We start from the raw sequence: 288,358 nt of genomic DNA on the forward strand, positions 1-288,358 counted from the left end.
AGTGATGCAAGATAGTGAAATGACGGTTAAAGAAAATATTTAAGTGTTATAAAACCAACTACTTAAACACAAGACAATCATTTAAGTTGGGTTCACAAAAAATTTAGAAGTGGAAAAATGCAAAACACTTTGAAAGGTGCTAGATAACCTCTTGAGGACTTAATCAACCTCTCCACTCGGGATAAGCATAAAGCATATGGGTTTTCAAGTGTTAGTAGGTAACACTGGATGTGTCACAAAGATCTTTTGACGACCTCCACAAACTCTCTACCCAAGGATGCACACACGAGTTGTTGACAACAATGTCATACATTGGCATCCCATATGAAGTTTTGTACTATAAAATACAGTGCGATAAATATGTGTTTTAATTTGTTTTGTAGGTAATAGATAAATAAAATATATTAAATGACCAATGAATATGAAATAAATGAACAATTTCATAATTGAAGCATCTGACAAAATGAATCTTATTTGATAACCTGTACACAAACTAGAAAGGAAAATATTGGGGGTAGTGTTTTAGAGGTATGCCACAATTTGACGCCCGTTTTGGTGTTTCCACCTCCATGGAAAACTAGATAGATAGATAGATTGATAGATGGTAAAACGATATATAAAGTAAGCACAATGATAGATATGCTAATGAAGATAAAATGATAAGTGAAAAAAAAAGAGAAGAACTCCTCTTCTACTCTCAAAATGAAGAGCTTGTTGGATAGAAAAAGAGACACAAAATCCCCTTTAGAGCATAAAATGGTCAGAGTCTCAAGCATGAATTAATCGAGAGAGCCAATAATTCTTCAAATATTAGTTAGAATTCTAGGGAGTATGATTAGAATGTAGGAAATTGTAAGAGGAAGTCATTAGCCAATCAAAATGAAGCTAGAAGGGAAAGATAAACAAGATGAAAGAAAAACGGACATTGGTGGGTGTTGTAGGAGGTGTTACAAGCTTTACCAAGAATAGGTGTAAAACTCCAATGGCCACCTTCAGACTGCATATTCATGGGATTCTAGAAAGATGTGTGGATGTCTCGAAGGCATGTATGTGTCCATGAGAAAAACAATTAGCAAAGTCAGGAAAAGAGATAAAGGTGAAGCTGACAATCTATTCCAAGCACGCAAACAGACAAAAAGGTGAAGGGATTATTATATCAACTTAAAGAGAATGTGCTTACTTAGTGTGGAATTGAATGGGGTACAATTTAGGACTGTGTGCGGGAAAAGCAGGTTGATGAAACTTAAAATTTGAAAATATTGTTCAAAGGGACTTGTCCACACACCCACAGGACTTCTTGGTGCAAGTTATGGAGTCATGAGGAATGACTCAACTTCCCAAGGTAGGTTCCATGGTTCTTTATTTCACAAGGTCCCTCAAGCCAATGCCTTTGCTCTCAGATCACTGATCAAAGTGACTTAGGGATGCTGAATGCAAGAATGAGGGATGCTTTAGATTGATTTTAACATGAAATACATGCTATTTATGCATGATTCTATGAATGAGTTAAACTAGATTATAAGATGACAAGATTAGTAGCAATACTATCCTAACATGATATACTAGTTAATGATTTAAGCTAATGATAATAGAAATACTCTAAAATGCTTATTAGATTAATTCCTATTACAAAAAGAGGCTAGATGTATTGATAAAATTGAGCATAAGTGAGATACTAAAAGCTTGGATGATCCTTGAAATGGAGGAATGAGAGCTCTATTTATAGGGAAAATGGGGCAATGGAAGGTCAAGATTGAAGGAGTTAATCAAGGGTCAGGATTGAAAGTTATCAATCCATGTTTACAATTTTTACCAATGAAATGGTGACAATTGTCAACATAAGACTACTTGAGAGGAGATGTAAGAAGAATTAAATGCTTGAGAAGACCTTATGGTTACCTTAGAAGGTAAGGGTTAAAGTTAAGTTAGGGTTATCCAATAGATAAAGTTTTTACCCAAAGGATAAACTTTTGTGCAAAGGTTAAAGGGATAACCATGGTCAAAGCAATGAATGCTTTATGAGACCCCTGGGTTAGATGAGGGTTAAGTTAGTCAAAAAGTCTTTAACCATGCCACTAAGGGTTAGTTAACCATTAATGGTTTGAAGACTTTGGGGACAAATTTGTAAGAGTACTTCCAAATTTGGGGGTATTCAACAAATTATCTTGTTGAAGGCATAAAGGCTTTAATGCCTTTAGAAGACTTTACTCCAAATCTGAGAAATGAACTCCTCAAATTTAGGGAAAAGGGATAATGGACGGGTTTAGGCTAATTGATTAGAATTAGATGGATTCTAGAAGAAATTAGGAATAGGGTTAGGATGCAAGTGGGAGATGTAGGAAAATTCAAGTGGATGAGGAATGATAGGATTAATTAAAATAAATTGCTTTATTTCAATTTAGTTGCAAATTGGGGATTAAATAAATTAGATTTATTTAATTGGGGTAAACTATTCAATTAAATGTAAATTTAACTAAAAAAAATAGGGAGAAGGGATTTAATTAAATAAAATGATTTATTCAATTAAATGATGCAAAGGGCTTAAGTGAATTTAAATAAATAAATTGAATAATTTATTTAATTAAATAGAAGAATGTGAGTGATTTAATTAATTTAGATTTAACTAAATAGAGGAATGAGAATAAAATGAACATTAAATATTCATTTAGGAATATGGTCATTTTTATACGTCTACAAGGACATTACAGTAAGTATATATAGTTTTATATATTTAAATACATGTTTTAATGATATTAATATTACTTATATACATAGTTACAATTAATTTATTGTCATTTTGTACTTTGATATATTGATCTTGAGTGCTTCTCCCCTTAAGCTTTCAATCCCCACCATAGATCCTAATTAAATCTATCTAATGTGAGTAGGTGATACATACTTTGATCACATTCATCATGAATTTATTTTGATAAATTTATCTTGAATGCTTAGATCCAATTAAGGCATCCTATTAGGACCCGTTAAGATACATGAACTCTCATGACCCCTTAAGCTCTCATTTAATCTATGAACTTAACCCTTATATCCTAATTAAATCCCCTTAAGCCATCCTAGTTAGATCCCCTTAAGCCATCGTAATGAGATCCCCTTATGCCATCCTAAATTTATATCTAACTAATTTTTGTTGTAGGCCTCCTAATATTTGTTGTAGGCCTACTACGACTCCATGGTGTTGATGACTACTATGTCTGTGCATTTAACTAATGACAAATTAATGAATCCCTACAATATGGTAAGCATCAATTATTCATTGTAATTAATTTTTATTGCTAGTTACATAAAAAAATATTAAATTTTTAATGTATTCAATATACTTACTTTCTTTAAAAAAAATCATTTGTTACTGTAGATCTCATACAACAATATATCCAACATGATTGTCTCTACTCATCGCAATTATACCAATGGATTGGATCAATTTCGTATTCTTAAGAACTCTATGAAAACCTTTGTGATCTTCAACAAAGGTCCACAAAAATTATTGTAGAAGCTTTTCCAACATTAAGTAAGAGGCTTTAGAAGGAGCACAACAAGAGTAATGATTAGCACAAGTGGTTGCGAGAATTTTAGATCATAGTTGGGATTTACCAGCTAGAGAAAATTGCTCGGTGATTCAGTAAGAGACATTTTTCTCAATCCTAACAAGGATCACATTCCAAGGTTCCACCAACAAAGCTTGAAAGGAAAAAGGAACGCCCATAAATTGAAAGATTTCATCATGCCTATTCCACTTCCACCCATGCTAAAATAGCTAAGGTGGAGCGAAAAGAAAAGATTGATTATAACACTGAGTTTTATGCCATTGGATGGTAGAACTAGAAGACAAACAAAAAGTATCTAGGCATTCAAAGTTCTCCTTGACATTTTACTCATCTTCAACAAGCATAAGAAAAAAGTCGTCTACGAAATGGCCATTGACAAGTTGATGAGATGACTCGGGCATGTCAATCCCCTAAACATGCCCAATGGAAATAGAATGAGCCAACGCGTAGGCAAAGCCTTCAACAACAAGCACATACAAAGAGGGGACTAGAGGGCAACCTTGGTGAATTGACTGATGGTGCCTAAAGGTTTGTGATTGTCAGCCATTTACGGTAATGTAGAAATAAGCATCACTAAAAAACATATTAACAGAATGAAAGAAGTGAATGCCAAAGCAAAGGGCACCTAGCATGGCTAAAATATAGGACCATTCAATCTGGTCATAAGCTTTAGCAAAGTTAGTTTTTAGGAACAAGGCTTATTGTTAAGAATGATGGGTCCATTCTATGCCTTCCTAAATAGCAATAATGTTGTCCAAAATGTACCGAGATTTGATAAAGCCAGTTTGTTCAAAATTAGATAACTTGAAGGAGCATGCAGAAAGTCTTTAAAGCTAAAGTCTTCTCAATGATCTTGAAGGAGACATTCAAAAGGTGATTGGCCTTCACTTTCAAATATCCTTTGGGTCACCAAGCTTAGGTATGAACTTAATGTTACCCTTATTAGTTAAATTATCCTAGAGATTAATTTTGAAATGCCTCTAGGTAAACTTTATGCAAATTAGATCCCACACAATGCCACATGGCTTTATAAAGTTCACAAAGGAATCCATCACACCTAGGAGCTTTATCATCTTCCATGGAATGGATTACTTTTTTGAGGTCATCAAAAGTGAGCAATTTCTCAAAGAAGGCATTATGAGTCTCACAATGCTTGACCAAGACCATCTGTAAGAAATCTTGTAGAGCTCTATCTTTCTCAAGAGAGGCCTTTTGAATAGTGAAGAATTTTTTATAATTATGGGCAACTGCTTGAAAATGTTCGATAGCTCAAGGAGAACTATCTAGACTTCATTGATTTTTCTATTTCTTGGTGATTTAAGTGATGATTTTGCAGGGTCAAAAAAAACTCTTTGGAAGCTCAATCCCACACCTTTAGCCAGTGAAGTCTAGCTTTGATTTTAGCTCCTCTAGCATCATGGCTATTAGCAATCTACTTTTGGTGGTGGAGTTTCACCACCCTAACTTGAAAACTTTGAGAGAAGGGATTGGCAGCAAGATCCTTTGTGACATAGTGGAGATTTGAGGTAGTAGTTTCATATGACCACCAACAAAACATAGTAAGTTGGCAACCATAAATGTGAAAGAATTGAGACATGTGTTGGATTGCATAATTCTACTAGGTAATTCAACTTCATTACTAAAGAGGATGACACTCAGACTTCCAATCCCTAAGAATTTGAGCCACCATAGGCATGTGATTCAATAAAGATATGTTTAGAAAAAATGGGTTTGATAAGACTGCACTAAACCCACTTGGCAATTAATGTTGAACTTGATGGGAAAGTACTTTGATAGGGTGATCTTGAGGAGAGGCGTCACTGGCAGAGCTTGAGAAGTTGCAAATGTAAAAAAATGTTGTGTCGTTATCATTGCACAATAAAGCCATTAAGAACTCTATCACCCTCCCCACAAAAAAAAAAAATTCTCTATGAATGTCACACAACATGTTGTTGGCAGCAGTAACAATTGAAATTATAAAGGACCAATTTATTGCACATTGTAAAACCATGCCTCTCCTTCACCATTTGTCCAATGAAAAGTCAATAACCCCTCCTTGTCAAATGCCACTTCCACCAAATTAAAATCTCTACATAGAACCTAAGTGGTAGGAGGCATTAAATCTGCAATGGAACGGTAGAGTAGATCTCTCAATAGATCATTGGGAGCATAAACATTAATGATCCCAAATTAATGATTGTCAGTTGACATGAGGATCTACATAAGTCATTGAATAGAATCAAACCCATGATCAATGACATATAAATGCCATAGTATTGCAAGAAGAATAACAATCACTCCAATCGACAACACGCCTTGAGTGTGGAAGCAAAAACTAGGCCACATAGCCAAATAACCTGACATGTAGCAGATAAAATGAAATTAAAATATTAACTTCCTAGAGACATAACACATCAATACCAAGATAATTCTATCGACTATCCGACACAAAATACTTCCTAGGGAGGTCACTACAACCTCAAACATAGATCACGGTAAAATTTGCATAACCATGTCATTTTATATTAATAGAAGTTTTTTATGTGGTCACAACATTGCTTCTCATGCAATGAATCATCCCTGGGTGAGAAGTTGGTTCGAGATGGTAGATATCCTCTACCTCCATTTCCTCCAACCTCCAATAAATTATTTTAACACTTTATCCATTTGACCTTAGATGTGAATCTTAGTAGGTCTTATCGAATATAGCAATGATAATCCAAATATTCCAAGCATGATAAGGAATTCCATTTCAAGATTTTAAACTCAATTAAAAATCACACCAAAACTTCAATGCTTCTATTTCATTTTTGTAAATTACTTTATTGACTTGATTTCACATTCACCCCTCATTCATTGCTTACCAATCAATATTCTAACCACTTTCATAAAAAAAATTTCTCACATTCTTCGGTATCTATTAGAATTTGAAATATTTTATCTCACATTCTTTGTTATCTATTAGAATTTGAAATATTTTGAATGTAGAACTACAAAATTAGAAACTTCTAAATGCGCATCTCATACAATTAGAAACTACCTCTTTGCTCTTTTTTTATTTTGGTAGAGACATTTAAATAAATTAATAAAATGACATATTGCTCTCATTATCAATAGTTAAAACTGGAATTTCAAGCACATTTCCAATTAAATTATAACAGTTGTAACTACCAGCAGAAAAACTTCATACATTCATTTCAACAGGAACAGAGTACCTCGAACTAATCCTATACGCACAGCTAAATAATGATCTACCCCCTCTACCACATCATAGAATGTTCAAAATATGTCCATTATGTGTTTCCATCTTTCCTTTAACCATACATAGCAAAATATCAATGCACATGAATGTCAGTTTTGATACGCACTTCATATCGCCATTGTGCTGTAAGAAATTAATTGCAGAAGTGATTGCGAGTAGAAACCCTTTTAATCGATAATTTTTTATAAACTATGAAATTCTTCACACGCCAACCTTCCGCTATGCCATTCTCCCTACCAATATTTTGTAGATTTCAGTGCTATGACAGACAGCTCACTGAACGTCATTCAACTAATATTTTGATATTCCAAAAAGATTGTCATTGCATTGGTTTTTCAAATGGTTTTATACAGTCTTATTTTAAAGAAAACTAACTAATTTATCAGAATGAACTTCCCAATTAAATTAACTTCAAACTAATTTATTAAATATTAACCTTATTTCCTAAAACTTCTATGCTTAACTTGCATTTACTGAAATGATCAGAGGCTAAGCTGTAATAAATATAAGTTAGCCTGCGAAAAGCTATCAGTCAGAAAGATATATACTTGTATCTGTTAAAAATTGAAATGTTAAATGGAAACACTATTCAATTAGACAAAATTTGCGGCCAATTGTTTAACGACGGAACAATTAGCCACATATAATTTGTCAGACCATGACTGTCTCAAAGTATAAAAATGGTCTCAATCTCACATTTTTTCAACTCATTAAACCTAATAAATATCTACGATTCAAAAGCAGATCTTATCTGAGGATTTTCAGCCTGTGAAATATAATAAATATTAAAGATTAAAGATTATGGAAGATATAATTAAAATTAAATATTAAAGATTATGGAAGATATAATTAAAAACTTAAGGGAACTTTTTCATCACCATATTAACTATGTCCAGGCACCGACAATTGGAAACAAAAGGAGTTTTTTAATTTCTCTGTGATCAATACACATTAAACAAGGCAGACTCTTTCCAATTTCAAAAACTACAATAGCTCAAACACTAACTGAGTCCAATAGCCAACGGTATGCATGACTGAACATCTACAAATGAAAGCAAAAACTAAAATTCGAAAGATTATTCAGAATTTAATAAAACACTGTATCCTACTACTTAGGTGTCGATTTGTGATGAGCATCTTGCAGATCTTTAAACAAAGTAAATGGCTTAGCGATGTCGATGTCATACTTCTTGTAAACCCTTATCCATTCCACGCAAATACTTCTCCTGTCAACTAGAGGGAGGCTCTCAACGACGTTAAGCACTGCTTTATCAAGCTTAGCCAAGTTAGCCAAGTTAGGATTAATCAAGTTGGAATTGTAGAGAGCATACGGCACTCTTTTACGGCACATTTCTGCCATTATTGGTAGCCAAGTTGTGAGTAAAGAAATTCGAGAAGCTCTTGAAATTGTCGTCTTTCCGTCTCCTATGGCCTGCATGAAACTGATTACTGTGTAAAAGATATTTTCATTAAATCCCGAGTCTATGCTCGTTGCCATTGCATACCTCATAATTTTTGGATCTTCACACAAAGCGACGAATGCAGCTTTCAGTATCTCTCCCACACAACGCGTGATAAAGTGTATAAGCAACCTTATAGTTCTGAAATTATAAGAAGCGATGGATGATTTAAACTCTTTCAAAAGCACACGCCCGCATACTTCCACATCTTCTCTACATGTATTCCCCTTCAAAATGTCTGCTATATATTTCTCTGCAGTTTCCAGGTTTCTTCCCTGCTGGTCTTTAATAAGGGAGACCATTTCATCGATAATCTTTTCCAGAAAAATTATATGGTTGTCGTCCTTCTTATCAAGCCTCGCAGTTAAATCTGGTAAAAGTTTCAATCCCAGAGAAGAGAGCACATCTCGAATTTGGGATTCTTGCTCCACACTCCAACGAACTGCTTCCAAATATTGCATGCATTTGTTGATGCAATCATCAGCGAGCAACTCCGAGGCAACTAAAAGAATGGCCAGGCATTCCTCGATATTGGAGAAATACACAGGCTCATCATACATGAGTTGAATGCATTTTAAAAAGAAATCAAAGTCATGGGACGTAGTTACCCTTATATCGGTTGGTTTATCCGATGACCAGCGCTCGGACATCTTGACCACGAAAAACTGAGATCTTTTGAGAATGACAGAATGGAGAAAGACTGGATTTCCCTCATAGTTTCTGTCATTTTGGCCCGTCAACCACAATTTGACATCTGCAGAGGATAGGGCTCCGAATCGAAGCTGAGGTTCTTCCATTGCAGAAATAAATTGGATACAATGGTAGGAATTCCGCCGACGCTTCCCTATGTAAGTCGTGAGATCCTTTATAATTCAAGTGAAGTGAGTAATTTATCTTAATTCTTGTGTGAGCGAGTTGAAGGGGAAGGAATTAAGAACACACGAGTTGAAGTGGAAGGAATTGAGATTAATTCCATGAAGTTGAGGTTAGTTTGGTGCATTAATCTTGTGACCCGAAGTACTTTTTAAAATTAAATTCATCTGAGTCATCCAACTTAAATTAAATTCTCTTTCATTTGTACAATGAGATTACATGGAGCCTGCAATGTGATACCGATGCCATTATAGCATTATAAACAGCATTTAACTTAATGTGATGTTACACTGACAATCAGATTAAATACGGATTTAATGTGCTGCAACTTGCAAGGCCATTGCTGAAGGAATTGTCTAATTGTCATTACCGAAAGATCAATGACTGCAATTAATAGTCCTTGACTATGGTAGCACTATATTAGCGCTTGAAGACGACCTCCAGCCTCCAGCCAAATATTTCTCAAACCAAAATGGTACTAGCACTTGCATCATAAGGAGGTGCACCAATGACGTTGAGTCTCTCTAAAAAAAATTTCATTATTGCTTGATTTATTAAAAATAAAAATATATGATCACCAAAGCATCCACCTGTGCATGACATAGATATTTTATATTAACACAATTTATTTTTCTTTCTGAGATTACTAAAATCTCTATTGAAATTTGTTTTGAAGCCACAAAATTATGATTAGGCAAAATGTATGATATGCTCAATTCTAACCTCTTGTAAACAAATTCAATAAATAATACTAACCTCTATATTATAAAAAATAGAACACATTCATGTATTTTATTTGAACATATAGAAGAAAACAATATTATAACAAGAGACTCAATGCGTCAAGTTCCTATCAATTGTATGGTTGGAGTAGATAAAAAGATAAAGAGAGATGAGGACTGATATATTGAGATATGTAGAGAGAGATGTAGGGATTATGAGATAGAGTAGGGGAAGAGATTAAAGAAAAAAAATGGAGGGACAAAGATAGAGGTTAGGACGAACGAGAGGGAGAGAGTGATGGATTGATAGATAGAGGGATTCATGTTTAGAGATAAAGGAGGGGAGATGAAGATAGAGGTAGAGAGGAATATGGAGAGAAATAGATAGAGAGATAGAGATAGGTAGAGGGAGATATAAAGATAAAGATGGGGAGATATAGAGGAGGAGGGAGAGAAGATGAGATAGAGAGATAGAGAAATTGAGATAAAAGAAAATATAGAGGGGAGATAGCTCAAGAGAAGGAGTGATATAGATTGGAGAGATATAGAGAGATAGATGGGTTGGTATATAAAGATAGAGGGGGGAGTTGGAGAGATAGATAAAGATATAGAAAGTGATATATAGAGAGATAGTGAGAGGGATATATAGATAGAGGGGGATCTCGTGAAAGATAGGGAGATAGAGATAGAGGCGACAAGAGTGAGAGATGAAGGAGGTGATATTATACTAATAAATATTTAAATCTATCATATTTTGTATATATTCAAACTATATTGATCTATAAATAACACAATCATTTAAGAAAGCATAATATGCTCAACTTAAATATTAAATCATGCAATAGTAAATGATTAATTTCCATTTTATATTTTACTCGAGTTTACAAGTAATCAAACATATTAATTTTATAGAGATATAGTACAATATAATTAAATAAAAAATTAAATTAAATATATATTAAAAATAAAATAGAATAAATTAAATACAAAGTTAGAGTATATCAAAATCAAAACAATAATTTTAAAAAATTAATAACACATTAAACTTATTAAGTTGATTAATAATTAAATAAAAAAGTAAAAGTATTTTTTTAGTTAATTAGAATTAAAATATTAAGGAAATATGTACTTCAAAAATATTATCAATATATTACAAACAATATTGAGAAAGGTAAATTCAATATTAATTTTTTTTTATGAGAAATAAATTAAATTTTAAAAAATTAAACCATACCTCAAATAATCTATTAAAAATAACCACACAGGTAGGTGAGATGGCTTGGGTAGTGGGTTTTCTCCCCATCAGTCTCCGGTTCAACTCTCTCCCACATTTAAGAGGGGGGATTACTTGTGAGTTGTGGATACACACCCCAATTAAGTGGGTATAAAATATAAAAAAAAAAAGATAAATTATAAAAAAAATGTTAGTTACAAATAAAATAAAATATTTTTAAAAGGTAAAATTTATTTTTTGAAATAATATTAAAAATTGAAATAGCATAAAAAGATATGAAGATGAACAAATAAATATTTAAAAATAATAAAGTAAAATTGTTCTATTATATTAAATTTGATTCTTTTTCTAAATTCTCTTCAGCTAAAAAATAAATTATTTTAACATGTGAAAATATCATTAGTACATATTAGTTTGTAATAATCTAAAATTTGAAAATCAAATTAGGAAATTAATCATTATTTTTTTCAATGATAATAATATTAATGTTTAGAAAATGTGAGAGGAAAAATAGCTAAGATTCATGATAATGATATGCAAGTGGACAAATTTAAAAATTTGAAAAATGAAAAGATACTTCTTACTTTAAATTTTCAATCTTGTTGGGTACAATGATTACAAGAAATAGAGACGAACCTTTTCGCTCAAACCATGGGGGATATTATAGTATTCTACTTGTAGTTCTAGACAAAATTATATTTCTAGAAGAAGGTATTGAGGTATCCAAGATCATCTTGCAAACTCAAAACTTTCCAAATAAGTAATGTGCAAAATAGAAATATCATAAGCATATAACACAAAATGTACAAATGAGCCTTGTTTTAAAGGCAAGCAAGAAGAGGTGAGAAGGTAGAAATAAAAATCTAACTACCCCTCCAAGTATGAAATAATTCTAAGATTCTATGGACAAGTGATTGGACACTCGATGAGTCTACATGATGTGATATAAAATTTTGGATAACCTCTAAGTGAGCTTAAATGTAGTATGTTCATCGAACTCTAGTATGTAGGCTAAAATATAACTATCTTGACAAAATCTCTTTCCACATTAACATCCCTACATAAGAAATACTCAAGGAGTCAGCTAATCATTGAGAATATGAGTCCCTACAACATGACCTAATAAGGTGCTCATTTATAATTCAAAATATCTCATAAACAAAGAAAAGAAGAAAACCTAGTGGGTAAACAATCCCCTCTAAAACAAAGACAGAAAAGGACAAGACCATTTGGAAATATGTCCATATGAATATGAACATGATGATGAAGAAATCTTGAAGCATGTCAAGGCAGTAAAATCTATCGAAGATGAACTAGTGTTGTCTGGAATCAATGAACCTCAATAGATGTAGATTGAGAGATACAAAACTATAGATTAGTGAACATATAGAACACTACTCAACCATGAAGTTGAAGATGCTAATAAAACTATGAACAAGGAAAATTCAATCAATAAAATGTGAGTGACCATGATCAATAAAGCATGAGTGAATTGAATTATACTACTTAATAGTACCCAATGTTCTACATAAGTATATGCTCCACTGAAAAAATTCCTCTATAAGGAGACAACAAGAGTAGGCCTATGTGATCCCTTATGAATTTGCAAGGTCCATTTGTCTCCAGTAAGGATTTTTTTACTTCTCCGCTAAATCAAGGAAGCATTAGCATAACCATGTCATAATTCTCCCCTAGTATTTATGAGAAAATAATATAAAAAATTAACTCAAATGGGCACAAAGACATGCATAATGGTGAGACATAGAATTAGGTCACCAGATGTAAGAGAAAATAAAAAATAGAGTGCATTATGCCACGCACACATGGGATAATAATATGAAGGATCTATTGCTATGATGAAAAATGCAAGGCATTATACAATATCTATATGTGCAGCTCTTACAAATTTCATAGTTGAAAATGTTAGAGTATTCGGGTATTTACTTGATTAATTAAACATTCTTTGTTTAATTATTTAAGTTCCCTTTATCTCTATTACACTTAAGCTAACTTTAGGTGCATATAATTAATTATTTTAATTAATTATTATGTGCAAACCTAGGTTTTCCCTTTTTAGGGTTTCTTGACCTATTAAAGGTTGAGTTCTTTCTTTTCATTGTAAGAATCACATTACATATTTTTGTGAATATTGAGTTCTCTCTTTTTGAGCATATTCTCTGTGTTTTGTATGTTCTTCAGATTTTGCTTCATTGCTTCTCCTTGTAACAGGTTATTCGGCTTGCAGAAGATCTTTAGGCTCCTGTGGTGTTGTATTTTCTCAACTCCTATATGGTATCAGAGCGTGGATCTGCAGCTGCCTGTTCTTGTTTTGAGATTTTTGGCTTTGGAAGTAGATCTGGGGTTTCAGGAATTTTTTTGTGTACCTAGGGTTTGAGCTTTTTTTCTGAGCACTTTGGGCCTAAACGGACCTCACCATCGTGCTCAGAAGGCCCGAAAACCCTTATGGTCATATAAAATTCGACCTATTTTGGTTCCTGAGCCTCTGGGAGCTATTTTTTTCTCCGATCCAGGGCGTACGGCCCTGACACGCAGATCGAGAAAAAAATTTTGAAAAAAAAAATTATTTTTTGCCTTTTTACGGCATGCAGGCCGAAATTTTCTTCTAAAAAATATTTCAAAAAAAGGCGAAAAAAAAAAAGAAGTTTTTGTTTCTTTTTAAGAAAAAAAAATTTTTTTTGGACAAAAGAAAAATTTTTGGGGTTCCCACGGTACGCAGGGTACCGTGGGACCCCTGCAGGTGTCAGTACGGCCCTGCCGCTGCCTGCCCTCGGGCCCCGTGCCGTCTTTTACCGGCGCTTTCGCCGGCCGCTGCTGTTTTTTTCCGGCCCCCGCCGGCCCGGTCTCCGGTCACCGCCACTGGTCTTTCCTTTCGCCGGCTTCTCTGTTCACCGGTCGCCGCCGTCGGTCTACCCGCCCGCGCTCAACCCTGCGCCCTGCTCGGCCGCCGCTTTCCTTCCGGCCACCGCCTCCCTGTGCGCCGGCCGCCGGCCGCCGCTTCCCTTCCGGTGGCCGCCGCCGGTCTCGCCGCCTACGCTCCGCCCTGCGCCCGCCGTCGGCCGCTGCTTCCCTTCCGGTCGCCGCCTCCCTGCGTTGCCACGCTCAGCTCGGCCCACCGACCACCACTCCACCACCGGGCCGCCACTCGGCCGCCACCGGTGCACCACCGGATCTCCGCCCACTGGCCACCGGACCACCCATTGGCCACCAGACCCCTTTTTTGGGCCTTTTAAGGGGGGGTTTGGTTTTTTGGCTCTATCTTGGGCATACGGAGTCGGATTTTGGTGAACGAATAGGCGTTGGAAAGCTGGTTCCAAGACCAACCTCATGGTATTGGTAATTTATTCCAATTTTGTTGTTTGACTATGTTTTTTACAGTCAAAGTGCGGTCTCTTTTTTGCACTCCGGGAGACGTAGATTGAGCATCCGACCTCCGTTTTTCGAAAAATTTATATTTTCGGAAAGCGTGTTCTGTGTACTTTCCAGAAATATGAGTTTTTTTTCCAGATTCTGCTCCATGCATATTTTATTCAGTTTTTTTCTTTTCAGCACTCTGGTGGATATCGTGGTTGTTTCAGGTCCTGGGATCTCTTTTCTGAGTAGGGTGTCTCTGTTTTCATTCTCGTTTCTATTTCTAGTCTTCTTATCATTGTAGCTTGTAATTATGCAAACGCACTGAGATAAAGTGCCATCATGCATTGTTTACTTGGAATCTTGCATATCTTGTGTCTAGTTGTACATGCACTGTTGATCAAGTGCCATGAGGGGGTTGATGTTTTCCTTTGTTTGCCATCTTCCTTTGTCAAGTGAGTATTCCTTCCATGACATTCGCCTCATGATGATGTGTCTCAGCACCTTTGATGTTCTTGTTCTTCGTCATGCAGTTGTTTTTGGCTGTCCTTTTCAGTGTTCCTGTCCCTCTCCCACTTCTGCATTATGGGGAGGTTTATCATGTTGGTTCTAATGCTTCCATGGTTCGATTGATCAGCTCTTCAGGCTTTGGTTTCTCATGCCATCTGTATCTTCGATTTCAGTTGTTTTGCCTTGTTTGCCTCCTGATTCGAGTAGTGTCATTTGAGGGCACTCATGCAGATTACAGTCTTCTCTACCTGGTCATGTTCTAGTTCAGTGGATGTTCTTCAGATCAGCAGTTATTCTTCGACAGAGTTTGCAGGGTCTTCATGCTTCAGAGATATTCTTTTCCATCTCTTTTTGGAGTAGAGTTTTGTTCCCATGTGGTTTTCTCTATTTCTCCAGTTCATAGAGATTTCATTGTATTTGGGTACCTGATCAGGCCTTGTTGTCGGGACCCATCTTTCATGCTTTCAGTAGTTGTTCTAGGTTTTAGCTTCTCCCTAAGTCTAGCTTAAGGGGGGGTGTTAGAGTATTCGGGTATTTACTTGATTAATTAAACATTCTTTGTTTAATTATTTAAGTTCCCTTTATCTCTATTACACTTAAGCTAACTTTAGGTGCATATAATTAATTATTTTAATTAATTATTATGTGCAAACCTAGGTTTTCCCTTTTTAGGGTTTCTTGACCTATTAAAGGTTGAGTTCTTTCTTTTCATTGTAAGAATCACATTACATATTTTTGTGAATATTGAGTTCTCTCTTTTTGAGCATATTCTCTGTGTTTTGTATGTTCTTCAGATTTTGCTTCATTGCTTCTCCTTGTAATAGGTTATTCGGCTTGCAGAAGATCTTTAGGCTCCTGTGGTGTTGTATTTTCTCAACTCCTATAGAAAATTGTGAAATTGCATAAAGCAAACTAAGACAAAGAGTTATCATATTTGAATAGGCAAAAAACCTTGACATCTTCTAATTTTCTCAATTGATTAAGACTTTTGGGTTGAATTTTGAAGGGAATGATCTACTTATCAATATTACATCATTTTACCTATTTCTTTCATCTTCATGGTCTAAATCTTATTCAAACATGTATACCAAATCAAACAAAAAGGAACAATTAATCACAGTGCTCAACTCTCCTTGAGGACTAAAGCTGGGTCAAATTGATTATTCCCCCAATGAAATGATATCATAGATTGGAAGTGGTGAATTTATAGGCCCTAAGGATTCATTTCCATCACATTTAATTTTGGTAAACCCTACATAGATTGCATTTTTTTTAATTTGCATTTCAGATCCGAGTTTAACTGAATCATATTTTTAGATTTAGAGGAATTAATTTATGAAATTCATCTTTCATGTGCTTGCATTCATTAATTAATCATCATTTTGTTACCTCATATTGCTTAATGAGGTAGGTAACTGATTATATCATTGTTTTTTATTTGATTAGATTATATCATTGTTATATCTTATACTTTAATTATTTTTATAATTTTTTTCATCATTACTAGATAATTTCATATAATTAGTTAATTGATTGCATTATCATTATTAATATTTGTAATACATTTTGTCAATTAATTAAAGGCATTGCAAACATACACCAATTCCCCTACCTTTGCATCTAGCTTTCCTTCTTTGTTTCCTAGGAGCAATTGTGTGTTGTTGGATATTGTACTTGTTTAGGAGTTTCAAAACCCATTTCTCAAGTAGTCTAATATTCTTGTGAGAATAATCTATAGACTTATGAATTCTTGTACTTTAAATGCTAATGTTGTTAAGCATGAGTTGAGTGTTAAATTTTCTCACCTAAGAGATTGGGAGAACAATCCTCTTAGTCCAAGACCAATCATGCCTAACTATACTAAAAAGAATTCCTCTCATATTTATCATGATGAGTATGACCCTTCAATAAAGTTGTCTAATGAATAATTGATAAGGATTGACAACGAATTGGAAGGTCTCCAAAAATTTGTGTAAAAAAAATGACTAAAGAGGCAATCCCCTTGATTGAGAATCTAAAGAAGTTGATAAAAGGTGATGAACACGATGTGGATGTTCTATGTATCATAGTTCACATGGTGGATGATAACACAATGAATATAGCTAACTTTATGTGGAAGTTATTGGATACTCCATTCTTAAAACCCAAGTTGAGATACCAATGCCTATGCTGGCAATAATACCCAATGTTCCTACGTACACATCTTCTATGATGAATAACACTACAAAAAATGGTAAAGTTGTCCATGTTAGTAATGGGGTTAACCATGTCAATCAATATGTTTATGTTCCATCTTCAACCAAACTCCCTTATAATCATGATGTATATTCATCCTGTGCCATGCACACTCTATGGGAACCTTCAAAATAGAGGAAGATATAAAAAAAATATATATCCAAACTAAATTTACTATCAACAATTGTGAGAGAGAGAAAAGAACGAGATTTGAAAAATTATATATATAGGAAGTGGTAGAACATAGATTATGTCCTACCATACTATATGATAAAGATCCATTTGGACATTTACAACTCTATGTGTCAATAATTATGGCTATTTGCAATCTCAAGAATGAGTCTTAGTGATATAAGAAATCCATTCAATTGATCGTATCTATCATATGCAAAGAATTAGAGGAAAGGAAAAACTAGTACAATAAATGTAAATGCAAATGTAAACTAAGATTATAAGCATTGAAAACATGTAAAGTAAACCAATTTGGTGGATGCATTATGTAGAAAATATGTAATAATTATCAAATGATAAGCATGGGTAATCATATGGTAAATGCATGTACCACAAATGATGTGGTTTCAAGAGTACAAGCTCATAACTATCAAGGTAAGATAAGATATCCCTAGTGTGGAGATGGATCTAGTTGCATAAGATATTAAACATTTCCATGCAACCAATTGTGTGAGTAAGGTTATATTATAGTCAATATGACTCCAACAATATGATCACATGGTAAAATGGGGAAGGTATAATGCCCATAGCATGACATGATCATGACATTTAATGTGTAATGAATGGTAGGATACATAAAAGACAATAATTATGTGTAACAACCCTAATAAAAAGGTAAATATACTCATTGATGGTGTCATGTGATAATAAGAAATAGGTATCTAAATCAATAGGTAATTATATAAGAAAGTAGAGGTAAGATGTGAGTAGTAATAATGGTATTAAATTTTATCATTAAACTTGATGCCATATTGGGATATAATAAAGCCCACTAGGAAACCATTATTGATGTTGATGATGTATTCCTTAGGATTTAATCTAAATGTATAATATCAAATACATCCAAAAAAAATTCTTCTCTTGGATGTGATATATCATGTTCTTGAATTTTCTTAAAATGTCCCATACATAATCTTCTAAATTTCATGCATAAGATCGTATAATATTAAAATTGTGGCCCTTTTGTATATAACTCTATTAATTTTGATTTCAAATGGCATGATGAGATAAGAAATTATTTTCCCATGGTGTAGTAAATGTTTTTTTTTTTCTTGGAGGTTTGTGAGGATTTGGTTATAGCCTAAGAATTCATTCATAAATTATTAAATTTTCTTGACTGTTAGTGGAATCTATGATCAAATCAATGTTAGTTAATGGAAATTAATATTTGGAAAACATGTTGTTAAGGTTTCTAAAATTTGTACAAATGCATACTTGATCATCAATTTTTTTAATAGGTAGCAGAATAGATATTTATAGTGAGTAATCGACTAGTAAAAATAAAAATTTATTTAGAATCTTTTCAAATATTTTTTATTAGAGTAAAACATGTTTTGAAGGGACCTAAAACCCTTAACAAAAAAACACAACCAATAGCTAGCCAGTAGCTAAACAAAAGACAAAAAGAGGGGTACTACGACCAACCCAACAACCTATTGAAGGTTTTTCATCATTTTGAAAAATTTTAGATTCTTGTTGATAACATTTTCATTGATGTTGAGTGAATCCTGAAAAACCTGCGCTTGAATAGTCTTACCTTTATCCTGACTTCAAGTTCTAGACAAAGGGCCAAGAATAGGTCCAATATCCAAATCGTATTGAACAACTACATCATTCTTCTCATCATTCTCCTTGGTAATAGAAGGAGGGTCTGAATTACCTTTGGAGAGCTCTTTGAAAGATATCGCTTTCTCATTCAATTGTTTGAGGCCCTCAAAACTATTATTTGTGGCAGTTCTACTCACAACAACCACGACCCTAATCTTCTCATGGATTTTATCAATGGAGACTTCAAGGGCTTTTATCTTTTCCTCATGATCAAGCTTCATTTTGTTAACATCCTTAGCAAAATTATAAATGAGGGTGAGCATTTTATCCATATTTTCCACAAGCATAGGCTTGTTCACACTTAACTATCCCTGGTCATGTTTATACTAAAGGAAATTAACCCTTTCTTTGAGTGCATTGACTTTTGATACCATACAGTTAAACAGATTACATTGCCCTTCCATCACATCCTTGACCATCATTAGCATATCTCCATACCTCGTGGTAGAGAACCCTTTATCCATACCCATAGGGGTACCTTTCATAGTATCGATAGGGATTTCGATATGAAAATTAATCCCCTATAGGTCCCCCTCAGAATCAGGAATATCAACCTTGTCCCCTTCCATTTCAACAAAAAAAATTTAAATTCTTTAAGGGATTTTTGACATGGTCAGTATTGGATACTTTTTTGTCCCCAATGACCAAATGATACATATTGAGACCTTTTTTCTTTTCTTTACCCTTTTTAGTAGATTTGAATGGTCCTCCAACCAGGGTTTTATTTTGCAGAGCAGTTCCAGGAGAGAGAGTCAGGAACAATCTCATCTGAAGGCACACACTCATAATCATATTTGTCAGTTTCATACGGTACATGGGTCTAGCTAGGAGCGATATTTTCCTTCCTAGGGAATTTATGGCTTCCAATATGGAAGTACACATTCTCATCAAAAGGGGCATCCTTAGAGTTAGTAGAGAAATTAGAAAAGTTCCTACAAACATTTTGAGCAAAATCAATTTTTTGGCCCAAGGGATTGGACTAAATGGCTATGGATTTAACATGCTCCATAAGAAGGAGGATGAGGCCTTCATGAAGGATCAAGAAATTGTGATTTTTTCTATGAGCCAAAACCCCATGGCTAAGAAAAGAAAGAAGGTAAAAAGGCAATCAAATCCTTCTATCATGCCTAAAATGGTTCAAAAACATGAAATGGTAGCTAAAAAAGATAATAATAAAAATCGTCAAGGGTTAGATACCTCATAATCACCTCTACAACATCGGCCCACGGGGGGTTGATGGGCCATGATCATAACCCCTGTCAATAGTTCTCTTTACCAAGTTCCATTCAAGACCCTTAAAGAAGGCATTTACTACCTCATCTGACATATTGCAGTCTCTGTAGAATTTCCTACCTTCCACCAATATTCCTATAACTTCAGGCAATAAGGTCTTCTGGAATAAATAATTCCATATTATACTCCCAAAGAATTCCATCTTTTACCCTTGCATTTCAAACCCATGGCGTCCACTATGAGCTGAAGAGTAATGGTGAATTTGATGCTACCAATAGTAACAACCCATTTTTGTCAGGAGTTACAATTTTTTTTCGACAAAGACCTATGATAAAATTTTGTGGCCAAGAAATAAGGACTCACACTTGCTCTATCAAAGAGGTCCCACACTTCTTCATTTTGTCTCAAATCATTACAATCCTTAGGTTCAAAGCATTTCAAAGCACCTCCCATAGCTATCTTAACAATAGAAATAGTCAGGAGAGAAAAACAAACATAGAAAAAACTAGGACCACAAAGATTTCGACAACTAGAAATGAAATAATGAAGGTGTAATTAAGGCTTGGGAGAAAAAAAATATTGGTTTGTTTAATAAATTTATATCATTTAGAGCATTAACTTCCATTGTGCCTATAAAGACCATTATTAACATCTAGCATTTCCCTCGATCAAGAAACCACATCATCGTAATGTACTTCAACCAAATTTGAATTTGAAAATTTGAAAGATAAGGACCTTTCTGCACCTATTCTCTAATATTATTTTTGAATAATATGGTGATAAGTTTTGATAAAAAAAATTAGCATCCTGTAGGTAAATTTGTCCTAGTTGGGCACTAGGGGAATGATAGGAAGGTCTATACCTCATACCTTATACCTTATACCAAGATTAGCTATTTCATCGGTTGCCCTATTTCCTTCCCTAAAAACATGCCTAACTTTAGATAGAGGTAAACTCTTGATCAATTCCTTGATATCCTTAATTAAACTTGTAATTTCCCATGCGCATCTAGCTTTTCCATTTAGGTAGACCAAAATCAATTTAGAATCCCCTTCGACGATGATATTCTCATAATTAAGTGGAGGGGGCCCAAAATAGGGCAAGGACAAGACAGGACAGGGGTGCCACGCCCCTGTCCTACCCTAATTCAGGACAAGAAGTGTAGGAGGAAATTGCAGGATACAAGGAAATGCATGTTTCAGAGGTTTGAGCATGTCTTGGGTCTCCAATCAGGCTTAGGGATTCTCTTTGCCAATGTGAAGACCCAAATGCGGTCAAAAATTGTAGGGTCGTGATTTTATGACATTACATTTAGCCCCCACTTTAGCAGGAGTATAAGCATACGCCAATACTACTGGTAAACTACAAGGAAACAAGATTGAATGACTTTCACCACATCAAGGAGGAAAGATACACCAAGCCCCCAGTGGACTAAGGATCTTATGACTTCAATTGACAAAGTAAAAGGGAAGATCAGAAGGGAAGAATTATGACTGCAAGTAGTAAGGGTCCCCTCACTATGAGTCATGAAAAAGGATACCAAAAAATTATAATGTAAGGTCAAGCTCACTAAGTAACTTTAAGTATCAAGAAGGAAAATATGAGCAGAGTGTATGCCCCCATGTTAAAGCGATCGCGCACACCTTATCGGGAATGATTGCTTTAAGGTAGGATACACCCAAGAGAGAGAGGGAGGGATCAAGTTATCACAAGGATTTAGCCCTCAATCGAGGAATAAAACCAAGGATGATGAATACAAAACACAAAGAATGAGGTAGTTTCACTTTCATCGGGGCCAGTATGTTGTATGATAACTAATGTATATCATGTATATATATGCATAGAATAGTCATCATTCCCCAAAGAAAGGAAACTACCTTGGAAGAAAGGAAACATAGGCATCTTTTGAGTCAACATGAAAGAGACCAAAAGAGATCTCAATGCTTTGCATCCTCCTCAAGTAGACATTACTAGGGACAACAAAATAGAAGAACAGGGATACACATAGAAGAATGGTCACAAAAGAGCAAGAAAAGGGAGAGAGGTAGAGAATCTACGGTGCTAATGCAGCTAAAATAGCATGACATCCACCTCCCGATCGCTGATCGCTATTTCGGGAAGGTGAGAAACACGCCAGAGGAGTGACATCGAGCACAATAAATGGAGCTATCACAAGATCCAAACAAGGACTATGCTCATGTGCTAAGTCACTTTGTTCGATTCTAGGAGTTAGGATTAAGGCTTTTGAAAATTCTTCAGATAAATGTTTGTCAATATCAACATATTCATATTCACTATCAGAAGCATTAGGAGTTGTAATGCCATCATGAATAATATTTTCACCTATTTTTTCATCAATATTTATAGAAAGGGGAGCTCTAACATGAATAGAAGTGAAACCATCACATGTTTTCTACAACTTATGATTTGGAGATTTAGGTTCAACATCTTGCTTAGGAGAAAAGGGAATCATGTCAACTGTTGGTGTTTTGGGAGATTTTGAAATAACTTCACAAGCTCTAGCACCACATTTTCATCGGCGATCTCTCACACAACGATTCCATCAAGTCTTAGCGGAAGGTTGAGAAAAAGGAGGAATATTTGTTGAAGGAGAAATATTCTCATCTTTGGTAGTTGGAGGTTTAGGTTGAGGTCTCTTAGGTTGAACAAGAGGAGAGGCAAGTCTCTTCTCTCTATAAGAGAAAGGAGGCAGAACTGCACCATATAAAGGAGGAATGTTTGGTGTAGGAAGGAGACCAAGTCCATCATGAGGAGGAGGTACAAGTCTAACCTTAGGAGGAATATTATTGTTCTTCATAGGAGAAGTCATAGTTTCATCCATATGAATAGGTTGGGAATCTTCCTTAGGAGGAAGATTAATTCTATCCGTCAAGGGAAGAACTTCATCTTCAAGAAGGATGGGAATATCAAGTGTTGGAGTTCTAGGTTGGTTTAAGGATAAGATTGTGTCTTTATTCTATTTCTGATAATATTGAAAGAGAGCATCACTTCTAAGTGGAAGAGATTGAAATTGTTGAGGCCAAAAGTAATCAATAGGAACACCTGAGCTTCTTTCAGTTGATCGAAATAAGTTATGGTTAACAGTTATGATTTCTCCATTGTGGGGAAATTTCAAACACTTATGGATTGGAGAAGCAATAGCCTTCATGGAAGATAGCCAAGGGTAACCTAACTTCACACAGAATTGTTCAGATGAAGGAATGACAAAAAATTTGACATCTATAGATTTAGTGTGAACTTCAATAGGGAGTATGATAGAACCAATGGTAGGACAAAAAAGTCCATCAAATAACTTAATGACCACATTAGTATCATCATAGATTGGTTTATGCAAATGCAAAGTGAAAAGATACTCCTCAATGATGGCATTAACAATGCAAGAGGGGTCGATAAGCACACCATGACAAGGTTTATCTTGAATCTTCGCAACTATGTATAAAGGTCCATCAGGTTCTCTAATGGTCTCACTAGGGTCAAATGTGATACATGAATCCTTAGGTGTTTCTTGTTTCTCTACTTCACCAAATTTGGAGCCGTGGTAGTAAGATCAGAGGGAGAGAAAGAGCTATGTTCAATCTCAATCACGTTAGAGGTATGAGAAGGTAAAGGATCAGTTAAAATCTTAAGATTTTAATTAGGAGGAGCTACTGATTTGTTTCCTTTATCATTCACACCTGCCATAGATATAGTATTATTATCAATCGAGTCCTAAATTTTACTTTTTAATGCAAAACATTTCTTAGCATCATGACCAGGTTGATGATGAAATTGACAAAAAGAATTATTATTAAAGTAAGGTGAGGCTGCCTTAGAAGGGTCAACTGGTTTTATCTTAGGAAGTGTGATAACATTTCTTTGTAACAACTGAGACATAATGCTATCTAAAGATTCATTCAAAGGAGTAAATTTTCTTTCTCTTCTGAAAAATTTAGAAGTAGGAGGCACACCTGTTGTAGCATTCACATTGTTTTTTTTAATGGTGTCATTGAATTTGATGAAGCCTTTATTCAGTTTGAACTTCACAAATGGTTGTTGAGTACTCTCACCCTTATCACTCGGAGCCATAGGTATCGATTGCTCCAATTGACTCACAGTTAGTTGATAATTGTGAAGTGTTGCGCACAACTGCGGAAAGGAAGTAAACTAAGAAAGGAGAAGTTTGTCCCTAATGTCTTTTTGCAAATTAGAAATGAAAATTCTTTGAATATCATTATCAGGCACTGAAAAATAAATTTGAGAATACAAATGCTTATATCCACCAATGAAATCAGTCACTTTTTCTTTAACGCCTTGTTTACAATGCATTAAATCCGTCAAAGTGATTTTAGGACCTACGTTGTTTTGAAATTGTTGAATAAAAGCATTTGCTAATTGTTGAAAAAAAGTAATAGAATATGAAGGCAAAGAGAAATACCATTGTAAAGCCTTATCTCTTAGTGTTCTAGTAAATAGTTTGGCAAGCAATCTTTGATCATAAGCAAAGTCAGTACACAAAGTTTGGAATGTCTTGACATGTGTTAAAGGATCACCTTTTCCATTATAGAGTTCCAAATGAGGGAGTTCAGCGTGTTTAGGAGGGACAGCTCTAACAATATCAAGAGAAAGTTGGCTCGCAACATCAAATGTGGGCACACTAAACTTGGATTGACTCATAGAAGCAATTTGTAGTTGAAATGATGACATAGTTTGTGCAAGGCTATTAATGGTTGCTTTAGTTGAAGAATTTATGTTAGACATGTTTGATTGAGAAGGTGGTGTGATGTTATTGAAAGAAGGCATTGATTGAGAATAGGGTGTTGAAACACTATGGTAAGTAGGCATAAGTGTTGATTGAGTAGGAAATGGGACACTAAAAGGAGGGATAGAATGATTGGATGAATTGCCCCCGTGTGTCACATTGATTGGTTGAGAGACAATAGGAATACTCATTGAAGGCATAGATAAAGATGGAGGATTCAATGAAGAAGAGGGATTTCCCACATGACTAATGGTTGTAGGTATAACAGATGTAGCCATGATGTTTGAAGTGAAAGTAGGAATGCTAGTCATTGAAGTGGTCAAAGGGATAGAATGATTGACTTGTGTAGGAGGTTGTGAATAACCTAAGTTCTCAGCACAACTCTTTATAGGCATGACATTAGAATTAACAATGTGAGCAATGCCACGCAATATATCAATTCCATTCTTATCACTTTGAAACATGCTTTTTAGACCTTCAATTAAAGGAAGAGATTCACTACTAGGATATTCTTGGGACATCCATTGTTGAAAGTTGTCAAATTGATTGTCCAATTTTGAAAGTTGATCTATGAAAACTCTAGTCAAACCTTCTTCTTCATCATTGGAATCATCAATTGGGTAGACAGCGATGTTATTAGGATTGGAAGAATTAGCATTATCCTCATTGAAGAAGTCACCCAAGTTTGGCTCCATCTCTTTGGGAATTAAACCTTGGGAAGTCTTAATTCTAATGTTTCGTCTATCGGGGATAGTAGAGGTAGGACTAATAGTGGTAAAACTCATGCACTAGAGGGAAAATTTGAATTTTAAATTTGAATTTGAGTTTTGAATTTGAGGAATAAAGTTTGAAAAATAAAATGATGATTATACAATTTGAACTTTGGTGAAAGAAGAAATGACACAATTTCCAAAATAATGTTTTAATTTTTTTTAAATTGGGGCCTATGGGATACCACTTAACTTTAAAATTAAAATTGACAAAAAAATTATAATCAGGGCAGATTACTATTAACCACTTAATTTTAAATTTTTTCTTGAAAGTTGTGATGTTGAATTTGTGAAGTATTTTTTATTTTAGAGGAATCATAATTCAAAAAAAAATCCAATTTTATGTATTTAAGCACTTGAATACAGTCATAAGAGTCTCCTGAAATTTCAGGAAAAAAGTCGGGGACCGTGTTGAAGTTGCACACAATCTGCCCAACTTTTTTGGAAATTTTCAGGGATGAAAGCTACAATGATTTTAGAGTTAACCTCAAAAAATTGGTAGATTTTACGAAGTTTAGATAGGCGAAATGAAGGTTTGAATGTGAAAATATTACTCTATTAGGATTTTGAAAAAGATAAGAAATTGAATTGCAAATTTGAAAAAGGTCAAACTTAATGGATAAGGCCACTTTGAATAATGTTTAGAAAACTAAAATTGGTTAAAATTGATTGAAATTTCACAAAATCCAAGTGAATTTGAAAATTAGGGTTTTAGGACCTAACCACTGAATTTCTAAATTTTGAATTTTAGAAAAGGGAGGGAAGTTGAAAATTTGAATTTTAGGCAAGAAGACAAAACTGAAAAATAGTTCTAAATCTGCAAATTAAATGTAAATCCAATGTTTTCACAAGTTCAAGTTGATTTTTGAAAATTAGGGTTTTGACCATTAACCACTTAATTTTGTAAAATTGATTTGCAAATTGATCAAGACAAAGAAGAAATTGAATTTAATGCAATTTTGATATCTAAAACAATAGATAACATTTTTTGCAAAACACAAGTTCAATTCTAATTTTAACAACTAGGGTTTTGAATGAATTAACCACTAAGTTTTTCAAGAAAATTAAACTTGTAAATGAAAAATGTGCAATAATGTGAAATGTCAAGCATGTAAGACGTCGGGTTCACCAAAATCTAATGGTGAAAAAAAGGAGGTGAGATCAAGTGGAAAGCTTTACCCTCCTCAAGAAAGGAGTGCAAGTTTCACAAAGGATCCTATTCAACCTCTTTTTTCATTACATTTAAAAGAGGGTGGTTGAATTCACTAAATCCAATATCAATGGAAAGAGATTGAATGCTAAGTGAATTGACAATGAATTTGGAAAGTAAAAGTAACCCCTCTTTTAGAATGGATAGGATGAATTAAGTGAATTGAGACTAAGTGTAAAGATAGCAAAGAAATGATTATAACTTGGGATAGAAATGTGGGATGAAGTTGTGCACCTAAAATTAGCAATGAAATGTCGAGAGGAAGCTCCCCTATAAATTTGAGCGAAAGTTGTCGAGACCATGTTGAAAGTGTACTCAGTCCTCCAAAAAGTTCGTGCGCTGAAAAGGGTTTTTCTGTCTCTGAAAATGAAGCTTAAACTTGCAAATACAGCTGCGCACATACAACCTACAACGGAAAAGAGAGGAAATATTTTTGGGATTGGGGGTTTGCCTTCAGGTCAAACCCCGGTTTTGGAATTAACCAAATGATGAAAAGTACTTGCAAGTAAATGAAAGTAAATGACTGAAGTAGAATTCACCTCAAGAGATGATACAATTAAAATGTTGATAGAGTTGTTTGAAAGGATATATAGAATTGAATGCTTTGAATGTTGATAGGGATCTCCTCTTCAATGGTTAAATCCTTGACTTGAATGCAACACCTAGCCTTGAAAGGAGACTTGAGATGCTCAATGCTTTGAAGGAATGCTTGAATGCTTGAATGATAATAATGCTTGTTCACTTTACTTTTGCTTATTGATCTTATTGAACTCATTGACTTATGCAAATGAGAGGGGAAAACTCATCTTATATACTTGTCAATTAGGGTTATTTGACTGATTTTTCGTCATAGGCCGACATAGAAAACCTTTTCCTGCTTCTCATTGAAAAGCCCAATGCAGGACTTAAGTGGAGTGGACCCAAAATAGGGCAAGGACAAGGGCGCCACGCCCCTATCCTGCCCTAATTCAAGACATGAAGTGCATGAGGAAAATGCAGGATGCGAGGAAATGCATGTTTCGGGAGGTGCAAGCATGTCTTGGGTCTCCAATCAGGCTTAGGGATTCTCTTCGCTAATTTGAAGACCCAAATGTGGTCAAAAAATTGCAAGGTCGCGATTTTATGACGTTACAGAATATAACTAATTAAAGGGGTATATTATATCACCAACACTCATCTTTTGAGCTTGTAGAACATGTATTGATACATAGACTCATAATTGTGTCCAAATGGATAATTATCATATAGTATGGTTGTACATAGTAGATTGTACCACTTTTCATATATAGAACTTTTAAAAGCCTACTCTCTTTTATCTCATAATTTTGGATAGTAAATTTAGTTTGGATATATTTTATAATCTTTTCTTGCATGATAAAAAATGCTTATCATATATCTTCCTCTATTTTGAAGGTTCCCATGGAGCATGCATGAAGAAAGGATGAACGCACATGGTTAGACCTAGTGGGGTCCATTACGATACATAGACCTCAATATTCTTTGATAGATATTTAATTTCAAAGATATATTTATGGGTGACAACATATCATAATGTCTCACGCCTCATAAATAAAAAAAATGTTTAACTATGGGATAATGCAAATTAATGATTTCTAAGATTTCCTTTGCAGTTTCTATTTTACTTTTTAAAAGAAAATAATTTATTCTTTTAAATATTTGGTATTTTCTTATATTTGAATATTTTGATTATCTTGGATAAGAAAAAATGAAATATTGTATTTGATCTTCTCTCTCTTCTTTTTTTAATCATATATTAGGTTGGAAAGAAGTTATTTTGAGTATTGAACTTCATAAAAATATGGTTTGGTCATTCTTTGAGATAGACTATATTGCTTCATTAATGAAAAAAATAATATATTTAGCTATGTTTTCTTTTAGTATTATTTATGAAAAAGTAGAAATTTTAAAATTTTACTTTAGTATCATATTACAATTTGTCTCTTTATATTCTCACTAAAAGGGGATCTTAAATACAACAAGTTTGTGAACAAGACTAAATACCAAACATTCAATATTCTAAACATCTCCAAAGTTTATTCAAAATTTGATTATAATTTATACTTTAATTGTAGTTCTTCAAGAGTATACTCTTGGATCAACTTGTTGGTTATTAGTAGGTTGAAAGTTTGGGTCAATCATATTTCTAGAAGGTTGTGATTATTTTTTAACATTCTAATTTGGATGTTTTTTATACAATTTCTTAGTACAAGTCCTTGTTTGTAATTTTTTTGTTTTGTAGACAGTTGTTTCAATGCCTCTAGGGCTATGCATTGTAATTATTTGGTTGTTTTCTTCTTTCATCAGATTCTTTTTGGACTTTTTCTTTCTTCTGTAATTCAGCTTTGATCAATATAAAAAAGTAGACATCTATATGACACAACAATCTAATTAATAATTGAAGTTTGATATGTATTGAAAAAAATACTAAATTGTTTTGATTTTCTTTTTAACACATAATCCAAGAGAAAAGATACCTTGTAATCCAAAAATCTTGAAAATCAAGATTTTAAAGCATTTTTTGAATTATTACAATTTAGTGAAATGTTAAAGTTGTAGTCCCATAGAAAGTGACTTTCTAAAATACCTTTACAAGCGCTTCTTAGAATATTTAGTAATTTTTGAACTATGGAATCTAGTAGATTTTTAATAATGGTTAAAGTTTAAAAGATAAGATCTCACAAGTAATTTAAAAAAAATGCTAAATTTAAAAACCATTAACAATTTTTTCAAAAAATAAATGAATGATATAATAACAATTTTTTTAAGAACTGAATGGTTAAAATTTTAGCATGTAGAAGACACCCATTTAATACTCAGAGGCTAATCTGTAAAAAATATGAATGAACATGCTCAAGGATATGAAAAAGAATTTGGCACAACGTTGTTGAGATCATAAGGATTAAGCTAATAATATTTCTTGATTTAGGAGATCTATCCTAAGTTATTCGTAGGATGGATCACATAAATTATTCTGGAGCTTCTCTCTAAATGAGGTCTCAGAATAAACAATTTTTTTTTATTATTTTTTTTTGGAAATCTTTCTGAAACATATATATTTGCTGGTGTGTTATGCTATGTCAATTGAAAACAGCTACATTGAAAAAATCATATAAATCTTAACAAAATCTTAGCTGATTGATCAACGACGGAGGAACAGCCACATATAACTTGGCATATCATGACTGTCTTAAAGTTGGAAATGATTTTAATCTCACATTTTTCAACTAATTAAACTTAGTAAATATTGAAGTTTGAAGAAGAGCAGATTTTAATCCGAGGGTTTTGGACATTTGAAATATAATAATATTAATTTTTAAAGATTATAGAAGATATAATTGAACTAGAATGTTGGGAAATAATCCCAAGTACCATATTTATTTGCCCTCCATAGACTCTTCTTTCTCCCATCACTGCTTTCTTTTCAATGTCCTTCTATTTTGAATAATGCAGGCCAGTTTTGAATTAAAAAAAAGTTTTCATTGTAATCTTCATGTAAAATTAGAATTAAATGAAATAGGCCTATAGTCTTTTTGCTTTCCCTACTTCGCTGGAAACATCTAGAAGCATCAGAACAGCAAGTTAATAGAAAAAGACCCAGGGCAGATTTTGTAATTAAAGGGGGCAAATTTCAGAGAATAGGGGAGTTAAAACGACTAGAAAATATATGTTTGAGTGAACAAATGTATATAGAGTTTTCAAGGAGAATTTGTATATTTTGAAATATATGAAATCTAAAATATTTTTATTGCCTCTATTTGTGTTTCTTTTTATCTCTTTTCTGCTCTTTGTTATGTTTTTTATTTCCTCTGCCTCATTCCATCATAGAAGAAATCAAGACGCTTTCCATGTTCAAAAACTACCATAGCTCAAATATTAACGGTAGGAATGTCTAAACACCCAAGTTCAAACATCTACAAACGAAAACAAAAAGTTCAATTCTAAAGCTTATTTAAGACTTAATTAAACACAGTATCCTACTGCTTTGATGTCGATTTGTAAGGGGCATCTTGCAGATCTGTAAACAAAGTCAATGGTGTAGCGATGTCGATGCTATACTGATTGTAAAGCTCTATCCATTGTACACAGATACTTACCTTGTCCACTAGAGGTAGGCTTTCAACGACCTTAAGCACTGCTTTATCAAGCTCATCAGGTTTTCCAACTCTTCCACAACACAACTTTCCCATTATTGGCAACCAAGTTGTAAGAAATGAAATCCGAGAAGCTCTTGAAATTATTATCTTTCTGTCTCCTATAGCCTTCATAAACCAGATTATATTGTAGATAACAACTTCACAACCTTTTGGGTTTGTGTACCACTCTTTTTTACATGCTTCGTAAATTCTGGATCTTCAACAAAAGCGATGAATGCAGCTTTGAGTATCTCTCCCTCACAATGCTCGATAAATTTAAAGAGCGACCCCATAAGTAAGAAATTACGGGAGCAGATGGATGATTTGAACCCTTGCAAAATCTCACGCCCACATATTTCCACAACACCTCTAAATGTATTTCCCTCCAAGATGCCCGCTATATATTTCTCAGCATTTTGCTTATTTTTAGTGGCCGGGCGACCTTGAATAAGAGAGACCATTTGTTTGATAATCCTCTCCACAAAAATTATATGGTTGGCGCATTCATTATCAAGCCTTGCAGCTCAATCTGGTATAAGTTTTAATACCAGAGAAGAAAGCACATCTCGAATTTGGGATTCTTGCTCAGAACTCCAACGAACTGCTTCCAAATATTGCATGCATTCGTTGATGCACTCGTCTGCCAATAACTCGGAAGCAACTGAGAGAATAGCCAGGCATTCCTTCACGTTGGTGATATACACCGACTCGCCATACATGAGTTGAATGCATTTTAAATAGTCATCAAAGTCATGGGAAGTAGTTACCCTTATTTCATTTGGTTTCTCTGATGCCCATCGCTCGGACATCTTGACCTGGAAAAACTCTGGTCTTTTGAGAATGACGGAATGGAGATAAACTGGATTTCTTTCATATTTTTCATCACTTGGGCCCGTCAATCACAATTTGATATCTGCAGAGGTTAGGGCTCCGAATCGCAGCTTACCTTCTTACATTGCACAAATGGATACAACGCCCCTTTCCTGTATTAGTTGCAAGATCTCTTGGAAAAAAACTTCTCTGTTTCATGAACCCATCTTTTTCGTGTGAGCGCGAGGAGTTTGAAGTGAAAGGGATTTATTTTAATTCGTGTGTGAGGAAGTTGATGTGAAAGGCATTTATTTTGGTATTACGTCTTAGTATTTAACATTGCAGCTATTCTATGAAGAGTGAAAAATTTGTATGGTCAGGCATTTGCCTCTTCGTTTTCGTTTTATCAATTTTGAGAGATTGATCTTTGTAATGGTAGCGCTCAGTTTCGGGACACGTTTTTTGGTGCGCGCGCAAGGAGGTTGAAGTGAAAGATGTTTATTTCAATTCGCGTGTCAGGAAGTTGCTGCGAAAGGCATTTGTTTTAATTCAAGAAAGTTAGAGATCGGTATGGAGCAACAATGTGTAAGAGATTTTGTTTAATTCGAGAAAGCTCTCCAGGTTCATTTTCGATTTATGTGTTTTTGGGACTGCATTTTCTGTTAAAACCTGAACTGTTTATAGATGTACATATGTGTCAAAGAGTTCAGGTTTGATTTAATAATTAACTTTAACTGCAAATTTGTCCATCTTCATCATATGACTGTATATATATACATAGAGAGAGCGATGACAATGTGTGTATATGAATGAGAGAGTGATGTGGAGATATAGAACATATATAAATAGAGTGAAAGCGAGAGAACGAGGGAGATAGAGAGAGCGATGACAATGTGTGTATATGAATGAGAGAGTGATGTGGAGATATAGAACATATATAAATAGAGTGAAAGCGAGAGAACGAGGGAGAGAAAGAGGGAGTGATAGGGAGAGAAAGTGAACTCGAGAGAACAAGGGAGAAATAGAGAGATAGATATAAAATAGATATATAATTAAATAATAAATATGTAATACATAACATTATAATTATATCCATAATGATTATTGTACTCACTCATTACTATATAATATAATAATAGTGAGACCTCACAATATATGAATTTGTACACCTTAACTCTATTGTTCACAAATATGATAAATATTTTCTTATTTTATTTAAATAGTTATAAAATAAGTAGTTTTCAAATATTATTAACTAGATGTTGCTTAAATATATTTTTAAAATTAATTTTAATATATTTTTAGGTATTTTAAACTAATTTAATTATTTTATTTAAAATTAATTGATTTAACAATCAAATAATCAAAAATAATTTAACACTTCATTATACAACATTATATATATATATATATAACATTGATTAACATTTAAGAATAACCTAATTTAAATATTTACCATATTTGTGATTGAATAAACTGAATTGTTTTGGTTACTATCACTATGACTATAACTAAATTTGAAATAGATTATAATATAGATATCTTAAATAAATCTATGTAATAAAATCTACAAAATAATCAATATATAAAAATTCTTAATTTTAAACACATAATAAAAATATTAAAATTAATATATTTTTAATTAAAATAAAATATATTTTAATTGTACCAATCAAAAAGTGTTTTTATTTTAGTTACTTTAAATTTTTTTTTTGTATAATCCAATTTATATTTAATGTGTCAATTTAATTTATTTAGAGTTGTTGTGGTACTCCCCCACCTAAATAAAATAAAAACTAAAACCAATTCCTTCTAAATAAAACAACTTGATTCTTTTTTTTCTTCAATGTAAAATTATTATTTTAAAATATGCCAATATTATAATGGCAAGACAACATGTGAAAAGCATAAAGACAAGTTTTAATCCAAATAAAAATGTCTCCAAGTTGTCATCCCTTCAACCTTTGCACATTAAAGGGGAACACACAAAAACAAAGCTCAAATGTCAATAAGTTAGTCTCAACCAAAACCAAAATGAACTTTTAACCTTCAAATGCATATCAAAAGAAAATAAAAAGCATACAAATGAAAGAAAAACAAATGAAAAGAAGAGAGAAGAGACTCCCTAAGATGCTCCCATTGTGGTCTTGATAGCTCTCCCTTGTTCTTCTCCTCTCCAAGACCCAAATGCTTGCTTGAGTATAGCTCTCAGTTTTAGCATGTAGCCATGAATGCCAAATGGAGGATTGAATGTGGTTGAAAATGAACTTATATTGCTATGAAAATGTACAAATATAATTGCTATGTGAAAGCTAAATATGAGTATTTGTGCCAATATAGTAACAATGCTTAAAAATGCTTCCTCTTTTTCTTGAGGATGAGGGTTTCTTTTATAGGAAAAATGGGCAATTAGATGACTAGGATTGATCTGGCTTAGCAAGGGTTAAGATTGCATGAGGAGGGCTTGATCCTCAATCTATGTTTGCAACTTCCACCAATGTAATAGTGACAAATGGCATCATGAGAGGGCTTCAGAGGAGAGGGAAGAAGCATTAAATGCTTCGGAGGACGTGAGGGTAACATATTGTAGTTGATTTATCAGATAAAGCTATTATCCAATGGGTAAATGAATGTGCAAGGGTTAAATGGTTACCTTAGTTGAAGCGTTAAATGCTTGAAGAGACTTGAGGGTTACCCTGGATGGTTGAGTTAGAGGAAAAGTCTCTAACCAAGGGTCAAAGGTGGGTTAGTTAGATTAAAGCCTTGAAGGCTTAAGAAGACTTTGGCGGTTAACTTGTGGAAGGGAAAAAGAGTTTAATTATTTTGAGAAGTGACTCCTCCCTAATCCCTTAGTTAGGAATGTACAAATGTTTAGAAGGGGATTAGGCTAAATTCAAAAGGATTAGAAGAATTTAGAAGAAGGGTTAGTTTGCAAGAGGGTTTTGTAGGAGAATGCAAGTGGGTGAGGATTAAATGTGTATGTGAATTTTGGATTTTATTTAAATAAATTTTAATGAGAAGAAGGGGAATAAAGTATTAAATGCTTGAAGACTTGAAAGAAGTCATTAAAGGCTTAAGAGGACCCTAGAAGGAATCCATTAAAGGATTGAAGAATTTGAGGGAAACCATTAAAGGCTTGAGAAGACTCTATAATTAAACCATTAAAGGTTTGAAGACTTAAAGGAAGCCATTAAAATGCTTGAAGACTCTAGAAGAAAACCTTTAAAGGATTGAAGACTTTAAAGGAAGCCATTAAAGGCTTGAAGACTCTAGAAGAAAACTATTAAAGGGTTGAAAGGAAGCCATTAAAGGTTTGATTTGATGGATTTTAGGTTAACCTTCGGTTTAGGAATGTGCAAACCATTAAAGGGTGATTAGGCTAATAATAGGGGTTTAGACATGATTAGGAGGTGGTGCAGGAGCACCTAATTAGGCCAATTGGAGTTTTAAGTCCTACTTCATGTTAAATGTATCTAAATAAGGTTCTATGAACCATTTGTGTAGGTTTGAGTTCAATTATAGGGTCATATTGTCCAATGTTGTCCAATAAGCCTATATGGGCAAATATTGTCACAAGTTGACGCATAGGTCAAATGATGAAATTATGGGGTATAATCTTATTCTAAGGTCTTTTGGACCTATTTTGGGCATGTTTAGGTGTTTTCAAATCAATTTGGTGGGTTTTACAAAGTTTTGTAAGCAACAAGGCAAATTTGCCAAAGTTGTCATGTTAAATGTTGTCAAGTTAAAAAGTTGTCATCCTAAAAAAAAAGTTGTCAAGATGTAGAACCAATGGTCATAAGGATTTGAGAGTTAGTTTTGTTGGTTGGGGTGGTTGTATGTTCTATACAATGGCTTGTAAAACCTTGGTGCAGGGGTTAGAACTTTGTATGTAAGAAATCCAATAAAGAAATCATTGTTTTCATTGATCATACTCAGAAATTTACTATTTTTCTGCCTTTTCTTAGACCTATATGGATTTGTACGGTCAATTGGTGCCAATAAATGAACATGAAATGATAGTATTATGAGTTAGATTTCTATTGCATTTAATTTTAGGATTTTTCATTAAGTATTGTGGTTTTTATAAACATTTTTTTGTAATCTGCCTAGACACAGGTAGTGATAGACCTTGACATAAGAATTTTTTATTTTGGCCATTCCACCTATTGTATGACACTGTAACTTGGTGGAATGGCATGTCATATTGTATATTTTGTGTTTAAATTCTTGGTAGGGTTAAAAAATCTCCTTTGATGGCACTGTGATGATGCCCTAGGTGGACTAAGACACATTCCAGAGAGAAAATGAGAGGTATGAAGTGGGAAATGGATGAATAGAAATTGGGAAGGGTGATGTGAGTGTCATAAAAGTATGTGCAGACATATTATAAGGTGTTTGAATAGTTGGTGAAGTGTGGGAAAGTGTAGAAGTGGGAGTTCTAACAAACCCTCTTGAAAAGACATAAAAACAAGGGTTTTATGAAAAGAATGGAAGATGAAAGTTTCTTGACCCAAGAGTTGGTGATTGTGACTATATTAGGGTCTGCCTAGACTAGGTAAAGTGATTTGGTGGGATGGTAGTGGAGATAAAGAGGGGTTCCTTTGTAAAGGTGGCCTAATTAGGCCTAGAATCACGGGGGCTTCACTAGCTAGGCAATATTTTATCACATGGATTCATATTGGGGGGTATAATATTCCAAAAATGGGGGTACAATATATTGTCTATTAATGAAAATAGGGGGCCTTTTTAATTTAGGCTATGAAGAAATAAAATATCTAGTGAAAATAGGGGGGCTTTTAATTTAGGTTGTGTATTAGGAGGGGGTGACAAAAAAGGATTTTATGGAAATAGTTTTTGAAAATAAGGGGATTCTTTAGTATGTCATGAACACAGGTGCTATAACCCAGATTCACTAAGTGAATCCCCTGTGCCTAGAATAGAGTAGGGAATTCAATGGTTTTCCATTTCTTTACAAAATAACCTAGGTTGGTTTCCATCTATGTTATAGGGCTCCTCGATGGATATTCAAATGTGTTTTCCTTTTGTGCCTAACATCATTGTATAATAAGTTCATGTGCCAAGTCTCAAATGAGGGCTACAAGGCAAGTAGGAGTGTAAGGTGGAAGGAGTTTCATTGAATTCATTCAGAGGGCAATTTTAAGGGGTTGAGTTGAGTTGTTTGGGGCCATTTAATGTATATGATGCCATTAGATCATTGTATATGCAGGGGTGCATGCATTTCGTGTTAAGTCAAGAGGGATTGGTGTCTAGTTGCCAAGTTGAGTCAGGATAATGAACACCATCTATGAAGTCACCTTTTGTTTTCTATTTGGAGTTGTTTAGAGTCTTTCTACATCTCTCCATACCTCTACATCAGAAAGAAGGTTAACTTGCAACTTGCATTTTCTAGAAAGTGCAAGTAGGGGAGGGATTTTATGAATTTAAATAAATATTAATTTATTTAAATATGAGAAAGGGAATTTTAGGGATTTAAATAAACATTGATTTATTTAAATCTGATAGATGGGATTTAAATAAATGTTAATTTATTTAAATGTGAGAGGGGGGTTAATTAAAAAAATATGTTTTATTTATTTAATTAATTGTCAAAATATGGTTTAATGATTTAAATCAAATAAATTGAATAATTATTTTAATTAATAAAAGAACATAGTTAGGATGAATTAATTAAATGTTAGTTTAATTAATTTCTAGAAAAGGAGAAAGGATTAATTAAATATGAATTTAATTAATAGTTGGATAGATGATAATCATACAAATATGAAATTCATTTAATTTGGTGGACATAAATAGGTGTCTACAATAGGATTTTGGAGTTGTTCCACAAAGGCCACAACATTTTATAGGAGACCATTTTTTTTTGCATTATTTGTATTCACACGTGAGAGAAGGAAAAATTAAAGTAGGAAAATATAACAAACAAAGATGATTGCTTCGATCGTCTTGCATCAGGTTAATTAAATTTTGACTATCAATCCTAGTAGTCAGCTAATTGGGTTCAAATAAAGAACGCCTTCAGCATAATAAATCTTTTTAAAAGATGGAAAATATAAAAAGGGTAAAAAAAGATAACAAGATTTTAAGGGTGGGTGCAAGAAGTTGAGTCCCACTTCTGGGCAAAAAGTGGAAGTGTTTTCCTTATTTTTCAATTTTTTTGTCTATTGATGTCAAAATTTGAAGTACTTAGAGTTTGAATCTGGAAAAACTTTATTAATAGAAAATGTAGTGCTCGGAGTCTAATTTTCAAATATGTAATTTATTTCAATACCCACATGGTAGAAATTTCTTTTTAGTAGGTGTAGTCACATAAATCTGTCCACTTAATTAAATGAATACTTAGTATTTATTTGATTATTTAACCATCAATTAATAATTAATTAAATTAATATTTAATTAATTCATCTTAACCTCTTCTCCTATTAATTAAATAAATTATTCAATTTATTTGATTTAATTCACTTAACCAAATTCAGACCATTAATTAAATAAATAAATCATATTTATTTAATTAAATCTTCTCTCACATTTAAATAAATTAATATTTATTTAAAACCCCCAAAATCCCACCTCTCACATTTAAATAAATAAATCATTTATTTAAATCACCTTTATCCTCCACCCACTTGCATTTTCCTACAAATGCAAGTTGCACAATTATTTTAAATAAATAATTTATTTAAATCACCTTTATCCTCCACCCACTTGTATTTTCCTACAAAAGCAAGTTGCACAACTATTTTAAATAAATTATTTATTTAAAATCCTATTTATCCTCACCCACTTGAAACCTTTAATGGTTTCCCTTAAAGTAGTCAAACTTGATGGCTTTAAAGTCTTCAAACTTGATGGCTTCCTTCTATAGTCTTCTTAAGACTTTAATGGTTTTCCTTAAAGTCTTCAAGCCTTTAATGGTTTCCCTCAAAGTCTTCAAGCATTTTAATGCTTTATCTTCATTTTTCTCATTTAAATAAATTAATATTTATTTAAATATTTATCCAAATTCAACTTACACCATTTAATTGAAATAAATGATTTTATTTTAATTGAAAATACCAAAATTTCTCCCACTTGCATTTTCCTACAAAATCCACTTGTATGCCTAAACCCCTTCTAGATTCTTCTAAACCCTTCCTAATTAGCCTAAATTCATCCCTTAAATATTGTCACATTCCTAAGCAAATTGGAGTCACTTCTCAAAGACTCCAAAGTCTTTGAAAAGCAATTAATGCTTTGTGTGTTCAACAAATTAACCCTCAAAGTCTTGGATAACCTTTGAAAGCTTCCAACCTTCAACCACTAAATGGCTCAAAGTCTTTGATAACCATTGAAGGCTTTCAACCTTCAACCACTTAATCCCCAAAGTCTCCAATAACCATTAATGGTTACCTCAAACCCTCCCACATGGTTAAAACATTTGTTTTGACTCAACCTCTACCCAACCCAAAGGTCTCATCAGGCCATTAATGCTTTGACCATGATTATCTCTTAAACATTTGCACAAAGGTTTATCCTTGGATTAACTCTTAATCCAATGGGTAATCTTAATTTAGACTTGACCCTTACCTTCTAGATAACCATGAGGTCTTCTCAGGCCTTTAATGCCTCCAACCTCTTCTCTCAACCCAATCCTATGTTGACACTTGTCACCATTTTATTGGTGCCAATTGTGCACATGGATCCCCAACTTTCAAACTTGGCCCTTGATTAAACCATTCAATCTTAACCCTTCATTTCCCCATTTCTTCTATAAATAGAACCCTTCTCCTCAAGCAAAGAGAAGCATTTTAGAGTATTGTTGTTATACTGGCATTAGCATAGAGCTTTTTCATAGCATCACTATCTACTCTAGCATAGTATTTAGCTTTTCATTTCATATTTGAAGCTTAGTATTAAATCTCAATCCTCCATAAGCATCCATAGTGCAAAAAGCTGCTGAGAGCTACACTCATTTGGGACTTGGAGAGGAGAGGAACAAGGGAGGAGCAACTATGAGCATCTTGATTAGCTATTTCATTTTATGTTTATATGCTTTCTATTTCATGCTTAATATCTCTCTTGATATGCCTGTTTAGGATAATCTTTTGTTGCTAACACTAACGTTTGTTTCTTGTGCTCTTGTGTGTGTTGCCATCAAACAGATTTTCTAATCCTTTTTGCAGAGCATCATTTGGTGAACCCGACGTGAATCCAAACACCAAAAAGATCAATTTTTTTTTTTTTTTTAACCAATAACATGTTTGAATGTTGAAAATGTCACACAGGTTGCGATTTTGACACTGTTTTGGTGCGTTTGGCATTATTTTGGCGCTATTCCCCCTGTTTCAGTGCTTTTCCCTTCTCTGTCTTTCCCTTTCTTTTAATACGTTTGTGTTAAATAGTGCCTCTGTTCAAACGCAGACTAGCGCTATTGTAACAAAACGTTGTACAAATCACCTTGTAACCAAAAAAAAAAAAAAAAATTTAAGCTTGTAGAAGCCCACCAAATAGGCGGATTTTACTAACTATTTTTCTCTTTTGTGCAGATTTAAATTAGATTAAAGAGTAGATTTATATTTTTTACTAACTTGTTTTTGAAGTTGGTTTTAAAAATGAATTCACTTTTTATTTTGGTTTAAAATTAACTTCACATTTCAAATTTGGGCTTTTGAAAAAGAATCACACATTTGTTTGGGGCTATTAAAAAGAATTTCATTGTTCAAAGGTAAAAAGAACCACAAACTTATACAAAAACAACTTTATTTTTTTTGCAAGTTAGAAAACAAACTTCGTTTTGGTGCTTAAAATCAACAAGGCAAATTTTATTTCTTGCATCAAGATAAAACTCACAATCCACACTTCCATTTTTGGTGCAAATAAAATTCACAATCAACTTGTCTCATTTTCAAAGCAATTTTCCTTCAAAGCAAAACGTGTTTTTTCATTAAGTTGACCAGGATTTTCAAAATTCTAGATTACAAAACACATTGCCTTTGAAGTTAAAAAGAACACCATGACTGTTGGAGCAACATCTCCAAATAGTTAGATCATATTGCCATGATGGATTAAAAAGAACAAGTGAATTTCATGTTTGGCACGCTTGTGCACAAAAGTCAGTCGAGTGGACCTATTTCTAACACACACTATCCTCTCCCTTGGCTCTCGTGGTCCTAGGTGCAAGAGAAAAGTGTTAGTAACACTCAAAATTTTATCTTTTTAAGAGAGGCCTGCCAAGAGACACATCACTCTTGGGAACGACCTTGAGCGGTAAATCCTTCGAGCCGCTATAGAAATCAGGTGTGAGCGAAAGCTGTAGCCTTGGGTATAGCTGTTCCTACAGTGTAACTGGCCGAAAGGACAAATGGGCCCCACCACCAGTTACAAGGCTCTTAAGTGAGTCACTGCAGAATGAACTTATGTCCAAAAACATCGAACATGACTAAACACCTTTAAGTAGTAGCCCACCCGTTCTATTGATTGAGGATATTTGAGGTATAATTTAGTGCAAGAGCATAGATGGTTTTGCTCCCAAGATACTCACCATACATATTTCCTTGAGTAGAAACATAGCTTTTTGAAAAGTCACTTGTGGCTTGATAAAAGTGGTGACTCCCCCATCATAGGGATCATCTATTTGTTATGCTCGTGCAAGACTTAGTATATCACATCCTTACCTGCCACGACGGGATTCATAAGGTATGTAGTACCAAAGTCGAAGAAATATCAAGATGTGGGCTAAATTTATCACAACTGGCCATTTGACCTTAGGGATAAAAAGTGTTTGAAGTGTGTTCGTTTTACAGACCTAGTGCAAATTGAGCCGACTTCAGGCTTTGGAAATACACTTTAAAATAAATCTAAAGGAAGGGTCATATACAAGTCCAAAGATTGGGTTGATCTAGACCCATACTCATTTGTGCCTTTGAGGCTACAATTTTGTGTTTGTGTGCTTGCTTTGTTTTCTTGTCAAGGAAAAATAAAAAAAAATCAATCCCAAAAACAAAGTATTCATCCAACATTTCTCAAAAACAAACAAAAATACCAAAAACAAGGTACAAACAAACAAAGAATCAAAAATTTATGACCATTCTTCACATCTTGCGAAAGAAGAAGTGTCATCAGAATATCACCTTGAAAAGGAGACCACTAAGCTCAAAGGCTTTGATCAAAAGGAGGAAATTCTTCTATATCAATCGACAAATCTTTGTCTCCCATAGAGTCTTTCTACATCGCATGCGTCTCTATCTTCAAGGTAAAACAAACGAGTTTGATTCCAAATCATTGAACCGCAGAGCTTTTATGCAATATAGAGCTCTGAGTTATCACAAAAATCAAGGAGGAAAGATTAATCCCAAATTCTTCTCAAACATTTGTATCACCTACAACATAGCTCGAGAAGTGCCACCAACACCTGAAAGGGAAGAAGAAGAGTTTGTTCCATTTGTGACACAAAGTTTTTATTGAAAGATTGAAAGTTGAAAACAAAAACATCCATCATCTCATTCATACATCATTATTCCATCATCAATCCATTCCAAAAATTCTCAAAGCATTAAGAGGTTCTTGTCCCAAATTCTCTTTTTAGATATTGCTTGAAGTCAAACACATCACATCACTTTTTAGATTGTTTCTACATCTAGGATAAGCTCATCCTAAGAGACACATCTACGCAGGTTAAAACTAGTTCATGAGTGAATCCTCTCATTACTAGGTAGTCAAAGTCTGTAACACATCTCAGATTTCTCTACACCTTATCACATCCAAACTTATCAAACAAACAAGCAATTCAAAGAAAGGAATTTCGGTTACATCTACCTTAAAAGTGCTAGAGATCCCCATACAACACAAATCACCAATCATCAATCTTTCATCACCAACTCATCATCATCTTCAATCAACTTCAAAACAAACTTGCAAACAAAATGGCTCAAACCCGATCACGATCAAGGCAGCGAGAAATAGAAATTGAGGAAGAAGAGGACAACCTCAATGAATTTCAAGAAGCACTTGGAGGAACTGCGAATGATGAAAACCCAGGTACACCCACTCCTTCAACAATCGAAAGGGTTCAGCATAACCCTCATTTTAACAGATTATTTGATGAAATACTAAGGAGCAACGCAGATGCTCACTTCTTAAGACTTGCTCAAGAAGGAGCCAAACTCCCCTCAGACTTTGATCTTGCCCAATTAAGACAAGCATCAGAAAGACAAAGTCGCCATGAGGAGGAAAGAGGTAGAAATCACATCAGATATAACATCCCTCGAGGTAACCCACCACCTCCTCCTCCAAATGAAATGGAGATGTTGCGGCAACAAGTCGAGAATCTCGCCCAACAACTTCATAGTGGTGTTAGGACCAATCAATTCTCACTTAACGACATCTGTCCCTATCCGTTTGATAGGAATCTTTATATGCCACCCTTTCCACGCGGGTTCGAAACACCAAAATTCAAAAAATATAGAGGAAAGGGAGATCCCCGCGATCATGTCCGAGAATTTCATTCCGCTTGTCTCGAAGTTGCATATGAAGACACATACTTAATGCGCCTTTTTCCCCAAAGCTTGGGAGGAACAACCACATCATGGTTTTCCCGACTTCCAGGAGGCATTAGAACATTTGAGGAACTCATCCAGAAGTTCCTATCTCATTACTCTTATAACATTGAACGTGACATCACCATGGCTGATCTATGCAATACCAAACAAAAACCAGGTGAACTATTCTCAGTATTCCTGCAACGATGGCGCCAAATGTCTAGCAGACGTTCTCTTCAGTTACCTGAACGAGAACTAGTGGAAATTTTCATTTCCAACTTAAACGAAGAAATGGAATTTCACCTGGATGTCAAAGACACAGACTCCTTTAACGATATGATCACCAAAGGTATAAAATGTGAAAGGGCACTCATCAAGAAAGGACTCATCAAAATCTTTAATGAACCAAAAGATGGTCCTCGCCCGCGCTTCAATAGTGATAAACCAAACTTCTGGAACAAGAATAAAAATATCGTCAACGATGGGGTTGTGGATGCTCGAACTATCCAAAATGCACAACCTGTGGTTCGATTTGCAGGACAAAATCCTCCACCTCAAAATAACACAAATGTTCCTCTTAATCAAGGTCGCATCACATCTCAGGATGAACCAAGACCTCGTCCACAAAAACAAAAACGCACATACACTCCCTTAGGGGAACCCATTGAAACAGTGATGCGACAACTCATTTCTCAGAATTTGATCACTCTACCTAAGTTATCAAATTATGAGCCTCAGGTCAAACCGGCATGGTGGAGAGATACTGAACATTGTGAATTCCATCAAGGAAGAGGACACAAAACAAGTAATTGTCACCGATTGAAAGATCTCATTCAGGATCTTATTGACCGAGGAGAAATTGAAATTGAAGGGCATGACCCAAAAACAACCAATAATGATCATCAGATGTTCAAGAATCCACTTCCATCACAAGATCAAAGGGGTCCTTCCACTTCCAGACGAGGTCCTGATACCACTGATTATACGCAAGCTGCGTATAACTACACTGTCAATCACCTGTATGATGCCAGTGAACAAATTGCAACTATCACCTTCAAAAATCCCACCTCAAATTGCAATGTTGTTACGCGTCGTGGCAAAGTTACCATCAAGGCAGCTCCACAAGGCACCACCTCCATCCCAAAGCAGTACAATCTTGTGGAACAATTAGACAAAACCCCTGCGCTTATATCCATCTTGGAGCTTTTGCGTCTGTCACCCTCTCATAAAACAATCTTGGATCAAGCACTCCAAGAGGTGTCAGTCCCTGCAAACCTGAACATGGACCAATTTCAAGCCATGGTTGGAAGTCTAAAGTCATCACCTTGTCTCACTTTTTCCGAAAGTGATAACTCTTCCTTCCAGCAACCTCATAACGCCTCACTCCACATTGAAGGCTTTGTCAACCAACACAGGATCAAGCGAGTCTTGATCGATAATGGAGTAGGCCCAAACATTTGCACACTTCAGTTGGTCACAGCATTGGGATATGCAATAGAATCAGTGGATCCTCGTAAGAAGATCACCATCAAAGCCTATGATGATGCAGAGCGTTCATCCAAAGGAGCTGTGGTACTACCAATCCGAGTGGGCCCTGTGGTAAAGCATATCATTTGTCAGGTTCTGGACCTTCCTCTGCCATATAATCTATTATTAGGGAGACCTTGGATACATGCCATGCAAGCTGTTCCATCTACCTACCATCAATGTATCAAGTTCCCACATAACGGGGTCGAGATCACAATCCTGGGAGATGCAAATCCCTTTGCATTTTGCCATAATATCAGCCATCAACCAGAGATTACCGTTCCTAATAATAGAGAAGCCATTTCCTCCACATCATATATAAATCCCGCCTCTCTTGCCAGTTCAAACACCCCTATGCCCAAGCAAGAAAAGCTAAAGATGAAAGTCGCAGAGGAAGGTCCCGGGGAATATAACTTAAGTCAACTCTTTTGTGTGGGACAAATGCCCACTTCTCCTAGAACACATGGTAAACCACAGCAGTTGCTCCAGCAACCACTAATCACGCCAGCATGTGCCTTAACGCCTTTCATCCTTGGAAAGAGTCAAGAGGAAGAAACACAAGATGAGGACCTAGCGGACTGGATCTATAAGGATCCCATCACCACTGATAAACCGCAAGTTACACTTCCTACGGAACAGTATGGTAAAGGCCTCCTTATTATGCAAAGAATGGGATATGATGGTCAGAGTGCTTTGGGATACTGCAAACAAGGATGACACAAACCGCTGCTACCAGAGTTCAAGCCCAAAGGTAATACAGGCCTAGGCTTTGAAAAAGAGATCCTTCCTAAACTCAGATTTAAAGGAAAACCTAGCAAACCATTTTGCCCACCTACTGTAAAGAGGACACCTTTCATAATCAAAGCACCATCAAGCAATATTGCCATTGCCCCATCGAGGCTCACAACCCCACCGCAACCATCACCAGTGCCAAACATACCACCAATCGAACCAGTAATCCCGTCAATAACACCAATAGCAGCAGCAACTGTATCAGAACCCGCAGCAACATCTATGGCGCCAGTAGTTCTAGCAGAAGCCACTGAGTCACCATTACCAATACTTCCAGTAACAAATCCTTTAAACCCCATCACGGTTCCTGCAGCACCGATCACCACAAAGATACATAAACCAATCACACCTGCCGTGTTCAACTCCAGCGACATCCCAGTATGGTATAGCAATCGGATGCTGGAAAGTGATTCAGAGACCGACTCACATGAGTGGGAATTTGATTCTGTACAGCTTAACACTTCAGATGAGGAAGACACGTCACCACCTCTTCCACGCAAAGACATTCCTGTTTACGGAGAAGCACAGATAAAGACCACTTGGGTACCTGAGCTGGAAACATCTTCCACAGACCCTACGTCTCATCCTACGCCTGATTCTGACAGGGAGAGTACCATCAACGACCTTCACCACACTGTCTTAACCCTCACTGATACATCTCCCGCACTTAACTTAATCGATGAAGTAATGCCCATTATCCACCCTGAACTCATCGAATGGAACCAACCAAATCCCCCATGTCTTGACCTCTTCCAAAACGATGAGGCTATCATTGACTTTTTGGAATTAAGGGATAATCTACCAAGCGGGGATCACAAAGCTGGATTCGCCATTGAACTTAATAGCGCAGCATACTTCAGGGCGGATGCCAAACCCTTCAGCTGCAAAAATATAACATTAAAACATGGATCTTCCAGTGAAAACCACACTGTGGCACTGTTTGATCCAACAAAAGTAAAAAGAAAGAGCATATCCAACGGTGAAAACCTCTCTGAGGCGCCTGAGGATGAAGGGTTTGACATTCTCCCTGCTAATACACAACAGGAACGATCAACGATCCTCATTAAGGAGACCAAAGAATACAATGTGGGGACTCCTGAAAACCCTCATATCATACATCTGGCATCTCTTCTCACTCCAGAGGAACAACCTCAATTTATAGAGTTCTTCCAACAGCGTCAGATCAACTTTGCATGGTCATATGCAGACATGCCTGGGCTTGATCCTGATTTAGTCATGCATCATCTCACAGTAGCAAAAGGAGCCAAACCTGTCAAGCAGAAGCTTCGTAAGATGCATCCTCAGATTGCCGTGCTAGTCAAAACAGAACTCAAGAAACTCCTGGATGTTGGTTTCATTAGACCAATTGATTATGCAGAATGGATCTCCAATATTGTGCCAGTTGGCAAACCAAAAGGGGGCATCCGCATTTGTACAGACTTCAGAGATCTAAATAAAGCATGTCCTAAGGATGACTTCCCTCTACCAAATATCGACATCATAGTAGATTTGACAGCAGGACATGCCATGCTTTCACTCATGGATGGCTTTTCGGGATACAATCAAATAAAGATCGCACCAGAGGACCAACATAAGACAGCCTTCACATGTCCATGGGGCACATACTGCTGGAATGTAATGCCTTTTGGTCTAAAGAATGCAGGAGCGACCTATCAAAGAGCAATGACCACCATCTTCCATGACATGATGCATACTATGATGGAAGATTATGTGGATGATTTACTAGCAAAATCACTTACTAGAGAAGGACATCTTCACATCTTAGATAAAATCTTTGATAGACTGGAACAATACCATGTTCGACTCAACCCAAAGAAATGTGTCTTCGGAGTGACCTCCGGGAAGCTTCTAGGATACATTGTCTCAAGCAAAGGTATTGAGGTCGATCCAGCAAAGGTTAAGGCAATCATGGACATGCCACCTCCAAAGAATATCAGTCAGCTAAGAACACTACAAGGACGGCTTCAATCCATCCGCAGATTCATTGCACAATTGGCTGATAAGTGTCACCCATTCACACACCTGCTACACAAGAACATACGCTTCCAATGGGATGACAGATGCCAGCAAGCATTTCAGGCACTTAAAGACTATCTCATGAATCCACCCTTGTTGACGCCACCAGATCCAAGTAGACCGTTGTTACTTTATATCTCAGCAACAAGTACAGCACTGGGTGTGCTACTGGCACAACATAATGAAGAAGGTAAAGAGTGTGCTGTTTACTACATCTCTCGCACATTGGTTGGCTATGAACTCAATTACACACCTATTGAACGAGCTTGCCTAGCAGTAATCCTGGCAGCCACTAAATTGCGGCACTATCTGTTAACACACAAGGTACAACTCATCGCAAAAATTGATCCACTCAAGTATTTACTCAGCAAAGCAGCATTGACAGGTCGCTTAGCCAAATGGGTGATGATTCTAAGTGAATTTGATATTGAGTATGTGGACCGTAAAGCTATCAAAGGTCAAGTTATTGCAGATCAGTTGGCCGATGCACCTCTCATAGGTGATCATCCTCTCATTTCCAATTTTCCAGATGAAGAGATATTCATGATTACAGAAGCACAGTCATGGAAATTATACTTTGATGGTTCATACACTAGGCACGGCTCGGGGGCAGGCATTCTGTTTATCACACCTCAAGGTGATAGCATCCCGAAGTCTTATAGGCTCACATTTCCATGCACCTGGCAAACAGGTGCCACTCGTAAAGGCAATGGCTCCAGTATCTTTCAGGCTCATTGCGATCACATTCATGCACACATACATCCATCCATCCAAACCATGGCTTGTTATTTGATCTGCAATTAAGAAAATACTCCATGCGTCTAGCATCCCACCTTTTCATAGTCAGGTCTACAAACTAGGGGCAATACCCTTACCCTCGTGAAGGAAGTGGATTCTACATTGTCTCATATGATTCATTACGCTCTTCATTCAGGCAATCATCAGAAAATATCGAAAACATTAAAAAAATGACTCTCAAAATACCAAAAACATTCAAAAAAATTTCACAAAATCCAAAAAACATCGGAAAACCCATCAAAAATCACACAAAAACATGGCAACACCTTGTACATATTTATCCGATCAGATACAAAATAAACATTGACAAAATACTCACACAATGACCACTTACCAAACGACCACACAATCCACATCAACAAATCAGAAACTGTCTTTAAAAACAAGGATGCATCCTTCCTTATCAAAAACAAAGACAAGATGACGTTTTCTTTGACAAGAAATTATGTTAAGCTATCAAATACTTGGTTGATTTGTGAGTACAAATCGTTCGTTTATCTGTATCAGGATCTTTCAGCATGGTTTTGTATCGTTTGCGCATTATTTCCGATGAAGTACTGGGGCATGTACTAATGGTGTCTACGTGGGAAGTTCACTAAGCTATGTGATCATAGGCAAAAATACAATCATAGATCACTACGGCTTGCTGACTACAGCGTATACCTCGACCATATGAGCATGAACCATTACCAAGGATCCATATTCTTTATTCTTTATGTATATATTGTTTGTTTGCAGGTACAATTCTCTTTCTTTGGTTCCTCCTACCTCATCCAAACTGGATAAAGGTTTTATCTCTTATTACGGTATGCACTTGTCTCAGGATATGATCAGCCTAAGATCAAGGAGGACGATCCAAGTCATGCATGAACGGTGATAATCCTTGTCTGTTCCGCAAGCAATACTCAGGTCAACTTGATTCATTATATCAAGTTGCTTGTATTAACTTGCTATATAAAAATCCATGTAAGAAATACTCTGGTCATCTTGAATCTTTATGTCAAGTTGCTTGTATTTTCTTACAACATTTTAAAGCTCAATGATGAAAAATAAAGCACCATGGATCGTCATTCCATCTCATCTGTATATATTGCATTTCGTTGCATTCCATCCATCCATACATTCATAATAGCTGCATATCATGCATACGTAGTTATAATAATGCATACTCTATTTTACTCATCTTCTTCCATAGGACTCGGTCCTAGTCCTCCATATCTTCTATCTAACATCGAATCCCCCCTCACCCTCCCTATCTTGATCATCAACATCATCCTAATCCCTTCATCGCTTCCCATCCTCACTCATCCACAAAATTAAGCCAGTTACTCTATCTACACAGATACATCGACTCCCACACACCTAGACTATCAACAGATACTCTGATCAAGTATCTTCGGGTCTCAACAGGTAATCGATTATGGTAATCCTAGACTACATCAGGCATTTATCATAATGACCTAGTCTCAACGGGGCTACCATGATTCCCCACAACCATCCATCACACACACATTATCAATTGATCAACCAATCAAACACAATCCAACACACAATTACATCAATTGTCTAAGTCTCAACGAGTATTTTGCTTCATATACCTTGACTTCATCGGGCAATTACATCAATTGTCTAAGTCACCATCAGGTCACTTTGATTCACTTACTCAGACTTTATCATGTTCAAGCGACCAACTGACATCAACTGTCACGCTTTGACTTGACCGGGGCAATTCAACCGATTGCACCAGATTGTCCAACCAATTTTGATCAATTGTATAGCATCAATCAAAACCCCACACTACATCTGCTAGGTATCTCTTGCATGACCTCAGGGTACTCGCTGGCTTGTTGTTTCTTCATATTCACTCCATTTTCTCCCATTCTTTCATCATTAGTTCTAATTTCTTCTATTCTACCTCCCCTCCGCTTTTCATTCTTTTTCGAGAGACCGCCCGATTTTTCAAAAAAAAAAAAAAAAATTCGGCCCATCTCTCGAGGGGGCATACCACCCATTAAATTTACATTTTATGGGGCATTTCTTCACACCTATTTTTCTTTCTTTGAAACGACGCGATAAACCGCACCGTCTCAAAGAGGGGCAAATGTAGTCACATAAATCTGTCCACTTAATTAAATGAATACTTAGTATTTATTTGATTATTTAACCATCAATTAATAATTAATTAAATTAATATTTAATTAATTCATCTTAACCTCTTCTCCTATTAATTAAATAAATTATTCAATTTATTTGATTTAATTCACTTAACCAAATTCAGACCATTAATTAAATAAATAAATCATATTTATTTAATTAAATCTTCTCTCACATTTAAATAAATTAATATTTATTTAAAACCCCCAAAATCCCACCTCTCACATTTAAATAAATAAATCATTTATTTAAATCACCTTTATCCTCCACCCACTTGCATTTTCCTACAAATGCAAGTTGCACAATTATTTTAAATAAATAATTTATTTAAATCACCTTTATCCTCCACCCACTTGTATTTTCCTACAAAAGCAAGTTGCACAACTATTTTAAATAAATTATTTATTTAAAATCCTATTTATCCTCACCCACTTGAAACCTTTAATGGTTTCCCTTAAAGTAGTCAAACTTGATGGCTTTAAAGTCTTCAAACTTGATGGCTTCCTTCTATAGTCTTCTTAAGACTTTAATGGTTTTCCTTAAAGTCTTCAAGCCTTTAATGGTTTCCCTCAAAGTCTTCAAGCATTTTAATGCTTTATCTTCATTTTTCTCATTTAAATAAATTAATATTTATTTAAATATTTATCCAAATTCAACTTACACCATTTAATTGAAATAAATGATTTTATTTTAATTGAAAATACCAAAATTTCTCCCACTTGCATTTTCCTACAAAATCCACTTGTATGCCTAAACCCCTTCTAGATTCTTCTAAACCCTTCCTAATTAGCCTAAATTCATCCCTTAAATATTGTCACATTCCTAAGCAAATTGGAGTCACTTCTCAAAGACTCCAAAGTCTTTGAAAAGCAATTAATGCTTTGTGTGTTCAACAAATTAACCCTCAAAGTCTTGGATAACCTTTGAAAGCTTCCAACCTTCAACCACTAAATGGCTCAAAGTCTTTGATAACCATTGAAGGCTTTCAACCTTCAACCACTTAATCCCCAAAGTCTCCAATAACCATTAATGGTTACCTCAAACCCTCCCACATGGTTAAAACATTTGTTTTGACTCAACCTCTACCCAACCCAAAGGTCTCATCAGGCCATTAATGCTTTGACCATGATTATCTCTTAAACATTTGCACAAAGGTTTATCCTTGGATTAACTCTTAATCCAATGGGTAATCTTAATTTAGACTTGACCCTTACCTTCTAGATAACCATGAGGTCTTCTCAGGCCTTTAATGCCTCCAACCTCTTCTCTCAACCCAATCCTATGTTGACACTTGTCACCATTTTATTGGTGCCAATTGTGCACATGGATCCCCAACTTTCAAACTTGGCCCTTGATTAAACCATTCAATCTTAACCCTTCATTTCCCCATTTCTTCTATAAATAGAACCCTTCTCCTCAAGCAAAGAGAAGCATTTTAGAGTATTGTTGTTATACTGGCATTAGCATAGAGCTTTTTCATAGCATCACTATCTACTCTAGCATAGTATTTAGCTTTTCATTTCATATTTGAAGCTTAGTATTAAATCTCAATCCTCCATAAGCATCCATAGTGCAAAAAGCTGCTGAGAGCTACACTCATTTGGGACTTGGAGAGGAGAGGAACAAGGGAGGAGCAACTATGAGCATCTTGATTAGCTATTTCATTTTATGTTTATATGCTTTCTATTTCATGCTTAATATCTCTCTTGATATGCCTGTTTAGGATAATCTTTTGTTGCTAACACTAACGTTTGTTTCTTGTGCTCTTGTGTGTGTTGCCATCAAACAGATTTTCTAATCCTTTTTGCAGAGCATCAGTAGGCATATTTAAAAACCACTTTTTCAAAATGCCTGTTTTGGGACCATACCACACATGTGTACGACCACCATATTTTGATGTAAATAAAAGAATGTTTGCAAATCCTTCTAGGAAAAGATACCTAATACACCAAATATTGATGAGAATATTTTTACTTATTTTTTTATTGAATATATATTTTTTAATTAATTTTTAATTGACTATAAAGTACATTTTCAAAACATCTGGTGTACGACCACCATAATTTGATGAAAATTTCATATTTTTTAATTTTTTTTTTTTTTAATCTTCAAAAGAATTGTATGTAAATTGATAATTTATTTTCAAAAAAACCTAAAAACAAAAAAGTTATTAAAGTTTTACTAAACCTCACTATTTTACATTTAGGTACCACTTTTGATTAATAAATAATAAAAAATAGTAAAATTAATCATATCACTATGAAATTTACATTTTTGAAATTAGGACAGTGAGAACTCTAATGGGTTTTTGTTTCATCAAAAAATACGATCAGGAAGACCTTCAAAACATTAGGACAAGGTAGAAATCTGGTATTCCAGTGCCTTAGCCATTTTTTGGAGGTCCAAGCATAGGCTTGGTCCCACCAAGCCTAACCCGAAGCCAAAACTAAGGCATAGGTGTGTTTCCCGCTCCATCTTTTATGAAACAGACGCCCGTTATTTAAAATTCAAAAAACGGGCACCCATTTTGAAATTTATAGTACTTTAAGAAACATGTGCCCATTTTTAGAAACAAGTGCACGATTTTAGAAATGGGTACACGTTTTTAGAAACGGGTACCCGTTTTTATTAACGTGTGCCCGTTTCTAAAAATCGTGCACCCGTTTCTCTACGGTGGTCTGATCCTAAAACGAGCACCCGTTTTATTTTTATGGGTCGGGGCTCTGAAGCTACACGAGTGCCCGTTTCTTAAAAAACAGGCATTCGTTTCTAGCAGAAAACGTTTTTGCTCCCAGACTTCCACGGAATTAGGACCCAACTTCTTGCACCCACCCTTAATATAGAAATTAAGCTTTCACAATCTATGTGATAGTAAGATTTTATTGAAGAGTTTCTTTCTAAAATGTTCTAAGAATTTCTTATTCAATATTCTGAATTATACTACATAAGCCATTAAGATGATGTCCCATCTTCCCACAATAGGTTACTTTCACATTAGGGTATGTGCACAAAGATGGTGGTCAGGAAAAGTGGATAACACAAACAAAAAAAACATGAAAAAACAAGCAACGCGTACGCGGCTCTAAAATTTGAAATCACCCAGTACGCACTTAGGTTCGTTGTTGCCAAGCCTAAAAAAGATAGTGCATATGTGTTTTCTTTAGGAAAGTGAGCGCGTATGCAATACCTGTCAAAAAAAAAAAAAAAAATTAAAAAACTGAGTCTTATTTTCCCATGACCACGGTATTTTTTCCTCCATTTCCTCCATAAAACTGTGAACAGACTGCCTCATGTCTCCTCCAGACGCTATGGATTAAGGTTAGTTTTTCTTAATTTTTGCCTTTCTTTTCTGTTTATTCAATTTGTTTTACGTTTTGAATTTAATTTTGATTAGGTTTTTTTTTTTTTTTTTCAAAAACTAGATTTTGATAATCCACAACAAGAATAACAAAATGCACCTCCTGAAAACCTCGAAGAAAACCCATAAGATACACCTCCAGTTCCTCCTTTTGACCATACACCTAAAACATGGGAGCAATTGATTAATCAGTCGGGGCAAAAAACCTCTAAAATAAATAGACTGATTAATAAATTGAAAACATCTGAGTTTGAGCATCATAAATCTCTTTCCACTATCCTAGAAACATTAGCTAGTCGTTTCCACACAAATTACGAAATGGGGAAACTTTAGGGATAGGTGTCATCAATACTATATTGATGGGTTATGATACGAGGAAGTGAAAAACAAAAATATTAGTAAAAAAATATGTGCCCTTTTTGTTGATCCTAAAACCGGTGAGTAGTTACCTCTTAATGCAAAGAGGTTTCCCATACATTGGTGTACCAATGTGCAGATGAAGAATCTTTTTTGGCAGAGGTGGTGGATGGTCTTTCATGATCCACCTTGTAAGAATTATGAGATGCCATTGTATTTTTTGAGAAAAGTATAATGTGAGTTTGTCCTCAATGTGCGGCCAAACTGTAGACGTATAAAAATGACTATATTCCTAAATGAATATTTAATAGTCATTTTATTCTCATTCCTCTATTTGGTTAAATGTAATTTAATTAAATCATTCACATTCTTCTATTTAATTAAATAAATTATTCAATTTATTTATTTAAACTCACTTAAGTCCTTTACGTCATTTAATTGAATAAATTATTTTATTTTATTAAAATCCCTTCTCTCTACTTATAATTAAATTTACATTTAATTAAATCGTTCACACTAATTAAATAAATTTAATTTATTTAAATGCTCAACTTGCAACCAAATTAAAATAAAGCAATTTATTTTAATTAAATTCTATTTTCCCCACCCACTTGCCTCTCTAAACCCCCTTCTAGATTCTTCTAATCACTTCTAATTAGCCTAACCCATCTACTAAATATTGTCACATCCCTAAGCAAAGGGAAGTCACTTCTCAAACCCTCAAAGTCTTTGAAAACCATTAAAGGCTTTATGTCTTCAACAAGTTAACCTTGAAAGTCTTCCAAACCATTAATGGTTAACTCAACCATCTTACATGATTAGAGACTTTCTCTCTAAACTCAACCCTCATCTAACCCAGGGGTCTCATCAATCATTCATTGCTTTGACCGTGGTTATCTTTTTAACCCTTGCACAAGAATTTACCCTTTGGGTAAAAGCTTTATCCAATGGATAACTCTAACCTAACCTTAACCCTCACCTTCTAAGGTAACCATGAGGTCTTCTCAAGCATTTAATGCTTCTTACATCTCCTCTCAACCAGTCTTATGTTGACAATTGTCACCATTTCATTGGTGAGAATTGTAAACATGGATTGATAACTTTCAATCCTGACCCTTGATAAGATCCTTCAATCCTGACCATCCATTGCCCTATTTCTCCTATAAATAGAGCCCTCATTTCCTCATTTTCACAATCCAAGCTTTTAGTATCACACTTATACTCAATTTTTAGCATACATCTAGCCTCTCTTTGTAATATGAATTAATCTAATAAGCATTTTAGAGCATTTCTATTATCATTAGCTTAAATCATATAACTAGTATATCATGTTAAGATAGTATTGCTACTAACCTTGTCATCTTATAATCTAGTTTAGCTCATTTGTAGAATCATGCATAAATAGGATACATTCATGTTAAAATCAATCTAAAGCATCCCTCATTCTTCCATTCGTCATCCCTAAGTCACTTTGCTTAGTGATCTGAGAGCAAAGGCATTGGCTTGAGGGACCTTGTGAGATAGAGAACCATGGAACCTACCTTGGGAAGTTGAGTCATTCCTCATGACTCCATAACTTGCACCAAGAAGTCATGTGGGTGTGTGGACAGGCCCTTTGAACATCATTTTTCACAATTTAAGTTTCATCGAACTGCTTTTCTCGCATACATTTATGGTGCCCACTATGGGGCATGACCCCATTAATCAAATCAATTTTTGAATCTAACCACTTTTGCAGGTACGCGGGAAATAGGAATCAGCATGTGAGGAAAATCCCTTAGCACATCTGGTTAACATTCTAGCGCAACCGGCTCATTGTTCGACACATGGGACTCATTTCCTAGTGCGTAAAAACCATCCCTTAGCGCATAGAGTTTTTAACATTTTCCCTGTAGGTCTCGGCACGGGAACTTAACAGAGCAACGCATCAAGTCTATCTGATAGCGCATCCCGGTTATCCTATAGCGCAAACAATCTTTTCTGTAGCGCATCACAGACAGAAGGCAAAAATTAATTTGTAACTGAGATTAAATTTAGACTTGTAGAAGTCCTCAAAAGCCAAGGTTTTTCTAACTGTTTTGATTGATATTTTGCAGGATTTCTGACAGTTTCTTGCAGGTTGGAGCTCATTTTATTTTAAGAATTACAATAGTTTAAATTTTTTTTACTAACTTGGCTAAGTTAGTTAAAAATTTAAAGTCTTTTAATTCTTGTTTAAATAAAATTGAACTCATCTTTATTTTGGGCAAGTAAAAAGAACAACAAAAACATATTTCTTGCTTTCTTAGGAGAAAAAATTTCATTTTTGGGCTCTAAAAAGAACAAGACAATCTTTTTATTTTTGCAAACAAAGAGCTTTAAAAAAAACCTCGCCATCCTTTGGTGCATAAAAGGATCAATTTCAATTTTTGCAAGGTAAAAGAACTTCATTTGTCCAATTAATTCAAACTTAAAGAGGGAAGTTCTTCCCTTTTTGCCAATTTTATTTTGTTTACGCCACATCAAAGTTTTGCTTTGTTGACCAGGTTCCTTTACTAGATCAGAAAATCATTGCTTTAAAGGGATAAAATAAACACCATGTTTTATGGAGCAACATCTCCATATAGATTTTACCAAATCATTGCAATAAAAGTTAAAAATAACACTTGTTTGCTTTGCTACGAAAGTGGAAGGAATATGCTCTCCCCTTAACTAGGTGATCAAAAATCTAGACCACTCTTACGCTTTCAGTGTTTATTGCATTAAATCTTTTAGCAGGCCTGCCTTCCCGAGGGGTTGAAAAACTCTTAAAGCCATTCTTTGGCCGGTGTGAAGGGAACAACCTAAGTGGGAAATGACTTTGATGCCAAGTGTTCCAACCCACTATAATCAAAAGTGGAAAGTGACGAAAGTCCTTTTCAATGGTTGTGCGTAGCGATTAGCCTTCCCCCAGTATCCTTGAGATATGTAAAGCCTTTGTTCTAAAGGTTGGGAAGTCTTCTAAGGGATTTTATCACTAATAGTCGAACGGGAAGCCTAATTACGAACTTTAGCATAGAAACTTTGAGCCGAGTCAGTATCCAAACATTTGTAATATCATAGTGCAAGAGTGGGGAAGAATCCGCCCCCAAGATCGCTCACCATATATCTCCCAAGATAACTACTCAATTGTGAAGCAATTCACTTTGGTTTAATTTCTGGCAAAAGGCAAAAAAATGGGCGCCCCCTAAGGCGTGACAAGGTTGTTTGAGTTGATGGAGTATCGAGACTAGTGGGCTATGATATTACTTATGACCTTTGAATAAAGAGTCTGACTGAATTGTATGTTGTTGTATCTAAACCTGTTAAAACATTGGGGATTTGAACACATCCACGCAGAACATACACTCATTGTTTAGACTAAGCAAAATGGTTGCTTCTTTTGTGTCATGATTTCATTTATTACTTCAAAAAATCATCCATCATCCTTAAAAACAAAGTTCCAAAAATTGCAGAAAAACCACCAAGTCAAACTATCAGGGCAGTCTAACGCATAAGAGCAACTTCTTAGCACGTTAAAACCATCCTTTAGCGCACTAGAACTTCACTTTAGCGCATTCATTTTGAACTTTAGCGCTTCATCAAAATCCAACACCAGCAATTTAAACTTATCACTTTCTGGAAACATTTTGGCGCTTTGAGGCAACAGCTTAGTGCGTGAGGATCACGAATTAGCGCGTAGAGACCAGCAGTTAGCGGATTAGCAGCCCATATTAGTGCATAACCTTTTTAGACCAAAACAAATTAAAAACAACCAATTAGCGTGTCACAGAGGGCAGCTTAGCGAGTGGAGTCTGTTCTCTAGCCCATTGAGGAAATTCAGTAGCGCATTGCGTTTCTGTCTTAGCGCATAGCAAAAATTGAGAAAACAGGGGGCAAAATAGAGGCTATTTTTGAAAATTCTAAAAATAATTTAGGAAGCTTTCTTTCCTCAACTTGAACTTAATAAAACAGAGAATCAAAATAGAGGTATCAAAACTACTCCAAAAACAACTTTTTCGTAAAACAAAGTTGTCAAAATCTGAAAACTAGTCGCGAGATAAAACGCATCTCTCCTATCAAAATCAGGAAACACCATCACATGTATCAAAAGGTCCTTCAAAACAAACGGATTTCTATCCAAAACATACTTGTTTTAAACTCCAAGTTGTCAAATCGAGTTTCCATATCGGGAAAGCTATTAATTCATATCATTTGACACGCTTTGTCATGAGGAGGCATCTAAACCTTCATTTGATAAAGTAAAACTTGAGTTTCCAAACAAGATAACTAAATCCAAAACAAGACAAAGGAAACCATTGATCGCCTGTGCATGACTAATCCTCATATTCTGAGAAGAAAGAGTATTTATCATAACACTAGGTTGAGGAAACAACAAACCAGTTCTTTGAAACTTGCAAAAAGGAATAGATTTTTGTACATCAATTGCCAACTCTTCAAATCTCACTAAACATTCCTTCGTCATATGCACTTATATCTTCAAGACAAAACAAATGAATTTGACAAGGAATCGTTGAGGAGTAGAGCATTCTATCAAAAAGCAGCATTCAGCCAACGCTTGAATCATGGAGGAAAAATCAATCCAGCATTCTTCCCATAAATCTGTATCACCTACAACACACCTCATGTAGAACCACCAACACCTGAACAAGACATGGAAGAATAATTTGTTCCCTTCGTCACAGAAAGTTTCTATTAGATGCCCACTATCACTCGCTCTCAATAAAACAAACAAAAGGAAACACAACCTGAATCTAGTATGGGGCGACGATTATCAAATCCCTTTGAATATCCAAATCTGGAAGACACAGAAATTATTGAAGAACTCCTTTATGAATGCCAAGAAAGTGCCTCATTCCAAAAACTCATGGAATGACTCATAGAGGCTAATAAAGAGAAATATTTACTCATGCTCACAAGCAAAGGAATAAGGATTCTAATTCAAACACTTTTAGAACAAATCCTCGACTCTATACTTATCAAGAACAACAAAGAGAAGAAGACCTAGGTGACCTTGAGCAAAACATTCCAGAGCAACACATACCAAAGCAACACATCCCTGAGAAAAACATACCATTTCACACGCCATTCCAAACTCAAAACAATGAGAGGGACGAACTTTTCCCTCGCTACACAAACGCACCCTTAGTTGCTCTCACATAGCAAATAAAATGCTGCAAAAACAGATGCAAGACATGCAACAAGGATCGATAGTACGGTATTCCTTAAATGAAATTTGTCCATATCCTTTCGACAGAAGTTTAAACATGGTACCTTTTCCCCCAAATTCAAACATCCCTAAATTTGATAAGTATGACAAGAAAAGTGATCCTCGTGATCATGTCCGAGAATCTTGTACCATGAGTCTGGAATTTTCTCATGATGACACCTATTTAATGAGATTATTCCCAAGAAGCTTGGGAGGACAAACAATGAAATGGCTATCCAAAATCACACCTCCTATCAGATCCTTTGATGAGCTAGTCAACAAATTCATCACTCAATATTCCTATAATATTCAACATGCCATCACCATGCTAGATGTCTGCAATACCAAACAAAAAAACAACAAAACATTGATGGTATTCCTTCAATGTTGGCGACGAATGGTCTCAAGATATCCTTGAGATGTGCCTGAAAAAAAAAACATGGAAATTTTCATTGACAACTTGAATAGCAAGATGAGTTACATATTCAAACTCCAATGCATCCCATCTTTTGCCAAATTAATTGAAGATGGCATCCAAGTAGAAGAGGCATGTATAAAGAAAGGAACATTGAAATTTTTCAAAGAAGGAACAAATTCATCCAACTACAATAACCAAAACAACAATAACTTAGACAAATCTAGGTTCTGGACCAGAAACAAAAACACGGGAACTGAAGGAGGAAATGAATCTAATGATATGAAGTCCAAACAACCAGTGTTGGCTTTATCAGGTAATCCTCAGGCTACTAAAAATCAAAAGGGTGCTAACCAAGGCACTAACACTTATACCCCCAATACCAATCAAGATCCTCTCAACACAAGCAACACAAACAATACCAACAATGCTCAAAACAACAACACAAATCAAGGACCAAACCCAAACTCACGAGGTAACATCAGTAACTTTCCTAAGTGGGTTTATACACCATTAGGGCAATCGTTGGAGTCTGCATTCAGAGAGCTATTGGCAAACAAAATCATATCTTTACTAGCAATTAACAACTTTGAACCACAAATCAAACCACCTTGGTGGAATGACTCACACTTTTGTGACTTTCAACTAAACAAAGGACATCAAACGAATGATTGCATGAGACTGAAGAACATTGTTTAAGACATGATCGATAGGGGCGATTTAATAGTAGATGGTCTTAAACCAAATGGTGACCATGGAGCCTTTAAGAATCCTCTTCCAAACTACAACAAAGATGAATCTTCCACCTCAAATGATACATGGGGTGCTCGTATCAATCGCGTCTATAATAACACCATCAATCATATATCAACCAATGACGATCAGGTAAACGTCATTACAATCAAAGACAAGCGTGAACATGAATCATTCAATGTAACCACCGGAGCTCAAAAATATGTCTTGAAGGGGCATACGTCAACAACAAACACCATACCCAAAATTCAATATGATCTAGTCAGTCAACTGCGTAAAACTCTTGCTCAAATATCTATACTGGAGTTGCTAAAACTTTCACCAAAACACAAAGACATCTTGGAACAGGCCCTATTGGAAACAAATGTACCTCAAGATCTGGATGCTGACAAATTCCAAGCCATGGTGGCTCACATGACAGGGCCTCAAAACCTCACCTTTTCTGAGCATGATAATATCTCATTAAATCATCCACACAATACTCCACTCCATATTGAAGTCTTGGTCTATAAACATCGCGTTAAAAGAGTACTAATAGATGGAGGAGCTGGACTCAATATATGTACCTTGAAACTTATCCATGCATTAGGCTTCTCCGAGGAGTCTATTGATCCATGCAAAAAGATCACTATCAAAGCATATGATGACGAAGAAAGATCATCCAAAGGAACAATAATGTTGCCAATTCGGGTGGGACCAACACAAAGGGACACTATGTGCCAAGTCTTAGACATAGACCTCACATATAATATCTTATTAAGTCAACCTTGGATACATGAAATGCAAGCAATACCCTCAACTTATCACCAGTGTGTTAAGTTCCCATACAATGGAAAGGAAATTTCTATTTCAGCGGATCATAACCCTTTCCAACATTGCAATGTTATGGGGGCAGCCTAAGACAGTTTGGTTCCGCATAATAGAGAAAAACCAACTTCCTCAGCACCAGATTTTCAGCAAGAAAAGCTCAAATCTTTGTCTATATATTTCACACAGAAAATGAAAATCAAAGAACAAGGCATGGGAGAGTACTCTTTGGAACCTTTGAGTTTGATCAACTTACCAGTATCACCTAAATCTCATGGGCTACCTTCAACATCAACACATCAAGCGACACAGCCCATCACCAAGTTTGATGGTGAGTTTATTCAACTAGGCTCACTAGCTCATGAATCTGAAGAAAAGGACATGCTTAGTTGGCTATACAAGGATGAAAAAGAAGCCAGAGCAGCTACTATGGAAGTCGCTATACCAACACACCTGTATGGAAAAGGCTACCTAATCATGCAACAAATGGGATACAATGGCAAAGGACCTATCGGCAAGCGTCAGGAAGGTGTCACCGAACCAATAGATCCTCCTTCCCAGTTTGCTAAAGACAAAACAGGATTGGGTTATGAACACACACTACCCCCAAAAAGGCCACCAAATAAATATCAAAAACCCTAGTAGAAGGAAAAGAAGAAATACAAGGAGGCCTCATGGTAGGAGGCCCTATTTGAATCAACAGAAACAATCCGAAAGGAACGTGAATCTCAAGAAAAAAAAAGAGACCCCAAGAGAAATTAGTCATTCCAACAGCAAAACCACCTTGTGCAGAGGTACATCATGTTCAAGAACTTGTTGCACACAACAACAAATCACTCCTAGACACCATCATTACTCCCCGAGGAGAGACAGTATATGAACACATGCAACGAGTTGAAGCAGGATCTGATACCGAATCTGAGAAGACCGTCAGATTAGTCTCAATCATCAAGGACTTGTTTTCACCCTACAACATACCAGTCCACAAACTGAAAGACTATGGGATAATACTTCTGAGACTGATTCAAATGAATATGAATGGGGTAGTTGTTCCAATGCTAATTAAGGTGTTGATGAAAACACTAGTCATACATCCCTTTCTCAAGAAGGATACAACACAGAGCCTCAAATACTTGAATTTGGTCCACAAAATATCTATGACGCCATGAAAAATGAACAGAAACATTATGAATAAGTATACACAGAAGATGATACCATCGAAGATCTCGACACTATCATAAACCTATTTAATATCCAAACCAGCCTCGATGATACCTCCATCATGACACTTACAACAGCTGAACTTGACCCACCCAATGACTCTTTTCCACTTATCTTTCCTGACCTCATAGATTGGGATGAACCTGAAAACCATGACATACCCATATTCCCAAATGATGAATCTATTATCCATTACTTGTGTATCGTTAACCTCAAAACAGACTCTACTAGTGAACAAAGTAATGACATCTATAATTAGGGGAGTGCCAAGTCTCTCAGTTGCAAAAATGAAAGAAATAAAGGATCTACTGCTAAAAACCAGTCAATGGCAGCACTAGATCACAAAAAATAAAAATAAAGGATGCATCTAAGGGTGAAAACCTTTTTGAGGCACCTAAGGATGGGACACTTGACACTCTTCCCAAACACTATCAGGGGCGATCACCCATATTGATTGAGCCCACTCAATCAATCAACATTGGTACAACAAAAGCAGCTAAAAACATACACCTTGCAGAATCTTTGACAAAGGAAGAAAAATCAGAGTTTATCCAATTTTTCAAAGAAAAGCAAATCAACTTTTCTTGGTCATATGCAGATATGCCTGGGATTGATCCATAGTTAATCATGCATCACTTATCCATTGCTCCAAGAGCTAAACCAGTCAAGCAAAAATTAAGAAAGATGAATCCACATGTAGCACTCAAGGTCAAAGCTGAGCTGAAGAAACTATTAGACATTGGATTTATTCGACCTATCGACTATGTTGAATGGATTTCCAACATTGTGTCAGTTTCAAAACCAAATGGCAACATCAGAATATGCACTGACTTTAGAGATGTTAACAAAGCCTGTCCAAAGGATGATTTTCCTTTGCCTAGTATCGACATAATTGTAGACCTCATGACCGGCCATCCAATGTTATCACTAATGGATGGATTTTTTGGCTATAATCAAATCAAAATAGCTCCAAAAGATCAAGATAGAACAGCGTTTACCTATCCTTGGGGAACGTATTGTTGGAATGTCATGCCTTTTGGCTTAAAGAATGCTAGAGCAACTTATCAACGAGCAATGACAACAATTTTTCACGATATGATGCATACCTTCATGGAGGATTATGTGGATGATCTACTAGCTAAATCATTTACTCAGGCAGAACATCTGGGCATCTTAGAGAAATTTTTTGAAAGATTGGAGAAATTCCAAGTCAGGCTCAACCCTAAGAAGTGTGTCTTCGGGGTAACATCAAGCAAATTATTTTGCTACATAGTCTTAGAAAAGGGCATTGAAGTAGATCCAGCAAAAGTTCAAGCCATCATGGAAATGCCACCACCTAAGAATATCAACCAACTCAGATCATTGCAAGGACGGCTCTAGTCAATCAGGCGATTCATCGCTCAACTAGCAGATAAAAGTCTACCATTCAATCATTTGCTACATAAAAATGTACCATTCAGATGGGAAGCCAAATGTGCAAAATCATTCTATCAAATCAAGCAATATCTAATGAACCCACCAGTTCTAGTACCACCAATAGCAGCGAAGCCACTTATTCTCTACATATCAACAACAGACATATCATTGGGGGCATTGTTAGCACAAGAAAATCAGGAAGGCAAAAAAAGAGATATCTACTACATTAGTAGAACTTTGAATGGATATGAGCTCAATTATACATTCATTGAGAAGGCTTGTCTCATAGTAGAACTTTTGAGAAGCGAATACCACTTGGTATTCACTTCTCAAAAGTTCTGACACTACATGCTAGCTCATACAATCAAGCTAGTAGCAAAAATTGACCCTCTAAAGTACTTGCTCAGCAAAGCAGCTCTTATAGGCCGATTGGCTAAATGGGTCATGATTCTCAGTGAATTTGATATCCACTACACAGAGCATTGATTTATCAAAGGACAAGTAATTGCAGATCAATTGGCTAATGCGCAACTACCAAATAAACAACCAATGGAGATCAAGTTTCCCAATAGGGATGTTCTAACTATAAACACCAAGCAATGGACCCTCTACTTTGATGGATCTTATACTCAACATGGCTCAGGCGTCGGCATTCTGTTCATTATTCCTGACGGACACACCATACCAAGATCATATAGACTCATGTTTCCATGCACAAATAACATTGTTGAATATGAGGCACTGGTGACAGGCATCAAAATGGTCGTAGAATGGAGAATCACAGAATTGAAAGTCTATAGAGATTCACAACTAGTCATAAATCAGATTAACAATGACTATCAGACGAAAGATGACAAGTTGCTACCATACAAATGAATGGTGGATGACTTCGAATAGTATTTTGTACACATCACCTTCGAACAAATACCAAGGGTGAACAACAGAGCAGCTGATGCAATGGCTACTATCACTTCACTGCTACAAATTCCAGAACAACAGAGTCATTATGAGTTTCTGGTAGAGCAACTGTTCTCCCCAGCCTATGACCATTATGCATCCCATGTTATCTATGCCTTAACCGGCTCTGACTCTCCGTTATACAGGCCCATATATGACTACCTTAAAAACAATATCCTACCCATTGACCTATCTCGAAACCAAAAACGTAACTTTATCCGGCAAGCTGCCCGTTATACTTTCACTGCTGATACCCTTTACCGTCGAGGTCTATATGGTACTCTTCTTTGTTGCCTTGATCGTAACGAATCTAACTTGACTTTACAAGAGCTTCATGAAGGTATATGTGGCACACATTCAAGTGGTCCTACTCTTGCTAAAAAACTTCTAAGAATGAGATATTACTGGCCGACAATGGAAAAATATTCTTACCATTTTGCAAAGAAATGTCCTAAATGCCAAATCCATGGCAATCTTATACATGCACCAGCACAGGAACTGCAGCCATTCACAACATCCTGCCCTTTTGCTAGTGGGGACTGGACTTAGTTGGCAAAATACATCCTTCATCTTCAAATGGGCACAAGTTCATTATCACTGTAATAGAATACTTTACTAAATGGATTGAAGTGATTCCCATGACCACATTAACTGGGAAACAAATTACCTCTTTCATTCTTAATTATCTGATTTGCAGATATGACATTCCAAGTTCCATCATCACAGATAATGGACGACCTTTCAAAAACCAGGATGTGAGAGAACTATGTGAACAATTCATCGTTTCTCTACACCTTACTATCCACAGGGGAATGGTCAAGTTCAAGCATCCAACAAAACAATATTGAAAATCCTCAAGAAAACAGTGAATGATGCAGGAAAAGATTGGCACGTGCAACTCAATCTAGCACTTTGGGCATACAGAACTAGCATCCGCACACTGACTGGAGCTAAACCATATTCGTTGGTATATGGATCGGAAGAAATTTTACCCCTGGGGGTAGAAATCCCATCTCTTAGAGTATCTTTGAAAGGTCTCATTCTGGATGAAGAGTATCGAGTGAACAAACTGCAAGAGCTAGAACTTCTAGATGAAAAGCGACAACATGCCTATACTCACCTCAAAGCATATCAGCAACGCATGTGCCGTAGCTACAACCACAAGGTCATTCCCATAATTTTTAAAATTGGAGGTCTAGTACTCAAAGAAAATCCTACAAATCAACAGGGTCAAGAAAAGAAAGGGAAATTTGAACCTAACTGGTTAGGTCCCTATGTTATCATATCAGCCTATGGATCAGGTGTTTATCAGCTAACAACTTTAGAAGGAGATATGCTCGACGAACCAAGCAACAACATCCATTTGAAGAAATACTACACTTGAGCAATCTAATGCACGGAAAAATAAAAAAACATCAAAAAATCATTAAAAAAAATTTTAAAAAGCAAGCAAAATGTGCAATAAAAGCAACTGGTGAAAACCTGGCAACAAGCACTACTTGTGAGAGGACAGCTCCTCTATCTATATTTACTCTTGAGCCTTTATTATCCACAGCCATGCAATATCGGCCATCGCCCAACATTTTATCAACATCACATTATCTAGGACATACTTAGCATAGTCACTATCCTAGTTTATCCAAATAATCATCTCATTTCATCCCACCATGGCTTGGTAATCACTGTACATATCCACATCATGAGGTAAAATTAGCTAGGGACAACTTTGATCAAGATTTTGTCCTAAAGTCAAAACTTGCAGCAAATTCAAAGCATCATGTCCAAACAAACAAAGCAATAAATCACGAGAACACAACATTGATCACTCAACAGGATTCACAATACATGATGGATGATTTTCTGAAGTATAAAATGTTTGCATCTCGCATGAAGTTTTGACTATTTTTGCACTTAAACTTTTTTGCATTATAGGCTCTTATACATTTTCTCAACGATGCATCGAGCTAGAGAAAATCATTAACACTCCAATATCTTTTAGTTTTCTGTCTATGAGGCGATCACTTGTACTGTGCAAATACTTGTCTCAAGACGTGATTCAAAGCATAATCACTGAAGACATGATTCCACTTTGCGCATACAAATGGTTTAATCTTGTCTGTTTATATGCAAACCACACTCAGGCCATCTTGGTTCAATTATACCTCGACACTTGTGCCATCTTGCAAAATCAAAAATCATGTAAATTTTTCTCAGGTCATTATGGTTCAATTATACCATTATGCTTGTATAAATTTTCAACATATCCCAACAAATCAATGCTCATTGATGATAACTACAAAGAAAGTAACACATGCGACTATACAGGGACGACAAACGCAGAATGAGGATGCCTTAAATTATTGTATATCATTTTAAATTATTTGCATATCATTTTAAATTAGTTGCATATCATTTTAAACTAGTTGCATATTATTATCATACATCTCATTTTCAAGATACATGTCACATCATATCATTATAATACATCTCATTTTCAAGGTACATCTCCCAGCATATCATTATCATACATCTCATTTTCAAGATATATCTCACAGCATCATGCATTATCAAATCATATCACATACATCTATCTAAGCATTGCAAAATCATCATAGAAAAATCTAAATCATATAGAAAGCATCATCCATAACACATCACATGAGGATCAAGAAAAATGGTGTCATATATATCTCAAAAATGATCAACCGTACAAAATTTGTCATGTCTGTGCCAAATACAACAAAATGATCAAAAATACAATACAGACAACGTCTCTCAGGTATGACTATCTCCTGAGGGTGACGGTCTCACACCAGATGTCTCAGCACCAGGCTCCCCAGGTGGATCCTAACAGACAGGCCCTGACACGCCTCTACTCTCTGTCCTCAACCCACTCTGCCTGGATCGACTAGATCTCGAAGTTGTGAAACTCGGAACTTGGCACTCCCTGGGCACTGCATCCTCATAATGCCTCTGGTAGTACTATGCCTCCTTGGCTCTCAAAGCCACCTCTCTCAGGGTGTCTCTCATCGAGCCACCCGTCGTCGCTCTCTCCAAAGACTCTGCTCGAGCCTCAACAAGACCCAACCGCTCCAAAGCGGTATCCCACTCAGTGGTCAGTTGTGTAATCTGCCGCGGATGCGCCAGTAGCTATGTCTGCAAATGTTGCACCGATAACTGCAAGGACCTAATCTGAGCATCCTTGCAGTGCATCAAAATCCAAATCTGCAAGGGTACCTATGTAGTAGTACCCCATGTCCCTCTACCTATCCTCGGTGCTGGTGGGGGTAAAATATCTGACCTCCTCCTCTAAGCCAGCCATCTGAAATCATCAGTCCCTCCCACCGCCGCTATCACCTCTCCAACCCTCTCCTCATCCCCAGCTTTAATAGCCAACCCTCCTCTTCCTCTATCCACCATAGCCCACCGTACTACACTCTCTACCTGTATCCCTCTGTCACCACCATCTCCACCCCTATCTCCTCTCCTCCCTCGATCAAGTCTCCCTTATCCCCTCATTGACCTCGGCCACTATCTCCACCATCATCACCTCCTCACCAACCTCTCCCCATCTCCCTAGCCTCTCGGGATGCTCATCCTCCTCATCATCAAAAGTGAAAATCATCTCCACTAGATCTGATATCCTGGCCACCGCATGCGCCGCAAAGAGTGTTGCGAACTCATCGGTCATCCCCGCTTCCACTATCCCATAGGCATAGTCTCATATCTAGATGACTAAGTGAAAGAGCTCCTCAACTGCCTCCGCGCTATCAATAGTGGGTCCCCACTCTAGAACATCTTGTCTCTGTTGAGCATGCAAGCATGCTCCCTGTGGTATCCCCTGTTGTCAACCATACTGCCGCAACATCCGGCTATGTAGGAATCTCTCAATAACAAAGGGTGTCTGCCCTATCAAATATCTGGACATTTAGATGTATGGCATCTCCATCCCATCCTCTACCCACACCTCATAATCTGTATACAATCTCTAGACGACCGTATCGATATCATCTAGCACTTGTCTCCAATGCTCTAGTTTTCCCAGCTTACGCTGGACAACTACCCCTTTGTATCCATAAGCATATGGGCATCCAGCAAGCCTGTCTCTGTCTGCAAGTGGCCTAGCAGCGGGAATATGCTCCCATAGCCATACCTGTAGCAGTGTGACCCCCGCAAATAGACTGTTGTACCCCAAGTAAACCACCTGATGTAGGTCCCTGTATAAGTGGGCCAACATAGCAGACCCCCATGCAAATCGGCGACCCTGTGTCACCATGTCCTTCAGAGCCAATCCCCAACCCATTGCTAGTCCCTTTGACCTATGGTCGGGACACAAGAAACCACCAATAATACCTGTCAGCACTGATGGTAGAGGAGCGTAATCCAAATCTATGAACTCCTACCAAGGGATCTCATACCCACAAATCATATCATCCTGAAAAATCTGGCGAAGTGCTTCTGTCCCACTCTCCTCTGTTTGCTCATAAGGTAACAGTGCCCCTACCACGGGAATCCATAGAATCCGGTAGCAATCCTCAGGTGTCACTGTGATCTCACCTGTCGCCAAATGGAAGGTGTTGTTGTCACTATGCCACCTCTCAGCCAACACTGTCAACAAACCCTGGTTAATGATATACCAGGGCATCTCTAGCAAAGAAGATAGGCCACACCTCCTAATGATATCCCTATCTGCTTGTGTCAATTGTGGTATCAACGACCACGGTCTTGGAAATCTCTCTCGCGACTAAACAACCCCGATGCACTCCTGTCACAAACAAAACAAGTCCAATATTAGTTTCCTCATCAAATCAATTCATATCAACTTGAAACATTGAAAATCTAATCAAATTCCACATCATATCACACCCATATCCATATCAAATCACATCAACTTGTAACACAACTCAAGTTTCACATTCACATCAACTTGTAACACAACTCAAGTTTCATAATCACATCAACTTGTAACACAACTCAAGTTCCACAATCATATCAGCTTGTAAAATAACTCAAGTTTCATATTTATATCAACTTGAAACAATGCATATCAAATCAAGTTTTTATCAAAACATCCATATCAAAAACCACATCATATCAAATCAACATCCGATTAACATCAACTTGAAACATTGCAAATCAAATCAAGTTATCTATCCAAAAACCATATCAGAACTCATATTGGACAACTTATCAAAACAATGATAGCAGACACGCAGACTAACTATCACACCCATCCCGGCAAAACTGGCAAACACCTACATATCTTTCTTCATCTCATAATCCTCACCAAAATCAAACTTTACCCAAATTTTTCCGCTCACGCGCTAAAAAATCTTATCTACGCGCTAAACTACTAGTTATGTGCTACCCTGTCCTATTAATGCGCTACACCATTAACCCTACGTGCTAGCCTGCACCTATACGCTACCCTGTCCTATCGACGCGCCACCTAAACTACCCTCTACGCCACTTCTAGGCTATGCACTATCCTACTTGGGCCCTACGCTACGAACCTAACCCTACGCGCTAGGTCATACCTACGTGCTATCCTACACTACCCATGCGAGCCCCTGCTAACCCTATGCGCTAGGTCTTTCCTACGCGTTACCCTTTTTCCCCTATGTGCTTCCCTGTGCCCCCAATGCGCTAACCTATTTCTATGTGCTACCCTAACCCACCGCTACGCTATCTTAATCTACTCGGACGCTACCCTACTTCATTAAACACTACACACTACACAACTTATCGTATGCCCTACGGTTTTTACCCAACATGCTAAACCGTTAAATCCACGTGAAAAAATTCAAAAACATGGGTAAAAACAACAAAACCAAAATCAAAAAGGGGTCAAAAATGATGACTTACCGATGGTCCATACGTGGCGGGCCTCCGATACCTCTGAACGCGCTCGAATCGATGAGAAGAATAAGGAACAGACATCTTGACTTTTCTCCAAGTGTCACTTTCTCCAAGGTCAACAAGCACAAATGAGACAAAATAAATCACTTTTTACCTTTTTATGGGGTAAATGAAAATTAGGGTTGCGTGGACGAGTACGTAAATTGCTCGAGGTCTCCTTTCTAACCCTCGTAAACATTATTATCAAGAGATGAATCAACTTATCGCATTCAACATAGACAAAAATTTAAAATGCAATCAAATTTATCAAAACCAATCAAATTTTCAAAATTTTGATTCATCTCCCGAGGCGGCATTATCAACATCATTTATCAAATCTAGGGCACGACATGAATATCTTGACACAACATCACATTGATCATAATCAAAATTGGACGACGCGTCATTTTCTTTGAATCAACATGTGCACACACGTGAGGGGCAAAATGTAGACGTATAAAAATGACTATATTCCTAAATGAATATTTAATGTTCATTTTATTCTCATTCCTCTATTTAGTTAAATCTAATTTAATTAATAATTCACATTCGTCTATTTAATTAAATAAATTATTCAATTTATTTATTTAAATTCACTTAAGTCCTTTATATCATTTAATTGAATAAATCATTTTATTTAATTAAAATCCCTTCTCTCTACTTTTAATTAAATTTACATTTAATTAAATAGCTCACCCCAATTAAATAAATTTAATTTATTTAAATGCTCAACTTGCAACCAAATTAAAATAAAGCAATTTATTTTAATTAAATTCTATTTTCCCCACCCACTTGCATTTTCCTACATCTCCCACTTGCCTCTCTAAACCCCCTTCTAGATTCTTCTAATCACTTCTAATTAGCCTAACCCATCTACTAAATATTGTCACATCCCTAAGCAAAGGGAAGTCACTTCTCAAACCCTCAAAGTCTTTGAAAACCATTAAAGGCTTTATGTCTTCAACAAGTTAACCTTGAAAGTCTTCCAAACCATTAATGGTTAACTCAACCATCTTACATGATTAGAGACTTTCTCTCTAAACTCAACCCTCATCTAACCCAGGGGTCTCATCAAGCATTCATTGTTGTGACCATGGTTATCTTCTTGACCCTTGCACAAGAATTTACCCTTTGGGTAAAAGCTTTATCCAATGGATAACTCTAACCTAACCTTAACCCTGACCTTCTAAGGTAACCATGAGGTCTTCTCAAGCATTTAATGCTTCTTACATCTCCTCTCAACCAGTCTTATGTTGACAATTGTCACCATTTCATTGGTGAGAATTGTAAACATGGATTGATAACTTTCAATCCTGACCCTTGATAAGATCCTTCAATCCTGACCATCCATTGCCCTATTTCTCCTATAAATAGAGCTCTCATTTCCTCATTTTCACAATCCAAGATTTTAGTATCACACTTATACTCAATTTTTAGCATACATCTAGCCTCTCTTTGTAATAGGAATTAATCTAATAAGCATTTTAGAGCATTTCTATTATCATTAGCTTAAATCATATAACTAGTATATCATGTTAGGATAGTATTGCTATTAACCTTGTCATCTTATAATATAGTTTAGCTCATTTGTAGAATCATGCATAAATAGGATGCATTCATGTTAAAATCAATCTAAAGCATCCCTTGTTCTTGCATTCGTCATCCCTAAGTCACTTTGCTTAGTGATCTAAGAGAAAAGGCATTGGCTTGAGGGACCTTGTGAGATAGAGAACCATGGAACTACCTTGGGAAGTTGAGTCATTCCTCATGACTCCATAACTTGCACCAAGAAGTCCTGTGGGTGTGTGGACAAGCCCTTTGAACATCATTTTTCACAAATTAAGTTTCATCGAACCGCTTTTCCCGCATACACAAACTATTTTGACATGAGAGAGTTTCATGGTAGAGGTGGCGGCTATGCCCAAGATAGACCCAAAACCCGTAGGCGAGTAGCCCTAGAGAGTCGTTGCCCCCTAGCACCCAAACCCAAGGTGCATCAGGTTGTCCTAGTAGAGCTGAAAGAGTCGATGGAGCTATAGACTCTTCAAGTGGCCACAACATTGACTAGTGCCATCATCCAGCATGGGATGTCGTTAGGACACCCTCTTGTACTAGATGATGAGCCATTAGTTGCTCTAGGTGGCGACAGAGAGCCCATTCAGCATCTGTGTGCCAGTTGCTCGGGGATATGCTCAGGGACGGATGATGAGGCCACTGCATATGGATCCACATCTCATTCGTGCACGATTTGTAGGAGTAGTTGTCAGGCCACATGGCTGAGGATGTGGCGTTGATAAAGGAGTTGTTGCATATGTTGTTTTCCCATAAGCGGCTGACACAGGTGTGTTGATTTGAATTCATAGAATTTTATTTATCAGTCACTTTAAATTTGTAATTACATAAATCAATTTTTATTTTTACATCAATTTAAATTGAGATAATTAATATGCATTTCAGATTGCAGCAGCAGTATCCCATACTCCTCCCGTAGTTACTACAGCTACAACTTCGATGCCTGAGGTATAAATTTTGCAACATGTTAAAATAGAATAGTACACTTTGAATTCAAAAAAATTACAAGATATACTAACTATCTTTAATACTTGGTCCAATTTTTGGTTTGTAGGTGTTGACAGGGGACCAAATATCCCAGATTCATGACATCACGCTCTCAGCAATCGATTTTGGCCTACAAGGCTATACGGTATCATATTTTGTACAATATTTTTTATGTATTTTTGATGGAATATGCAATTCATTTCATTTTAGATTTTTAAAATTATGTTTAATATATTATTTGTACTAATATCTCATGTTAACTTTATTTTTTTAGGGTACCCCCTCCACGTCTAGGCTTTGTCCTAAGCAAAGGATTCCTCGAAGACACCAAAACGTGGGAAGAAGGTAATTGAACACAATTGTTTGAAAATGTTGAAATCAATTCTTAGTTGGGGTTTGTAGATTGATTAGTGTTTTTTGTCTATTTTTCATGTACAATGGTCATTGAGATATGTGGATTTGTTGAATGCACCTGATTCGCCCGTGGATTGAGAGAGGGTGGAGGTATGTATCTCTACTTTGTTTTCTTGATTTCATGATTATATGCATGTGTACATGTGAACCTGTGATAAATTATAATCTTATAATTTTTTCATACAGGAAATATACATAGCCACTTCATCAATGGCGAGCCCTCCTCTGTGCACTGGAGAAGCATCTCAGGATCTGGTACACTTTTGTTTGATATATTACATTAATTGTTTTTAACCTACAATACTTATCATTATATTAATTGTATTTAATCTTTGATCATTTTTTGTATAGGTAATAGTGATGGTGAGCCATCCTCAGTCCATTGGAGAAGCATCTCAGGCAGTACGTCATTGTTCTCTATATTATAGCTTTTAAGTGTTTTTGATGTATTTATGTCAGTACATTGTATTAATTTAATCTACAATAGCCCCATTCGCAGTTCGGCCATAACGTGGATCCTTTTAAGTTTGTCTTCAAAAAAACTCCTAAGAGTGACAAGGAGAGGAGAGCCAAGACATTATCTCCGAGATTAGCTGATGAGGTAATCTACATTTCAATTGCAAAGGAATTATAGTTAAATGCATAACTATATTGTTAATTGTGAACTATTTTCTACAAAAGAATTCTAACTTGGATTTTGAATTGTGGTTTTGCAACCATCTATAGAGTCACGTACTGCATCGAAGAGGCTCAATTTTGATGATCCACGACAAGTTTAGGACAATATAGTGTTAGTTGTAGTCATAGAATGACCAATACATGTAGATATATTCGACATTTTTATTGTATATTGATTTGGACATGGCATATGCCACATTTTTGTAATACGTGTATTGACTTGGCAGACATGCCTTTTTTTGATATATGTGTGTGTGTGTGTGTGTGTTAATATTAGATCCAATAAATGTGTTCTGAGTTCATTATTGTATATTCGTTGTATTTCATGGCTGTCATTTTATAAAGTTAACTGATCATTTGCCTATGTAATCAACAATATGAATATAAACAACAAAAACCTATGATATAAAATATTGCAATGGTGGAATATGATTTGATAAAATTTCTAAAATATCGAATTAACCCTACAAAACTCCTTGTATTCATTTCATTATTGTGTATTCGCTATATTTGGTGGCTGCCCTTTTATAAATTTAAATGAATATTTGCCTATGTAATCAACAATATGAATATAAACAACAATATGTGTGTGGTGCGAGAGCACCCTCATGCTTGCAATGGTCAAATTTCGGTTCTCATATGGACAAACCGACGTCACGAGCTCGTCTGGGTGGGTAGGTTTATGCTTGGCATGCTCTTCTCGTGAAACCCAAAGCGTCGGAACGTCGAGAGTCATACCCTATTGGTATGATCTCTCAAGTGCCCTAAGTCCAAAAATTATCAAACATTGACAAACTATTTCTTCCAATCCAAGACACATATGATCGATCTATTTGAACCTATGGGGTTGCGTGAAGCTCTTCTACAATGTCATATCTCTATATTTGATGACTCGGAGCCATTTTCAATTGGTAGCATTTTTTTGCCTACTGCAAAAACCGTCAATTGCATGCAATGCAAAGTTGTAAGATAGGCTAGAATTGATTTGGTTTGTCGTGTGCACAAACTAATGCCAAAAGAGCGTCCAGGTGCATTTTTTTTACGTTGGGCATGCTCCTCTCATGTATCCCAAAGCGTCGGAACGTCGAGAGTCAATACCCTACTGATGCAATCTCTCAAGTGCCCTAAGTCCAAAAAATTGTCAAACTTTGATGGATTGTTTCTTGCAATCCATGACACATATGATCAATCCATTTGAACCCATGGGGTCACGCGAGGCTCCTCTATAATGGCCTATCTCAATTTTTGATGACTCAAAGCTATTTTCAATTGGTAGTATTTTTTACCTACTACAAAAACCATCAGTTGCATACAACACAAAGTTGCAAGATAGGCTATAATTTATTTGGTTCATCGTGTGCACAAACCGACGTTGCGAGTGCGTCTAGGTGGGCATGTTTATGTTAGGCATGCTCCTCTCATGCATCCCAAAGCGTCGGAACGTCGAGAGTCATACCCTACCGACACAATCTCTCAAGTGCCCTGAGTCCAAAAAATTATCAAACTTTGACAAACTATTTCTTCCAATCTAGGACACATGATTGATTTGTTTGAACCTCTAAGGTCGCGTGAGGCTCCTCTAAAATGGCCTATCTCAGTTTTTGACGACTCGGAGCCATTTTCAATTGGTAGCATTTTTCGCCTGCTGCAAAAACTGTTAATTGCATGCAATGCAAAGTTGCAAAATAGGCTAGAATTGATTTGGTTTGTTGTGTGCACAAACCAATGTCATGAGTGTGTCCGGGTGGGAAGTTTTACGCTAGGCATACTCCTCTCATGCATCCCAAAGTGCCAGAACGTCGAGAGTCATACCCTACCAATGCGATCTCTCAAGTGCCCTGAGTCCAAAAAATTGTCAAATTTTGATTGATTGTTTCTTCCAATCCAAGATACATATGATCAATTCGTTTAAACATGTGTGGTCGCGTCAAGCTCCTCTACAATGGCCTATCTAGGTTTTTGATGACTCAGAGTCATTTTCAATTGGTAGCATTTTTTCACCTACTGCAAAAATCGTCAGTTGCATGCAATGAAAAGTTGCAAGATAGGCTAGAATTGATTCGATTCGTCATGTGCACAAACCGACATCATGAGCGCATCCGAGTGGGCAGGTTTATGCTAGGTATGCTCCTCTCATGCATCCCAAAGCGTCAGAACGTCGAGAATCATACCCTACCGACACGATCTCTCAATTACCCTGAGTCCAAAAAATTGTCAAACTTTGATAGACTATTTCTTCCAATCCAAGACACATATGATCAATCCATTTGAACCTATGGGGTCGCGTGAGGCTCCTCTACAATGGCATATCTCAGTTTTTCATGACTCGGAGCCATTTCAATTGGTAGCATTTTTTCGCCTGCTACAAAAATCGTCAGTTACATGCAATGCAATTTTGCAAGATAGGCTAGAATTGATTTGGTTCGTCATGTACACAAATCGATGTCACGAGCGCGTCTAGGTGGCCAAGTTTACATTAGGCATGCTCCTCTCGTGCATCCCAAAGCGTCAGAACATCGAAAGTCATACCTTATAGGGGCGATGTACAAATTGCTTAACAACTTTTTTGACAATTTTTGTTACAATAATGACATTTTTTGCTCAAATTGTATCTAGACTCAATCTATGACTCTTATGACCCAATAATGATTCAAATAATTATCCATGATTATACAAAAATCAAGAATAATTATTAACAAATCCTACTCACACCCCATTTTTTATTCAACTTTTCCTTTTCCCTTTTGTATAGGAACTCCCTTTTCCTTAAAATTTTTGAGTTGGGTTTATCAATTTTATTAGTCTCACTACCTTGGGACTCCTCTACAACAATCCCTCACATTGTCGTGCAACTCATAATATTCTTTCGAGGTATTCTCATGAGATTAATAGATGGTGTAAATCCTAATGTTGCAAGGCAATTTTCTAGTGCTAAAACAAATACATTGCCAAAGTATTAGTTATTGTTTCTACATTTTGATGAACACCCTTTACCACCTCTAAGAAATTGGCTCCTACTCAACATCTCTCATGAGTTACAAATTGTTTTAAAATATTTTGCTAAGAATCAATACCAATAGTTTTGGTATCATATGTAATAATGAAACTAAGTAGATAAAATCAAGAAATGGAATTATAGATCCCAAGGGGCTAAATGTATTACTACTCAATTTCTCACTTTTAACAATGAAATTAAACAACTAAATAATTTGACACTCAATTTCTCAATTTCTTGAAATAGATGCTTGTATTTTAAATTATTCTTCTTAAGTTTCTTAAGTTTCTTAATCTCATTGTCATTGCATTTTTCTTCTCTTGCAAACCACTCTTCTTTCAATCTTACAGACCTTCTCTCCCACTCCTTTGACATCAATGGCAAACTTCTAACAATCTCATTTGGGTGTATTTGACATCAATGACAATATTTCCAACCATCTCCCCCTTTTTCATTAATGGCAACATAATTCTCTAACTCTCCCCTAGTCTATGTCTCTCTCCCTTTGACATCGGTGGCAAAGGGATGTTTATAAAACTTATATCTACAAATGGATCAAGAGAAACATCCAACTATTTACACATATTTAACGTAACAAGAGTATAGTTTTCCCCAATGAGAGATTCTCTAATGCTCCCCCTTGCTCTAACAATCGTCTTTCTTGGGTGAAGAGTTTTTCTATAATTGTTCAAAATAATTTGAATCATCTCCTTGAGTTTCACGAGTTGGGAATTTTATTTAGCCATCCCATTACTTTCTTATGCATGTTCAATTCTACGCTATCCTTGGCCACTAGATAAAGATCATTCTTTTGGTCTTCTTTGTGAGAGTCTTCTCACTTTCCTTCTCTTCCTCTAGTTTGCTACTCATTACAACTAAATAAATGTCTTTCATCTTTGTGTTATCCTCTTACATATAAACTTTTTCTTTTCTTGTTTTCTCTCAATTTTGGGATCTTTGATATCATCTTCATTAATTTGGAATATCTCTAGCCACTCAAATGGTAACTCTTATTGTCACTTCCTTCAAGACCTTCTATAGATTGTAGATGATCTATCTCTTTCCAAATGTTGCTCATGTTGAATCTTTCCCTCTTTTTTATTACCTTCAAGACAAAATATCCTTTTCTATTGCTATGGATTTGGATTTCTCATATGATACCTTAACTCCCTTGATCCTTGATGCTATCATTCTCTCTTTATTGTAACTTTCTTTCTTTCATGTTAATGTTGCAAAGACACTGACTATATTTCCATCCATCTATTCTATGGTATCATTACATCAATAGGAATATTTTTAATGTGGCATTGAACATGAACACCCAACTTTCCTCTATCAAATCTTATTATTTTGCCAACACATGCTTGTCAAATATAAATATACAAGCATGCTTCTTTGGAATTTTTCATCTTCTCATCAAATTTAGTCTTACAAACATCTTTACTACTTTAATTTTTCTCCTTAGAGATGAAAGATAATGCCATATTTAGCTCCCCCTAAATCCGTACCTCTCCTTATGGATTAGGATATATTACTTATGAATTGCAATTTGCACTTGCATTGGTTTCTCCTCTTGATTTATTTTCTTCTTCCAAACTTTTATATTTCCTTCCTTTTGTTTAGTCGTAATTGTTGTCTCCATAATTGTTGCATTTGTAGCGCATATTAACACAAAAATTCACATCGAGAGGATATGAATTAAAGTTTCAACTTTTCCACCTATAATGATTTCTATATATGTTCCATTTTTATTACATCTCACTTGTGTTGTACACTCTCTTGCCTTATGACCAAATTAAATTGCATATGAAACAATAGAAAATTAAAGGATGATATAACTTGGTCATATTTGCTTGCCTTTGTAGGAATTTTTTTTCCAAAGTGTCCTTATCCTTTTGATATGTGCTTTCTTTTGCTTTGCTACATTCTGCTTTATGAGAATATATAATTGGCTTTCCTTCATTAGTTTTTCTTGATGACCCTTTTGATTCTTCTTATTTTGACTTGTATTTTTTTCCCTAACCAAGTTCTATGTTGTTTAATGGTGATCTTTGGCTATTAATGATATCACCTAGAATTTTGGAGATCTTATCAAATTTGTGTCTTGTGTTCATCTTTGTGGTTGTCTTCTCTAATTCCTTCCTTAGAGAAACGATCTCATATTCTAATTGTTCACATGTTTCTTCCTTCATCTTTAGTTGAGATCTAATTACTTCCACAAATTTTTTTGCTTGAACTCAATTTGAATTTTGAAATTGATAATGGCTTTTTTTTATTCTTCATGTGATTTTGTTTTTTTGCATTCTTCTTGAAATAGATGCTTGTATTTTAAATTATTCTTCTTAAGTTTCTTAATCTCATCTATAGCACGATAGAGTTTTTCTTCAAAGCTATCTTCATCATCATCTTAATGATCAGATTTGATCTTCTTAAGTTTATTTGAGTGCTTGTTTTCTTTATCATTGTTTTCAATGTTATTGATGTGTGTCTCAAATGCCATAAAAAACATTTCTTCTTTATAGTTGTCCCAGTCACTTTCATTGGATGAGATATCATCTCTATAAACATAGGGACTCTTCTCATAGTCATAGGATTTCTTCTTTTTATTGTTTTCATCATACTTGCATTTATATTTATTTTCATGCCTTGGATAATACCCTTCTTTTTCATTGTCACTCTCTTAAATATGGACAATTATAAACAAGGTGTCTAACTTTTTCACAATTAAAGCATTTAAAAGGTAATTTTCCTTTGCTCTTTCTTCTTAACTTCCAAACAAAAAGAGTTTCCTTCTTATTTGTTTCTTCTTCAAAACTCCCACTTGGCATAGGTTTTTAATCCTTTGATCTCTTTGCAGCATAAAAGGTTGATTCACCTTTTGATGTATCCCCTTTTCCGGTCCTCATTTCATATGTTATAAGGATTCCATGTAGGACATCCATGGTTAATTTATCCATGTCCCTTATTTCTTCTATAGCTGAGACTTTAACCTCAAACCTCCTAGGAAAGAATCTCAATATCTTTTGAACTATTATCAATTCTTACCTTTCTTCATCAAGACCCCATATGGTGTTAACCATATCATCAACTCGAAGTAAATATGCTACAATGTTTTTTCCATCCAACATCTTGAGGCTTTCAAATTCCCTTCTATGAGTTTGAAGTTTTGCATTTTTCACTTTGGCCTCCCCTTCATAAATATTTCTCAATTTATCCCATATGTCCTTGGAAAATTTGCAATGCATCACCTTTATAAGCTTTGATTATGTTAATCCACATAAAATTGCATTTTTTTCTCTTGCATTACTTTCATATGCCTTCTTTCATACTACGTCTATCGAAGGAGTTGGAGCTCTATATACAATTACCATTGATTGCCAAAATTCATAACCCAGGGCACTTAAATATAAATCTCCATTTTTAGGCTCCAAAAAGCATAATTTGTTCCATCAAACAATGGAGCTTTATTTCAAGAGAACCCTTCTTTTCCACCCATGTGCACTCCTTTAGATCTTTCTAGTTGGTTAGTCTAATTTGAACGAGTTGGATTTGATACCAATTGATGAGCACACGATTATACTGAAAGGGAGGGGGGTTGAATCCATATAATGCAATTTTTACCTATTTAAAACTATATCAATTACAATAACATTGTTTACTCAACATGAATTATCATGCACATGAGAGGAATACAATAGCACATAATATTTACGTGGAAACCCTTACAAGAGAAAGTCATAGTAAATTATTTAATTATATAATAATCTCTTACAAATTTCATAAGCTCAACCTGCTAGAGGCTCCAATACCTCATTCACTTAGAGGCACCAAACCCTTTTTCAAATTTCCACCTTATCAATTTTGTTGCTTCAACAAATGATGGATAATTTACTCCACATTTTGCTATAACTCTCTTCTTTAATATGTTAATTTCTTTCTCAAAATTGCTATAAACTAATCATAAGTTTGCCAAGACTATGATCTCAATCTTCTCATCAATTTTGCAATCTATCTTCTCATATCAAATCTGCAAGCTCTCTTCTCATATTATTCTTATTAAATTTGCAATCTCTCTTATCATTAATGGCCCTTGGTGTATATATATACTTGATTGTCTTTTCATCACACTACACACACTTCTCGCATCTAATAAGCCTTCCTCTTATATCTTCAAATTCTTCTCAAGGAATGTGACTCTCATTAAGAGACACAATGTTTCTCAAGAGTTGTGCCTTTGTTAAGGCGAGAAACCTTTGCAAACAAAAGCATTGAAAAATTTGCCTTTAAACGCCTAAGAGTCATCTTACAAAACAATAATTTATTTATTAATAAATACTTCACAAAGTAGATCACACTCTTTCATCATCACAATATGAAATCACACTTCTCCTCAATAAGCAAATTGATTTTATACAAATCATATTACTTTAAGATATTAGATTACATCTCCTGATTTTCTAAATGCTAACTTGTCTTAACTATATCACTCCTTTTGCTTTGCAAATACTTGTTTATTTATGTCAATTACTTATTTTTTTCTTGTTTTGTCTTATTCTCCTCTTTTTTTTCGTTGCCTTTAGTAAACAAACTATGCTTATTAATTTTTAAATTTGTTGTCTTATATTGTCATGTCTTGTCTTTTTCTTTATTTTGTCTTATGTGAATTATTTCTTATATTTTTTTTGTGTTTAGGCATCCTTCCACAACATAATCACTACCACTTCTTATCCCAACCCCTCCATATTAATTAAGTCATTTCTTAATGAGATTGCTTATTAAATTGTTGCCTTTTATACCTTAATATATCAAATAACATGGTATATTAATCTTTGCATATATTAATTATTACTTTATATATCAAACAAACTTAGTTGTGTAGACGACATCACTATCCTCAAAATTCCATTGTCTATATAATATATTATTGTTGTTAATATATGGGACATCTTGATATATAAATGTTGTCCTTTAATGTTTTTAATTGTTGCCACTTGGTTACCATTACTTACTCTTTCATTTGTATTCCTTTGAATGCTCCTATTTTATTATCACCTTCTCTTTTGTTATCATTAACAAGTTGATTTGCAATTTGTAATGGCACAATCATCTACAACTTTACTCTGTCAAATCAATGTCTAGCTGATGAAATAGACTCCCAAGGTAGAAAATCCCTCTAATACAATACTAAAACGATCCATAGTTTGCTCATATGTATGTGTTTAAGTAATGACGCCTATTCTTCTTCTCATTGTTGTTGCACTTTTCTCCTCTTGCAAACCACTTTTCTTTCACTCTTACAAACCTTATTTCTCACTCCTTTAACATCAATGCCAATATTTCCAAAAATTCCCATCTTACAATGTCATAATAAATTCTTACACGACCTAATGATATTAGGCTCTCTTACAACTTCTTAAAACATTACAAGATAGTTGATATGTGGCCAAAAGTGCCACCTCAAAGCAATCACCCTCCTCTACAGGTGAGGAAAAATAAAATAATGAATGTGATACATTAGGATGAATGGTTGAAACATTTTTTGACACATTCTATTATTTCTTGCCATATTGTTTCCTAATAAATTAAACAAAATCTCCTCAAATAGAAATCAATAATTAGTTATCAGTTTCCTACAAATTGATATAAGCTTGTTAGGTTACATGATAAAAGTACAAAACGCTCTCACTCTCTAGACCACCTTATCAATACAAGTGGATTTAAGTATTTCTAACTAAAATTTAATTTTGGTCAAACATATGATCTATAAGTGAAATTGAAATTGTCTATAAAATGCATATTCTATACCATTTTGGGTTCAATTACCAAAAACATAAAATCATTTGAAAAACTCAATGTTTCAAAAACATCTACACTTATAAATAATATCTTTTTAAAAATATTAAAATATATTTTTGTAGATCTATAAGTGAATTTTCCAAAATATGTATCTTTTAATATTTTAATGAATTTTTATATTTTATATTTCAATTTTATCGAAAGCAAGTTATCAACACTAAAATATAAGTTTGATTATTTTGTCAAAGAAAAAACTAAAATTCAGTTAATTTTTTTTGGAGAAAAATGTAATACAATAGAAAAAGAATCTATATCAAGATGATATATATTTTTCCCATTTTAAATAAATAATTAAGAAAAAAAGTGACACGAAATGGAAAGAGTTGTATTTTAGTTTACATAAATTTTCAAGTTTATTTCAAACTATATTTATAAAAATAGTAAAAAAACATATCAATGCACTAAAGTTTCAAGTCATCAATACACAAAAAAACTGAAGGGAAAAAAACAATTTACTATATAAAATGTGGCGCTCCGTGTAACTTTAATTGCCACATTTTACCAACAACTAAATTCTAGTGTTTATTTTATTAAAAAAATATATTTAATTTTTAAAAATAAATACACTAAAAAATATCATTTTTATTAGTTTACATCATTTGAAAATTCAAAACATATACATCACTTTCAATCGATTTCAATTTAAAAATATGAATCAATATTAACCATTTTCTTTTAAAACAAGTAAAACATCAAAATTAAGGATTGCCCAATACTTCAATTACCCTAGATCTATCACATGCAAACCACAAGTACATGCATCTCACATGCAAATAAGTATAAATTCATAAGCCATTTAATAGTTAAACTTGAGAGAGAGGTCTAGTATTAAATATGCAAGTATTTCACATAGATCATAAGAGAAAAATATTGTAGAAATTGTAGTGGCATTTTAGCATTAAACCCATGCTAAGTATTTATAAAATATAATTTTTAAGTGCCACGGGGGCAGTATACAGGTAAAGTAAACACTAAAGCCAATCATCATGTAAAGTAGGAATCCACATCTGCAGATATTCATCCAGCACATCGTCATCAAAATCTCTATCTTCCATAAACCTTCAAAAAAGTATTGAAAATCCCCAACTTCCATCCAATAAAGGCCTGCTTACACAACTCAGTGGGCCCATAAATAGTCATATCTTGATGGAAATCTATATTGACAAATCTATGCAGTGCTATAGACATGCATTCATAAACTCAACCTTTAAAGCACTGACATCATTCAATAATAATCAACAATTACATTACACACTCAAAATTCAATATTCTTTAAGGAATAAAGGAAGATTGACCCTTTTTAATCTTAGAGAAAAACTAATAAAATAAAGCTATAATAGATATTATAAAATGTATCATCTCAAGATGTCATTTAGGGTTTAGGGTTTAGGGTTATACAAAGTTAATGAGGCATGGAAAACCACCAAATGGTAATACCATAAGCCCAAAAAAATCCCAAACTATCAAGAGATTGGCCTCCAAAATTTGAGTGTAACTTAAACTTTCCCCACCCAATTTAACATACGTTAGTCACAAGTACTACCCATGAAGAACTAATTACATATTACATCTTACACCCATTAATAATTGTCCATTGAGAATAGAAAAATAATTACATGATTTTCAACCTTTATATGGGCATTCCATTTTGCCCACTACACGATTTCTGCAGATATATATTTAACAAAAGAAAAAATGAGTTATAAAAAATATTAGGATACAAAAGGTGAGTAACACACTAATCTTAATAAGATTCTCCATTTTCTAATAAGTTTTACCATGTATTAAATTAGTAATTTATATGTATTTCTTTTTTAAGGCTTGATACTTATTATCTAGTTTACCTTAATAATTAGAACAAATAAATAATTTAGATATCTTCTAAATCTACTAATACTTAGGGAAATCCAAATTTTCTTTTTTAGTTACACAATACAACAAATTTTTTCCACTTCATTTGTGATACTAAAATTTCAACTATTACAATAATTTAAAATCTTCAATTCTTCATTTAACTATGGCTTCAAAATGCTCCAAGATAATAAATCAATTCTACCCTCAATGTATATACTATATGTGATCATAACTGATTTTTCACCAAGTGCTAAGCATAAATGCCAACAAAATTATGGATCTCAAAACCGAATAAATAAAATCAAAATTTGGGGCCTTGATCTTCTCAAGGGAAGGTAAATATCAAGGATAAGAACTTGTGATTGTGGTTTGCTTAAGTTTAAAAATATTTTATTAAAGACATTATGAAACTTTGTTTTACAAAGTGAAATGAAAAATCAAAGCAGACCACTATAATGAGAGAGAGCTCACTCGTAAATATTTGGAAAGGGGTTATGAAGATTATCGTCCTGAGCCTACTCAAGCTACGTTTACCATTTAACTTTTTCTGTGTTCAATTTATAAACTTTCACAAGGATGAGATTTGTGTAGAAATATGCTTATTCATAGGCTTGTCTATCATTTTTTATCCTCTGCCTGAACAATTGTATTTATGTTATGAATGTGTAAATGCCTTTGATTTCATTGCAGTGGTGTTGAGGTCTTCATTCCAATTCGCTGCCAGTTTGGTTATTTTTAATAGGTTTTCTTACTCTTTCCACCTGGAATAGAAAACGGCCCAATACTCTTGTGGCTCAAGATCATTTCTCACCCTTTTAATCTACTTGAGTTTTCAGGATGCATCTTAAGCATTTCCATCAGCATTCCACTCTCTGAATCACATACTAGTCTAAATTAAATTTTCACAACGGCATCAATTTGACTATTTTCATTCATGCTACAAGACAATTATTGTGAAAGCCAAACGAGATCAATGCAAATTCAACTAAAATAAGATGACACATACAAAGAAATGAGAAAGACATTGTTAATGAATCTATCCAACATTTTGAGCACATAAAAAATCTTGAAACCTCCAAAAGATAAAAGTTCTAGCTTCCAGCTATCATGAAGGTCCGCCTTGTATAAATCCGGTCTATACCTAATACCAATGCTCCTCACTTACCTAAAATTTAGAAAATAAACATGACTAGTAAGCTTGGAAAAAAAGAGAGGAGTTGAAACCAAGTCCCCAAGTAGTTTTGTGGGAGAAATTATCCAACATAATAGCAAGCATATACATTCTAATCTACCAAATACATTTATAACTTGAATCCACTTCCCCTTCAGTCATTTCTTTGATCACAGACCATCATGACAATCACTTAGTAAAAGAAAGCTAGATAACACAAATGCAGATAATTTGTTGTATATAATATGCATTCTAGCTTATGAGATACACACATCTATAGTCAAAACAATCCAATATATGTGGAGAAATCAATAACATATACCCGAATCACACCAATTATTAGAAATCAACATCTATTTATTGTGAGCATGAGCAAATTTTATGTGAACTTCATGGCGTGCCTAAATAAATGTTAAAAGTCTAAATTTATCTTTTGCAAGTCAACGCAACATAACAGTGCATGGGATAACCTCTCTTCAAATTCAGAGGGGGAAGCTCCAAAAGATACAAATTAAACCTAAACATTAAAAATAATGTAACCCAAGACACAAAACTATAGCCAAGATATATAGATACCAACATTACATGATATTTTCTTTGAATTTGCATAATAAATTTCCTACTTGCCCATGTTTTTACCTTGAATACAAGCACCAAACAAATAACAGTTGTGTATTTTAAGTGAGATTTCCAAGGATGAAATGACTAATTGAAACACAACCACAATACCTTCTTACTGGCCAAAAAGAAAGACCAACATCTTGATACAAACAAGATTGAAAGGAATAATAACACATGATTCCATAAACCAAATAGCTAAGTTCTATATAAGCCTTAACTTAGGTAAACAAATAACCTCAATACACAATTTGATAAAATCTGCTTTCAATTCAATTAATGAGATTGTTGTAAACCAACTAAATATCAATTTCTACAACACTTTTGTGTCCATCCTAGGAAGAACAAAGATTTTAGTGATTCAAAATAATTATTAATTATCCTCAAAAATTGAGTTACAAAGAAAAACAATTATAAAGTACTGAAAAGATGGAAAAAAACTTGAAAACAAATATAGTCTAAAGAACTAACACAAGAAAACAACCTATAGTTAGACCCTCAGCTCTTGATCTAGAAATAGAACTTTTGTAATAGCAACTACCAAAAATAGTCATTGCTAAAAGCAACAACTCACACATGAATGACCCTTTGAGATTTTGGTGCATTTCTTTGCTTTTGGAATATCCCGAATGGAATATTATCAGAAATGCAAACTGTAATTTTATGCATTGAAATTGCAGACTATTGCATCCATCACCAACAATTATTACCAATAGCACAAGCCACAGAAATCAGCCCTAAACGAGTGGCCCAGCAAGAACAATAATATTTTTTTAATCTACAGATACATGACAGGTCTTTATAAACATATATGAGAGTCAATTCCAAACAAACCAGATCCAGTTGAATGCCTTGGTGGTCTGTTCTTCAGAGATTGTGTTTTTGCAACCTTGAAACTATTGTTTTTACAGTCTATATGAAACCACTGGGTGTAATTGAATGTTCAGAGAACTTTGGTTGCAGTTGACGGATACCTTTGATGATGGAATAATGATCCTGATAGTTGACAAGCTTCTAATTCTTGCAATTCTGCTACAGAAGGTCTGAAACGGTCTGTTATCCTCCTTTGTAAGGTACTTCTCAATGATATGTAGATATTTCAATGTCTTCTCAGATTTCTGGTTTGGGTTTCCCAAAGTGTGTTGAGGCTGTTAGAATAGTTGGAGCAAGTTTAAGAGAGTATCCTTGAAAGTAAGAGGCAGACCTAGTAATTGATGGAGTTATTAAGTGAATATTTTTGGACTGATTTCTTCTAAAGTAATTGCAGCCACCTGTGACTGAGCTTTCCTTGTTTAACAGCCCTGTTTGCCATATTTCCAAGGTACTTGTGTTGTAAAATTTCATATGAATGTATCATTCATGTAACGACAGTTCAAACTTATATTTTATTCCAAAGAATTATTAACAGCAGTTGTAATGAAAATTGAAATTTAGTTTCGGTCCTTTATGACAGAGGAGAGACATTCATGTGTTAGTTCATGACCTATAATGTGAAATCCTTATTGGCAAATTGTTCAAAGAAAAAAGTAGGTGTGCTCTTATAGTGGTATCAAAGTAGAAGAATCTGCCAATTTGTGTGTTAATTTCATTATTGCCTTCGCTGAAACTAAATGATGCGTGTAGTAAGCTATATGCATTTGGAAAACAACTTGAGCCTCGATATCAATCAAAAGATGTTCTTGTTGATAGGTTGAAAGAAGTAGATATGTGTTTATCAAAAATAGACCAATCAGATTGTGAGGTTTTGAAATGTGCAACAAAAGTACCATTGGATGTGTTAGTCCAGCACCAAATTATGAGACATTTAGATAAAAACGTGAGACTTGCAGTCATCTCTTCTCTCAGTGAAACTACAAGGATTACAGCTCCTGAAGTATGGTACGTAGATGACATAATGAGGGAGATACTATAGCTGATTATGGAAAGCTTCCACGGATTAGGTGATATCAGAAGTGTTAATTTTAACACTTTCAGATTGATATAAACTCAGAATTTATATTTAGTTTCTAATTAGTTTGATTAGCTGAAAGAATTAGAGATTAGTGCCAACATAGAAATGAACAAAATAAGAACAAGACACAGTTACCCTGGGAAAACCTCCTAGGAGGGAAAACCCAGCCAGAAAAGATCCTTAGATCTGATTATGGATTATAGTCATCTAATCATTACAACACTTATCCCAAGTACTTGAAGATGCAGATGTTTTTGTCACAAGGATGGCAGATTGAGGTAGCTGCCTTCAAGATTAGCTTGCTGTCACATGGATGATGGTTGCTGCCACTTGGTTGATGTTTGCTGCCCCTTTAACCTAGATTGCAGACCTTCAAGAGGGTTTGCTGTGCTTTCAAGGAATTCGCTGTGCATCCACTAAAGTTCGCTGACTCCTAATGATGATTCACTGATTTCTGAATATGCTTCGCCAAACATAGAGATGTTCTGCTGTAGTGTACTGAAGTATGGATGTATTAACTTCTTTAACCTTCGCAGTTGATAGAGGTATATTTCGCATGGAGAGATGATGAGTGAATAACAATGTGAGGTTTGACATTTATTTATGTGGAGCGAAGCCTTTAGATAGGTCGGCTTTTCCTTATAATTATCTTTAATTATTATTTTCCCTTTTAGCAAATTGCCTTGTGAATAGGGTTGGCCCTATTTATCAACACGTTGAGTGTGTGGCGTGAGGTTTAAGTTGCCGTGAGGTATAGGGCCTTGCCCTACACGTTTGAGGAAATGGGCCAGCCCTTTGGGCGGATTCCAATGTTCCCCAAGGCAATTGGAATCCGCCATTCCCTAATTAAAATCAACACTCCCTCTTAATCAGGGAGGAGAAACATAACTATAATCTTCCATCTTGCACACAAGCAAAGAATGGATTACATAATCAGAATATTGTAGTCTTCCATCTTGCACACATGCATACAATGGCACTACATAATATAATCTTTCAGCTCGCACACAAACATAGATTGGATCCACCTTACATTGCCCGCAGAGGGTGGAGACGATCTTTTCTACCATCTTACATTGCCCACAGAGGATGGTTAACAATTACTCTTCTCCCTGAGAAGATTACAATACCATCTTACATTGCCCGCAGAGGATGGTTAACAATTACTCTTCTCCCTGAGAAAATTACAATACCACCTTACATTGCCCGCAGAGGGTGGTTTGATACAACACAATGTATTACTGAGGTTGAGACTCCCTCTCAATCAGGGTTCATTTTCCAAGACACCGAGTCTGTCCCTGAAGTACACAAACTTCACTTTGGACAGAGGCTTGGTAAGATTATCTGCAACCTACTCATCAGTGCTGACATACTTCAGCTAAATGGCGCCCCTTTGCACCATATCTCGAATGAAATGATAATGAGTTTCCACATGTTTTGACCTATCATGAAACACTGGATTGATAGACATTTTGATACAACTCCGATTATCACAATGAATAACTGTAGGATCCCAAGGCTGACCAAACTTCTCTAAAAGCTACGCTTGCTGCAATATACTCAACTTCAGCAGTACTTAGTGCCACTGAGGGTTGTTTTCTGCAAGCCCAAGAGATCACTACGGATTCTAAGCTGAAACAAATATCAGAAGTGTTTTTCCTGTCTTTGACGCTTCCAGCCCAATCTGCATCTGAATAACCTTCCAAGGTTATTGAGATGTTAAGTGGATACTTCAGCCCATAACCAACTGCATCGAACTTGCTTAATTATTGGTTAAAATGCAACTTGGGCGCCCACCTTGGGAAATGAAATGAATTATCATTTGGACGCCATGTGATAGTGAAATGAAATGCAAATTGGAGAGGTGAATTTGGGAGCATTTACATTTGAATTTCAAAGGGAAAAAACTATAAATACAAGTGCTTGGCCTCCCATTTGGTTATAAAATGAATTTGCATCGTTATGCTGCCGAATTGGCAACTAAAAATTTGAGCTTCGAAGTGTGGCTTCCTAGCTAAGTCTCAGTTTCGTACTTGCAAGATAGTACCTAGTGTGTCCATGTATTTCCAGTGTTGTTGGTGAGTGAGTTGCAGATTGTGGAGTGTTTTGTGTGATATTGGAGTGTTTTCTGTTTGCTGGTCGCAAAGTTGCTGAAAGTGTATTTTGCTCATACCTCTTGGCCAGGCGATTCCATCATTCTGGGTACCGGCTCATCCTTCCTTCCTACCACTGGCGATGCATCTTGTAAGTTTTTAGCATCTTATTTTGAGTGTGGATTTTTATATTGAAAATCGAACTTCTTAAGGTTAGGCGTTGGGTTTTGCGAATGCATTGGGAAGCGTGCAAAATAAATATGGGTGTTTTGAGAGCCTCTTTTGGGTTTGTTTTCATTGTGGCTGGTGTAGCATTAGTTTAGAACTGATTTTGGGTGAATTGGATGAGTAATGACAGAGTTATGAGCGTTTTAGTGAATCCATAGGCTGCTGGTTTTGCAATTCCAGCCTGCAGATTTTGATGTTAGCAGAAATTTCATGTTCTTATTTGGATATTCAGCATTACTCTTTTCTTACATTATCTTGATTATTGTAAGGTTAAGTAGTAGTACTACTAACCAATTCTGGTTTGTAACTCTCACCCCGCTGAAAAGTGGAAGAGGCTGGCTTGCCGCCTATTTTCAAGTAAATTGTAATTAAGTCCTCCCACTGCATAAGTGGTTGAGTGATGTCTGAGTGTAATGGTCCTCCCGCTGCATAAGCGGTTGAGTTGAGATTGTTTTGTAATTTCAGTCCTCCCGTTGAAATATCGCGGTTGAATGATTTGTGCCTTTGTATGTTTCTCTTGGCCGGTTCACCGCCAAGTTTCTTGCATTCCTGTTGGATAAGCAGAAGGGGTTGGCTTGCCGCCCAAGCATTGTATTGTTTCCAGTTATTTGAAGCTAACAATCTCCTCAACACCGTATGCTCTCACCTTCCCACATTGGGCACTTGGTGATCAGAAAGTGGAAGGGTTGCATTTTCCAGCAAGTTTTTAGTTTATGCTTTCTAACCTTAATGAGTTATCTGTTTGTGGATGATTATTATTGGCCTAAAAAACAAAAAAAATAACTGGGTTATTACATTTAGGCATACCTTTGACTAACTTTTCAAGAGAGGGAAGAGCTTGAAAGTGTAAGTGTCCAAGTCTTCTATGCCATAGCTCACAGGATTCGGGAGCCTCATTAATGAAGGCTTGAACAGGGTTAGTAGAGAGCTTATAAAGACTATCATATCTATTACCGATTACACAAGTAAATTTAAAACTAGATTTCTTAGGCCAAGCAAGTACTTTTCCCTCAGAAAATGCAATTTGATAACCTTTATCTTCTAGAGAAAAAATGTAAATTAAGTTTCTTTTAATTCCAGGAACAAACAAGATGTCACTAAGGTGAAGTGAAATACCAGAGTCTAAATTTAAAGTAGTGGCAGAACCTCTTACCGAATATCGAGCATCATCACCAATTACCACGTGGAGGCTGGAATCCTTTTCTACTAAGTCTGAAAGATGATCATGATAGCCTGTGATGTGTCTGGAAGCACCACTGTCAATCAGCCACGTATTACAGTCTGTAGGTATGTTGCTTGACAGTGCAGAGATGAATAAGAAGTCATCATTTTGTTCTGAGACTTCATTTAGGTTGGCTTCTCTTTGAGTAGGATCATTCTGACATTCTTTAGCATAATGACCAAATTTGTCACATCCGAAACATCGAACACGAGATACATCTCTTGGCTTCTTCCAAGGGTGCTGAGAGCTAGATGGTCTGAATTCCCTATTTCTCTTTGGATAATGCTTCTTCCAATTTCCTCCTTTCTTGCATTGGGCAGCAAGCATGTGTTGGTCATCTACATGAGAATTTTTGGTTTGCCCTCTTGTGATCAGGCGAGACTCTTCTTGAATACAATCATTCTTAAAGCGATCAAGGGTAGGTAGCTCAGTTCTACCACTTATGGTTTGAATAAAAGACTCCCGTGAGTGGGGTAAACCATTTAGAGCAATCATGACAAGGTCTTTGTCTTCCATGTTATGTCCAATTAAACCTAGCTGATTTAGTTCTGAAATTCTCATAAACTAGGAAATAACAGAATTTTCTTTTGCCATTTTGATATTAAGTAGTTGTTGTCTTAAAGTAATTGCCCTATTGAGATTGTTAATTTCATATGTACCTTGTAGATGGCTAAACATTTCCCTTGCAGTAGTGAATGAAGCAATAGAGGTGACTAGGTGGTCTTTAACTGAATCAATGAGAATCTTTCTGGCCTTGACAGCATCCTTTTTGAATTGTTTTAGCTCAGCTGCATCCATAGGTTCAGTTAGCTCTATTGCTTCTATGAATTGAAGAAGATCTTCTTCCTCTAGAGCCAACTTGATTCGAACCTTCCATGCAGTAAAATTGAGATTCCCATCAAACCTATCTTCAACTTGCGGCCCCATTGACTTGACCTGTGAATGAGACAACAATCTGGAAATAAAGGGGTACTAAATTCTGAAATCTAAAAGTTGATCTAGCCTATAGCTCTAATACCATGCTAATTTTAACACTTTTAGATTGATATAAACTCGGAATTTATATTTAGTTTCTAATTAGTTTGATTAGCTGAAAGAATTAGAGATTAGTGACAACATAGAAATGAACAAAATGAGAACATGACACAGTTACCCTGGGAAAACCTCCTAGGAGGAAAAACCCAGCCAGAAAAGATCCTTAGATCTGATTATGGATTATAGTCATCTAATCATTACAACACTTATCTCAAGTACTTGAAGATGCAGATGTTGTTGTCACAAGAAGGATGGCAAATTGAGGTAGCTGCCTTCAAGATTAGCTTGCTGTCATATGGATGATGGTTGCTGCCACTTGGTTGATGTTTGCTGCCCCTTTAACCTAGATCGCAGACCTTCAAGGAATTCGTTGTGCATCCACTAAAGTTCGCTGACTCCTAATGATGATTCACTGATTTCTGAATATGCTTCACCAAACATAGAGATGCTCTATTGTACAATACCGAAGTATGGATGTATTAACTTCTTTAACCTTCATAGTTGATAGAGGTATATTTCGCATGGAGAGATGATGAGTGAATAACAATGTGAGGTTTGACATTTATTTATATGTGGAGCGAAGCCTTTAGATAGGTCAGTTTTTCCTTATAATTATCTTCAATTATTGTTTTCCCTTTTAGCAAATTGCCTTGTGAATAGGGTTGGCCCTATTTATCAACACGTTGAGCGTGTGGCGTGAGGTTTAAGTTGTCGTGAGGTATAGGGCCCTGCCCTACACGTTTCAGGAAAGGGGCCAGCCCTTTGGGCGGATTCCAATGTTGCCCAAGGCAATTGGAATCCACCATTCCCTAATTAAAATCAACAAGAAGCCCTTCTTGTAGTAAGAGGGTTAAGATTTTAGAATTGATGGCAAAAGTCAGATCATGTGTCCTTTTGCTTGATCTCAAATGTGATTAGTTAATTCTAAAAATGTTTCCATGCTTCTTTGCCAAAATCAAAAAGTATCATGCAAAGAATATTATATCAATGCAAACTATCTTGTCTCTATTTTGGATGAGGATAATAATGTTTCCAAACAATTGTTATATGACTTGTTGGCTATTTGGAGAAAAGAGCTAGGTGTTTCACCAGCAGCACATGGGTTATCAAAAAGATTGGTTGAGCAGAAAATAGCAAAATTTAGAAATCAGTTGATAGAAGAGGAATTGATTTCTTGTAGTCTATAGCTTACAGGATCCACTAAATTGAGCAAGAACCAACTGAGAAGAGAAGAATGTTGTTTCACCTGCCAGGAAGCTTGGACACCTTCATCACATATGTGGGAACAACAAAGAAGGTGAATTAATGATTCCTATCACATGTAATTTGCAGCCAAATTATGTTAAGAGCAAAGAAGAAACTGAGATAAAAGAGCTAGAAGAAAATGCCTTATCTGAAGAGGTATGTATGACAAGGCCCCCAATGATTCCATTGAACTGTATGTATCAACAAATATTGAGGTTAAGATTAATAAAGTTGACAAAACAGCAGCCTTGGATACAAATTCAGATCATTCCAATAAAGTTGATGACACCCGCGATAAAGTTGTTGAAAAAAAGCTTGAAGAAGGTGCATATGTTGAAGCTTCCAAATCAGCTTATAACGGTGAACTCTTATCTCATTATAGTGATATTAGTTCATATGTGTATCAAATTTACTTCCCAACAGAGTATATGGAGAAGAATGTTCAGGACAGTTTCAGCCTCTTTGATTTGGAGAGTGATTTGTTTGGGAAAACAACCACTCATGAGGAATTCAATGAACACAATTTTTCTGATCAAAGCTACCAGCTCTTCAGTCCATGTGATCCAGGTATTTTGGCACCAAATTATGATGATGAAACAATTTGGGATGAATTTCCTTTTGAGCAAAGCACTATCCTAACCATAGAGCATGAATTATGCAAAGAAGATGTCATAGAGGTAGCTGATTTTGAGAGGCATGATCTTGAAGACAAATCAATCACTTATTGCATAGAATTAAATTTGATTTTATATTGAAAAATCCCAGAAATTACATACTAGCAGAATGGGCAGCAGGTCGGGATATTTGGAAAAACTATTTGGAAGGTCATAAAGATTTTATATTGTAAAAGAAATCTATTTTGGGCAAAAACAAAATAAAGATAAAACACAATGCCGAAAGGTAGTTATTTCCTCAACCATAAAATTACCTTTATCTGTCTTGAGCTCCATGCAATTTATTTTTTGAAGGGAATTAATTGTTGGTAGTTGTAGAATTAGCTGCGATATGAAATATATCCTTTAGTAGGTATGGGGGGCATGTTTTATGGATGAATCTGGGCCATTTATTGTATTAAATCTTGGCCATTCATCCAATTTTTCAAAGTCCACAAAAGGGAGATTGGTCTCTCTCATTTTGGTAAGAAGCTTAAGGATTGTTACTGAAACTCTGCCAAAATTAATACAAAAACTGTTTGCTCAATGGTCTATGTATGAATTTCATGTGACTGCATGGTTGTCCTTCTTCCAATTTGTTTATTTCTATTTATGCATATTAATATGGAATGGTTTCTTTGAATTAGTATTTGATAGTTGATAGAGTTTTATGTTCATACCATTAGGAATTCGCTGTGTGTTATTTCCTGTGTACGGTTAGGCTGAACATGTATGAATCTTCGTTCGATTGCTGGATGTTCTGTTGAAGTGCTATGTATCTTTAGAATTCGAAGTATGCATCTAGTAATTTGAAAATTTATTTTAATCCCTAGAAGATTGCACCAGCCTTTGCTAAGTTGTGTCAAAAACTGGCAAAGCAAGGCTTGGTTTCTGAAGACTCTGTCTATTAACTTGAAAGTTTTTTCGTCTAGGATAGATTAATCTCTTTAACTCTTCTTTTTGCTGTTCATTTTCAGAGTCTGTTACAAAGTATCTAGGATAACATCATGAACATTGAAAATCTAATAAATGTAAGATCTGTGAAGTCTTGAAGCTGCCTGTAGAACCTGTCCTAAAAGTATATCCTTACAACAGGCATAAGTCCCCTTGTGTTTACCAGCAAAACACATCAACACTGAGTTATCCTTAGCCAGTCAAGACCTAACAACATGAGCCTTGAGGATATCTCCCATGATCAACCCCAATAGCACTAGAGATCTCCTTATTCAAGAGAGGTTAGAATACGCTCAGCATTCTATTCTGCGTTGATCGAAAGCGCAAGCTTTTTTCACCATCAATAAATACGCCAACAAACTGAAAAGCTAATGCGTGAGAGTGTAAAGTTGACTTATAATTTGATGGGAGACCTGTTGTGATGTCTTCACACATCACCCCATTGCAAATGGGGACCCCCACTTTTCGCTTTTTAGAGTAGAAGTTTTGCCTAGTTTCCTAGTGTTTGCCTAGTGTCATCTAGGGTTTTTGAAGTGTTACAATCACGTTGCAAACGTTGATATTTTAATGATCCTAAGTTTTGTCTAAGTGTTTGACCATTTGAGCGTTAACGTGTTTTTAAACACGCGCATCAGTGATTTTAAAGTGCTAAGGTATTCACGGACCTTTTGGAGTTGTTTTCTCGCTCCTAAGGTATTATCTAAATTGATTTCGCACTTTATTTCAATATTTTCCTAGTGTTTTGCTCATATTTTTGGAAAATTTGCCTAAGTCCAATCTAAATTTAAAGTTTCTAAGTGATTTTGAGTGGTTAAAATGATAAAATCCTAAGGGAAATCCATATTCCAAGGGTTAGAAGGTCAAATTCCATGCTAGAGGTTCTTTTCCCCTCATATTCCAAACTACCCAACCCATTCCCCCACTCATGGGTTTCCCCTGAAATCCATACTGGCTATTATTTTCCACCACTGTTTATCCATACCTGGATCGATTTTCCCGTAGAAGTGCTAAAATTTGGCTAAGTGTTAGGATTTATCCAAACTGCCATCGATTTTCCACTAGGAGTGCGGACTGGAGTGCGAACTATAATGCAAACAACGTTAAGGATGATTCCATGCCTGGGTCGATTTTCCACCAGGATGTTTTGTGACAAGTGACTGCAGATTTTTGTCCGGATTTTCATCCAAACAGAGGTCGATTTTCCACTGAGAGCATTTTAATGAATTTTGAGTCCAGATTTTCATCCAGACTGAGGTCGAATTTCCACCAAGGAGTAATTTTTGCAAATAAAGTGAGTTTGGAGTGTGGATTTTCAATCCAGACTACCATCGATTTTCCCCTGGGGAGTTTTGTGTGCATTTTTTATGAATTTGAGCATGGATTTTTATCCAAGGTAGGATTGATTTTCCCTTATGGGGAATTTTTGACAATTTTAATGATTTTTAAAGGGATTTTTCAATCCCAATCCAAGTCGATTTTCCCCTAGAAGCTTAATTTTGATTTAAATTGAAATATTTTAATAAGTAAGCCCCATTTTAATTGCTTTTAAATAATGATTAATGATTATTTAAAATTTTAAAAGCAAAATTAAATAACTTGCAATAATCATTTAATATTTTGAACCTTCTAGAAGCAAGTTAGTTTTCCACCAAACAAGTATTTAAGCAAGTGTTTTATCCCACATTGCTTGTGTGGTGAAAGTGAAAGGTAAAAGCAAGTATATGAGAGGAGTCTCCAACATTATTTTCTTATTAAATCTGCCAGGTGTCTCCATGAAAGGTGATTTTTCTCCCTTATTGGCGAATTTTGGCAAAGTGCTGAAGTGAAGTGTTGGGTTGAGGATTCTTTCCTCCATTTTTTCCAGCTTGGTTGTTCCAACCGCCATTGTTGCAGATCTGAGCTGCCATTGAAGACATTTTCAGAATTTTGGAATGGCGCCATAGCTAGGAAAATTTCGATTTTTATTTGGGAGTGCTTTGTGCCGTTGTTTGGGGTGATTTTCTTCATGCGCAGTGGCTGCCATTATTTTCAGACCTTGTTGGGCGCCATTGCTAGGAGTGATTTGACCTCCATTGTTGGTTGGGAACACATTTTCAGAACTATTCTTCATTGCCCAGCTCATCCACACTAAGGCGATTTTGGTTAAGGGCTATTTGGAGGAGTTTGCAATGCATTTTCAAGGGCTGCCATTGTTGTTACAGTCTAAAAGTCCATAGTTGCAGATACTGATTTTCATTTCCAGCCACTTGCCAACTTGGAAAATTTTACTTGGGCGTCATTTCTTATGAGTTTTTTGGGCATTTGGTGGAGCTTCCAATCCTGATCTACATCTGAAACTCCATTTTCAGATTTGTCTTCAGACTTAGATATTTTTTACCAGCCCTTTGTTTGTGCCTAGATTTGACAAACTTCACTTTCGGAAGGTGAAATCCATCAAATACAGGTGTTTCCTATGACTGCGACAAGTTTAAATGACTGATTTATTAAAGTTTCAGGTTGTCTTCAAACATTGGGCAGCCATTGTTGGTGTTGGCATCTTTTGATGATTTTGTTGTGATTGTCATTGATGGACACACAATTGCTATGAGATCACTTTTTGAATGTATGAGTTATTCTCAACCGGTATTTGTTCCAAACCAGTATTATGTAGTAGTCTTTAGACTACCGGTGTTACCGATCTCAAGCCGCATGAAGACCTCAAGCGGTTCGAGGAGCTTAAGTGGAACGGAGCAAAGGAACTAAAGCGGCAATTATCATTTTCCCAGTCTTCATTTTTGTCAACCGGTAATCTGTTTAATATCTGAATCGGTAATACTCTGTGATGAGTTACCAACCGGTAATCAATAAAGTTGTATGAACCGGTAACACTCTGTGATGAGTTACCAACCGGTATTTTTGTGATGAGTTACCATCCACCGACACTTTGACGGTGATTTTGTGTCGTGTTACCAAATGTGTCTAGATACACTGAACCTAGGAACTTGCAATGTAATCCTATTGGACCGACATGAAATCAGATTCCTTTTAAAAACATCATGTCTAGGGTTTTAGGGGTTGTTAGGGTTTAAGGTGATTGTTGAGATTGTTGCATGTGCGATCACAGAAGAAGAATAGGTCTGTGTGAAAGAATAGTGTGAGAAGTGTCTGAAGACTGAAGTAATGCTAAGATGCATTAATAATGAGCTATCAAGGATCTAACCAAGCATACTGTGCTAGTATTTAGATCACTCACTTGTTGATTACTCACATCTTCGACGAGTATTGAAACCCTTAACCAAGTAGGCTTGGCAGAGCCTTTGTAAATCTTCTAACAAGGTTTTTCCCATTTGGGTTTCCACGTCAAAATCTCGTGTTATGGTGATTGTGCTTCTGTGGGTGAATGTCTTATTTGCTATTTGGTTTGCATGTGTGTTAACCAGTTTGTCTGTAAAACTGTTTTACCGGTTTACTGCTAGACTATTTAAGTGTTTGAGTACAGTATTTTTCGGTATATTAATTCACCCCCCCCCCCCCCCCTCCCCCCTTTTTAGTATTCATCAGTTGGACCTTGGAAGGGTGTCTTCAGACTTTAAAAACTAAAAATCAAACTTTTCCACACCCTTTTCCAAGCATTTTCAGAATTGTGGTATACTTTCGAGCACCATTTTTGACATTTTTTTTAGTATACCAGGTTGTCTTCAGACTGAAACTTCATTTCCAGCCACACAGTTGTGCCCAAATGTGACCATTTCTGAGTTTTGAAGGTCAAAATAATTCAAATGCAAGCATGTGATATGGTTGTGACCACTTCCAGCCATTGATATTCATCATTTTCAGAGTGTCTTCAGACTTTTTGGAGCCATTTTCAGACTTTCAGAGGGTGTATTCAGACTTAAGAATCAGAAAATCAGACTTCAATACACCATTTTCTGAGTATTTTCAGACGTTGGAGGGCGTATTCAGACTTTGTCCTCACAAAATCAGTTTTTTTTATAGCTTTGATATAAAAAATCAGTCACTTTCTGAGTGTTTTCAGACCTCCAAGTGATATTTCCAGACCTGGACATTCATTTTTGGGCTCCAAATACTTTATTTTTTGAGTTTACATGGATGTCTTCAGACTTGGCAATTATGATCAAACTTATCCTAAGTCTGAAAATTGGTTTTCTTGAGGAGAATTTTCCAGATTTCAATCCTGACCTTCATATTACAATTTTCTAAGACTACCTATCACATGTTGGGACAAATGTCAGGAACAAAGTCTTGATGGTGTCCGGATTTCCGCTCCATGGAATGATGATCCAATCTCCACAAGATTTTCAAGGACAATGATTCCGAATGAGGGTCGGATTTCCACTGCAGGGCGGAATTACAAAGGAAGGAAGTTGTCCAGATAGGCATCAAATTTCCACCAAGTGAAGAATGGACAAGGATAATGCGGATGGTTTTGAGGAATGATCAGTCCATATGCGGATGGATTTCCCACCAAGGTTGAAGTTAAGTTTATCATACTAGTGTTTGATTCAATGCTCGTTTGTTTTGCAGGACTGTTACGAGGAAAGGAAGCACGATGCTCAAGGCTTGAGGTGAAGGAGGATGCATGCAATGTGGATAAGGAAGATCAATACTTTAAAGATTGGATGGGGATTTTCGGATAGAGATTCCAGAAGGTGAAGATGAGGACTAGATCAATCGTGAAGAAGACTTCACTTTGATGGTGAACAAATGAAGGAAAGCAAGTTCAAGAAATGAACACAAAGGATTTTACATCAAGAAATCTAGAACTACATCAAGAAATTACAACATCAAAGAGCGCCAAGGAAGGATTTATTTCAGGATTCCAAGATTGGGAAATTTTCCAAACATAAGGAGGGAAAAGTTCATGGAATTCCTTAACATAAGGATGGAATGTAAAGTATCATAAGGGATTCCAAACATTGTGAAGATGAAGAATGTACAAGGCAAATTGGTTAAGTGTATAAGGCAAGCTGAGGTAGCATCCTAGTCACCATTCGTTCAATCAAAGCGTACCAAGTCAACATTCATTCAAGGAGGGAATAGGTGACACATGGCGCTACATCAAATATTATTTATCTTACCTACCCTCATTTCTTATTGGCCAATGTAATGGTGGTTGTACAAACCCTAATTAGGGTTTTATCTTGTAATCTTGGTCGTTGATCTCAAATCAATCTTGGCCTTTCATTTCTTTGAGGCTCTCTATATGCCTCCTTGTCTCTCATTTGTAAGAGAGAGTTTTTGTAGAATTGTTGGTATATGCTGCAGCTATTTGAATCTTAATCATTGTTCAATTGTTGGTGATTTTGCTCTTCAAGTGTTGTATTTGCATTCATGGTTCTCAATTCCTCCAAGTTAGATTAAAGTTTAGATTAGAATTTGTTTTCATGTATGTTAGATTGAGTGGAAGATTTGTTGAATTTATTTGTGTGGAATCCTTAATCCATACCACTAGCCTCTTGCCGCTGGTAAGTGCGCCTTGTGTGGTCAACTGGAATTTGAGTAAGCATAACTTCAACTATTATGCGTCCGTTGACAAGCATCAACTTGGATGGTGTCTATGTTTGATGGTGATAGCCTGAAAATCTTTAAGTGTACCTTAGACAATTGCACTAAGCTTGTGTCAATACCTGATTGTGAGACCTTGCCTGGTTTGATTCCACTTTATCCATTCATCATTTCCTATATTCCTAGGCTTAGAATAGATTTCGTGAACCCTATTCCTTTTGTCCTTTTTTTAGTAAGAAGTAAATCCAGAGCGATATTGATAAATCTTAAGTTGTCAGCACACCTATTCCGCATCATTTATGATAATCCAAACATTTGCGTAAGTCCCCAAGTGAAATACAACAATTCACATCAAACCACTGAACTTAGCCACACGTCAAGACCTGACATTTCGTAACCTTGGAGCTGTCTCATTTGATCGTGAAGCATAGCATATGAGAGACTTTGTTCAAGAGAGGATAAGATACCTTGGTATTTTATTCTGTGTTCGCATGTGCAAAACACATCAACAAGGCCTCAAGTCACAATCCTCTGAAAGTGAAGAGGAAGCACAACTTGCAGCCCAAGGGGATGAAGAAAACGAAGAGCCCCAGAGGAAAAAGAAGAAGAGATAAAGCTAGCAAAGAGCCCAAAGCATCTAGGAAGTCTAGAAGAAAGGACTCATCACCCGAGGTTCCTACCCACAAGAAGCTAAAGATAAGGTGACCCTCCACTACAACCACCTCTCAAGAGTGTTGAAAATGTAGCTAAGTCGTATCCCTTGATTGGGCCGACCTAGCTTGGTAAATTTTAGATGTGGCCTTCAGCCTTAAAATTTATTGTGTAATGTGTAAATTCAATAGGTCAGGTCCCATTCATATGTAACTTGTAAAGGGTTATTGGTTAGGTCCTAACCTATATAACTTGTGGTTATAAATGGGTCTGACCCCATAATGTAACTTGTGACCATTGGAGATTGGTCCTGCCTAGGCACATAAAACACTCAAAGGGAAAACACAAATGTAACGTGTGGAAGCATGGACCTATTCATGTAACTTAAACTAAAAGCATTATATTTTGGCACCAAAGTCCTTAGCCGACTAAGGCAAGATATAATGCTTGTACCTCCTATATAATCAATGGATTGTAATCCATTTCATAGACGATAATGTGTACTTGATCAGTGAATACCACTCTGCCAACGAATTCAATGTTGAAGTCGGCAAATATTCTCCAAGAGTCAGCTAACACGTTCTGAGTGACAGCGAATTCACATTCTTGTAAATCGGCAGACTTCTGATCCAAGAAGCTATCCTCTTGCTGTGCGAACTATATCAGACTGATCTGCCCTAAAGGTCTGCCCTACATCTGATTGGAGATTCAGTCAAGTTCAAATCAGAACTTGTGATTCAGATAAGTCAATTATGTCATGCCCTAGGTGGGCGAATTTGTATTTGATTTTCTTCTGACATTAATCTAATCAGATCTGAGATCTTTGGTTGCTGGGTTTTTCCTCCAAGAGGGAGGTTTTCCCAGGGTACATGTGTGTTATGCATATGAATTACTTTGCATGCTGATTTTCTGTTCTATACTGCTAATCTGATTGCTAAAATTAACAAAGAGGACTCTATTGTTGCAAAAGATTGGATTGCCGTAGAACGCCTAGCCACTCCTCTCGTGCTACAAATAAAATCAATCTTTGTAGAGACAACTAACCTAGAGAGCTGAATTTCCAGTAGTAGGACATACAAATCATTGACTTAGAGGATCTTGTGAATGAGACTGAGGAAGGGGAAATCTCGCCTGTAGGGTCAAATGATAAAGAGGACATAGAGGTACAAAACAACAAGAAACAGAGGTATATTACTAGCCGTTAGTGAAATTGGAGAAAGCTCGACTGGAGGAAACAAGCAAGATACTATTGAGGACCAACCTCTTTCTATGGATGGGTAGGAAAATGTGAATATTGGGTTAGTTGCAAGAGCAGGGGAAGGAAATCAAAGTCACTTCCAGCCAACCTGCACCTCTTGTATGGTTGCAAACCAGGATAGAGAAGAAAACAACAGCAAGAGCATCTCTAAGATTTGACGACTTACTTGCTAGAGTAGGACAGCCTCAAACCAAGGAGAGGAAGAAGCTAGGACCTACTCAAGAATAACTAGAGATGCACACCAAAACAGGGTTGTGCATGTTGTTGTTCCACCATTGAATAAATCAACTGAAGATGTGATCTCTGTTGATTACAAAATTTTATTAGTGGAAATGGGGAAAGCAACCAAGGAGCAAGAGGTTGAAGAATATCAGGACTCCTTCGACGCAAAATTGAGAAAATTGAAGAAAGAAATGGAGGAGAAAGCGATGTACCAATCCCAAGCCGAGCAAGCTAAAAATTACATTGACCATTTTCTTATACACTTGTAGTTGGTAGAGGAGTCTTATGTCCCTCTCATGACATAAGTCATCAAATAAACCTTTGCACAAAGTGATCCGTCAAATAAACCATCCATCACATGTGCCCCTGAACTGTGCATCTGAAATAAGTCATGTACATGAGGATCAAATGCGAAGCCGTATAAACTCCTCACTATGTACAACTCTAAATTTCACTCCATGAGACCTGTTTGGAATCCTAATGCACTGGAAGGGTCTCCAATGACACTATCTAGACTAAAATCAAGAGACTGATCCACATCCAAAACATAGAGTGGATTATCGTACAGCCAGGTAGCATCAAGCTCGAACAATGGGTTGTCAATCATCTCATGCTCCTCCTGAATAACCACATGATCCCTCTTCCTTCTCTTCCCTCTACAAAGAGAAATAGAATGCAGGCTCCCATCTACAATTCCCCTCAACAAATAAGTCCTATCATTCAATTCAAACTACATCCACTGCACCCATATAGGTAGTTGTCTTACATGTAATTACAAAAGTGCAAGTAAAGACTTAACTTGCAATTTACAAAAGGCTTTTACATGTAACTTGTCAAAAGGAAAACTACAACTAAAAGATTACAAATCTGGAAAAATACAACTAAGAGAAAAACACTTAAGCTGCAGTACGTGAAGACATGAATCCTTCAAACTTTTGGATGATCATTCGTAGTTCATCAGGATCCGGTTCATGGGTGTTCTTGGCAACAACCATGGTCTTCACAATGGTATCATGGCATCGGAGGAGCATAGAGTTGTTCTTCTCCAAGATGGACTTAATTTCATGCAAAACGATTTGGTGTTTCATCAAAACTTGAATTGAAGTGGCTGAGAATTGTTCGCTCCTCCATTCATTATAAATCCTCATTTGTAAATCCGCAAGAACTTCTTCTTTTGGTATCAGCTCTCCATCCTGACTTATTATGTTGCAAGAGGCCTTTTCATAATGAGAAACAATATCTTGGAAAACTTCACCCCGTAATCTCATTGCATCACCAATCTCCTCAATGAGGGATTTAAGAACAAGGGCCTTATTTTCCAGAAGCTCTTCAAATTCCAAGTACATGACCCTAGAAGGGATAATGGCATGCTCTTGTAGAACACTCAACTGTTGTTGGGGCATGGTGCGCCAGATTGTCAAACTACCTTCAACACTTTTCAGATTCTTTTTAAAAGCGTCAGAGGTATGACTCAATTTCTCTTCAATAGTCTCCAACTTAGCCATCATCCGAAAAATGTCTTTCAGCACTTGTGCACATGGATCATGAAGCTAATCAACCCAGGAATCCAATGCTTGTACTTTCTGAGCAGCCCTTTCAACTCCATGAATTGAGTCTCGTGCCTCGGTAGAACTTGAAGGATTACTCACTTCACTAGTATGTTTTGTGATTTTACGAACAGTTGCAACAAGTTGTCAGTTGTCCTCTTCTAGCTTGCCTTTCTTAGCTAGAAGTTCATCGCACCGTTGTACTAGTGAAGCTACAGAAAACTCGGCATCATGTTTAATCACCTCATGCGTTTGCTTACCCAATTCTACCCTTGTAACTTTGTAATTAGCAGCCGACATCTCTTCAAGTGGCTTATCTGCAAGAGGTTCAACAATTTCAGCTACCTTCATCTTGTTGCTGTCAACAATTACTCTGGAGATAGTCTTGGCCTTTTTAGCAACCTTGGGCCTAGACTGTTTCAGTTGCTGATAATCAAAGGCGTCAGGGGAGATTTCTTGCTTCTTCCTTTCTGGGGTAAAAGAACTAAGCCACGGAGGTAAAGCCATTAATTCTCCTTCAGTAACAGATGCAAGCAAAGGATAAGCAGTTTCTATTTGAACAACTGTGGTCATTCTGGGAGGAGTATCTGTTTGGATGGCAACCACGGTTTGCTTAGTAACCAATGGGCATGAAGATTGCCTCATAAATTCTTCAAAGCCAGAAGTGGAGGTATCAATCTCTGACAGCTGGATACATGCAGGAGTATCTTCAGGAACTTCCAATACACTCTCTTGTTGATGATCAAGAGGCGGATCGTATGCTGAAATAGAAACGGCATTCTGAGGAGACTCTTCCACCATTAAATCAAGAGGAGAAAGGGGCATCTCAATGGAAACTGAGGAAGGGATCTCATTAGGTGAGTCCGAAGCTGGAGACTTAGGAGCATCACCAGATTGTTGTCCTCCTTCTGGATTATCAAGATCAATCACCTGAACATGAAATTGTGACTTTCCTTTCCACAAACTGTCGCCTCCTCAAGAGGAAGCACTACTGCTCGACTAACTCGCAATTTGATTCTAGTGTCAGAAGATGATGTGCCTTCCTTGTTGTCACCCTGAATCTCAGACTTACGTCCAAGAGGCCCTGTAGAATCATCTTCTTTCCCAACCTTGATTTTGATGAGTCTAACATCATTACTTTTCAGCCAAGCGTTGGTGTTAGCCAAGATAGGCTGAAATCTCTCAAGAATGGATATGCACTCCTTGTGTGACCATTGGATTAAAGGAAGTGGAGCTTCCTCAACCTTTCGTGAAATATATTCAGGATCAAGTACATGCCCATCGTCAATCATCCCTTGTGGAATATCCACCAAGTTCAAATCAACAACTTGCTCAACAGTGAGCCTGCAGTAATCCATCTTCAGAATTTTCACTAATGTACGAAGATCTACCCAAATATCCTCATTACGATGCACGTGCACGAAGGAATTTTTTATCTTTTCCTTCATACCCCAGTAATCAAAATCAGCTCTGGACTTAAACCTTTTGAGCTTAATTTCTTGCATCTCAGTCTCCATAGCCTTGCCTTTGACGGATGTGACAAGACAATACCGGCCAATTTTCAATGGGTTTGTTGTAGAAATCCCCATTCCAACCTTACAACTGACAGACTGATGAGTGTGGACAGCCATGATTTGTCTTCCCAACTCCATAAGAATGATCTTATCAGTTGGGTATCTAGGGAGCATGTATGGCTGCCCATTATAACATCCGACTCTCAGATAGGTAAAGGTCGGGAATTGAAGAAACAAGAACCCATACTCATTCACTCTTTCCCATGCCTCATTTGATACCCTTCTGTTCTTCAGAGTTCTGTCAAACTGACACATGAAGTAACCGAAGAATGCATCTTGAACTCTTCTGAAATGCAATTTGTTGGGTCTCAAAGGCAGCTGATCATAGTATTCCCATACCGGTATAAGCGAGCGGTCACCCTTGGTAGAAAGACCAGGGAAATGTCTGAGTGACGTTGCCAAATACACTAAGTATGAATTCATATAGAAATTCATTGTGGAAGGGACTGTTGCAAGTTGCTCGCACAAGGCATCGCTGATGACTTCTCCCCATGATATATGATGGGACTGCCTTATGAACATGACGAACTAGTACATCCAAGGCTCAAAAACATTAGAATGTTCAAGACCCATTATCTTGCTGAGGAGAGTAATGATGTCCCCAATCTCCCATTTGAAGTCACAGTGGTACAACTTAGCCCACCTTGAGAAGGCGGCTCGTGGCTCATGAATCCACCTGTTAATATGGCGTTTGCAATCCTTTCCCTTTTTACATAGTACTCAACTGCACTATCTTTGGAGATTTCCATATAAACAGGTGCAGGAGGTATTCTGAAGACTTTCTCAATTGTGTCTGTGTCAAGGCGAATTATTGCTTCACCATCATCGTTTTTAATGGTTCTTGTCTCCTTGTCAAAGTGATGGGCGCAAGCGAGAACAAATTCAAGGTCTAGGGCAGCCACTGAAAAAGAATATGCGTGATGGATATGGTTGTCCAACAACTGCTGCATATTGCTATCCTACGGATCCTCCACCCTCTTGACAAATTCTGACATGTCCACATGCCCTATCTTTGTATCTTTTATGCGATCCAAAGGAGAAGAGACTTGAGAAAGTGAAACCTCATTTTGGTACTTATCATATTTATACTTCATCTTCTTTGGAATTGGAGATGACGATAAATCTGACATTGAAGGACAACTTGGTATACTACGATGAAGACTTGAAAGTGTTAAGGCAACATCATAATCAGCTACAACTAACATTTTTCTTTCTTCAAATGGGAAGAACTCCAACCCTTGCACTTCACGATTTTGTGAGAGAAAGAGGGGAAATAAATGGGAAATGCCACTTTGACCAATTTCGGATCTTGGGGAAAATTTTACAAGTATACAAGTTTGGAAGAGCGCACATGCAATCGGATTTTTAAAACCCGAATGCAAGTATACTTGTAAAATGGTAAATGGAGAAATGGATGAAAAATGGGAATTAGACTTGCAGGAAATGACGTGAACGGAAAGTACGGATATAGGCGTTATAGATGGATAAAAATGGAAAGATTTTGGGGATGACTTTTTCATGAAAATGGGAAGAATTTTGAACATGCAATCCAATTCTAGAAACCCGATTTTGGAAGGATGGGCATTTTTCATCTTTGCAACTTGGAATTCTAACAAAAGATGGTTAAAAACATTTAACCGTAAGCGAAGAACAATGATTTTCATCCAACTTGTAATCGGGATTTAAAATCCCGAATACAAGTAAAGAGGGAAAATGGGGAAGAACAATGCAATTGACAAATTGCTTTTCAAAGGGGAAAATCTCTCTCACAAAACCGATTTTTGGGGAAAAAACAACATATTTACAAATTTACAACTAGAAAGGAAAAATAAGAAAACAAGAAAACAAGAAAAGGAAAGAAAACATACCTTGTTTCAATTTGAAAATGCCTCTCCAAAAGATGATCAATCTTTGGAAGAAAGAAGAATAGCTCTTAAATAGAGATAAACCACAATCAAAAACCCTAGCCACATTTTTACCAAAACGCCAAAAGCTGAAAAACGTGGCAGCAAATGCAAATAAAATGGCCTAAGGAGGGGTCGAATCTTCTTCCAACTTCAACGCCTAGGCAAGAGAGGCCAAAACGCCTTAGGAGATTGCAACTTTATGGAGTAAAAATCCCCCAAAATATGGATTCAAGGAACCACGTGGTAAACCGTTTTTTTGCAAAAAATAAGGGTAAATCATCACAAAACAGCAGCAACGTTTTCTTCAACGCACATAAATCGCCTTGCTACAAAATCGCCTCTTTACTCCTTGAATTTCTCCACAAAAAATTGGGATGAATTTGTGGAAAAATTGGTGTTGGTCATAAAATGGGCTTTGTACTACTTGTTAAGCTACGTTGGTTAAGAATGTTAGTGTCGTTGAGGGTAGTTATCCGTTGCACGATGGTTCCCCACGGGTGGTAACCGCAACCCTCGACCATGTCTTTATATATGCTCTTGTACTTGATGTTGGATACACTAATGCGGAGAATGATTATTGTACCAGACATTTTGGCATTAATGAAAGCATTGCTCTGAGTTTCTGGTTACTATTCTATCCTATGGTTATCATCTGATTGTTGATATGCAATATTAATAACACACCCCACGGGGTAAACATCTGGCCCCATTGCCTAGACATACTCGGGAAAGGAAGGAGCGGATGGCGTACGAACACGATGGGCCTACCCGTTGGTAAGATTAACCCAGAGGCCAACGACGCACAAACGGAGCTCGATGACGGAGAAGACACTGCAACTAGGAAATTCTCAATCCTGCTTCAAGCGGCCATCGAGACCTACGTCCGAAGAGAGGCCACGGAGGCTAAAGTCCCAACAAGTGTCGTGTGGACCGCATTGGACGTTAGCCCCGCAGTGAATCTGTCGATGAACCACCTCCCCCGGTTGCTTGCACAAGCATCACTGGCACAGCGAACCCGCCTGGAGGAGATTGCTCGTGAGGAGCAACGCCAACAGGTCCTCCGACAGTACAAAGAAAACAATCGTCGCTAGGAAGCGGAGCGTGATGGCAAGAGGCGAAGGGGAAATTCAACCCTGAACCTCCAGGAGGAATAAAGAACATTCTATACTATAATAATGGTGTCGTACTATTGACATAAATTGTATCCGGCGGGATGAATTAATAAAGAAGTGTTCTATCTTTTATGTGTTGTTGCTATTTATAAAGATGTACAAGAATTAATGCCCAACTTATTAAATAAGGATAGAAATAAGAAGCCACACAGTGAGGAGGGGGAGACCGCACAAAGAGCCTTGATTCTAGAACAAGTAGAACGTAGACGGAGGCTGAGGCAACTTGCCAAAGGAAGACCTGCCGAAGGGTTGCCCGAAGGGAACCAAGGAGGTGTCACGGAGAGTGCAGGAGTAGAAGCCGAAGGAGATTTCTACATGTTGCCAAAACACCATAGGGCTAGAAGCTACAAAGAATTTTGGGAAGAAACAAGGTTGCGAAGAGATCTGGTTGAAGAGACCTGGGATCACTTCAGGAATTTATCCCTTACACCGCGCACAGAGGACCACCGAAGGGAGCGAACAGAGGATGAGGGTGAGAATGGAGGAGAGGGCAACCGTACGACCGTAGGTGCGGAGGAGGCACAGGCACACGGCAAGCAAGACCCCCTCTTGGGACCCATCACACTCAAATAGCAAACACCACCGGCGCAGGTGGAACTGGTGCAGGTGCACCACATGCGACACGACCCCCATCAATGGCCAGTAAACAGAAGTTGTCGAAGTTCAACGGTGACAGGAAGGAAGATCTCGTCCGCCATTGCCACATTTGTGAAACCATATGGTCAACGAATGGTGTTACCGACCAGGACGAATGGGTAACACAATTTCCAGCAACCTTAAGGGGAGTGGCCATCCACTAGTACTCTAATACGAATAAGGCCAAAGTCGGCACATGGCCCAACTTGAAGAAGGAGTTCGAGATAGAGTTCTGCCTCCTCAGAGACGACAATGAAATAGTAGCTGAAATCTATGGCACAAAGCAAAACAAGAATGAGACGGTTCGAGCCTATAGTCGGCGGCTCAAGGAATTGTTGGGGAAAATGGAGAGTCAACCAACGGATGGGTTGAAAAAGAGATGGTTCGTGGAGGGACTCAAACACTCCCTCCGGAAGAAGATGAAAATTGTTCCACCAACCTCGTACGAAGATGCATATAATAGAGAGGTGGATCTCGAGAGCGAGACCAAGACATCCAAGAAGAAAAAGAAGGATAGCTCATCCGAGGATGATGACTCTTCTGAGGGAAGCAGTAGCGATGGCAAGTCCAGCAAAAAGGTGCAAGCCCTACAGAAGAACATGCTAAGGATGATGAAAGAGCTGAAGGTCATGAAGGGAGGTTCGAGCAAGACCGACAAAGAGGAGCTTTGGTGCACGGAATGTAAGACGGACGGCCACACGAAAGGCTCCTGCCCAAAGAAGGCCTATTGTGATATATGCCAGTTGATGGGGCATTCCACCAAGGAATGCCTCTACAACATGACAACACGAAACCAACAAGCATTGCTTACTCAGGAACAACTAGTTATATCAGGCGGTACCAATAGCTCCCGGGCGAACAACAATGCAACATTGGGAGGCTACCGAGATAACCGGTGGGCAGGACGAAACAACAATAACAACAATAACAATACAAGGAGCCGGATCCAATACGACTCCAAAGGTCGATCGATGATACAATGCATAGCGTGCAGCCAGTGGGGGCACTTCGCCCGAGACTGCTCGAAGGGAGAGGCCACACAATATTTGTGCAAATGGTGCAGACCGGGAGACCACGAAGACGCCACCTGCCCGAAGTTTGGCGTCAACTTGCTCAATATCAAGGAAACCAAAGAAGAGGAAGTGTTGGCCGTAACCCACCCCCAAGCCAGACAAGCAACGTGCCCAGATCTGGAGACGGAGAAGCGAAGGGTATGGGAAGCACGGGAAGAAATTGAGAAAGAGAATCGAGAGAGGGCGAAGGCGAAGGGTACAGCGGGTACTTCCAGCCAACCAGAGGTGGAGGAGGCTATACTAAATCAAATTTTAAAACTGGAGGTTCCTGTGAAGGGACACGATCTCCTCCAGATGATGCCTCAATTATGAATGGCGTTGCTGAATAATCTCTCCCAACCACACACCAATACCAACCACAGCACGGATGTTCCTGGGGGTTCTGCAATAGACCCCATGCTGTTGGCAGTTAACACTGTAAGGAACCCGGCCATTGTGGAGATGGGTATCCTTGGCACCATTCTAACCGATACCATCGTCGATGGTGGATCGAGAGTGAATGTTCTTCCTAGAAGAAACATGGCGGAAGCTGGGGAAGCCGACATTGTGGCCATCTACATTCAATCTGCTGGGAGCAGATCAGCATGGAATCAAACCCATCGGGACACTGATGGGCCAGCAAGTTACCAACGGGGCACAACCCTTCATACGGGACTTCGTGGTAATCCCACTAAATCAAAATGGGTATGATGCGATCTTAGGGAGAGGGTGGTTGGTGGCAACCAAGGCCACCCACAACTGGAAGAAGAACACTCTGTCTATGGAGAATGGAGGAAGGAAGTTTATCATAGACCTTGGGACGCAATTGGTTAGTGAGGAACTGGCATCATCTTCGGTATCGGAGGGTGAAGGGGAAGGCGACCTGAGGGACAAAGGACAGGGCTGCATGGAGACCAACGACGAAGGGATTCTCAAACTAGGAGAGTGCTCTGAGGATGAGATAGGGTCATTGAACGGGCTCTTCCACTGGCAGATGAAGGATTACAAAATGTTCCAGAGCTACAGGCTTGAAGTAGAGGAACCAAAGCAAGTAACAGAGGAGGTGTACATGACGGAATACAGAGAATATTGGAAGGGAGATGCGTGTGTGAGTGACACCAACGCACACCAGTTCCCGAAGGAAGAACCCATCAAGTATCAAGAGGTAAAATTGAAGGAGACAAACCTTGGTGACGTAGATAATCCCAAGATCATTTGTGTCGGCAACAATTGGAACCCTGTGTGGAAGGCCGCAGCCTTCAAAATCTTTATTCTTCTTCTTCTTCTTATGTACGGGAAGGAGACTGTGGTCCCTATAGAATTTATGGTTCCAGGTCTTCGGATGGCCATTGAAAATAGACTTGCCATCAACGGGTCCAAATGAAACCCTACCACAAGAAGCACACAAGGAACCCGAGAGGCCGAAAGGACACCCGAGAGTCTAGAGGGAGACCTGAGAGGATGGAAGGGGACCCGAGAGGCTGGGCAGGCGACTCAAGAGGCATGGGACCAAAGCGGGAGACTCTCAGGCGAGGCAAACCAAGAAGGGATGAAGGGCCATCCCAAAGGCACGGGACCCGAGCCAAAGACTCTCTGGACAATTAGATTAGGAAATAAAATTGAAAAATAAATAAATAAAAAAATTGAAAAAATAAAAAAATCGGTGGCCATAGTGGAATCGTCGTATGGTGGAACCGTCGTGCGGTGGGACCACCGTCGGGGTGGGACCACTGTTGGGGGGGCCACCATCGGTGACCACTGTGCGGTGGAACCACCGTCGAGGGGGATCACCGTACGGTGGACCACCATCGACGAAGGTCACCGGCGGAGGAATACCACCGTAGGCCTAAAGGAGCATGGCAACGGTTTAAAAATACCACGGCACGACAGGGATAAACAGTGGTGATGGCACGTGAAAAGAAAAAACGCGCCGACAGCTCCTCACCCTATTATGCTTTTGTCGAAGTCGATGTAATCTATTGTGCATTCATTATCAATATAATTGCTTTTTACAAGTGCGAATCCCCAGGTTATTTCTTCGGCAAGTAAAATCTCCTTCTGTCACTTGCGTTGGGCAAAGTATAATTATTTCCCCTTTCTCTATGCAACACCGAACTATCACTTGCATTGGACGTACGGAAGGAGGACCGTACGGTGTGTACGGTGGATAATTGGTCGTGTTGTTCATACGGGGTGGTCCGTACGATAAGGAGGGTGTTGACCGTACGGGAAGGTTGTCGTATGATTGGGGGTGTCAAGGGTCAATTTCAGTGCTCTCTGTTGTTGACCGTACGGGGAGGTTGTTGTATGGCTAAGGGTGCCATCGAGTAGATTACAATGGTTTAAAAAAAAAACGACAACCAAATTGAAAAATCATTCGATGGAGTCTGGAGCCAGGACGCTGAAAAAATTAGAGTGGAGAAGAAGGTTTTTTGGCATCTTAAAATATCAAAAAAATGATGTGCGCCATGGACTTCCATGTGGTTCTGAAGGTTGTAAATTGGTGTTGGCTACAATACCCCCGGAACCCCAATTTATTTTTGAGCTACAATACACTTTTGAGTTGGGCGAGGCTGAGACTGAAAAGCATGTTTTGCAAACAAGTTTGGTTTAGGCACAAGAGGACTGTGATGTCAAGGAAAAAAGAACTCCTTGCAGAAGCAATAATGGTGAAATTCGCACTTGAGCATCAGATGGTAGCAAAAAAGGGTTTTTAGGCGAGGACGCAGCAGGTGTATGAGTTCCAGGCTCGACTGGCGTCAGCAGTTCCTGCATCTTCTTCATCGGCGGTGCAACTACCTCCTTCTAGGGGGGGCCCTCAGCCCCTTCTTCTCAGTGATTTTCTTATTGTATACAATGTACTTCATCCCCATTTTGTTGTGTTAGTCTCGGATTTTTGTCCTTGTCGTCCGGAGACGACTTTTGTTGGAGGGGATGATGTTGGTCGTAAAGTGGGCTTTGTAGTACTTGTTAAGCTACGTTGGTTAAGTATATCAGTGTCGTCGAGGGTATTTGTCCATTGCACTATTGGTTGAAAATTTTGTACACTTGGGGAAATATACAAAATTGTGGTTTCAACCACAGCGTGTGAGTAAAACTCTCTTAATTAAGGGAATGCTCCCCCTATCTAACTACAACTTTGAAAATAAAATAGGATGGAACAGCAATCTTTCTTCTTCTTTCAAGAAAGACAATATCCTTTCTCTTCACAAAAAAGCATAGCGATTTGATATAAACAGCAGTAACCTCTTTCAAAATGAAATAAGAGAAAAGAAATGAAATTTCCTAAAAGCGCAAAGATTTTTGTCACTTCCTTCGGGACGGGACAGCAATATCAAGCTCAAAGACTTGATTATATGAAATCCTATCTACCATTTTCTATACTAATTCTAGAAAGAACAAATTATAACAGCTCAAAGACTGAAATATCTTATTCTTTTCTACTTAAAAGAATGGGAAGTAGTATAAGTTCAAAGACTTACAGCTATTTCTCATAAAATCTACTCCTAAATTTCCTAATAACAAGTGAAAGCACAAAGACTTGCAGCTTTTCTCAACAAAATATTTGTTTTAATCTATATTAAACTTAACTACTTGCAGCACAAAGACCGCAAATCAGAATTGATTAAGCTCTTTACGAAACACTTGCAAGAAAGATAATATAGAACACTAACTCAAGAATGTAGCACAAAGACCCAAACCTTGAGTAATTTCCTTCTATTCCTTTCAATTCTTGAATTTACACATGAAAGTTCAAAGACTTCTTTGCTGTAAATTTGGCAAAGTTTTTGCTTGCTTTCCAAAAAGATAAAAATTACAATAGACTCCCTCAAGTATTTATAGGAGAGGAGTCATGAGAAAAAGGTCAGAGGATCCTAACTAACTTGAGAAATTCTCTCAACCACCAAGACTTATTCAATAACTAACTAGGACTTATTCCAACTACAGTCCTAACTGAAAACAACTTGTAGTTGCCTTACAAAATTGCAAGTAATGTGTTAACTTGCATTTTACAAAAAATACTTTTACATGTAACTTGTCAAAACAAAATTACAACTAAAGATTACAAAAGTAAAAAAATACAACTAAGTGTTGAAAAAACACTTAAGTTGCAGCACGTGAAGACACGAATCCTTTAAACTTCTGAATGCTCATTTGTAGTTCCTCGAGATTCGGTTCATGGGTGTTCTTGGCAACAACCATGGTCTTCACAATAGTGTCATGACACCGGAGGAGTGCAGAGTTGTTTTTATCCAGGATGGATTGGATTTCATGCAAAAAGGCTTGGTGTTTCATCAATATTTGAATTGAAGCGGCCGAGAATTGTTCGCTCCTCCACTCATCATGAATCCTCATCTGTAAATCAGCAAGAACTTCTTCTGGAATCAGCTCTCCATCCTGACTTACTATGTTGCAAGAGGACCTTTCACAATGTGAGACAATATCTCGGAAAACTTCACCCCGGAATCTTGTTGCATCATCGATCTCCTCAATGAGGGATTTAAGAACAAGGGCCTTGTTTTCCAGAAGCTCTTCAAATTCCAAGTACATGACCCTAGAAGAAATGATGGCATGCTCATGTAAAACACTCAACTGTTGTTGAGGCATGGTACGCCAGATTGTCAAACTTTCTTCAACACTTTCCATATTCTTTTTGAAAGTATCGGAAGTCTGATCCAGTTTTTCCTCAATAGTCTCCAAGTTAGACATCATCTAAAAAATGTCTTTTATCACCTGTGCACATAGATCATGAAGCTGATCAACCCAGGAATCCAGTGCTTGTACCTTCTGAGCAGCCCTTTCTACTCCACGAATTGATTCTTGGGAACCAGAAGAACCTATGGAGTTACTCGCTTCAGCAGCAGGTTTTGTGATTTTATGAACGGCTGCCATAAGTTGTCAGTTTTCCTCTTCTAGCTTGTCTTTCTTTCCTAGAAGTTCATCACACCTTTGTACCAGCGAAGCTACAGAAAACTGAGCATCATGTTTAATGACCACATGCGTTTGTTTGTCCAATTCTATCCTTGTAACCTTATAATCAGCAGCTGACATTTCTTCAAGTGGCTTGTCTGCAATGGGTTCTACAATTTCAGCTACCTTCATCTTGTTACTGTCAACGGTTACTCTGGAGATAGTCTTGGCCTTCTTAGCAACCTTGGATCTGGACTGTTTTAGTTGCTGATAATCAAAGGCATCAGGTGAGATTTCTTGCTTCTTCCTTTTTGGAGTAAAAAAGATAAGCCATGGAGGTAAAGTCATCAACTCCCCTTCAGTAGCAGTTGTAGGCAAAGGAGAAGCAGTTTCTGTTTGAATCACCGTGGTCATCCTTGGAGGAATATTTGTTTGGACAGCGACCATGGTTTGCTCAGTTACCAATGGGCATGAAGATTGCCTCATAAACTCTTCAAAATCAGAAGTAGAAGTATCAATTTCTGACAACTAGATGCAAGTAGGAATATTCTCAGGAACTTCCAACACACTCTTTTGTTGATGATCAGGAGGTGGCTCGTATGCTAAAATGGGAATAGCATTCCGACGAGATTCGTCCACAAGCAAATCAGGAGGAGAAAGAGGCGTTTCAATGGAAACTGGGGGAATGATCTCATGAGGTGAGTCTGAAACTGGAGACTTAGGAGCATCATCAGATTGTTGCCCTTCTTCTGGATTATCTAGATCAACCACCTGAACATGAAACCGTGATTTTTCCTTCCCAAGAACTGTCGTTTCTTCAGGAGGGAGCACTACAGCCCGACTAACTCACAACTTGATCCTTGTGCCCAAAGATGATGCACCTTCCTTGTTGTCAACCTGAATCTTAGATTTACGTCCAAGAGGCCCCGTAGAATCATCTTCTTTTCCAACCTTGATTTTTATAACTCTAACAGCATTACTTTTCAGCCATGCGTTGGTGTTATCCAAGATAGGCTGAAATCTCTCAAGGATGGATATGCACTCTTTGTGTGACCATTGGATCAAAGGAAGTGGAGCTTCTTCAACCCTCCGCGAAATGTATTCAAGATCAAGTACATGCCCATCATCAATCATCCCTTGTGGGATATCCACCAAGTTCAAATCAACAATTTGCTCGACAGTGAGCCTGCAATAATCCATCTTTAAAACCTCGACCTTTGTGCGGAGATCTACCCAGATGTCTTCAATGCGATGCACGTGCACAACAGATTTCTTGATATTCTCCTTCATACCCCTGTAATCAAAATCAACTCTAGGTTTAAACCTTTTGAGCTTAATTTCTTGCATTTCAGTTTCCATTGCCTTAGCTTTTACAGATGTGACAAGAGAATACTGACCAATTTTTAATGGGTTTGTTGTAGAGGTCCCCATTCCAACATTGTGTCTAGTAGACTGAAAAGTGTGGACAGCCATGATCTGTCTTCCCAACTCCCTAAGAATGATCCTGTCAGTTGGGTATCTAGGAAGCATATATGGCTGACCACTATAGCATCTAATCCTCATATAGGTGAAGGTGGGGAACTGTAGAAACAAACATCCATATTCGCACACCCTTTCCCATGCCTCATCTTATACTCTTTTCTTCCTCAGAGTTCTGTCAAACTGACACATGAAGTAAACGAAGAATGCATCTTGGAGTCTTCTGAAATGCAGTCTGCTGGGTCTCAATGGCAACTGATCATAATATTCCCAAACTGGTATAAGTGAGAGATCACCCTTGGCTAGAAAGACCTGGAAAGTGTCTAAGTGATGCTGCCAAGTATACCAAATATGAGTTCACGTAGAAAGTCATGGTGGACGGGACTACTGCAAGTTGTTCACACAAGGCATCGCTAATGACTTCTCCCTATGATATATGATGCGACTGCCTTATGAACATGATGAACTAGTACATTCAGGGCCCAAAAACATTAGAATGCTCAAGGCCCATCATCCTGCTGAGAAGGGTTATGGTGTCTCCTATCTCCCATTTGAATTCGCAGTGGTACAACTTAGCCCACCTTCAGAAGGAGGCTCGTGGCTCTTGGATCCACCTGTTGATATGTCGTTTAGAATCTTTTTTCCTTTTCACATAATAATCAGCTGCACTTTCTTTGGAGATTTCCATGTAAACAGGTGCGGGAGGTATTCTGAAAACCTTCTTGATCGTATCTGCATCAAGACGGATTATTGCTTCACCATCATCATTTTTTATAACTCTTGTCTCTTTGTCAAAATGATGGGCGCAGGCGAGAACAAATTCAGGTTCTAGGGCAGCCACCGGGAAAGAAGATGCATGATGGATATGGCTGTCCAACAACCGCTGCATATTGTTATCTTGTGGATCTTCCATCCTCTTGACAAACTCTGACATATCCACATGCCCTATTTTTGTGTCTCTGATACGATCCAAAGGGAAAGAAACTTGGGAAGGTGCAACCTTGTTCTGATACTTGTCATATTTGTACTTCATCTTTTTTGGAACTGGAGATGACGGCAAATCTGACATTGATTGAAAACTTGGAATACTGTGATGAAGACTTAAAAGTGTTAAGACAACATCATAGTCAGCTGCAAATAACATTCTTACTTCTTCAAATGGGAAAAAATTTGATTCTTGAACTTCACGATTTTGTGAGAGGAAGAGGGGAAATATATGGAAATGGGAAAATCTTGACTTTGACCAATTTTGGATCTTGGGGAAATTTTTGCAAATATACAAGTTGGAAAGAACATACATGCAATCGGATTTTAAAAACCCGAATGCAAGTACACTTGTAAATTTGCAAATGGAGAGATGGCTAGAAAATGAGAATTTGACTTGTGGAAAATGACGAAAATGGAAAGTATGGATATGGGAAACATGAATGGATAGAAATGGGAAAATCCGAGAATGTCATTTTCATGAAAATGGGAAGAACTTTTCAACATGTAATCCAGTTTTTAAAACCCGATTTTGAAAGGGGCGTATTTCACATCTTTTCAACTTGGAATTTTAACCAAAAATGGTTAAATTCTCTAACTGCAAGGGAAGAACAAAAATTTCCAGCCAGCTTGTAATCGAGATTAAAATCCCGAATACAAGTTAAGAGAGAAAATGGGGAAGAACAATGCAATTCAAAAATTGCATATCATGGGGAAAATCTCTCTCACAAAAACCGATTTTTGGGGGAAGAACAACATATTTACAAAATTACAACTAGAAAGGAAAACCAAGAAAACAAGAAAGAAAGGAAAACATACCTTGAATAAAACTGAAAATGCTTCTCCAAAAATGCAATCAATCTTGGAATGAAGAAGACAAACCAATAAATAGAGGGAATCCACAATGCCAAACCCTAGCCACGTTTTTGCAAAAATGCCTTACGTAGAAAAATGCAAGGAAAATGCAAGGAAAATGGCATGAAAAATGTTTGAATCTCCTTCAACCCTCAACGCCTCATCACTCCAAGCCAAAACGATTCATAAGATTCAAGATTCGTGGCATTCCAAATGGCAAAAAACGTGTTTGCTATTATAAGGCTAAAAACCAGCAATCACAATCTCCATGTGGCGTGAAAGGTGTCCAATCATGCATGAAAATAGGAAGGAATCCTAAACGCCTTCCTCCTCCAAAAAATTCTCCACAAAAATTTGCCTAAAATCCTCAAAAAACGTTTTTCCCTTGCAAATCGGGTTTTTGAAGACAAAGTGCAAGTTCGAATTGCACAAGACAATGAAAATCGGGTGTTTTAGAAGATATAACAAGTTCAAAATTTCACTTTTTCAACATGTTAGGCAAAATCAAGATTTTTTTGGCCAAATAGCAAGTTTAAAATATCAAAAATGCACTTTAAAAGCAAAATCGGGTTTTTGGAGACAAAGTGCAAGTTTTAAATTGTCACTTTTTCATTTACAAGGCAAAATCGGGATTTTTAGAGAGAGATGCAAGTTTAAAATCACTTGTAAAGGGGAAATAAAACCCCTATAACAAGTTATAATTTACTTGCACACATGTAATAGGAGTTTAAAATCCCTATAACATGTAAAAACCATTAAAATAGGGGTTTTTGGAAAGAACTACAAGTTTACTTGTAACTTAACCAAAAAATCCCTAAAAAAGCCAAAAAACAATAAAAACAATAAAGGGGAAATTTAAAACAAATTACAAGTTTTCATTTTTTAAATAAAGTGCACATGAAATAAGCTAAAAATTTCCCTACAAAGACCAAAACAATGGAAATCATTAAAACTTGCAGTTCGAGGAAAATTCTCCACTTGCAGTCAGAGAGAAAAAATCCAAAATTGAAGGAAAGACATAGCAAACGAACCCAGAATGCGACGAAATTCGAAACGTAGTTCGACGATGGACTGAAGATTAAGCCAATCCAAGGATTAGTCGAAATTCTACCTCGAGAAGTGTGCCATAGAGTAAAAATTTCCATTTTTTCACAAAAATTTTATGTAATGGTCCTTCATTTTTGGAAACAAAAATGAGGACAACATGCACGACAGTTCCCCAGGGGTGGTAACCACAACCCTCGACCGTGTCTTTATATATGCTCTTGTACTTGTTGTTGGATACACTGATGCAGAGAATGATTATTGTACTAGACATTTTGGCATTAATGAAAGCATTGCTCTGAGTTTCTGGTTACTATTCTATCTTATGGTTATCATCTGACTGTTGATATGCAATATTAATAACACACCCCACGGGGTAAACAATTGGCTTAGGAGAAGAATATCGGGTTTTTGGGAAGAAAATACAAGTCTTAATTCATGTATTCACATGCAACAGAGGAAATCGGGTTTTATTTCCCATATAACAAGTTTTAATTGTCACTTTTCCCTCAACAAGGCAAAATCAGGGTTTTAAAATGCAATTACAAGTTTAAAATTCTCCAAATTGCACTTTATAGAGAAAATCGGGTTTTTTGGGCAAAATAGCAAGTTTTAAATGTTACTTTATTTCATTTCTAGGCAAAATCGGGTTCTGGAGAGAGAGATGTGCAAATTACATTTTACTTGTAAAGGGAAAATAAAATCCATACAACAAGTTTAATAACTTGCACATATGTAATAGAGGTTAAAAATCCCTATTACAAGCAAAAGACATTAAAATAGGGGTTTTTCAAAAGAATTACAAGTAAACTTGTAACTTATCCAAAAAATCCCTATTATAACTTAAATAACCAAAAAGCAACAAGGGGGAAATAAAAAGCAAATTACAAGTTCTTATTTTTCAATAAAGTGCACTTGTAATTAGCCAAAAATTTCCCTACAAAGACCAAAACAAAGAAAATTATTAAAACTTGCAATTCAAGGAAAATTTCCCACCTGCAGTCAAGGAGAAAAAACCCGAAATTGAAAGAAAGACATAGCAAACGAACCCAGAATGCGACGAAATTCGAAACGTGGTTCGAGGATGGACTAAGGATTAAGCCAGTCCAAGGATTAGATGAAATTCTGCCTCGGGAAGCGTGCCATAGAGTAAAATTTTCATTTTTTGACAAAAATTTCATGTAATGGTCCTTCATTTTTTGAAAACGAAAATGAGGACAACACTCTTCATTCAATACATCCATTTGTTTGTCTTCTTTTCCAAGGACGCTTGAAAAAGAAGACAAACATCATTCAAAACATCCATTTGTTTCTTGCAATATTTTTCCAACGATCTTTTGTAGTATGAACGAGTATTCATCAAAGGCTTCCTCTTCTTGCTTGATTTTTGCATTTGTTTGAACATCTTCCATCGCTTTCTCAATCTCCACTTCAGTGGGTGTTTCTTTCCTTGGCATGAGGTACGCAAATTTTCTCTTGACTGAATTTTGTTGATTGTCCTGCTCAATTGTGCTTTCTTACTACAAGATGTTGTAGTAATACCTTCATCTTTTGATGCTAAGTTGATTGGTTGAAGATGATCATTCCACAACTTTTCTATAGTGTACATCTTTGACGATCCTCCAATCTCACTTGCACCTTAGCTTGGTGAATAGCTTCCCTACATGGACATGTGACTTTGGAATGGTCGGTATTATGGAGCCTACACCAACACGAGAAAGATGTCTTCTATGCACAAGTCTTTATTAATACTTAATCCTTTCTTGACTATCTCCTTGAACCTCCTGAAAAATTCATATTCACCAACTGAAACTTTGAGTTCTACCTTGACCAGCACAATGGGCTAATGTACTTTTGAAAATGAAATTTTCCCTTTCAAGGCTAATTCCATTCTTGACAAAAATGTTAAACAATGCATCTCATTGTGTTCACTTGTATTATGGATTTTGTAGCTATTCTTGATGCGAATTTGAACAAACTTTGTGAATGTAGTTGTGCATTCAGATTCCACCAAAGATTGAGAATATCAATCAAGGAACAATCATGTTGCTCGTCCATTGAGAAATCCCTCTTTTTGTATTTTGATGTTTCGTTTTTTTTTAATATGTGAGAGATCTAGCATATCTCGAATGTAACTTGAAATCTCAACTCGTTTCGGCTTCTTTGTGAACCCACTTGATAATCCTGAATTCACTTCAGCCCTCCTTCTAGCGCCAATTTTGTTGGTGTGTTTTTTATGCACGCACAACTCAAAATAAAATGCCTCGAGATATCCTATTTTCTCTTCATCAAAAACTTCTATGTGCTAAACAGATGGATTGTGTGCTTACAAATACGACTCCAAGGTTCTGGATTCATGTGGATAGTCTCAGTTGGTTCATTGTGATTTGCTGGTAATCTCAAGGGGGACTTACATAATTGCTCGAGGAGTGAATCAATCAAAGGATTATGTTGATACCTTACGCAATATCTTTTGGATGGTGAAGTTTAGAATTTTGATTAACTCTTCTATAACTATCTTCCCTCCTCGATCATGCAATTCCTTGCCTTGGGCTTGGATTCCCGAATGGAGTTCTTGACTTCATGTTACAACTTTCCTCAACCAAGATTACATCATTGAATTGACCCCTACTCTTGGATTTCCGAAGGAAATTCAAGATGATGAGAAAATTTTCTTCATTCTCATTGCATCTTGAACCTATTGCTCCTTGGTGTGGAATCTTTTGTGGTTTGGATTTTCAAAAGAAATCCAAGGTAGATGTACAGCCCTACATCCTTGGATGACATGTTCTTCTTGAATGTCTTGATGAAGTGTAAGTCCTTCTTTGTTGTTCCTTTCATCCTTGGATTCCATCTTGAAGCGTGAATGTTGTCCTTCCATACGTTGTGGAATCATCTTTCCAACCGGTTCCCTTGAAAAATTCCTCCCTGAGTTGACATCAACTACTTGAAAATACGAAAAAATTCCTGAGTTAGGGAAATAGGCATGATGTTAACTTGACAAGTTTTGGAAGATAACTCTGATTTTTCACATGAATTATGGAAATCAGACCCAAAATCAGACTTAAGCAAGTCTGAAAATGAAAAACCAAGGTTAGCAAACTTTAGAAATTATGGCATTATTGTATGATTACGAATTTAACAATGTAAATCAGACTTAGGCAGGGTCTGAAAATTGAAATTAGACTTGGAAAATTATTGAAATCATGAACCTGAGTCTGATTTGAACTTTTAGGGATGAGAATTAGAAAGCAACCAGACTAGGAAGATTTTGAAAGCTAAAATCAAACTAGGAAAATTCTAGAATTTGTTAAACAAAGTCTGATTTTTATTTTTTTTTTAAAAAGCAAACATGTTCTTCTAATGAAATTTGAAAAAATTGATGCAGAAAACCTAGCACAAATCTGATAATCAGAATTTCAGAACGAGAGAAGGAAATTTGAAGTTCAAAATCTGAGAATTCCGCCTTGACCAAGCTTTAGACCTGAAAGAAATGAAGAAATTCCTAAGAGAATTGCTTCTGCTTTGTCTTTGAATGCTTGAATTCTTCCTAAGAATCTGCTATGAACCTGCATTTACAATTCAAATTTGCCTAGAACTTTGGAAAGGATGCTTGGAAAAGTTTGAATTCCCAAGGATGAAGAGAAAATTGTGAATAGTAAATTGCCAACGTTGATGTTTATAGGCAACTCGAACTTTTCTCTGCCTTGTTTTTTAGTTTTTAAAACTTAAGGGCAATTCCCTTTTGTGTTTTTAGAAGCTTCTCTTCTTCATGAGCGAACTTTGCTTTATTCACTCTATTTCCAAACTTGGCCTTGTTGTATTCCCTTTGCCAAGTTCAAACCTTTTCATTTGATCCAACACTTAGGCAAATTGTGCTTTCTTGCTTTAATTTGTTTTTTTCTTTTCCTTCAATCACTTTGCCAAATTCAAACATGACTTGGGCGAATTCTTGCTTTTCCTCTCTTTTTTGTTCTTACCAAATTTCCAAACATGACTTGGGTGAATTCCTTCTAATTCCACCTTTGCTTTAATTGTTTTTCTCTTTGTTTTTGTTTTATTTTACCTCTTCCAAGACTAAGCGAATTCATCTTGTGTTCAGAGCTTTTTTGTTCTGGTCCACGTTTTTATTCTCAACTTGAGTGAATTTCATCCTTGATTCTGACTTTGCTTTTCTTGTTTTAATTCACTTCAACTCAACCAAACTTTCCCCTCTCAACTTTGGCGAAGTTTATTCTTGCTTTCTTTTCTTCCAAAACTTACCTTTGTCCACCAAGGCCAGACTTCATCATGACTTGGGGAATATTTCCATGCTGCTAGGCAGACTTTGCACATTGGTACGCAACTTTTCACATTAAGTAGGGCGGACTTTGCTATAGGTGATAACAAAAGGATGTGTTGCATAACCCATGATTACATCAATGATACACTTCTCACATCATAAACAATATGAAATAGAGAAAAACCAAGATCTGAATTCAATGGGAGAAAATCAGCATCAAACAACAAAATCACTAAAAAATACCTCTACCACTCCGAAGTTGACAAAACCAGCTTTTTGTCAATATCTAGGTTGTGGAAAAAGGCCTTCGTTTGCAAAAGTTATGCAAAAATGAAAAAAGGCCAATATTAGGCACTTTTGAGGCACAAGGGGGCTACAATTGACTGAGCCTTTAGTTCGCCATGTGACCATGCCTAACGTCGCAGGTGAAAAATAAGCCCAGGCTATGAAGATAACAATTGCACAAATTTTGCTGGGTAATCCATTCCACACAAAGATCCTCAATCTTCCTCAAGCTCCACGCCACTGTGAGCTCACAAGAACTTGCACCATATAAGGCAAACGCTGCCACATATAAAGTGCTCAAAACCGAGTGATGCAGGCAATGTGGGATAATAAGACCAATGCACAAAGGACACGAGCCCATCACTATATATGGTTTTGCCTCAACCAAGCCCTAATGTGAGACTTTATAAACTTTCCTTGAAGTCAATAAATCGACCAATAGGAAGCCTCGAAATATATAACCATAGGGCCAAAACAATCAATCGGCCAAAACATGAAGAACGTTGATCACCATGCAAGGAGTCGCACCAAGAAATAGAACTCGTCGATGCAAACTTGGTATAAGCTATCAATCAACAACAATAAACGCCCACTAAAAAAGCGACCACCTCTGGTTAATGAAGTGTACAAGGCAAAAAAGGATGATAGGTAATAATATAGAGAAGCTTACCAATGATGAGGAAAAGTGTAGGCTGCCAAAGTTCTAACATAAGCCCTCTGAAAACCAAAACTGCCTCTTCATTGATCTAAGCACCAAGCCAAATAATGTGCTTACAAAACAGGGCACATGACAATAAAGAAAACCAGACTAAGAAAAATAATACCCAGTCAATTTGATTTGAAAGACTCCACCAAGAACATAAATCTTAGCCAATGAAAACAAATGCGTTGATCATCAAATGAAATGCTAGAAAAGGGAAAACCACAGCTAATAGGAATGATCAATGTCTTCAAATACAGCCTAGCGAACACAAGAAGTTCCCAAGCAAAACGTTAGTCTGATCGGACATGAATAAGCCGAAATGAATATGAGCCTATCAAAATAACAGAAAGGGCTAATCTGCCAAGTAAGGTTCACGGGCCTATGAAATACAAATCGTGCCAAATAACAGTGGAAGCCATCCAAACTAATGGATCTACCAACGCAGCCAATACTATAACAAAGAATAAAATTTGAAGGAAATATCACCAATTTGGAACTCTCGGGACTTCAACAACTCAAGCTAATGATAACTCTCAATGAAAGGGGGCGTAGCATTGTCTTCTTTGATACCATGTTGGTGAAACCACCCAACCCAATAACAACAATCTACAAATAAAACACCTTCACAATGAGAGAAGCGATGAGGCTATTTCACAAATGAGTGATAATAAATTGAGATGCAATGAAATGTACAAACACATTGTGTATATAGCAAAGAATTGATGAGGTAGAGTCTAACCGACTTGCAACTACCAATTAAAAATATTAAATCCAGTATACTATAATTAAATACTATACACCTAATTGCAACTAATACGTAATAAAGTATTATGTTAGCTACCTAAGTGAAACTTAAGCATATGTAAATGATAAAACCACATTTACTCCAATATTCAAGAGAATCAATGGACAGTTATAATAATTGAGTATCCACACATCCAATAACCTACTAAGCATTATGCTAATATTGTAATAAACTCACTAATCAAAAATCATTGCATCAAGACAAGTCCAACAACTACGCACCAGCTATAAATTGGACTTCATTGCTACAGAAAATGCATCATCCAGTTATGAATTCCCTACTTGGAAATATATATTTCAAGTAAATTCATTTGCTTACCCGTCCTTGAATGATCATCTTGTTTACTAGCTACATGAGAGCTTGGTGATCTACATAGAATGTGAATGGCGTCGCTAGTAGGTAATGACAGAACTTCTGCATAGAGTCACCATTCCCAGTGCCTCCCTTTCAATAGTACTATGGTTATTTTCCGCCTTCAAAAGTAACCACTCAAAGAACACCGGATGATCCCACTTGTGCAAGTGTAGCCCTGATGGCATAATTGGAGTCTCCTTGTTCCAATCAAGGTACGCCAAGACATATTGACATGATTTCACTAAAGGCCCGCCCTTGTTTGTCTATCCATGTGAATGGTTGTCCCTTCCTCATTAGCACATCCAACAAGTAAGAAATTTGGGCAAAGTTCTTGATGAACCTTTTGTGGTAGCTAACATGCCCAAGGAAGGATTTTGCCCTTGTGACATTCTCGATTGCCTCCATTTGTATGATGACCCTTACCTTGTCTGGATCCATCTTTAGTCCTATCTTGCAGAATATGTCTTGCAGACTATGTGGCCAACTAACTTGCCCTTAGGTACTATTGACCTACACTTCTTCGGATTTAGTGCCAATCGTGCTCTCCTACACCTCTCCATGCATTCTTCGAGTGCTTTCAAGTGAATGACCTTCCTAATGTATATTGATCGACCAATCATCCAAGAAGGCTTTGAAATTCCCCACCGACATTGAAAGATGTTGAAAGCTGATTCGAACAATTTGATATGTTTTTCTAAATCTGATTTCTTTGACCAGCAGTTGGAATTTTGGTTTTGAAAAGATTTTGAGGATAACTTGCGTGTTATTGACTTTTGGAATGGTGCACAGTAGATACAAATACAACTAGAAGACTAAACAAATTCTGAAATTAAAAATCAGAACTCTGATTTTTTATTACAGCAATGTAAATTTCACAAGAATGACAATTTATTTTGCTCAAGGTGCAAATTTGCATACCATGAGTCCTGAGCTTGCATGGTTGAGCCTTCTTATTTGACTGAACTCAATACATGCTGATGTAATAGCTTGCTGAGTGTGGAATCAGCTCCAAACAAACGAGCTAGTATATATTGCACATTGTTTGGTCACTCGCGGGAAATTGACAAAGAATAGAATTCATAAATGTGGCATGCAAGACAAATTGAAATCCCACAAAATTCACCAAATATGGAGTCTAGAAATGGCATGAAGATCCTCAGCATTTCTAACTCCACCATCGTATTAACATAAACATGGTTGCTCCTATCATCCACTATTTATGTTGTGAGAAAATACACACCCTTGGGATGCACATTGATTATTAAGCAGGAAAATCCTCTTGGAGTAGTTGCAGGAGTCAAATCAAGTCATTCATGGCATCCTAAAAAGATCAAGGGAGTTGTTGAGGAAAACAAAAGGAAATGCAAGGACTTGATGTAGGTATGGAAGTCATATCAAAGGAACTCTACAAGCCCATTAAAAATCTATAGAAGGATGAAATGAAAAAAACGAAGTAGTATGGAGGAATGTGGTAGGGAGACATGGATTTAAAAATGAGGACAAGATTTCCAAGTGGAAAACTAGATGTCTAGAAGTCAATTTGAATTATGCATAGAAAGAAACGACGACAAAAGCTTAGGAAACATTTTGTGGGACTTCATATGGAAGTATAAGTCAAGATGAAACATTACAATGAAAATCTAGAAATCCATTAGAAGTCCACAAGAAGGATCAGAGGGAAAGCCAGAAAAACATGCAAAGATAGAGGATTGAAGTGAATGAGATGAAGGGGGAATGAATGTTCATTAGAAATCTATGAATCTACAAAACAGAGGAAGTAGAAGATTGCAGGATAAAAAGGAAAGTCGAGACATAGGAACATGGAAGGCAAGTCAAAACATCCATCAAAACTCCACTAATTTGTAGTAAGAAAATGGGTATTAAGGCAAATTAACAAGAAAACATGGGGATATAGTGCAAGAGAAGACAAGAGATCAATAAAGGAGACACAAGTCTGAATTTCCTTTGAAAACCCAAAAAGGGAGGAAGCAAATGAAAATCAAAGAACAAAAGGTCTTAATAGACCTTACAGAACTCTCATTCGAGACCAAGAATCAAGATAGGAGGTTTGACAACTGGAAATAGTTTGGCAGACCAATGGGTCTCTGCAATTCTACAAAAACTATAGAAAATGAACAAAACCCTCTAAGACTTAGAATTCTTACGGGTTTTTGCAACTAATAGGAACATGAGGTGTAAAAAGGAGCATCGATTAGACCATTTTACCAAGGGAGACCCATTTAAAGATTTATCATGATTAATTTTAAACAATGAACAAAATGAGGCTCAACACACATAAGGGGTCTGAGACTTGAGCAAAATTTTGCACTGTCAAATTAAGTCCCAAAACATTCTCCATTGTCCTTTTTTTTGTGCTAGAAGTGCAAGCACTACACAAGGACTTAAACTTTCTCTTATCAAATCTCACTCTAGTAATTCTTCTACTTGCATGTTCAACTTTGTATTCTTGTCCAATCGCATTAAATGTGATGCCTTATTTTGGAAACAAGAACATATAGTCAAGATCGTATAGTGTAAGATGTGCATTGGCAACAAATTGTCCATCACCAACTACAGGTGTGAAATCCTCAAAAAGAAAGGCAATATCTAACTCGTTTGATCTTTATGGCTCCTTCTACTTGTCTTGTGGGAACTTCACCATTAGCACATAGCAATCCTGCAAGTCTCCCACCTACTTGAGAAATATTTTAGCTAATTATACCAAACCTTGACCTTAAGCATGGATAGCTCTTCCTCAAAGGGAAGTAACTTGAACTTACCGATGGTGAAGGCTTTTTCCCAACAATCATACTACAAAATCCTTCCAAAGAAAGACAAAAACATCCAATGGGATCACATCACAACATACCTCATCCACATATCCTCCAATGTGGAGAACAAGCAAACATTGCTCCATCACTATGAGTTTTCCCTTCTACAACCACGAGACTATATGGCATACGATACTTGGCTATTTTCAACCCCAAATTTTGCACCATCTTTGATGATATTTAGTTGCCAAAGCTACTTCCATCAATCATCAACTCGCAACAATTCCCTTCAACTTGCACTTAGTCTAGAACTAGCTCTTCCTCTACCATGGATCATTACCTTTGTGCATACATTTCTATAGAAACATGTTCTCACAAGCCTCAGTATTTGCAACCTCAACATCTAGACTCTCAAAGATAAGGTGAATTTGCTTACCCACATTTGAAGCATATCCCTACAAAGCCATTTTTGTAACTTTGCCTTGTATCTCTACCTTTGTTTGAGATTTTCTTACACTTTTTCTCCATGATGGGTATAAAGTGAAGGAGACATCATTTGAAGAATAATGGAACCAAGAAGAAGATTAATCGATCCATTCAAGGGAGCATCGAACTTCACAACTAATTTCAAAATAATAGAGGATGCCAACAGACTTGATAATAGTAAGGGCAATATTTAGGGCAATCCCAAAAGAGGACATTACACTCTTTGGCTTTGCCAACATGTGATTCTCTATTTCCACAAGATTTTTTTTGCAATGTAGTGTCAATGGCATAGAGTCATGCTTAATGCATCAAGATTTAGGGCAATCCCAAAAAGAGGACATTACTCTTTGGCTTTGCCAACACGTGATCCTCTATTGCCACAAGAATCCTTTTGCAATGTAGTGTCAATGGCATAGAGTAATGCTTAATGCATCAAGAAAGTCTACAAAAGGGACCACCATCAAGTTCTTTACACCTTTTCTTTCTACTTTATAACCCATCTCTATTGGTTCACCCATAATGCAAAACACTATGCACGAACATTTTGCTAATGGAACTCTTGTGAACTCACCTCTATGACTCAGAACACAAAGCCCTAATACCAAACTAGTGCAACATTGTAGTGTATTGAGCTAACAACAAACTAATGAGCACAAACAAACCACAAAATAGAAACAGAAAGTCAAAATATTGCAAAGGAAAACACACAAAGCCAAATCCATTATAGAATAAATGAAAAATTACAATAGGTCCTTCAATATGCATAACCCACTGATAAGTACCCAAATCCTTAAAGAGATATCCAGAGACTCTAAACAACACACAACACTCAATCTTGAAACTCTACCAAAAACCAATTCTATCAACCTGCTTAAAAAATCCATCGAACCAAAATCCAGTTAGGTTGCCACATCAAATGGATGTTGGTTGAGGAATTTAATGCATGGCTAGGGAAGTAAATCTAATCAACATGAAGACGCCTAATAGTGAACAAATGAACAATCCCAAATAATTTAAAGATAACATTCCGAACACAAAAAATTGTCACACACTCAACTGATCTGATCACACCATTTGACACATTCAAATGATATGATTAACTACAATTGACATCTTACATTTGATATATCATAGTGAACTGCAACTGCAAGTGTCATGTCCCTGATCCTATCATAATGAATTCAGTCAAATAAATATAATAATAATATTCCATAACGCATCAATGAAATCAAAAATGAATAAAGTGATAAATTTAGTTCAAGAATATATATAAATATATTATTATGACTCAGAAAATCGTCTAATTCATAAGATTTCACAATTTTCTGCTAACGGTAATTATCTTCACAAAAGAAAGGCAGTGATGACTCCTAAATCTGTACCATACATAAGTGTACAGCAATTCGATTCAGCAAAGACTTGGTAATAGCATTGACTTGTGTTTATCATTCCATGAACATAGGAGTCAATATCATTAGTCAGCAAGCATCATCAGTTGAAGCATCAGACACCACATAATGTAATCTCTCCCTTTAATCAGCAGAATTCTAAACCCAACAAAGATTGTCCAATGCTGGCTGATAGGATAGATCACTGGGATCACTGACCAATACCTTTTGTACTAATAAGATATAAATACTATGCTAGCAGTGCCCAACATCAGAATAACATAAGGTCATGGCTGTGATTACATAAAGTTAAGGTAGTGATTATTATCTCTTCTACCAAAATTAATTAAGCATGAGACAATGGTCAACTCCAAGGGACAAGTCTTCCCACTTCATTGAGACTTGTTGTCCTCATTTTTTGTTTTCAAAAATGATGGACCATTACATAAAAAAATTTGTAAAAAAATGAAAAAAATTTACTCTATGGCACGCTTCCCGAGACAGAATTTTGCCTTATCTTTTAGACTGGACTAACCCTTGGTCCATCCTTGAACCACATTTTGAATTTCATCGCACTCTAGGTCCTGTTGATGTGTTTTTTATGACAGCGTCTAACACAGAATAAAGTTGCCTAACGGTCACTTCACTCTCTCTTGATCAAAGTACGATTGCATGCTAAGATTGTAAGAAGTTCAAACAATCGACTCCAAGATTCCTTCAATACGTGGATGTGACTCAGTTGGCTGATGTGATTGCTGGTAATCCAAGGGGCCTTACGTGTGCATCGTTCTTTCACTTCTTTGTTGTGGCTGGAACTCCATCATCAGATATGGCAATTCTGCGATGCTATTGCTTCGAATGGACTAAAATGAACTGAAAGAAAAGGGAAAGCTACTCCTAAAGGCAGTGATAAGAATGAATAGTGCTCTGGTGGACAAATTCCAAATAAACCAAGCTCTGCTTCGCCAAGATCAACTACAACTCCGCAAGAACCGGTGCAATCTTCTGGGGATGGTAGAGGATTTTCAAATCGAGAAAATACATTTGAATACCCAAAAACAGCGCAATCCAAACGACTATCCACAATCGAACTCAACACAAATTTAAGGGGTTCAGGCTAACTTTACACTGCAACTTACAATCAGCAAGATGCAAAAAGTATGAACCATGGAGATTCATCAAACACCATTACATTCTCCATTGAAATCAAAGCACCATACTACTTCTACTCTAAGTGAGGAAGGTGAAACCATGCAAGCTTTGAAAAAATAATTGAAGTGGACACCATCAAAGAACAATGTTTCACTATTATTTTCTCAAAAACTTATCGCAACAATTTCATACAAAGCTCCCTCCCTTTTTACAAATGAGGGGGTCACCCCTTATATAGGCTTCAAGCCCTGGCTACATGCAAAACCCTAATTAGGGTTTGCCCAAAAGATTCTCCACACATGATGCAACAAGGTGGGAATCTCCAATTAATAACCCATCATGCCCATATACAATTAATTCAAAAGTACCCAAAATAGCATCCATTGTGCATTAAATGCACCACCTCCTTCAAATTCGTCCAACATGCGTTGAATATTCATCCATGCAAAAATCACCCCACTATGTCATAAATGATCCATCATTTCCACATGCGGCGACTGCATGCAAAAGGAATCTGCCATAAATTCAACATGCAATGACCGGGTTGCCATTTGGTCAAATATTCCAGTAATGAATGTGCCACTCTACTGCCACGTGTTCAATAGATCCTCGCCATGCAAGTGGACCCCGTCGTCGTATATCCACTCCTACACATCTGGAATTGTTGGAGAGGGAAAATTCGATTTAGGAAGAATTTTCTTGAAGTCTCTTCAACTTTCCTTGCTCAGAGAAGGTTTTTCATCAATTCTGCACATTTCCTACTTTTTAGGAAAATTTCCAAATTAGGGTTTCGTGGTCCAGGAGAGAGGAAATTCTCCTACGAATCCAAATCTGTAAAACTTTTGAAATGTGGATGTGATTTGATGCCCGAGAATGGATTTTTCAAATTTTTCCCTGGAGGGGAAATTTCTTGTTCAGTTTCCTTGCCTTAGAAATTTTATGTTCAATTCATCCTTGGGTGTATTTCTTCCTTGCTTGGAATTTTGTCCCGAAGGAAGGAATTTCCAATACTTAGCCAGATTTTCATCTTTCCTGGAATTCTGTCCTGAAGGAAGGAATTTCCAACACTTAGCCAAATTTTCACCTTTTTCAAGAACTCTGTCATGAAGGAAGGAATTTCCAACACTTAGTCAATTTTTCACCTTTCCTGGAATTATGTCCTGAAGGAAGGAATTTCCATTACTTTGTGAATTGTCCATGTCTCTTTTTCAACATCCCTATTTTTTAGGGATCCTCCTAAAATTTAGGAGCCAAGTTCATTGGATGAAGAATTTCACCCCAATTCTGAATCTATAAAATTTTCCACATTTGGTCAGGATTAGGTGTCTAAAAATAGGATAATCGAAAATTCGCCTGAGGGGAATTCTGCTTTTTATTCCTCCTTGACTCATTGGATTCCGTGCCTTAGGCAAAATTTCAATTTTTAGCTTGGGTGAAATTTTCACCATGCCAAGGATTCATGGATTTCCCTCCTGTGAATGCCTTCTTGAATTCAGCGCCTCAGCCCTAACCTGGGCGCATTTTGGAGATGTCCATGGAGAGGTGGAATTTTCCACTTGTGAATGCATTTCTCATTTTGGCGCCCCAGCCCTAACCTGGGCGCATTTTGGAGATGTCCATGGAGAGGTGGAATTTTCCACTTGTGAATGCATTTCTCAATTTGGCGCCCCAGCCCTAACCTGGGCGCATTTTGGAGATGTCCATGGAGAGGTGGAATTTTCCACTTGTGAATGCATTTCTTGGTTTTAGCGCCCCAGCCCTGACTTGGGCGCATTTTCAACATGTCCATGGAGAGGTGGATTTTTCCACTTGTGAATTCATTCTTGGTTTTAGCGCCCTAGCCCAGACCTAGGCGCATTTTGGAGGTGTCCATGGAGAGGTGGAATTTTCCACTTGTGAATGCATTTCTCAATTCAGCGCCCCAGCCCTGACTTGGGCGCATTTTCAGCATGTCCATGGAGAGGTGGATTTTTCCACTTGTGAATTCATTCCTCAATTCAGCGCCCCAGCCCTGACCTAGGCGCAGTTTGGAGGTGTCCATGGAGAGGTGGAATTTCCTACTTGTGAATGACTTCCAGACTTAGAATATTTTGACCTTCCACTTCAGGGATGATTCTTCAAATTTAGCCATTTTAGACCCCTGCCTGTCTGCTTTCAACTTTCCAGATTTAGAAGTGATTGTGCATGTTGACTCTCCGTTGTCTGCTAGCCTGATCCTGCCACAAATAGACTTTCCCGAAATAGAAACTTTCCAAAATGTCAAAGTTAGAGCCCAAGACAGGGCGCGGGATGACTTACTAAAAATAGAAATTTACTAAAAATAGAAATTACTAAAAATAGTAAGTTTGATTTTTGGCAAAATGGCGACATTCTGGGACTCGGAAAAATCCCTAAAAAATAGGGACTTTCTAAAAATAGAAAGTTGCTCCGTTTGGGCTCAAATTTTACTAGGAGGTCCCTTGAAGGGTCCTGATTCCAGTCGTATGTTCAGTTTTCCCAAAACCCCAACAGAAACCCCTAAAATATAGGATAAAAGGAATAAACCCAAAAACGAGACAAAACAAGCCCTAGGCTTAGCCGAATTTGCTCAAACAAAAGGCATACTTGACCAATATGACCCCAAAACACTTGCAAAGCAGAGAGACTGACGAGACTACTGCGAAAAGACCACAAAAACGCAAGCCAAAAAACTGAGAGGGCCTAAAAAGAAGGAGGTCCCCATTTGCAATGGGGTGATGTGTGAAAACATCACAACAGGTCCGTTTGCTATGTTTTTCCTTCAATTTTGGGTTTTTTCTCCCTGACTGCAGGGGGGAATTTTCTTTAAGTTGCAAGTTTTAATGTTTCCTTTGTTTTAGTCTTTGTTGCTTTTTAGACATATTACAAGTGAACTTTAAATTATTAAGTTTAAATAAAACTTGTAATTCTTTTAAAAAGTTCCACTTAAGTGATTTTAAGTTATAGTAGGGGTTTTTCTCCTCCGTTATTTTATAAAATCACTTTTACTTGTAATAGGGATTTTATTTCCCTACTACAAGTTTTATTTTTAGGTTGTTTTTCTAGTCACTTGTAAAGGGAATTTATTTTCCCCATTACAAGTTCTTTTTTAAAGTCAAGTTATTAAAACTTGTTGAGGGGATTTTATTTTCCTCTTACAAGTTATTATAACTGTATTTCTCTCACAAAACCCGATTTTGCCTTATGCAATGAAAAGTGATACTTTAAGCTTGTAATATGAAGAAAGAAACCCGATTTTCATTATTACATGCAAATTGAAACTTGTTGCATTTCTCCAAGAACCCAACCAGCCAAGGAAGGTGCATTTTGTTGAAGTTTTCAAGCAAATTTTCTGGAGGAATTTTAGGAGGTAAGAGGCGTTTTGGATTGTCTCCTATTTTCATGCATTTGTAAACATGTCCCACGCCATTTGGAGGTTCAAATCGCTATGTTTTTATGATTTATAATCAGCAAAAAACGTGTTTATTAATGCCGCGATTTTCCTTGAAATTTGTCACGATTTTAACACTTTCCTAAATCATTTTTGCTTTCTCTCCTAGGTGTGGGTTTTGGATAGAGATTTGACCCATTCTTCTTGCATTTTGAAACACGTTTTTGTTGTTATTCTTCAAATCCGAGTTAAAAAAAACGTGGCAAGGGTTTTGGAGTTTATTTCTATTTAAAGGATTGCTTTCTCCATTCAAAGATTGTTTCATCTCGTCAAGAGGCATCTTGGATAAGCAAGGTATGTTTTCTTTTGATTTTTGCTTTCTTGCTTTGTTTATTTTCTCTTCTTATTTGATCTCTCTAGTTGTAAATTTGTATATATGTTGGTTTTACCCTAAAATCGATTTTGTGAGAGAGATTTTCCCCCTTGGCAAAGCAATTTTTACATTGCATTGATCTTCCCCATTTTCCCTTTTTACTAGAATTTGGGATTTTAAATTCCGATTACAAGTAAGATGAAAATAATTGATCTTCCCATGTGATTAGAATATTTTAATCATCTTTTGGTAAAATTCCAATTTTCTAAGTGGAAAAATACCCATTCTTTCAAAATCGGGTTTTTAGAACCGGATTACATGTTGAAAGTTCTTCCCATTTTCTTGAAGATGACATTCCCAAAATCCTTCCATTTGTGTTCATACTCATTGCCTTTATCCGTACATTCCATTCATGCCATTTCCCACATGTCAAAATCTCATTTTTCACTCATTTCTCCATTTTCCATTTTACAAGTATACTTGCATTCGGGTTTCAAAAATCCAATTGCATGTTTGTTCTTCCCTACTTGTAAACTTGTAAAATTTTCCCCAAGATCCAAAATTGGTCAAAGTCAAGTTTCAAGCATTCCCATTTATTTCCCATCTTTCTCTCACAAAGGTTTAGGTTCAAGGGTTGGAGTTCTTCCCATTTGAAGAAGAAAAATGTTAGTTGCAGCTGATTATGATGTTGCTTTAACACTTTTAAGTCTTCATCGCAACATACCAGGTTGTTCTTCAATGTCAGATTTACCATCATCTCCCATTCCAAAGAAGATGAAGTAGAAATATGACAAGTACTAGAATGAAGTTTCTCCTTCACAAGTTTCCTCTCCTTTGGATCATATCAAGGATACGGAAATAGGGCATGTTGACATGTCAGAATTCATTAAAAGGGTGGAAGATCCCCAGGATAGCAATATGCAGCGGTTGTTGGACAACCACATTCATCATGCATCTTCTTTTCCAGTGGCTACCCTAGAACCTGAATTTGTTCTCGCTTGCGCTCACCACTTCGACAAGGAGACGAAAACCATTAGAAATGATGATGGTGAGGCAATAATCCGCCTTGATGCAGAAACTATTGAGGAAGTCTTTAGAATACTATCAGCACCTGTATATATGGAGATTTCGAAGGATAGTGCAGCTGAGTACTATGTCAAGAGGGAAAAGAACTGCAAACGCCACATTAATAAATGGATTCATGAGCCACAAGCCGCTTTCACAAGGTGGGCTAAGTTGTACCGTAGTGACTTCAAGTGGGAAATTGGAGACATCATTACTCTCCTCAGCAGGATGATGGGTCTTGAGCACTCTAATGTTTTTGAGCCCTGGATGTATCATTTTACCATGTTCATAAGGCAGCCCCATCATATATCATGGGGAGAGATTATCAGTGACGCTTTGTGTGAACAACTTGCAGCAGTCCCTACTACCATGACCTTCTACATGAATTCATACTTAGTGTATTTGGCAGCATCACTTAGACATTTCCCTGGTCTTTCTACCAAGGGTGATCGCTCGCTTATACCTGTGTGGGAATACTATGATCAGCTGCCCTTAAGACCCAGCATATTACATTTCAGGAGGGTTCAAGATGCATTCTTTGGTTACTTCATGTGCCAGTTTGACAAGACTCTAAAGAACAGAAGGGTGTCAGGTGAAGCATGAGAAAGAGTGAATGAGTATGGTTGCTTGTTTCTTCAATTCCCGACTTTTACTTATATAAGATTCGGATGCTACAATGGGCAACCATACATGCTTCCTAGATACTCGACTGATAAGATTATTCTTATAGAGTTGGGAAGACAGATCATGGTTGTACATGCACATCAATCTGTCAGACATAAGGTTGGAATGGGGATTTCTACAACCAACCCATTAAAGATTGGTCGGTACTCCCTTATCACATCCACTAAAACCAAATCTATGGAGATCGAGATGTAGGAGATTAAACTCAAAAGGTTTAAGTCAAGGGCATATTTTGACTACCGAGGTTTGAAGGAAAAGATCAAAAAGTCCTTCATACATGTGCATCGCATTGAGGATATCTGGGTGGATCTCCATACAGAAATGGAGGTTCTCAAGATGGACTACTGCAAGCTCACCCTTGAGAAAGTTATTGATTTGAACCTAGTGGGCATTCTGCAAGGGATGATTGATGATGGGAATGTGCTTGATCTAGAGTATGTCTCACGAAGGGTTGATGAAGCCCCACTTCCTTTAATCCAATGCTCACATAAAGAATGCATTTCCATTCTTGAGAGATTTCAGCCTATCCTAGCTAACACCAACACTTGGCTCAAAGGTAATGGTGTTAGACTTGTCAAGATTAAGGTTGGAAAAGAAGATGACTCTACGGGGCCTCTTGGACGTAAGTTTGAGATTTAGATCGACAACAAAGAAGGTGCATCATCTTGAGGCACTAGGATCAAATCGTGGGTTAGTCGGGCAATAGTGCTTCCTCCTAAGGAGGCGACAGTTCGTGGAAAAGAAAAATCCTAGATTCACATTCATGTGATTGATCCTGACAATCCGAAGGAAGGACAACAATCTAATGATGCTCCTAAGTCACTGGCTTTGGAGTCACCTATGAGATTCCCTCCGCAATTTCCATGGAGCTGCCTCTATCTCCTCCTGACACAGTAGTGGATGAGTCTCCTCAGAATGTCGTTCCCATTTCAGCAGTTGAGCCACCTCTTGATCATCAACAAGAGAGTTTGCTGAAAATGTTCGAGGATACACCTGCATGCATTCATTTGTCAGAGATTGATACCTCTACTTCTCGCTTTGAAGAGTTTATGAGACAATCTTCATGCCTTTTGGTTACCAAGCAAACCATGGTTGCCATCCAAACAAATACTTCTCCCAAGGTGACCACAGTTGTTCAAACGGAAACTGCTTCTCCTTTGCCTTCGGTAGCTACTGGAGGAGAACTAGTCGTTTTACCTCCGTGGTTTAGTTCTTTCACTCCCAAGAGGAAGAATTAGGAAATTTCTCCTGATGTCTTTGATTATCAGCAACTTAAGCAACCTAGGCCCAAGGTTGCTAAAGAAGCCAAGACAATCTCAAGGGTAACAGTTGATAGTAATAAGATGAAGGTGGCTGAAATTGTTGAGCCTCTTGCAGATAAGCCATGTGAGGAAATGCAAGCTGCTGATCATAGGGGTTACAAGGATAGAATTGGGTAAACAAATGCATGAAGTGGTCAAGCATGATGCAAAACAATCTTTAGCTTCAATAGTATAGCGGTATGATGAACTTCTAGCGAAAAAAGACAAGCTAGAAGAGGAGAATAGGCGACTTGTTGCAGCTGTTCATAAAATCACAAAACCTGCTGGTGAAGGGAGTAATTCTTCAAGTTCTTCTGGTTCACAAGAATCAATTCAAGGAGTTGAAAGAGCTGCTCAGAAGGTACAAGCGTTGGACTCTTGGGTGTATCAATCAACTTCATGATCTATGTGCGCAAGTGCTGAAAGACATTCCGAATGATGGTTAAGTTGGAGACCATTGAAGAAAAATTGAATCATACCTATGAGACTTTCAAACAGAACTTGGCAAGGGTTGAAGGTAGCTTGACGGTTTGGCACAAGATGCCTCAACAACAGTTGAGTGTTCTTCAGGAGCATGCCATTATTCCTTCCAAGGTCATGTATCTAGAATTCGAAGAGCTTCTAGAGAACAAAGCCCTCGTTCTCAAATCCCTCATTGAAGAGATTGATGACGCAATGAGATTGCGAGTTTAAGTATTCCAAGGTGTTGTTTCTCAGTGTGAGAAGGCCTCTTGCAATATCATGGGTCAGAATGGGGAGTTGATACCAGAAGAAGAAGTGCTCGCAGATCTACAAATAAAGATTCATAATTAGTGGACTGAACAATTTTCAACTGCCTCAATTCAAGTTTTGATGAAACATCAAATCTTCTTGCATGAAATGCAGTCTACTTTGGAGAATAACAACTCTATACTTCTTCAATGCCAAGATACCATTGTGAAGACCACAATTGTTGCCAAGAACACCCACGAGTCGAATCCTGCTGAGCTACAAATGATCATCCAGAAGTTCGAAGGATTCATGTCTTCACATGGAGCAACTTACATGTTTTTCAACACTTAGTTGCATTTTTCAGAATTGCAATATCTTAGATGTAGTTTTTCTTTTGACATGTTTACTTGTAAAAACATTTTGTAAATTGCAAGTCAAGTCATTACGTGCACTTTTATAATTACAAGTAGACGAGTAACAAGTCAATTTAGAATAGGACTTGTAACTTTGAATAAGTCATAGTTAGTTATTGAATAAGTCATGGTGGTTGAGAGAATTTATCAAGTTAGTTAGGATCCTTCCACCTTTTTCTCAAGACTCCTCTCCTATAAATACTTGAGGGGTCTATTGTAATTTTGATTTCTTGGAAAGCAAACAAAAACTCTGCCAAATTTGCAGCAAAGAAGTCTTTAAGCTTTCTGTGTAAATTGATGGATTGAAAGGAATAGAAGAAAATTACTCAAGTATTGAGGCTTTGTGCTATATTCTTGAGTTTATGTTCAATATTACCTTTCTTGCAAGTGTTTCTTAAAGGGCTTAATCAAATTTGATCTGCAGACTTTGTGCTGCAAGTATTGGAGATTAATTTAGTTAAAGTAGAAGTTCTATTGAGAAAAGTTGTAAGACTTTGTGCTTACACTCATTCTTAAGAGAGATTAGAAGTAAATTTTATAATAAGAAATAGCTGTGAAACTTTGAGCTCACACTAGTTCTTGTTGTCTTGTGTAGAAAGAAATAAGTTATGTCAGACTTTGTGTTGTCATAATTTGTTCTTAATATCATTAGAATAGAAAAGGGTAGATAGGACTTCACATAGTCAAGACTTTGATCTTGATATTGTTGTCTCGTCTCGAAGAAAGTGACGGAAGTCTTTGAACTTTCAGGAAACTTCATTTCCTTTCTCTCATTTCATTTCAAACAGTTGTTATTGTTTTTTTATATTAAATTGCTATCACTTTTCTGCGAAGAGAAAAGGATATTGTCTTTCTTGAAAAAAGAAGAAAGACTATTGTTCCATCGTATTTTAGTTTTAGTATTAGATAGGGGGAGTCTTCCCTTAATTAGGAGTTTTACTCACACACTGTGGTTGAAACCACAATTTTGTAGATTTCCCCAACTGTACAAAATTTTCCACCAACAATTTTTGGAGACTCTGATGGGGACTCGAATGCATTCGGAAGCCTCAAGCTTTCGTTTGAAGTCTAGTGTCTTGCTGATTTTTCAAAATATTATCACTTTGGTTTTTCAGATTTCTCTAAGCTGGAAGGTTTGCGTGTTTACGTTCGTCGTAGGAAGGGTGAAAGTTCTCAAGAAATATCTCCTGCTGAACGAGCTAGATTCCATTTGCTCGCTAGTACATCCTCCCTTTCACGAACCACAAGTTACCCCCCATCAAAGAAAAAGAAGTCTATCCCAAGTGAAAATTCTCCTTTCTTTTTCAAACCATTGATATCTTCATCATCTATTATGGCTAATCTTCCTCCACCTCCTCTTCTCGGTCTGTGGGGAGCAGCTTTTGGTTCTTTAGCCTTAACCCCACCTCTTCATCCACTTCCACAAGGTTCCCGGAAAAATCTTCCCAAGTTCTATGGAGATGGAAAGCAACATCACGATGAGCATGTCAAATCTTTTTACATGGCATGTGGTGTTCTTGGAGTAGAACATCAAGATGTTGTTGATCGCTTGTTCGTAGAAACTCTTCAAGGAATTGCAGCCGATTGGTTTTTCAATCTCGTTGCTGGTTCAATTGTATCTTGGAACTCTTTGAGAGACAAGTTTGAGGAACGTTTCAAGCCTGCAAAAGATGAACATGCCTTGCTGGCCCAATTAACCCAAATGAAGAAGGATACCCACGAAGGCATGCGTGAATTCATTGCTAAGTTTAACAAATTAGCAAATAGAATTCCTACCAATTCTCAACCTACTCCTGAAAATCTTAAGTGCTTTTCCATCAATACTCAGTTGTCGGAGGTCAGTTTCTTCCTAAGGCGAGCATCTTCAACAGATTTAGTTGTTGCTCAATCAATGGCTACTAAAATTGAGGACGATTTGATCCTAGCTGATAAAATCAAAAGGGATCCTAATCGGTCCAAAGGAGGTTCACATATGGAGATTTCATCTTCTAGTTCTACCGACCCAATGGTGCCGAATTAGCAAAAGAACTCTTTGCTTTGAAGAAGCAAGTATCTCAAAATTCCTATCCTACACCGTACAAGGATATCCCAGGACGGACATATCCTGATGCTGCTGCCAGTTATGCTGCTAAGAATCAACCCAAGCTACCTCCTCCTCCCGAGAGGCTTGCGCTTGAACCGCTTCCTTCAAAGGAAGTTGTTGGTTATTATGAGACTGATCAAAGTGAGTCTTCTTATTTTGATTATCAGTCTGACAGTGTTGCTATTCCTCAACAAGAAGAAGAAGAAGACGCAACTGGCAACTCTACTATACGCTATATGCACTATGACGACTCTATTGCTGCTGAAAGGACTCATAGTCAAGCATTTGCTGTAATGACAAGATCCCAGACACAGTTGGCTCAACGAGAAGATGCCGCGAAAGTTACAAGTGATTCTCAATTACCTATTGCTATTGCTAAAAGAGGAAGACCGCTACCCTATATTCCAAAGAATGTAGCGAAAAGTCAAGCAAGTAACAATAATCCTCCTTTTGCTTCTTTTGTTGATCCCAAGCCCAGTATGCCTAACCTCAAATCACAATCAAACAATGTTCATCCCTCCCTAGCTGGTCCGTTTCAAGCTTTTGACATTATTGATCATGCTAGGAAGACCAAAATTCAAATGTCCGAAGTTGAATATTTACAAGCTAATCCTGATCAATTTGATAGGCTAGCTAATTTTGTCGAGAATAAGGAAACTCCTCCTATAATTGAAAATACTACCCCACATGAACCTAAGAATTTGCCCAATCATTTGGTAACCATTCCATCCGCTACCCCAGGAAAGATATAACCCTTTTATATTTCCCTACTGATCAATGGTTTTCAATTGAGCAATTGTGTCTTGGATTTTGGTGCTTTTGATAATGTCATGCCCGCTAAAGTTGCTCAAGCTTTGGGGCTGACCTTGACCAAAACTTTTGGTCATTGCTATTCCATGGAATACAAACAAGTTCCTCTTATTGGGCAAATCAAGGATGCTCAATTCACATTTGCAGCTTTCCCAGACAATAAAATAAAGAGGACTGTTTTGGTAGCTGACATTCCTGCATCATATGGAATGTTACTTGGCTGTAATTTTTGCAAGGATGTTGGAGGAGAACTCAACATGGATATGACCGAAGCAAGGATACCTGTCAAAGGTATAGTGCAGAAGTTAGTTCCTGAAAGAGAGACTAAGTACACGATTGTCAAGTCTAATGATCCTCATGCTCAGAGTCTTTTTGAATCTGCAGGTTTTGGGAATTATTTTCATATAGATGAAATCTTGGAGTTCGCTAAAGATTGGCCTTCTAGCAGCTCTGACATTTCACTACTTTCAGCAAATGGAAAGTTTGTTAGTGTTGAGCAAGACCAAGCATCAGAAGATGGATCTTCCAGTTCATATATCATGGTTGAAGATGATACATCTTTTGTTGCCGATGAAAATGCTCAGCTATCTACTCAACAAGAAGAGTTTCACTCTTCTCCTACACAAGAAGATGACAACTTTTCTTTTCATGATGCATTCGTTCTGGATGAAGGTGGCACTAGTCACTCTAATGAAAACGACAATTCAAATGATGTTTGGACTCTTGAGTTTAATGGTAGCTGCGCTACAAATGGATCCAGAGCTGGCGTAGTTCTCATATCTCCTAAAGGAGAGATCTTCCCTTATTCCTTCAAATTGCAATTCTCTAATACTAACAATACAACTGAATATGAGTCGCTTTTGTTAGGAATGAGCGTTGCATTGAAAAAAGGAATCAAAAATCTTCATGCCCAAGGTGATGCAAAATTAGTGGTTTGTCAAGTGAGGAATATATATCAAACAAGAAATGATAGACTCAAGCATTACTGTAATTTGGTATGGGAAAATATTGAAGATTTTGATGCTTTTAGCATCTCAATTGTGCCTCGCAAGTACAATGATAGAGCTGATTCCCTTGCGGTTTTAGCTACTCTGTTGGTTCCCCATCTTGATTTTGGTCAGGATAAATATATTATTGAAGTGATCTGCAGACCCAGTATGCCTGACAATTGGGACCATTGGCAGATTTTCAATGATGATAAGCAGATTAATAATTTCTTGCAAGCAGAAGATGATTTCAACAATCTGTACTTCCAAGGGAGTAATTCTTCTTCCTCTTCTTCGTCAGATTCCCAAGGGGTTGGTTTCTCTTAAAAAACACTTTGATCAACATGATCGTTCTATCAAGAGATGACAACAAGAAAGTGTTGATTCTCCTAAATGATATGAGAAGTATAATATTGGCTCAAATGAAGACCCAAAATTTGTCTATATTGGCAATAATTGCACTCCGAAGGAAAGAGATCAGTTCATTCAGCTTTTGTGCCAATACCATGATGTCTTGGCATACTCATACGACGATCTTAAATCCTTCAAACCCGAGGAGGTGCAGTATGATATTCCCCCTTAAGCTTGGTGCAGTACCCTTTAGACAAAAGCAGCGCCAGTATAATCCAAAAATCTCAGGTACCATTCTTTCTTAAATTCAGAAAATGCTTGATGCTCGGATTATTTTTCCCATCCATCATTCAACATGGTTGGCAAATATAGTTCCGGTGCGTAAAAAGAATGGAGAAATACGTATCTGTGTTGATTTTAGAAACCTTAACCAATTGTCACTAAAGGATAACTATCCATTGCTGATCATGGATCAAGTTTTGCAAACGATGACAGGATCTGAAATGTTATCTATGTTAGATAGATTTTCCGGATATAATCAGAATGAGGTTAGTGAACCTGATCAGCATAAGATTGTATTCACTACTCCATGGGGCACATTTGCCTACCGTAGAATGCCCTTTGGGTTGATCAACGCAGGAGCTACTTTCCAAAGAGCTATTGATTTGGCTTTTGGTGGTACTGTGGGAAGATATATTGTAGTTTAAGCACTTTCTATCGCTTTTACAGAACATAAGATCGCCACCTTTGTCATCACCTTTGAAAATGTCGAAGATAGCCCCCGTGGAATATACTGAACAGGGTGTAATAGAAGATGAAAAGAAATGAAGTTCAGGCAAAATGAAGTCTACTATTCTTGCCCTTGAGATCACTGAAAATTGCTTTAGAAATCCAAACCAAAAAAAATGAAGTTCGGTGTTTTATTTAAAGCAATATCATTTTCTTCTTACAGCAAAAGCGCAAGTCTTTCAAAGCCGTAAAGAACCCCGATACAAACACCGAAAATGGTGTTGCATTTTTTTCCAAAAAAGAGATAATGATAAAATCGTAAAGGGAATAATGGTTCGGCATTGCTAAGGGGCGGAATGATTATTTTTGCCCCCTTATTACACAAAAATTGGTATTGATGTTTAACATTTGGAAAGGAAAGAAGTAAAGTTCGATGTCTATTAGAGTTAAAATCATTTGTTTCTTTCTTTGATAGAGCCGATAGAAACACTGAGAATGTTTTCAATAAGGCATTGGGGGGCCGAGTTTCTAGATAAAGTTGACAGATGAGATCGATAAAGATCACCGACGTGTGAGCAAGGGGGGATCTTGAAGTATCAATGTTCATGTTAGTTTGAAGATAATTATTGTTGATTATAACAATCTTTCATTTTCACAAGAGGATATTGATAAATTCTTAACACAAACAGTGATAATGGAAATTAGTTTCCTCAAAGATATGACAAGGGATGACTGAGCATAGGCGAGCCAGAAAGAAGGGGATCATCTGTAGGAGAGTGAATGATTTGCTCACAAAATGACTCTGATGACGTGTCCGATGAAGAACGTGTTGCAGGACCAAAGGCAAAGCACGACGATGATGAGGAGCAATTCAACTAGAAGGGAGATACAACCACAATGCAAAAGGACCAAAATGATTTCATTCCAAATCTCTGGAAGGCAGCAAAAGACACAAAATGCTACAAGACATGCAAAATTAGAAATGCACAACTGGAAATAACAAAAAATTGGTTTGTTTGTAAAAACAATTGCTTTATTGTAAAATGACTACTTGTGGGCCCTATTTAATGTAACTCGAAAGGGGGGGCACAAGTTAGTTATTTCCCAGTTACCAGGATTCCCCTTTCTGTTCCTTGAGACCAACAAAACTTTGTCTTCTAGCATAGTTAATTGAGAACAGTTTCAGGTAGCTGAAAAGGTAGTTGGAGGTGGTTGAGATCATTAACCAGAAAGCTATCAGAGCCATTAGATGGATTCAATCTTGGCCATTGATTCAGAACGTAAAATCTATAAAAGGCCAGTGTCTCTCTCATTGTAAAGGAGTTGGAAAGTTAGAACAGTTAGACAGCTAGCAGATTACGAGTAGAAATAGAATAGAGAAGAAGTTTTTGAACGAAAATTGTTGTAATGGCAACTGAAACAGAAATAAACAGAAGTATGATGTTTGTCATTTGTCCTCTTCTGTTGACATGGTTTCTTTTCATCAAATTAGCTAATTAGAGTTCAATGATTTTAATGGTGAAGTGTGAGGGTATTGGATGTGATTTCAGGTTCATACCATTGGAGGCTTGTTGTCTGTAGGTCTTCATGCATGGTTAGTGTTGGTGTCTGTTTTATCATCTACCAAACATTAGGATAGGATACCCGAAGGTATTCTATCCTCTCCTGAAAAATCACTACTGATTCCAAGGTCTATATGTGCGAACAAGCGACTTTAGTGGAATAGCTTCTTGGGTAGTGTATGCTGAAATTTTCAAGGGGGACTTACGTTTGACAAGTATTCTTTTGAACTGCTGAACTTAGATGGATTTAGCAATTTAGGCTCTTCTCTCTTTTTTTTTAGGGGATTTTTTGGGATTTAGACTTTCAAAAGAAAGGGAAAAAGAGATAGGGTTCAGGAAGGCTAATCTAATCCTACGAATTCTGGAGACGGTATCAACTGGGTGCTCTCGAGAAACCAAACCTTGCTTCGCCACACTAGGGACAACTACACAAGGCCGGTGCAATCTTCAATGGGTTGTGCTTATGATCGAGATGTTGGGATTGGGATGCACAGGGGATGGGCTCAGACTAACTTTGCACGGTAGAATGGAAATCGTCCATTTACCAAAAGTATGAGCGGAAATACACCATCAATTGATACTTATCAAATCCTTCATTCAAATTAACAACAATGAAAGCAAATCTAGATTAATTTTAACTAAGTGTTGAGGCAATTGAAACCATGCAAATCATTCAAATAATAGAGATTACAAAGCAGCGCACATGCAATATATTATCTGGAAATGACCTTAAGCAACAATACATCAAAAACCTCACCCTTTTCAAATGAGGGGAGGCAACCTTATATAGTTTCTCAAAAATAACTGAATGGCCGAGATCAAACAGTGATCAAGCGCCAAGATTGAAAGTCCTAAACCCTAATTAGGGTTTCCTGAAATACTATCAGTTCAAGCAAATGAAAGAGTGACAAGTGGCACAGCTGCTAATTTTACTGAGGTGAGTGGCCACTTTACTCTTTCAGAGATTCAACATATCTGGACACCACGAGCTTGACCTCCTCTATGGTGACACTTGGCAAACCGCCAATCTGGAAGTCGATGAGATCCACATCGTCAGCGCACGTAGCAAGGATGCCTTCCCACTCCACTGCCTGGGTGAGGAAGTTGTCATCGATGGAAAGGAAGTTTGCAATCTTAGAAAGATCGCCTTTGTCAATCATCCCTGAATCTCGGAAGAAGCTTGTCTGAATTCTGGCTCTCAGGTTCTCTGCTTGTAAATGCTTCTCCCTTAGGCTTTCCTTCTGCCAGATCTCTGACGCCACCCGGAATACCTTGCCCAGGATCTCTCTAACCCTTGCCTCTGTCTCAAAACACTTGGTCTCGGATTTCTTCAGGACTTCAATCCGAGTGACCAGAGCATAGTACCACGTGCCGAAGTCGTACCTGTCTCTTGTCTGTATGATGCCTGCATCCACTAAGCTCTTCTTTGACATGCCTTGGATAACCTTTAGGTGAGGGAGTATTTCATTCTGAATTTCATCCACTTCTTCCCAATTGCATGATAGATCCTGGATACGATCAATCAACAAAGAAGTTGCCTCATGTGCTGATACTAAGTTTTCTACCAAGGTGTCAGCACGTATCACAGCATCTGAAATCCACTCCTTTTCTTGAGTGTACGATCCCTTCATCTCATCATAGTCCTTCATTGATCCCTGCTGAAGAGGCTGTGGTGGAGTAGCTGGGACTTCATGGTTGAGTGGGTTGGTAAGATGGAGAACATACTTCCTCCACTGCTGGTTCTCTTCCTCCACTTTCTTTCTCTTTTCTTTCTCATGAGCCAGCCTTGTCTTTAGAACATTACAGGAGTCGTCAAAATATTGGACCTCCTGGTTCTGGGTAGGCTTACCCATCTCTATGGTGGTGATCTTGTAGTCATCTGCGGTGACATTGTCCCTAGTCTTCCCTTCTTTGGGCTCTGCTATCTGGACTGTCCTAAATCCGGCACTGTCTCTCTGAATCAGGGAGAACTTCCTGGCTAGCTTGGGCGGTTTAGTTGCGGTGGGCTCATTCACCTTCTCCAGGAATGCTGCGGTAGCCTCCTCGGTTGAGTGGACCTCCTTGGGAACCTTGGCCTTTATTCTTGCTCTTAGCCAATCAGGAATGGTTGATTGTTCTAGAGTATTCCGATCAAACTCATCATCTGCTTCTCCTGGGTTCGCTGGTATGCCATCCAAGAAAATTATAGGGGCTTCATCCTGTCCTCTGTCTGGAGTTCGGAAGACCTTCTCCACCACCTCCTCAGCTGGCTGAGAAAGAACTCTTACTTCGTCATCACTCACATAGATATTTATCTCTTGTTCCGTTCCCCAATTGTACTCTGACCAGGCGCAATGGAAGCAGCACTTAGGATGGAGTGACTTTCGCTGGATTCTCTTCTTTCACCTACAGCCCTTTTCCCTGTGCACTATGTGGAGCTTCCACCCAACTCTTTTCTCTTTCGAGATCCAACACTTTCCGGATTCCGAGCATCACCGGCGGAGGTACAAGGGTGGACGGACAGAGTATCATCCACTCCCATTAATTCATAAGTTAGAACCATACCTTTGGCCTTTAACTGTTTTGTCTTTTCAGATGCCCACCACCTTGAGTATTCAACTACTGACCTCATGAGGTCTGCTAGGTCTGATTTTTCTCCCTCTGTCCAATCTATCAAGACCAAAGGTTCATTCTTCATCTTTTCAAAACCCGGCTGCTGAAGTTCTAGGCTTTCTTCCACCTGATCGGCAACTTTGAACACTTCTGTTGTTCTCACCATACTTAGAGGAATTCTTGACCAGAACCTCTTCCGGATCTCAAAACTATCGGCTGCGTTAGCCCAATAGTCTTCCAGATCTAGTCTGTGCTCAAACGTTGTCCCTTCGATCTTCTTTATCCTCTAGAATAGATCGAAATCTTTTCTTGCCTTGTATTGGTAAAAGGGATACCAGGCCAGTTCTTTCTCAGCGGTAGTTGCAGCTTGTGATGACGGACATGTTTCCAGCCCATTACCAATTGTAAGTGAGGATGTGCCTGCCTTCTTCTGGTTATCCCTTTGAAGCACTATATACTTCTCCAGTTGTCTCACAACCTCGAGCAACACCACTCGGTTGGTAGGGTAAGCTAGAAGCTTGTATGGAGGACCAGAGAATCCCTGAATTCGGAGGTAAGTGAACTTTGGATATTGGATGTACCAGCACTCGAACCGACCAATAAAGTCCATAGACTCTTGAGAGAGCCTCTGGTGCAGTCCACCTTGAAGGGTCCGGGTAATGTGCATCAGGAAGGCATCATTCACCCTTTTGAAATGGAACTTTTCCTCCATATGGAGCTGGGGATAGCAATCATATACCGGGAATTGGTTCTCCTTGTTCCCAACTTCTCCTCTACAAGTGAGACCTCTGTACCTGTAGGTCCTGGCCAAAGAATAGAACAAGTAAGAACTCATGAAGAAAGTCCTGTTTGCCTCCAGATTCCTTAGCTGGTTGTCTAAACTGTCGTTGATCATACAGGCCCAGTCTATCATTTTTACTCCATTGATTATTTTATTAATGAAATAATACATCCAAGGTTCGAATGGAGCTCCCTGAGGATTTCCTATTACTCTATTGAGCAAGACGATCATGTCCCCAATGTCCTCCTTGAAGTATGCTCGTACTAGGCTCCTTCTCTGGAGTTTAGAGGCGCCCTTCCTCCGCTTGTCTAACAAGGAATGATTAACTATGGCATCATATTCTTCCAGGTGATCATGGTACAGACTGTCAGCTTCATCCTTGGTCATATATATTGTGTTGTGGTACTCAAGGATCCTGAAGGCCTCTCTGATGGCCTCATCGCTGACATTTGCCAATACTCTTCCATCAGGTGCAACAATATCCTTACTGATGGGGTTGTAGTGTTTGGCACCTTCAACTACTAGTTCATTGCACTGCATGGTGGGGAGGAAACCGGCAGCGTGCACGATACCACTCTTCATCATCTTCCGCGCAATGGTGGTAGGCACAAGGTTGTCCAGACCAAACATTCGCTTCTTAAACTCCCTCAGATTGATGTGTCCGAGGTTGGTGTCGCTGATGTTCTTCCACTTGGAAGTCATCCTTGACTCGAGAGGAGCATCTTTATCTACTTGGAACTTCATGGTGCTCAGGACCTGCAGATGAATGATAAAAACTTTAAGTTAGAAAAAGTTGAATTTTCACCTCCAGACCCTCAGCCTTGAAGCTGGTTGAAGTCACTATCAAGTGTTTGAAACTTTCGAAAAATTTTATACTTAGCCAAAAAAGTTGAATTTTCACCTCCAGACCCTCAGCCTTGAAGCTGGTTGAAGTCACTATCAAGTGTTAAAACTTTCGAAAAAAAATTATACTTAGCCAAAAAAAAGTTGAATTTTCACCTCCAGACCCTCAGCCTTAAAGCTGGCTGAAGTCACTATCAAGTGTTAAAACTTTCGAAAAAAATTTATACTTAGCCAAAAAAATTGAATTTTGTTTCTCCAAAATCATTCATTAAATTCTAGAAAAATATCCAGAAAATTCACAATTTTTAATTTTACCTCTGACTTGGCTAGGCTTTTCTCCAAAATATTGAGAAAATTCAGAAAAGATGCCTTTCTCCATAAATCTGTAAGCCTTCTGCCCCAAAATATTATCCGACTTCCAGCAATATCTAGAATTTCCTCCAGATGATCTTCAAACTGACATACTTTACTAAGCTCTCCTTAGTAATTTTGAACTTCTTGGTGTAATAATGAATTTAATAACGAAGTATTTGTAGACAAGTTTTAAGAAAAACCCCTAAAATCATCCAACTCATACTTTCCATTTTGATTTAAGTTTGAAGATATTCATTAATCCTCCAATATTCCCTTTCAAAAAAAACTTTCCATTTTGAATTAATATCTTAATAAATTTTTAATATTCCCTCAATATTCTCAAAAAAAAACGTTCCATTTTGGATTTATTTTGAGGCTTTTTTTTTAATTTTATTTAGATATTTCTTCATTTTGAATTTAATTTTGAAATCTCTGTGGATTTTGTGACATCATGTTGACTTTGTTTGACCTTCCATGTGTAGGTTGATTTTCCGAATTTTATTTCTATCTTTTTCAAATTTTGGCGAATTTAGCCAAACTCTCCAGGTATGGCGGACTTTGATGTTGACGACTTCATGGCTTCCTTCACCTTGGCGGACTTTGTAGTAGGCACCTTCCTACCACTTCTTCAACTTTGGGCGGACTTCAACCTTAGCCCCTTCATGGTCTCCTTCTCCCTTGGGCGGACTTCAAGCTCACCTCCTTCGTGACTTCTTCATGGCTGGGCAGACTTTGAGGTTGCCTCTTTATGGTCTCTTCATGGCTGGGCGGACTTTGGAGTAGGCACCTTCCTTGGCGGGCTTTGGCTTGGGACTCTTCATGGTCTTCTTCTTCCTTTACTTAGCATCTTGGGCGGACTTCTAGCAAGGTTTCCCTGTGGACTCTGACCTTAGCACCCATGTGACCTTTATAGACTTGGGCGGACTTCAAGCTCACCCCCTTCATGGCCTCCTAAGGCTTGGGCGGACTTCAACCTTACCTCCTTCATGGCCTCCTAAGGCTTGGGCAGACTTCAAGCTCACCTCCTTCATGGCCTCCTAAGGCTTGGGCGGACTTTAAGCCATGCTCCTCCTTGGTCTCCTAAGGCTTGGGCGGACTTCAACCCTTGCTCCTCCTTGGTCTCCTTTACCTTGGGCGGACTTTAAGCCATGCTCCTCCTTGGTCTCCTAAGGCTTGGGCGGACTTCAACCCTTGCTCCTCCTTGGTGAGCTCCAAACTCATGGCGGACTTTAGACAAGGCGCCCACATGACCTTCATTAGCATGGCGCACTTTAACCTCAGCACCCACATGATCTCTTCATCCTTCGTGATGGGGTTTGAACCTGCAGAAACACTTCAAAACCCTTGCTAGCCAGACTTAGAAGAATTTTTGAAAGAAATTTCAAAATTTCATAGTTTTAATCTAATTTAATCGGATTAACTTGAAATTTGAAATCCGTGCTTAGGTGGATCATCTGAAAAAGCAAAAAGCCTAAAATCTAGGGTTTTTAGCTTTTCAGGTCAAAACTTGGAATTTTCGAATTCCGATCGGAGCTGGTCAATGGTGCAAGTGTAAACCCTAGGTTTGCACCCCGAAAAAGCAAAAAGCCTAAAATCTAGGGATTCAACATTTTTAGGTCAAAACTTGGAATTTTCGAATTCCGGTCGAAGCTGGTCAATAGCGCAAGTGTAAACCCTAGGTTTGCATCCCGAAAAAGCAAAAAGCCTAAAATCTAGGGATTCAGCTTTCTTAGGTCAAAACTTGGAATTTTCGAATTCCAGTCGAAGCTGGTCAGTAGTGCAAGTGTAAACCCTAGGTTTGCATCCCGAAAAAGCAAAAAGCAGACATCCCTAAAAAATAGGAAAAACTTTCTAAAAATAGCCATACCGGGGATCGGGCTAAAAATGCCAAAAACGAAACTTCCTAAAAAATAGGAAAAAGCAAAAAAAAAAAACTTTCTAAAAATAGAAAGTTGTCCAAATTCGTCCAAATCAATTGTGATCTTCGTCCTTCGACCTCTCTAAGCACTCTGGTGGCGTTCACACTTTGGAATCACATAACTTGCAAAAACTAACTTTCAATCGTCAGGGCCTGAAATGCTCTGAATTGGACAAGGCTTGGTGAAACTGCAGCAAAAGGTCATAGGACGCTAACAAAACCCTAGAAAGCAGGAAAATCAGAGGGTCCCCAGTAGCAATGGGGCGATGTGTGGAAAAAGGTCACAACAGTTAATCTGAACCTAATATTGTTCTTAGTTTAACTGTGGGTGTTTTCTCAAGCTGCGCCAGAATTGGGTGTCTAAATGAATATCCATAGTCTGAAAATCCTTTATTTCCTGGAGCTTGCACTATTCCTATAGAGTTGTGAGTTTATCTCTAGATAAGCAGAAACTAGTTTATGTGAAATCTGTCTACCCGCAGCACCAACTGTTACTATCATTGTCCTTAGGATTTCTAAACCCTATCCCTTTTGTTATTTATTTCCCCAGTTTGAGAATCAAGGCATTTCCAAATGCAGGCCAGCTTGTTACAATTCATAAGTCCCCTCATGTTTACCAGCAAAACACATCAACCATTGAGTTATCCTGAGCAATCAAGTCCTATCAGTTGGAACCTTGACGTTGTCCCTTTTTGATTGTTCAGAGCAGAATTAGGGATTCCTTTATCCAAGAGAGAATGGGATCAGCTCAGTATTATATTCTGTGTTGACTGAAAGATTAGCATACTTTTCCAACGTCAACAAACGGGTGTTCCTAAAACCCTTGGGCCTATTTGTGTAGAATGGTTTCCTAGTGCCCTAACAAGTAATTCCCCATCCTCTATAAGGGTAGATAATTAGGAAAGGATTCGGAGCTTAAATATGGTAATTATTGCTTGAATTATGAATACTAATTTTTCCCTGGTTTTAATAATCTGATTTAAGTCATAATAATGTATGATTAGTTAATAGGAAACAGGCTGACACTAAAACAGGAAATTACAGCAAGAAACGAGCTGCACAAACTAGCGATAAAATAGATGTTCAATGCACATGGTCATCCACTTGACAAAGATGTATGTGTGCATGCAAATACAGAGCAAGGTGTAGACCACCAAAAGAACCCACCACAACATGATACAGTTGACGCAACATGTTGTAAACTACCACATCACATGACACACATAAGTTTAGCTCACACAAAACTAAATATCTAGTTTTGGTTCATGCATGATAGTACATGACCAGGGATGTTTCTGTATCAACATGTAACCATATAATTAGTCTTAATTAATTATCACATAATCCATTGATATTAAAAACCATGTGAGTAACCAATCAAATGAGAAAAAGGAAAAAGGAAATATTTTATAAATCAGAACAATGTCACAAGTGGACTGATAATAAAAATAGATAAATCTATCAGTCTCAAACTGCTTTTATCTGTCCAATATATAAGCTATGGCATCAGAAAGGGCTTTGCTAAATAGAATAAATCGTTGTGGGTATCAAACTCATCTCAAACAATTTTTAAAAGACCAATATTTTTTTATATTGAATAATAATATAAAACAAACATTCAAAAAAAGTATAACTGATCATATAAAACCACAAGTTCAGTAACATCAATTTTCATACATTTAAATTACGTAGTTGCAACAACAGCAGTGACAAACTAAACTGGGAAAAAGGGTCACAATGCCTCATAAAAACGTTTTTAATTAAAAAAAAAAAAAAAAAGGACAAGACAGCTTTGAAATATATTGATAATATAAATTCAAACATGCACTTAAATCCATCTTCAGTGATAGTAATGATAATCTAACCTGTCTGATGTCAGAATAACAGTTTGATTACAAGCACTCTGAAAAAAAATTAAAAATCCCACAAAAAACAACATGAAGTGCTTGTGTGTATGATGTGAACAAGGAATTGATTTTCATAGATCAAAGCTAAAATACGCTTTGCACCATTTTAGTCTAATAGACGAAAGTGAGAGATAGGAACCATGGTGTCACTTTCTAACCTATGGTAACAGCACTGAGTTGAAAGAAGGCTATGCAGAATGCACCCATTTAAAATATTTTTATAAAAAGCAGCCAAAGGTTCATTAACATGGACACTTTTAAATATCTAAAACCTAAGAGCTAAAGGACATCCTGGATTGAGAGAAAAGCTTAGGGAAACCTGTGCTGACATATGCCCATCCTGAAACTAAAATTTCACCAATACTTGCAAAGGAAGCTTTGACATAATAGGTTACTAAATACTTTTGTTTTTTATGTATTGCTGAAGCTCAAATTCTAAATTCTTTGATACACTTCCTTTAACATCATCCCTCTAAACCAACTATAGACAAAAGCTAACAGAAAGGGTCTGCTGGACTTAGAGAAGAGCTTAGGAAAACCTATGCTCTCACATACGCTCATTCTGAAATTAGAATTTCACCAATACTTGCAAAGGAAGCTTTAACATAATAGGGTACTAAATGTAATGTACCCAACCATATGGTAAGTACCCGAGGGAAATACCTAAGGGCAAAGTACCCGAGGGAAGTACCCGAGGGCAAAGTACCTGAGGGAAGCACCCAAGGGAAATACCCGAGGGAAAAGCACCCAAGGGAAGTACCCGAGGGAAATACCCGAGGGCAAAGTACCCGAGGCAAGTACCCGAGGGAAGCACTCGAGGGCAAAGTACCTTCAGCACCTTCTGCCCTGAATCAGCGGTACTCGGCACCCTTCGGCTCCGGATGCAAAGTTCCACTCGTACAAAAAAGTAGGCCACACACTTCCAAACACTCCGTACGACAATGTTACTTCCATTGAAGGATCCAATCGTAGATAATTCCTCCGCCGATTAGATTATTACAAATACGGTAATGAATTATCAACACAGAGTATACACCAACAACATTGAATGGCCAAGAACTAGATATTTGTAATTATATTTCCACATGACAGAGATAGATCCGACAATGAAGTACAAGTAAAATATCAGAAATGATATCTCCAACGGCAGACTAGGGTGGCTCTAACCACTGAAACTACAATTATAGAATAGGGAGGATCTTGCACCTCCGAAACTGCAACAGAACAGAACTCCAACCGGAATTCGCAAATACAAAGAAAACATCAAATTCACCATGCCTACAACTATGCCAAACTCGGCCTTATAAATGGGCTCCGGAAAGTTTCCTGAAGGGTTACAAGCAGGCTGACAATAGTTTATTATTTTATTAATTTGGGCCCCTTTATTTAATAATTAAATTAATTAATTAAATAAATCCTTCTGATATTATTTAAAAATTAGGACCACTTAATTAATTAACTTAATTAAGTCACTTTATTAAAATTGGAGACATTACACTAAATATTCCTGCTTTTATGTATTGTTCAAGCTCAAAATGTAAATTATTTGATAGACTTGCTTCACCATCATCCCTCTAACCTACCACAATATCAATCTATTTTTTTCAAGTTCACTAAATGTCTCCCAAGTTTATTCTCTCAATTTTTATTTTGCTGGACTTATTTTGGATTGCTGAGAACTATAAAACTAGTATACCTATATTCTATAAAAAATATACATAAAATAATGTCGAGAGATATCACATTATTGTCTTACATGTTTATTAGTTGTCAAGAAGGACATGGAGCTGAATAATGCTGCACTCTTTCACTCTCAGTAAAGATGTAACAGTTTCATATACTTAGAGACAAGTGGCAGTGATTCAATTTTATTCAGAGTAATAAAATAATACTTATAGAGAAACTAAAACATGCATGCATTTACCTGTCATCTACATGTCAAAACTTATTCAAAATCAATTTTTTGTTTACGGATATTTGTATGTCATTGTAGATGCCTCTTGGCATAATAATAAAATAATACTTATAGAGAAACTGAAACATGCATGCATTTACCTGTCATCTACATGTCAAATTTATTCAAATCATTTTTTTGTTTACGGATAATTGTATGTCATTGTAGATGCCTCTCGGCATAATAATATAGTAATATACCTATCTTGCAAATTGGGGAATTGTTCAAAATTACCATTCTTTTATTTTATTAAAACCTTGATGGAATGAAAAAGGATTCACAATACCAAACAACTCTTAGGAAAGAAACAGAATTTGTTAGATATTGTTGCTTGTCAATTTAAAAACAATCTCGTTAGGAAAGCTGATTTGCACTACTTGGAAGTTTGTTAATCTTCCAATAAGGCACATCCAATGACAGTGTCCAAATAGCCAAAATACCCAAAAGACGCAAATGACTAGAAAATTTTATTAGTCTTGCTCTTTTCAAATTGGATCTTAGTTGCACAAAATGGGAAATATAAGCAACGACCAATTAACGTTTTTACTCTTGGTAACTAAGGATTGTTTGAGGTTAACATTGGCTTAATACTGATAAGACTTGATGGTTTTTAATTGTGAGTCAAACAAAATTTTATTACTAAATTTTAGTAAATTGCAACACAGTAAATTTGTCTCTTTTGATTCTCTCACTGCTAGAAAGATGGAATTTACATAATAAATCATATACTACATAGCTAACCCATAGATATTAAAAACTTATAGCACTCATGATTAAAACTTGTATCTATTCTAAGACCAAAACCCCCTAGAGTCCATTACCTATAAATATATTGAAACAAAGCCTGGAAGTGCTTGTGAATATGTATCTATCGATTCTCTAGTTGCTAGAAAGATGGAATTTGCATTGCGACTCATTTACTACATAACCAACTCATAAATATTAATAATTTGAAAGCACTCGTTAATAAAGCTTGTATCTATTCTACGATGAAAACTCCCAAGTGTCCATGAATTGTAAACAAATTGAAAGATAGCCTGAAAGGAAGTGTAAATCTCACTTAGGAGAAACAAACAATCAGAAGTCATAGCCTCTTACCTTCAAATAGCAGCTCCATAGGGCCCTAGCCTTAACCTTCTGAAACTGCACAATGCTCCAACAACATATGGCCACATGCTTCCCCCTGCACTTTATGGAAGCGTTAATTATCACAAATGCCTCCACATAAGCTACATTTGCTCATTACATCCAGCAGCACAATTAACACAATTTATCAAAGCTCTAGAATATTCGATGGAAGAAAAAGAGGGCGGTCTTCGTTAATTGGAAATTGTAAAAACTTTGTGTACAAAAAAAAAAAATGGTTTAGTTTCTAAATGCACCATTTGTCAAAGATCATGCTAAACAGAGAGTAGTAATAAAATAAAATAAAAAAGAATGGATCACACCAGTTAAGCAGTAAGTCTATGTATGACCCAGTTCACAATTACAGACTTCGGTGAAATTTGATGTTCCATGTCGATTGCAATCTGCAAAGCAAGTTCCTAAACAAAAAAACCCTCTATGAGGACTTCACAGTTATATAGATAATAGCAATGATATCTAATACACAGAAACTTGCATGGTGACCACCTCACATCAAGCAACAAAGCAACTTACTTGCATGAGTCATTCCCAATAAATCCTTATAAAGCAAAGACATTTTCCATCAATGATCTGCCCATTATAATTAAATGAATAAGGGCACTGACCATGGAACGTCAAAGAATTATCCCAAAATATTCATTATAGGCAAGGCATTAAAACTCCCCTGCTATAGAAATTCAAAAAATCAAAAAGGGCAGTAAACATGAGAAATTCCATTTGATAGGCTAAAGATGTACCATATCAAGCAAAGGCTCTTCTCTCACTGAGGGATTTACCATATCAAGCAAAGGCTCTTCTCTCATTGAGGGATGTACCATATCAAGCAAAGGCTCTTCTCTGATTGAGGTTTGCAATAGCAGTTAAGAAGACTACATTCATAAAAAACAAATCTTACAAACATAAGAAATCTCATTTAATAGGCTAAAGATGCTTTATACCAGGCAAAAGCTCTTTTGTAATTGAGATTTGCAATAGGAGTTAAGAAGACTACACTCATAACAAACAAATCTTACAGTAAAAATATATCATCCTACAGTTTACAATGTTATATATCAAAAGTCAAATCATTAAAATCAATAGAGACTAAAAGTAGTATTCCACGATCCAAATAAGAGCACCTACATCAGCAACCAGAAAGGCTGAGAGAGCTTAAGTCCCAGTAGAAAGCCTTAAGACCTGCAATTGTCATCTTACTCACATATTGTCAATGCCCAATCAAATTGTCTTCATCACCAACAGATAGTCAAAAAGAAAACAAACAAAACTCACAAATTTGCCAAATTGATACTTTTTCCAATCAATTAATTCACGAAAACTTCATCATGGTTTGTAAGAATTTCTATACTCTATCTTTATACAAATAAATCCATTACTGAGCAAGGCCTAAAAGTCCACCAAATTGTATGTGACTACAAGCTACATCCAACATGAACTTACAAAAGATGTCACCATAGTGAAAATAAAAAATTCTGGAGAAGAAAATTAGTTAAGAATTGTTTGATTCATCAAAAATTATGTGAAAATAAACAACTATTATACCTACCAAAAGTGAGTATTGTCAATGTCTTGAGGATATACTTTGGCCTAAACAGGGTGGCAATCTTCTCAAGCATTTCATAATCAATAAATCATGTAACCAAAAAGAAATCAAAAGCAATAACAAATCAATATTAGAAAAATCTCGATGAATATTCCTAAATTATGAAACATAAATGCATTTATTAATATTATCTTAAAAAAAACATAGTTGTAGCTTCATACACACAATATGGCATGAATTCAAAATAAATAGATGTAGCAGATACTCATCCATTTACAGTCATGAATCCATGAGATACATGCCATCAACGTGGCAGGTCCAACCCCTGAGAGTTATGCAACAATTAAAGAATAGTCTTCAGTTATACACGTCAAAATCATCATAAATGAAAAATGCTTCAACAATAGGCTAAATTCAATTTTTTTAGGATACAATTATATCATTATTCAATTGTGTGTACAGACCAAAGTTCCCAGACTCGGACTCGGCTCGTGACTCGGCTCGGACTCGGCAATGACTCAGCAACGACTCGGCAAAATAAGAAAACCCTTGAAATTTAGAGACTTTTAACGATTTAAAACTTGTTTCATACACCCATTATTGAATTAAGCTTAAAGACACTATAACATCATCAAATAGAAGCTAATTTGATCACATACATAAACATACATCCATCACATGCGTAGAAATGTAAATTGTAGCTGAAGGAATTAGAAAACATAGATATATAGAGTTATAAATGTTGTCCAATGAATATAAAATCCATGACTTCAAATGTTCCCAAACATATATCTAACTGTAAAGTGTAAACAAAAACAACTCTATGGCTCAGGCTCTGGCTCAAGCCTCATCTAAGGTAGGTCCTGGATGACTGAGTAGCCACAGTCTCTGCCTGTGATGTGCCAGTCTGAGTAGCCATAGGTGTTGTGCCTGATCGTGCTCTATCCTCCTCCTCTGCCATAGCCACAGCCTTAGCCTCTCTGTCTGCCTGGTCAACCCACTCAAGGTCCTCATTAGTGAAGACTGGATCAGTGGACTCAGTGAGCCAATCGGACTCGGGGTCGACTTCCTCTAGAGTGATCCAAAAGAGGAGTCAATGTCCAAAATCTGTTTGGTCCTGAGACGGAGGTTGTAATGAACAAAGACTAGATCATTCAACCTCTCCACAGACAATCTATTTCGCCTCTTTGAGTGGATGTGCTCGAACATGCTCCAGTTGCGCTCACATCCAAAAGCGTTGCATGGCTATCTCAATTTGCGAATGGCAATTTTTTGAAGGTTTGGGGTTGAAGGCCCAAACATTTGCCACCATCTATCTGAGATAAGGAAAAGCAAAAAACATTAGTCTCATTTCCAACTTTAAAGGTAGATTATAAAATGAAAAATTAAAATGCATAAGTCATAAACTTTAGAATTTTCTACCTGGCTGCAATTTTGTCCGACCCTCTTTGCACAATTGGCTGGCAAAGATCGCCCCTACTGCATTATTAAATGCATCCATCTCGAGCAATGTAGTTGTGGTATCAGTGCCCATCTGTTGTACTACTGAATATAGCCCGCTAAGAACCTCCTCATCCGCTTTGAAATCAGCACGGAAACGAAATGATGGATTGAGGTAATAAGTTGTTGCATGGATGGGCCTATGAAGTTGGTTATGCCATCTTCTATCAATTATGTCCCAAATGGGCCTATACTTATCCTCAACTCCAGCATATATAGATCTAATGGCCTCCTTGGCCCTATCCATGCCCTCATATATGTAGCCCATAGTGGGCTTCTCCCCATCAACAACTCATAGGAGAACTACAAGTGTGCATGAAAATAAGAAAAATTGCAAAGTTGCACAATGCAAACAAAACAAAAATATGCATATAAATTTATAAAATTACCTACACGATCTCTGCACAAGGGGTCCAAAAACCTGGCTCATCAAAAATGCAATCTGCTACATCCATCCCTGCAGTGGTCGTAGCATAGGATGAGGAAGTCCACTCCTCACCAACAAACATGCGCCTCAAAGATGCCTTTGATTTTAACAAGGATTTCAATGTGAGGAAATTTGAGGCAAATCTCGTTATACCAGGACGAGCCAACTCCCTTTCCCCCGTGTATTGCCTCATAATGCTAAGGACCAATGCATGATTGTAAATAAATTTGCATACATCCTCCAGCATGAGGTCAAGGCAATGGGCCGCACATGTAGACCAAAAGATTTTTGGGTGCCTCTCCATCAAAAGTTTTCCTGCAACAATTTTAAATTAGTTAAAGAATTAGATGTGATAATTATCAAGAAATTTTACCATTAATATTTAAAATTTAAAAACTTAAAAGTTTAAAGCTTAAAACTTAAAAGAAAAATTTTTAAGTTTACCTGCAGCAACATAACTTGTTGCATTATCCATCACCACTTTCACCACATTTTCTTCCCCCACCTCATCTATAACTTCCTCAATAGCCTCACATAAGTATGCCGCATGTTCGACATGTGAGGAAGAATCGATGGACTTCAAAAACATGGTGGATCCTAGAAATAAAGCAAATTAATTATGAATAAATTAGAATGTAAATTATTCAATTTCAATCACAATGCATATAGAGAAGTAAAATGATCAATCACCTCTATTGGAAACAAGAAAATTTAGGAGTGTTCTATTCCTCCTATCAGTCCAACCATATGTCATGATGGTGCAACCCTTGTGGCTCCAAGATTGGCGGTGCTTCAACTTTCATATCTTCCACCATTTCCAACAAGAGAGTGTCACTCAACTCAGTATCACTAGGGGCTTTAAACCCCGCCCCACAAATGGTTACTGCATCAATCATGCCTTGCCAATAAGGAGACCTGTCACAAATTGAAATAGATTAAATAAGAAAAGTTCAATTTCAATTTCAATTTTCAACTTCAAACTATAAAATTTTAAATTTTAATTTAAAACAATCAAATAAAAAAGTACCTGGCTGCAATAAATGGAATGTTGCAGAAGTACCAAAACTTGCAAATTGTTTTTCTTCCTGCATCATGTACCTCCTTGTTCCAAGACATGCTCTCAAGCGAGGGTTGTGCGCCAAGAGTAGTGCGTGGTACAAAAAAATTGTCTATCTTGGATTTTTGCACTCTAAGACCAAAAGTGTGACTAGTAGGAGCAGAAATAGAAGTACTACCATTGGCAGAAGCACTAGGACGAAAGGGAGGCATAGAAGAACCCTCTCCAACACAACCTATGGATGCAGCTGTGGATGCGGATGCGGATGTGGGTGGAGGGGAACCAATATGACATAACTCCTCTCTTTGTCTTTTTTTTTTTTGCTTATGTATTTCAAAATTTTCTAATTGGACGTAACAAAAACGGACTGCTTCGGGGGGTGCCTTGTTACAAGGCTCAGTATCATGACCACGTATGCCAGCAATATGATATTTCAATCTATTTATCCCCCCATGGTTAATTTCCTTACAAAAACTACACTTGGTTTGATTTCTTTGTCTACCAGGGAATTCTTCAGTGTATTTCCATGCCTCATCTTTTTGACCATGTTTCCTAGGCTTAGGTTGTGGAGGATTAGGATGAACCATTAGGAAAAAAAATTGTTTTCAAAATGTGAGGGCTACTGCAATAAGACAATTTTACAAATCACCATTTGAGCATTGTGTTTGACAAAGTTTTAAATTTTAAATTTTAAACTAATTAACAAAAATCAGCAAAGACTAATTTGTGCATTGTGTTTTTTCTTGAAAATTTTCAAATTTCAAAGAAAGAAATTAAGAATTGAGAAAAATCAGCAAACCCTAGATTTTTTTAAGAAAAAATTGTAAATACATATATACAATTTTTTCAAAAAAAAAATCTAGGGTTTGCTATGCTATTGTTCTATTTATCTCATTGTGATTGATCATTGAAGTATGCAATATAGATTTGGAAAGTTGAACTTCAAAAAAAAATAACAAAACAAAAAACCCATAAATATAGAAAAAAAAACCAACGTAATCAATAAAAATTAACACTTACCTCTTTCAAATTTGTTGAGAAGTGTTTGAAATGAGCTTCTATGGACTCCTTGATGCTCTCAATGCAACTGTAGTGCTGCCCCAATGTGATTTGTGCAAGTTTTTCACCTCTTCCTCTCAGCTGGTTGCAAAACTATGGCTTCCTATTTTTCTCTCTTCCTCTCTTTTTTCCTCTCTTCCACTCATAAAAGTGAATGCCAATCCCTTTTAGGGTTAAAAAAAAACATATAAAAATGTTATGTTTTTTTAAGTTTTTGTGACTGCACGTTTTCACTTGACGCGGTAGGGTCACGAGCCTCAGACTCAGCGAGTCAGGGTGTGACTCGCTGACTCGACGAGTCAAGCGAGTCACACTCCCTGACCCATCCGAGCCCGAGTCAGGGTCACCGTGACCCGATGGGGGTCACTTGGCCCGCTGACTTGCATGACTCGCCGCGAGTCACGGAACATTGGTACAGAGAGATGTGTATATAGCAAAATTAACTAGAGAGCTATATAATGGCCAATTTACTAAATAATAAACCCTATGAATCTGTTTTCCTAGACAATTTTTGTGCACTTGTTTAATGACTACTTCTTGTAGGTTTGTGCAATTGATTCAGTTTCTTAATTTGAATAAAAATTCAAAGATGGGCCTCAATTTAGGAAAACTAAATTGGGAAAAAGGAGACCATTAAGAAAATAAAGGTGTAGTAGAAGTTGAATACTATCAGTCTCGTCCGCAACAATATTCCTTCATTAATCCATCAGATAGATCCCCTCCATGTGCTAGAACAACCCCTAAATGTTAGGAAATAGATCAAGGAATAGTCTTCAGTTCATGTCAAAATCATCAAAAATGAAAACACCATCAACAATAGGCCAAACAACGACAATTTAACCCCTTGGCCCACAAGTACCAACTCAATGGGTGGACTTATTAATTGAGGAGGCCCATACTCCTGCACCTCCCTATCATCTTCCCTTGCAATTTCTCATTATAATTGCCTTACAAAAATCAAATGCATAATTACTTAAATAAATAAATATGTCATTAAATTCTCAAACTAACAAACATAGGATTCAACATATAGCATACCAATTGCTTCAAGAATATAATATTTTTCTGCTATATCATACAGTCATATAGTTTTAGATTATTACTGCTTAATAATCCAATTACTTGTTGTCTTTCAAATTCAGATCAGATCTCACTTGCTTAATTGATCTCTTAACTTCTTGCACCCTTTTTTGCAGATCAGAACTGTCTTATATTTTAGATAAAAAATTGCAGTAATTAATTGTTCTAATTCAAAGCTAGAAAAATTATGTCGGTGTCTAAATTTCTATACTTGTTTAACTAGTTGATCTTCTTATCTGCTATTTCTGCTTTTTATTCAATCATCTCATTCTTCACCATCCTTTTTACCCAATGGAAATCCTCCTTTTATATCTTCATTTGCAAGTGGCCATGACCGTTTAGTTTGGCGAGATACAATCCTACAGGGAATTGCTGTCCCCTTTCAAGTTTGATGTAATCATTACTTAATTGCCAACTAAGATTAAATTAAGGTAGCCGACTAGCATTTACAAAAAGGCTGGCCAACTAGTTTTTTTATTTAATGACCTGATCAATATTTAGGAGTCTACGATGCAGGGAAAGATCTTATATTCCTTCTTTGTTATTTAGGTACCTTCTTATGATGGCGTGTGACACATACACTATTGGGGGATATGACACTCCGCCCTTCCCAAGATTGCTCGTCCTCCAGCAATGATCATGGAGAGAGTGTTTGGGATGATCTTTAATTAGAAATGGCTTGGTCTTCGCAACCTCTATCTTTGTGTTTTATAAAAATCTATCATCAATTCACTTCCGCTGCACTACTCTGATATTATTTCAAGTTGCAAATTTGATCCAAATATGTTTTTGCCCATTACTAACAACATAACCAAGGCATTGGAAATTGGCAAAGCTTGTTATCCTAAAACAAGTTTTATCTCATCCTTACGAGGCAAAAATCAATTGCCCCCTTTGCATCTACAAGGAATAATACTATTCTGGAACAAAAACATTGTTTAAGAGCAAATAAATCCTTTGTCCATAGATGTGTTTCAGTTTCTTTATTGATGATTGACCATACCATACATAAAATAGCTATATTATGTATATAAGGTAAGAGCGTACCCAAGGGTGAAATGATCATGGAGACCTAGTGATGTTAGGAATTTGTTCATTGATTTCATTGTTTGTATAATAGTCATACCTTAACACAAATGTTCGAGAGAGGGTAAAATGTTATGAGTTTGCCTGTATAATATTTGTGAAGAAGCTTTAATTTCTAGAAAGTAATCAGCAAACGAGATGTTGTAAGGTTAATATAAATGACAATGTAGTTACCAATTACGGGTGAGTAGATGAAACAATCAAATAATGGATTGCATGATTGGCAAAGGAGTAAGGCGTGGTGTTTATTAATTCTTGGATGATGTTGAATTTTAGCTTTAATTGGTGCATCAGTATAACGAATGGCATTGTTGAGTGGTTTATTGCATTAGCATTTATAATCAGAGTCATCAAACCTTTCTAATTATCAACACTTTGTTTCTTCTATAGTTACAATTTTGTCAATGTCAACACGTTCCTTTAGTGATGGGAGAGTTTTTAGTGATAGGATTTTAACTAGTCCATAAATGTATGTGTACCATTGTATGCAGCATATCTATATATATATATATAGGAATTAGGGTTTTACCAAGTAAATCCACTAAATAACCCAATTAACACAATTACATTGAAAGAGGGTTGAACCTAGTAGATCTAGCCTCAATCTAAATGAAGAAAGGGTTGTGATTCTAATTGAATTCAACTAGTTATTAATGGTTATCCTCTTTCTTAGTTGAATTTGGAATGTAGTTATAAAATTAGGGCAAAATGAGAGACATTTGAGGTAACTTGACAATACAGAATGCTACAGATGTCCCATGGAGCCCACTGATTAGGATCTGGGTAAAAAAATAGATTCGAAACCTCTTCGTAAAAGTTTGCCCTGATTTTTCGGGACCCAAGTGGCACAGATCCACCCCGGTTCTTCGAATCTTCCACCGTTGAAAGCTGAACCTGTTCGTCACTACTGGATTTCCTAAGTACAGCTCCTACACCTATTTCTTGCGCATAGAAAGAGGGAAAAATGTTGTGGATAGGGGTTTTCCTAAGTCAAACGCCGAGTTACGAATTAACCTATAATGTCCCCATTTCCTAGGTCAATATCTTTCGTAGAGGTAAGCCTATTAGCAAGGTTCCTATAGGCTAATGCAATGGATAGGGGACCCATTCCGAGGGAGCAAATGACTTTGGGAAGGCATATGAGTCGTTTCTGGAGCTTTGAGCTAGTTTCATATTTTTTACGAAGGGCTCCTATTTTTTGGGAGTGACTGTTAGTTCACCCGGAGCTTGGGGAAAGCATGGCAATAGACTTTGGGAGCATCCTCAGTTGTTCGGGGATTGTCTCCTTAATTTTAAAGAGGTTCCTACTTTTTAGGAGCAGATTGGTAGTCACTTGTGGACCCACCAGGATGTCAGGAAGATTGGCAGGGAGCTAGTGGAGCGTTTATAGTTGATGAAAAGTAGTCTCCTACTTTTTAGGAGAATCCCCAATTTTTAGGGGGAGACAGACAGTTCGACATCCACACCTAGACATCAATCGGGTATCAGTTGCGACAACAGCTCTGAATTGAAGGTGATTGGAGGATGGCCTTGGAATAATAATAAACTATTAAAGTATTAGCTTTAATATTTTAATTAATTGAATAAGTGTTATTTAATAATAATATTACTTTATATTATTGGAATAAAGTAATTTAAATAAAGTGTCCAAGGGGGACCACCTAGTGGCATGACCCCTAGGACCCTTGATAATTTGTTTTTAAAACAACTTAATATTAAAGAAAGGAAGACATTTTAATAAATTAAAAGGGAAGCTTCGTGATGAATTTCGGCATTCATAAAAACATTTTTCAGCTTTAGCATTACTGGTTTTGGAGCTCTGGGCTAGGGTTTCAGTTTTTTAATTGTGGAGACGAAATCCTCTGCAATTTTGAGGTGCCTACAGGTGTGAGAGACCACCCAAGAGCTTTCTTAGAGTACAGGGTTTACTTGAGCAACCATTTTTCAATATATGGAGAGAATTTGCAGCAGATCTAAGCATTTCAAGGGCAGATCAGAGAATTATAATTGCAGATTCGGGGTAAGACTGACCACAATCCCGTAGTACCAACTACTTGCTGGCCATACCCTCATTGCAGCCACGTGTGGGGGTTATTTGCTCTTTGAAAGGGTTCTTGGTGCTGATGCAGACCTGCACCATATATTTCAGACTCAGCCATACCACATTTTGCTGGCCGTATCAATTGGAATCAGCAAATCAGTCCCAAACACATAAATTTACATCAGCTACTGAAGGGTTTGATTCTTCATCAAAGGTAGATCAGAATTATATACGACCTGTAGCTAATTTCTAGGGTATGTAATTGACCCCCTGTTGTTAAAATCAAGTCAATGAAATTGTCTTTATAATTCTATATTTCAATAGTTTTTATTTCCAGCCCTCTTTTCTGTTATTGCACTTCATTTGTTGTCAAAACTCAAAAAAAAAAAAAACAGATAAGAAAACTTCCAAAAATAAAAAAATCAGAAAATAAACAAAAAGAATCCAAAAAAAAATCAGACCAGCAAGTGTGATCCGGGAGTGGATCATTACATAACCTTGAACAAAATAATGCAAATACTCAAATAAATGTTAAGGAGATATACCTCAGATTTGCAGTTGTTGATGATAATGCATTGCTTTTCGAATGTAATGGCATGATAAACACATACATGTTTGCATGAATATTGATGTAACTTTGCTCCACAATTCTTGAATGATGAATATGCAACCTTGAATCTCTAAAGATGTTTGATAATGAATGTTTCACGGATGCACAAATACTTTATGTAGCTCATGGATGTCAAAATAAATTGATAGGATGTCTTTATATAGGGTTCCCCTATCTGAATTACCGATTAGGCTAACCTCCAACGGTCATGTGTAGCCACGGGGACCAAATGCCACCAAGGAGATATAGGGCCTGCCCCTTTTCAAATTAGGGTCTGCTTAACGGAGACTAGAACATTTTGGGGCACCCCGGTCCAAACCAGGGCATCCCACGTCTTGGTCCTCCAGCAAATAGGACCAAAACAAAGAGAAAGGGGGGAGGGGATCCCATGAGAGGGGAATAGGGTCAAATCAAACCTAGAGAGGGGATGAAGATAGGACATGCTAAAGTAGGAGCACAAACATAAGGTGTAAATTGGACCGGTTACAATTTACAACGCTACATGTATATGTATATGCATATGCACATGTGTACATGTACATGTACATACACATATACATATATATGTACATGTACATGTACATATACATATACGTATATGTATATGTATATGTATATGCACATGTACATGTACATGTACATGTACATATATATGCACATGTGTACATGTGTACATGTACATATATATGTACATGTACACATGTACACATGTACATATATATGTACATGTACATGTACATGTACACATGTGCATATACATATACATATACATATACGTATGCGTATATGTATATGTATATGTATATGTAAATATACATGTACACATGTGCATATGCATATACATATACGTATATGTAAATGCAAATGTAAATGTACATGTACACATGTGCATATACATATACATATAGATATAAATATATATATATATATATATACATTGATTTTGGGGTTTCAAGTTCTGCATGTTTCAGGTTATACTCAGTGGGTTTTTCTTTTTAGTTCAGATTTTATCCAGAATTTCAAGTTCTTTCATGTTTCAGATTATACTCAGTGGTTTTTTCTTCGATTCAGATTTTATCCAGAGATCATATTGATCCTTGAATAGGATCCATGTCCTCTTGCTGCGGGTGCGCCCAAGAGGATGGTACTGTTAATATAGACTGCTCCTTGCCTGATTTCATGACTATTGGCCTATGACTACAGTCCTCCTATGGAACACCAAGCTTATCATATGTTATTCAGTTTTATACCATACACGATTCTTTACCATGTCTGTGGATTGCGAGGTGTATTTCTATCTCATATTTTCATGGTTGTTCATAAGGTAACACATCCTATACTTCATTGTATAGGGTATACCCGTTGCTACAGGCTTGTGAACAACATTTTATACTCCTTTTTATCACTTCTTGACCTCTTCCCATCTTTCACATTCTTCTCTGCCAAAAGCGAGAATTCAAGAGCCCTACTTATCGGAATATAGGGTATACCCGTTGCTACAGGCTTGTGAACAACATTTAATACTCTTTTTTATCACTTCTTGACCTCTTCCCATCTTTCACATTCTTCTCTGCCAAAAGCGAGAATTCAAGAGCCCTACTTATCGGAAGGTTCAGATATCTTAATTATAGGCTTTTGCAAAACACCACAAAATATCAACCTAAAGGCATCTATTTACTTTCTTGATAAGGTGAGGTTTCAGGGCAGCATTCGTAAGCTATTATAGAGTCTAGATTGATTTGGTATTTTGATAATAATCAGGCATGGAGCAAACATGCGGCAAACATATTGGGCATGAAGCAAACACATAAATATATGTAAGACATAATGCATACACGTAAATACATGTAAGGCATGAAGCATACCCATGTATACATGTAAGGCGTAAAACATGAAGTATACACATAAAGCTTGTCGCATACACGTAAAGCATGAATCATACACATGAATACGCGTAAGCATGAAGCATACATATAAAGCATGAATCATACACATGAATACGCGTAAGCATGAAGCATACATATAAAGCATGAATCATACACATGAATACACGTGAGGCATGAAGCATACATGTAAAGCATGAATCACACACATGAATACACGTAAGGCATGAATCATACACATGAATACACGTAAGGCATGAATCATACACATGAATATACATAAGGCATAAATCATAAACATGAATACACGTAAGACATGAAGCATGCACATAAATACACGTAAGGCATGAAGCATGTACATAAACATAAGGCATGTACAAGTATATACACGTAAGGCATGAATCATACACATAATTACACATAAGGCATAAAGTATACATATAAATAGACATAAAGCGTGTAGTATACAATAAGGTGTGAAGTATACAAACATAAATACACATAACGCATGAAGTATGCACATAAATACACATAAGGCATGAATCATGCACATAAATACACAACGCGTGAAGCATACACATAATTCGATGTAAGGCATGAAGCATACACGTAAAAACGTAAGGCACGAAGTATACACATACATACACATTAGGGATAAATGCACGCACATAAATACAGGCATGAAGCATGCAAGTAAATATAAAATACACATAAGCATCAAGCATACACATAAGGCATGAAGTATACACATAAAAAGACGTAAGGCATGAAGTATACACACATAAATACATATAAGGCATGAAGCATGTACATAAATACATGTAAGGCATGAAGCATACAAGTAAATATACCCAAGGCATAAAGCTTACAAGTAAATACATGCAAGGCATGAACAATACACATAAATAGACATAAGGCATGAAGCATACAAATAAATACCAATAAGGCGTGAATCATGCACATAAATACACAGAAATACACATAAGGCATGAAGCATACACATAAATAAATGTAAGGCGTGAAGTATACACATAAATGGACGCAAGGCATGAAGTATATAATGTACACACATAAATACACGTAAGGCATGAAGCATGCACATTAATACACACAAGGCGTGAAGCATACACATAATTACACGTACGGCATGAAGCATACACATAAATAGACGTAAGGCATGAAGTATAGACATAAACACATATAAGGCACGAAGCATGCACATAAATACACATAAGGCATGAAGCATACACATAAATACCATAAGACATGTAACATACACATAAATACACGTGAGGCATGACGTATACACATAAATAGATGTAAGGCATGAAGTATACACAAATACATATAAGGTATGAAGCATGTACATAAATACACGTAAAGCATGAAGCATACAAGTATATACACGCATAAATACACATAAGGCATGAAGTATACACATAAAAATACGTAAGGCATGAAACATGTACATAAATACACGTAAGGTGTGAAACATACAAGTAAATACACGCAAGGCATGAAGGATACACATACATAGATGTAAGGCATAAAGTATGCACATAAATACACGTAAGGCATGAACCATGCACATAAATACACGTAAGGCATGAACCATGCACATAAATACACAGAAGGCATGAAGCATACAAGTAAATACATGTAAGGCATGAAGCATACACACAAATATAGTTAAGGCATGAAGTATACAGTGTACACACATAAAAACACATAAGGCATGAATCATGCACATTAATACACAAAGCATAAAGCATAAACATAAATAGACATAAGGCATGAAGTATGCACACATAAATACACATAAGGCATGAAGCATACACATAAATACATGTGAGGCATGAAGCAAGCAAGTAAATACACGTAAGCGTGAAGCATGCACATTAATATACGAAGGCATGAAGCATACACATATATACACAGAAGACATGAAGCAGACACATAAATACACGTTAGCATGAAGCATGCACATAAATACACATAAGCGTGAAGCATGCACATTAATATACGAAGGCATGAAGCATACACATATATACACAGAAGACATGAAGCATGCACATTAATGCACGTAAGGCATGAAGCATGCACATTAATGCACGTAAGGCATGAATAATACACATAAATAGTGGAAGGCATGATGTATACAGTGTACACACATAAATACACATAAGCCATGAAGCATGCACATTAATACAAATAAGGCATGAAGCTTACACATAATTACATGTAAGCATGAAGCATGCAAGTAAAAACACATAAGCATGAATCATACACATAAATACACATAAGGCATGAAGCATACACATAAACACACATAAGGCATGAAGTTTACACATAAATAGATGTAAGGCATGAAGTATACACACATAAATACACATAAGGTATGAAGCATGTACATAAATACACATAGAGCATGAAGCATACAAGTAAATACATGCATAAATACACATAAGGCATGAAGTATACACATAAAAAGACCTAAGGCATGAAGTATACACACATAAATACACATAAGGCATGAAGTATACACGCAAATAGATGTAAGGCATGAAGTATACACACATAAATACACATAAGGTATGAAGCATGTACATAAATACACATAGAGCATGAAGCATACAAGTAAATACACGCATAAATACATAAGGCATGAAGTACACACATAAATTAAACATAAGGTATGAAGCATGTACATAAATACACATAGAGCATGAAGCATACAAGTAAATACAAGCATAAATACACATAAGGCATGAAGTATACACATAAAAAGACCTAAGGCATGAAGTATACACACATAAATACACATAAGGCATGAAGTATACACACATAAATACACATAAGGCATGAAGTATACACATAAATAGATGTAAGGCATGAAGTATACACACATAAATACACATAAGGTATGAAGCATGTACATAAATACACATAGAGCATGAAGCATACAAGTAAATACACGCATAAATACACATAAGGCATGAAGTATACACATAAAAAGACCTAAGGCATGAAGTATACACATAAAAAGACCTAAGGCATGAAGTATGTACATAAATGCACGCAAGGCATGAAGCATATAAGTAAATACACGCAAGGCATGAAGCATACACATAAATACACATAAGGTAGCACATAAATAAATGCAAGGCATTAAGTATGCACATAAATACACAGAAGGCATGAAGCATACACATAAATACACAAAAGGCATGAAACATACACATAAATACACGTAAGGCATGAAGTATAAACATAAATAGACATAACTACACATAAGGCATGAAGCATGTACATAAATGCACGCAAGGCATGAAGCATATAAGTAAATACACGCAAGCCATGAAGCATACACATAAATACACATAAGGTATGAAGTATGCACATAAATAAACGCAAGGCATTAAGTATGCACATAAATAAACGCAAGGCATGAAGCATGCACATAAAAACACAGAAGGCATGAAGCATACACATAAATACACAGAAGGCATGAAGCATACACATAAATACACGTAAGGCATGAAGTATAAACATAAATACACATAACGCATGAAGTATATGTTGATGGGGAAATTCGGCACTTTTGTCAACACAGAATAAAATGCATCGAGTACATCCTAATCTCTCTTGTATAAGGTAATTATGTATGCCTTTTGACTGTCCAAACAAGATAACATCAAGATTTCTAATGTCAGGTCATGACTAAGCTTAGGATAACTTAGGGCTGATGTCATTAACTGGTAATCACGAGGGAATCTATGCATCTGACAAGCTGATCTGCATCTAATATGGCTATCTGATGATGCTTTACTCCTCAAACTAGATAAAATAAAGAGCAAAAGGATATGGTTTAGAAAACCTAAGGACGGTGATAGTAATGGTTGGTGTTGCCGATAGACAGATTTCACATAAAATTAACTCCTACTTAGCAAGAGATACACTCACAATGCCACAGAAACAGTGCAATCTTTAAAGGGATATAAAAGGATTTTCAAACCATGAAGATTCATTAAGTACCCAATTCTAGTGCAACTTAGATGAACATTCATGGTTGAACTAACAACAATAGAAGACTCAGACTAACCATGCACAGAGACCTATAGTCAACAAGCCTCCAATGGTATGAACCTAAAATCAATTGGATACCCTCACACTCCAGCATTAAAATCGCTGAACTTTAGCTAATTTGATGAAAAGTGTGGCTTCTTAGCTAAGTCTCAATTTCGTACTTGCAAGATAGTACCTACCTGTGTCCATGTATTTCCAGTGTTGTTGGTGAGTGAGTTGTAGATTGTGGAGTGTTTTGTGTGATATTGGAGTGTTTTCTGGTTGCTGGTCGCGGAGCTGCTGAAAGTGTATTTTGCTCATACCTCTTGGCCAGGCGATTCCATCATTCTGGGTACCGGCTCATCCTTCCTTCCTACCACTGGCGATGCATCTTGTAAGTTTTTAGCATCTTATTTTGAGTGTGGATTTTTATTTTGAAAATCGAACTTCCTAGGTTAGGTGTTGGGTTTAGTGAGTGCATTGGGAAGCGTGCAAAATAAATATGGGTGTTTTGATAGCCTCTTTTGGGTTTGTTTTCATTGTGGCTGGTGTAGCATTAGTTTAGAACTAATTTTGGGTGAATTGGGTCAGTAATGATAGAGTTATGAGCGTTTTAGTGAATCCATAGGCTACTGGTTTTGCATTTCCAGCTTGCAGATTTTGATGTTAGCAGAAATTTCATGCTTATTATTTGGATGTTCAGCATTACTCTTCTTCTCTCACTATCTTGATTATTGTAAGGTTAAGTAGTAGTACTACTAACCAATTCTGGCTTATAACTCTCATCCCGCTGAAAAGTGGAAGAGGCTGGCTTGCCGCCTATCTCAATTGAATTGTAATTCAGTCCTCCCGCTGCATAAACGGTTGAGTGATGATTGTTTGTAATGGTCCTCCCGTTGCATAAGCGGTTGAGTTGAATTTGTGTGTAATTTCAGTCCTCCCGCTGAAATATCGCGATCGAGTGATTTGTGCCTTTGTGTGTTTCTCTTGGCTGGTTCACCGCCAAGTTTCTTGCATTCCCGCTGGATAAGCGGAAAGGGCTGGCTTGCCGCCCAGTATTGTATTCCATTTCATCTTTCAGCAGTTTTAAAAAGACCAATATATTTTTATATTGCATAATAATATACAAAAAACATTCGAAAAAAGTACCACTGATCAAATAAAACCATATCAGTAGTAACACCAATTTTCATACATTTTAATTACATAGTTGCAACAGAGTAGTGACAAACTAAACTGGGAAAAAAGGACATAATGCCTGTCATAAAAACGTTTTTTATATTAAAAAAAAAAAGACAAGACAGCTTTGAAATAGACTGATAATATAAACCCAAATATGCAATTAAGCCTATCTTCAGTGAAAGGAATCTTGCCTGTCTTTGTCTTATGTCATAAAAAAAGTTTGATTACAAGCACTCTGAAAAATTTTTAAAAATCCCACACAAAGTAACATGAAGTGCTTGTGTGCTAATATGATATGAACAAGGAACTGATTTTCATAGATCAAAGCTCATATACACTTTGCACCATTTTATTCTAATAGACGAAAGTGAGTGATAGGACCCATGATGTCACTTTCTAACCTATGGTAACAGCACTGAGTTGAAAGAAGGCTATGCAGTATAAACCCATTTAAAATATTTTTTATAAAAAGCTGCCAAAGGTTCACTAAAGGCTACTAATCTAAAACCACAAATCCATTAACACAGATGCTTTTAAATATCTAAAACCTAAGAGCTAAAGAACCTGCTGGTATGAGAGAAAAGCTTAGGGAAACCTCTGCTATGACATACGCCCATTTTGAAACTAAAATTTCACCAATACTTGCAAAGAAAGCTTTGACATAATAGGTTACTAAATACTTTTGTTTTTAATGTATTGGTGAAACTCAAAATCTAAATCCTTTGATACACTTCCTTTAACATCATCCCTCTAAACCAACTATAGACAAAAGCTGAGAGAAAGGATCTGCCGGACTTAGAGAAAAGCTTATCAAAAACTATGCTCTCACATATGCCCATTCTGTAATTAAAATTTCACCAATACTTGCAAAGAAAGCTTTGACATAATAGGGTACTAAATACTTCTGCTTTTATGTAATGCTGAGGCTCAAATTGTAAATTCTTTGATAGACTTCCTTTAACATCATCCCTCTAGCCTACCACAATGTCAGTCTATTTTTTTGAAGTTCACTAAATGGCTTCCAAATTCATTAACCTAATTTTTATTTTGCTGGACTTATTTTGGATTACTGAGAACTATTAAATAATATACCTATCTTGCAAACTGGGGAGATGTTCAAAATTACCATTCTTTTATTAATGTCTTGATGGAATGAGAAAGGATTCACAATAACAAACAACTCACAGGAAAGAAACAGACCTTGTTAGATATTGTTGCTTGTCGATTTAAAAACAATCTCATTAGGAAAGATGATTTGCAGTACTTGGAAGTTTGTTAATCTTCCGATAAGGCACATCCAATGAGAGTGTCCAAATAGCCCAAATAGCCAGAAGACTCAAATGACTGGAAAAATTTATTAATCTTGCTTTACTCAAATTGGATCTTTGATGCACAAAATGAGAAATAAAAGCAACAATTAATTGGTCAAGCTCAACTTGTTTACTCTCAGTAACTGAGGATTGTTTGAGGTTAACACTGGCTTGATTCTGATAAGACTTAATGGTTTTCAGTTGTGAGTCAAACAAAATTTGGGTCTCTTCTGAATCTCTCACTGCTAGAAAGATGGAATTTACATAATAAATCATATACTACATAGTTAACCCATAGATATCAAAAACTTATAGCACTCATAAATAAAACCTTTTATCTATTCTAGGACAGACATGATTGAACCTTCTATCTATTCCATGTCAAAGACCCCCTAGGGTCCATTAACTATAAATATATTGAAACATAGCCTGTAAGTGCTTGAGAAATTGTGTCTTGCAATTCTCTAGTTGCTAGAAAGATGGAATTTGCATTGTGAGTCATTTACTACATAACCAACCCCATAAATATTAATAATTTGAAAGCACTCATTATTAAAGCTTGTATCTATTCTAAGATGAAAACTCCAAAGGGTCCATGAATTGTAAATGTATTGGAAGATAGCCCGAAAGGAAGTGTAAATCTCACTAGGAGAAACAAGCAATCAGAAGTCATAGCCACTTACCTTCAAATAGCAGCTCCATAGGGCCCTAGCCTTCACCTTCTCAAACTGCACAATTCTCCAACAACATATGGCCACATGCTTACCCCCTGCACTTTATGGAAGGGTTAATTATCACAAATGCCTCCATGTAAGCTACATTTTCTCACTACATCCAGCAGCAAATTAACAAAATTTGTTAAAGGTCTAGACTATTTAATGTAAGAAAAAGAGGGGAGTGTTCGTTAATTGGAAATTGTAAAAACTTTGTTTGCATAATAACACCATGGTCTAATTTCTAAATGCACCATTTGACAAGATCACACTAAACAGAGAGTAGTCATGAAAAAAAAAAATTTAAATGAATGGATCAGACCAGTTTGACCCAGTTCACAATCACAGATTTCAGTTGAATTGCATGTTCCATGTCGATTGCAATCTGCAAAGCAAGTTCCTAAACAAATTAACCCTCTATGAGGACTTCACAGTTATACAAATGATAGCAATGATATCTAATACACACAAACTTGCATGGCCATCACCTCACATCAAGCAACAAAGCAACCTACTTGCATGAGTCATTCCCAATAAATCCTTATAAAGCAAAGACATTTTCCATCAATGAACTGCCCATTAAATTAAATGAATAAGGGCACTCACCATGGAAGGTCAAAAAATTATCCCAAAACATTCATTATAAGCAAGGCATTACAACTCCCCTGCAACAGAAATTCAAAAAGTCAAAAAGGCCAGTAAACATAAGAAATTCCATTTGATAGCCTGGACATTTATCATATCAAGCAAAGGCTCTTCTCTGATTGAGGTTTGCAATAGCAGTTAAGAAGACTACGTTCATAACAAACATAAGAAATCTCACTTAATAGGCTAAAGATGCTTCATATCAGTCAAAAGCTCTTCTCTAATTGAGGTTTGCAATAGGAATTAAGAAGACTACATTCATAACAAACAAATCTTACAGTAATAATATATCATGCTGCAGTTTACCATGTTACATATCAAAAGTCAAACCACTAAAATAAATGAAGACTAAAAAGTAGTACTCCACCATCCAAACAAGAGCACCTACACCACCAACCAGGAAGGCTGGGAGAGCTTAAATCCCAGTAGAGAGCCTTAAGACCTGCATTTCCAATCTTACTCGCATATTGTCAATACCCAATCAACTTGACTTCATCACCAACAGAGAATCAAAAAGAAAACAAATCACAATTTTCCCAAATTGATACTTTTTCTAATCAATTAATTCAAGAAAACTTCATCATGGTTTGTGAGAATTTCTATATTCTATCTTTATACAAATAAATCCATCACTGAGCAAGGCCTAGAAGTCGACCAAATTGTACGTGGCTACAAGCTACAACCAACATGAACTTACAAAAGATGTCACCATACTGAAAATACAAAATTTTTGGAGAAGAAAATTAGTTAAGAATGGTTCAATTCATCAAAAATTATGTCAAAATAAACAACTGCTATACCTCCCAAAAGTGAGTATTGTCAATGTCTTGAGGATATACTTTAGCACCAGCAGTCATGAGCTTTGGCCTAAACAGTGTAGAAACCTTCTCAAGCATTTCATAATCAATAAATCATGTAACCAAAAAGAAATTATATACAATAACTAATCAATATTAGAAAACTTACAACGAATATTCCTAAATTATGAAACATTATTGTATTTATTAATAATACCTAAAAAAACATAGTTGTAGCTTCATACACAGTATGGCATGCATTCAAAATAAATACATGTAGCAGATAGTCATCCGTTTGCAGTGATGAATCCATGAGATACCTGCCATCCATGTGGTACATCCAACCCCTGAGAGTTATGCAACAGTTCAAAGAATAGTCTTCAGTTCTACATGTCAAAATTCTTCAACAATAGGCTAAATTGAAATTTTTTAGGTTACAACGACCTTCAGTTCTATATGTCAAAATTCTTCAACAATAAGCTAAATTGAAATTTTTTAGGTTACAACTATACCTTTAATCAATTGTGTCTACAAAGAGGAGATGTGTATATAGCAAAATTAGCTAGAGAGCTAAATAATGACCAAATATTAACAACCCATTTACTAAATATTAAAAACCTATGGCTCTTTGTTTTTCTAGACGATTTTTGTGCACTTGTTTAATGACTATTTGTAGTGGGTTTGTGCAATTCATTCAATTTCTTCATGTAAAATATAAATTCAAAGATGGGCCTCAATTTTGGAAAACTAAATTGGGAAAAAGGAGACCATTAAGAAAACAAAAGTGTAGTAGAAGTTGAATACTCTCAGTCTCGTCTACAACAATATACCTTCATGAATCCATCAAATAGATCCCCTCCATGTGCCAGACCAACCCTTAAATGTTAGGAAACTGTTCAAGGAATAGTCTTCAGTTCTTCCTGTAAAAATCATCACAAATGAAAACATAATCAACAATAGGCCAAATTCAAATTGCTTAGGTTACAACTCTACAATTATTCAATCATGTGTATGCAAAGGAGATATGTAGATTGCAAAATTAGCTAGAGAGCTAGATAATGGCCAAATATTAACAACCCATTTACTGAATATTAAAATCCTATGACTCTCTATTTTCCTGGACTATTTGTGTGCACTTGTTCAATGACTTGTACTAGGTTTGTTTAATTGATTCACTTTTTCAAATAAAAATTTAGAGTTGAGCCTCTATTTTGGAAAACCAAATTGGGAAAAGGACACCAGTAAGAAAATATGGGTTTAGTAATTGCAAACTCTCAATCTGGTATGCAACAATCTTCCTTCATGAATCCATGAGATAGGCGCCCTCCATGTGCCATGTCCAACCCCTAAATGTTAGCCAACAATTCAAAGAATAGTCTTCAGTTCTAGATGTCAAAATCATCACAAATAAAAACTTCAACGATGGGCCCAGTTAAAAAAAATTAGATTACACAAATACCATTATTCAATATTGTGTTTCGAGAGGAGATGTAGATAGCAAAATTAGCTAGAGAGCTAGATGATGGCCAAATATCGACAACCCATTTACTGAATATAAAAATCCTATGACTCTATTTTCCTAAACTAACTTTGTGCACTTGTTCAATGACTATTTGTACTAAGTTTGTGTAATTGATTCAGTTTCTTCATTTATAATAAAAATTTAGATCAAAACCTGAATTTTGGAAAAGCAATTTGAGAAAAAGGAAACCATTTAGAGAATTTGGGTGTAGTAGAAGTTGCAAACTCTCAATCTGGCCTGCAACAATCTTCCTTCATGAATCCATGAGAGATCTCCTCCATGAGGCATGTCAAACCCCTGAATGTTCGACCACAGCTCAAAGAATAGTCTTCAATTCTACATGTCAAAATCATCAAACATGAAAACTTCATCAACAATCAAAAAAATTAGGGTACAAGTATACCATTATTCAATCATGTGTATGGAGAGGAGATGTGTAGATAGAAAAATTAGCTAGAGAGCTAGATAAAGGTCAAATATTAACAACACATTTACTGAATATTAATATTTAAAACCTGCGACTCTGTTTTCCTAGACTATTCTTGTAATGACTTGTACTAGGTATGTTTAACTAATTCAGTTTCTTCATTTAAAATAAAAAAAATTGAGCTAGCCTCTATTTGGGAAAACCAAATTAGTAAAAAGGAGACCATTGAGAAAATATAGGTGTAGTAGAAGTTGCAAACTCTTAGTCTGTTTACAACAATCTTCCTTCATGAATCCATGAGATATGTCCCCTCTTGTGGAAGGTCCAACCCCTAAATGTTAGGCAACCATTCAAACAATAGTCTTCAATTCTAAATGTTGAATCATCATAATTGAAAACTTCATAAACAATACGCCAGATTCAATGTTTTTAGATTACAAGTACACCATTATTATTTTTTTTTATTTTTTTTTATCAATGAACATTTTTGAACTACAGCTACGAACCAGTGAAGCCACAATCGAGTGACCTCATCCCCAACATGATCGCATAACAACCTAGACTTGTGAGCACAATAGCACAACAGGGGCACAGATCTTGCAAGCACATCAGTCCAACGAGGGCCTGACACAAACATGAACACATGCGACATCATCAGCATGAATGCCGCAACGGTTCACAACCGAAGAACGCACTGGATCGGTGAAGGCATGAGTTGTAATGTCCCCCTTCGGGAATTACTTGAATTTTGCCCAAAAATAACAATACCAATAATACAATTTATTTACAAGAGTATTCTTACACTATAAAAATTCAATTTGGAAAAATAACCAACATGAAGCAAATAATAATGAAACTCTTATTGTAAATATGCACATTATAACTTATTACTCTGGATCAACCACATCAGAAACTTCAGGGGAAAGCATGATAGGGTGCTGAACATTCAACCACGACAATTCAACCCCTTGGCCCACGAGTACCAACTCAATGGGTGGACATCTTAATTGAGGAGGCCCACACTCCTGCACCTCCCTATTATGTTCCCTTGCAATTTCTTATCATGATTTCCTTACAAAAATCAAATGCATAATTACTTAAATAAATAAATATATCATTAAATTCTCAAACTAACAAACATAGGATTCAACATATAGCATACCAATTGCTTCAGGAATATAATATTTTTTCTGATATATCATACTGTCATTTAGTTTTAGATTATCACTGCTTAATAATCCAATTACTTGTTGTCTTTCAAATTCCTATCAGATCTCACTTGCTTAATCAATCTCTTAACTTCTTGTTCCCCTTTTTTGCAGATCAGAACTATCGTATATTTCAGATAAAAAATTGCAGTAATTAATTATTCAAATTCAAAGCTGGAATAATTCTATTGGTCTCTTACATTTCTATACTTTACTTGTTTCACATGTTGACTTCTTATCTGTTATTTCTGGTTTTTATTCGATCAGATCTCATTCTTCACCATCCTTTTTACCCAATGGAAATTCTCCTTTTATATCTTCATTTGCGGGTGGTCATGACCTTTTATTTTGCAGAGATACGATCCTGCAAGGAATCGCTGTCCCCTTTCAAGTTTGATGTAATTAAGGTAGCCGAGTAGCATTTACAAAAAAGGCTGGCCAACTAGTATTTAATAAGTTTTTTTCTTTAATGACCTGATCAGTATATAGGAGTCTACGATTCAGGGAAATATCTTATATTCCTTCTTTGTTATTCAGGTACCTTCTTATGATGGGGCATGACACATACACTAGCAGGGGATATGACACTCTGCCCTTCCCTAGATTGCTCGTCCTCAAGCAATGATCCTGGATAGTGTTTGGAATGATCTCCAATTTGGAATGGCTTGGTCTTCGCAACTTCTATCTTTGCATTTTATAAAAAGTCATCACCAATTCACTTCCACTGCACTACTCTGATATTATCTCAAGTTGCAAATTTGATCCAGGATATGTTTTTGCCCATAACTAACAACATAACCAAAGCATTGGAAATTGGAAAAGTTTGTAATCACAAGACAAGTTTTCCTTCATCCTTAAGAGGCAAAAATCAATTCCCCCTTTGCATCTACAAGGAATATGCTTAGATTTATTTCTTTGAGTCAATGTAGGAAAGGGAACCTTCCATATTTTAAGATGAGAATTAGAAGCATGACACACATCTATGACCTTAATTGGTGATGTTATCAATTAATGCTTGTCTTCTTTCCCAAGATGCAAACATAGAACACTACTATGGTGCTGCATCGTAGATGATATCATCTATCTTTCTTCAATGGATTATTTTTATTTATCTATAATAGGATCTCCTCATAGGTGGTAGGAATCTAATAATACCATTCTGGATCAAAAACATTGTTTGAAAGCAAAGAAATCATCTGTCCATAGATGCGTTTCAGTTTCTTTATTGATGATTGACCATACCATACATGAAATAGCTATGTTATGTATAGCAGGTAAGAGTGTACCCAAGGATGAAATGATCATGGAGATCTTGGATGATGTTGAATTTTAGCTTTAATTGGTGCATCAGGGTAAGGAATGGCATCACTGAGTGGTTAATTGCATCAGTGTTTATGAGCAGAATCATCAAACCTTTCTGAGGATCAACACTTTGTTTCTGCCATAGTTACAATTTTGTCGGTGTCAACACATGCCTTAAATGGTTGGACAGTCTTTGGTGATAGGATTTTAACCAGTCCCAAAATGTATGTCTACAGTAGTATACATACATACATATATATGTGTGTGTGTGTGTGTGCGCGCGCGTGCACATACATATGCATACATACATATACTCAGTGGGTTTTTCTTTTCAGTACAGATTTTATCCAGGGTTTCAAGTTCGTTCATGTTTCAGATTATACTTGTGGGTTTTTCTTTTCAGTTCACATTTTATCCAGAGATCATATTGATCCTTGAATAGGATCCACATTCTCTTGCTCCGGGTGCACCCAAGAGGATGGTACTATTAATATAAGCTGCTCCTTACCTGATTTCATGACTATTGGCCTATAACTAGTGTCCTGCTATGGAATACCAAGCTTATCTTATGTTATCCAGTTTGTACCTTCAAGGAGTTGTTATTGCATTTGATATCATACACAATTTCTTACCATGTATGGGGATTGCGAGGTGTATTCCTATCTCATATTTTCATGGTTGTTTGTAAGGTAACACATCCTATACTTCATTGTATAGTGTATACCTACAGGCTTGTGAACAACATTTAATACTCCTTTTTATCACTTCTTGACCTCTTCCCATCTTTCACATTCTTCTCTGCCAAAAGCGAGAATTCAAGAGCCCTACTTATCGGAAGGTTCAGATATCTTAATTATAGGCTTTTGCAAAACACCACAAAATATCAACCTAATGGCATCTATTTGCTTTCTTGATAAGGTGAGGTTTCAGGGCAGCATTTGAAAGCTCTTGTAGACTCTAGATCAATTTCCTATTTTGACAATTATTAGGCATGGAGCAAACATGCTGTAAACATAGTAGGCATGAAGAAAACACATAAATATACATAAGACATAATGCATACATGTAAATACATGTAAGGCATGAAGCATACTCATGAATACATGTAAGGCGTAAAATATGAAGTATACACGTAAGGCATGAAGCATACACGTAAAGCATGAATCATACAAATGAATACACATAAGGCATGAAGCATACATGTAAAGCGTGAAGTATACACATGAATACACGCAAGGAATGAATCATACGGATGAATACACGTAAGGCGTAATTCATACACATGAATACACGTAAGGCATAAAGCATGCACATAATTACATGTAATGCATGAAGCGTGCACATAAGGCAGCATACAAGTAAATACATGTAAGGAATGAAGCATACAAGTAAATACATGTAAGGAATGAAGAATACACATAAATACACGTAAGGCATGAAGCATGCACATAATTACATGTAATGCATGAAGCATGCACATAATTACATGTAATGCATGAAGCATGCACATAAGGCACCATAGAAGTAAATACATGTAAGGAATGAAGCATACAAGTAAATACATGTAAGGAATGAAGAATACACATAAATACAAGCATGCACATAATTACATGTAATGCATGAAGCATGCACATAAGGCAGCATACAAGTAAATACATGTAAGGAATGAAGCATACAAGTAAATACATGTAAGGAATGAAGAATACACATAAATACACGTAAGGCATGAAGCATGCACATAATTACATGTAATGCATGAAGCATGCACATAATTACATGTAATGCATGAAGCATGCACATAAGGCACCATAGAAGTAAATACATGTAAGGAATGAAGCATACAAGTAAATACATGTAAGGAATGAAGAATACACATAAATACATGTAAGGCATGAAGTATACACACATAAATACACGTAAGGCATGAAGCATGCACATAAATACATGCAAGGCAAGAAGCGTACAAGTAAATACACGTAAGGCATGAAGCATACACATAATTGTGTAAAGCGTTAAGCATATACAGGTAAGACATGAAACATATTCGTAAACATGAAGCATACACATAATTACATATAAGGTATGAAGCATACACATTAATAGACCTTAAGACATGAAGTATACACATAAATACACATAAGGCATGAAGCATGCACATAAATACATGTAAGGCATGAAGTATACACAAAAATAAACGTAACGCATGAAGTATACACACATAAGGCATGAAGCATGTACATAAATACACATAAAGCATGAAGCATACAAGTAAATACACACATAAATAAACATAAGGCATGAAGAATAGACATAAATAGACATAAGGCATAAAATATACACACATAAGGCATAAAGCATGTACATAAATACACGTAAGGCATGAAGCATACAAGTAAATACACGCAAGGCATGAAGCATACAAGTAAATACACAAGGCAATAAAGCATGCACATAAATACATGTACGGCATGAAGCATGCACATAATTACTCATAAGGCATGAAGCATACACATAAATGCACGTAAGGCATGAAGCATACACATAAATAGACTTCAAGGCAGTAAGTATACACCCATAATTACATATAAGGTATGAGGCATACACATAAATAGACCTAAGGCATGAAGCATACACATAAATACACATAAGGCATGAAGCATGCACATAAATACATGTAAGGCATGAAGAATAGACAAAAATAAACGTAACACATGAAGTATGCACACATAAGGCATGAAGCATGTACATAAATACACATAAAGCATGAAGCATACAAGTAAATACACGCATAAATAAACAGAAGGCATGAAGTATAGACATAAATAGACATAAGGCATAAAGTATACACACATAAATACACATTAAGGCATAAAGCATGTACATAAATACACGTAAGACATGAAGCATACAAGTAGATACACACAAGGCATGAAGCATACAAGTATATACACATAAGGCAATAAAGCATGCACATAAATACATGTACGGCATGAAGCATGCACATAATTACTCATAAGGCATGAAGCATAAACATAAATGCACGTAAGGCATGAAGCATACACATAACGCATGAAGCATGCACGTAAGGCATGAAGCATACACATAAATAGACTTAAGGCATGAAGTATACACACATAATTACACATAAAGCATAAAGCATGCACATTAATACATGTAAGGCATGAGACATACAAGTAAATAAATGTAATGCATCAAGCATACACATAATTACACATAAGGCATGAAGCATACACATTTAATACACGTAAGGCATGAAGCATACACATTTAATACACGTAAGTCATGAAGCATACACATAAATAGACATAAGGCATGAACTATACATGCATAAATACACATAAAGCATGAAGCATGCACGTAAGGCATGAAACATACAAGTAAATACACGTAAGGCATGAAGCATACACATAAATACACGTAAGGCATGAAGTATACACATAAATAGACGTAAGGCATGAAGTATACACACATAAATACACATAAGGCATGAAGCATGCACGTAAGGCATGAGCCATAAAAGTAAATACACGTTAGACATGAAGCATACACATAATTACACGTAAGGCATGAAGCATACACATAAATAGACGTAAGGCATGAAGTATACACGCATAAATACACATAAGTCGTGAAGCATACAAGTAAATACACGTAAGGCATGAAGCATACACATAAATACATATAAGACATGAAATATACACATAAATAGACGTGAGGCATGAAGTATGCACACGTAAATACACACAAGGCATGAAGCATGCACATAAATACACCTGGGGCATGAAGCATACAAGCAAATACACGTAAGGCATGAAGAATACACACATAAATACAAATAAGGCATGAAGCATCCAAGTAAATACAGATAAGCCATGAAGCATACACATAAATACACATAAGACATGAAGTATACACATAAATAGATGGTAAGGCGTGAAGAATACACACATAAATACACATAAGGCATGAAGCATGCAAGTAAATACACATAAGGCATGAAACATACACATAAATACAAATAAGACATGAAGTATACACATAAATAGATGGTAAGGCATGAAGTATACACACATAAATACACGTAAGGCATGATGCATGCACATAAGGCATGAAGCATACAAGTAAATACACATAAGGCATGAAGCATACACATAAATACACATAAGACATGAGGTATACACATAAATAGGCGTAAGGCATGAAGTATACGCACATAAATACACGTAAGGCATGAAGCATGCACATAAATACACCTAAGGCATGAAGCATACAAGCAAATACACCTAAGTCATGAAGAATACACACATAAATACACATAAGGCATGAAGCATACACATAAATAAACATAAGGTATGAAGTATACACATAAATCGACATAAGGTATGAAGTCCACACATAAATACACATAAGGCATGAATCATGCACATAAATAAACGTAAGGCATGAAGCATTAAAGCAAATACACATAAGGCATGAAAAATACACATAATTACATGTAAGGCATAAAGTATACACATAAATACACGCGTAAATCATGAGGCATGCACATAAATATACTTAAGGCATGAAGCATAAAATTAAATACACATAAGACATGAAGCATACACATAACTACGTAAGGCATTAAGCGTATACAAGTAAGGCATGAAGCATATACATAATTATGAATCATACACATAAATATAGGGGTCTAGGGTCATGTTTATTGTTCTAGGGTCTAGGGTCATGTAAGGCAAATGCAGGAGCACCTAAAAGTTGGTCAAAGAATGCATATAGGTGTCTAGGGTCATGTTTATTGTTCATTTGATGTAATAAGGTCATATTAAGACCATTTGTGCATGTTTTAGTTCATGTAGGGTCATTTAGTGCAAAAATGCTAATGTTGTCAAAAAGTTGTCAAAGTTGCTTCGCAACTTGACAACTTTGGAAGGTAAACGGTCATATTGTTTAAAAATCAGTTGTGGCCATTGGAATTCAGGCCAAACCTGTTTAAATAGCCTCAACATGGTCGAGGCATGGTTGTTGAACACTTTTGGAGGATTAAGCAATAAGAATACTCTGTTTTCTGCAAATTTAGCAGTTTTCCTGTACTTTCTGCACGTTGTAAGGTTCAGTACAGGCAGATTGGATTGTGAGACCCAGTGTAAATGAAAGGGCTCTGAGTCTACTCCATTTTGCATCAAGTTTGGTTCGATTTCATAGAGAATTAAGCAAGTTATAACTGTTTATTTGTAGACCGCCTGTAAACCCTAGGTGACAAGGGGTTTGTACCCAAAATGTGAACAATACTACACTCCACCATACAAGAATTGACCAAACTCGGTGGAATGGAAGATTTTGATTTTTCTTTAATGTTTTTGTTTGAGTTTGTAGCAGAGGATGGAGTTAGGAGGGGTTTCCTCAAACCCTAAGCCTGACATCTCTATGTGTTAGGCTAGTTAGGAAGGCGAATTGTGAAGACAACAAGGTAGAGAGAAGATTCAGTAAGGCTAATGGTGGATTTGTGAGCATATGTAATGTAACAAGACCCTGCAAACTGGAGAGAGAAGTTTGGGAATTGATTTGTTGGTACTTGCTTTGTAAAGGTGGCCTAATTAGGCCCTGCTGCAGCGAGAAATCTTATTTTTGGGTGACATGTTCCAAAAGACCGCATAGCCATTTGGAGATATAATTTAAAACTCCTTAATGGGTGTCTGAAACTGGTCCCTGTTTGTGAAGAAAGGGTTTGTGTAAAAATTTATCTTTGACAGTCTTATTTGGAAGGGCTACTAGGCCTCTAGGAGCAATATAGTGAATAGGCCTTATAAGGTGTCATCAAACCACGTGGGTGGCAAAATTAGGTTGAATACATCACATTCACTTGAGATAAGCCTTTGGCAAGGCTGTGGATAAGTTGGAAGTCTACTGGTTATATGGTGCCTTTGGAAGGCCTGGTTGTGTATACATCGTTGCATAGGTGAGTTGCGAGAAAGATCTCCCTTGATCACAAAGTGGCAACACCCCAAAGTGGTGTTCATGATTGGTTTGAGTCTTGCTCCTCCTCTACTGCATCAAAGGCACACACATATAGAAGTGCAATGTTGGCATGATCAATTTGATGGGAAAGCACAATAGAGAACCAAGAGACTATTATTCTCCACAATTAAGCCCAAGGGCACGGTACATCCAACCAAGACATTTCAACCCCTTGGCCCACAAGTAATCCAACTCAAATTTTCTGGGTTGCAAATAAACCATTATTCCATCATGCATACGGAGAGGAAATGTGTACATAGCAAAATTAGCTATAGATATAGATAATGGTCAAATATTAACAACCCATTTATGGAATGTTAAAAACCTATTACTCTTTGTTTTCCTAGATTATTTTTGTGCACTTGTTTAATAACTATTTGTAATAGGTTTGTGTAATTCATTAATTTTTTTTATTTAGAATAAAAATTTAGAGCTTAGCCTAAAAGCATCCAAGCTAGTTCAAGCCATTGATTTGATTGATTCGGCATCCTAGAAAACCAAATTGACAGAAACAAGGCTATTTAATAAAATATGGGGAAAATGGGTGTAGTAGAAGTTGCAAATTCTCAATCTGGTTTGCAACAATCTATCCTTCATGAATCTATGTGATATACAAACCCATATAGCAGGTTCCTTCACTGAATGTTAGGCAACAACTCAAAGAATAATCTTCCATTCTACATGTCAGAATCATCACAAATGAAAACTTCATCAACAATAGGCCAAATTCAGATATTTTATGTTACAAGTATAACATTATTCAATTATGTGTAAAGAGAGGAGATGTGTAGCTAGCAAAATTACCTAGAGTGTTAGATAATGGCCAAATATTAACAAGAAGTTTACAAAATAACAAAAGCATATGACTGTTTTGCACTTGTTTAATGATTAATTGTACTATCTTTGTGTAATTGATTTAGTTTCTTCATTTATAACAAAAAATTACCACTGTGAATCTACTTTAGAAAACCAAATTGGGAAAAAGGAGACCATTAAGAAAATATGGGTGTAGTAGAAATTGCAAACTCTAGGTCTGGTCTGCAACAATCATTCTTCGCTAATCCATGAGATAGATGTCTTCCATGTGGCAGGTCCAACCCCTAAATGTTATGCAACCATTCAAACAAAATAGTCTTGAGTTCTACATGTCAAAATCATCAGAAATGAAAATCTTGTCAACAATAGGCCAAATTAAATTGTTCTAGGTAAAATTACAAGTATACCATTATCCAATCATGTGTAAGGAGAGGAAACTTGTAGATAGAAAGCTAGCTAATGGCCAAATTTTAACAACCCATTTACAGAATATTAAAAACCTATGACTCTTTGTTTTGCTAGACTATTTTTGCACACTTGTTTCATGTCTATTTGTACTAGGTTTGTGTAATTCATCCAGTTTCTTAATTTGAAATTAAAATTTAGACTTGAGCCTTGAATTTGGAAAACTTAAATGGGAAAAAGAAGACCATTAAGAATATATGGGTGCAGTACAAGTGACAGACTCTCAGTCTGATTTGCAACACTCATCATTCATGAGTCATTCTGAAAGACACCTCTAAATGATATGCAATAGTTGAAAGAATTGTCTTTAGTTCTACATGTCAAAATCATCACAAATGATAACTTTAATGATAGGCCAAATTCCAAAAAGTGAGGTTACAATTATACCATCATTCAATCATGTGTACGGATAGGATATGTGTAGATAAGAAAATTAGCTATAAAGCAGAATGATAACCAGATATTTACAGCCCATTTACTGAGTATAGAAAACCTATGACTTTATGTTTTCCCAAATTATTTTTGTGCACTTGTTTAATAACTATTTGTATTGGATTTGTTTAATTGGTTCAGTTTCTTCATCTAAAATTAAAATTTAGAGTTGAGCCTCAATTTTGGAAAATTTGTAAAAATGAGACAATGAAGAAAATATAGGTATAGAAGCAGCGAACTCTCAGTCTGATCTTAAACAAACTTCCTTCATGAATCCATTAGATAGAGGCAATCCATGTGGCTTATCAAACCCATGAATGTAAGGCAACAGTTCAAAGAATAGTCCTTAATTCTAAATGTCAAACTCATCACAAATAAAAACTTCATCAACAATAAGCCAAATTCAATCTTTTAGGTCATAAATAAACCATTATTCAATCATATGTCATAGAGGAGATGTGTAGATAGCAAAATTAGCTAGAGTTAGATAATGGTCAAATATTAACAATCCATTTACTGAATATTAAAACATATCACTCTCTACTTTCCTAGACTATTTTTGTGCACTATTGTAATAACTTTTTGTACTAGATTTGTGTAATTGATTCAATTTTTTCATTTAAAAACAATTGTAATGAGCCTCAATATTTGAAAACCAAATTGATCAAAAGGAGACAATTAAGAAAATATGGATGTAGTAGAAGTTGCAAACTCTTAGTCTGGTTTGAAACAATCTTCCTTCACGAATCCATGAGATAGATGCACTCCATGTAGCGGGTCCAATCCCTGAATATTAGGCAACAGTTCAAAGAATAGCATTCAGTTCTACATGTCAAAGCCATCAAAAACAAAAACTTCATCAACAATAGGCCAAATTCAATTTTTCTAAATTACAAATCTACCATTATTCAATCATATGTATGGAGAGATGTGTAGATAGAGAAATTAGCTAGAGAGCTAGTTAAGGCCAAATATTAAAAACCCATTTACTGAATATTGAGAACCTATGACTCTCTGTTTTACTAGACTATTTTTGTGAACTTGTTTAAAGACTATTGTACGAGGTTAATTTAATTGACTCAACTTCTTCATTTAAAATAAAACTTTAGAGCTAAGTCTGAATTTTGGAAAGCCAAACTGGGGAAAAGGAGACCATTAGGAAAATATGGGTATAGTAGAAGTTGCAAATTCTCAGTTTGGTCAGCAACAATCTTCCTTCATGAATCTATGAGATAGATGTCTGCCCTCAATGTGGCACGTCCAACCTCTGAATGTTTGGCAACAGTTCAAAGAATTGTCTTTAGTTATCGATGTCAAAATCATCACAAATGAAAACTTCATCAACAATAGGCTAATTTCAAAGTTTTTAAGTTACAAGTATACCATTATTCAATCATGTATATGGAGAGATGTAAGGGTAGCAAAATTAGCTAGAGAACTAGATAATGGTCAAATATCAACAACTCATTTACTAAATATTAAAAACCTATGACTCTCTGTTTTCCTAGACTACTTTTGTGCACTTGTTTAACTAGTATGCGTACAACATCTGTGTAATTGAAAAATTAAATTGGGAAAAAGGAGATCGTTAAGAAAATATGGGTGTAGTAGAAGTTGCAAACTCTCAAGTTGGTCTGCAACAATCTTCCTTCATGAATCCATTAAATAGATGACCTTGTTGTGGCAGGTCCAACCCCTGAATGTTAGGCAATAGTTCAAAGAATGGTCTTCAGTTCTACATGTCAAAATCATCACAAACCGAAACCTCTTCAACAGTAGACCAAATTCAAATTTTTTAGGTTACAAGCATACCATTATTCAATCATGTATATAGAGAGGAGATGTCTAGATAGCAAAATTGCCTAGAGAGCTAGACAATGGCCAAATATTAACAAACCATTAACTGAATATTAGAAACCTGTGACTCTATTTTCCTAGACTGTTTTTGTGCACTTGTTTAATGACTATTTGTACTAGGTTTGTGTAATTGATTCAATTTTTTCATTTAGAATAAAAATTTAGAGTTGGGCCTCAATTTTGGAAAACCAATTTGGAAAAAAGGAGACCATTAAAAAAATATGGGTGCAGTAGAAGTTGCAAACTCTCAGTCTGGTCTGCAACAATCTTCCTTATATTTAACAGTTATTTTAATTACAAGGCTATTGACCAACACACAATTAGAAAAAATAATAAACTGCAACAAAAAATGCCTAAAATTAAGCAAAATGGAAAGAATCTTATATCAAAGTTATGCCTAAAAGTAAACTGAACAGAAAAATAAAAAATATATAAACCTAAGCTGCACAATACAACATATACTTTGCAACAACAACACAAGACACAAGACCATCAAACAGACTGTAACATGTGGAGAGTAACAATGACCTACAAGACAGCATGGTACAAAGATACCAAGTGATGCGGTCATTCAAGGATCTAATTAATTGTAATGATTATTATTTGGCAATGAAATTACAAGAATCATGACTATAAAAGAGGAAAGCATAATTTGTTTAGCTAAACAAAAGGAGATTAAAAGCTAAGAAGAAAATCATCTAGGGATCTCATACTTTAAGAAAAGGTCACCATAATTCTTTGTGGCCTTTCACACCATGGCCTCTACCTCTACCTTGTATTCTCATATTCACTCTTGTTATTAAATATGTCTACAATGAAGAAAGGGATAGCATGAAGAAAGCCCTAGTTGCATTGCCTCTACAAACTATGGCCTCAATCACCACTATCATCACCATTTTCACCAACACTCCACTGGACAATCTATTGGTTGTGAACCCAATGTATGAGTGAATAAGGAGCCCCTCTAAGTGACTTGTGCATAATGTCATGGAGTGCTACAAAATAAAGTTGTAGGAGTTTCCATGGCTAAGGACGATGCTCTATTGTCCCCCATTCCTGGCCTTGAAAAACTAGAGCTTCATGTGTAACGGTGCTAATATCAGATTGTTAACAGTTCTTTCTTTTTTTTCTGTGTCATGTCCCCCATTTATAACAGAAATAATGAGTATAAATTTTGCCATATAATATATAAAAATCATATTGAAATTATTATATTTAACCCCCTGTGCAAATGGGAATAAGGAGAATACACGGGGGAACAAGAAAGTCAGATCTGCCAGCAAGGATACAGAAATATACAGAAACTGCCAGCAAGGATAATAAAAAGAGAAGAAGGCCTGTGACAGGTACGTATAGGAATTCTGATTTAATAAAGGAATATAATAGCTTGTATTTTATATTTATATATATATATATGGTCTTAATTAAATTAATGGAATTAATATGATATTAAGTTCAGAAGCAAATAATGTATAATTATTAAAATAGCATTAAAATGATTATACATGACAACACTATTAGACAAGAGAGAGAGAGAGAGAGAGAGAGAGAGAGAGAGACACATATATATATATGTTACTAAATTTAGAAGGAATAAGGCACTCAAATTCAGTTTGTATAAATTGCTTGATACTGTACCATGCTAATAATATAAGATGCAGCAATAACAATTAATGAATAATTCTAATTTAAAGTAATACTAACAGAAAGAACTGTTAACAATCTGATATAAGACACTAAGGCAATATAATATAATGGAAGTATAATAACTACGTCAAGTACAAATTGATTATCATAAATGAGGAGGAACGGCAATAGAACACCTCGCTGGGTACGCCACTCCATGATGGTTGCCTAACACCTGCTATATGGAGCCAAGGGGGATATGGTATTCTGCCATTGGGCCTTGGAAGGACAGTTTCTTGGACACCCTATCCAACTAATAGACTAAAGCAATTGATTAGTAACTGACTTACAAACTGACTTTATATAATAATCTGATCTCATTTAGGAAATATAATAATCTGATTATATCTCACAATTATAATTCTAACAGTCATTAATATAGCAGATTTGATATCATTTAATATAATTCATATTTCAGTTTTAAGTATTATTTCATATATTTTCTCTAACTTTGTTGCAAGAAAACAGTATACAAAGGTACGCCTATAAAACCCAATTACCTATTTATAGATTTGGTCAAATTTAGGTTAAATTAAAGTGTAACTAATTAGGGGACATTACAGTGTGTGCTTCTTTGTTATTTCAAGTGCTTGTGTCCATGTGTTGGGTTTTGTGTTTTGGAAATGAATCTTATTAAGGAAGGATCAACTGTAGCCTTTAGCAACAAAAAAAAAGAACAACATTTTTAGAGGATCCATAAATCTTGATGTCAATAAATAGTGTAGGACTGAAGTAGCTGACCTGCAGATTTCGTTGTGAAGGAGGACAAAAATCTATCTGTTGTTGTGCAAGAGTAGAAAATAATACAATTTTGCATTACAGAGGATAAAATATTTGCTAGCGTCTAGATGTAAAACAGGGAATTGTATGACTATGTTATATAGATTGTATTGATCTATGGTGATACTTCTCAGCTTGGTTTATTATTTTACAATTTCTCTTTTCTAGTAGCAAATTTCTAGTTCAAGTTTTAATGTGCTATTATTTTGAGACCATCACAAAAAAACTGAGTAATTGAGAAGCAAAAATTTGGACATTATTTTGGAATTGCTTTTTAGTAAATGCTATTGAGTTTGGTGGTTTGGGAACATCCTCCAGTAGACAAATATTTTCCTTTTTCCTTAGTTATGTAAATGATCCAATTTTATGGTAATAGCTAACCTAAGTTACTGATTCGGGAACGAGTACAGATACAGATATGGGTACGGATTCATGGGTACAGCAAAAAAAAAAAAAACACGGGTACGGGTACAGGTACGTCCGCATATATATATATTTGCAAAAATGAAAATTCTCAAGTCTAAAAATGTCATTACACAATGAAAATTCAAATTACTCGATATAAATATTCATGTTCTTCATCAGAAGCATCAAGGTCAATATAAACATTTGGTTCAATTTCATTTGAACCACAATCAATTGGATTGCCACAACCACTAGCAGTGTCAAGTGCAAAATCTGGTTCAATTCTATTTTTTAAACATTTGACAAAATGTCAAATCATTAACAACACAAGGAAAGCGATTTCACAAAACATAAGCAAACAGCTGCTACATACATAATGTACATCAACTGAAATCAATCTCATTAATGCTCATATAAAGTTAACTAACTCCATGTTCATAGGTATAGTTCACAAATGCAACTTAAATGATATTTAATTGCTTGCTTGCTGGCATATTCTGATTATAACTTCTGTCACAATGCTATGGAGAGTAAAACTGAAGTTTTAATGTATGAAACTATGCTTGGGTACGGTTTGGGTTCTTCCTAGGTGACTGGGTTCTCTGTGGGTCCTTTGCACCCAGGAAGAACCCAAACGTTGTACCCCAACCATACCAATACCCAAAAAGTACCTGTACCAGGACCCAGTCTTTACTAGCAGTACCCGGTAACTTGTAGTTAGCCTTCCTTTTCTTCCACCTAAAACAATACCTGACCCTGATAACAAGAAACCTAAGCATAGAGATGACTACTAAGATTCCAGACCCAAAATCGAATAAGTTAGATGACTGGTATGAGGATATACCTATGGAGGGTTGTAGATGCAAAGAAAATAGAGGAATGAGCTCAGGAAATTGATGATTCATAATCCCCAAAACCTTCTGACAAGTGAGAGACTTGAATTAACATTATTTTGTCCATGTAAATCTGTAACCAAAGCCTACACTATCAAAACTACTCAAGCAAGTTTCCATACACTTTTAGAACCACACCCTATTTGCATACCTACATTTGTCAACGACTCAAAACTATAAAAATATGTTTATAGAAGCCAAAGCAAACCAAACATAATGTTGTTTACTGCCAGTCAAATATAGTATGTCTAATTTTTTATAGTCATTTGGTTCTTGGTATCAAGCTGGTCACTCACAAAACAGAATTGCCGAATAACTTAACAGGATAACTCAAATTTGAACTTCAAGTTAAATGAAGGATAAATTTACTAGATTAAACTGGCCAAATGACTACTATTCTGAATAAACTTATGAGAATTATCTCAATCTCTGTAAAAATAGATTTCCTCATTCTGTTCAAATATGCATTACAAAGGCCCAAATTACTTTAATATATTACAAAAACCCATTGCAGGATTCAAACCCTAAAAACCCATAAAAATCTAGGAACTGCCATAAAAGAGTCAGTACATACCATATTGCCACAACCTGTTGGAAATTAGAAACAAAGAAAGTATAACAGCCACAGGAATATGACCTGTCATTTAAAAAAACGTGATGCTCTTAAGCTATTTTCTTATTTCGCATGTGGTCAAAATCCAGAAAAATGCCTTGTTCCATGTTAGCGGGTAGTAATAACAATTTAGTCTGACACCAATGGCATTTCAAGTAGCCCCAGATGGAAATACTCTTTACCCTCTGAAGCCCTAAATTTATGGTTTAAGCCAGTGCTTATTTGAGAGACTGGAACTTGTAAATGAGGGATAGCTGGTTGATGGGCTCAAGGGAATTGAAGATGACAAAGATGGGCAATGGGAAATTCCTCAAACTTCAAATGTAAACCATGAGGAAGCGCCAGGTTGAGATGAATGGAAAAGGCCTTTGTAAAGAAATTCATAATTGAGAAGCATCATTAGCAATTTCTCACACCAGATTTTTTTCAACATATAACATAAACAAAGTCTAACCATGATTTTGAAAGAAATGTGAGATAATAAATACTAAAAACTGACATACATTGACTGAAAGAAGAAATTCTTCCTCTCCTCTGCTTCTCCCGTTCCTCAGCTATCACCACCTCTCCTCTGTATTTCATGTTCCTTCGCTATCACCGCCTCTGCTCTGCCTCTCATCACCTCCTCTGTTTTGTCTCTCCCATTCCGCTGCTGCCATTATCAAATATTCATGGCCAACGATACGATTAAAGATTTCCATACCAAATATATCAGCCTCCCACGTTCGAGATAGCCGTTTGGTTGGATATGGACGACGCGTTTTTCAAAAAAACAAAAAAGCATCGGCTCTCCTACGCGGGTGATTCAATGGAAAAAATATTTCGAAAATAAATGTTTCAAGTTTCAATTACTTTTCTTAATATAGTCGCACTTTGCTCTAAGAAAATCTGAAAATATTTTAGTTCATAAGTATTTATTTTATTAAGTGGAAATTTGAGATGATGGTGGATAAAAATATTGATTGAGTAAGAGAAAATTAGATCGAGATTACACAATGCAAAGAATGGTGTAGAATGTATCAAATGTAGATTATGTTATTCACTATAACAAATCTAATAAAAGATAATTTTAAGATTAATTAATTTGAGATGATGACAGATAAAAAGATTGATTGAAATAAGAGAAAATTGGAGCGAGATTACACAATGCAAAAAATGATGTAGAATGTATCAAATATAGATTATGTTATTCAGTGTAACAAATCTAATGGAAGATAATTTTAAGATTAATTAATTTTTATATAAAAGTTTATTTATAGCATGCATATGTAAAAATAAACATATATAAAGTAATTGTATAAATTAATAATTGTATGTAAGGTTTAATAGACATGTCAATAACCTTTTTTTAAAGAAACTGTAGAAATTTCAAGAGGTATATTTTGTTTGTAGTTGTCTTGTGAGAATTGTTTGTTTGATATCATTAATATTCAAGAATTTTGTCTTGAAGTTGCTCAAAAACACTCTTCTTTCTTTTGAAGGACTTCATGCACATTTTTTTATGTGTGAGCATTTTTAGAGTTTTGTGGCTTCTAGTTCCAAACAGGCACCTTGGTTATTGAAGTTTGCCTTGATGATCTTTGTGCTTCTCCTAGTCATGTTATTTTCATATTCTTTTTTACTTTCGCAAGAGCATTTAAGGTGAGTAGGAGATTACATGGGTCATAAGGAGTTGTTTAGAAGCTTTGTCATGTCCTTCAAAGCCTCATATTTTTATAGTGTCATTCCAATAAATTTGAAATGTCTTGTTATCTAAGTGTCTTGTTTACCTTAAGTCTCAAATCTCATCTATGCTATCTAAAAGACCTTCTTGTGTGCTTACTCTTTATGTAGCATATACGACTAGAGGGAATATTAATTAGTGGAAAGTTTGATTTTGACCAAGGAGTTCAAGTATGTTAGGGTTTTTGGTAGCTTTAAGTCTCTTTCCATGTGTTACATCTCTTTATGGCGATCAAATTTGTATTGAGTTTTAATGGAGGGTTTCAAACAAGAGTTTGTTTGTTTTATGACTTTGTCTTTGGCTTAACAAGGAGAATCACAACACATGAATGCAATCATAGTTTGTTTCCTCTTTCAATGCCTGCAATAGTTTATTCAAGTATAAACACATTGATAGCAAGCTGTAGATATGTGGAAATCGTTGGGAGCCCATTAAGAGTCACCTTTCCTTTCTCATACAAAGGCACACATGGAAGAGGTGGGCATGTTTTCTCGGTCTTTAGGCCTCGTATTTTTTGGAATAAATATGCCTTGTTACCATGTGATAAAAGAGAAAATGCATCGTCTTTGACACCTTTGTCATAGAAAACCTAGCCTTCATTTTGTGTTGGTTGAGTGAAAAAATGCAAAAGGTTGACCTCATAAATTAATGGGACTCATTAACAATAGAAGGCCATGCCAGTTATTTTAATAGGGATTTAAGAGATTCAAAGGAAATGATTAAATTAAAATGATAATCAAAACAAATATGGTCATGAAATGCCCTACTAAAATAGTTGAAGACATTTACTTGGATTCGTTATCAGTGGAGGGGACATGCCAATCTGAGATAGAGAAACATTATTTATGGCTTATGTCTACACTTGATCCAAGCATTGTGAAACCTAAAGATGTTATTCCTCATGGGCAAAATTATTGATCTAATTGATTTGTTATCTTATAACTTTTTGGGTGTTTATTAATAACATCATGATGGGCCATTCTTGCACATGCATGAAGTTTATGGGGTGAAGAAATGCAACCAAATCTTGTCATGTTCTTTGTCCTTCAACTTTGAACAAACTATTTTAGATTTGTAAGAAATACAAAGAGAAGATGAAAGCATGAAATATATGGCCCCAGGGGCTATATATGCCAGTGAAGTATGAGAAGTCGGCAATACATATAATGTAGCAATTAATGGAGTAAGAACAGTCATAAAAAAGAGCATGAGTTTGATCATGATATGATGAAGGGTACTCCCCTTATAATTTCAAATACACAACAACAACAAAGAAATAAACATAAAATGCAAGAAAGGAAACATTTTCTTTCTATTATCCCAATGAAATGAAACTACAACATTTAGAAAATAACATGCTATGTAGCCACATAGGCTTTTCTCATTACAATAATTTGTAATCCAAAGCCACAATTTTCACTATTGGAATTATCTTATGTAACCTCGTTCATCTTCTTTACTTGGAATGTATAACCACCCTAGAATTTTTAGGAAAGTGAAATCGCCTATTTTTGTGTGTCAAAAGTCTAACTAACCACTTTTTCACTTAATTAAATATTCTATTAGATTTTTAGTACTCAAACTTCTAGGAGCCGTAATTTTCAAACCAACCATCATATCTTTAATCATCATATATTGTTGGAAAGCTTGTGAGTAAACCTACAACAATAGATTATGCATCAACACACTTCATGACACACACTCTAGTCAACTTTCAAGCCCATATGAGGCCTCTAAGGCCTTTAAAAATGCATTTGAAGTTGTATTGGAGAAATTTTCTAGAAAACTTGAAATATCTCTTAAATGCCACAAGGTATTGGGATGATTATTTCACTATTAGCTTCATTTCACCATTCAGGAGGTTTGTGTGTAATATTTCATTCTAAAATAACAACTTATTAAAAATAGTAACCTTACCAAAAATAGTAACCTTTACAAAAATAGCCCTTATTGAAAAATTAAATAGTATTTTTTTGTGTGATGCAAAATTGCTCTTACACCTTGAATTCTCCCACATCAGACACCCGAGGTAATTTGAGAAGTGACCTTGTCACATCTCAAGTGTTATGAGGAAAACCAAGACAGTCAACCACTGCGTTGGATAGCTATAATGAATCTTCAACAAGTCTTCCTTTCTATTTAAATAGGTACCCTTCATACTACTTGTCTCTTGTGCTTCTACCCACACAACTATCCAAGATGTCTTCTATCTCCTCCTTGTCAAAAGTAGGCGTTGGAATATTCTATTGTGCTTCTACTATTTCATATTTAATACCCCTTCAGGATACTCTGTCAAATTTAAAATATTAAACACTGGTCAAATGTTAAGTCCACTTGGCAACTCTACCTCATAAGAATTTTCTAAATCATGCTTCCTCAAGATTTTGTATGGCCTAAATTTCTTCTTCTTCAAATTATTATATGTTCCCATTAGAAACCTCTCTTTTCTTAGATGAACCATGACTTCATCTCCAATCTAAAATTCCTTATATCTCCTCTTTTGGTATGCCTTCGCCTTGTACTAGATATTCATCTTATTGATATACTTTCTCACCTCTTCATGAAAATTCTTTGAGTGCTTTGCAAAGTCTTCAGCTTTGTTTGTGGATGGTGTGCAAAAATGAACTTCAAATCTGTCTTCAACTTCTTCCATAATTTCATCCTAAAATAACCAACAATCTTGTTATCTTGATCTAAAACTATGCTATTTGGTAAACCATATAATCTCACCACCTCTCTGAAAAATAACTCTACAACATGAATATCATTATTAGTCTTATTACAAAGGAAAAAACGTGTCATCTTCGAGAATCTATCCACCACCACAAAAATGGAATCATTTCCTCTCTTAGTCCTTGGTAAACCAAAAAAAAAATCCATACTTATATCCTCTCATGGCCTTTTTGGTATATGCAATTGTTGATATAACCTTGTATTTTGCTTGGTTCCTTTTTCTATATGACATACTCTACAAATTTGCACAAAATTCTTCACAACTTGTTGTAATTGTGGCCAATAATAATGGTCTCTGACAAGAAATTCATACTGTTATTTCTGGATTCAATTGTGTGTGTGTTTTTTGCATCAACGTTGTGCCTTTAGATTTCCTCTCCTCGTCTCGCTTCTCTCATTCCTCCATTGCTACCATTATCAAGAATTCATGGCTAACAGTACGATTAAAGATTTCCATACCAAATATTTCAGCTTCACACATGCAAGATAGTCATTCAATTGGATATGGACGATGTGTTTTTCAAAACAAAAAAGCATCTGCTATCCTTCGAGAATGATTCAATGGAGTGACCCATGAAAACATTAGTTTGAAAATAAATGTTTCAAGTTTTAATCATTTTTCTTAATATAGTCACACTTTGCTACAAGAAAATCTAAAAATATTTTAGTTCATAAAAATTTATTTTATTATTTTAAGTGGAAATTTGAGATGGTGATGGATAAAAAGATTGATTGGAATAAGAGAAAATTGGAGCAAGATTACACAATGTAAAGAATGGTACAGAATGTATCAAATGTAAATTGTGTTATTCACTATAACAAATCTAATGGAAGATAATTGTAAGACTAATTAATTTTTATATAAAAGTGTATTTATAGCATACATATATAAAAATAAATATGTATTTTAAAAATAATTATAAAGTAATTATATAAGTTAACAATTGTATCTAAGGTTTGATAGACATGTCAATAACCTATTTTAAAAGAATGTAAAAATTGCAAGAGGTATATTTTGTTTATAGTTGTCCCATGAGAATTGTTTGTTTGAAATCATTAATATTTGGAAACCAACATATTAAAGTTCCATGTTTTTTCTTAGTATCAAAATAATTTTTGTACTCAATATGATGAGGATAACAAAATGGATTTCAAGAATTTTGTGTATGCCTCTTTCTTTTCAATGATTTCATACATATTATTCTACGTGTTGGCATATTATTAGAATGAGAATGTAACATAGTTGTGTAGATTAGATAATATTCAAACTTGTGGCACCATTGTGAATGTAAGACCTTGACAATATGTGATTCCAATGTTAATCAATGCCCGTGTTTTATGAATTAATAGTACCTAAGCCATCTTCAAGGCAAATTTTTCAATGTAATTTATGAATTTCATGACAATAAATAGTTGTGGATTAGATGGTCAGATCTCATTTTGTGTAAACAATAACAAAAACTTTGTTAATTGCACCGATAATGGGTCTAGTTACAACCTACAAATTTTAATTTTAGCATAACTTGTTGTGAAGTTCAGAATAACACCTTTGCATCTACCTGTTTATCATTTAAATGTGAGTTTTCCAAGTATTCCTTTTTTACTTAGAAATTCTTATACCAAAGGTGTAGGATTTGATGTCAACATTTGTTTGTTATGTAATACAATCAAGTGATTTATCAACATCAGCTAAAAGGCATGCATTGGTATATGACATAAAGAGAACAATATGTTAGTGTTGCGTCAACATTCCCTATATTTCAAAGGAGGTTGTGAAATTGATTTTGGTAGGTTCATCCACATGTTGTTGGAAAATTATGTTCAACGTAACCATTATCTATAAGTTTCTCCAAAGTTTTGTCCTATATGATGACCCAACATACATTAAAATATTTGTTATGAGTGGTAATTGTCCCAAGTCAACAACAAGTGCAACTAACTAATCATCAAATGAACATTGATTGTGATATGGGAATGTTTCAAGAAATCTATCAATGTGTTTTTAAAAAAATGGTTCAATGAAGCTCATAAAATCAATTATAACATAATTAATGAAATGTGTTATTTGAAAACTTGATAGAGCTTGACCTTGAAGCTTTAAGAGGGTCCATATCTTTTATTAGTATGTGAAGTGCTACATGAATCATTTGTACATTGATATTGGAAGTAGTCACAACTTTTGGCTCAACCAACTCCAAGGGTGTTTATGTATTGGGAACATTTACAGAAAAAGTCATCTTGACATTATTCATCAATCATATTTTCCTTATTTTCATATTACCTTGTATGATAATTCAAATTGGTGGTTCCATTCCTAGCTAAGAATAATATTTTTGATAATATAAAGAGTGGAGTGTTGGCTAAAAATAATAATTTAATGTGAGGCACGCCCTAGTTTTTGTTTGTTCTATTTGGTGTGTAGAAATATTTAAGTCAATTAATGCAATAATATTTTTCATCAAGGAGGGTACAACTCTAGTGGTAGTCCAATATACACGTGCCAAAGGTAGGACCCAAATACACCTTAAATCATTCTCAAAAGTCGACAAAAATCATTAAGATCGTGGAACAAGTTGTAAAACAAAACTATGTCAATCCAAAAATGACAATTATCCAAAAGACATCATCAGACAAAAAGTAACACCAAACATAACATTGAACACCATGCAGAGCACATAAGGACATTCCCAAAATATCCAACATCATTCCCAAATACTTCTTTCTCATTGTAACATCTATGCATGCTAGCGCAACACAACCAAACACAAAACACTTCACTACCAGAATGCCAAGAACTAAGTCCTAAACATAATATCCATAAATTTTCTTGCAGAAGACTTCAACACCTGAAACTGGAACTAAGATATTGCAAAAAATCACAAGCATGCCCTCTAAGTTGCAACACCTAAAATATCAATGAAAAACTTTTTCAAGACTAATCAAATCCATGTCTAAAAAACAACCAAACTGTCAACAAACAACAATATCTAGCTATGTCAGTTGCAATAACGACAACCTAAAAAGATAATAATTCAATGTACATGGATCATAAACATTATGTCCAAATCTACAAGACCAAATTTCTAAATGTGGAGGAATGCTAGACTTTAAATACTCTTTCATGCAAATCACAACTCCTCATACAAAAAAATATTGTGGAGCCAACATTTACCCGAACAAAAGTGCCAAGACCAAAGAAAGCACATCCACACCATCATCATCGTCATGCCAAAACATATCAGCGCCTCATATTGATTTTAGACATTAGACACCAAGAAGGTGGACATCCACAACCCAAACCAACTACAACCATCAAACATCTATATTATATAACATCTTCCTCAATTATGACAATATTAACCACAACAAACTATAGCAACACAAACTCCACATGTTGTTAACAATCTCCAAAATATCAATGATCATAGAACAACTACTCAAAATATAAAACGCGTCATCAAGGACAAGACATGTTGCGAAACATCACGTCGACATCAATGACAACTCATATTACCAACAGTCTCCCCCTTTTTCATTAATGGAGACACCATACATAACATTGCATGAGCTCCCCCTATTAGCAGTAACTCTTCTCCTCAACAAGTCTCTCTCCCCCTTTGACATTAAGGACAAAGGGTGCATAGATACACCTCGTCATTATTGTAGCACTGATATCTCTCCCCTTTTGATTTTGTATCAAAAATCATTCTACCTCTACACTAGTAGAAAACCAACCACCTGCTCCCCGTGAGAGTAGCACTCAACATCCATCTAGGACTAAGGATATATATTTAAATTCTCCCTCTAAATAGATGCAACAATCTATGCATCTTAACTGGATGAAAGAGGGGCAATAACTCCTAGCTTCTTGTAATGGTAGAAAAATGGTGAATGATAGATCAAGAGGAAAACTACCCTTTCCCTCAAAGAGAGATGAGAGTCTCACTATTGATTACCCTTCAAACACTTTTCACCATGTTACATTTGGAAGAGGAGAGGATAATTCACTAGACTCAATCTCTCCACACGAAGATGGTTTATTGAATTTTGAATGAAATGGGAATGATAAGTTTATCCCCTCTTCTCTGTTTGAGATGGAAAGGAATTGATTGAATTGTGTAATGCAAAAGTGACAAAGAATTGATTATAGCTTGAGATCGGAATATGGGATGAAGTTGTGCACTGGGATCTGGTAGTAATATGTTGAGATGAAGTCGCCCTGTGAATTTGAAGAAAAGTTGCCTGGACCGTGGCGGGAATGTACACGGTCCTCCAAAAAATCCGCGAAACGAAAAGAGTTTTTCCACCTCTGCAAATGGAACCCGAATCCAAAAGTAGAGTTGTGCACCTGCAACCTACACACCGAAAAGAGAGGGAAATGGGTTGGGATTGGGGGTTTTCCTTTAGGTCAAACCCCAGTTTTGGAATTAAAAAAAAGAATGAAAGAAAGTACTTGCAAGTAGATGTAAATGAAAGACTGAATTGTAAATCATCTCAAGGGAGGTTGTGATAGCAATATTGATAGAAGTGCTTCTGTGGAATTGAACATTGAAATCAATATCCTCTTCAATGGTTGAATCCTTGACTTGAATGCAACATCTAGCCTTGAAGGGAGACTTGAGAATGCTCAATGCTAGAAAAGAATGCTTGAATGCTTGAATGCTTGAATTCTCTTGAATGCTTGATCGCTTATGCAACCTGACACACTCCAATCTTATCCAACTTCAACTTCTTGAACTTATGCAAATGAAAGGACGAATGCCCCTTAAATACATGTTAGTGGATTTGATTTTCGTCACGGGCCAACATCAGGGGAGTTTCCTGCTCAATGCACAACCAACAATGCAACCCTAGGAAGGGTCTTGCCCCAAAATAGGGCAGGGACAGGGGTGTCACACCCCTATCCTGGGAGGACAAGGGAACCATGCCCCTATCCAAGGGGGGATAGTGGTGCCACACCCTTGTCCTACCCCTTTCTCCAGGACAGAGTGTGGACGGGGTGATGCAGAGGCCAAGGAAGAAGCTATTTCTGAGAGTTGAGCAATCTCTGGTCTCCGATAAGGCTAGAGGATTTGAACTCGCGTGCATGAGGACCCTAATGCAATCAAAAAATTGCTAGGGTCGCAATTTTATGACACTACACCTCTATTGGAGATACTCAAAGGTATCCTTTGGGAGTACCTTATTGAATATGTTTGCAATTTGATCTTTTGTAGGAACATACTCTAATCCAACTTCCTTCTATGCAACACTCTCCCTTAAGAAGTGATACCAGATAAAAATATGCTTGGTTCTTGAATGCATCACATGGTTCTTTGAAATATTGATTGCACTAGCATTGTCACACATAATAGGAAAGGGCTCATCATAAATCACCTTGATATCTTTCAAAGTATACTTCATCCACAACATCTGAGTGCAACAAGATTCTATAACAATATATTCTACTTCTATAATGGATAGGGAAACTGAATCTTTCTTCTTGCTAAACCAAGAGACCAATTTGCCTCTTATTAAAAATGCAGTACTATTGGTACTTTTGTCATCAATATAGCCAGCCCAATCAGTATATATCTAAGCCATGAGAGAAAAATCAATGTCCTTTTTATACCATAGGCCATAATCTAGAGTCCCTTTCAAATACCTTAATATCCTTTTGACCATCACATCATGAGATTTCTTAAGATTTGCTTGGTATCTAGCAACTATACATACTACATGTGTAATATCGAGTCTAGAAGAAGTTAAGTGCAACAAACATGTTATCGTAGATCTATATTGAATCTAATCAACTTTTGGAGATTCATCATCCTTACTTTAATGACAACCAGTCGCTATGGCCTATTAATGGTCAAGCTCGGGTTAATCTGGCTCCAAATCAGGTGACGGATGAGGAGGAGGAAAGGCCGAAGGATGGTTGGTACAAATTGAATTTTGACAGGGCCTATAAAGACAATCTCGATCCATTGGGAGATGGATTTGTGGTGAGAATTTTGGATGTAAATATTGTAGCAGTTGGGGCTTTGAAGCTTGAAATGGGAACAAATAATGAGGCTAAGGCCCAAATGATGATTTAAGCCTTAAAATTGAGCAAAATATTGGGCCCGACTAAAGTTTTCCTAGAGGGAGATTCTCAAATTGTTATTAACGCATTAAGGAAAGGGGAAATAAGTGCATGGAATTTAAATAATTTTATTACTATGGCCAATCAAATTCTATCAATGTTTGAAGCCTTTGAAATTGGTTATGGGAGACAAGAGGGTAATGATATTGTGGACAAATCTTCCAAGTGGGTACCGAACTTCAGTGATGGTATAGAGAGGTTGTGTGAAGATCTTCGTAGTATTGATCTTGAGTTTTTATGAATTGGAACGTCATAATTTATGAGGGCCATTTATGGAAATAAGTGGCATTGAATGGATGTGACAAGGGTTGAATGATTATTTATGTCTGTGGATGTTGCCTGGCACTCATTGTTAAGGATGAGTGGCAGAGGTAATAAAATATGGAGGCTACATTTTCTCTGGATACATCGCGACAACATTTCGCCTTCATGGGGAGGATTAGTGAGAAGAGGTTGAAAAGCCTCTTCAAATTTGATGAGAACATGTTTCACTAGATAGTAGAGATTTTACTAGGGGATGAATTCATGGCGACGACATATGATATTGTCTCAATGGTAGCGGCATGGGGTGTAATGCCCCTCCCCGATCCATTTTTCTTTTGTGCATCAAGACTTGCTTAGACTCTTTTATGATGTTCTGATTGATACTCATGGTTTATTTATATCTTAGATGCTTATAGTTGATGCTAGACATTTCGTATGGACATTCGATACATTATGATTTATATGGATGATGATATTACCTGGATTATTATGATGCTTAGACTTATTTTTGGTGTTTTATATTCACTCATTATATATGTGTGGATTATACTGCTTATGATGATGTGATGGTATCTTACTATATGCTAACCTCAGTTCATGGCTACATTGGATGAGATAATGATATGATTCCATGATTGTTTTACTATTGCATTCATGGAAGAGACGATATCATACTACTCGTTACGAGCATGATATGGTTCGTGATTCTCTTTCACTTGTTTGACTATTTTGGGACAAATGCAAGTGTTTATGTTGTCTTGTGGATATTGGTGGTTGCAGGATTATAGGTACTAGACATTGACTCCACCTGGTCGCACAAGTTTGAGCGTGTCTTTAAATCCCAATGGCAAGTTGATCGAAGGTGGCATGAATTCCTTCTACACACTCTAGGCTTAGTTGATACCTTGTGAGTTTAGTGTCTTGTTTTGAGTCGTCTTTCTAGGGTCATGTGGTATTTTATTCAACCCTATGTTGGAATGCTCATGGAGTTGTGGTTAATTAAATTATTAATTAATTTGATTCGTATAGTTTAATAATATTATAATTTAAATTAATAGTCGACCTTGGTATTTTATATCAATGTGTATTTAATTATTGAGGGTTTGTTATATTTTAATATTGTTGGAGGATTTATATTTAATGAAGTATTTATATCTTATTGATTTTTTGAATTATTTATTTTATTGCCAAGTCTTTTTATTTATTGATTATTGGGCTTATTTATTATTTATTATTGTTTAATCTTTACCCATTTATTTATTTATTATATACCTTACTTACCCTCTTCTATTATTGGCCGTGAGATTTGGATTTGAGATAACATTATTTTATATTATCTTTACATTGATTTACGAGATGTTTGGTATAAATTATTATATTTTAGATTATTTTGATTGGCTGGGAGGTTGTATAGTTTTTGATTAATTCTTATTTATTGGGAGATTTGATATTTTTGGGAGATTCTTTTGGTTGGAGAAATATGTTGATTGTTTGTGGATTTTGGCTTTTGAATTGGATTAAAGTTGTGAGTTTGTCGGATTGTGGAATTGGTGGTTGGGTTGTGCTTCTTCAGCTTCCTTAGATCATTACTTCAATTTTCTAGGTTGGAGGATTTTACCTTATTTTGCATTTTAATTCAAAAAAGATTTTTTTCTCTGTGTCTGCAAGAAGGAAATTTGGGATTGTTGTATGTCGATAGTGTAGATGTCTAAAAATGGTCAACGCTTGTGGAGTCATATTTTAACATTGGCACATTGCCTTATTTTAGGTTTTTGTGTCGCATTAACATTTCTCCTATGTTACGCACTTGGTCTTTATCATTTGCGAGCATCGAGTCCTTCTTCTGCATTCTTCATTTATCTCGCTCTCGAATTTGGTCTTGTCGATAACAATCTTCAGTCATGATTTTGGTCGATTCTTGTCCTCTTATCAATCTTGTTGTTTTGCGATCGATTTGTCATTGATCATTGTCGTTTCCAATCTTGTCGTTTTGCGATCGATTTGTCATCGATCGTGGTCATTTCCAATCTTGTCGTTTTGCAATCTATTTTATCATTGATTATTGTCGCTTTTGTCATTTTGTGATCGATTTGACATCGATCGTTGTCCTTCTCAATCATGTCAATTTGGATCAATTAGTCATTGTTCCTCGTCAATTGGCGCATTTGTCAATCAAATCACTTATCAGCATTGGTCTTTTATCAATTCAAAATCATGATTGAATCGACATCAAATCAATCTTACATCAAGACCTAATTGTCATCCTTGCATTTCTAATTTATCTTCTAGGGTTTCATGATTTATTCATTTAACCTTGTTTGTCATTTTCTCTCCATTTTCTCTTTAGGATAAATGATTTATTTATTTATCCTAAGTCTTCTTGTCACAATTAAATGTTTATTTAATTGGCTAATTAATTCCTCCTATTTTTGTAAATTAATTAATGAATGAGAAATTATTAATTAATTTACCTAATTTGCATCAATTTCCTAATTTCCAAGTCATTATTTCCAACTTAATTTTCTAATTTCTCCAAAATTCCTAAATGTCTATTTCTGTTTCAAAATCTTGTCATAAATTGTCATAAATTGTCATAAATCCTTGCATAGCAATTTGTCATACACATGTCATAATTTTGCTATTCTTGATTTGAATTTCCATTCGAATCACTTTCATGCTAATCTGATCTTTTCTCCAATTTGTCTATAAATTGGATGAATTTCTTCAATCAAGATCCCTGATCCCTGATCCTTGGTCGAATCAATCACGCTTCTAGTATTCTTGCGCTATCGTCTTGTCTACTTGCTTTCACATCATGCTTATGCACTAGTAGGTGAGATCCACAAACAAAGCTATTTGAAGGAGAAAGAAGGACAATGGAGCCACATGAAGGAGACATTCAAGTTTGCAATGGTTTGTGTTTGAATTGATGTCTTGTTTTCATGTTTTCATTGAGTGTAATTAGGATTGTTATCATTGAAATTGAGTTTTCGTGATTGAACTAGACCAATTTCCTATTTGCTTTGATGATTTCCAGATTCCTATCTACATAAATTGGTGAACCCGACATGAACTAACCCCCTAACCATGCTTTTGAGTGCTTTTGAGATGATTTGTAGGTAAAAAAACCCAAGAAACAGGGTAATGTAGCCCTTTCTGGGCACTTCTACGCCTGTGTTAAAGACTTCTATGCCTATGTCAAAGGGATCTGCCCCTGTGTTGCATCATTCTGCGCCTGTGTAAGGCCAGAAACAAAGTTAAAAAAGTAGTGTTTTAACTTGCAAATTGATTTGTTTTGCATTCTATTTCTGCTTTTTGGTTTTATGGTACTGATTCTTTGTGCAACACCTTGGCATACGCATGACAAAGACAACAAATGAAACTACTAACACATTTTATGCAGGTTCGCTAGTCAAAGACTAAGAAAATCAAACTTCTGACTTGGTGGTTTTGCAGGTTGCCTTATACTCCAACTAAACTGGGTGTTTGTAATTCATAATTAGGCACTTAATATTATTGCTAAATAGGATGGAATGAATGTGTGTTTGCTTTGATTGTTGAGTTTGACATCGGAGTAGGAGAGTATGCTCTCATCCTTCTTAGGGTGATCGGAAATCTAGATCTTCGATACCATTCTCTTGGTTCAGATTGTTTGTTACCTTTAGAGGGCCTGCCTTCCCGACCATTTGCTTTCTTTTGCAAGCAAGTGATAATCGTGAGAAGGGAAAGACCCAAAGTGAGTACGGCTAGAATACCTTGACATTCTAACTCACTATAAATAAATACCTGATGAGCGAAAGCTTTGAAGGAAGGGTTACATGGGAATTGTGGTTACTTGGGAAGTGATGACCCTTGAACTCTTTCTCATATCAACATCTAAGTAGGGCCTCACAGTCTAAATCGTGCTTGCGCGACTACATTTGTTTGGTATCTTGGTGGGCTTAATGTCTCAATCATGCTTGCATGACACCAAGGAGTAACGCTTAACAGAAATCCTTACTAAACACCTTGTATTTAGAGGCCAAAAATCCTTCTAGTTGCTTGAGAAGGACAAGTTTAGATACTTGGAAGAGATACTAAGTTCGCCATGGGGAGATTTCCATGGGGACTGATGCTTGGCTGCCCTGAGAAGTGAGTGTCGTGGAGGGGAGCCCGTGGGGTCAAGCATCTATGTATTCTCCTTGAATCTCATAACGAGTCTACCTCTCAAGTACCTAATGTCCTTGCCTACCATAAGAAATGTGTGAATGAGCATGATTGTATTGAGTCTAAGTTGAAATATCTTGTCTTCTTTGCTTGTCAAAAGTTGAATTGTATCTCATTTCAAAAACAAGACAAATTGATTCAAAACAAGGTTAAACACAAGAACATTTCATCCAACAAAGTTCAAAACACCTTCAAACATGGTTGTCAAACATTGTTCAAAATCTTGTCTCAACATTCATGTCACTTAGATTTAGGTTCATCCTAGGTTTGCATTTTGCAAAGTTCATTGCCAATTACCAAGGCTAGGTTTCACCTAGGTCATACTCCTTTGCATATCAACAAGGGTCATCCGTTTGCATGTCTCCTCTTGCATTAGAGTAATACCATTGTCATACATTTGCATTTGCATACCCTAGGTTTCTTCATTAAGCTTAGGTCATTATCGTATCATATTAGGGTCATTTGCATAGTAATTGTCCCTTTGCATATAGTGTCAAAACTAGGTTTTGTCATACTTGAGTAATCCAAATCTTTGATAAACCCTAAGTCATTGTTAGGAGGTCTAGACCTTATCAAACCTTTTCTCTTCTTGTCATCAATGTCATTTGGTCAAACCTAGCTTAGTATCCAAGCATATAGGGGAGACATTGTCATTTTGTCATTTTGTCACTTGGTCCTTTTGTCCTTTGAGGTCTAGACATCATTTTAATTTCCTAAGGGTCTCTTTTTAGATTTGCATTTCAAAAGTTTGTCAAAATCTTGAAAAATAACCAAAAACATAGGTTGCACTCTTGCCATAGATTGCATTTTCATCTATTTAGTTTGCATTTAGTTGCATATCATATATTATCCTTGAAATTTCCAAAAATATTGCATTTGCATAAGTGACATGCCTGTTGAAACAAGGTCAAAATCTAAAAAGATGGGCAAACCAACATATCAACCCATTGACAACATATCAAATTCACAATTTCAAACTAGTCAAACAGTACAAATTGAAGGTTTATCAAACACATCATTACCACCATATGGAATGGTTCAACTTGGACCACCTCCATTATATGAACCAGTATTTGTACCCATGAAACCAGGACATGGGAGTGTTCCACCAACACCAAGAGGAAATGCACCTTTCGATTGGAATCAACCAAACCTGCAACATGAAATTCAAACATTACATGAGGAACAAACTCTTTCACAAGGATTTGGTTCAGATCAAGGCATTCAACAGGAGGCAAATCCAAATGTCCATCCAGACTCTTCATCAGATTCTGATGCTTCCGATGATGTTGACATGTTCCTTCAAGATCCAAAGTTGACGAAAAAGATGGATAAATTATTGAACAAAGTCTTCAAGATGTTCCCACAAAAATATCTTGACATGATGAGTAATGTGACCTCCTTAAGTGAGCAAATCAATGTGCAAAAACAACAAGGCGGTGAGCTGTTAAGTTTCTCTCTGCATCCAAATGAAGAACATGTGCAACAAGAAACTCAATCTACCTTGATGAGTAAACATGCTTCAAAGGCATTGACAGTGACTATTCCTCAAAAGTCACAATTTGAGACAATAAATAATCCATTATTTAACACAACACCTGTAACACAAGATCAAATGAGGACCACACAAATATTGACAGTTGTCCCTCAACTAGAAGTGGTTCCTCACATGCATAAAATTGGATCAAAATCTAAGATGCAAGAAAGCTTCACGACTGGAATGCCTGATCTCACCAATGTCCAAAACAATTCCACAATGCAACAAAGTTCCTATGTCCCACTAAGTTCAATATATTTGCCAAACACTCAAGTACCTGTTATGCAGACTATTGTGACAGATCCTTCGATAATGGCAACACAAAGAGCTACAGATAGTGGTTTGCACCAACAACAAATGTTGCAACAATTGAGTAATACACGAAAGGTACAATCGAATGTGCAAACAAGCAATGTACAACAACAACAATACCATATTCGACAATAAGTTGTAGCGCCCTCTGCACCATTACAAGTTAATGCAAACTTGCAACCATCACAATGGATTAGACAAACAACACAGCAAGTTAATGCAAGTGTCATACCCCATCTTAAGGAGAAACAACAAAAACCACCCAAACAAAGTTTTTTGCAAATGATGGGATTTACACCGCGACAACAATTGGCACAAAGTCAGCAAATTCTGATTCATCAGCATCAACAACAACATGTGCCTCAATACATGCCAAGACAAACAAGCTATCATACTTCACAACCGCAATTGACGTATGTGCAATATCAACAACACCCTCAATTGCAATATCAACCTAGACTACAAACGATAATTCAACCACAAGAAGCACAACAACAAGGTCAATATCAAGGCATGGCACAACCACAATAACAAGAGGTCTACCAAGAACATTATATGCCGAAGACACCAAAGACGGCAATTTCAGAGCATCAACAACCGATTGGAAACACGGTGTATCGACAAAGAGTACCCACCAGGATTAATGATGGACCTCCAAAATCTGACACAATTGCGCAACAGCTTGAGAAGTTGCAATGACAAGTTGACGCATTGGAAACCAAAGGAACAAAGAAGCTATACACAGATCAAGATTTATGTCCTAATCCATTTGACAAGAGCTTATACATGCCTCCATTCCCTAAGCATTTTGAGGCACCTAATTTTGAGAAATATAAAGGGAATGGCAATCCAAAAGATCACATTCGAGCATTTTTCACGGCATGTACTGAAGTGAGTTATGAGGAAACATATTTAATGCGCTTATTTGCATGAAGTCTCACAGGACAAGCCATGGATTGGTATTTGCATCTGCCAGGAAATATAAAGACTTGGTCGGAATTGGCTCAAAAGTTTATATCTCACTTCGCGTTCAACATCGATAGTGACGTGACCATGTCAGATTTGTGCAACACTAAGCAAAAGCAAGGTGAACCATTAGTGACTTTCTTGCAACGATGGCGAAGCTTGTATAGTCATTCTTCCCTAGATATACCTGAAGAACAACAAGTGAATTTGTTTATCCAAAATTTGGTCCCAGAAATGATGTATGAACTAAAATTGAAAAGTCCCAGTACTATTGAGAAACTCATTAAGAAAGGGATGAACATTGAAACTGCTCTTGTAGCCAAGGGAATCATTAAGCTCAATAAAGACAGTGACAACACAAACAATTCAGGGGATAGAAATAGATTTTGGTATAAAAACAAGAATGTCACTAATGATGGAGTTGTTGATGCAAGAACAGTGAATGCAAATCAACCCCCATTCACAATCAAGAAATTGAGTGTTCCTAATATGTCAACTATGGAACAATATCAAACACCAATGAGCAATGTTACTCAACAGCCGCAATACCAACAACATACTCAACAATACACTCAACAATATAATCAACAACAAGGTCAGCAGCAAAACCAGCAATGCAAACCTTTCCGATCGAGGGATGGACCTCCTCGACAGTTTACGCCATTGGGAGAGCCTATTGAGTCAGTAATGAAATAATTAATACAAGCAAAATTTATCAAGCTACCAGATATCAAGGTAGAACCAGTGGTAAAACCACATTGGTGGAATGATAATGCATATTGTGAGTACCATCGGTCAAAAGGACATAAAACCGCGTCATGTTTTCAATTGAAACATATGATTCAAGACTTGTTAGAGCAAGGAGTAATTGAGGTAGATCTGCCCAACACGACCTCTAACACTGATCATACAATTTTCAAAACTCCTTTGCTTGATCATGACGAGGGTAAAGCATTTTCTTCAAACTCTACCCAAACAACAAATTATGCAAGTACTGGTTATAACAATGTCATCAATTGTTTTCAAGCGTCAAATGAGTATGTTGCCACCCTAAGAATAAAGGGACAAGATCCTTCTTGCGCAGTCACCACTCGTGGATCCAAAATAGTCCTGAAAGGAGCTCCTGCAGTTCCTCCCAAACCAACTCTTGCAAGTCAGTATAATCTCTTGGATCATCTAGGAAAGACACCTGCACAAATATCAATCCTTGAGTTGTTGAAAATGTCCCCCATGCATCATGTAGTCCTAGATAAAGCTTTAATTGAGTCCACTGTCCCGACAGACATTGATGTTGACCAGTTTCAAGCCTGAATTGGACATCTAGCTGTTTCCCAAAATGTCGCATTTTCTGATAATGATATCTCACCTAATAAGCTCCCTCATAATGATCCTTTACACCTTGAAGTCTTTGTCCATAATTGCAAAATCCGATGAGTCTTGATAGATGGCAGAGCGGGTCTTAATATTTGTACCTTGAGAGTGGTCATTGGCCTTGGTTATACAGAAAATGACATTGATGCTTCCAGAAGAATAACAATCAAAGCATATGATGATGCTGAGCGCCCATCTAAAGGGATAATTACATTACCTATCAGAGTCGATCCAGTGACAGAAAACACTTTCTTGCAGGTCTTAGACCTCGATCTCCCTTACAATATGATTCTTGGTTGTCCATGGATCCACGCAATGAAAGCAGTTCCATCCACCTATCATCAATGTTTAAAAATATCCTTACAATGGAACTGAGATAACAATTCCAGGAGATCCTAATCCATTTCAATTTTGTGCTACTCTAAAGGATTCCCCTCAGCAGCAAGTCCCAGTCAATAGAGAGGCCCACTCACACAGTTATGTGGATCCTAATGAATTGTTAGATGTTGTCAAAGGAAAATTGAAGATACAGGACCAAGGATGCGAAGAATATTCAATGGATCAAACATTCCTCATTGGGAATTTACCAATATCTCCAAAATCGTATGGCAAACCACATTTGTTGCAAAAGGAACCTAAGGTAGTTATTCAATATCAGCCTCCCACTACATTTACAAGATGGGGTGAACTTGACAAAGAAACTTTAGATGATGATGTCATAGATTGGCTTTATAAGGATCCAACTGAGACCCCACCTGTCAGGTTGCCTATGGAATGATACGACAAAGGATTTACTATGCTACAGAAGAAAGGATATGATGGTTGTAGTGGCTTTGGCCCAGACAAGAAGGGAAGGCTAGAACTTGTTATACCCAAGATGTGACCTCCAACTTTAGGGTTAGGTTTTGTACCATTGCGAATTGGATCCTCATCTACCAAAGTGACCACGTGTGGAAAGGGGCATGACTCTGATGATGAAATAACACCTGAGGATACCTGACCCGAAACTGATTCCAATGAATGGGAGTGGAGTTCTTTTTCTTCTAGCTCCTATGCCCTTGACAATGTTTTCCTTGATCCTGATAATTTGCCTATGGAAGACAAACATGAAATAACCCCCCTTCCTAAAACATGTCCTAATGCTTGGATAGAGTCATTCTAGAACCCAAGCTCTGAATCGGATACAAGCAGTTCAGACAGTGATACCACAGATGTTTACATCTTTACCATCTCAGTCCTCTCTCTCCTTAAAACTGATGATGACATGCCCCTCATCTATACCCAGCTTATCCAACATGACCAACAAGAACCACTCACATTGGATTGTTTTCAAAATGACGAAGCAATTGCAGAATTCCTTGGACTACAGGAAGGCATACCACAAGGTGATCATAAGGCATGATTTTCTATTGATCTGGATTCCACAACATATTTTGGGGAGTCAACTCCATCTTCCAGTCATCAAAATGCAAAAAAATAAAAAAAGCAAAAAAATACAAAAAAATCAAAAAAGCAAAAAAATACAACAAAGAGTGAAAAACAAAGAAAAAGAACAAAAAAAAAAAGAAGTAAAGCAAAAATAATTCGTCCACTAGTGAAAACCTGGCAAACAGGCGCCTTGGGCAAGTACCGTGATGAAAACCTGGCAAACAGGCATCATGCGTAGTCTATGAACTTCTTGCACACCACACTTGGGGGCAGGTTTCCTCCTTCATATCCTATTACCCTTCCTTGTCCTATCATCCCTCATGTCTAGTGTCCCTTTCCACCTTTTGATCTTGACAAGGCTGAGGATCGTCATGAGCAGCATGAATCTTGTTTGCAGCTTTTAGTCCATCATAGCTTTTGGTCATTTATCCATTTGCTTATTATAACCTTTCATCCATATTCCCTATCTTATTGCAACTTTCTGTCACTATCCCTTCCCCAATCCCAACCTTCAGTCCATGTCCCTTATCCATTCTTGGTCTTGCTTATCCTATCCATATCTTATCACTATCCATACACTCTTTTCATTCCTTGATCTTGATCTGTAATAAGGACACAAAATTTAAACATATTTTTCAAAAACCTCTTGACATGTCCCTCATGCCATGTCACTGCTTTACATTGTCATATCCAGTCTCTTGTCCCATCACGCAATAGCCCTTGAAAATTGCATCCATATTGTCTCCATAATAAAAGGCCTTTGTCTTCCCTCTATCCACCAACATTTTAGCAAGATTGTTTATCCACCTGTCATATTCCTTGCCTTGCTAGACACTGGGGGCAAAATCATAAAAATTGAAAAATGTCCTGAAATAATCATAAAAATTGAAAAATGTCCTGAAATAATCATAAAAATTGAAAAATGTCCTGAAATAATCCAAAAAAAATTGAAAAATGTCCTGAACAAAAATCCCTAAGAAATCAAATAAAGTCCTTAAAAACGAACAAAAAAATTGTAAAAATTCAAAAAGCATAACAAAATATATCCTCTTGGTGCATAAGACAGATCACTGAGTATACATCCAACGACGCGTAATCACACATTGTGCTTTAATGGAATCATGCATTCACAGATGAACTTTTTCAATCAAACTAGACATTCAAACTGATCACAATTGTCTTCTCAATCGAACATCAACATCAATATCATTCATCCTTGGCACACTATCATGGGTCTTATGCAGGGTGTGGTATACTCGACACCAGACTGTGTCCTGTCTTAGACGGGGTACCGCATGTCCTGAAACCAGACAGCATGATCGTCCTATCAACGCTTTCAACTTTTGACAATGAAGATCAAGATGTTTGTTTGACTTGTTGGAATTAGCAAGTCTTATCATTTATTGATTTATTTTCGATCATGTTCCTATGTTGCTTGATGATGTCACTGAGTGATTTAGAGTGACCAGGATGGTTCATGGTCCCCTTTCTTCTTTTTTTTTTTTTTTTTTTTGTGATTGTTGTTTGTGGAATGTTTGTCACAAACTGGGGCAACTATATCATTGGGTGTCTGTGATAAGTACGTTCGCTTTGTGAACGCCGCACATACCTTCACCCTTGATGTATGCACCCTAGGATGCTTCACTCATTCCTTGTGTGCGATGTGTCTGTCTTTTGCAAAAAGGGGTTGCGTTCCAGCTCTGGCCTTCAATGCCATGATGCTCTGCATCTGCTTTGCTACATTAAATAAAGGTTCTCACCTACTTATGTGCATTTGTGAAAGCAAGTTTTCCTTCATCTCTAACTGTCCTCTGTCTAATTTCTGCTTACTAACATGTCTTCTATCAGTCTTGGCAGTCTGTTTGCTCCTATCGTCTTCTGTCATTCTTATCGATCACTTGGCCTCTTTTCTGGATTTTTCCAGCCAATTCCTCGAGGGGGCATGCATATGTCATTGTCATTGTCTGGGGCATTTTCATTATTGTTCTTTGAAACAACGCTTAGAATCACATTGTCTCAAAGAGGGGCAAAATGTAGACGTTTAAAAATGGTCATTGTCTGGGGTTTTTGTGTCGCATTAACATTTCTCCTATGTTACGCACTTGGTCTTTATCATTTGCGAGCATCGAGTCCTTCTTCTGCATTCTTCATTTATCTCGCTCTCGAATTTGGTCTTGTCGATAACAATCTTCAGTCATGATTTTGGTCGATTCTTGACCTCTTATCAATCTTGTCATTTTGCGATCGATTTGTCATTGATCATTGTCGTTTCCAATCTTGTCATGTTGTGATCGATTTGTCATCGATCGTGGTCATTTCCAATCTTGTCGTTTTGCAATCTATTTTATCATCGATTATTGTCGCTTTTGTCATTTTGCGATCGATTTGACATCGATCGTTGTCCTTCTCAATCATGTCAATTTGGATCAATTAGTCATTGTTCCTCATCAATTGGCACATTTGTCAATCAAATCACTTATCAACATTGGTCTTTTATCAATTCAAAATCATGATTGAATCGACATCAAATCAATCTTACATCAAGACCTAATTGTCGTCCTTGCATTTCTAATTTATCTTCTAGGGTTTCATGATTTATTCATTTAACTTTGTTTGTCATTTTCTCTCCATTTTCTCTTTAGGAAAAATGATTTATTTATTTATCCTAAGTCTTCTTGTCACAATTAAATGTTTATTTAATTGGCTAATTAATTCCTCCTATTTTTGTAAATTAATTTAGTTTTGTGTTTTTGATTTAGCCAGTGTTGTGATTTGGATTATTGTTCATGTGGTTATGTTTTTCAGTTGTGGATGTTGTTTTGTTTATGTCCTTTATGTGTTAGGTGTCAGCCTAGGTCTAGAGTGTGTGTGGGACCTTGTGTCATTCTCCAAAGCACTGGGGGTGGTTCCTTATTGGTTCCACATGGCTGGGTGGTTTGATGTCTTCTTCCATTGGGATATTATATTTGTTGGGTGTTCATGTGCGTGGATGTGGATACTCTATCTCTTTGGCTTATGTTTGGATTCTTGGAGCATATGTTATGTATTTTCATGGATTGAAAGATATTATTATTTAACCATGTATCATGAGATGTTTATATTTGTAAATTGGAGACTACATGCATTAATGCAAGGATCATATTGTAATCTTGTAAGACATGCTATGTAAATGGTCATATATTCTTGTAGTTATAGATTATGGATTCTTGTTGAATAAGATAATTTTATCTAGATTATGTGTAAAAGAGAAGAGAGACATGTGTTGATTGTATGGATTCTTTTATTGAAATTAGATAATGTTATTGGATAAGCTAAGGGTATCTTATGTTGGAATCATTAGGTAGGAAAATTTGAATTGGTGTGCACTTAAAATGAATTTAAAGAATAATTGGTAGTTGGAATTATAATAATATGTGTTCATGATGGTATGGTCTAATGGATGATTTCTTACATTCTTGAAAGAAGTAAATGTTAGAAAATGAATGTTAAAGGGAATAGGATATGGTAGAGTTATTATGATGCAATTAATACTCATGTTCTTAGTGATATGTTAAGTAAAAACGTTAAGATACCCTAGGGAAATGTTAATCTATGAGATGCTATAATTTATTTTTGCTTGCATAATTATGTTCTTAAGAACATGCTTAAAGTTGATTATGTGTATGTCTAGATGATGATAGATTAAATGTTTATGTTTATTGGGTTACATATATTATATTGATTTACTATTTTTTTTTTTAATTATCTTTATTAGTTGGTTAATTTCTCTCTAGGGTATTTTTGGCGGGCATTACATGGGGCTTAGAGGTGGGTAGGAAGGAAGAGGTGGAATGGGTTATAAAGAGGCGTGTTTCAGATGATTGCCTATATGGACATTAATCAATGTTGGAGAGGGCCACTGTGGGGGTGAGTTTTCTCATGATTGAGGAGAGAAAAGGACCAAATGATGTCCCACAATAATACATGCCCTTTATTCATTGGGAAAAAGGGATGAACTATGATGAGTGTTGGGCAGAGGCCTTCTTTGGTTGGGACTCTTTGAAGAACTTCTTGTGAGAGAACAAGAAGGAACATGGACAGGATATACGATAATATGGGAAAGATGAGGTGCCCAAAGGGAGATTTGATGTGAGGGAATTCTGGGTTAATGGACCCTTAAAATCTTAGAGAAAGAATTAAAAATACCAATAAATTTTGTAGGGATGTGTATGTTTTTTTTAATGCATTTATAGGTTTTTTGAATTTTGTCCCAGTATATGTAAATCTGGTTAAGGCCAAAGAATGTATGGGGTTAGGGTTGTTGTATAGTCTCAAGTGGTAGATGTTTTTGTTTTAATTTGGGTTCTTAATTAGTATTGTGTATATGGATGATGGGTTATGGAAGGTAGTGGAAGGTTTTGGGCTTAGTATGCCCTTGTTTTTGGACATATGGTTTTTGAACTTGTAACTGTGATTCGAAAGGTGGTTTAAAATGGTATCAAATTTGTAAAAATGTTTTGATAATTAATATAATATCTTATTACAAACCCCCAAAAAATCTCCTTAACATATTTTTTTTAGAAATAAAGATTCTATCATCCACTTGAGCAACTTGAAGGAGAAGAAAGAAGGATAACTCACCAAACATTGACATCTCAAATTCCTTCTACAAATATTTTACATGCCTTATATTTTCCTCCAAAGATGATATCATCAACACATATAGCTACTATTGATGAAATTTCATCCCCAATTATAAAACAAAGATTGGTATCAATCATACTTTTCTTGAAGCCTTGTTGTAGTAGATACTTGTCCAACTTAGCATACTAAGCCCTAGGGGCTTGCTTGAGACCATATAGTACCTTTTTCAATCTGCATACCATGTTTGAATCTTTTGCCAAATAAAACAAGTTATTTTATGTAGAATACTTGCTCTAGTTCTCTATTCAAAAAAGTTGACATGACACTCATATGATATACCTGGAAGCTTTTATGAGCAATCAAAGCTATTAACATTCTGATTGCTTCCATTCTAGCTTCCGAAACATAAATATCCTTAAAATCAAAGCCTTCAACTTGAGAATATCTCTTACACACTAATTTGGCCTTGTTCATTGTCACTTACCCTTCTTCATTCATTTTATATTGGAACACCCACTTGGTTAGAATGGCATTCTTATCTGTAGGTCTAGGAACAAGTTCCCATGTCTAATTCTTCTCAATTTGAACAAGTTATTCTTTCATAGCTTTCATCTGTCCTTCCTCCTTGCGTGCATTAAAAACAATTTTAGGCTCAACTTCTGATACAAGGAAAATATTCACCTTTCACTTGCCTTAGCAAGTCTTCTCTGTGTCTACACACCTTCATTCTTGTCGCCAATGATTTGATCTTTAGAATGATTCTTTTAAACATATCTTGTTGGAGTCTTGGGGGTCTTTTCTAATTCCTTTTCCTTTATTTTCTTTTCTTCTTATTCTTATTCCATTTCATCTTATTCCTCTTCAATGCAGGGAACAAAATCAATCCCATAATCCTCAAATATTTGTTTAATCTAATCCCAATATCCATCTATCTCGACATTTGCACTTTCAACTATCTTCCAGTGTCTTTTGTCGAAACATATGTAGTCCTTGCTTCTTGTTGAGTAACTGTTGATGCCTAAAATTGCTTCTAATACAATAGCCTTATGGTAAGCTCAGTGAGTAGGGAACCTATTGCGCCTCAATGAACAACCTCTAAGATTTTAGAAGCCAACTCTTCATATGGGAAGGAAAAAGGGAAAAGAGATACTGAAAATAAAAACTAAGGCGATGAGCCAAAAATCATAATTTAAATCTTAGAAGCACAATAAACCATACATAAAATGTACAATTCAAAGTTTGAACAATTCTCCATTATCACAGTGGTTAACTAAGAGCCACCAACAACACAATATATTTCAAACACAACTAGAACTGAATTAAAAAAGTCTAAGACATGATTCAACCAGCAAAAGTTATGTTCAATATTATAAAAGTTTATACAAACCATGAAATTTTAGTCCTTCCTCAATATGACATAAAGCTTTATCTCATAAATGAATGAAAACAAAGGCCAAAACTTGGCACAATCTTATCATCTATTACAAAAACCAAAAAATACTAAAGTCTGAGTTCTCGGCTCTAAAAACTAGTGATTTGAATGTGAACCCATTTAAAATCTTCCTCTCCCCCTTTTAAAGGCCTTCCAGTCATAGGCATGGGTTTCAAAATAACAACAAAGATTCCCCACCCTTTTTGCATGACTGCTAACTCCTCTTATCTCTTGCGTCTCCACTCCATTTTTTCATCATTACTGGTGCAACCGTTTTGGCAAAATGGGTCCCGGATCAATCTGCACTGCTTGAAAATGAACATCCACCGTTAAACCATACCCTTGCATTTTCCATGAGCTGAAGTGATCCTTTAAAAATGTACCCTACCGATGCATGGCTTTGTCTAGCCAGCTAGATGTGTGGAAGCAAAGCGGAGCCTCTATCCTCCTTGCTCTCCTTCTTTTCTCAAAAGTTTGCAGGTGTGACATGTGGTAGGTAGGCGGGGAAACTTATCGTGCTTACCTTCTTTCCTCAAAGAAAACCTGCTCGCTTGATGTGTGGTGGGTTTGCTTGAAATAGCTGGCCCTCCCTGAAGGTTGAAACAAAAACCTTGAAAGGGAGACACACGATAAAGCGACGGAGCTTGGTGAGAATAAAAGGGGAGAGCATCTCCAAAGTTACACCTTGCTACCATGTAGCACAAAAAGAGAAAAACCTTAATGAACATTAAGACTTGACCAAAATAAAGGGGCAGACCGAACTAATGTCAGGGATTTATCCACTACTTTTTTGGCGACTAAAATTGGGCAATCTTCTTGCAGATCAAGAACCCTTGAAAACCCTAGTTCATTGGCCTTTACCAAAAAGAGAATAAGCTCATAGCTGCAAGAGCATGCTCTATAAAGGAGACCACTCCTAATCTGAAGGGTGGGACTGAGCATACAAGAACACATATGCCTAGTCCAATTGGGACAACTCCCTGAAAGGCAAATTGCCAACCAAGTCGAACATCTACTCTAAGTGGAAATTGAGTTACGCTAGAGGGTGTATGACATTATCAATATTAGATGCACTGGGAATATCACCAAGTACTTGCCAGAAATATTGATCTTGTTAGAACTACTCCAGGATTTGATTTGCATCATTTGTTCTTTCGCCGCCATTGAGCCATCTACAAGGAAAAGAGATGGCAAACCAATTACACTAAATACTCAAATTGTTTCTTGAGGTGAGAAGTAGCGGACATCAATATAACTAGACATTCCTTTACATGTAGTGCTACTTTATGGCAATTGATGAATTCATTAGCCTTTTATGCAACATATCTTTGACCATCCACACCTACTTTCATTAGGACATCATCTGTTACTATGTATAGATTTTCTATTAGCATTTCAAACTCAGGTACTCTTGGTGCAATGTCCTATAGAATCTTCTCAACAACACCCTCCACCTCAGAACTTGTTCACTACACATCCACAAGAAAACACAAAGCCAACCAAAGAGAAGTGGTGGCTACTTTAATCTTTTCCCAATATGAAAAATGTTGTTGTTGTCTATATGGGAGAGAAGTTGATTTGGGGAGTGGGTGTTGAGCTTGATGCTTAGAGTAGATTGAGTTGTTCCCCCTTTGATGCTACCTCTAGCATGATTTCCTCAATTTTCCCATCCAAGTCTGATTTTTGAAGCTATAATTCTGAGTTCTTTTCCTGAAGGTCTTTTTCCGTCGCCACCTTGGCTTCGCATTCTTACTCATAGGAAACCTAGGAATCATGGATCTCTTTATTAAATTGTGCTTGTTTATAGATTAGATCCTGCTACAATTGAACCTGCGAATGCATGGAAGCGGAATGCTCTTGATGAACTTGAGAAAGTTCAGTGAGTTTGTCATGCAACTAATTGTCCAACATTTGCTTGGCATGCTTTTATTCGGCCAATTGGACTTGGAGCTTCTTTATCTCTTGTTGGACCAAGCTCTTTTTCTGTGATTGCACCTTGCAACTCATTTTAAATACAAGTCAGGTCCGTAAGGTCTTTTTCTGTGATTGCACCTTGCAACTCATTTTAAATACAAGTCAGGTTCGTAAGGTCTTCTTTCATTTGAGCAATTTCCTAATTTTCTTCCTTCCAACTCCTTAGACAAATTTTCTCTTTCTTGTTTAGTGTCCCGGAGTTGAGTTTCCATGCTACTAAGTTGTTCTTGTAGTTTGTTCTTGTATTCTTGATTCTATTGGGACAAAGTAAGAGTCTTCTCCTGCAACTCTTCTGATAGTCGGGTGATCTCTTTTGATGACTAAGAAATTTTAATATCTTTTTCCTTCTCTTTTGTTCTTAGGAGCTCCACTGTACTCTTAACATTCTTCAACTCATCCTTTCTCTTTTCTAGACCAAGCTCTTTTTCTGTGATTGCACCTTGCAACTCATTTTAAATACAAGTCAGGTCCGTAAGGTCTTCTTTCATTTGAGCAATTTCCTAATTTTCTTCCTTCCAACTCCTTAGACAAATTTTCTCTTTCTTGTTTAGTGTCCCGGAGTTGAGTTTCCATGCTACTAAGTTGTTCTTGTAGTTTGTTCTTGTATTCTTGATTCTATTGGGACAAAGTAAGAGTCTTCTCCTGCAACTCTTCTGATAGTCGGGTGATCTCTTTTGATGACTAAGAAATTTTAATATCTTTTTCCTTCTCTTTTGTTCTTAGGAGATCCACTGTACTCTTAACATTCTTCAACTCATCCTTTCTCTTTTCTAGACAGCAAGTGACTTTCAAAAGGTCCGTCGTCACTACCTTTTGCTTAGATTGATGCCTAGTGCATGAACTGTATAGTCTTCGGGTTACATTTGACCCTCTGACTTGATCACATATGAAATTTTGGTGGCAAACATGATGGATTGATGCACCTCATTTTAGATGGTTTCAATACGCGACACCGTTGGTCTCGCAACATCTTTCTCCTTTCTCTTTTGTGCGCGATTTGCCTAAGCCGTTCTGGTGGTATCTGCCTAGTCTCTGAATTCAGCAGGAGATTGTATGTACTAGGAAGTAATGGGATACCTAGGAGGTAGAGCAAAAGGAATTGGAACTACTGTAGCCTAAAACTGAGCTTGCCTCGACAAATTCAATACTGAAGAAGGGAAAGGGGGAATATTTTGCAACTGTCTTGTGAACATGGAAGGAGATGCAAGGCTCTGCTGGAATGTGGGGAGTGTTTGAGTGAAATGTGAGGTAGGGGAAAACACTATGGAAACACTGGTAGCTGCTAAAAAAGGTGTAGAAACTATAGAAGCAAAAGATGGAAAAATTTATGGCATAGTAAAAGCTAAACTAGACATAGGGGGTGATGCTAAAACCTAAGTGGAGGCCTCCGTGGGAAATAGAATTTGAGTAGCAGTATGGTTTTTCATTGGGGCATGAGTGTCTACTTGAGAAATGGGAGGAATTGGGGTTCACAAACTTACCAAATATTGAGAAGATAGAAGAGGGGGAGCAAAATATACTTGGGCTGCAGAAGTGGTCAGAATTGGATTTGATGCGACCATTTTCTCCAAGGCTATTTTTTGTGTGTCATCTAGTTTTTATCTCTTCCCAGGTTAAAAATTGCCTATCTCAGCCATTTTATATGGTTGTTGAGTTCTTTGGGGCCTCTTTCAAAGTTTGAGTGCGCGGCTGTCGAATTGCTGGAAATTTCTCCACTCGTAGTTATGCCAGGTTCGACTGCAACTTTCTTGCCTTTGATCTCTCACAACTCATAAACCTCTTCTTCCTTGTCACCTTCAGTGTTATGATTCTCTTTATTCCAAATATCATCGAACTTATCATCCAAGGGGTTGGTCTAGAAATTGGGGATATAATCTTTGATTTCCTGTTGAAAGGTCCAAAAATCTGCAATCTTCCCTTCACACCAATCTCTTTGCTCGAGCTTCCTTCTAAGTGTTGCATTGATCTTCTTGGTAGTGTCCATCCGGGCCTTTATATCGTAGAAAGATAATGAAGGGGGCCTTTCAAGGTGAGAAGTGTTAACAAGAGAAGGATCCAAGCGAATGTTTAGGGAATCCACCAGCGGATTACGTTGCTCCTCCCAATAAGGTCAAGAAATGTGGGAGACTTTAACCTTGCAGTCTCATAGGTAGCCATCCGGGTCATAATTCCACTTATCTTTAATATATACCAAGTCCAAATGGGCCAACTTAGTAGCTAATATATGCTTGGTGCCTCGTTTTTCAATAATAATAGTGCCTAAGGCCTTAGGAGTGTCATGCATACAGGTTTGATGTCTCCTTGACCCATATTCTTTATCAGCAATTGAGAGATGCCTGAATAACTCTAGTGCAAGGAATTTATTAGTTGGTTAGGTCAGGAGCCGAAAAGGTTCTTCATCAAAGCCATAAACTCTTAGCATTGTAAAATCTACCCCCAAAAACTAGTCACATGGGGTTTTGGATTTTGACATCCATTTGACTTGTCTATTGGAAAATCGGGTGTGGGATTTCTCATGGATCAAGTCTTCCAAAATAGGAGTTAGAAACTGATCATATAAGGTATAGTAATCATAGGTGGAAGACAAAACATGAGTCCAGGCTGGCATTGACTTTCTACATTTATGCTCATCCACCACATACAAGTTCATATACTAGCTAAAGAAGTCCAAGTTTTGGTAAACATATGAGCTAGAAGATAAAGGTACCTAAACTTGAGCTGTGATTCATAGCTCTCAAAATATTTGAGCATAATCTTCTGAATAATCTCCACAAAATCAAAACAGAAGGGATCCTTTTGCTTCCTGAGCTTGAAAGCTAGGGCCATTTGAAAATTAATGTACAACTCTGTCTGTGTTGAAAAAAAAAATGAAAGCTAACATGGAGAATATATCCCACAAATCTTGATTGAAAGATTTGCTGGACAATGAGAATTTTGGTAACTCTCTCGCATCCTTCTTTAACTCAACATTGCAAAACTTGAGACGATCTTTTCTTGAAGACCAATAATCTTCCATCTTTTTTCTCATAAACCTCTCCACTTCCATTTCATGAGGAAGGATGCACAACATATCATTTATGTTATCAATGCTGATGACCAAAGTCTATAGATTCTTACCTTGAATCACCCCTACATCTCCATGGAAATTTAAAATGCATGCATGTAGTAGCTCTAGACAATAATATATCGATGGAACCATATATTGTGGGAGATCATAGAGCCATAATCATTTTCCTAGGGAGACAGTCTCTCCCTTCTTCACCTTCTTTTGCATCCTCGCAAAAGAACCCTCACACAATTTTTTTGGGTTAGAAGGTAGGTTTGGGTCACAAATGTTATCAGACTCATCACCCACAAGGGTTGAATTTGTGTGGTTTACCTTTGTTGCTGCTTTGGTGTTTGGGCAACTTGCCTTTTCTAGCATTCTAACTAAGGAATATGAAATATTCCCAAACATGTTGGAAATAGATGAAGGAGTAGATGGTCCTTCTTGTTGGAATCCAAGAACACTGAGAGGGGGGGGGTGAATCAGTCTTCTACCGGTATGATCAAATTTAACCTTATTAAAGCATGCATACACCAACCGGTATACCGATACATATAGAATTGAAAGAAGTAAAGAAACCAATAAGCCAATCACATAAATGAATACCATAATAAACAGAGTTCTACATGGAAAACCTCAAGAAAAAAAACCACGGTGGGATTTGTGACCCACAATATCAATCCAATGGCCATATGAAGAGATATTACAAAATATAGGGGCCTGCACTTGTAGGAAGGCTTACAGCCTAGAGCACACTGCTCAATCACAAAAGGAGCCTCATTGACTACATATAAATCCAGACTACAATCTGGAGAAATGAATGAACTACTAAGATAGCATCTTCTATGCCTGAATACAGTCCTGGTTAAGCTCTGTCTGTTTCGGTCTGAAACCCTAAACCCTTTACCAGAACAACCCTTTACAAAAATATCATCTCATACATAATCTCTCTCGTATATTTCACATCTGCTATCCATCCATATTCGCCTCCTTATCATCATCTTCATATCTCAAAATGATCTAATCCAACTAACCTATATGCCCTATACAGTTATCATGCCTTATGTCGGCTTACAAAGATAATTACAATATCAATATATATGTCGGCTAGATAACATATATACATGAATATCAAAAACAATTGCCGATGTCGGATCCAAAAGATGTCGACCCTCAATACCAATAATGTTATTCTAAACCATGTCAGCCTGCATTGCTGGTAACCAAAGAAAACCTTCCATCCCGCCAGTGCCGGTGAAGTGTTTGTGAAGTGTCTGTCGGTACACAATTGAACCAAAAAATGAAGCAAGAACAAGATACCATGTTTCCATCAATAACAACATATTGAAACCAACCAATTTAGTGTCAATTGCCAACAATTTCCTCCTTTGGCATTCATGGCAACACTCATGTGAAAAATGATCATGGTTTCATTTGTCGGTTTCATCCTAAGGCTGCTCCCCCTGAGCTGAATATCCATCAATACAAAATACTCCATACTTCCATAGTTTTCCATCTATATACTCCCCCTAATGCATACAACTCCCTCTTTTTCTTTTTTACATCAATATCTCTCCCCCTTTGACATCAATGCCATCAAAAATTCCAAAAAGCATACAAAAAATCCAAAACTGGGACGAAGAATGAAAGATATTGTATAATGAATAACCCAAAATTACCTTATCGGAGCTTAAAATATTCAAAAATATTTGGATATGCCTTCTCCAATAGCTCAAGATAAGTATCCCAACCAGATTTTAAAGTGTCAGAAATAGATATAAGTCCATTTAGCATATGGGCAAATGACTCTTTCTCATTTAACTCTGTCGGTGTGGGCTTACCAACTATATCTATACACTCCTTCTTATGTACACTAAGTGAGTCAAACCAGGGAATCAACAAACCTCTACGACTTTTGGCTCTTCTTATGATTTTGTCTTTTTCTTTCTCAAGAGCAGAAACTTGGGCTTCCAAAACCAAAATCTGACCATCAATGGATGTAGTCAATGAATTCAACCCATCAAAAGAATTGGCTATACTTGCAATTTTCTCCTGAGATTCCTTAATCTTCTTATCCAAATTAAATGTAAGAACATATGTGTTACATCATACTCTGTAAATACTTGTATAGTGCTTTAAATAATTATCTATCAATTTCAACTTATCATTGATTTCCTTCTTTTCAAACTCAATCATTTGATCAAATGTAGCTCTCTTTGCCTGTGTACCTCTCTAGTACTTGTCGGTTTGATATCTATTGCAAGGATTGAAAATCATTTGAAATGTGCTTAGTGATTGTCTTAAGCTTGCCAGATGGGCTCGCTTCTCTGTCAAACTTGCACTCTGGGACTAGTCTATGTAAAATAGTGATAGATTGATCAATAACACCTTTATCCATAGATCCCTCCTTCATCATTTTCTATGCAACCATCATCATGAGTTCAGTAGAGCTCATCTCAGTTATGCTTTTCTTTTCAACCTGTGAGGTGTCAATTGACAAAAGTGATGGACTCACTATTGGTTCCCTACTGAATTCCCCTTTCTTCTCCTCTGATGATTTAACCTTTATAGCTTCCTCACTTGCATCGATGGCTTTGCCACTTGGTGCAGTCTCAATAACTATCGGTTCCTCCCTAGGAACTATAACCTCATCCTATACATTATTAACCTTTACACTCTCTATATTTGTTTGTATCTCAACATTTGCCTGTACATTTATATCTACCAGGGGCTTAATTTATACTATCTTAATGTTTTTCAAAATTGAGGGTGAATTACCCATAATACCCTTTCCTTTTCCTTCAATCGGGATGTCTACAGTATCTGTCTTAGATTCTGGTGAAGTATAAAAGCCATGGTTCTCTTCAAAGAACTTAACCCATGCCTTGTGGGTCTCCTTGATTATCTCATTTACTCTACCTAACATAAAACTGATTATTCTATGTTTGTTGTTAAAGATTTTCCTATCTGCAAACTCAAGTGTCTTGTCCATCTCCTCTGGAGCAATAGAAACACAAACATATAACAACTCTTGTATCTTTATATGCTTTTCCTCTTGCATTGCTGATAGTCTCCTAACATCTAACATATCATACAATTATGCCGGTATTTGGTTTTCAATTTCTATCAAGGCTTTCTTATAAATATCCAAATATAACAATACTGTTTCCTCTACCTCTCTTTGTTCATCATCCTCTAAATGTTCATAATAAAATTGTACATTCTTTAACATACCATCTTTAGTAATATCATCAACTAATTTTGAACAAGTCTTTGGTGGAATGATAGTTACATTACCAGATTCAATTGCCAAATCAATGTCACCCTTCTTCTTCCTTCTTCCAATACCAGATGGAGCAGAAGGTGTTTCTTTTGGAGCTCATTTATGTGCCGGTAACTTGAATGTAACTTTCCTAACCGGTTGCTTTTTAGCCTCTACCTTGGTTTCTTCTGTTTTCTTCATTATAACCCTTTTGAATGCCAGGGGTGTGTTATCTTCAGATGCAGATTCAATTGCAATAGGTGTTGGCATTATGATGAATTTTATATAACCGGTGAAACGGTTGTCATTGTTGGCAACATCATCTTCTAAGTCTCCACAATCCATCGATAAAGGAGTAAAGGGTAACTGATGAAGAACAAGAGTCCTTATTCCTATCAACAGTGAGTAGACCGATATACAGGAGTTAACTGGCTAAGTAGTGAGTAGACCGGTATACAAGGGTTAACTGGCTAAGTAGTGAGTAGACCAGTATACAGGGGTTAACCGACTAAGTAGTGACTAGACCGGTATATAGAGGTTAACCAGCTAAGTAGTGAGTAGACCGGTATATAGGAGGTAACCGGCTAAGCAGTGAGTAGACAAGTATATAGGAGGTAACCGGCTAAGCAGAATTGGACCAGTACATAGGCAACAATTGACAATAAAGGAGTCTCAACCGACAGACCCAGATAACATCTAGTTGAATCGATGGTCTTTCATTTTCAACCGATGAACTTATCGGCATGAACAACTACCTTAACCAATATTCCTGGAATGAATTTTGGAGAGTAATTTGAGGCGCGATAATAGAATTTTGAATCTGATTTTTTGGGGGAAAGTTGGTGCCAGGACATAAGGCTAATATATTCACATCATTCATTCTATGTGTGTTGTTGTCAATGTGAAAAAGATCTGTGTGAATGTAAACAGGGGAAGCATAATAGAGTGTAGCAGATAGAGGTATGAATCGATGAAGATGACACCGATCAAAAGAACAAAGCATGCAAAGTGGATCTATGAGACAGAGGTAGTGTCATCAGACAGATCAATCATCTTTGTTGCCTTCTTAAAATTGCAGCATTGTAAATCCCTTAACAGGGTGAACCTTAACCGGTTCTTTCTGTAAAATCTCTTAACCGAGTCACTTCAGATATGAAGTTGTAAAATCCTCTAGCAAGGTCAATTTTAACAAGTTCTAAGGTATTCTTAATCGGATACCAGTCACTATTAACAGGGTGATGTTCTCAGAAAGAACTGGTTGTAAGCTCTTAACAAGGCACTCTTTTTCACTGCATTAAAAGAGATTGTGGGTTATCCCCACCATGGATTTTCTCCCTCTAACCGAGGGTTTCCATGTATAATTGCTAGTGTTATGTGATGCTTATTTGTGCATGCAATTCTCTTTTATTTGATGTTCTCTGCTTTCATGATTTATGCAATGTTTAAGTAGATTTGAAAGGATAGTTGCAAACCGGTCAATTTGAATGTTTGAATTGTGTATAAATTATTTTGGTTGATTCACCCTGCCTCTTAGTCACCGGTTAATACCAACAATTGGTATCAAAGCTTTGGTCCTATGAAGAAAATCTTGGTAGCTTGAGGAAAAGATCATGGAGGAATACCGGTATCAGAAGCAGATTGATGAAGCTAATGAAATTATTGCTCAACTGAAAGAGAGACTGAGAAAATCTCTTGCTAAAATAAAGGAACTAGTTCTACAAATAAATGAGAAGCAGGATATCATAGATCAACTCTCTAACAGAGTGAATCTGAAGAAGCAGAAGAAGAAGTCTCAGAACTCATGTAAAAGAACAAGAAGTTGACTGGACAAACAACATATCTAAAAAGAGAACATGAAAGTCAGGCCCTGAGAATGACTGAAATACTAGAAACCAACATAATTGCAGATGAAAGAAAAAGAGATGCAGAAGAAGCTTTGTCAAAAGCTGAAAAAGCCAAAAGGCTTGTTGAAGAAGCCCTAAGAGAAAATGATGCAATCATCATTGAAAAAGATGAAGAAATATGATCTCACTTAGGAGAATGAATATATACATGAGCATCTGCATGACAACACGGAGGAAAAGGAAAAGATGATGAAAGAGATTGAACAACTCAAAAATGAGTTGAAAGTTGCAAATGAGAGAAATGAAAAGCTGAGGAAATTTAATGAAAGCTCTGAGAAGATAGATGAACAATTAAAAGCTCAGAGGAGAACAAAGGAGACAACTGATCTTGGTTACTCCAGGACAGGTCCTATGGAAACTGGAGAATCATCTAAATCCAAAAGGATGAAGGATGATAAAAGGAACAATTTAGGAATGAAAGGTATGAAGTTTTCTAAATATTCTTGCAATCATTGTGGTAAACCGGGTCATAAGTCTGATGTCTATCGAAATCAACCGGTTAGTCAAAAGAAGTCTTTCACCTCTGATGGTTATTGCCATAATTGTCACAAGTATGGTCACACTACTTATGAGTGTAGATCTCGATCTAACAACATGTCAAATAGAAGAAGCTTTAATGGATATTGCTTTACATGCAATAAATATGGACACAAAGTTGAAGAGTGTATGTTCAAGTCAAATGTATCAAGATCACCATTCAAACCGGTTAGCCCTGATAAAAGGAGTAATCAATTCAATGTCACTTGTTCCACTTGTGGTAATTTTGGTCATGGTGCAACAAATTACAGAATGAGAATGGGTGAGTGAAATAATGCAGGACCATGGAGGACAAATGGTATGGCATGTTTCAATTGCCATAAGATCAGTCACTTAGCTAGAGAATGTAGGAACCGATCCCATAACCAGTCTAAAGATAGGAACCAGTTTGGCAAGAAGAAAGGGCAAAATGACCTAAAATGAAAGAAGACAATTGAATAAGCGAGGAATGAAATGAAAAAGACATGGATTAAGAAGGAAGAAAGAAAAGAAGGAGAAAGTCATTCTGAACCTAAGTCATCATCTATCGATGATGATAGTTCCTCTTCAAACTAGGCATACCGATGCTTAGGGGGAGCACATATGGTAAGATCACTATTGAATCCCCTCGACCGATATGAGGTTATGTCTATCTACATACTTTAGATGCATAAAAGTTTGTTTGAAGCTCTTATTTGGTAAATGTTTTGAGGGTTAGTGTAAATGTTGTTTGTGTACTGGTATTGGTAACAAACAATCGGTAAAAAGTGAATCGGTGTACCTTAGTTGTAAATGGTCAAAATTACACTAACTAGTCGTTGCATTGAAGCACCGATAAATCTTAATGGATAAATAAAGAAATGTTAATACATTTGATTTACCTTGCTTTCTTGTGAACATTCTTGAGCTCTCGTGCGACCTAAGGCAACCAAAATCTTGCAAGTGCTATTTGTGAGAAGTGATCAAGCGACATTATAGTGGTGATTGGCAACCCTAGAGGAGAAGGTATACTAGGTATTCAAACCCTGTTTTGAATAATTTATTTGAAAGTCATCATGGTAGCTTCTGTATTGATTCTTGTATTGGTTGAAGCACTTAAGGAATCACAACCTGAGTTCAAACTGCATCCTATGAAGGCTGGAGAGATTGAAATGACCAGTGCCCTATCATCTGTGCCCTCTGGTGTGTTACTGGTTGAAGATATTCACTCCTTCATCCATTGCAAGATTGAAGAACTTGGAGATAAATTTATTTGAAGTGAATTTAAAGGGTTCTGTAATCATGATCTGTTGAAGACAGAATATTTGCATATGAAGACCAAGGGTTTGTCAAATGCTGTTGATTTTCCTGATCAATTTTATGCCAATTGGGTTAGGTATGTATTAAGCAGAGTGCATGATCAATTTTTATGGCTTGAAGCTAAAGCACCAATTAAGATAAAAAAGGATGTAATTCAAAGAGTAACATGGTTTAGCGCAATCGGTGAAACACTAACCTTAAGAACAATATCATCTACTAAAGTCACTCGGTTGACTCAATCCCAATGTGACAAAAGAGCAATGACAATCGCTCATATTGAGGATGCAAAAGTGAGGTTTGCTTCCGCAATGATGGGTTATAGGATCTATCAATCAAGCCACATGAATAGTGTGTCGAGCGGTGCTATACATGCAGCCTTTCGAATCATCAAGGAGGATGCAACATATGATATTTGTGAGATGATCAGAAGTCAATTTCTGGTAAACATGGAGTGAATTAAGAAGGATAAGAAACAATCATTCAAGTATGGCTCATTACTGGTATGTATATTTTTCTATGTGCAAAATTTCTTTCCTGGTAAGGGCAATGTTGTGTGGTCTGAAAATAAATCTATCATGGTTCAAATTGGTGAAATGATTAGGGATTTAGGTGATAAGTTTGGGGAAACAATGTGGGGATATTTTAAAGAATTCCAAATCAGAATGCACAAAAGAGAGAGAATCCCAATCGGTATAGTTCAAAAGTATAAGGACAACATTCATTTTCTGGTTAACACTGATTGTTGCATCATTCAAGTGGTTCAACCTAGAACCTTTTGGATACCTGCTATGGGTTATGAGGTCGGAGCAGCCATTACTAAGGTGTATGCAAACATGTTACTATCTAAACCGGTAGATAGAAAAGCAAAGAAATTTGGAACTTATGAGGGGGCAAGCTCCAAAATAAAATAGGAACTTAAGGAGCCAATAATTCAAAGAAAAGTAAGGAAAATGATTGATACACTAGACAAAAAGTATGCAGGTGAAGCATCTGGTGCTACTACTTCCACCGGTACTAGTGAACAAATAAGGGCCAAATCAACCAAAGTTAAAGAACAAATAGAGGAAAGGAAGAAAATGTCAAAGGTAAAACCCAAGGATACTGCAACCAGCAAGCTGACATCATATACAAAAGAAAAGGAAATAGATAATCCTGCATCTTCACCAGGTAAAGATAGATTGGTAGGAGTAACATATGCAAGGAAGAAAAAATGTGAAGGGACAATTGACACAAAGGCTAATAAGAAGCCAAAGAAAGATGAAAAGGAGGGTGATAACACTGACACCTAATTTGATGTGGAAATAAAAGAAGTCAGAAGAAGTGGTAGAAATGTACTTCCAACTGTTGATGAATTGGTCTATGGGATCAAAGAGTTTAGAGGTCTATCTGGTGTTAGGAGAAAATATCCCCTCTACAACAAGGAGGACAAAAGAAAAATTGAAGACGCACTTATGTGGAACATGCATAAGTTCTTCAAAACTCCCAATGAACTATATGGAATAGTTCCATCAAACTTGCAAAATCAAATTGAAGGGAGATGGAAAACAACTTTAGCTATTGAGAAAGAGCATAGGATTAAAGCACTCATGGAAGTGAAACATGAGCTTGATTATAATCAAGCATCTATAATGGCAGAAGCATGTATTCAACGCTTTAAAATAAGGAACAAGACATGAAGAGTGGCCATAGGAGATGTCCAAGGTGTGCATGATGAGGGTGTTGTCTTATGGAAAACAATCTTGAGCCAGCAAAAGGAAGCTGAAGAAGAAATAGCAAAGGGAACAAAATAGGACCAAGGTACAGCTTCCCTTGACTAAGGGAAAGGTAAGGACAAAGACTCTACTGAAGGTTTTGATGTTTTCTTAGTTGATGATATCATCGGTAATGTTGTGTCAGATATTCCTAATCTGACTAAGGATGTAGAGCAACCAGTTGAACACAAATCAACTGTTGAAACTATTGATATTGGTGTTTCACCAGTAAAGGGAACCACTCAAACCAAGCATCCCAGTGTAGATGAAGTTATAGTTGAAGATATACCTTATAAAGATACATCTCACAAAACTTCAGTAACAATAAATCCTACTGACAATGAACCCCTTTTATCAGAAAAAAAGGAAATAGAGGATAAGGAAGAAAAAGAGAAGGAAGTAGAAAAGAAGCAAGTAGAGATGACATAAACAGAGACCAAGAAAACAATGGTGGACACTCCTTCGGTAAAGAGGAAGTTAGATTTAGAAAAGGAGAGTGAAAAGAATAAAGTTAAATTCACCACCGCAACTAGCTTTGAGGTTAAGGATGAAGAAAAGAATGAAGAAATAGAGAAGGAAGAAGAGGAAGACTCTGTAATCGACATAAAGAAGATGACCCCCAAACAATTAATGAAAGTTTCTGAAAAATTGAAACTTCAAGCTAAAAAGGCAAAACTTAGAGAAAAGAAAAAGAAGACCAAAATTTTTAATACTACAAAAACCATTTTGTCTGATCTCATTCCTGACATCCCTGTTGATGACAATGCACCCAACATTGATCAGTTGGGAACTCTTGTCAAGGCAATCGGTTTAGAGGAAACCGATTTGGAGAAGGTTGCAGTTAGATAGTATGAAAGAAAGAGAGGTGAAAAATTAATGGAACACATATCAGTTGGCAAAGTTTCTCTCTCCACCAGCACTGAAGAGGTCAAATCCATTCTACAGGAAGTTGGCCAATTATTGGTCAAGTCATCAAGCTTCACCGATTTAATCAAAGATCTTGAAGATAAAAGAGCTCAGACTCAAAGGGAAATCTAAGACCTATTAGGTTCTTTTGATCCTCTAACAAGCTCTGCAATGACCTTTAGTGGAAAGGTCAAACAATTAACTCATGAAATCAAAGAATTAAAAGAGGAAGAGGATAAACGAGCTCTTAGTTTGCTAGAGCTACAGTGCTACCTTGCATCGATCATTAATTTCATGCAAAGGAATGTCAAAGAAGCAGAAGGCCTAATAAGTGCACCCGATTATAAGTCAGTAGATGAAATGGAGGATTTTGTTACAATTTTGCATGGACACTTCAACACCATGAAACAGGTGAAGTCTTCATGGCAATCCTCTTTGCAAGCTACTAAAGAAAATTTCAAAGACATTTTTGCTTTACTTTCATGAATCCTTTTGTATATTCTTTGCTATTGATGTCAAAAGGGGGAGTTTGTATATGTACATGAGGTAGATGAAACAGGGGTTAGAACTGACACATACATGACTACTTTGCAGTGCTTGCCACCAATGCCAAAGGGGGAGTTTGTTGACATTATGATGCATTTTATATGACCGGTGAAATGGTTGTCATTGTTGGCAACATCATCTTCTAAGTCTCCACAATCCATCGGTAAAGGAGTAAAGGGTAACTAGTGAAGAACAAGAGTCCTTATTCCTATTGGCAGTGAGTAGACTGGTATATAGGGGTTAACCGGCTAAGCAGTGAGTAGACCGGTTTACAGGGGTTAACCGACTAAGTAGTGACTAGACTGGTATATAGAGGTTAACCGGCTAAGCAGTGAGTAGACCGGTATACAAGAGGTAACCAACTAAGTAGCGAGTAGACCGGTATATAAGAGGTAACTGGCTAAGCAAAATTGGACCGGTACATAGGCGACAACCGACAATACAGGAGTCTCAACCGATAGACCTAGATAACATCTAGTTGAATCGAAAGTCTTTCCTTTTCAACCGACGAACTTATCGGCATGAATGACTACCTTAACCGATATTCCCAGAATGATTTTTGGAGAGTAATTTGAGGCACGATAATATAATTTTGAATCTGATATTTTGGGGGAAAGGTGGCGCCAGGACATAAGGCTAATATATTCACATCATTCATTCTATGTGTGTTGTTGTCAATGTGAAAAAGATTTGTGTGAATGTAATTAGGGGAGCATAATAGAGTGTAGCAGATAGAAATATGAATCGGGGAAGCCGACACCAATCAGAAGAACAAAGTATGCAAAGTGGATCTATGAGACAGAGGTAGTGTCATCAAACAGATCAATCATCTTTGTTGCCTTCTAACAATTGCAAAATTGTAAATCCCTTAGCAAGGTGAACCTTAACCGGTTCTTTATGTAAAATCTCTTAATCGAGTCACTTTAGATATAAAGTTGTAAAATCCTGTAGCAAGGTAAACTTTAACAGGTTCTAAGGTATTCTTAACCGGATACCAATCACTTCTAACAGGGTGATGTTCTCAGAAAGAGCTGGTTGTAAGCTCTTAACATGGCACTCTTTTTCACTACAGTAAAAGAGATTGTGGGTTATCCCCATCATGGTTTTCTCCCTCTAACCAAGTGTTTCCATGTATAATTGCTAGTGTTATGTGATGCTTATTTGTGCATGCAAATCTATTTTATTTGATGTTCTCTACTTTCATGATTTATGCAATGTTTAAGTAGATTTGGAAGGATAGTTGCAGATTGGTCAGTTTGAATGTTTGAATTGTGTATAAACTATTTTGACTTATTCACCCCCCTCTCAGTCATCGGTTAATATTAACAATAGGTTCGATAAATATTTCTGGTTCTTTTCTCTTCCTGCCTTTCTCCAGGACATCATCAATCAATGCTTTGATGTTCTGTGAAACTTTTTCAACAAATTTACTTGCCTTTCATTCCTGCTTCTCTCTCTTCTTCCAGTTGAACTCAGTTTCCACCTCTTGTGTCTTCTATTTAGCAGTACCGCAGGGTTTCTCAGCTTCATCAATAGGTGCATCAATCAAAATCTTTGCATAAGCATCTAAAATTTGTGTATCAATTTCATAACCCACCTCCTCAATCCAGATCTTCTTAGGTTTGAACACTTCCATGAGTGTTTGATCTTTCTTCACCATGAAGCATATGTCAGTTGAGTATTTCTCAACAATGTGCTTAGGAATCCTTTCTCTAATTTTTATAGCCTTCTGGAATGCCTTAAAATAACCCCATACTTTGTCATCTCTCTGACCACACAATGTAGCGATTGACTATTTCAATTGTCTCCCTACCGGGATATCAAATGCCCATTGTCTCTTCCCAAAATCGGGATTCTCATTGATAAAAAATAACATTAAACAGACAATTAGGTTATCATACCGAAAAGTCCCTTTCTTTTCTCCTTTAATCTTTCCTAGGTTTATCAACAGTTCATCCAACATCCAACCACATAGATCCAATTTCTTATTTTCTCTCATCATCTTATAAGCTGCAAAAATGCAAGAGCTAGAAACAAAATTCAGTTGGTTTGATTGAGTTACCCTGTAACTGATGACCATACTACTGAATCTGATGTCTGTGTCGGTGATAGTACTAATTCTCATAGATCACTTGTCCGAAGTTGCGTCGATAATCTTGTTGACACGATCAGTAGAAATCTTCTTATCCAGACACTGCCTAAACTATGGTAAACTGGTGATTGCCCTAATGGCCTCCTTTGTAATCTTATATGGTCTATCTAACCAGATAAAATCTCCATGCACTCTGCTCAAAACATACCTAATGATTTCATCTTCTAATTTCAGAATGTCCAGAATGCCGGTAAACCCTAGATCAACAATATGTTGGTATTCAAGTTCAATCTTACCAGAATCTCCCATTAACTCTTTCATTTACATGCTCTTGATATCACTCATTCCCAAATCCTCAATGTGACAGTGGATGTAAGCTCTTACATCTATGACATACACAACTCCTTTCGGGACACGGGAAAAAGCACCAACCGAATCGTCCAGGGTAGCAACTTGCAGATATCTCTTGAAACTTGGCCTGGGATGATCCTTGACCTCAACAATAGTTGGATTTGCAACAAAGATAGGTACAAATGATGATCCTGCTTCCATGATTGAAGATAAATATCTGTGAATCACTGCCGGTGAAAAACCCTAAAGAATTCTTCCAATCGCTGGTGAAATCGCTCAAGAAGATATCTGCTCTCACTGAATTGCCTTTAATCGCTTTGAATCGCTCTTAATCGCTTCTAAATGTAACGTGATAAAAAATGAAGTAGATTCAACCTTTTATCCTCCAAGAAAAACCCTAATCTTTCATTGACATCAATGACTTCCGGTGGAAGATACCGAATCTCGATAAAATATCTCCATGCCGGATAAGCATCTCTAATGTCTGGAACATCTTCCAGAACCTCTTCCCAAGGCATATGCAACAGCTTCATGAATTTTTGCCTACCCCTAAGGCATCTGCCTCAGTTACCGAATGAGCTTCCTGCTGGTGTAGGAGCAACCTCCTCTGCCAGATAAGTAACCGGTGCATTCCCATCTGTTGATTGTTCTTCAGTCTTCCTGACCCATCTCTGGGTATGATCTTGATAGATTTCATTAACCTTTTCTTTCCCTTTATCATTTGATCCTCCATTACCAACCGGTGGATTTATGCTTCTACAAAATTTAGCAATATGTCTAGCCTCATTACATGCATAACATGTAACATTGTTCTTTTGAATTGCTTTGCTAAAATCAGTATAATTGCTTGACCTGCACTGATTAGCCACATGTCCAAATTTTCCACATGCATAACATTTTACATTCATTCTGCAATCTTCTGTTTTATGACCATTCTTATTGCATTTAGAACATTGACCGGGAGCAGAATTATTGTTCTGAGTTGCTCTATTTCTACATTGCTTAGCCATGTGACCAAATTTATTGCAAACAAAGCATCTACCATTAAATTTATAAGCATTGAACTTCCTTACTGATGCCTTATGGTTTTGATCTTCATTAGCAGTACCAGAACTTTGTCCTTGTTCAAATCCAAGTCCACTGGAATCTCCATTGTGCCTTTATCTCTTTAATAAATCATCTAGCTGTGCTGAACTAATCTTGAATTTTTCTCTATACTCACTTGCAATAGTTAGATCATCTCTCAGAATTATGATTTGTCTCTCAAGCTCTTGTTCATTACTCTGGGATTGTACTAAATCAGTTCTCAACATATCATTTTCATTAACTAGCCTACCACATTCTTCAAATTTGTTCTTTAGAGATACAACAAGATTTTCTTCTTCTTTCGGTCTTCAATCTCCTTAGACATCCTCATAGTTATAGCTTGCATTTCATTTCTCATGACCATGCTCTCCTGACTCAGCTTCTGACACTGTTCCTTAAGTACATCTTTCTCTTCATCATCCTGATTTTGCAAAATTTCCTTCCTCCTAGCTTAAACAGATGACAATCTCTCCTGTAGGACAAGAATGAATTCCTGAGAAGAATTCAATTCATTTTGTAACTTCAAGTTCTTTATCCTTTCAACATCATAATCTTCAAGTGCCACCTCAAGTTGCTTTTCCAAACTCATATCCATGGATTCTGGATTCAAGATCTCCCTCAAGTTGTTAAAATTCCTCAGAGGCATAAGGCTTTGATACCAATTGTTGGAATCCAAGCACATTGAGAGGGGGTGGGGGGGCGTGAATCAGTGTTCTATAGTTATGATCAATTTTAACCTTATCAAAGCATGCATACACCAACTGGTACACCGGTACATATAAAATTAAAAGAAGTAAAGCAACCAACAAGCCAATCAAATAAATGAATACCATAACACACAACATTATACATGGAAAACCTCAAAGAGGAAAAACCACGGTGGGATTTGTGACCCACAATATCAATCCACTAGCCATATGAAGAGATATTACAAAATATAGGGGCCTACACATGCATGAAGGCTTATATCCTAGAGCACATTGCTCAATCACAAAAGGAGCCTCACTGAATACATATAAATCCAGACTATAATCCGAAGAAATGAATGAACTACTAAGATAGCATCTTCTATGCCTGAATACAGTTCTAGTTAAGCTCTGTCTGTTCCAGTCTGAAACCCTAAACCCTTTATTGGAATAACCCTTTACAAAAATATCCTCTCATACATAATCTCTCTCCTATATTTCGCATATTCTATCCATCCATATTCGCATCCTTATCATCATCTTCATATCTCAAAATGATCTAATCCAACTGACCTATATACCCTATACAATTTATCATGCCTTATGTCGGCTTACAAAGATAATTACAATATCAATATATATGTCGGCTAGATAGCATAAATACATGAATATAAAAAATAATTGCCAATGCCAGATCCAAAAGATGTCGGCCTTCAATACCGATAACCTTATTCTAAACCATGTCAGCCTGCATTGTCAGTAACCAAAGAAATCCTTCCATCCTGTCGATGTTGATGCCAGTGCGGTGAAGTGTCTGCGAAGTGCCTGTCGGTACACAGTTGAACCGAAACATGAAGCCGGAACAAGATACCATGTTGCCATCAATGACAACATATTGAAACCAACCAATTGAGCGTAAATTTCCAACACTTCTTTGTTTTTTGGAGCTCCTTTTGCTACCATTATATCCTTACTCTGCAAATATCTAGGACAATTCTATTCCTTGGTGTCCTTGGCAATTCTTCAGCTCTATTATAGTGTTAAACACATAGTTTTTTTTAACGTTTACTCCTCTTGTAACCCTGACTAACCTTTAGGTTAATCGCATGGTGAGTCATTACACCCTAGGCATGCCGATATTTCATTTTTTTGTGCGAAATTAATTTGTCGTTGATGTAAGAAATCCACCTTAGTGTGGTACTTGATTATTTTCTTTTTGGAAAGCCACATTTTTGAAAGAGCCGCAAGTAGTTAGTACAAGCCTTTTACATACCTTTCATTTATAACCGAATGAAGAAGATTTGATAGGAGACATTAATCGCCTAATTTTCTGCAAATTTTAAACTTTATGGCAAGATACATGGCATGTGTCTAGACAATTTAGGTTTCCCAAGGACGCTGCCACCAACTCATTGTCTTTTTGCCACCTTGGCTTCACACACTAGTCTTTTAATTTGAGTAAGATTCTCAAGATTTCAATCTAACGTAAATTTTGTACTACTGCCATCTGGATCCTTAGGCTTGGCCTATAAATCATTGATGAGTTATGATGGTAAAACCATCTCAAGATAGCTTTTAAGTGTGGACTCTTAGCCACTTCGTAGCTTATGCTAGATTTATTCCCTTAGGAAAAAATGTTGATTGATACTCCCATTAGATTTGTAGGCTCAAAGACACAATTGGCTTTCCTTGGGGAAATAATAGACAACAGATTGTTGTGAATGACCAAGGTGAAACATGCATTGGCAATTGAAACAATTAAATGGATTTTGAGTGATGATTTTATAACCGAAGAAGATATGTACAAAATAAATACTGATATTACTTCCTGGTTATGTTGCCTCTCTGTTGGACTTGGGTAAACCCAAGGGTAACTTTATTCTTCTTACTAGAGAAGTATTCCCAAAACATCTGCTTGTCGGTTTGGATGAGGTTTTGCATACTGTGGTGATTGGTCTTAGTATTCCTACTGTAATAGACCTCAGGCTTTACAATACCCTCGGTGAAGTGGTTCCTTGGCTTCCTTTCCTTGGAGGCTTTTGGACAACTAATGTGGAACAACACCACACAAAGTCTTGAAGTGCCAGCCACTTCTTGATGTGACTCATGAGCGTGGAGCCAATCTATGGTTTGCATTGGTATAGTAATTTTTGAAACCTCATTGCTCTGCATGCTCCTGCTACTGCAGTTTCCTCCTCCAGTGAAGATGAAGAAGAAGAAATAGACTAGACCCTTTTCTTTTTATATGCTATAATGTCTCTATTTACAGGCCTAAGAGCCACCTTTTGGATTGTATATGGTAAATATTTTGAATATAATAAATATACAAATTTTTGGCTTGCTATATGAATTTTGTGCAAAATGTTGTGGTCTCTTTTCTTTTTATAGTTAGCTCAAACTCAAAATTCTGACATAATACAAAAATTTACATAATTATACAATATTTACAAGGTTAATAAATGAACAAACTTAATGGAATGGTTTAAGATGGACTTCATTTATGGGAATCCCTAATGGGTCACCCTCTAATGTTTCTAACTCGAACACATTATGTTTCTTGCACTAACTGATACGAAACAGACCCTCCCACAGAGAGTTAAGTTTTTTATGTTGTCGTGGCTTGGCTGCGCACTCGTTGTAATTTAACACAAGGTTCCCACACTTAAAGCTAGGATCAGCGGTCTTTTTGTCAAACTACTTTTTGACTACCTATTGTTGAGAATCAATTGTTTCACATGCTTTCTCTCTATACTCTTGTAGTTCGAGCAATTCTACCAATCAAACCTCCATTGCTCCATTTTCCTTGACTTCTAAGGTTTTTAATAGCTACCGTGCTAGAATCTCCATAGAGATGGGTGTAGACACCTAAAAATTGTCTTGCCTAATTAAATAAATATTTTTTATTTATTTAATTATGTCATCTTAAGTCTTCTATTAATTAAATAAATCTTTATTTATTTAATTAACTCATTTTTCCTCTTCTAAGTCTTTCCTCATTTAAATAAATACTTTTATTTATTTAAATTATTTTGTTCCTAGATTAAATAAATATTTAATTTATTTAATTGATCCCACTTCCTCTATTAATTAAATAAATCTGTATTTATTTTATTAATTCATTAGACTTTTCTACTATGACACATGTCATTCGTCTCTTAATTCCTACAACACCTACCCTCTCATTATTTTCTTATTTTGTCTACCTACCCCTTTAATCCTAGCCGACCATTTATCTTTACACCTCTTAATCTTATCCCTCCATTTCCTACAGTGTTCTCTATATAAGAGGATGCCCTCTTCCTTTCTAACCCTAATCGATCATATGCAATCAATCCCTCTTGCGATCAATCTATCAACCGCAATCCATTCTTTATCGAGCTCTTGTGCATACATAAAATCTGAGAGCAAATATAAATAAAACAAGATCAATGGAGATAGGAGATAATGGGGATTGAAATCCTACTTGACATGCGAATGGTAATATTGCTTTATTTTGTTGATTTACATGATCTTAGGTATCTCTATTGGTGTATGGTGAATGTTTCATTGTAGGACTTAGATTATTTACGGTTGGATCTTTAGGGTTTTACAACAGTTTTCATCATCATATTTTCGCCATATACATTTTGGCATTCCTGGTGGGACTCTTGTCCGTTTTATTTTTAACATTTTATTTGCGGATCTAACTTTTTTGTGAAGTTGCATGTTGGATTTGCAACGATTCTGATTCATTCTACGTCTGCAATTGGTTTTTTCTGCATCTGCGTTTAGATTTTGCATTTGTGCTTTTTATTTTTGTTTTTTTGTTTTTTCTGCCGGTTTTGTAGGTTCTAGATTTCAAAATTGTGTTTGTGCATCATATTTTTGCATCTGTGATTTTAAACTGCGTCCGTGTCAGATCTTTTCACGTTTTCGTATTTTCTATTGTTGCTTGTGCAGGTTTTATCAGAAATCACGTATGTGACTTATATTACCACATTTTTGTCCAGAAATTGCGTATGTGTTGCTTTCTTTATGCATCTGTGTTTTATATTTGTTTGGCAGGTTCCAGATCTTTGTTTTCATGTCTACGCCTTACATATCTGTGTTTGTGATCATAAGTTGCATTTGCACTCAATATAACTGCATTTTTGTTTTCAATTATTGACATCTCTTTCACTTTTTTAAGGGTTTTCAATTTTAGTTTTTCCCTCACCCCTTGCATTAGACTAATGAAGTGGTGCAATTGTTTTGGAAAAGAGAAAATATCATATTGTCGAAGGCCCCCCCTTTCACATTTGGATTTGGATTTCTAAAATTAACCTAAACACGCTTGTAGGTGGGGGTAATCTATCAAAACTACTAATCATTTGTTGCAGGGGTAATCTAGGTGTGTGTCTTTGGATTTTTAGTATAATTAGGGTCACATCTCTTTTTTATTTGGGGTTAAAGAACTTGTTTGAAGTGTTTGGTGCGCTTTGCACATTTTATGTTTATAACCCTAGAGTTGATAACAAAAGTATGCTCTCCTCTTACCTTCCATTGGACCTTGGGTGTAAGAGAAATTCTTATCATCTTCTATTTAGGAAGGAGAGCCTGTCTCCCGAGTAGCCCATAAAGCCAAGTGAGAGAGCACGACCTGAGTGGTACTTCTTCTGTCTGCTATATAAATTAATATGTTGGACAAAAGCCACGACGCTTGGTGATGTGTATCTACATTGATGGTACTCCCTAGTATCTGCACTATGTGTATGCAATTGTGTGGGGACCGAGGAGTGGGTTCTTAAATGAGCTGTAGCCGCATGGGTAGACACCACGTACTGTAGAAGTTCCCCCACTAAACACCTTTGTTGTAGAGGCCAAAAATCCTTACATTTGATGGTTCAGGGAGTGCAGATCATACCCCATAGATACCCCTTATGTACCCTTTCATTTTGAGACAACAATCCCTCTTTTGATCTTTGATCTTTTAAGGTAAGAGAATCTGGTTTGCCCAATAAGTGAGTGTCGTAGTGGGGGAGCCAGTGCTACCAGAATCTCTAGTTGTCCGCTTGTTTGAGGTATTTCTATGTCTTGGGGGCCCCATTGAATGGTTTCTCTTTCCAACCCATGTTGTGTATATTTTCAAGTGTCTTCAATTTGTGCTATACCAGTGAAAATCTTTTGAGCATACACACAAACATTTTTGACAAACACACCTTCAGACATTGTGTCTTCATTAATTGTTGTGTCTTCTTGCGACAAAAACACTCAACATTGAGATTTGGTCACATTCAACAAATTTACATTTGGACAAAATCAAACATTTGATCAGAAACAACATCTGTGACAGTTTAAACCACGTTTGGGTTGGGAAATCGTGTCTGCGCATGACAAAATCGAGTTTTTCTAAGAGAATTAGCATTATCAGTGCAACGGATTAAAATCGTGTCTTCGATCGTTTAAACGATGTTTGGGTTGGGAAATTGCGTTGGCGCAAGGCAGAATCATATTTTTGTCAGGAAGTAAAACATTGTCACAACAATAATTGAAACTGTGTTTGTGTCTTCTAAAACCGCATCTTTGATTAGAAATTGGGTTTGTGTAAGACAGTTCCGATCTCTATTTCAAAACAACATTTTGCAAAACTTGAAAAGAGAAAAATGAGCTTAAGTTTTGAGATTCAAAGAGATTCTAAGGCATTTCCTATAGGGCTTCATCATTTTCAGTTAACCAGTCTTGGTCACATATTTGTCTATCATTTACCTTTATTTTCAATTCCTCATACATATCTTCCAAAATAGAGTCAAAAGGTTGCTTTGTTGTCCTCATCTTATCTTGCAAACTTGTTACAACATATCACTAAGTGGTTCTCGTATTAGATCTATCATCTTAGGGTCCCATTTGGTCATCTTTGGTCATGGTCAACTTACCTCATCAAGAGATCTATCATCTCTTTGGAAGCCACACCTTACTTTAGATCACACATATCTTGGACCTACATTTTTGGACATTGCAAGACAATCCTTGATTCTTTCCATCTCATATCCTTTCTTGGTCTTCCATAGTCTTCGCATTTTCTTCCATCTTCCATTTTAGCCAAGGTCAAGTTCATGGTTGAAACATGTTCCCAAAGGTCTAGAAGAGAAGCCGAAGAAGCTCTAAGTTCTCTCAACATGAGTACCTATGAGTTTGATGGAGATGAATTTTACAATCCATTTGACAATCGCAGTAATATACCAGACAATGACAATGAAAACAACAATGATAACAAAAATGCATCTATCTTTTCTGTCGACATTGAAGAGAATATCATAGATCCAAGGTTCAATATATTGGTTGAAGAAATCATGATAAGAGATAGACAATACTTCTTTCAAGTCATGGCGCAAAGTGGGATGAAATTACCTCATGATTTTGATGCGTCACAAATTATAGAGGGCCCAAATCAAGGAAATCAAATAAATGCAAATCCTAGAGGATCTAATGGTGGTACTAGGAGAGAGTGTTTCGTGTTAGAATCACCTTCATCCTTATTTCAAAAACCTGAAGTTCCCAATACCTATACTCATGCCAATTTTACTAGGGACTCTCATGAACAACCTCGCAGTCGTCCTTTCCCATGGAGAGGAACTACCACTACACATGCTCATGATGATACCCAAGATCATACCAATGCATACAATTACACTCGAGTAAATATTCAAAATCATGACACGAGGAGAGCCCGTGTCAAATTTGTAAGGAAGCTAAGTAGTGGAAACAACTTCCTACACTAACCTTGAGAGGAGGGTAATGCAAAACTTTTTCAGATCGTTACAACAGTTACAGAAAATAGAAATAGATATAATAGCATTCATACCACAACACAGTGATTTACGTGGGGAAAACCCTTTCGGGAGAAAAACCCCACCCTCCAAAAGCAGCTCAATATTTTATTCAGCAATCAAAAAAAGATTACAAAATACTTGCAGAGCAAGCTCTTCACAGGAGTACCATTAATCAGAGATTCAGAGGCAACTCAATAGCCATAGGACTCTTACACTCAACCTCTATCTCACACACCTCATAAATAGGAGATACAATACAAGAAACCGTCAAACGGTATTACAAAACCATAGGCTAAAACCACCCAATAAGGTGTAGCCGACCTTATCTCCCTTCTATGACATGTTAAAGCACACATCAACACGTGTCGCTCCCTTTTTACAGCTCATTTATGTATTCGATAGAAATTATTTTTCCTATTTCAAGAGTACAAACTTCCGGAGGCCATAACTTGAGAACCGGGTGTCCGATTGACGAACCGTTTGAAGCGCCCGAAAGATCGCAAAGTGCTCTATCACCTCGTAACCCGCTTCTCCGGTTACGGCCACTTTTCAGGGCGTTTCGGAGCCTCTAAAGTCCCCAAAATTAAGTTTAAACATTTTATTGCACCCCTCCAAGACGAAAACTTTAATATCTTCAAAACTAGCTATGACCTTGCGACGCAACTTTACCAGAATGCTTATCTAGCCAACCAGAAGCTTCAGGGAGAGTTTCGCACCATTTCGTGCTCAAATAAAAACTTACTATAAATAGTAACCTCACATAAATGCAAGGTTGAGACACCATTTTTCCCAACAAATCTCCCACTTGTCGAACACCTTGCAAGAGCGAAAGGGAATGTCAACACAATGAATCAATTGCTAGGGGCCATAAGGCCCATAGACTCTGAACACCATCTGAACTTCTCTGTGCTCACAGCCTTAGTTAAAGCATCTGCAACATTCATCAAAGTTTCCACCTTAACCAGCTTCACCCTACCATCTTCGACCATATCTCTAACAAAATGATACTGAACATTAATATGTTTGGTCCAGGCATGAAATGTCGGGTTCTTAGCTAGGCTAATTGCACTCTGACTGTCACAGTAAATTGTCACTGTACCTTGTTTTATTCCAATATCCAAACACAGTCTCTTAAGCCAAATGGCCTCTTTACAAGCATGAGTAGCTGCCATATACTCTGCTTCAGTAGTGGATAGAGCAACCACAGCTTGTCGCTTACTCATCCAACTAATTGCACCACCAAACAAAGTAAACACATAAGCACTGGTGGATCTTCTGCTATCAATATCACCTGCCCAATCTGAATCCACATAACCATGGATATCAAGGGAAGTCATGTCTCCAACTGAATTACCATGATAACACAAAGAATACTCTGAAGTACCCTTCAAATATCTGAAGACTCTTTTGACTGCATCCCAATGAACTCTACCAGGATTAGACATATATCTAGAAAGTACTCCCACTGCTTGGGCAATGTCTGGTCTAGTATAGACCATAGCATACATCAAGCTTCCAATCGCACTTTGGTAAGGCACTCTGCTCATGTCTTCCATCTCCAATGGGGATGTAGGACAATCTGAAATAGATAGTTTCATTCCAACTGTAAAAGGAACACTCAATGGTCTACAATTCTGCATGTTGAACCTCTGTAACACTGAATTCACATACTTACTCTAGCCTAGCCATAGCTTTCTGTTCACTCTATCTCTTCTAATTTCCATCCCAAGAATGTGCTTTGCTGCACCAAGATCTTTCATTTCAAATTTAGCAGCGAGCTGAGACTTCAGTTCTGAAATCATACCTTTCCCCTTTACCAATGAATAACATATCATCAACATACAATGCAATGAATAAGAAATGATCACCATAAGATTTATAATAAACACAGTGATCTGATTTAGAACGTTCAAATCTCAAACTCAACACATATGTATCAAATTTCTGGTACCACATTCTAAGACTTTGTTTGAGGCCATACAAAGATTTCTTCAATTTACAGACCAAATTTCTTTTGCCTTTCACCACATAGTGCTCTGGCTGTGTCATATAAATATCTTCCTCCAAATCACCATGAAGGAAAGCAGTTTTCACATCCATTTGCTCAACCTCTAAATCATAAGCAGTAGCAATAGAAAGCAAAAATCTAATGGACGTCATTTTTGCAACAGGAGAAAATATCTCACCGTAATCAACACCCTCAACCTGAGAGTAGCCTTTTGCAACCAACCTTGCTTTATACTTCTCAATGCTTCCATCTGAACCAATCTTTTTCTTGAACACCCATTTACAACCAACAGGTTTTCGTCCTTCAGGCAATGGTACAAGATCCCATGTATTATTCTTTTTCAAAGCTGCCATTTCTTCCTCCATAGCAATCTTCCAGGATTCTGCATCATTCATACCTAATGCCTCTTCTACAGATTTCGGTTCATCCACACTAGTATTCAGAGCAAAAATACATCTCCAATCATTAGGTGAATACCTTTCAGGTGGTTGTCTATGTCTTGTAGACCTTCGAACAAGCTGAGTTGGAGGTTCTTCCTCCTCTTCTGAAGATTCAGAGCTAGACGAGCTCTCCTCAAATTCTTGCCTATCTAGGGGTCTCGATTCAACTCTTTCAGGTGTAGAAGGAAGTTGAATCACATCTTCTTTTTTAGTCTGTTCTGGCTGCAATGTAACAGAAGGAGACTTAATTTCTCTAAAAATAACACTTCTACTGTGAATTACCTTTTGTGCAACAGGGTCCCAAAGCTTGTATCCTTTCACACCATAACTATACCCGATGAAGATACATTTCACAGCCTTGTTCTCCAACTTTGTTCGCTTCTCCTTTGGCACATGTGCATATGCCTCGCAACCAAAAACTCTAAGATGTCTCAATGAAGGCTTGTGACCTGACCATGCTTCCATAGGCATTTTATCAACAAGAGCTGATGTAGGAGACCTGTTAATCAGGTAGCAAGCAGTGGCAACAGCTTCAGCCCAAAACTTTTGTTCGAGACCAGCACCACTCAACATACTCCTAGCCTTCTCCATCAGTGTCCTGTTCATTCTTTCTGCAACTCCATTCTGCTGTGGAGAATACGGAGTTACCTTCTGCCTGTTAATTCCACAGTCTTTACAGAATCTATCAAAATCATTAGAGCAAAACTCACCGCCATTATCAGTTCTCAAACATTTTATTTTCTTTCCAGTCTGCAACTCAACCATTGCTTTAAATTCTTTAAAACGACTAAAAACTTCAGATTTACTCTTTAGAAAATAAACCCATGTCCTTCTACTAAAATCATCAATAAATGAAACATAATATGTGGATTTTCCAATCGAAGAGACATCTACTGGACCAAACACATCAGAATGGATAAGGTCCAAAACACCACAAGTTTTATGAGAACTCGAGTAAAACTGAACGCGGTTTTGTTTTCCATAAATGCAATGCTCACAGAAATCAAAGTCAAGATTACAATCATTCAAACCTTCAACAAGATTTTTATTTTTCAAGGTCCTTAGACCCTTTTCTCCAATGTGGCCAAGTCTCTGGTGCCATAACATAGTCTTCTCTGCAGGTAACTTTGCTTCAGACGAAAGTGCACCCTTAGGTACCCAAAAACCATTTCCATCTGCTGAAGGTGAAACCTTCAAATCTTCCAGTGAGGTATCCACAGATTTACTTTTTACAGAAGTGCTATTACACTCAACAGTGTATGCTTCAAGCTTATACAAAGTGCCAAACCTGACACCTCTAGCAACTACCATAGCACCCTTAATCATCTTACATCCCGTTTCAGAAAAGACTACCTGCACACCTGCATCTATTAGTTTGCTCACAGATAACAGGTTTCGTTTTAATCCAGGGATATGCAGCACACCATTAATCCTTTTTATTCTACCATCAGAAAACCTGATTCTAACTTTACCTCGACCAACAATGTCTAGATGTGAATCATCACCCAAGTACACCTTACCTCCATTAAATCCTTCATATTCAGAAAACCAATCTCTATTGGAAGTCATATGAAAAGATGCACCTGAGTCAATTAGCCAGGCATCATTACCTGCATGAGTCGCCAAAGCCGTAATAAAGGCATCACCATCTTCCTTGTCGGACTCAGAATCAGAATCGAACTTTTTCTTTTTCTTCTTCTTTTCTTCTTTGCAGTCCTTACGGATGTGACCCGGTTTACCGCAATTCCAGCAAATGACTTTGGGCTTTCCAGGAGATTTCGATCTCCCTTTGGATTTGGACTTGCCACGCTTCTCATTCTTCTTGCCTTTCTCCTTAGGTCTTCCACGAACAGTTAGGGCTTCCTTTGAACTGATGGATACCTTCCTTCGCATCTCTTCACCGAGTAGGGCACCCACCACATCTTCAGATTTCAAAACAACAGAAGTACTACCGATAGCCATAACAAGAGAATCCCACGAATCAGGCAAAGAGCAAAGCAAGATCTGACATTTTTCCTCCTCGTCCATCTTAACACCGACGGATACTAATTGAGCCACAATCATATTGAATGCTTCTAGGTGGTCTGCAATTCGTCCACCCTCTTCCATCTTCAAGGAATACAATTTCTTTCTTAAGAAAATTTGATTTAATAAAGATTTCACTTGATACATCTCACCAAGCTTAGTCCATAGCTTCTTTGCAGAGTTTTCTTCATGGACATTGATTAGAACAGAGTCTGCCAGGCACAGTCTGATTAGACCCTTGGCTTTTCGGTCCATAACATCATACTGAGCTGTCGCAGTAGGATCTGAGGGCCTTTGGACATTCGCATCAACAGCATCCCAAAGATCTCGATCTATTAGCAGATCTTCCATCTTCAGCTTCCACATCTCAAAATTACTTCCGTTAAATTTCTCCACCTCTATTCTCCCTGACGAACTCGCCATCTGAATATTCCTGCAACAAGATCAAAAAGTGTCTTCTGCACAAGCTCCCACTCAAATCTGGATTAGTTCAAAAAACCCAACTGCCCACAATTGAAACCAAAGGTGATCAGGCTCTGATACCACTTGTAAGGAAGCTAAGTAGTGGAAACAACTTCCTACACTAACCTTGAGAGGAGGGTAATGCAAAACTTTTTCAAATCGTTACAACAGTTACAGAAAATAGAAATAGATATAATAGCATTCATACCACAACACAGTGATTTACGTGGGGAAAACCCTTTCGGGAGAAAAATCCCACCCTCCAAAAGCAGCTCAATATTTTATTCAGCAATCAAAAACAGATTACAAAATACTTGCAGAGCAAGCTCTTCACAGGAGTACCATTAATCAGAGATTCAGAGGCAACTCAATAGCCATAGGACTCTTACACTCAACCTCTATCTGACACACCTCATAAATAGGAGATACAATACAAGAAACCGTCAAACGGTATTACAAAACCATAGGCTAAAACCACCCAATAAGGTGTAGCCGACCTTATCTCCCTTCTATGACATGTTAAAGCACACATCAACACGTGTCGCTCCCTTTTTACAGCTCATTTATGTATTCGATAGAAATTATTTTTCCTATTTCAAGAGTACAAACTTCCGGAGGCCATAACTTGAGAACCGGGTGTCCGATTGACGAACCGTTTGAAGCGCCCGAAAGCTCGCGAAGTGCTTTATCACCTCGTAACCCGCTTCGCTGGTTACGGCCACTTTTTAGGGCGTTTCGGAGCCTCTAAAGTCCCCAAAATTAAGTTTAAACATTTTATTGCACCCCTCCAAGACGAAAACTTTAATATCTTCAAAACTAGCTATGACCTTGCGACGCAACTTTACCGGAATGCTTATCTAGCCAACCAGAAGCTTCAGGGAGAGTTTCGCACCATTTCGTGCTCAAATAAAAACTTACTATAAATAGTAACCTCACATAAATGCAAGGTTGAGACACCATTTTTCCCAACAAAATTTGGGGGCAATATCCAAGATCACTCTTATGATACTTCCTATTCTCATGGTCATGACATGTATCGACTAGATCTAGTGCTTCTCATTACAATACTATACCAAGTGGTCAGTATCCAAGCTATAACTATGTTCCCATTCCATATGAACACATTTATGATCAATACCACCCATACATGCATTATATCCCTCCTCCACCTGGTGGCTTAGGCATGGGACTAGCTCAAAGAGAAAAGACACCACCCAAGAATGGCTTGCAACAACAAATCAAGGATTTGCAAAAGAAAATGGCGGACATGAATACACCAAAGCAACAGTACATAATGAAAGATATATGTCCTTACCCATTTGACAGAAGTATTCCAGTACCTCCTTTTCCTCCACATTTCATGACACCAAAGTTTGACAAATATAGAGGCAAAGGGGATCCTAAAGCTCACATAAGATAATTTTTCACAGCTTGTATTGAGGTAGCAGGAGAAGAAACTTACTTGATGAGATTGTTCCCACAAAGATTAGGTAGACAAGCTATGGAATGGTTCTCCCAACTTCCATCTGAAATCAAATCATGGAGTGATTTAGCAGAAGATTTCATACAACACTTCTCATACAACATTGAAACAAACGTGTCAGTGACCACCTTATGCAATACTAAGCAAAAAAATGGGGAATCTTTTGCTTCATTTTTATAGTGATGGAGAGGTCTTTCTAGTCGATGCTCTTGTGATATAACCAAAAATAAATGGTAGAAATGTTCACTCAAAACATCAACAAGGATATTGGATATGAACTAAGAAAAGGTTGTTTGTCTACCTTCAAAGAGGTCATTAAGAAAGGATTGACAACAGAGAAAGACCTTATTAGACAAGGTGTGGGTGGGTGCAAGAAGTTGAGTCCCACTTTTGGGCAAAAAGTGGAAGTGTTTTCCCTATTTTTCAAATTTTCTATCGATTGATGTCAAAATTTGAGGTACTTAGAGATTGAATCTGAAAAACTTTAGTAATAGAAAATGTAGTGCTTGGAGTCTAATTTCCAAATATGTAATTTATTTCAATACCCACATGGTAGAAATTTCTTTTTAGTAGGCATGTTTAAAAACCACTTTTTCAAAATGCCTATTTCAGGACCATACCACACGTGTACGACCACCATATTTTAACGTAAATAAATGAATGTTTGCAAATCCTTCTAGGAAAAGATACCCAAGACACCAAATATTGATGAGAATATTTTTTCTTATTTTTTTATTGAATATATTTTTTTAATTAATTTTTAATTGATTATAAAGTATATTTTCAAAACATTTGGTGTACGACCACCATAATTTGATGAAAATTTAATATTTTTAATTTTTTTTTTTAATCTTCAAAAGAATTGTATGGAGATTGATGTCATATAATTTATTTTCAAAAAAACCTAAAAACAAAAAAAGTTATTAAAGTTTTACTAAACCTCACTATTTTACATTTAGGTACCACTTTTGACTAATAAATAATGAAAAAATAGTAAAACTACTCATATCACTATGAAATTTACATTTTTTAAATTAAGACAGTGAGTACTCTAATGGGTTTTTGTTTCATCAAAAAATACAATCAGGAAGACCTTCAAAAAATTACGGCAAGGCAGAAATCTGGTATTCCAGTGCCTTAGCAATTTTTTTGGAGGTCCAAGCATAGGTTTGGTCCCACCAAGCCTAATCTGAAGCCAAAACTGAGGCATAGGTGTGTTTCCCGCTCCATCTTTTATGAAACGGACACCCGTTATTTAAAATTCAAAAAACGGGCACCCGTTTTGAAATTTATAGCACTTTAAGAAACGTGTGCCCGTTTCTAAAAATCGTGCACCCGTTTCTCTATGGTGGTCCAATCCTAAACGGGCACCTGTTTTTCAAAATGTGCACCCATTTTATTTTTATGGGTCAAGGCTCTGAAGCTAAATGGATGTCTGTTTCTTAAAAAATGGGCACTCGTTTCTAGTGGCAAACTTTTTTGCTCGCAGACTTCTGCGGAATTGGGACTTAACTTCTTGCACCCACCCGTGTCATAAAGCTATTCAAATAAAACAAAGAGGATTCAAATGGGAAAGAAAAACCCCACTTTTGGAACAAGACTAAGAACATAGTTAATGATGGGGTAGTAGATGCAAATGTTGTAAAGCCAAAAGTAACTTTCCCTGGTGCAAGTTCATCCAATAAAAGAAATCAAGTGAACACTCAAAGGCCATCAAAGACTTGAAGAAAATACACTCCATTGGGAGAGCCACTTGAGACAACATTCAAGAAATTGGTTGCAAACAAGCTCATAACACTACCATATAATCCACCTTATGAACCAAAAGTAAAACCTGCATGATGGAATGATGATGAGTATTGTGAGTATCACAAGAGCAAAGGACACAACTGGTAATTGTCATAGATTGAAGGATGTTATGCAAGATCTTGTTGGTATTGACAAAACCGGTTAATCTAGAGAACCAGTATATTTGCTGAGATTTATAATTGATGTCTAACACTAATTGATGGAGTAGTACCGATGGAGTGGTGTATCTCAGTAGCAAAGGTGATGACTTATAAACAACATGGAAACAATATAAGAGAAAAATGATCAAGGTTCAATCAGCTCAAGGGAAGACAGACTAAGCTAACCAGTTTGTCACTCAAGAAGATTGGTGTTGAGGTTAGATCTTCAGGTTGGTCATTCTGATGATGATGAAATCACAAAAGGTGACCTAGACAAGAAGGCTTGAGGTTGTATGCAAATCGGAACCTCATTGAAAAACAAGAGAAGAGACTTGATAAAATCACTGCAAACTGACATCAAGGGATGAACCGGCAATGAAGAGCGCAATGGTATACTGGTAGATTGGTTAAGCAGAAGGAAGATAAGTGTTTGCCTAAAATCTCAGAGTGATGATCGGTTATTCAGTTGCGGTGGCAAAAGGTGAGTTGGTGAGCTTATGTCTATGCCAAACTAAAGGTTGGTGAAGTCCACTTCAATCATCATGTAGTTAGACGATGATTACTTGCGGATTTCCTAGTTCACATTTAAAAGACTGAACTCGACCAAGAAGTCACTATTTTTGGGGGATGCGGTGGCAGAATTAGTTGAGTAGTTGGCAGAATTGTTGCAGGGCGCACAGAGAAAGAGTGGGAGAATTTGAATTTGAAATCCTCTGAAATCTATGATTGCTTTGATTGAGGAAACACCTGAAGGTGACGATAGAAAGTGTATAAAGTATTTTTGAGTTCATTCAAAAATTCTTGATTGTAAAATTTGCAAAGAGTAGATCCTGTAAAAGACGATCCAAAGTGAAAAGAAGAGTGAGAGGAAGTACTAAAAGATTTAGCAGAGCAGCGAGTGTATAAGGTAGACCAACAGAGTGTAGAGCCGAGGGTCAAAGGACCAACAGAGTGCAGAGCTGAGGGTTAGAGGATTGGTAGAGTGCAGAGCTAAGGATTAGAGGACCGACAGAGTGCAGAGCCGAAGGTATAAGCAGAAAACCGGTGATGAGCAGAGCAAACACAACCGATGCAGACAAAGTATGATTTTCATTGTGATCTGATCAAGCTATCAGTAGCTACTCCAATAGATCATCTTTATGTTGCTTTCTAACCATTGCAACTCAAATCCCTTTACCAGGTGGACTTTATTCCCTTTGTAAAATCCCTTAATTGGGTGACATCTTAATTGATGTTTCTAAGTCCTTTAACTAGGCTACCTTTAACAAGGTAAAGGCACTGATAGGCCTTAATAAAAATCCCTTATCCAGGTGGCACCTAATAGTGTCTTTGTCATCTCCTAACATGGATGGCTCTTCACCAGGCGTACTCTAGAAGAGTGCAAATTTTGCGAGTTCCTACTCACACCGTGGTTTTCTCCCATTTGGGTTTCCACGAGATAAATCTTAGTGTCACTGTGTATCTTTTCATGCATGCATATTCTTCCGCAGTAATTATTTGTATTGAGTTAAAAAGTTTTAATTGTGTAAGACTGGTAAAGTGTTGATTCACCCCTCCCCTCTCAGCACCGGTTGGGACTAACAATTGGTATCAGAGATTTGGTCCTTAGATTCAGAACAATCTTAACCACTTAAGGAAAGATCCACGATGATGCGAAAGGAGGGTCCTAAGCTCTCTAGGGAGAATTACACCTTATGGTGTGGTAGAATGAAGCTCTATCTAAGAACCCTAGGAGAACAATACTGGAACCATGTAATCACAGAGTACAATGAACCTATAGGGGTTCTCACTCTAGATCAGATCAAAGAAAGGCAAGACAACATTGCTACTATGGATCTGATTGCTAGCACTATATCTGACAATGAGTATGCTAAGGTTCAAGATTTGAAAATAGCCTTTCAGATGTGGAATAAGCTGAAGACTGTTTATGGAGGAGATCCTCATGTTCAAAAGGCTAAAGTAGACAACTTGAGAGGAAAATTTGATGAGATGAGGATGCAGGAAGGAGAAAATATAGAGCAATATAGAAAAAGAATAAAGGATGTGGTAAACTCCATTAAAAGTGCTGGAGGAAAGCTTGAAGAGGATGATGTGGTCAGCAAAATCCTGAGAACCTTGCTACCACAATATGCCATAAGGGTTTATGCAATTTAGGAACTTAGATCCTTGGGAACAGTTAGTGTTTCACTTGACTCACTGATCGGTAAGTTGACTGCTTTTAAACTGAGAAACTATGATAATAGTGTACCAAAGATTGATGCTGCTTTTAAAGCTTCCATGATGCATGCACCAACAAGGAGAAGAAAAGAAACTAGAACAAGTTCTACTACAAGAACCGATCATTCTCATGAAAGTGACAACCTGTTATCTGAAGAAAAGGAACAAGATGAGATTGAAGCTCTATTGGCAAGAAGATTGCCAAGAGGAAAAGGAAAGTATAAAGGTAAACTACCCTTAAAGTGCTTCTCTTGTAATAAGATAGGTCATATTGCATCTAGATGTCCTGACAATGATAGAGATAGGAAGGATAATTTTAGAAGCTACAAGGACAAGAGCAAGGAGTGCTATCTTGTAGAAGAAGGAGTATAGTCATTGGAAGCGTAAATAGTGCAGAGCCCAAAGGAAGAGTCGCCATGCTCAAAGGTGATCCATACAACCTTATTGCAGGGGGATACTCCTAAGCAAAGGATAGAGTTTTTACATTTAGGGTTAATAAGAATAGCAGCCCCCCCTTTGCCTTTCTCATGTTTAGTGCAGAATTTGAGGGAATCCCTCCACACAAAATTAATATTGTCTTCCAATGAAAAACTAATGGCTTTAACTTCCCGAAGCAGGGGAAAGTCCAAGTACTTATGCTGATTAAAGATTCTTCTTATCACATATTTCATGTCGGGGAATTCTAGCCCCCAGATATTCCAAGATAGGCACTTCATGGTAATCAAATAGTTATTTATCATTCTTGCGTCTCCATCTCCACAAGAGCACAAACTATCACAAGGAGAGCACTAGGAAAATAGGGGGAGGAGCAGAAGAAACCCCAACCAAAGATAACTCATGGAAAGACCAAAGGGTCTTCTCACCCCTAAAACCATAGATCCCTGCCAAACTAGTCCCACACTATTGAGACAAAGCAAAGCTCTGCAACCAGAAACCAAAGAGAGCAGAGGGAAGTAGGAGATCTCTCCAGGCAAACAACAAAAGGGCGCAACGGCCCAGAACAAGTAGTCTCCTGCAACAGAGCCCCAAGTCCAAACCCCTGCCATCACAAGTATACAAGAGGGGCGAAGACAAGGCACTGACCTCCTCGAGGCCAAATCCACACACTTCAGAAAGAAGCCACACAGGTAGATCCATCATGGCCAAGTCAACCACACCCGAAATACTACCAAGTGAACCGTTGAGCTCCCTGCAACCACTTGCCACGAGAGAGAACAAAATATCCACACCACCCTCTTCTCCACTCACAGCCCCAACCCTTGCCACATCGCATGAAATAGAGCAAGAGGGAGAATGACTAGAATAGGCCAAAGAGAAGAGGCCTATACCCTTGCCATCTACCTCATCGTCCTCATCGCCTTCACCAGGGTCTTCAGTCACCGAAACCCTAGCACGCCCGCACCCTCCTGCGCTCCCTTTCCCGCTCAATGCCATTTAAAATAAATAATAATTGTAAATTACACATAATTAATGTTGTAGATATTGTTGAGTTTAAATTATTTTTTCTAGATTCTTTGTTTAATTTAAATATCAAAGGAAAGTTTTGTCGACTAAAACTACATTCAAAGATTTTCTTTAATGATTACACAAGAATTCAAGAAGATGCTAAAATAAATTTGTATTTGATCAATTGAATATTCACTTTGGATATATAATATAGTATATGATAAAATTGAAGTTCATATATGCATTTCCAAAAAAATTAGAGACCTTAATAACATGTTCTAAAAGATGATTTTCTATTACCTAGCATCATTGTGATCATAGATTCCACCATTGGGCATGAAATGTTATCTTTTATGGATGAATTCTTGGGTATAACCTAATCTTTATAAATCCTCAAAGCCAACATAAGACTTGTTGGTAAACTATTTTATTACATTGTCTTGTTCTTTGGATTGAAATGCACTAGAGCTATGTATCAAAAGGTGGTGACATTAATCCCACATGATCTCATGCATGACATTTAAGAAGGATATATCCAATAAAAATTAAAAAATATAAGAAGATAAATTGTATCACACAATATTTGATAAACATTGTGAATGCCTTTGATAGTACAAGGTAGACTAAATCCCAAGGAATACATCTTTACAGTTAATATTGGTTGTCTACCAAATCGCATTGCATCTCAATAAGACATCAAAGTGATGATAAAATATTGATATTATTATTAGCATACCTTTGCCAAATAATATTTTATATTTTTGTATCCTACAAGGGAATTTTTGAGACAAGTGATGGAGTTGATCATTACATAACTAGTAGATCACACGTTACCATTCATAAGCTCTTAAAGAATGATATCATATTTGAACAAAGTGTTGATTTTTAATTTAATGAATTTGATAACAAGGAATAATTTATGTTAAATACATAAGTTCTCATGCCTACCATTAATTGAAAACCCTTGTCATATATATTGCCCACTTTGTCTAGTATTTGGAGTTCTCTTGCCACACAATAATGAAAAATGGTTAAAAACATGTAGTCTATAATGGCATAAGTCACACCCAGCTGGATTATGAGGTCCATAACTTACAATGATAGAAAATTCATGCTTAATTATGGATTTCTCACCACAATTGATACAAAATTGTATGATTCATGTTGAGACACATTTCAAGATAAAACAAGATCTGCTCAAATACTTGTTTGAAGCTACCCTTTCAAGGTACACCACAAGATGGGTTATGTTACTCCTTAAAATTGACATTAATTTTTAACCACAAAAATTAAAGGATAAGTAACCATCATTTTAATAGATGTACCTACCTACCCTATTTATGCAACTATTAAGACAACATTTTCTAATGATCACACATTACATATTGAACCATTTTCCTCTTGGACTCCATATATTGATGGTTCTAGATGCATGAATGGTTCAAAGATAGGAATTTTTTTTATGCTTCCCTTGGGTTCAACCTGACACATCCCATTTTTTACATTTATTGTTTCATATTCCCCCTACTAGGATAAATCAAATTTAAATGCTCTTTTATGATCACATCTTACCTCTAGTTATTTATAAACTTATCTATTTATTCAACTACCTAGTTTTTATTATCACATGACATAATGTAGCCACAACAATTCATATTTCCATTATGAGGATGGTCACACATTGTTATGATCTTTCTTGTACCCACACCATTCATTTTGCCCATTCTCTCTATAAAATTACTTTAGGAGGCATTATGCCTTCCCCATTTTATAGTGTCCACATACAAGGAACATCATAAAATTCTTTACACAATTTTTTGAATGTCAATGGCTATTATGACATGCATCAAGAGCTACCTCACCACTAGGGACCTTTTGTCTTATCTTGACAATTATGTTCTCATACTCTTGTAATCCCATTGGGGCCTTATGCCATCATAATTTTTGTATGTGCTTACATGGGTGTCTTTGGCCATGAAGAGCTACAATACCATTTTCATTTTCTCATATTAGGAAAAAGTTATATTCCTTCACATATATCCTTAGCCTATATGCTTACCCATACTTATCATTCAATATGTCTCATATGATTGCTACATGATTTATATTTCTTCTATACTTAATTTGCATTCACTGTTTTCATACTAATTCTACTTCACTTTTAATTTTTTTTATTTTTTAAAATAATGCTTGGTAAACTTTTTAACGTAACCAACAACACTGGCATGACACACCCTTTGGCTCCACATGATTCTCTTTTAATTTCTTGTAAATGATGAATGCAACTAATTAAAAGAGACATCTCTTATGATTCACACTCATTTATTGAACATAGATTCACAAATATCAATACATATACTTGTCACTATATCCAAATGAATCTTTATCATGGTTTGTGACAATTAATCATCATTTTGCTAAAGTGCAAGATCTATTCAAGCTATCAAAACTTGGCATTAGGGAAGATATTATGACCTCAATTCTTTAAGAAAATTTGTCTTGTCAACTTAGGACATCCAAGTTGTAGCTATCGAAACTTGGCATTACGGAAGATATTATGACCTCAATTCTTTAAGGAAATTTGGCTTGTCAACTTAAGACATCCAAGTTGTGCTTTAGGGGGTGTTATGAGTACAAAACTTGTGGTTTCCAAGATCTATTCAAGCTATCAAAACTTGGCATTAGGGAAGATATTATGACCTCAATTCTTTAAGAAAATTTGGCTTGTCAACTTCGGACATCCAAGTTGTAGCTATCAAAACTTGGCATTAGGGAAGATATTATGACCTCAATTCTTTAAGGAAATTTAGCTTGTCAACTTAAGACATCCAAGTTGTGCTTTAGGGGGTGTTATGAGTACAAAACTTGTGGTTTCCATCTCTTTGAGTTACTAATAATTGTGGTATGCTATTGAGTTAGGGAAGATATTATGACCTCAATTCTTTAAGGAAATTTAGCTTGTCAACTTAAGACATCCAAGTTGTGCTTTAGGGGGTGTTATGAGTACAAAACTTGTGGTTTCCATCTCTTTGAGTTACTAATAATTGTGGTATGCTATTGAGTTAGGGAAGATATTATGACCTCAATTCTTTAAGGAAATTTAGCTTGTCAACTTAAGACATCCAAGTTGTGCTTTAGGGGGTGTTATGAGGACAAAACTTGTGGTTTCCATCTCTTTGAGTTACTAATAATTGTGGTATGCTATTGAGTAACATGTACCTTGTAAGTGCAACCTGCATATGCAAATGTGTGCTTAATTGAGAGCTATAAAAATAGCAGCAATGGTTCCACTTTTCTCAATCAGTCCATTCATGTGAATTGTTCTACATTATAGAGATATCCTTCTTGGTGTAGTTTTACATCACTTGTGGGTCTTTATTATTTGTTCAATTAGATTTATGTCATCAATCGCATATTTACTCTCTTAACTTCACGACTCGATCAGATTAATGATGAGGGTCCATGATCAAACTAATAGAGCTCCACATAAAATATAAAAGAATACATTAAAAGACACCAGATGAATATTTTCATTATAATATTAAAATAAATTCAATGTTGTTCTCATTTGTGTTCAATTTATAAATTTAACCAAAAAAAAATATAAATTAGATTTATCCATAAAAAAAATATAAAATCACACGCACTCTGCCTTCATTCTCCAAATTTCTATTATATCTTTGAAACATTTATATTTAAATGATAAAGCATTAAAAAAGTCTTCCTAAATAAATAAATATTTACACTTACCCCCAAATATTCCTTTAAATATTTATATTCTTTATTTCTAGATATTTATATTCTACACACAATAAATTTCCTCTGAATACTTATTAAAAATACTTTTATCGAAAGATACACATAATGTAGATGGTAAACATTTTAAGAAATGGCAGGCTTCCCACCTAAACCGATTAAAATAAAAAACTGGGAATTTATTTCACGAGGAAAACTAGAATGATCACTACACTGACTGAATTTTCACATGGACAAGTCTTAGTCTTCCTCCATTGTTCTTCTAATCATATTTCTGATGGTTAGTTGTTTTTGGAATTGATTGTTGACTAGATTTTTTTTAGCTTTCTGATTTTCTTTTTGGTCATCTTTCATTTCTACATGTTCTGGAATCTGTTTTATCAGATGATGGATCACCAAGTGTGATCTGAAACATTGATGCAAATAATTTACACACAATCAATTCAGAAAATAACTGATCAATAACTCATGAATTGTGGAAACTTAATATCCTTGATATTTCTTAGTATGCTTCTATAACAAATAGTTTCATTACAGCTGAAAAAAAAAACAGAACCGATTGATCTATTGATGACAGCGGTGTTTTTCTACCATGTCATTACAGACCTAATGATGGGGAAGATGGAACTGCAGATGTTTCCTAGGAATGCAAGCATAGGAAAGGCTTTGTACCAGCCGCAATTACACGAAATGCCAAAAATTATTAGAAAAAGAAAAAAGAAAATTAAGAATAGGTTCAAAACCACAGGTTTTTTCTGAGCTTGGTTGGATCTGATTGGATTCGTTTTACTTGGGATGAATCCACAATCTTCATGCCATCCCTTGGTGTAATTCTCTGGCCATGCCAAGCCAGATCCTAGACCATGTTTGAATGGTACTCAGATCCAGGGCCTCTATTGGACGAACTAGCAACATTGAGTGAATAGATTAAAAATGGTTGGTGATATTGCTTCTATTTATACACCAGATAACAAGTCACAATATATTAGACCAGTGCATTAATGTTCTAATACCACTGTAATTGTTAGTGCATTTTACAAATAGAAAGTACAAATTTACGTATTCATGTTACAACAAGAAGCTGGGAAACTACTGCCTCCTTAGATATAGCTGCAGACTAATTGGAAAGGTCTTACGGCTATACTCTAGACTCCAAACACAAAACAATTTAAGTACATTTAATTTCTACTAGGTGGTCACTATATGCTCAAGGCCAGGCCATAGTAGAGTTAAGGCATAACAATGGATTCAATCAAAGGCTTCCAATCCAAAGATTCACAATTTAAAAGGTAAATTAAAGGTAAGAGTTAAGGCATAACAATAGATTCAATCAAAAGCTTCTAATCCATAGATTCACAATTTAAAAGGCAAATTAAAGGCAGGGTTTAATAGATATCAGGTTTGGTACTTTGTCCTACACCTCTTTTGAAATGGTGCTGGTTTGAATCAGAAACATAATAAATGGGTGTTTGCAACTGAACAAAACCCAATAGACAATAGAAAAATTAACACTTGTAGAAGAGCAACTTAAACAATTTCACTAGAGGATTATCTTGTGAAAAATTCAGGTGTAGAATATTTAGGGCCTTAGTCCACTGTTCAGTTCAACAGATATTCCAGGCCATCCACCAAGGTTCTGATCAAGTGGTCCATCCAACCTTAACAATATGTGAAACAGTCCACTGTTCATTTCAACAGATAATCCAGGCCATCCACCAAGATTCTGTTCAAGTGGTCCATCCAACCTTAACAATATGTGAAACCTAAGGCTGAGTTGAAATCTCAACATGGGTAGTCTAAACCTAGAATCCAGATCCAAGGATGCCCATACTATGCACTAGTTACTTTGGTAAGTATGTCAGCATCCATGAAAGACAAAATAAAGGTTCACTTATTTGTCCCAATCCCATAATTACAACTGGGTTTCCCTCCCATTCCCACAACAATGACATTGGCATTGGAATTGCAAACACACGTGAAGATTATAAACTATCCATTAAAAACATTGGGATCTGACACGAGAAATCAAGCCTTCCAATGGGTTTTTGGTGATATAAGTCAAATTTAAATATGAAAATGCAATTCTTAATAAGATGAAGATCATTATTTCATAAACAAAATAAAATAACCGTTAATAAACTAAGCACAAATATTAGCTACTTAAATAGACACTTGTTTTCGCTCACAATAATGAAGCTTGCCAGTTAAGTTGATATGCGTAGGACACAAATATCAGGTTAGAAAAGAATTGGAATTTGGAATGGATTGAGAAAAGTACTCTGCTTGAAGTGTTTTGATCTCCCTTGTTATGAAGACGCAAACAGAGAGAAAAGTTGAAAATTAACATTTTAAACTTTTTATGAGCTGCATGATGATTTAGTTAAATGTTAATGAGAAAGTACATATGTGTTTAAGTATATGTTCAATATGGGCAGATGGTATGAAATTCAAGAAAGAAATTTCGTCATATTTTAAAACTGGGTTGTGCAAGTGCATAATTTTATAACAACAATTCGTCCACGCTCCTGCAGACTTCTGGAGGTTAAGCTAACAATTGTTTTAAGTATTTTTGCAAGCCTACTATTTTATACTCCCTGCAACAATTGTTTTAAGTATTTATGCAAGCCTACTATTTTATACTCCCTGTTAAAGGCATTAATATGTTAGAGAAAAAATTACTGAAATACTCTGAGACTAAGCTATAATAATTTGTTGAGATTCAATAAAAAGAAAAAACTAAAAAAGAAAAAAAAGTTGGCCTTTCAAAAGCTATGATGACGAATTTGGCACAATGTTGTAGAGACTACGAGGATAAGACTACCAATAGCTAACATAGTTCCAATGTCCGCACACTTATTGTCATATTGACCCCCCAATAGTCGTCATAGTGAAAACACCATTAATAAATTTGTTTTGTATCAATAGCCGATCATTTTTTGTAATTTTTTGTTCATAATTGGCCTGTTTGTGCACCACTATTAGAACATTTGTGCAAAACTATTGGGACATTTGTTCACAAGTACTGGTGATTTTGAGTGGACGGTTACTGGAACATCTTTAGTTAGGTAACAGGACACTTTGAAATGTGTACTTTTTGACCTTTGAGTGCATGACTGATTCCACAACATGCATCGTTACTACTCAAAAGCCAGATCAATAGCTATAAGCAGTTAAGTCGCATACGAAGACAAAAAAAAATAAAAAATCCAATTTACCGTTTAGGATCTGTGGGTGCACGAAGTTAGCTATGACGGCTACTGGTGCTCTTCCCCTAGAATAAGCTAAATTTTTTTAAGAAAGTTCGCAAAAATAAATAAAATTTGTTCCCAAAGGGTAATAAAATTTGTCCCAAACATATGTACTTGCTATCTGTTAGAAATTGAAATGTTAAATGGCAACACTATTGAATTAAGCATATAAATTTTGACCAAATTTTAGCCAATTGTTTAAGACAGCTACATATAATATGGCATACCATGACTCTCAAAGTACAAATATGGACTCAATCACACATTTTTTAAACTCCTTAAATTAATAAATATTGAAAGTTGAAGAAACAAAACTTCTCTAGTTTAACGACGAAAGAATAGCTACATATAATATGGCATAACATAACTCTCTCAAAGGACAAATATGGTCTCAATCCCACATTTTTTAAACTCATTAAATTAATAAATATTGAAGGTTGAAGAAGCAGAACTTATCTAAGGATTTTCAACCTTTGAAATAAGACAAATATTAAAATTAAAGATTATAGAAGATATAATTGAAAAAATAACAGAACTTTTTCACCACCATATTAACCACGTCAAGGACCGACAATTGTAATCTAAAACGAGTCTGTTAATTTCGCTGTGATCAAAATACATTTAGCATTGCAGACTCTTTCCAAATTCAAAAACTACCATAGCTCAAACGCTTTACTGTAGTCCAATAACCCAGACATCTACAAATGCAAACAAAAAGTAAAATTCCGAAGATTATTCAGAAGTTAATAAAACACTATAGACTACTACTTCGATATCGATTTGTAACGAGTATACGCCATACCACAATTCTTGTAAAGCTCTATCCAAGTTCAAAAACTACCATACCTCAAATACTAATTACAGTCAAAAGATAAAACTTAAAAGACTATTCACGATTTAATATAACACAGTATACCACTACTTTGATGTGGATTCGTAATGGGCATCTTGTAGATCTTTAAACAAAGAAAATGGCTTAGCGATGGGGATGTCGTACTTCTTGTAAAGCGCTATCCATTCCACGCAAATACGTCTCCTGTCAACTAGAGGGAGGCTCTCAACGACCCTAAGCACTTCTTTATCAAGCTTAAGATGGTTTCTAGGCTCTTTACGGCACAATTTTGCCATGATTGGTAGCCAAGTTGTGAGAAAAGAAATTCGAGAAGCTCTGGAAATTGTCATCTTTCCGTCTCCTAGGGCCTGCATAAAACAGAGTATAGTGTAGAATATATTTCCATCAAATTTTGGGTTACTGCATATCACCGTAGCACACCTCGTAATTTCTGGATCTTCACAACAAGCGATGAATGCAGCTTTTAGTATCTCTCCCTCACAACGCTCGATAAATTTAGACAGCGACCTCATAGCCATGAAATTACGAGAAGCGGTGGATGATATAAACCCTTCCAAAAGCACACGCTCGCATACTTCCACATCTTCTCTACATGTATTTCCCTCCAAGATGCCCCTTATATGTTTCTCTGCAGTTGTCCGGTTTCGTCTAGTTGTCTGCTGGTTTTTAATAATGGAGACCATTTCATTGCTAATCCTTTTCACAAAAATTATCTGGTCGTCGTTCTCCTTATCAAGCCTGGCAGCTAAATCTGGTAAAAGTTTTAACCCCAGAGACGACAGCACATCTCGAATTAGGGATTCTTGCTCAGCACTCCAACGAACTGCTTCCAAATATTGCATGCATTTGTTGATGCACTCATCCGCCAACAACTCAGAAGCAAGTGAAAGAATGGCCACGCATTCCTCCACATTGTAGAAACACACACGCTCGCCATACATGAGTCGAATGCATTTTAAATAGTCATCAAAGTCATGAGAAGTAGTCACCCTTATATTAGTTGGTTTATCCGATGACCAGCGCTCGGACATCTTGGCCTCGAAAAACAGAGATCTTTTGAGAATGACAGAATGGAGAAAGACTGGATTTCCTTCATAGTTTTTGCCATTTTGACCCCTCAACCATACTTTGACATCTGCAGAGGCTAAGGCTCCGAACCGAAGCTGAGATTCTTTCATTGCAGAAATAAATTGGATACTATGGTGGGAATTCCGCCGACGCTTTCCTTTATAAGTCGTAAGATCCTTTATAATTGGGTTGAAGTGAGGAATTTATTTTGTTCGTGTGTGAGCGAGTTGAAGCGTAAGGAATTGATATTAATTCCATGAATTTGAGGTCAGTTGGTAACCCTAAGTATTTTATTAAATTAAATTCTCTTCATTTGTACAACGGCGATGTGATACCGCCGCCATCATGGCATTATAAACAGCATTTAACTTGATGTGATGTGACACTGACAATCGGATTAAATACGGAGTTAATATGCTGCATTGCAAGGCCATTGCTGAAATATCAATTACTGCAATTAATAGCCAGACAATATGAAGTTAATTTGAATTAAACAATAGAAACAAAGGCAATTGGGAACATGAACATATATCAAGATGTTTTGGTATATGATCACCAAAGCATCCACCTGTGCATGACATAGATATTTTATGTTGACACATTTTTTTCTTTTAAAATTACTAAAATACTAGGGTCATAAATATTTGTTGATGTAATGAACAGGTCTCTATCCTAATCGTTCCAATTTTTTCATGATATTGTCATTTTCTATTCAATATGTTTTTTAAATGCTTAGTAGTTGATAGTAAGATGTTTGTGCAATATGGGAAGATAATAATATATGTATCATCTAGTTCATTTTGTAAATAGGAGAGTTGGGGATAAATGAGGGGAGAGTTGGATAATGGTGGAGGTGAAAGAGATCATGAGGAGGTAAATGTAGTAGTAGCGTGGTGGTGGTCAGGGATGGAACTATCAACAATATTAAGAATAAGATAAATTTTTGAAAAGGAAAACAATAAACACCATGATTTTAGTAGTCGTTTGTGCAAACAATTGTCAAGAGATTCATCACTTGAAAAAACTTTTGAGATGAATGCGTAGAAGTGGAAAAAAGCCAAGTTCGTCCATCGTCATTAAAGAGGAGAGGGGATGAGATCATTACTAGAGGAGATTATTAACTCATAGAACTATCATGCAAAAGTTTCTTTTTCATCCACAACCCTAGTAGAAGTCATGAAATGATTCCAGGCTATAAATAGTCAAGTCCTTAGGATAGTATGTCAATGCAAGGCAATGAAGATTGTACTTTTCTAATATGTCAATGCTTTGGATATAAACGGATTCAAGTGTGTTATTTCTATCTTCTTATTAAATTTATTGTGTCCTCTTCTAAATTTTTTTTGGCTAGTTGTGTCTAGGGATGATACTCACTTCCATTTTTCTTGGAGATTCATTCTACTTTTTAGAATTGCAATTTAATTTAGATTTTCTTTATTTTTCAATATTGAGACCTAGTTGAGCCTAGCTAGTTTTAAATTGTTCTTCATGGATCTTGATTGGGTTATATATATATATATATAGTTTTTTTATTATTATTATAATTTAGAACAAAACATAGTAGGATGGAATGGACATTGATGGACAATTATTAGGATTGTTTGATGAAGATTATGTGGGAAAAGGAGCCAATGACAAAGAGATCGGTAAAGGTAAAGGAGTCTATAAGTGGGCCATCTTTTAAGGACCTCATGCATGTAGACTATTGTATCTTCTTAACATTTTTGTAAATTATTTGCATATCAAAATTCATCCAATACACAATCAATTTAAAATAAATAGATTTTGATATTCATATAATTATCATTACCTCCATGTTTTGAATGCAACCTTCAATAGTTGATTTATTTATTTCTATGATATGTAATGTCCTTAATCCTTCCATGTGCTCCAATGTTTCTATTCTTGCCTCCTCCCACCTCATACCTTCTATCAATTTCTCTTCAATACTATACAATTTCCCAAACCTTGTAGTCACATTCTTTTAAAATAAATAATTAAGAGAAGATAATAGTGTAATATTAGGAAGTGTATCATACTTAGGGCACCCAATTATCTCCAAAACTTTAATGTTTATCAAATTGTCATGAATACATTTTATGTTCCTCTTTGTTATATAATCCTACAAATATTTGTATTTGATTGTACTTGGTAGGAATTTTATCTCTATTGGATACAATGTTTGAAAGATTCGAGCTTGCCACAAAAAGGACAAGAAGGAGGAAGGTGAAGTAATTTGAGACGAGTTCTAACGGGAAGTTTAGCATGCAATAGCTTCCAGGTTGTAAGCTGGGATTGCGAATCAAATTTGGTCTTCCAAATTCGATTTGTTGAGGTTATTCCAATAGGAATGACTGAAACTACACTTCCAAATAAGATTGATCCTACCAGAGAGGGGCAAGCAAGGAACAAGCTGCCTATAGAGAGTTTTAAGAGGAAAAGTTCTGATATTGTTACCATTAGACCACCTCCAATCCTTATGGAAGCTAGAGTGACAGCTAGAAGACATCAAGATAGTGAGATTAGCAGGCAACATTTTTTGGAGCTCCAACATTGTAGCCTTGTCTTTATAATTAAGATTAAAGCATTCCTTAAGCTGGTTCCATGATTTCCATGTGAAGTTAGCCGAGTCCCACAAATCCCTAAACACTTGTATGCCTTTCTTGAATAAGCATTTAGCCTTGAATGTAGGGACCTTAGCTAAAGGTATGTTGTTGACTTGAATCAAACGATTCCACTATATAGAAGAATTTGAAAAACTGAGCCCATGGCTGAATGATTGGTCAAACCAAGATATTTTTTGTGAAACTATTTGCCATGCTTTCCATATGCAATCGAGAGGGCCCGAGCCATGGAGTTTAAAGAATTGGGCAAGCAAAATCTTGTCATGCCAATGAATAGAACACCAAGATTTACCAGCGGTGGCTGTTTGAATACGATATCTTATCAAAAAATTTCAAGGAGCATTACCTTCCAAGGCTCTGCAGATCCATTTTGCTGGAAGACAAATTCCTTGCGTAAAAGGATCAATAATCCCCAAACCACCCTTCTCCTTAGGAAGAATACAATGTGACCATGAAGTGACTGGCATACCTTTCTTATTTCCCCATTTAGCCCAAATAAAATTTCGTATGAGTTGGGTAAACTGGTTATAGCAAGCTTTGGAGGGCAGCCAGCAAGAGGAAGTGTAGACATCTTATATCTGTTGGTTTTATCCGATGACCATCGCTCAGACATCTTCATCTCGAAAAACTGAGATCTTTTGAGAATGACAGAATGGAGAAAGACTGGATTTCCTTCATAGTTTTTGCCATTTTGACCCCACAACTATAATTTGACATTTGCAGAGGTCGGAGCTCCGAATCGAAGCTGAGCTTCTTCCATTGCAGAAATAAATTGGATACAATGGCAGGAATTCCTGAAGATAATAAGATGGATATGCTGAAAATTAGAATGATGGATGCGCTGGAGATGGAGATCAAGGTTGGGATGGAGATGAGCTGGAGATTAGATCTCTGTTTTTTCTTAGGCCTTGAAAACACTGCTGTCTACGCAGGCCTGGAATTTGACGGCCATCTCTGTCTGTCATTTGACGTTTTGAAAAAAAAATTAATTGTTCAAGATGTATGTTGTGTAAACAAATAAAAATACATTTATTGACATATAAAAGAAATTGAATTCCAATTTTCAAACAAAGTATTATTTCTTTCGAACTTAACAAACAATAGTAATTTTAGATTTTTTAATTGTGGTTATCTACAATCTAGTTTGCAAAAATATGATAATTAAAGTGAGTTGTTGTAATTGTAAACATAAATTTTATTTGTTTTTTAAATTTTATTTATTTTATTAAGCGTGTATCACATATAGATATCTTATATAGATAGATTTAGAAAACAATGATAAATTAGTAATATATACAAATATCTTAAATTTACTAAATAAGTTTCTAAATTCGTACTCAAAATTCTTGTTTTAATTAAAATAGGAACTATTATAAAAATTCATATTAAAATATTTTAAAGATTAGAAACAATTATATTCCACAAGTTTCTAAATTGATATTTAACACAGTCTTATTAAAAATATTTACAAAAATAAATTGACTAAGTTTCTAAATTCATATAAAAAAATATAAAATTAGAAACAATTATATTCTATCATTTCAAAACATTCTAAATAAATTAATATTTTTATAATAAACATTCTTAAATCATATATATCAATATTTAAAATTATAATACTATAGAATATATATTGCCTATTATAATTTTTTACTATTTATTAATAATTTGAAGCGTCATATATATAGTTAAAAAAAAAGAAAGAAAGCATACATAAATATGTACAGTCTAATATTTTTTTAGCTCTCATATATGGTCTAAAAGTGAAAAAACGACCATATTGATTGTCAAACTCCATCCTACGCAGTGAAGAAAACTGTTTTAGTTTTCTGCTTTAGGTTTTATGTTTTTCGTTTTATTCTTTTCGCTTCATCTTATTGTTCGAGGTCTCTAATCTATAAAATTAATTATATATACAATTTTTTAGGGGAAGAGCACCAGTTACCTTCATGTTCCAATAATTGTTGGACACCCAACCCCCAATTACTAATTTTAAAAAATCTATAAAACAAATAACTAAAAGCTCATTATTAAATTTCACGTATACCAATAGCTGTTCATTTTTTAGCATTTTTGGATCATAATTGGCCCATTTGTGCACCTTTATTGGTACCCATAACACACAAACTACTAGGGCATTTGTGCATAAGTATTAACAATTTTAAGTGCATGGTTATTGGGGCATCTTTAGGTAGGTATTTGGTGACACTTCGAAATGTATACATTTTGACCCTTGTGCACATAATGAAAATGTATACTTTTTAATCCTTGCGCGCATAACAGATGCCACAATGTGCATCAATACTACACAAAAACCAAAACAATAGCTATAGGTAGTTAAGTCGCATGTGGAGACAACAAAAAAAAAATCATCAAAACTCAATATATCTTTTAGAATATGTGGGGGTGCGTGTACTAGTACGCTTCCCCTATAATTGAATTGAAGTGAGAGGAATTTATCTTACTTCGTCTGTGAGGGAGTTGTGATGAAAGGAGTTTATTAGAATTCAATAAAGTAAGTTGAGGTTGATTTGGTACTTCAATTTGTAAGCCTAAGTACTTTATTAAATTAAATACATTTGCAACTCATGTAACTTAAACTAAATTATTTTCATTCATATAATCCTAAACAATATTCAATTTAGACCTAACATCTTACTTGAATTAACTGTACAATTAGATTATATGGAGTGTCTGCGATGTGATACCAATCTCATTATGGCATTTTAAACAACGTTTAACTTAATATGATGTTGGTTACACTAAGATTAAGCATGGATTTAATATGCTACAATTTCTAAGGCCATTATTGGAAGATCAATAAATCGTGATCAATAGCCCTTGAGTAGGGTAGCACTATATATTAGGTGATGCTTGAAGAAGACCACCTACTAAATATTTCTCACTTTGTCATGGAGTGTTCTTCTTACAATGACATCCGCAACAAGTTTGAGGACATTTTAAAAATAAATATTTTAAACAATTTGTTTGATGAATTCAATGTTGAAGGACTAATCTAAAGAAGAGTTTTCAAAGTGTTTAAAGCTTTAGTACCCCCCTTTTTTTTTGGGGGGGGGGGGTGTTCTATTCTGGGGTCCCTTAGGTTGTTTTGATCTCATAGACGTTATTAAAATCTCTCATTCATTCGTTCATTCAACCACAATAGTGCTAGCACTTGCACCATAAGGAAGTGCAACAATGACCTTGATAGAAAAATATATATGGTAGAGACTATAATTTAATTTGTGTATAAAAGATGTATTATTTTTATTTTTAAATGGTGTTGATAGAAAAATATATCTAAATTAATAGGTCAAATAAAAATATATTATTTTCATTATTCATTTTTTGTATTTAAAATAATATTTAAATTACGATGTAATAGATTTTGTCTTTTATATATATATATATATATTTTAAAGAAGAGGTGGTAGTGCCACTTAATATATTTTATTTAAATATTTCTTTACACAAGCTGATTCAAAGAGCTCCCGGAGAAAAGAACCAGAAAGAAAAACTTCGATCCTTGCTCGATATTACATAGAAAGGTTGTGAAACTTAAATCCCTAATATGCCACAAAAGTACAATATATCTCGTAATGTCCAGAATACCAAATGCCGCAAGTCATCTCCAAGTATCGAATGCTTCCTGGATTATGTTGACCAAGATGAAAGCCAAACCAAAACATGATGAAAGCTATACACATTTACATAGCAGTCCATAGTCTACCTCGCTTCATATTTGCCCAAATAAACATCCATTCACATCATTCAGATACTGCACATCCACAAAACCCTACAATTATAATACCTCACATACCAACTTTTTATCACTATGAAAACAACTGCATAACCATATGCAATATTATCCTGTACCCATGTCCTCCAAAAATATTTTTCTAAGGATTGGAAAAGAATCAAGATCACAATTCAGACCCATCATATTAAGTTCTACCTTGGAACTTCCCATATTTGCCAAATGATCTGCAACCCGGTTTCCTTCTCTATACACATGTGAAATAGTAAAATTTACAAATGTATCGATGAGTGCCCATGCTTTTTCAAGTAAATATCTTATCTGCCAATTGTCAATATTTCTCTTTATGCAAGCGTTGATAATAATAACTGAGTCGCCTTTGATGTGAATATAAGAGATGTTCAATTTTTTAACTAGTAGAATGCTTTCAAGCAAAGCATATGCCTCTGTGTAGTTCTTGGTACCGGATGGAATGGAAACAAACTTCAAAGAAAAAACACACCCTATGTGGTCCCTAATGCATACTCCTACTCCTGCATCACCCGGTTTCCCTTTAGAGGAGCCATCAAAGTTCAATTTTAAAATGTGTTGAATTCAGAGGACACCATTTCACTTTATTTCTGTCAATTTTGCTAATCCTCACTCTCGGAAAGCAAGGTGATACGAGAATAGAGATGCCCTTCCAACAATTAATAACTTGACCATCCCAAGAAGTAAATTCCCTATTTGGATTAAACTAATTTGAAACATGAGCATTAACCAATTCTGATACTGATTTTTCAATGTAATTGAAAACATCAGAAACAGGAGATATCTGTTTTCTAAAAATACGCTTATTTCTTTCCCACCAAAGTGACCATACTACTATGGATGGGATCACTTTCCACATGCATGCAAAAAGAGAGGATGAATAGAAGATTGGCCAGGATTGGAACAAATCCCATACATTATTTGGAAGAGGGATGCTAAAGGAAAGTTTAGAAAGTATAAACATCCAACGATAATGAGCAAAATCACATTGGAGGAGGAGATGATCTAACGTTTCATTATGCTCACCACAAAGTACACAGACAAATGGAGGTGCAATATTCAATTTATCAAGTCTCACACTGGTAAGTATTCTCTTGTGTAGAGCAAGCCAAGAACACATTCCTGCCTTGGGAAGAATACTATTGTTCCAACAGAAGTTATAAGCTCTTTGTGAATAGGATTGAACCGATATCTGATGAATTGCCTTATACCCTTCCTTGATAGAGTACTTTCCGTTCTTCGCAGGGTAGCATATCAATTTGTCTGAACCATTAGAGATAAAAATAATGCGGTTCTTGAGAATCAAAGAAAATTTGACCTTTTGAGCCATGGAGATTGGGAGTGAAGCTGGATTCTTCCAAATGACACGATTTGAATGCTTCTCAAGATCATCTATGTAATCATAAAGGTAAGATCCCCATTGAGTAATAAAAATGGGAATTGCATTAACTAGAGATTCCTCAAGATTAAGAGGTGGGAGACCACTCCATGAATCATGCAAGAAGTTGACATCTTTGCCATTATGTACTTGCCAAGATAAATATCTAGTAATCACATTCCTAGAAGCCATCATGAAGTTCCACATTGCATAGCCCGATGGAGGATCAAGGATAGTAAATATACATGATGGGGTAGGAGTATCTTGATACTTTTCTTGCATAATTTGACACCACAAAGCGTGTGGTTTTACATAAATATTCCAAACTAACTTTCCCCCAAAGGCCTTGTTCCTTTTTGAAAGATCGTGTAGACCAACCCTGCCCATAGATTTACTTGTAGTCATTTTGTTGAGAGACACAAGCGAGATATTTTTATCTTCTGAAGATTAACTTTCCAAATAAAATTCCAAATAATTTTCTCGATATGGGAAACAATAGGTTTTGGGGCTTGAAGGACTGGAATGTAGTAGTTTAGGATTGTAGCCAAAACAACTTTGACAAGAAGGATTCTGCCTGACAGAGATAACCATCTAGCTTTCCACACTGAAATTCTTCTTTTTAATAATTCAATCACAGAATTCCAAAAAGAGGGTTTCCCTGCTCCCATAAATAAAGGGATGCCCAAGTACAAAGATGGAAGAGAATCCATTGGAAATCCCAATGTCTGGATAATATTGTTAGACACCATTTCAGGAGTATTAAATATGAATAGTTTAGATTTCTGAGCACTAATTTTCTGCCCAGATCTGAAAGTATATATGTCCAACATTTTCTTAATATGCCTTGTTTCTTGAATGTTGGAACAATCAAATAGAAGTGTATCATGTTGTCATTTTTGATGATTATGCTGTGATTGTCATTGATGGATACACACTTGCATTGAGACTATTTTTATGTATGAGTTATGCTCAACCGACAATTGTTCCAACTAGTATGATGCATTATAGTCCTTAGACTATTGGTGTTTTGCAGAAAGTGATTACCGATCTGAAGTGGTATGTTGACCCCAAGTGGTTCAAGGATCTCAAGCGGTACGAAGGATCAAAGCGACATAACACATATTTCCCAGTCTTCATTTTGTTAAACTGGCAACCGACATTCTGCTTGAACCGATATTTTGTATGAATCGGTAATACTCTGTGATGAGTTACCAACCGACACTTTGTGATGAGTTTATAATCCACCGATTGTTTGACGGTGTCGACACTTTAACGGTGCTTTTTGTGTTGTGTTACCAGATACGTCTAGATGCATTGAACCTAAGAAATTGTATTGTAATCCTATTGGACCGACATGAAATCAGATTCCTTTATAAGGACATCATGTCTAGGGTTTTAGGTTGTTGGTGAAGTTGAAGTTGTTGCGAGGGTTCAAGGTGGTTGATATGTTAGAGAGAGTATGAATGTGTAGGAGACTGAAGTAATGCTGGAATGCATTAGGAATGAGCTATCAAGGATCTAACCAAGCAATCTGTGCTATTTGCTAGATCACTCACTTGTTGATTACTCACATCTTCGACAAGTCTACAGCCCTTAATCAGGTAGGCCCAAAAGCCTTTTGTAAATCCTCTAACAAGGTGGTTCACATCTGTGGATCTAAAATCCTCTAGCAAGGTAGTCTTTAATTGAACTTATCTCCTAATAGAGATTGAGATTCCTAACAGGATCTATTCTGGTAAAGAACGTTGTAAGACCTTAACCGGTCCGGTTCCTATTCTACAGATAGTTACTTGTGAGTTCCATCTCACTGTGGTTTTTCCCATTTGGGTTTCCACGTCAAAATCTCTTGTGTTATGGTGTTTGTGCTTCTGTGGGTGAATGCATTATTTTCTATTTGGTTTGCATGTGTGTTAACCGGTTTGTTTGCTAAACTACTTTACCGGTTTACTTTTAGTCTTGCAAAGTGTTTAAGTGCAGAGATTTTTTGGCATACTAATTCACCCCCCCCCTCTTAGTATACATCAATTGGTATTAGAGCCAACCTTTCTATAAGTTTAACCACTTGGAAAGAGATATGGGGGAATGCACATTGAGGGAACTTACTCATCGGCTCACTCAGTCTGAGCAAGCCTATGATGATCTTATGGTCAAATATAAGGCATCCCAAGCAAAAAGGAGAGAACATGTTGAAAAGTTGATGGAGCTATCTGAAAATAGTTCCTCTAATGAAGTGGACATGGAAGCCCTGATTCAAGAAGTAGAAAATCTGAATGAATCCAATTCCAATCTGAGAAAAGAATTGGAAGGACCGACTATCCGAATGTGCGAAGAGCTTGAGAACCGGAGGAAAGCTGAAGATCTAGTCAAAGACAAAGATCATGAAAATTCCAAGCTGAAGCAAGAGATCAGTGTCCCAACTGCTCAACTCCATGCGAGAAAAGTGGAAAAGGAAGACATGCAAGGAGAACTGAACATTGCCATCTCTGAGAATGAAAACCTAATGGAAAGAAATGCTGCTATTTCCAAAGAACTCTCTGAGTCAAAGGAAATACTTGCTAAGTTCAACAAGAGTACTGTCAAGCTAGAGCAAAAGCTTGAATCTACCAAACCTGTCAAGAATACTGATGGACTTGGTTATTCCGGTCATGAGGAAGGTGAGACCTCTGGTACAAATGCTGGAACATCAAAGAATCAACCGACATCAAAGGATAAAGGTAAGCAAAGGTTTAAACCTGTTTGCTTTAACTGTCTTAAAGAAGGACATACTGCCAATGTGTGTAGGAGTAAGGCTTACAATAATTTTCCTTATTTTCTAAATGATAAGCTTAGATCCTATAAATTCAATGGTAACTGTTATGCATGCAACAAGTTTGGGCATAGAGCATCTGAATGCAGGTCTGTCATGAACAACACTAGAAGATATCCTCAGAGGACCCAAGGAGTTGGTCCTGAACCTTTTGTGAACCAGAATCATAACCGGTTTAATGCCTTCAATCATCAGTCAAGAAATGGTGGCTATCAAGCGGCAACCGGATGGAGAGCAAACTATTTGATCTGCCATAATCATGGTCACACTGCTGCAACATGCAGGAGGAAGAATGACAACATGAATAATGGACCTTGGAGAGCACCTGGAATGGTCTGCTATCATTGCAACAAACCGGCTCACATTGCCAGATTTTGTAGATCAAGAAAGAATATATCTAATGATATACCGGTCACTCCGGAAGGAAATATTGATGTTGACACTGTTCAAGCGGATATGAACAAAACCTGGAAGAAGAAACCAACGGTGTTACAAGAAGAACCGGTTTCTGCACCTAGTGTGGAAAAATCAGAACCGACAAATTAAGCATTAGAAAAGATTAGGGGGAGCAAACGGCAAAATGTTTCGAACCCTCGGTTTACACCGATAAAAGACCTTAACTAGTATGCGATACCTGTCATTTGGCGGAAGACCAGAAATGGTAAAAGGTAAATTAGGGTTTACGCACTAATGGTGGAGGATTAATTGCGGTAGGTGAGGAATATGTTTAAAAGGAATTTTCAAATCATTTCTCACTGTCATTTTTTGAAGCGAAGAAGGTTTTCAAGTGTAGAATGATGAAAAAGTGATTTGTGTTGTGATTCAGAGAAATCTTAGAAACCTTGAAGGAGATTCAAAAGCAAATTGCGAACGGTCAAGAGAAGAACTCAAATCGGTGATTCAGCAACTGACGAAGTGAAAGGCAAAGTGGAATTTGCAAAGCCCTAAATTCTCGATTTTCGAAAGGTATTTCTCGAGTTTTTTAGTTTTAATCATGGCTTCCGCATCTCATGATAGTTCTAGTGCAACTGTCGATTCTATGGATTTCATTCAAAGAAAATCAAAATATAATGCTTTGTCACAAGTACCGGCTGGGGTTATAGTAGAAGAAGGGATTTTAGATTATATATATTGAAAAATCAAAGACCTAGGGTCCCTTGTGATCCATTCGTAGCTAGGTCTGTTCTGTGGGAAGGATAAAAAGATCAAACCAGAGTATAGCATTTTGGAGAAGAAGAAACTTCATAATGCGGTTTACTTCCTGAAGGATTTCACAGATGACCACATTAGAATCATTCTGAGTAGAGTTCATGGTGACAAGATGTACCTGGAGAGAACACATGATATCACTCCACATGCTATTCATGCCGTCACCGGTTTCTGCAATACAGTGGAAGTGCCAGCCCTAAGGAAGGCTAGCAAGATGGAAATGTCCAAGCTCACCGGTTTAGTGAGCAACTCACGAGGAATGACTGTTAATTCCATCAAGGATGACCTTGTGAAATATGCGTGCATGGTGATTGGATACTGGATGTTCTCAGCCAGCAGAATTAACTTTGTATCTACCGCAGCGATAAATGCTGCTTACCGAATGATCAAGGAAGATGCATCATTTGACCTCTGCACCGGTATGCAAAGGCAACTCCTGTTGAATCTGAAATCAATCAAATAGGATAATGCATTGAAGTTCAAGTTTGGTCAGCTATTGGTTGGATTATTCTTTTATTTCCAAGGATACTTCCCAGGAGTGGGAGACATTCAGTGGTCTGCGGACCAACCGGTTACCAAGCAGATCAAAGAAAGTTTGCAAGCAGTCAGAAATGGCTATCCTGATGCTCTGAACAAGTACTTTGATGAGTTCAAAAGCAAGATGAGCCTGAGGATGAGGATATCCAGTGACATAGTCAAGAAGTATGAAGATGATATCTGCTTTATCATCAAGGTGGATCAATGCATAATGGAGGCCGTTGAGCCCAGACAGGAAGAAGTGGAGCCTATGGGCTATGAGGTGATGTATGATATACTGGATGGGTATGCTTCTACCCTAATTGCCTCACCCCTGGATCCCAAGGCAAAGAGAATCGACACCTATCTGGAAAGGGTTGCATCGGTTGTGGAATCTCCTGAAAAGAAAGGAAAGGCAGTGCCTTCGGCATCGACACCAGTAATGACAGCCAGTCCCAAAGTGACCAAGTGGTCACTTGCGAAGAAGAAATTGGTAGTGGCACCTGCTAAAGTCTTCGAGAGAAAGAGGAAGACAAGGAATGCCTCACCGGACTTAGAAGAAACTGTGTCTAAGGAAAAGCCTAAGAAGACAAGACAAGCAAAGAAAAAGACAAAGAATGAATCAGCATCATCGGCACCAGTAAATATTGACATCTCCTCCTACAAAACTTTGACGCATTGTCAAAGAACTATCAAAAACATTAGGAGAAAAGTGTTGAATGATTTGATTGATTGTTTTGATGGTTTCAATGATGATGAAAAAGAAGCAGTTGAAAAAGAAATCATTAAGTATTTATGTGTTAATGACCGGTCACCCTCAGAAATTAGATCTGAGACACTAGATTCTTTGTATAAGTCCCTAGATAATAAATGGCGCATTGCCATAGAGAAAGAATAGGAAATCAGGGAGAAATTTTTTGCTCAATACTTTCCTGACCTGTCCAATTCAGAATTATTTGATGTCATCAACCAAAATAAAGGACTCTTCTTCACCAGAAGAAGAAGACTCTGGTTGTTGGAAGGAAGAATTGATGATGTTGAAAAAGACACTCATCTACATATGACAATAGCGGTTCATACGCATAAAGTGCTTCAAGCTAGCAAGAAGGTTGAACAAGAATCAACAATGATAGAACTAGATGAAGTGTTTGATGATGAAGGAAATCCGGTTGTTGAACCTATCGACACTATTGATGTCGATGCTCTAGATGAAGAGGATGTTGCTCAGGGTACACCATCGAAAGCAACATGATAGGAGAAGTAAGCAGAACAAGAAGTAAAGAAAAAGGAAATTAAGGACAAAAAGGAGGAAGCAAAGAGGCAAGTGGAGAAGAAGAAGAATGAAGAGGAGAAGAAGAAGAAGGATGAAGAGGAAAAGAAGAAGAAGGATGAAGAGGAAAAAAAGAAGGATGAAGAGGAGAAGAAGAAGAAGGATGAAGAGGAGAAAAAGAAGAAGGATGAAGATGAGGAGAAACGAAAACATGAAGAAAAGAGAAAAGAAGAAGAGAAGAAAAGAAAATAAGAGGATGAAGAGAAAAATAAACAAGAAGATGCAAGGAAGAAGAAAGAGGAAGAGGATGAGAAGAAGAGAAAGGAAGAGGAGAAGCGAAAGGAAGCAGAAAAGAAGAAGGAAGAGGAAGATAAGGTAGAGGAGAAGAGGAAGGAAGCAAAGAAGAAGAAGGTAGAGGAGGATAAGGAAGAGGAAAAGAGAAAAGAAGTGGAGAAGAAGAAGGCAGAGGAGAACAAGGAAGCTGAAGTGGCAAAGAGCACGCAGATGGAGACTCCAAAGGCAACCGGTAGTCAGGCCAAACCGGTTGACCTCACCAGTCCTATTGACCTCCAGTCCGCAAGCAAAATGGAGCTGCTACAGAGTGTTAAGGCTGCTCAAGAACGCCTTGAGGTGTTAAGGAGGAAGAAGGAGGAAGATGTGATCCAAGCTGTGGTGGACACTCTTACCAGTTTTCTACCCGGTACAAACCTCCCCAGTACCGACTCATCATTGGCACAACTGAAGCTCCTATGCACTGTAGTGGATGATCAGGTGCAAAGCTTAGAAGAGGCAACAGAGGCAAATGCTAAGAAAGAGCATCAAAAGGCTCTCAACATTGCTCTGGTGAAGAAGCTTAATGAGCTCCAGTCTGAACTGCAAAAAGCACAGAAGAATATAAGGAATGCTCTAGATGAGGGGAATCTTCTACTCAGCAAGATTTGCCAACCCCATTTGTTCTGTGACGATGTGCTTGCACAGAAGCAAAAGCTTCAATATGATTTATAGTCATACATGAGCACCTTCAAGCTGCCATATGACTCTTTTTTAGCTTATGGGCAAACCATTCACCGGTTTCATATCTAGTCTACTAAAATAGAGTAGGAGATCAGCACCTGGTCACGAGATTTGCAGGAGCTACAACTGGTTCTACTCCCACATCTGCAAATACTTCAGAAGTGCTATCTTGATCTGGATGCCTTAACGATGACACAGGAGATGAGCACACTAGATGCCATGGAAGAATAGGTCTCCCAGATGCAAATAGAGAAAGAAGTGGCATCCTTCATACTTGAGTCCTGGTCCTTATCTATGAAACAATTTTTGCAGGACTTCAAATCTGTTTTTGACAAGTTTTATTCCCTATTGTCATAAACTCTTATTCTTATAATCCTAATGACACAGGTGTTAATCTGTAATATTTTGTTGTCATTGTTGGCAAAGGGGGAGAAGTATAAATTTTGAATGTTTTGATGTATACCTTCATTTTATTTTTGTTAAGAAGTAGTATACATTGTATTTTCTGCAAAAGGGATAATGTATATGCTTAGGGGGAGTAATTTTGATTCTGGCATATTTTTGTTGTAAAACACTTAGATGTCAAAATTTCCTAAGTGTTGCCATCAATGCCAAAGGGGGAGATTGTTGGCATTTTTGATGATTATGCTGTGGTTGTCATTGATGGACACACACTTGC

The 288,358-nt window shown here is 36.5% G+C and overlaps 3 protein-coding genes and 1 long non-coding RNA gene across 9 annotated transcripts; all 4 read right to left on the reverse strand.

The window, feature by feature from the left end:
* Positions 1–7,933: 7,933 nt before the first annotated feature.
* Positions 7,934–9,082, reverse strand: LOC131037674 (BTB/POZ domain-containing protein At3g05675-like). Its single transcript, XM_057969854.2, has one exon. The coding sequence runs from the start codon at positions 9,080–9,082 to the stop codon at positions 7,934–7,936; it is 1,149 nt and encodes a 382-aa protein (XP_057825837.2).
* Positions 9,083–85,080: 75,998 nt separating this feature from the next.
* On the reverse strand, positions 85,081–199,916 carry LOC131037661 (uncharacterized). 6 transcript variants are annotated; one of them, XR_009359279.1, is made up of 10 exons: positions 199,698–199,916; positions 193,673–193,746; positions 181,583–181,672; positions 180,970–181,099; positions 180,756–180,839; positions 179,917–179,975; positions 179,633–179,695; positions 179,281–179,366; positions 159,710–159,794; positions 86,665–86,778 (listed from the first exon to the last, which is right to left on the reverse strand). It is a non-coding gene; the product is annotated as an uncharacterized LOC131037661 (long non-coding RNA). The 6 variants fall into 6 exon arrangements; XR_009359281.1 differs by lacking the exons at positions 193,673–193,746; positions 199,698–199,916 and adding exons at positions 182,025–182,098; positions 182,464–183,537; XR_009359280.1 differs by lacking the exons at positions 86,665–86,778; positions 193,673–193,746; positions 199,698–199,916 and adding exons at positions 85,081–85,425; positions 182,464–183,537 and having other exon boundaries at positions 181,583–182,098.
* LOC131037660 (uncharacterized) lies at positions 162,084–163,804 on the reverse strand. Its single transcript, XM_057969841.2, has 3 exons — positions 163,669–163,804; positions 162,720–163,539; positions 162,084–162,613 (listed from the first exon to the last, which is right to left on the reverse strand). The coding sequence occupies exons 2-3, from the start codon at positions 163,063–163,065 to the stop codon at positions 162,543–162,545; spliced, it is 417 nt and encodes a 138-aa protein (XP_057825824.2). The 5' UTR covers positions 163,066–163,539; positions 163,669–163,804; the 3' UTR covers positions 162,084–162,542.
* Positions 199,917–272,072: 72,156 nt separating the features above from the next.
* LOC131037675 (BTB/POZ domain-containing protein At3g50780-like) lies at positions 272,073–273,185 on the reverse strand. Its single transcript, XM_057969855.2, has one exon. It carries the CDS (start codon positions 273,183–273,185, stop codon positions 272,073–272,075), a length of 1,113 nt encoding a protein of 370 aa, XP_057825838.2.
* Positions 273,186–288,358: the final 15,173 nt, after the last annotated feature.

The sequence above is a fragment of the Cryptomeria japonica genome, chromosome 10 (assembly GCF_030272615.1).
Source record: "Cryptomeria japonica chromosome 10, Sugi_1.0, whole genome shotgun sequence".
Classification (NCBI taxonomy): domain Eukaryota; kingdom Viridiplantae; phylum Streptophyta; class Pinopsida; order Cupressales; family Cupressaceae; genus Cryptomeria; species Cryptomeria japonica.

Bases quoted from the DNA above. Each gene is read 5' to 3' on its own strand.
- LOC131037674 (XM_057969854.2), bottom strand. From the start codon at position 9,082: ATGGAAGAACCTCAGCTTCGATTCGGAGCCCTATCCTCTGCAGATGTC.
- LOC131037660 (XM_057969841.2), bottom strand. From the start codon at position 163,065: ATGGGCTACATATATGAGGGCATGGATAGGGCCAAGGAGGCCATTAGA. The intron at 162,614-162,719 runs GTAGAAAATTCT...TCCTTATCTCAG, and splicing joins TCGGACAAAATTGCAGCCAG to ATAGATGGTGGCAAATGTTT.
- LOC131037675 (XM_057969855.2), bottom strand. From the start codon at position 273,185: ATGAAAGAATCTCAGCTTCGGTTCGGAGCCTTAGCCTCTGCAGATGTC.